Source organism: Pelodiscus sinensis, chromosome 1, assembly GCF_049634645.1.
Source record: "Pelodiscus sinensis isolate JC-2024 chromosome 1, ASM4963464v1, whole genome shotgun sequence".
In the NCBI taxonomy this organism is placed as follows: Eukaryota; Metazoa; Chordata; order Testudines; family Trionychidae; genus Pelodiscus; species Pelodiscus sinensis.
The window spans coordinates 188,293,035-188,572,480 of record NC_134711.1 but is presented as its reverse complement, the minus strand read 5'-3'; the positions used below and the strand labels follow the sequence as shown (position 1 = coordinate 188,572,480).

The 279,446-nt window shown below is 44.2% G+C and overlaps 3 protein-coding genes and 1 long non-coding RNA gene across 14 annotated transcripts; 1 reads left to right on the top strand and 3 right to left on the bottom strand.

Annotated features, from left to right (window-relative positions):
- Positions 1-37,302: 37,302 nt before the first annotated feature.
- PCP4 (Purkinje cell protein 4) lies at positions 37,303-134,074 on the bottom strand. 4 transcript variants are annotated; one of them, XM_075912101.1, is made up of 5 exons: positions 134,009-134,074; positions 133,717-133,800; positions 94,885-94,936; positions 45,420-45,485; positions 37,303-41,017 (listed from the first exon to the last, which is right to left on the bottom strand). In XM_075912101.1, exons 2-5 carry the CDS (start codon positions 133,735-133,737, stop codon positions 40,890-40,892), a joined length of 267 nt encoding a protein of 88 aa, XP_075768216.1. In that variant the 5' UTR covers positions 133,738-133,800; positions 134,009-134,074; the 3' UTR covers positions 37,303-40,889. The 4 variants fall into 4 exon arrangements, with proteins under 4 accessions (XP_075768216.1, XP_075768220.1, XP_075768224.1 ...); XM_075912105.1 differs by lacking the exon at positions 45,420-45,485; XM_075912109.1 differs by lacking the exons at positions 45,420-45,485; positions 133,717-133,800; positions 134,009-134,074 and adding an exon at positions 125,725-125,841.
- An 11,911-nt stretch (positions 134,075-145,985) lies between these two features.
- On the bottom strand, positions 145,986-194,803 carry IGSF5 (immunoglobulin superfamily member 5). Of its 4 annotated transcripts, XM_006122366.4 has the most exons (9): positions 194,567-194,803; positions 189,765-189,843; positions 180,290-180,610; positions 178,938-179,246; positions 171,232-171,357; positions 168,530-168,554; positions 161,261-161,373; positions 158,512-158,588; positions 145,986-146,726 (listed from the first exon to the last, which is right to left on the bottom strand). In XM_006122366.4, the coding sequence occupies exons 2-9, from the start codon at positions 189,820-189,822 to the stop codon at positions 146,631-146,633; spliced, it is 1,125 nt and encodes a 374-aa protein (XP_006122428.2). In that variant the 5' UTR covers positions 189,823-189,843; positions 194,567-194,803; the 3' UTR covers positions 145,986-146,630. The 4 variants fall into 4 exon arrangements, with proteins under 4 accessions (XP_006122428.2, XP_075768203.1, XP_075768199.1 ...); XM_075912088.1 differs by lacking the exon at positions 161,261-161,373; XM_075912084.1 differs by lacking the exon at positions 171,232-171,357.
- Positions 194,804-209,978: 15,175 nt separating this feature from the next.
- Positions 209,979-218,539, top strand: LOC142821229 (uncharacterized). Its single transcript, XR_012898128.1, has 3 exons — positions 209,979-210,050; positions 214,262-214,361; positions 215,675-218,539. It is a non-coding gene; the product is annotated as an uncharacterized LOC142821229 (long non-coding RNA).
- A 186-nt stretch (positions 218,540-218,725) lies between these two features.
- Positions 218,726-266,234, bottom strand: LOC102447257 (beta-1,3-galactosyltransferase 5-like). 5 transcript variants are annotated; one of them, XM_014573279.3, is made up of 6 exons: positions 263,938-264,082; positions 256,687-256,812; positions 232,230-232,352; positions 231,997-232,061; positions 223,873-223,971; positions 218,726-223,511 (listed from the first exon to the last, which is right to left on the bottom strand). In XM_014573279.3, the coding sequence occupies exon 6, from the start codon at positions 223,509-223,511 to the stop codon at positions 222,555-222,557; it is 957 nt and encodes a 318-aa protein (XP_014428765.1). In that variant the 5' UTR covers positions 223,873-223,971; positions 231,997-232,061; positions 232,230-232,352; positions 256,687-256,812; positions 263,938-264,082; the 3' UTR covers positions 218,726-222,554. The 5 variants fall into 5 exon arrangements, with proteins under 5 accessions (XP_014428765.1, XP_075768185.1, XP_014428766.1 ...); XM_075912070.1 differs by lacking the exons at positions 256,687-256,812; positions 263,938-264,082 and adding an exon at positions 266,158-266,234; XM_014573280.3 differs by lacking the exon at positions 256,687-256,812 and having other exon boundaries at positions 263,938-264,086.
- Positions 266,235-279,446: the final 13,212 nt, after the last annotated feature.

Below are 279,446 nucleotides of genomic sequence, written 5' to 3'. Positions count from 1 at the left end.
ACAATTGGCAGAGTGCAGAGAAGAGAAAAAAAAAAGGTTTACAAAATCTGACCTATTAGGAAAGGTTGGTCATATGGACATATTTAGTCTTAAGATAATAAGACTGAGTTTCGACCTGATAGCAGTCTTCAAATATGTTAAGGTTCTTATTCAGAGGATGGTGATCAATTGTGTTCTGTGTCCACAGAACAAGATGTAATGGGCTTAATAATAGGCAATCAAGATTTAGGTTAGATATTTGGGAAAGATTTCTGAGTGTAAGAAGAGTTGAGTACAGGAATAGGTAGAGCCCTGAGTGGATACAAAATTGGTATCTCCAGCTGCAAAAAAATGATTTGCAGATGTCCGCAAATGTACAGGATTCCAGATACAAAATTTGTATCTGTATCCACATCTGTATCTGCAAAAATAAGCTATGGATATCTGCATCTACATCTGAAGATATGGATACCCTCAGATAGAAAGCAGCTAGCCGCAGATTTGCGGAGCTCTGGGAATAGGCATCTAAAGAAAGTGGTAGAATCTCCATCACAGAAGCTTTTCCATGATAGATTAGACAAATATCTGTCAGGGATGTTGTAGGTATAAATCATTCCTCAGCACAGGGAGATGGACTAGATGCCCTCTTTAGAGTCCCAACGGCTCTATATTTCTATGAATGCTGACATAGCAGAGAATTGAGTTTCCCAACTCCTGAGTGGCACACTAGACTATTCTTTGTCACTTGAAACACTTGGATTTGAATCTGTTTGCCTTAACTTCTTTGTGACCTAGCAAAGAAGCTAGTGTTGTAGGCAGGATTATTTTTGTGTTCCATATGCTGCCTTATTTTTCTGGAAACCAAAAAGCACTCAGGATATGTCTAGACTACATGGCTCCATCGACGGAGCCATGTAGATTTGTTTTTTTGGCAAAGGCAAATGAAGCTGCGATTTAAATGATTGCGGCTTCATTTAAATTTACATGGCTGCCGCGCTGAGCCGACAAACAGCTGATCAGCTGTTTGTCCGCTCAGTGCGCTAGTCTGGACGCTCCCCTGCTGACATCAAAGCCCTTTGTTGGCAGCCCTGGTAAACTTCATCCCACAAGGAATAACGGGGCTGCCGACAAAGGGCTTTGATGTCGGCAGGGGAGCGTCCAGACTAGCGCGCTGAGCGGACAAACAGCTGATCAGCTGTTTGTCGGCTCAGCACGGCAGCCATGTAAATTTAAATGAAGCCGCGATCATTTAAATCGTGGCTTCATTTGCCTTTGCCTACAACCCTCATCTACATGGATCCATTGATGGAGCCATGTAGTCTAGACACAGCCTCAGTGAGTGCGCTTTCTCCACTGGGCACCACTTCCCTGTGGGAAGTGCAAGGGGGGGAGGCAGCTCTGCTGCCCTTCTTCAGACTCCCCTAGCAATCTCCAAAGCCATGTCCAAAAGGGATGGAGTGCCATGGGGGCAGAGGCCAGGGCGGTGGCAGAGATAGGAAAATACATGTCCCATGCCAGCCTATCAGGAGTCCTGCACCAGATTGTGCAACTGCTCCAGACAGGGATGGCCTGTAAGTTTGAGACCCCAGTCATAAAAAAGTGACTTGTGATCAATTAATTTGGGGATTTGAGTTAGAACGATGATTCTGTTGTATCAAATAGTTTAAATGAGATTATATTGTTAAGGACTTTGATTCATGCTCCTTTATTGCTGTTGAAATTCCCACTCTGTGGGATCTGTTAGTGTCTCTACACAGATTGATGACCTGTGTTTGTAGTACAGGGTACCTCCCTTCCATTAGGTTAACCAAGAAAAATTGGTTTCTAAAAGTTCACTGAGATTGTGTTTGCTGTAAGTAGTGCTATTCCAAGGGCCTAGTTTGAAGATACTTTTGTTCACAAATTTAAAAGAAAAAAGAAAAACTTTATAGAGCTATGAGGCTGCTTACCACATGGGTTTCTCCGCCTCTCCATTATTACCCTAGCTTCAGTAATAGTGTAATTATATGCTTTTGTGAGGGAAAGTACATTCACTGCAGCCTGGATCAACTTGAACTTGGAAATTGCCAAGCACACACCACATTGTTGCCAACAGAACAAATTATCTTAAAACTCCCACAAGTCAGGAACTAAAGGAAGGCTTGATTAAAGTTGGTGGCAGAATACAGCTTTACACCTGAACCAACACATACAGAGAACCAAAAGCTGCTAATTTTGTTTAAGGGTTTCAATCTCCATTAAAATAATCTAATAGCTAGTTTTAAAAAAAACAAAAAGTAACAGCCTCACTTGTCTTTAATCCTGAACATTGAGAAATGGGCGACTGATAGGTGGTTTGGTAAACTATTCCAAGCCAGACTAGAGGGAGCTTGTTCATTAGGCTTTGATTTGTTGACAAACAGCTGCCAGCAGCTCTAATTAAATCACTCTCCTTGAAGGTGAACCCTTTTCAGTATTTATAAGCAGAGCAATTCAAGGTAAAGTGGCTCTGAAATAAAGCAATGGATTGCATAGACTCAATTCTATACTGTTGAAATAAGTGAGAGTTTTGACATTGACTTCAGTGGGAAGATGAAGAGTCAAATCTCATAATGCTGCCAAAAACGGGGGGATGGTAATAATAGAGAGAGAGGTTGTGTAACAATGGGAGAAGAGTGTGGCTAGAGTAGCTATTTTAAAACAGGTTTGGTCCTTCTACACTGGGGGAAAGGAGAAATGGGGTATATTTCTGTATCATTGTGTTGGGATTTTATATATCCCATACACCAACATTTAAGGCGTAGGTGTCTAAAATTAGCAATCTAAACCCATAGAAAGGCACCAAAATCTGAGTTAGGTACTGAGCTTGGCATTTCTAAAAATCAGGCCATTTGTTTGAGTTTCAAACTTTAAACCCCCAAATCTGAATGTGTTGGCCTTAATTCTTTGCACACCTCATTGAAAGTGCACTCCCAAAAACTGTCTAGGACACAGAAGTGTAGCCACTCCAGAAAGATTCCATGGAACATCTGGCTTGCATACTTACCTGCTCACACAGCATGATACATGACACATTGGACTTGTTTTGAATGTGACTTGAGTTTCACGGGGAGGGCATTGCCATTGGTAAAGTCAGGAACACTGAAGAATGTGCGCATTTTGAAAGACAACAATGAAGGGGGAGCACCCCTCTCATCTATCTAGTGAACAGCGGAATTGGATTTCAAGGAGTTTTGAGTCAGTCTTGCATTGCAGATTCAGCTGTCACCAATACTATGGTTAGTTTGTTTATTTGTGTTTATAACAAAACAACACGCATAGACATTCTCCTGCGCAAAAGTGTGAAATCCATCACATTCTTGTCACTATCAGTATGCGTTTTTCATAATGGAACAGAGCAAGGAAAGTTACTTATCTTCATGAAACCACATCAATCAGTCACTTGCAATCACATCCCTGGGAAGAGTTCTGTGACTGTATATCCAGGTATTACTAATTTAAGGCCAGCTCCTTTATCAAATGTTTTCCTCTCTGGCAGACAGTGTCTCCTCTTTATTTTGATCATTTTCTTGTACTGAATTGATCACAGTATTGAGTTGAGCTTCTGAACACTTTGGCCACAAGGCTATGAATCTGAGTGTTAATTGGCAATTTCCTAAAAGAGTGTGTTATAAGAACTTACATGGAGTAGAATTCTCAATCAGATGCACAGCTAGAATAGCTGGCTGAGTACAAGAAAGATGGGAAGAGGTTAGAGGAATAGAATCTTCTCCCAAGCTATCAGAAGTCTGCTACATCAGTTCTGAAGCTTCATAAATCCTCATGGTCTTAGAAATATCCCCATAGCAGCTGAGCTTCGGACCCACCTCCAGCACACAGGTGGTGTCATGAAGCTGAATTCAATGCGGGTATGTCTACACTACAAAGTTAGTTCGAACTAACGGACGTTAGTTCGAACTAACTTTCCTAGGCGCTACACTAGCGCTCCGTTAGTTCGAACTTAATTCGAACTAACGGAGCGCTTAGTTCGAACTAGGTAAACCTCATTTTACGAGGACTAACGCCTAGTTCGAACTAGCTAGTTCGAACTAAGGGCTGTGTAGCCCTTTAGTTCGAACTAGTGGGAGGCTAAGGCTTCCCAGGTTTCCCTGGTGGCCACTCTGGCCAACACCAGGGAAACTCTATTGCCCCCCTCCCGGCCCCGGAGCCCTTAAAGGGCCACGGGCTGGCTACTCACTTTGTGCCAGTTGCAAGGCTGCAAGCACCCGTGCCTGCACAGCCTGCACCTGCCACACAATGAGCCAGCCATCCGAGGGTTCCCAGCCCTCCACTGCTCCCCACGACCAGCCTGGCGGCTCCCGGGAGCCTGCCCGGGGGCGCAAAAGGCGGGCGCCCGCCTGGTCAAGTGCGGAGATCGTGGACCTCATCGAGGTTTGGGGGGAAGCCTCCAATGTCCACGATCTCCGCACTAGCCACCGGAACGCGGCCGTCTATGGACGCATGGCTGCCAGTCTGGCCGCCAGGGGCCACCAGCGCAGCCGGGAGCAGGTGCGCTGCAAAATTAAGGACTTGCGGCAGTCCTACTCCCGGGCCTGCCTGCCAGGGGCTGACCCGGAGGCCTGCCCCCACTTCCATGCCCTGGACCGCATCCTGGGGCCTCATGCCGTCCCTGCCCCCCGGGACGTGATTGACCCCGGGGCAGAGGGACCGCTCCTGGAGACGGAGGAGGAGGAGGAGGGCTCTGAGAGCCAGGAGCCTGCCGCCAGCCTTCCCAGGACCCGGGACCCCCGAGGCACCCCACAGAGCCGCTCGCCTGCATCATCAGAGGCCGGGGAGGCGTCCACCTGTGAGTACCCTCGTGTTCCCCTTATGTGTACGGGGGGCTGAGGCGAGAGGGAGCCCCGGGACCGTGCGCCTGGGCCTTGCCCACCACGGAGCAGCAGCTGGGGATCCTGCAGGGGCCCTGGCCTTGCAGAGGGGAGCTGGGTTTCACACACCTGGGCCCCTGGGGTAATTGACCGCTGGTCTTCTTGCACCACAGCTGCAGCACCGGGGCCTGCAGGGCGCACCACACCGCCTGCAGCAGCCGCCCGCGCCCGGGCAAGCAGGACAGCCAGGAACCAGGAGGACTACCAGAGGCGGCATCTCCGGTTCCTGGACCGACAGCTCCGTCTCCAGGACCACTGGGTCCAGGAGGACCTCAGGCTGCGCCAGAGGAGTCTGGAGGCCCTGGAGGAGCAGGGCCGTGCCCTGCGAGGCCACCTCCAGAGCCTGCTGGACCGCTTTCCATTTCCTCCTCCCCCTGCTCCCCCTCTTGCTCCCCCTCTTGCTCCTCCTGCTCCCCCTCTTTCTCCCCCTCTTGCTCCCCCTGCTCCCCCTGCTCCTCCTGCTTCCGCTCCTGCTTCCTCCACACCCCCTGTCCTCTCTGCCCCCCCCTCCACAACCATTCCCCACCGACGCCCCCGGACCCGCAGTGTGGCGAGACGGGAGAGGCAGCCGGACTCCCACCCCTGAGCTTTCCTTTCCCTTCCTCCCTTCCCTCCCCTCCCCTTCCAGCTCCCTTGTCCCAGGTTTCCCCCTCCCTTCTCCCACCTTCATTCCTCCCTCCCCCACCCCAGTTCTCTGAAATAAACAGACATTTTTGTTTGAAAACCAGGTGTCTTTATTGTACAGTAGATAGGGAGGGGAAAGGGGAAGGGGGGGGTAGGGTGGAAGAAGGCCCCGGTGGGGCATGCAGGGAGAGGTCAGTCCTCCTCCTCCTCCACCTGGAAGCTCTCCCGCAGGGCTTCCCGGATCCGGATGGCCCCCCGCTGGGCTTCCCGGACGGCGGCGGTGCGGGGCTGACCGTAGTGTCCAGCCATGCGGTCAGCCTCAGCCATCCAGGCTGGCAAGAAAGCCTCCCCCTTCCGCTCACACAAATTGTGGAGCACACAACATGCCGCCACCACGGGAGGGATGTTGTGCTCGGCCAGGTCCAGACGGGTGAGGAGGCATCGAAAGCGGGCTTTCAGTCGCCCGAAGGCCCCCTCCACCACGATGCGGGCCCTGCTCAGCCTGTTATTGAAGGCCTGGCGGGAGGGATTGAGGTGCCCCGTGTAGGGCTTCATGAGCCACGGCTGCAGTGGGTAGGCGGCATCCCCCACCAGGCAGACGGGCATGTCCACGTCCCCGACCCTGATGTGGCGGTCGGGGAAGAAGGTCCCGTCCTGCAGCCGCTGGCACACGGAGGAGTTCCGGTACACCCGTGCGTCGTGTGCTTTGCCGGACCAGCCCACATTGATGTCCGTGAACTGTCCCCGGTGGTCACACACGGCCTGCAGGATGACGGAGAAGTACCCCTTTCTGTTGACGTACCGGGACGCCTGGTGTTCCGGGGCACGGATGGGGATGTGCGTCCCGTCGATGGCCCCCCCGCAGTTGGGGAAGCCGAGGGCGCCGAATCCCCGGATGACGGCGTCCGGGTCGGCGAGGCGGACCACCCTGCGGAGCAGCACCCGGTTGATGGCCTTGACCACCTGCGGAGAGAGACACAGCAAAGCGTCAATCAGTGGGGCGCCCGGGTGGCTGGGAGCGTGCGTGCCCTGGCAGTGCCCCGCGCCCCACTCCCGGAAGCAACCCCCCTGGCGGCGTGTAGTACGGCCGGGACAGCCCGACCTCTCCGGTGCGGGGCGCCTTCGCCTCCTCCCGCCCCCCCCTTTGTCCCTGGGGTGGCCCATCCCCTCCTCGCAGCCCCCCTCCCCCCCGGCTCGGTGGCCGACGAGCGCCGTACCTGCATGAGCACTGCTCCGACAGTGGATCTCCCCACGCCGAACTGGTTCCCGACGGATCGGTAGCTGTCCGGCGTGGAGAGCTTCCAGAGGGCGATGGCCACCCGCTTCTGGAGGGGGATGGCGGGCCTCATGCGAGTGTCCCTTCTTTGCAGGGCAGGGGCGAGCCACTCGCAGAGCTCCAGGAAGGTGTCCCTCCTCATCCTAAAGTTCTGGGTCCACTGTCGGTCGTCCCAGTGCTCCAGGACGATGCGGTCCCACCAGTCGCTGCTGGTGTCCAGACGCCAGATGCGGCGGGGCACGCCGGTGCCGGGGCGCCGCCGCGGCTCCTCCACGGCCCCCAGGACGGCCAGGTGGAGAGGCAGGGGGCTGACGTTCCCCAGGTGGTGCCAGGCAGCCTCGAGCCATTGGTGGCAGGCTTGCAGCAGCAAGTCCAGAACGTGCACCAGAAGGTGCAGGGCGAGCCGTGGCTCCATGTTGCCACCTGCGGCGGTCCCCCCCGAAGGGAAGCACCGACACAGACGGGCACAGAGACCGATGCTTTGCTGTCCCTCGGCGAGGTTGGCAAGCAAGCAGGGAAAGCTGAGAACCGGCTGTCCAGGGGGGTCCCTTTAAGCACGAGCCTCAGATAGCCTCAGACAGCAGCCACACAAAGCAACTGCTGACCTGATGCCCTGCCAGAACCGGTTTCAGCTGCCCTTAAATGCCCCCCTGCGTCCAATCAGTGTGGACGCGCTAGTTCGAACTAGCAAAACGCTAGTTCGAACTAGTTTTTAGTTCTAGATGCGCTAGTTCGAACTAGCTTAGTTCGAATTAACTAATTCGAACTAAGTTAGTTCGAACTAGCGCTGTAGTGTAGACGTACCCTGCCTGTTTTCACCCACTCGGGCAGCAAATCTACATCAGTTTCTCCATCAGGGTGCTTGAACAGATGTTGAAAAAGAACCAGGGTTTTTCCCCTTCAAGCATATACAGGAACTGTTATTACAGAACTAACACTGTTGCAAGAAATATGTTTAATGAATAACAAAGCAACTAACATCTATTACTACCTATCCCTCGTAAAGTGTGGTTTAAAATGGGACAGCCAGACTAGGATTGGTTCTAAAAAGTCTTGATAAAATAATTTGGTATAGCCTCTATAGAAACAGTGAACAAAGCACTGGACTAGAAGTTTCAAATAACACTCAATGAGCAGTATATTGGGTACTAATTGAGAGGACTTGAAAATGTGTCCTGAAATTACTGATGTTCTCAACCAATGAGTGATCAACTAGCACTTATGTATTTGAAACAGCCACTTATCTCGAAGTCCATGGAAAACTGAGCATAGCAGATTCCTATGTGCAATGTCTAAACACACCAGGAAAATGCAGAATAATAAATGGTATAGTGACATACCAAGGTGCAGATTAGACCGGTGAGAGACTATTCCACCTGCCCTGAGACTGGGGGTGCCCTTGCAATGCCTTGCCACTGCAGCCTCCAGCTTGGACTGCTCATAACGAGCCACCACCATTCAGGTCACTCCCAGGATGGGTAACTACAGCCTATCAGTGATAAGACTGGTAAAATGGCCCAAACAAATGCACAATCTCAACCTTTTCTCTAAAAAGCTATAACCTGCACTGTCCAGCTCTTTCCCAGTTGGTCCAGAAATATTAAGGTTTATTCCTTTAGGCTATGTCTACACTGCTGGGTTTTTGTGCAAGAAGTCTTTTGCGGAAGAGTTCTTGTGCAAAAGCGTGTCCACACCTCAAAGCGCATCACTTTTGCGGTGTCCACACTGTATGGATGCTCTTGCACAAGAAAGCTCTGATTGCCATTCACAGAATCTGTGCTTTATTGGATAGGCTCTATATGTGCAAAAAAACCCTGTGGAGCATCCATACATGCCTCTTTGCGGACCAGCTGTAGCGCAAAAAGGAATTATGCCATGTAGAAGGAGGTTTACTACACCACAAAAAGCCCTCTGTTCTGCCATTTTACTGTCAATTTACTTGCGCAAAAGCATGCTTGAGGTATGGACATTCCACAGGTTTTTGCGCAAAAATGGCCATTTTTGTGCAAAAACCTTGTAGTGTAGATGTAGCCTTAATGTATACTACTCAATTTATGCAAAAGCGGTGAGGAGTCCTGTGGCACCTTATAGACTAACTGAAGTGTTGGAGCATAAGTGTTCGTGGGCAAAGACCCACTTCGTCAGATGTAGGATACTCTATTTATCTATTTCTATACTCTGATACTCTATTTATCTATTTCTACCAAAATAAAGGCTAACTTTCCCATTCACAGATGCTGCACTAAAACGTGTGCCTATGCAGCCAATCTAAGATTCCAGGTGAATAGCTGCAAGTTAACCTAGAGTGGGTAATTAATTCTCAGAGAGGGGTAGCCCCTCTTAGGCTATGTCTAGACTGCAAGCCTCTTTCGAAAAAGCGCGTCTAGACTACAATACGCGGATTGGAAAATCGATCCGCTTTTTCGAAAAAGAGCGTCCTGACTGCTGGACGCTCTTTCGAAATTAAAAGCCACCTGGAACTGCTTCTGCCAGGGCATGGGGGCAGCATTTCCTTCCGGGTGCTGCTGCCAGCCCTTTGCAGAGACGTGTGATTAAAGGGATGCCCCTGAACACCCGTTGCTCTGCTTCTGCAGCTGCCTTTGCTGTCTCTCTAGGAGGTAAGCAAGGCATTGCAGTGCTGGTTTGGAGTGCTCAGCTTCCTGGGACACCCCAGTAGGTTTTTTGTTTGGAGGTTTTTCTGTTTTAGACCCGTTTTTTCGGCATGGAGCCAGAGCTGCCCCTGGGCAGGCGATGGCCCCACGCCATCATACTGCAAGTATTGCTGCATCTGCATGACACAGTCATGAGGCTACTTCCCCATCTGGACCCAGACCAGAGGTATGACGGGATCGTCTGTCATGCAGCCCCACTGCCCTTGCCTCCAAACTTCTTTGTGGACAGGCGTTTTTGGAGGCTTGACACCAGCTCTGACTGGTGGGACCGGCTCGTTATGGAGCTCTGGGATGACCAAGAGTGGCTACGCAACTTCCAGATGCAAAAAACCACTTTCCCGGAGCTGTGTACCTGGCTCGCCCCTGCTCTGCAATGGCAAGACACCTACCTGCGGCCCGCCATCCCCGTGGAAAAGAGGGTCGCCATTGCCCTCTGGAAGCTGGCAACCCCCGACAGCTACCGCTCCGTGGGACACCAATTTGGAGTGGGCAGGTCTACTGTTGGATACATCCTGATGGAGGTAAGTCATTGTCTGGGGACAGTCACAGTTTGGGGTGGGGGGAAGGGAGACTGTCAGGAAGGACAAAGTGGAGTGTGAGTGGGAGGGAGCTCCTCCACTCACCTTGAATTGTTGGGGGGGGAGTTCTGAGGAGGGGATTCCCGGGGTGTTTGAGCAGGAAGGTGGGTGGTGGGTTCTCCTAAGAGATAAGGCACCCCTTCTAACATTTTGTTGTCTGTCTCTTTCTGCAGGTGGTGAGGGCCATCAATTCGGAGCTGCTGAACAGGCTCGTCTGTCTAGCAGATCTGGACAGTGTCATGGCCGGCTTTGCTGCCCTTGGCTTCCCGAATTGTGGAGGAGCGCTCAATGGGACACACATTCCAATCCGTGCACCGCCCCATTGAGCAGCCCAATTCATTAACAGAAAGGGCTACTTTTCTATGTTCCTCCAGGCCCTGGTCGACCATCGTGGCCAGTTTTCTGACATTTGTGTTGGGTGGTCAGGGCGGGCACATGATGCCCGCATCTTCAGGAACTCGTACCTCTACCGGAGGCTTCAGGCAGGAACATTTTTCCCGCATCACAACTTTGTGGTTGGGGATGTGCACATGCCGGTGTGCATAGTGGCTGATGCGGCCTACCCCCTGATGCCGTGGCTGATGAAGCCCTACACCGGCCACCTGGATGCGAGCAAAGAGCAGTTTAATGCTCACCTTAACCGTGCTCGCAACCAGGTGGAATGTGTGTTCGGACTTTTAAAAGGCAGATTCCGGTGCTTGCTCACACGGCTAGACATGGGGCAGTGCAACATCCCTGAGGTGGTGGCCGCATGTTGCATTCTCCATAACCTGGTGGAGAGGAAAGGGGAGGCCTTCCTACCAGGATGGGGTACAGGTGCTGATGGTCAGGAGAGGCACTTTGCCCAGCCCCGGACAGCTGCTATCCGCCAGGCTCACCGGTCTGCTGTTTGCATACGGGAGGCCCTACGGGAGCAATTCTCAATTGGAGGCCACTGATTCTACTGAGGGGCTTCTGCCCGGGGACTGGGCCCTGGCCCAATAAAAGCTTCCCTCCACAACCCATCTCCTGACCCTGTTTGGAGAAATAATAAACACCAGGGTTTGTCTCAAAAGAATAAGTTCTGTTTTATTTTTTTAAATATCACTCACTGGAAATTAGTATAACTGTTGCAAACATAAAAAAGCTTTTGTTCATTTTTGATGTAGAAAATATACTTTCATGCCAAACTATGTACAATAAACATTTTGTTTAACACATTCCTTGTCATTTAACTGGGGTGATGGGGGTGCTTGAAACCTGGAGGAGGGAAGGGGATCAGGTTGCACGGTGCTTGCCTGATCTCAGTCTCCTGCTTGGCTCTCGTGTTCGGGGTCCACCGTGGCCACGGGATCGGGTGGTGCGCCTGTCGGTTGGCTGGATGACAGCGGGTAGGTGCTCTTGGGACTGGGAGGCCTGGGGGAGAGGAGGGCCAGGGGGAGAGAGGGGCTGGGAGACTGGGGGGGCTGGGGGAGAGGGAGGTCCAAGAGGGGAAAGGGATGCTGCTGTGGAAGGGGGGTTTGGTGGGGCGGGGTCATGGGGTGCTGGAGGAGCAGGACCAGGCACAGGAGCAGGCAAGCCGCAGACCTCCCTGAGAGAGGCAGGCAGGGACGTGCGCTGCTGGATCAGCTACTCCATCAGCCGGTCATGCCACCGATCCTCTGCCTCTGCCCTCTCTCGCAGGATGGTGTTGAGCTCCTGCACAGCCTCAACATTCTGCCTCAGGATGTCCGCATACACACGCCTGTGTTTGCGGCTCCCATGTCCCCGAGATGGAGGTGGGGCTGGGGTGCTGTGGCCCTCTTGCACGGCTGGTCCGGCTGTGGAGGAAAAGAGGAAGACACCATCAGTCATAAAAAACTGGACTATGTAGCACTTAAAATACTAACAGGATGGTTTATTAGGGGATGAGCTTTCATGGCCCAGACCCACTTCCTCAGATCAGAGTAACACGGCTACATTTCTATCACAATCAGTCATGTGTGCAACAGCTGCCCAAAAGAGCATGCCCTCTCCTTGAGACAGGGGAATCAGACATTCTGAAGGTAACACCGTGTGTGACCTGGGCATCAGCCTGAGCATTACAGGTTTCCCTTGTGCATCACCCACTGTGCACCCACCTACCCACCCCCCTCCCCCGGGTGTTACACAACCTCACTGCACTCACCTGCTGCTTCATCTCCAGCGTCAGATGACACCTGGGAGGGCTCTGGGGTCTGTGTGACTGGCTCCAGGGTGAGGGTCGCTGTCTCCTCACTGTCCTCCTCTGGCACCATGTCCCCGTCTCCTGACTGCTCTGGGTCCTGCTCTGGCGCATCCACCACAAAGTCCGCCAAGCCTGACTGCACGAGACGCCATGGTGTGCATGCTTCACCACCACCCAGGATCTGGTCCAGCTCAGTATAATAGGGGCAGGAGTGGGGGGCTGCCCCAGAACGGGAGCTATCCTCACTGGCCTTCACAAACCCTTGGCGCAGCTCCTTAAATTTGGAGCGCACCTGGTCCTGGGTGCGGGGGTAGTGTCCTTTCTGGGCCAGGGCCTCTGCCATGTGGCCATAAATGTCTGCATTTCGCCGCCTGCTTTTTAGGGCTTGTAAGGCCTCCTCCTCTCCCCAGAGCTCGAGAAGGGTCTTGAGCTCTGGCCCAGACCATGACAGTGCCTGGCATTTGGAGCCCCTGGTTGGATCCCCAGAAGGGTCTCTAGAAGGGCCAGGAGGGTCTTGGGGCTGGGACATGCTGCACCTAAGTAGCCGTGTGCTCTGGCTGCTTTGCTGCCACAAGTGGCTGTGAGGGTGCCTGTCCCTTTAAGAAATGGCTGCAGACAGGAACCAGAGACATGCAAGGCATGCCCCAGATTGTCCACCAGGGCTTCTTCCTGGAGGCCATTATTTTCGAAAAAATGGCCTCCCCGCGTCCACACTCACTTATTTTCGACGGATCTCCGTCAAAAAAGGCGTTCTTCCTCGTGCAATGAGGTTTACCGCCGTCGAAAGAAAAGCCGCGTTCTTTTGATTTAATTTCGAAAGTACGCAGCTGTAGTCTAGACGCAGGTGAAGTTTTTTCAAAAAAAGGCTACTTTTTTCAAAAAAAACCTTGAGTCTGGACACAGCCTTACTTGCCAGCCGTAAGAGAGACAGGAAGAGAATGAGAGGCACAAGAACATAAGTAACTTGCTCTTTGATGGACTAGAAACTTTTGTCACTGTGCTACGTGACCTATGACAGTGTTTAGCTCCCTCTGAGCACTCCACCAGCACTCAGTTTTCAGCATTCGTACTTTAGATGATTCCTTAAATCTGAAGGAACTTAGCCAACTTTTGATGCATGTTCACGGACTCCTACTTGAACAATTAAAGTGATCAAAATATGAGTAAAAAGACAATCCAAATTAACTGGTGCCTGGAGAACAGAAAAGTTAACACCTACAATAGAATTAAGCAGTGATCAAAATATGTGACAGCCAATTGTGTTCACAGTAAAATAATAATGATAATACTAGAGACCCAAATTATGTCCCACTTTATAACCTGTAGAACCACAGTGGGGTTTCATGCTGAGCAAAGGAAGTCTGGATTAGGCACACATGAAGCAGTGTAAATGGTCTCCTAGGTGCACAGATGCTGAAAAGTTGCAGCTCAAATGCTAAAACTGCAGAGTGACTGGGAATTTGCCACAGTTTTAAACCCAGCATGATATGCATCTTGACCTTGCTACGCATTTATATGTCTGTATTACAGGGCCAATCTGATGCTCAGTAGTGTCCTTTATATTGTTCTTTTTATAGCTTAATCAAAGTTTAAAACTAAACATTTAGGAAAGCAGCATTGTCAAACATTGCTTTTGATCTGTGAGCTGTGCTAAGTAGAAAGACCTCAATTGTTGCCATGATGGCACAACTGAAAACTCAAACGTCACAGGAGCAGGTGTAAGTGTGGTGTCTCAGTTGAAAGAGGAGACTTTCCGTTCTCAAAGGCACAAATCCACCATTCTGAGCACTACAGAGCCAGGGGATGACAGACCTTAGGAAAACTGTTATTTTGTTTCCTCAGGAGCTTTTCTATAATACCAAGGTCTGTGAGCTCTTTGCAAACACTAATGAATTTATCCTCCAACTACCCCCGCAAGGTAGAGAAATGAAATGCTTTATCTAAGGTCTCAACAATCACTTTATGGCAAAGCCAGATTTTTGATCATTAAGGGCCCAGTTCTTTAAAGTTATTCATTTGATTAAGTGGTTGGTCACATAACTAGCCCTGTTAGGTTCAATTAAACTCTTTGTAGGCATAAAGTTACTTGTGTATAAATGGTTGCAAGACTGATACCGAAGAACAGACTTTTTTCTCTAATCAACAAGCATCTTAGGGTATGTCTACACTAGATGGAAGATCAACATTGCCACAGTTGATCTTCTTGGGATTGATTTAACAGGTTTAGTATAGGCCACTAGATCAATCTCAAAAGGCATTCCCATCAGCACCAGTACTCCACTTTCTCACGAGGAATAAGGGAAGCTGATGGGAACACTTGTTCCTGTCAGTCTTCTGCTGTGAGGACAGTGTGGAAATGCAATGTAAGATACCTCAGCTCCAGCATATCTTACTTTGACCTTCCCATGTATTATATATCAGGCCTTAGAGACTAACCAACATATATAGAATCATGAGCTTTGGTGGGTAAAACCCACTTCATCAGATGACTCCAATTCATTTGATGAAGTGGGTTTTACCCACCAACGCTCATGAGTTATATAAAACCTATATATTTTGGTCAGTCTCCAAGGAGCCACAGGGCTACTCATTGTTTTAAAATTACAGACTGACGTGACGACCCCTCTAAGACCTTTTTTATAATGTGTTTCTTCTGGCAAATATAAAATGTTAATGCTCCTCAGAGAAGCAAGCTTGACTTTCTCAACAGAAAGTGTGATGTGATGTGGCAAGGTAAGATAATATGTCAAAAGACTGGGACTGCACTACCCTTAATGAAATCACTGAAAGAGGGATGTTGCCTGGATACTCTCCTTTCTTAGCATGCTTCTCTTTTAAACGTTGCAAATTACCATGCCTTTTACAGGTCTCTATTTTGTTACATCACAACATTTGTGTTTCTCTTGGGGGGGCTTTTTCACACCCCTGAGTGATGTAAGTTACATCAACTTCGGCTGTAGTGTCGACCTGCTCTGAGAGAGAGATCAAATACCTTCTTCAATTCTTCATTAGTGTATATTTTCTTTTCTTTACTCCTTGTATGACATGCATTTGAGTACATAGCTTTGAAGTGGCCTTTTCCAGCTTTTTATTAAAATATAATCATGACCTTACATCTGAGTTTTAAATATTTGACCACATGTGCCTCCTTACTCTTTAGATATGCTTTAATTATAGAAACTATCCTGGGCATATTTAAGGCTTGGGTAGGTAAAGAAAAAAAATCTGTGTTTTTTTTTATTTCCCTAATGAACATGGTAATTTCCTAAGTCTTGTCAAGAATCATTATAAATTAGTTTCCTATAACAACTGTATTTGCAGTTAATCAGTATGCCTCGTTACTACACAATTATTTCCAAAATGGAAAAGCGCACATTATCATGAATAGTCAAATGAGATTGAAGGCCATTAAAGCCTCATTTGCTCTACAAACAGAACTGGGATGAATTTTGAACTAGGACTTCCCACAGAATAGTTTTCTAAGGATATGTGAAGCAAGGCCTTTTTTTAAATGGCTACATCTTTTTACTGAAAGAACCATAACTGGCTAGGGCTGCTAGCTCAGTCTAATTTTGTTTGATTTTTCAGAATTGCTAGACTTTTCACATGTATCATAAAATCCTCAGAAGAAACTGAACAAAATTACTTGATCTTTGAGTTCAATGGAGCTGTTACATTTTATCCTGGCTAAGTCACAGGTCAACAAGTTTATTTTTATGATTAGAGGGTGTTTATATAGATCCTCAAATTTGTTTTTTTTTTAAATCTATATATCACTTGTAAAGATGCTGAAGTAATTCTTCTACTATTCTACAGTTTTTTCATCTGTTTTTTTTTTTCATTTTCAACTTTAAATTAAAGCCATAAAACTCCTATAAGAAACACAGCCGACAGTGAGAGCTGGGGGTGTGGTTCCCCTGCTCACATATATATACTTCAGTAGGTCACTGAGAGTGAGAGTAAAATAAGTATAAATAACGAGTAGTCCTGTGGCTCCTTCAAAACTAACAAAAATATATAGAATCATAAACTTTCATGGGTATAATCCACTTCATCAGATGAATTGGAGTTGAAATAACAGAAACCAAGGTAGATATCTCTCTCTCTATATAAAAAAAATTTCCTGCGGGATGACAGAATGACCTCATCACATCACTCTGCATCCCATCCCCCCCCTCAGCCACCATGCCTCCTCCCTCATGCCACGGGTTGGGAGCCACACACCCTCCCCCATCCCGGGGGGGGGGGGCTGGAGCCACATGCCCTTTCCCCTCCCTTCCTCCCCCAGGAGGCCAGAAGTTGTGTACCTTCTGCCCTCCTCTCTCTCATTCTCAGAAGGAGCTGGGAGCTGCAAATTCTGCCCCCTCCCAGGGGAGCTGGGAGCTTTTGGATGTGAAAATGAGGATGTAGCAGTGTAACCACAGTAGCAAGGGTAGTGGCAGCAGAAGCTCTGCTGAGCCATGCTGGCTACCTCCTGCCTGAAAGCTGTGGGTACATACTCAGCACGACTCAGGCTCACACCTGCTGCTGCTCACCAGGCTACTGTAGCTAAGCTGCTGCTTATGCCAGTTTGATGACAGCTAAGGTAAGGATGTGCACAGGAGCAAGGAAATTACATTCCTAGCATGTAGTGAAGACAAAGCCTTAATGTTAAGGCCATAGAAATGTTAATCCTGATATGGTAACCAAATTTCTACAACGTATTCTTATTATCATATTGAGAAACTGGCAAAAGAGCTGTACTCTGATAGAGTGGAAGGCTGATCATTCAGCCAACACAATTTCTGCGTCTACATCAACACTATAGATTTTTGGATGTAACAGATATTTTATATACAAAGATTTTTTTCTCTTTGATTTTTCAACATGCTTCTTCCTTACTGCTAGTGAAGAGTCGCTTTGGCCCACCTCCTCAAATGTATTTAGGTACCTACATTTCACTGACATGAAATTCGCTTGGGTGTAAAAAGTGATCCCTTTTGTAGGGAGAAGAGAAATTCTTTATCATTTAGGGGAGAAAAATGTAGTCTCTTCATTAGTAACGTACAGAAAGAACAAGAATAGGAAGGAGGCATGCAGTTCACTAGTTAATTACGCCGGTCTACACTAGGGGATACATTTGAATTAAGATACGCCACTTCAGCTACGCCAATTGTACAGCTTAAGTTGAAGTGTCTTAACTCAACTTTTGGCGCTATCTGCACTGCAGGATGTCAAAGGGAGCACACTCTTCCTTCGACTTCCCTTATTCCCCAGAGAAGCAGGACTTCCGGCATCGATGGGAACACCCTTTCCGTATGAATTAGCGTGTCTTCACTAGACCTGCGCTAGAGGATTGACAGTGGCTGCTTCAATCTCATCTGTTGCGTAGACATGGCCTTAGGGAATGAGGAGGGAATGTAGATGGTGCCGATGGCACACATGATCAATTTTCCCCTCAGTGCAATTTTCCCCTATCTCCTATTAATGCTGAAAGATGTCATGCAGCAGGAAGAATGCTGTTGCAAGTGAGATAGTGGCCTACCAGTGAACTAAATTCTGTCCTCACTTATCTCCAAGGGACCTTGTGGATGTCAGGGTCATGCTTGTATAACTCAAGGATAGTTTGGTCCACTATGCACACTTCAGTTCCCCACCCTGAAAAACCCCCTAAATTCTAAATCCTCCAAGTTGCTCAGCATGGCATTCATGCAGTGTTCCTTTGACTTTGCTGGGGTTTTACACTGAAGAAGGGGCCACCTGGAAAGAGCTCTTTAGAGTCTGGGACTGTAAACTCTTCAGATCATGGACACTCCTATTTCTCTATGTTTGTACAGGACCCAGCACAATAGGGGCCCAATCCGACTATAGCATGCTGGCACCTCTGCAATGCAGATCATAATAATAATTGTCCCCAGTATAGTTTATCATTGAGGCTACGTCTAGACTGGTATGATTTTCCACAAATGCTTTTAACGGAAAAGTTTTCCGTTAAAAGCATTTGCGGAAAAGAGCGTCTAGATTGGCATGGACGCTTTTCCGCAAAAGCACTTTTTGCAGAAAAGCGTCCGTGCCAATCTAGACGCACTTTTGCGCAAAAAAGCCCCAATCACCATTTTCGCGATCGGGGCTTTTTTGCGCAAAACAAATCTGAGCTGTCTACACTGGCCCTTTTGCACAAATGGGAGCAGCATAGTATTTCCGCAAGAAGTACTGATTTCTCACATGAGATCGTCAGTGTTCTTGCAGAAATTCAAGTGGCCAGTGTAGATAGCTGGGAAGTTTTTCCGCAAAAGCAGCTGCTTTTGCGGAAAAACTTGCCAGTCTAGAAACAGCCTGAAAGTACAGGAAAATGTCAATTTTTATAAGATACTCAACTGGTTTTTTTTCTTTTCAAGAAAAAGAAACACATAAACACAATCCATTTTCCCCTCCACTGCAAAGCTTGCAATGACATACCAGAGCTGGACTGCAGACTTTGATTTCTATTCCATTAATTATTTTGTTGAGGAAAAGAATTAATACACACAGGGTGCAAGAACCACGAAGGGACCCTGGCTTTTTCACATAAGCAGGCTGTAAACACAATCTGGATGCTTGTATAACTGTAATGGCTTTGGAAATGGATATGGAAATCTTAATATGCAATTGATGGATGGTGCACAGATGCAGCTCCTTGGGAGACATTTGCATTGACTATTACAATGTTTTCCTAATTAGATGCCTCTGAATTCAGATCTCTTATTTCCAGCTGGTTTTTTTTATGTTGAACTACCCAAGAAAATCAGTTCAATGGGCAGTTTTAGCTTACCCAAATGCCATCAAAAGAAGGTGGCTGAAATAATTTTACAGAAGCAGTAACATGCTTCCAGCACTAATATTAGCATTTCATGGTCTTTCACTAGCTTGGGCAATAAACACACTTGGGATGCATCTAGACTGGTATGATTTTGCACAAAATCTTGCCTCCTGTCAAACAGCCGTGAGTATTTGCGCAAGAACACTGACTTTGTAATGTACAAAATCAGTGGTTCTTGTGTAAATACTCCGACGCTCCCGCTCAGGGATAAGCCCTCTTGTGCAAGTATTCTTTCGCAAGAGGGCCAGTGTAGACAGCCATGTTAATTTCTTGCGCAAGAAAGCCTGATGTCTAAAATGGCCATCGGAGCTTTCTTGCGTAAGAGAGCGTCTACACTGGCATGGATGCTTTTGCATCCCCTACAAACTGAAAGCAAGTCTGTTCAAAAAAACCTTTAATTTTCTTGAAGCCCAGATTGTGGAGCTGCTTTTAAATTCTTTCAGGCTGGACATAAACTAGAGCTCTGCAAATCTGTGGCTATCCATATCCACATCTATGCCTGGTCCACAGCCGGCAGCTCAGGCAGCCCGGGGGTCACGGCTTGTTGCAGATGGCAGCCAGTAGCCCATGTCTGGGGCTGGGTTGCAGATCAGAGTCGGGGCTGTCCAGCATCCCCATGTCCAATTGCTCAGGCCACTTGGACTCTGCCCGCGTCCCCACCATGATGGCTTGTCTCAGCAGTGCTGGCCACACTCCCTGCCCATAAGCTCCTCTACAGCTGGGACCTCACCGAAATCTGCCAATATGAGCAGAATGATCTCATGAGATGTTTCCTATTTCCTATTCGTATGTATCTTAAAGCAGCAAACAGGGCGAGAGACACTTTTGATCTCCATATAGAATTAATTCTTCCTTTTGACATTCCAGTGAAAATTATTTTCCTTTCCTGCTCTCAATTCCTCTCCAGGGCTCTCAAACAAAATGGCTACTTCATGTGCAGATCTACCTTTTCCTGCCTCTGAACATTAGATTTAGAAATCATCTATAAAGCTTAAACAGGCTGCTTTAGGGCTATTCATCAAATAATTAAGCCTTTTAAGGGTTACATGAGCATCCATGAAGGATCTTAACACCTGTCCATGTGGAAATGTTAGAATTTTTACCTGCAACATATATTAGTGCAATGGATCTTGTGACTTCAAGTTGCCACATTTGTGTCAATGCAGATATCAGATTTTTTTTAAAGTATGCACATGGATCATTGTACCTGAACTGAATGTGGACCATCATGTGTAGCTATGAGTATGCTTGGCAGGTGGGTAGCGGTGAAAATTTACCTCAGAATATCCAACTTTTCTTCACAATGCACATCTGCCCAAATAAGAAAGTTTCAAAGTAATCTGCTCATTAATTATAAGTCCATTTTGTAAGTTTGATTGAATATTTTGGAAGACTGTCAGAATGAATTAGATATCAAAGAACTGGGGCTGGACCTAGGTTATTTTCACTCTAACTGCATGAAAAGCTAAAACCATGACAACAGATCGTGATTACAGCTCAATGCCCAGAAGAAATCCAAGGCATCTGGATTGTTCCAGTACTAAAGTACGAAGGCAACCATCGATTAATATGTCAACCAAATAAAAGAAAGAAATAGCAGCATCTCTCCTAATAGACACTTCACCAAAGGATTAATGCCCACAAAACAGATATCAGACAGGATCACAAAGAAAAAACAATTTCTTGCCATTTTAACCAGAAAGGACATTGTCTCAACGACTTAACTACCTGCATTCTGCTACAAAGACCTTTTACATCTGCACTTGAAAGGGAATCCTCTGAACTGTCATTCATGCTAAAATTCGACACTCTCCAGGGGGGGATTGAACAAAGACCCCAACTACCTTACCCATTACAAAGATAGCTTCTCCAATTATCACCTCTGATACCATTAGCTCACAGACATCTACTTTTCCCCACCTCTAATATCATTAACTCACAGACACTTACCTTCCTTCCCCCCCCCCCCCCGCCTGCATCCCCCTTCTGTTCTGAAATGTGATTTGTCCTTTTCATATGTGTTCATTTTTTTAATTGTATCCTTTGGTATATATGGTTGTGACTGTTTTCTTCCACTATTTGATCTGAGGAAGTGGGTCTGGCCCACGAAAGCTCATCATCTAATAAACCATCTTGTTAGTCTTTAAAGTGCTACATAGTCCTGCATTTTGCTTCTCCTAATATACAGTCTTCAAAAATGGACAGTGATTCTATGGAGTAGTGGAAACTGATTGTTTAAAATACTGAATAGTAATCTAAACTTTTAAAAACAGAAATGAAAAATATAAATTCTATTTTACCACAACAGAATATTACTGAGATAAATAACTTAGTAAGCTTTTCAACAATTTTAGCTGAATAAGAAATAACATCAGCTGTTTCGCTAGCTAAGAAAAAATAATATGGTCTGTGGACCATCATGCTACCGGGCATATTTTGCTCATTAGCAGTATTTAGAAAAAAATACCTATCACGGTACAATTCCTTTGGCTTTTTATTCATTGGGGCGATTACAATTTCTTCTAAAATATTCAGTACTGACTACTGTTAGAGGCAGGGTGCCAGGCTGTATAAATAATTGAGCTGTCCTGCGACACACACACACACAGAGCCCTGTTCTCCCCAGAGCAGTGGGTCATGGAGTTAACACCCCATTGAGATGTCTGGGGCAGGTCACACGTCTCAAAGTTATTGTTTCAAGCTGTCTGCTGTCTCAGGCAATTATTACTGCTTGGGTTACACTAGATTCTTGTTTTCAATTCTTTTCTTTGCAACGAGAAGGCTAGAAATGTAATTTTCTGCACATCCACCCCTATGGAAGCTGAGTTTCAGATATAATCATATGACACTAAAAGCAGAGACCCTAGACTTGGGGAACCTATGGGGCTCTTGACATAAGATACCTGTTTAACCTAACAAGTTTGTGATGGGATTTACAGCCCCTCATAGGTTAAAAGGTAATATTGCCCCTCTGGACCTGCCAAGCTTGCTTTAACTGGAGGGCCCAGTTAAAAGGAACTCAGAAACCCAGACAAAGGATGATGAACTGTCTATGGGAGAGAGGAATTCCTCTCCAGGAAGACTGAGCCTGAAGTGGGACCACCAAGAAAGTAAAGCCCCCAGACAGTGTCTTCTCCAAACACTACACACGTTGAAAACCGAAGGTCCTGTGGGGCTCTTCTCCTTTGAATTCTGTTAAATGATTGACAAGTTGACTGATGCAGGGGTCATACCCAGATTGAAGGAACATTAAGGTATGAAGAAGCACAAGGTTGCAGACTAAGACTTGCTGCAGAAAGATTGCTGCTCGTGTTGCTTCCCACAAGGTAATGCTGAGGGCAGGTCCAGCTCCATGTGCCCCTACCACACTCCAAAGGGCCAAGACCCAGATGCAAGTGGAGAGCTGAAAATTCCCTGCTTACGGTCAGGAACAGGCATCTCTACCGCCCTATCACAGCAGCAAGGGGCTGGAAGTCAGGTGCTCCAACCAGTAGGCTACCCAGCCCTCCAAGCACTCTATCACACAGTTGATGGCTTTAAAGCTAAGGGTCCGAGTCCTTAAAAATATTTAGGCACCTAACTCCTGATGGGAGGGGGTCTAAATACTTTTCAGGACCTGGGGTGTGGTTCTTGAACTGGACCTAGAATTGGCTCAAAAGCCAATGTAGAGCGTAAGTGTGAAGTACTGTCTTGGGACAATGCTCACTGAAGCCCATCATGCTCATTAATTTCATCACCTTGTTTAACTGGGAGCAGTTGTTAATGTCTGTTAATGTTAATTGTTTTTTTTCAAATGTCCCCTTTTACAGATAAAAAGTTTTACTCTATTTGCTAACCTATGTAACTCTCACAATAACACACATAAAATGGAATGCTGGTTTTATTTTTTCAGTGCTGATGCTAATTCTAAAACAATTGGTTATCACTAATACTGTGACAATGTAAATTGGTGGTTACTAATTGGAAGCTGGTGTTTAATATATGAGGTTTAGCATATTATTGATGAGAGCTCTTTAACAAAACTGTACTGCACTATGATGAAACGGGGCTGACAAACCTCACCAAATGGCAGAAACCTTGTTCATCCCTGAATTGTTGCAGTATGGTACAGTTCAGTCATAACTCTGTGAGAGATTTCGAAAGAGCCAATGGGTTTGTCTGCAGTACAATTAAAAAAATCACATCTGTCCTGCGCCACTGATTTGGACTCATGGGGCTTGGGCTGCCAGACTGTTTAATTACAGTGTAGACTTCTAGTCTTGGGCTGGAGCCCAGTCTCTAGACCATGCAAAGTGGTAGGACCCCAGAGCTCAGGCTGCCGCCTGAACTGGGATGTCTACACAGCAGTGAAACAATTCCACAGTCTAAACCCTTTGACCACAAGTCAGTGGCACGGACCAGCCCAGGGGGTTTAACGGCAGTGTAGAAATGCGCTATGAGGCCTCAGAGAACAAATCACACTGACGTTCCATGGAACTTGTGTTCCTATGTCCTGTAGGGGCTTTTGAGAGCCTCATTCTCTGGGTATGTCTACACAGCAAAGTTATTTCGAAATAACAACCGTTATTTCTAAATAACTTTCCTAGCATCTACATAAGCCAACTGCTATTTCGAAAATAATTTGAAACAGTGGAGAGCTTATTTTGAAATTGGTGAACCTCATTCCACAAGGAATAGCACTGATTTCAAAACTGCTATTTCGACATAAGCACTGTGTAGACGCTTATTTCGAAATAGGGGGCCTCCAGCCCTCCCTAGGGTGCCCTGCTGGCTGCCCTGGTCACAAGATAACTTCTGACCTGATGAACTGCTGGAACCAGTTCCAGCTGGCCTTAAACACGATTCAGCATCCAATCAATGTGGACGCACTATTTCGAAGTAGCAAAAAGCTATTTCGAAACGCATTTTGTGTGTAGACGCGTTATTTTGAAATAATATATTTTGAAATAACTATTTCAAAATTTGATATTTCGAAATAACTCTGTAGCATAGACATACCCTCTTTGATTTAGGTAAATATATTTTTTCACTTTGTTCAGGACAAAACCAAAATGAATTGTTGTCCAATATTATGTAAATATATCTAGGGTTGGTTTGTTTTTTTGTTTGTTTTGGGGTTTTTTGCATTAATTAGCTTAAGAAAGGAAAGAAAAACAAATCCCCATAATAACAGTGAATACTTTTTTCAGAGGTTAACAATAGGGAAGGAATGTAACAGTTACAATAATGCCTAAACTGGTGGGGTCAAGAATACAAGAATCCTTATCTGCCAACAAAGAGCGATCAGGAGGTAGAAATCATCTGGTCACGTTTTTCAGAAAAGAGGCACTCAAGAAAAACTAACTAACTTTGACTTCTCATCTCATCTAAAGAATATCGTTACTGACAGCACTACGTGATAATGGATTCTCAGGGAAAAATATGACATAAAGCATGCAAACAAAGGTAAACTTTTAAAGCTGATATTCCACAGAGCCTTCCTGTTACCTAAAAATAAATATGTTGACACCAGCAACAGCAGAATAAAAATCAAACTTTTTATCTGGAATCTATTTAGAATAACGGGCTGCTTCAATATATGCAGAACAGCTATTTTGGGATACTTTCAGTATCCCAAAATAGCTCTGCAGTGTAGACGTACCCTTAGTGTATCAGCAGTAGAGCCATTTGTCTGATAATATCTTAGCAGGAGGAAAGAGAAAAGAACAAAACTGAGGTGATTTTGGTTGCTTGGAAAAACTGTCAAGACCAGCTGATTCTGGCTGTGTCTGTTAGCGCTACTATTATTAAGTGTCTCCCTGAGATTCATATTATTATCTGAGTGCTTTAACATCTCCATTATCATGTCTTCCTTGACCCACATGTTGTTGCACTTCTGCAACTTTCAGGTTATTTTAAATTACATTTTACAGGTCATGAGTCCATAACACAAGTTGTTTTTCTTTAAATGAGAACCAAAATGAACTGAAGCATTCTTCATTCTGCTGCTGCTCTACAATGGTGCACATGCAAACAGAGTTGGCTGGATTCCTCAAACATTTCCCTTGGATATTTGTTTGAACATACACTTAATTGAATATACATTTCCTTTGACTGTTTTGTGAATGTTTTTGGTGTTGGTTGTTGTTTGCATTGTGGTAGTTCCTAGAAACCCCAGTCATGGACCAGGTCCTCCTTGTGCTAGGCACCATACAAACACAGAGATGTTCCTGCCCCCAAAGAACATCACTCTATGTGGTAGAGATAAGAACAGTTTGTTACAGACAGGGGAGGTTGTGGAAACAATAAAGCAAGTTAAGTCAGCCATGATAGGCAGCTGGTTTGATGAAACTGCCTAACCATTGTTTTGAACATTTTAATGGCCAATTTTACTGACAAGAATGCATGTGGGTAGAGTGAATTTTATGAGATTATTAGAGGATACACAGATCATGAATTTTCAACTTGTAAATGCAAGTATTTGCATTAGAAACCAGAGTCTGAGAGTTGTACGTGTAAGTGAATAATTGTACCATTTTTATTTGAATTACCAATTACCTATACCAGGAGTGGGCAATATGATATCACTACCCTGCACCCAATAGTATCCTCAAGTGTCCTGTTCTCTCTGTCCATTTGTATCAACTGCTCATTTATGGCACATATATAATGGAGTTAGAACTGTAACTGACTGGTCACTGGCATTGAAGGATCACAGTGAGAGTAAAATATAATGGTGTTTACCATTTATTGCTTATTTCATTAAAGGAATGTTCTGTCCCACTATTTTGCTCCTGTCCAATTTCTTTTCTTTTCTTTTCTTTTCTTTTCTTTTCTTTTCTTTATTAACATTGAAACCTTTGCAGACATGAACTGTGAACGCTATAGTCAATTACTCCTTTAAATCAGTTTTCTTTACTATAAGGCTTGCAGAATCATACCCTCAGTGCATGGTCATGCATATATGTATGTCTTGAGCCATTTTAGGTAGATTGCTAATGCTAACAAAAACATATGGTAATAGAGAAGTGCATTTTTATGACCATAAAAAGACTTTTTACTGCTTCTCCTCTGGGAAAGTGTATAGACTATGAATGTATAATGTGTGCCTTTCCTTTACACTCACTAGTACAACAGTATGGAAAATGAGCAAAAATGGACAGGATAAGCATCAAACTTTTGTTAGGCTGTGGAAGTGTTAAATAATAGTTTTTCATTGTAGGATGCTTCCACTCTCCAGTGTCTTCTCTGTCAACTCATCCAGTACTAATATCTATGGATATATGCATTGCTGCTGAGTGGAAAAATAGTATTGCTTTTTCTTCTGTCCAAATCTTATTCTATGTGTTTCCATTCACTGCTTAAAATGACTGATAATATTACATTATTCATTGCAATTATGAGACTTTAGTGAGTAAGGCAATATTGATGGCAGAAAATTTCTACTAAAATTCCCTTTCCTTGTAAATAATTATTTTCATTTCTCCATATATGATTTATCTAAATCCATTTTATCCTAGTTGTAAGTGATGATAGCTCATTTCCCAGAGTCTGGTGGGTACCCTGTGTCAGGAAAATTCAAGGGATAAACTGGGAGGGGGTGGAATGAGTAATCAAATATTGCAAACAGGTGAGTGTTAACAGGGAGTTTAGGGAGGGAGTTCCTTGCAAACCTAGTGAGGAGGGCTTTAAACTAGGTTCGTTGGGGGACGGTGAACAAAACCCTGAGGGGAATGGGAAAGTTGGATACCAGGAAGAAATGCAAAGAGGAACGAGCAAGAAAGGAGGACCCCTGATTCGAATGGAGAAAATTGGGAGATTAACTGGTTATCTGAGGTGTTTGTTCACTAATGCAAGAAGCCTGGGCAACAAACAGGAAGAAATGGAAGCCCTGGCCCAGTCCAAGAAATATGATTTAATTGGGATAACAAAGACTTGGTGGGATGACTCACATGACTGGAGCGCTGTCATGGAAGGGTATAGACTGTTCAGGAAGAACAGGCAGGGGAGAAAAGGAGGAGGAGTTACACTGTATGTAAGAGAGCAGTAAGGGTATGTCTACACTACCCCCCTACTTCGAACTAGGGGGGGTAATGTAGTCATATGGAGTTGCAAATGAAGCCCGTGATTTGAATTTCCCGGGCTTCATTTGCATAAAGCCGGCCGGTGCCATTTTTAAATGCCGGCTAGGTCGGACCCCGTGCCGCGCGGCTACACGCGGCACGGGGTCCGACCTAGCCGGCATTTAAAAATGGCGCCGGCCGGCTTTATGAAAATGAAGCCCGGGAAATTCAAATCACGGGCTTCATTTGCAACTCCATATGACTACATTACCCCCCCCCCCAGTTCGAACTAGGGGGCTAGTGTAGACATACCCTATGATTGCTCAGAACTCCAGTATATAGAGGGAGAAAAACCTGTTGAGAGTCTATGGGTTAAGTTTAGAGGTGCAAACAACAGCAGTGATGTTGTGGTGGGTGTCTACTACAGGCCACCAAATCAGGAGGATGAGGTAGATGAGGCTTTCTTCGGACAACTGAGAGAAGCTTCAAGATTGCAGGCCCTGGTTCTCATGGGGGACTTTAATCACCCTGACATCTGTTGGGAAACCAATATGGCAGTACACAGGCAATCCAGGAAGTTTTTGGAGAATGTTGGGGATAACTTCTTGGTACAAGTGCTGAAGATCCGACCAGGGGCCGTGAGCAGCTTGATCTTCTGCTCACAAACAGGGAGGAACTAATAGGGGAAGTAGAGGTGGGTGACAACCTGGGAAGCAGTGATCATGAGATGGTAGATTTCAGGATCCTGACCAAAGGAAGAAAAAAGAGTAGTAAAATACACATCTTGGACTTTAGAAAAGCAGATTTTGACTCCCTCAGAGAACTAATGGACAGAATCTCCTGGGATGCTAACATGAAGGAGAAAGGAGTCCAGGACAGCTGGCAGTCTTTTAAAGAAGCCTTATTGAAGGCACAGAAAGAAACCATCCCTATGCGTAGCAAGAGAAGCAAACATGGTAGGAGACCAGATTGTCTTACAGGGGAAATCCTTGGTGAACTTAAGCACAAAAAGGAAGCTTAAAAAAGTGGAAACTTGGACAAATGACCAGGGAGGGGTATAAATGGATAGCTCGAGAATGCTGGGGGGTTATCAGGAAGGCGAAAACGCAATTGGAATTGCGACTGGCAAAGAATATGAAGGATAACAAGAAAGGTTTCTACAGGCATGTTAACAAGAAGAAGGTGATCAGAGTGGGTGTGAGGCCCCTACTGGATGAAGGAGGTAACCTGGGGAAAGCTGAAGTATTCAATGCTTTCTTTGCCTCTGTATTCACGGATAAGGTCGGCTCCTGGACTTCTGTGCAAAGTGACGCAAGATGGGATGAAGATGGACAGCCCTTGGTGGGTAAAGAACAAGTTAGGAACTATTTAGAAAAGCTAAACATACATAAATCCATGGGTCCGGACTTAGTGAATCTGAAGGTACTGAGGGAGTTGGCAAATGTCATTGAGGAGTCTTTGGCCATTATCTTTGAAAAGTCGTGGAGATTGGGAGAGATACCAGATGATTGGAAAAAGACAAATGTAGTGCCCATCTTCAAAAAAAGGGAAGAATGACGATCCAGGGAACAATAGGCCAGTCAGTCTTACCTGGGTTCCTGGAAAAATCATGGAAGGGATCCTTAAGGAATCCATTTTGAGGCACATGAAAGAGAGGAAAATGATCAGGAATAGTCAGCATGCATTCACAAAGGGCAAGTCGTGCCTGACCAATCTGATTAGCTTCTATGATGAGGTAACTGGCTCTGTGGACATGGGAAAGTCAGTGGATGTGATATACCTTGACTTTATCAAGGCTTTTGATACGGTCTCCCACAATATTCTTGCCAGCAAGTTAAGGGAATGTGAATTGGATAAATGGACGGTAAGATAGATAGAAAGATGGCTAGAAGGCTGGGCCCAACGGGTAGTGATCAATGGCTTGGTGTCAGGATGGCAGTTGGTTTCTAATGGAGTGCCCCAAGGTTCAGTTCTAGGATTGGTTTTGTTCAATATCTTTATTAATGACCTGGACGAGTGGATGGATTGTACCCTCAGCAAGTCTGCAGATGACACTAAGCTAGGGGGAGAGGTAGATATGCTTGAGGGCAGAGATAGGGTCCAGAGTGACTTAGACAAATTGGAGGATTGGGCCACAAGAAATCTGATGAGGTTTAACAAGGACAAGTGCAGAGTCCTGCACTTGGGACAGAAGAATCCCAAGCATTGTTACAGGCTGGGGACCAACCAGCTAAGTAGTAGTTCTGCAGAAAAGGACCTGGGGGTTACAGTCGATTAGAAGCTGGATATGAGTCAACAGTATGCCCTTGTAGCCAAGAAGGCTAATGGCATATTAGGTTGCATTAAGAGGAGCGTTGCCAGCAGATCCAGACATGTCATTATTCCCCTTTATTCGGCTCAGGTGAAGCCACATCTGGAGTATTGTGTCTAGTTCTGGGCCCCCCACTACAAAAAGGATGTGGATGCTTTGGAGAGGGTCCAGCAGAGGGCAACCAAAGTGATTAGGGGACTGAAGCAAATGACCTACGAGTAGAGGCTGAGGGAGTTAGATCTGTTTAGTCTGCAGAAGCAAAGAGTGAGGGGAGATTTGATAGCAGCCTTCAACTTCCTGAAGGGAGGTTCCAAAGAGGATGGAGAAAGGTGTTCTCAGTAGTGACAGATGGCCTCAAGTTGTGGTGGGAGAGGTCCAGATTGGATATTAGGAAAAACTATTTCACTAGGAAAGTAGTGAAGCACTGGAATGGCTTACCTAGGGAAGTAGTGGAAACTCCATCCCTAGAGGTGTTTAAGCCCTGGCTGGGTTGATTTAGTTGGGATTGGTCCTGCCTAGAGCAGGGGGCTGGACTTTATGACCTTCTGAGGTCTCTTCCAGCTCTATGGTTCTATGATTCTATGATTGAGGTTTTTATTTTGTATTCCAAAACAAAGCATACATTATAAAACTGTGACCTTTAAAAATGTGCCCATTGCTTTACAGAACTTTAAATTTTTACAGTATCTCAGGACTCACTGTGTTGCCTATGTATTGTTTAGAAAGAACAGTGCCCAGTTTTGTTTTAGATAAGTAAGCACGCAATACGTAGATAATGGTCTAAGTAGTGTGATTTTACCAAAGGCAAAAACAGCATAGCTTTAATAGTGACCAAAGTTATTCCAAACCATACAGAGCTAGGAAGAAGAGATACTTTCTTGAACCCAAAGGTTCCCATATATAACCAGGATAACTAACGCCTTTTTTCCATGCTGTTGGAAATTGTAGTGAGTGTTTGGTTGTTCCATTCAACACTGGCAGCTGGGCAAACCTATCCTCTGCTGGGCTGCTTCTTTCCTGAGCTTTAGGCAACTAATCTTAACCTTAAGAAGTTCTGAGGAATGAAAGACCCTTGAGAATAGGCTGAACCACTTAGCCTGTGTGAAGATTCTCTATCATGTTCCAGTTCTTATGTGCCACTTTAGTGGCATGAGGTGCCAACAGAAATAGATCCCTGCACATAAGGGGGTTTGCTAAGCAATATACAGCTGCCGTAATGGATCAATACTGCTTTCCCCCACTTTCAGTCTCTCACTTAAGGGGCTTGTTGGGCTAAATTGGTTTAAATCAATTAACTTTAGCACAATTACACTGATTTATTCCAGCTGAGGATCTAGAACATCACAATGAGGCAAAAGCCCAAAATGCTGTGTTTTTTCCTCTAGCAGTATCGCTTACAACTTAGACTGTAACCTTGCAGGATCCCCTAAAAAGACAGCTTTGGAGGGTGGGTAAAAATTACCTGGGACTGCCCTCTGAAGTCTTTCAGAAAAGAATAAACAGAGCCAATAAAAAATAACCCCAGTTACACATGTCCAGATCCATGAGCATGTCTGAACCAGTAAGCACTGGGTTTACAGTTTTCATATCAATTGCTTGAGCTGTCTTGTTCCTTATTGGCACTTCATAATATAACTTAGGTATGTTAAAATTAACAATGAACAAAGCTGTACCCCTCATTCCCAATTCAGTTTTTCTTATCTTATCTTTGTGTGCTGGAGGCGTAGCTGCTTCAAATCTCTTTATTCTTGTCATCCATTCCATGATTATAGAGCTGTCTTATCTTATATAACTAAATGACATATTTAGTACTAATAGCTTTTCCTCCCTATCTTTAGCTGTTTTATGACCTACAGTAGATAATCGACAGTGCTTTTTGTACACTGGATTAGATGAACTCTGCTGGTTTCTGTCATTTTGCCTGTAAGCAGTTCTTACCAATAAACAGTCATTGAGTCAGCCAGACATCACCGAGGAGCTGTTTGTTCAGGATGTGTCACTTTGGAATCAGAAAACAAAGGACCTCCTCAGTTTAGGAGAACTATGACTTTCTATGTAGTGGTAAGGTTTTTGTCTGGATTTTGGCCAATGCTTTCCAAAGTAACTAGCAGTCTTGGGTTTCTTAATTTTCTGGGTGCTCTGCTTAAGATACTCGAAAGGGACTTGATTTTTCAGACAGTGGTGAATACGCACTCTCTGAAAATAAGGTCTCCTCATAATGCGTCAGGGTGGGCAACCAAAAACTGAGATCTCCAAAATGAAAAAAAAATGTCCATATGTATCCCAAAATATATGAGCTAGTAACTTTTTCCAACTTTCTTCCTCTACCAGCTGTTCAGCTTCAGTAGGTTTTCATGAGATCTAAACCCTGCCGGAGATACTACCTCTCTCTTTATGTCATGCTGCCACAGTTAGGATCAACAGAGATGCCCAAACTGAGTTCCAGTGGATTTAAAGCAACAGGCTAGTGGTAAGAGTTTATTTTGTGGGAATAAATCAATGAAGAACATACTGGCTCCTCACTACTTCAGAAATGTATTCAAACTCAACTCAGAAACTGAACTCTCTGAACTGTGGGGCATTTGAATCAAGCTCCCATTGTTCTTACTAACTCTAGTCACCATAATGGGCTGAACCAAAACCCCAACTCTAAAAACACACAACTACAACTTTGGGAAAATTCAGATAAAAAATATTTAAAATGTTGTATCTCTGGCCTAGCGCTAAGAAGGGTCATTTTAATAAGCACGTCACACAGAATTCCTTCTCTGTCCTTTCTCTTATACTCAGGGCGAAGGATAATAATTTGCTCTTGGACAATCATCTCAGCTATGGTGCCTGTTACACTTGTTATGTGGAAGATTCCGGACTCTGCCTATTTCCATGATGCACTCTTATCATTTCTTGCCCACTAGCATAGGACAGGGAAAATATTGGGTACATAGATTCTCCTCCTGCTGCTACTGCTGGAAGCAGAGATGCAGGGCTAATAATAACATTGGCATGATGTGTGTGTCTGTGTGTGTCTGTCTGATTCCCCCTTTTGCTTCTGTATCAGCGTCATGTGGCGGGATACAGAAATTGGCCCCCAAACAAAGTGAAAGTAAATTACAATGGTTTTTTATTCTGAAAAATATATTACACTGAAAATATATAATCCTGTTTTCAGTAAAAATGTATTTTGTTCATTTCAAGTGACCTGTTTTTTCCATTCATGGCTGAAGGCTTTTAGTGTTGGGACTCTATTTTTTTCTGTCTTTGGAAGTACTACCAAAATTTATGTTTTTGGCTTTGTTATTGTTCTATTATCAGTACTTTATTGTTGTTATAAATACTAGGCAATAAAACCTTTTAAGTGAACAAGTCTTGAATTCCTACTGAAATGTTAGTGATTAAAGAGAAATAGCAATATCATTTTGCCTTAACTCTAAACTAAATGTACCAATTTTTATGGTTTTGGGGAAACCGTATCATTATACCCCTCATCTTGTGAAATAGCATCTTACTTTAGAAATAGACCTATTGACATTAGTAAGGCTATTTATGGCATAAGCTACTATTCACTGTAAATAATAGTCTCACAGTCTGGCCCTTGTACAAATATTAAGTCATACCACACTGAAAGTGGGTAGCAGTCCTCCAGCTTATTTTATGGGTTATTTTTAGATAAGCATATTCAGGCTTTTCCCACCAAACAAATCATTGCAACTAGAGACCAGCCAACTCTTTTGAATGAAATAAGTGATCCAAATCTTTTCTCGAATTCAAAAAAGTTCACTGGTGTTTCTGCACCTGGCTGAAATAATTAAGTGCTGAGGGAGGAAAACACACTAAAGTATGGTCTTATTAAAATTTCTGCCCCGTATACAGGGTAAAGAGCTATAGGTAAAGGGTATTTTCCTGGATTCCTGAACAGTTTCAGCATTATGAAGCTGTAGATAAGTTAAAAAAAATAGGACAGGTACTTAACAGAAAGTACATTCTTTTAAAAATTAAGACAACTGTGCAGAGAATGGGAAAATATTGATTAGATCACCGAGAGGATAACAGTGAATATGGGCTAGCAATGTGACACTGTAATAAAATTGCCAGGGACCATCTAGATTTGTGGTAAGGGGAGTATCCCATACAAAATAATCAAAGTGATTGGCACTGGTTATGTTTCAGCTGGATGGCTGCATTTATTTCAGGCACTTAGGCAAACTGGCAGAATTCACAGAATAGCAAAAAAAACATATAAACATTTTAGAATAGGAGACCTGTGAGGAAGGTTAGTGGAACTGGGCATGTTTAGTCTACAGCAAATGGCAGAGGGAAGATTTAGGTACAATACAAATAAATCTCTGTGGTTTTAAGAAAAGTCTAGAAATTAAATAAGTGGCCAAGGAAGGTATTAGACTCATAATGACTAAAGCTACTTAAGGGCAGGAGTACATCTGTCAGTGATAGTTTAAGGATTACTAAAAGAGCACTGTCACATTATAGGAGTTAGACTAAGTAACTCACTCAGGCTACATCTAAACTACACCCCTCTGTCGGCAGAGGGATGTAAATGAAGCACTTCGAAAGAGCAAATGAAGCGAGGATTTAAATATCTCACACTTCATTTGCATAATCATATCATGGCGCTGTTTCAAACAAACACCATTTCGAAACTGAAACCGCAGTTTAAATGTGGTTTTTTCAACAACAGGGCCCTTTTTTGAAAGATCCTGTACTCCTCATTTTTTAAGTGCACCATTTACATCTCTCTGCCAACAGACGGGTGTAGTTTAGACGTAGCCTCAGTGCTGGACTGTAAGCACTAGACATATCATAGTTAATCTCAATTTTCTTTTTTAGATGAGTTCTTGGACCTTTTCATTGTGTAGATATAAATCAATGCTTTATTTTGCCTAGCTGTAAAATGGGGATAACAATTCTTACTTATTGTTATTACCTCTTAGGAGCATTGTGCTGATTAAAGAGCTAGGAAATGATCCAATGACCACTGGAGTCAATGGGAGTCTTTTCACTAAGCAAGTTTTGTACCAGACCCCTAGGGTATATCTAGACTACATGTAAACTAGTTTACCCGGCATAGGCAAAGAAGCAGGGATTTAAATAATCCCCACTTCATTAAAATAAACATGGCCGCCACGCTGTGCCGACGATCAGCTGATCTATCACAGCACAATAGTCTAGACGCGGATCGGGGAAGCCTTTGCCAACCGATCCTGTAAGTCCCAAGGTTCGGTTCTAGGACCGGTTTTGTTCATATCTTTATTAATGACCTGGATGAGGGGATGGATTGCACCCTCAGCAAGTTTGCAGATGACGCTAAGCTAAAGGGAGAGGTAGATACGCTGGAGGGCAGAGATAGGGTCCAGAGTGACTTAGACAAATTGGAGGATTGGGCCACAAGAAAATCTGATGAGGTTTAACAAGTACAAGTGCAGAGTCTTGCACTTGGGACGGTAGAATCCCAAGCATTGTTACAGTCTGGGGACCAACCAGCTAAGTAGTAGTTCTGCAGAAACGGACCTGGGGGTTACAATGGATGAGAAGCTGGATATGAGTCAACAGTGTGCCCTTGTAGCCAAGAAGGCTAATGGCATATTAGGTTGCATTAAGAGGAGCATTGCCAGCAGATCCAGACATGTCATTATTCCCCTTTATTCGGCTCTGGCAAGGCCACATCTGGAGTATTGTGTCCAGTTCTGGGCCCCCCACTACAAAAAGGGTGTGGACGCATTGGAGAGGGTCCAGCAGAGGGCAACCAAAATGATTAGGGGGTTGGAGCATATGACCTATGAGGAAAGGCTGAGGGAGTTGGGTCTGTTTAGTCTGCGGAAGCAAAGAGTGAGGGGGGATTTGATAGCAGCCTTCAACTTCCTGAAGGGAGGTTCCAAAGAGGATGGAGAAAGGCTGTTCTTAGTAGTGACAGATGGTAGAACAAGGAGCAATGGTCTCAAGTTGTGGTGGGAGAGGTCCAGGTTGGATATTTGGAAAAACTATTTCACTAGGACGGTAGTGAAGCACTGGAATGGGTTACCTAGGGAAGTAGTGGAGTCTCCATCCCTAGAGGTGTTTAAGTCTCAGCTTGACAAAGCCCTGGCTGGGTTGATTTAGTTGGGATTGGTCTCGCCTAGAACAGGTGGCTGGACTTGATGACCTTCTGAGGTCTCTTCCAGCTCTATGTTTCTATGATTCTATGAACAGGAGCCTGGAGGTCTGAATATTCCCGCTTCACACATACAAAGCACACACAATGTTTTATATGAAATGAATCAACTGAGTTTGGTTGTCTCCATAGGAATCATCTAGTTAATCTCCCCAAATCTTCAAACCAAACCTAAGCTCATTGGTGTGATCATAGCGGACGACAGATGGATATTTTTGGAGAGTGAAGAAGAAAAACTCGTTTTGCAGGTCTGCACAAAAATGGTAAGAGTGTTTTTTAACAAATTAGCATTCCCATTGCAACCCATTTTACCCTTATTTACTACATTTATTTTCTTTTTATTCAACCAACCTCCTCTGCTGTCTGCCATCCTCCTCACCAATTCATATTTCCATAAATAGCTTCCCTGACATATTTACACTGCTATATTCAGCCAAGATATTTTGGATCAATTTCAAATGTGCTGCAACCTGAGGTATTTCTGGCTGAACTAGATTATACAGTGGCTGCTGAAGTGCACTTCACTAAACAGATTTGATGAAAAGTCTGAGCTGCAAGCAATCTAAAAGGCAATATTTGTTAGTGCCTGTACACTGTGTATGTATAGTTGAAACTGTCTTTCCAGTTACTCAGTCTTTTAACATTGCACTTTTACATTCATTAAGATTGATTCCATGACTCATTCTAGATGGGTCACTTTGTACTCAAGAGACTGAATGTAAAAATTAGGGTGCAATTTGTACAGTCTAGCAAAGCTGGTGGTGATCTGCATTATATAAGTACAAAAGCAAAGGGAGACCAGCATATTTCTTACAGCTGCATCCAGAACAACAGATCATTATTAAAGGTATGTCTACACTGAAGAGTTTTTTCAGAAAAATGACCATTTTTCTGAAAAAAAACTTCACTTTTGTCCACACTGCAATCATGGTCTTTCAAAAAGAAAGAAAGAAAGAAAGAAAGAAAGAAAGAAAGAAAGAAAGAAAGAAAGAAAGAAAGAAAGAAAGAAAGAAAGAAAGAAAGAAAGAAAGAAAGAAAGAAAGAAAGAAAGAAAGAAAGAAAGGGCTTTTCCGACATTGGAAAACCTCTTTCTACAAGGAAGAAGCCTTTTCTGAAAGAGCTCTTTCGGAAAAAGGCATGTGTGGATGGGGAAGAGGGAATTCTTTTGCAAGAAGAGGAAAGACAAAAAACACAGGTGCTACTCCATCCATAGTAATCACAGCTTAAATGCAAGATATTGCCCATTCAGTGCTGATGCTATCTTTCGAAAAAGCAGATTGCTTTTTCAATGCCCAATCTCTTCCGGAAAAGTTTCTTCCAAAAGAAGCCTGCAGTTTCTACATAGCCGAAGTATTAATGTATGGAGTGGAATAAATACAAACAAGACAACTGTCAATATCACACTTGTATGCTAGAACTGGGGAAAGGATATTCAGAAACACCAACATAACCACACATGGGCCCAGACTACATTGTGGGATAATAGGTAGATAACTGAATCAGAAAAAACAATGGTCACAGTACACGTGAGGCACCCAGGGGTGGCAGCTCACCAGGGTTCCAAAGGCAGAAAAAGATGTACCGCTGGCCTAAGAATGGACACCATGTGTAAGTAATCCAGGAAGACAATTAATAATATGAAGAGAACTGTGCAAATCTAGGGGAGTTGCCAGACCCCTCACAACAAGGAAGACACAGATATAGGTGTAGTAAAGAGAAGGAAGTTCCTTTATTGAGGCTGCTGAGCACACTGAAGTTCTCTGGCTGTCTAGCTTACAAACACAGGAAGATAAATAGTATTACCTCACAAAATTGAGCTAAATCCTGACCTGAAGTAAAGAACCATGGAATGACTAGCAGACTGTTTTACAAGCTTTCACCCATTGAAGTATAGGTTAACAATTAAACATTTAAATCATCTTTCCTGTATCCTAACAACATTTAATAAACAGGTATGCACACAACTAGAGTGATAAAAAAATTAAGTCCCTGGGGTTTTTTTTACATGACTTAAGAATGTAAATTTGAACCCTGGCTCTATGGAATCACTGATCATTCATTGATGAGGTTGAGGGTTAACCATTTGTGGGGCCATCTCACAGTAGTCATTAGTATTGCAATCTCTGGAGCTGTTTATGGATAGATGGCATCTTCATCATTTTCCACCTCTTGGTTGTCTGCAGGCTTTATCCATTGAATTCACAGTTATTCTCTTACACATGACAAGAGTCAATATCTACTCAACCCACTGTCTACTAGTTACGTTATCTTTGACCAATTTATAACAGGTACTTTTTGGGGCTAATGTCCTTTTATTCGCTCAGATCATCTGCTGTGGGACAATCTTTCTGTTTACCTGTCAGGACCTGGGTATTTTCAGTAGCAATGTAAACATACTTGAGATATTACTATTCCAAAGGCAAGTGAGTTAGAGACCCCACTTGGTGTTTGAAAGTAAAAATAAGACACAAATGACAAATATAATTATAGCCCCAAGTATAGGGCAAGTTAGTAGCTGAATATAGGCCATGTTCTTCAGAAAAGTATGTCTCTGTCTGCAAACCTCTCTCACAACCCAACAGCAGCCATATTTGCCTACTAATGCTACAGGTTTGTGACAAAGAAGACCTTGTTTAAAACTGTTCTGCCTTGAACATGAGCAAAGAACCAATGAAAATCAAGCACCAGGCATGAGAATATTGCCCACCTTGATGGAAACCTGCAGTGAAAATGTGACATAAAAATACTCGGCTATAAAAGAATTGTCTGCATCAAGGTCTGTAATAATTAATCCAGTCATTCTCTCACTCCTTCTTGATCATTCCACTGCATGGTCAGACTTCATTGTGGGTTGCACTCTGCCCTTGAGATTGAAAAATAGTCCTATTGCTGAAAGGCCTCAGTAATCCATTTTCCAATAGCCCTAGTCACTGTGTTTCAACAATCCAATGGTTTTCGTTCTGCCCTAAGCATGCGATTGAACCATGTGAGTTACAACACTCCAAGGGATGTCAGATAAAGAATAAAAGCCTATTGTTTTACCCATAGCTTTTATCCAATTAAGTAACTATTACAACATTTATGCTATTTCAGATGACATAATGCACAAGGTAAATGCAATTCTTTATTATTTCTTTTATTTTATTAAGACTTGTTGAGCTAAACAAAATGGTTTTAAAACTATACTCCTGGTGCTCTTATTAGATAGTGTGCTGTATGTATTGAAAGATAAATGGGAAGTCTCTGTTCTCTATATGGTCCATATCCTGATATTACTAAGCTCATATTGGCAAGTTATTTGTGATTTTTTTAAAAAAAGAGGTAAGCAACAGAAAGAAAAAGTAGAAACAAACTATGGTTTTGTAGTTAAGGCACTGAGCAAGGACTCAGAAAATCTGAATTTATTCCTGGCTCTGCCACAGGCTCACTGGCTAATCATGGGCGACTCATTTACTTTGTCAACAGAGGTGTTATGAGCCCAAATATATTAATTAAAAACTAAGGTATTTCAGTGACCAAAGTGTGGTGGAGGGGTTGGTCACATAGGCTGTGTCTAGACTGGCAAGTTTTTCCACAAAAGCAGTTGCTTTTGCAGAAAAACTTGCCAGCTGTCTACACTGGCCGCTTGAATTTCCGCAAGAACACTGACTTCCTACGGTCTGAAATCAGTGCTTCTTGCACAAATGCTTTGACGTTCCTGTTCGGGCAAAAGCCCTTTTCCGGAAATGTTTTTGCTCAAGAGGGCCAGTGTAGACAGCTAAAAACTGTTTTGCACAAAAAAGCCCCGATCGCGAAAATGGTGATTGGGGCTTTCTTGCGCAAAACTGCATCTAGATAGGCACGGATGCTTTTCTGCAAAAAGTGCTTTTGCGGAAAAGCGTCCGTGCCAATCTAGACGCTCTTTTCCACAAATGCTTTTAACAGAAAAACTTTTCCTTTAAAAGCATTTGCGGAAAATCATGCCAGTCTAGACGTAGCCATAGAGTCATAGAACACTAGAACTGGAAGGTACCTTGAGAGGTCACTGAGTCCAGTCTGCTGCCCTCATGGCAGGACCAAACACCATCTAGATCAATCCAGATAGATGTCTATCCAACCTGCTCTTAAATATCTCCAGTGATGGAGATTCCACAACCTCCCTAGGCAATTTATTCCAGTGTTTATCTACCTTGACAGTTAGAAAATGTTTCCTAATGTCCAACCTCTTGCTGCAGTTTAAGCCCATTGCTTCTTATCCTATCCTCAGAGGCCAAGGAGAACAGTTTTTCTCCCTCCTCCTTATGACACCCTTTCAGATACCTGAAAACAGCTATCATGTCCCCTATCAGTCTTCTCCTTTCCACACTAAACAAGCCCATTTCTTTCAGGCTTCCTTCATAGGGCTTGTCCTCTAGACCGCTAATCATTCTTGTTGCTCTAACATAAAGTAACTAGAGAAAGAGAAAACTGTAGCTGGAGGCAAAGCATGTGTTGTGGTTTACTTAGCAAACCATGGGACAATATAGAGGGACAGGAAAAATACATGCATTGTTTGGATAGGTAATGAACACTTACAATCAGGAAAGAAAGAGGTTAGAGAGGAAAATATTCCTCTACAAACAAATCTCTGAATGTGTATGTTGTTGGTGGGGGGAGAGGAGAAGGGAAGAGTTATTTCTAGAACTGTAGACATCTGGCAGAAAGCATTGTAATTCTGACCAATAGGATCCAAATGGGGATATGTTGTGTTCTCCGGTATTGATTCCGGGACCCACTGTGGATGGTGATTTCCTCACCTAAACCATTTTATTGCCTGAAATATGAGACAAAAACAAATGCTTCCCCTATCTCCTCAATACCACACTGTCTCTGATTTTTCACTTTCACCTCATTACAGGAAAAATCATTTAATTCTCACATTTGGCTGGCAGCTGGAATTCTCTAAATGAGGTAAGCAGGGCTCAGACTTGTTCTCTCTTCCCTTAGCAAAAAATCTCATAACATACGGTGCTACATTATGTCTCCAAGCTTTAAGCAAAGAGGAAAATAGGCATCTAGGCTGGATTCACTTGAAACACTGTGCTTGCTGGATTAATAAAGAAAAGACAGATGAGAGAAGACACTTTAATTACTTCATCCTAACATTTTATTACATCAGGTAAAATGGTGAGAAATGGGACTGGAGAGAGTCACAAGGATGAGGCCACATCAAGGTCATTGTTGTACACCTGCCAATGAGTTTTTAAATATTCTGTACATGCATCTTAGTTTTATTTATTAATTTCCTGACAGATCACCTCAGGACTACCACTTTAAATAAACTATGAGGTAGTGACTAAGACTGGGATCCTCCCTTTTTCTTCTGGAATTTTCTGAACTGGGACTGTATCGCCACTGCAGCCCGTTCTGTCTCTGGGGCATCCATGTCTATGTCAAAATCCTCTTGAACTTTCTTCTGTCCATCTGTCCCGAGAAAATAAAAAAAACAAATTAATATTAATTTGGGACTCTGATAACCAACTGCAACATGAGATGGCGGCTTTATTCCCCATCCCCCACTCAATTTCTCTCCCATGGTCTGTCGATAAAGCACCAAAGGCTGTTTGAGAGCCAGAAAGTAACTGAGACAGAGTGGTAGACCCCAGTAGCTGAACTCAAATTCTGGTCACGGCAGCTCCAGTTAGTTTCCTAGGAGTAAGCCTGACAATGCTAGCCAGGCCTAACTGACCAATTGCGGAAGGGCTGGAGAGAGCGACAAGGCTTAGTAGCCCAGAAACTAGAAAGGGCACAGGAAGAAATTGCCACTGGAGAGGGAATTCTCAAAGTCGGTTGTAAGGAAGCTTTCCCCCAGCCCTCAGGTAGTGAATGGTGTGCTGTGGTACAATACCATAAAGGTGACAGGGGAGGGAACACCATGCATGACCCATATGTAGGGCTCACAAGAAGAGAGTCTCCAAGCACTCTGTATGTACAAAGAAAGGCCAGGGTGCAGTTCTTGCCCTGTTACTGCAACCATTTACAGTTTATGTGGCTGTCCAACGCCTCCTTCCAAAAGGAAGAGTTTAAGCTCTCTTGCCATGTATGGTCATTGGGCATTGAAGAATGACATCAGAATGGAGCTGAGCATCTCTCTCCCTGATATGACAATATAGTGGCAGGCTATATCTTGGATGACTTACAGAAAGTAGGAGGCCCACAAGCAACTTCCCTTGACTGAAAACTCGTGAAGTCAGTGCTCAAGCAGAAGTAACAAACCCATACACCGTGACCCTCTCCTAATGTAAAGCAAGGGAGACTTTTTTAAATCTATTATTAAAATGGAAAGGAGCCCCTCCTGCCCCGTTTTTCCCTCCCACTGGAGCAGAGTTATTGCAGCCTGAAGATTACTTCCAACCTTTTCACTTAACCCTCCACCACACATTTTTTCATCCTTTGAAATATGTACTTTCCAACGACCTAGCTCTGCTCCCCTTCTGTCTTTGTGTATGTTACTGTCCTGTTTTGCTCTCCCAACTCTATCGGTTTTGCCTTCTCTTCAGCTTTGATCCCTGGTTCTTTGCCCAGCCTTCCTTCTGACTGATTTCAACTTCCATGTTAATAACCTTGACTCTTGTTGCATTCACTTTCACATTTGTTCATTTCAACATTCATCTTGCAGCCCTGGGAAAACTCACACTCTTTGTAACTTTCTGTGGCAAGCACATAGACAAAGTGAGTCATGCTTTAGCTTAATCTCTTTCCTTTCACTGTAGTCTTGTTTGTTACAATTACTTATAATTAGAGTGGTGCTATTGTTATAGTAGAGCTCTAATTATGCTAAAGTCCTATTCATTTGGTTTCTGAACCAAGAAGGTAAAAGAAAAAAGTTTTGTTTTCAAGGTTATTCTACTCTTTTTAAAAGCATTTTTAATAAAACTGAAATAAAATCTGAAATGAAAAGTCATTTTCAGTTGAAAAGTGAAAATGTGTCCATTGGAAAATTCCGAAAGGGCACATTTTGGCTTCTTTGGAATATTTGTTTGAGGGGTTTCAAACTTTTACTCTGTTTTTAATGCTGTAAATCATTAAAAACAGATTAAAAGTTTCAAACCCCTCAAACAAATATTTCAAAGAAGCCAAAACGTGTCCTTTTGAAAGTAATAGCAAAATGCTTTTAAGTACATTAGAAGCAGGAAATCTGCTAAAAAACCAGTGGGGCACCTGGACGATAGAGATACAAAAGGCGCAATCAAGGACAATAAAGCCATTACAGAAAGACTAAATGATTTCTTTGCTTCAGTCTTCACAGCTGAGAATGTTAGGGAGATTCCCAAACCTGACCCGTCCTTTGTGGGTGATGAATCTGAAGAAGTGTCCTGGATTGAAGTATCATTAGAGGAGGTTTTGGAACAAATTGAAAAACTGAACAGTAACAAATCACCGGGACCGGATGTCATTCACCCAAGGGTCCTGAAAGAACTCAAATGTGAAATTGTGGAACTATTAACTGTGGTTGTTACCTATCCTTTACATCAGCTTCTGTACCCAAGGACTGGAAGACCCTGGCAATTACAGACCAGTAAGTTCAACATCAGTACTGGGCAAATTAGTTGAAACAATAGTAAAGAATAAAATTGTCAGACACGTAGAAGAATATAATTTGTTGGGTAAAAGTCAACATGGGTTCTGTAAAAGGAAATCATGTCTTACTAAACTACTAGAGTTCTTTGAAGTGGTTAACAAACGTGGACAAGGGGGATCCAGTAGATATAATGTTCTTAGATTTCCAGAAAGCCTTTGACAAGGTCCCTCACCAAAGGGTCTTGTGTTAATTAGGTTGTCCTGGGATAAGAGGGAAGATCCTTTCATGGATTGAAAACTGGTTAAAAGACAGGGAAAAAAGGGTAGGAATAAATGGTAAATTTTCAGAATGGAGAGGGGTAACTAGTGGTGTTCCCCAAGCGTCAGTCCTAGGACCAATCCTATTCAACTTATTCATAAATGATCTATAGAAAGGGGTAAGCAATGAGGTAGCAAAGTTTGCGGATGATACTAAACTGTTCAAGGTAGTCAAGACCAAAGCAGACTGTGAAAACTTCAAAAAGATCTCACCAAACTGAGTGATTGGGCAACAAAATGACAAATGAAATTTAATGTGGATAAGTGTAAAATAATGCACATTGGAAAAAATAACCCCAAATATACATACAATATGATGGGGGCTAATTTAGCTACAACTAATCAGGAAAGAGATCTTGGAGTTATTGTGGATAGTTTTCTGAAAATGTCCATGCAGTGTGCAGCGGCAGTCAAAAAAGCAAATAAGATGCTAGGAATTATTAAAAAAGGGATAGAAAATAAGACAAAGAATATCTTACTGCCCCTGTATAAAACTATAGTACGCCCACATCTTGAATACCGCATACAGATGTGGTCTCCTCACCTCAAAAAAGATATTTTGGCATTAGAAAAGATTCAGAAACGAGCAACTAAAATGATTAGGGGTTTGGAACGGGTCCCATATGAGGAGAGGCTAAAGAGACTGGGACTTTCAGTTTAGAAAAGAGGAGACTGAGGGGAAATATTATAGAGGTATATAAAATCATGAGTGGTGTGGAAAGGGTAAATAAAGAAAAGTTATTTATTAGTTCCCATAATAGAAGAACTAGAGGACACCAAATGAAACTAATGGGTAGCAGGTTTAAAACTAATAAAAGAAAGTTCTTCACACAGTGCACAGTCAACCTGTGGAACTCTTTGCCAGAGGAGGCTGTGAAGGCTAGAACTATAACAGAGTTTTAAAAAGAGCTAGATAAATTCATGGAGGTTAGGTCCATACAAGGCTATTAGCCAGGGGGTAAAGAATGGTTGCCCGGCCTCTTTTTGTCAAAGGCTGGAGAAAGATGGCAGGAGACAATTTTCTTGATCATTGTCTTTCGTCCACCTCATCTGGGGCACCTGGTACTGGCCACTGTCGGCAGACAGGATACTGGGCTAGATGGACCTTTAGTCTGACCCAGTATGGCCATTCTTATGTTCTTATGTTCTTACGGGTTTGGAAGTTAGGCCTGAAATTTGTAGTGATTTAACATGAATGTGCAAAGAGTTTCAACTTGCATTTTTGGGGGGTGGAATGATTAAAAAAATGTTTCGTCCAAAATCTTTCACCATGTTCTACTTATAAAATATTATAGCCAAATATTGCACCCACTCCCACAATGAACTGCATGCCAGGGGACCTCTCTACCTGCATGGAGCTCCTATAGCTTTCGTGGGACTCTGTGCAGTTCCAGGGTACCTCTCGTTTAGAACAACTTGCCTTTTCTTGTCTCCAATTGTAATCTACTGTATATTCAGGGCAGAGACCATTTCTGGTGTTTCTGTCGCTTAACGTTTTCTCATAAATCTTGCAATATTTGATGCGTTTCCTAAAGCCCTAGAAACTGGACTCATGGGACTACACCAGAAACTACACTTCGACATGCATCTAACGAAGTGGGTCTTTGCCCACAAAAGCTTATGTTCCAACACTTCAGTTAGTCTATAAGGTGCCACAGGACTCCTCGCCGCAGAAACTCAGCTGTAACTGAAAAAAAAAATAAGGACATACTACCCCTCACAGTAGCAGACATAAGCTTAAAATATGAATCCTAAAGGTTCAAAAGTCAAAAAGCAAATAAAAAGAATGCCAAATAGATTATTCTTGAAATCTTATGATTATATTAAAAAATCTCATTGTTTTAGAGGCACCTAATTCATGATTTTGGAATACTTGGGAGTGGAAATACTGCATGTCTTGTCAACTATTTACTCAAGTTCTTACCACAATTTAGACACTATGGGTGTTTCTAGACTACAGAGTTTTGTCGACAAAAGTCCACTATACCTGTGTCTACACTACCACTGAGTTCTGTCGACATAACGTCGACAGAACTCAGCAGTTTTGTCGACGCTGGTAAACCTCATTTTACGAGGCATAACGCCTTCTGTCGACAGAGTTCTGTCGACAGAAGGTGTTAGTGTATGTAGGGTTGTGTCTAGACTACAGGGTTTTGTCGACAAAGAACTGAATGTCTTTGTCGACAGAACTGAATGTAGTCTAGACGCTCTTTGTTGACAGAAGCTTTGTCGACAGTATCTGTCGACAAAACTTCTGTCGACAAAAGCCTGTAGTCTAGACGTACCCTATGGCTCCAACTCAGACATTTTTACACTGCGTGGAACCTTAGTCTCAAACAATTGCATTGCTCTCAGTGGAACTACTTAGTGTAAAGTAGTCTTCTTCATGAGCAAGGGTGATGCTAAGGTTGTCTATTAATAATTATTATTAATAATAAACAAATATGTTGACATTGCTATGTTTTTCTTTGTTAATAAGAAAATTATAACATTTATACAACTAATTCTCAAATAAATTATTTAATTTAAATTTCAGGAGCTTTGTATCTACTTTTTTCTTCTTACCCTATCTATTATGGGTTCTGTACCCCACACAGGTGAACAAGGAGTTAACAAGAGTCAGAACTCAGTTAGTCCAGTTAGCTGCATCTGGAGAGTGTGTAAGGCTTCATTTGTTATTAGACCAAGCTGAGGAGATCATGAGACTTCTTCATAAAAGAAGGCAGTGAAAGCTACAGAGAAAATCCAAGAGAGAGACATAGAAATCCAGGAAAGAGGAGGTAGGAAGTTCCCTGCCTCTGGGGAAAGTGTGGGAAAGGCAGATTAGAAAAGCCCACAGGGATGGAATTAATCTTTGACATGGCCAGGAAAAGGAGCAAGGCATAGATCAGCAAGGCATAGATCAGGGGGTTAGTGTTCTGTCAGGGAAGAAGGAGTTAAGCCTCAATTGGTGCACATCAGTCTAGTTCCATTGAAGTCAGTTGCATTACACTGATTTGCACTTGCTGAAAATCTTGCCACACCCTTTCTATTTTTTGGAATAATTTTTGTTCCTGTTGAAATCAGAAGTGTAATTCCTCTCGCTATAGTATTGAATATCAAAATACGTAAATGATCTGATGATATGGAAACAAGCCTCATTTAGACACTTAGATTTAGAACTTAACAATATTCCAAAAAGGATTAGACATGCAGGGGATTGGACTTGCTGGCCTCTCGTGGTTCCTTCTTGTTCTATTTTTCTATGATTCTATGTATGTGGGATCTGAGAATGTTCATAGTTATATTAGACAGAAGATATGTATCAATATTGTGATGGGGTATATAAAACCCCACACTGGCAGTGACAAAATAACAAGGAGTTCAGTTAATCAATTCTTTGCACATTGAAAGGAGATCTCTAATTATGGATTAAATTTTGCTGGAGGAGAAGCTGGTCACGTGATTCCAATAAAAGAAGGACTACAGAGGAGAGACTGAGAATCTTTTCTGTTTGGTGGTAAAGAAACATTAGAGGGGCCTGTAGCTAGGTGCTTGTACCCTGAGACTATTCCTGAAGGGAGAGGACAGTTGAGAAGAAGACTGCTGAAGCAGTCCTGAGAAAAGAGAGACTCTTGGGATGGATGCCTGGAAGGTCACTGGCTTTGTGGGAGCCAGGCCTTCATGGAGAAAGCCCAGGGAAGCAGCGCTCTTTAACAGAGTGACAGAGGGGCAGAGATGAAGAGTTTGTGGAGAATAGCTTCTAGAAAGAATGAAAGAGTCTTTGAAGTTCCTTTGAATTGGGGCTTTGTTACCTGGGATGTGTGGGAATCTTCATGTGGCCTGGCTAGAGGGCCAACTCACTGCACAAACTATTGATGTCCAGTGGAGGGTGAGGAGCCGAGAGGTTGCAATGCCAGGTTTCATCATGGGGAGAGGGGCCTCTGGCAAAATTAGTCTATGCTACCATATGTGTTTTGTGTTAAAAGGATTAAAACCCTTCATGATTCCTAGCTTTAACCAATCATTAGCTGAAGAAGGTTAAGACATTTCTCCAGTAGGCAGGTTATTCCATAATTATCCATTGTGGGGTTTCTAGAAGCTCCTTCTGAAATATCAGTTGATCACTGTCAGTCACTGGACTCATCTGATATGTCAGATGGACACATGTAGCCTTGTTTTCACCAGGGGAAAAATGTATATTCTTAATTTGAGTTAGCTAACTAAGTTGTACTAACTCAAGGTATAATCTTTAACATGATTGCCAACCTTTTGTGTAAACTACAAACTGCCCTGTTTTTAGTAGCATTTTACTGCAAATTGGCTAACTTGAGATATGATCACACCTTCTTTTCCTGGTGAAGACACTTCTGAAGGCTTTTCCATGGCTGTCAGCAACATTAGACTCTCCATAGAACATTATGTCCAAACTAAAATGCAACATAATATTTACAAACCACAAACTCCTAACATGTACAAATAATATTGATAGCCAAACAACAGGATTCCACTACTTTATGCAAAGATTATCCCTCATCTCCACTTTTTTATTTTATATGGGCAAGTTAAGCTGAGTCTTCCAGTTACAACACACTTCAAAATGACTTTACATAGTAAAATATCTGCCATATGCAATACTATGGTCATGTCTACATTATGTAGAAGATCAACACTGCTGCAGTCGATCTTCTGAGTTAGATTTAGCGGGTCTAGAAAAGACCCACTAAATTGAGCTCAGAGGGTGCCCCCATCAACACCAGTACTCCTACTCCTCACAAGGAGTAATGGAAACTGTTGGGAATTTTTGCTCCCATCAACTGCCAGCTGTGTGAATGCTGATTTAAGAAACATCAACTCCAGCTATGCAACTAACATAGCTGGAGTTGTGTATCTTAAGTTGACCTTCCACTCTGGGGGTATGTCTACACTACCCCGCTAGTTCGAACTAGTGGGGTAATGTAGGCATACTGCACTTGCAAATGAAGCCCGGGATTTGATTTTCCCGGGCTTCATTAGCATAAGCGGGGAGCCGCCATTTTTAAATCCCCGCTGGTTCGAACCCCGTGTAGCGCGGCTACACGGGGCTCGAACTAGGTAGTTCGGACTAGGTTCCTATTCGTGGAACGAGGTGTACCGGTAGTTCGGAATAGGAACCTAGTCCGAACTACCTAGTTCGAGCCCCGTGTAACCGCGCTACACGGGGTTCGAACCAGCGGGGATTTAAAAATGGCGGCTCCCCGCTTATGCAAATGAAGCCCGGGAAATTCAAATCCCGGGCTTCATTTGCAAGTGCGGTATGCCTACATTACCCTCCTAGTTCGAACTAGGAGGGTAGTGTAGACATACCCTAGAAGACTAAGCCTATATGATCTGTATGGGCCAGTTTAGACAGCAGCTTCATCAGTAGGTAATACTATAGCCTTATCTTAGCATTAAACTGTTGTCTTGTATTGAAATGTTGTTCTGCTCTGGGGTGGTTAGCAAATTCAGTCCTCCTGCCTGTGTGTGTTGAATTTGTACTGGTACTTGCAACATCCAATACATCCCTAATTCTATAAGGTATTACAGATCTATCTATTTCACTTCCAGAAAAAGGAATTTTGTCAGACTCTTCCTGTGAAGAGACAAACAATCTTTGTACACACTGAAGCTTCTCAGCTAACTCTTGAGAAATGTAGTGCAAGTGTAATTATGTGCAAATGCCTTTGGCTAACTTTGTGCTTTCCTTCTCAAGTCTGTACTAAAATTAATAATGATGATACAGAAAAATAGAAAATATCATTCGATTTTCCTCAAGAGTCATGTGTACAAAACAGCCCTATGAGGCATTAGAGCAGGCATAAGAGCAAGGAGGATATAGGGAAATATGCTTTCAAACAATGTTAGAAAATTAGAGTTAAAATAGTTAAAGTTCCCTCTTTGCTCTCAGAATAGCTTCAGATTGCCATAAATGAAGCAAAGATTGTTTTTCATTTCCTCGAACAACATTCGTATGAAACTGTGCTGGAGCATGGGCTGAAAAATATTAAGTAGTAATGACACTTCAGATCTTAAATACCATGCTCTCTCCTCATCCCAGTAAGGATCAAGAGACGTTACAGAAACATGTGTAGAATATACCTAAATGCATACATTTTTTTCAAATACTGAATTGCAGTACTTAACAACTGATGCATCTCTAGTGATGAATGTCATCCCCCCCCCACACACACACACACAGAACACGCACGCATGTGAGCACTTTACCTCAGGTAGGATCAGTACCTCCTTAAGCAGCCTAGTGCTCAGAGGACTACACAGGTTGCAACATCTGAAACCCCAATCTGATAAAACCAGCCAAGACAGGCCTTGGTTAAAACAGGCCAAAACTGAATTGGGGAGTTTCTTATTTCTGGTCCCATGGATGTTACATCCATGTGGTAAAGTGATGACACATCATCTTGTGTGATAGGGCAAGAGAATACCTGACCAAATTCCACAGCAGTTCCCATGAAGGCTCATCCTGTGCCAGAGAGTCTGGATATGCGCACGGAGTGTAGAGCAACAGACAAATCATGGTCCTCCCAAAAACCGCTGCCAGGAGAGCTGGGAGAACTGACAAAATCATTCTGATTTCCCTGGATTCAGAGTAGGAGGGAAGCCAGAGAGTTTCCATCTGTCTCTGGAATAGAGGCAGAGCTGGAGGTGTCAGACTGCTTCTTTCCTTTTCTGTCCCCCTGGATGGGAGTGGAATACAGCAGAAGGACAGATCTTGTAGCTGAAGAAAGGCAGCAGATGGGATCTCAGCTTAGATAGTTCTTCTCCCATCAGATGCTGGTGCTGAACCACCCACTGGCAGGAAGGGTTAGAGCTCTATAAACTCCCCAGCAAGGGACAGCACCACCTGTTCCTCTGGTACAGAACTGCAGATACACTGACCTGATATGGCCTCCTTTTATCAGGTAGTGAATAGGCAGGAAGGAAACTTCAGGGATCTAAGCTCTTCTACACCCAGGGAGAACATTGTTTTGGTGTTAGCAGAGGTGTCAAGCTCTACTCCAACATAGGCCTCCTTTCCTTAACCCTTGCTCAGCAAACTCACTTGCTAGTAAGATGTTAAAAGATTCCACTAAGCTCACTGACTCAGCAATTCTACCTTGCTGCTCTAGTTGATGTTAGACTCATCTGAATTTGACTACTGTCAAACCACATGCTTCTATGATCTCACTAGATCAGCATATCTAGTATGTTGGGGTAATTTCAAGGCTCTAGTTTCTGAGCAGGCTCTTCATCCATCGTATTTCTAGCTTGGTGGGTTGATGCCAAGGCTCATGCCTCTATCAAGTCACTGGCGTGGTGGTTTTAGTGAGTCAAGGAAAATATCTGTGATACTACTAATTACCACCAGTCTTGCTTGTTTGCCTGGTCAGAGACCAGGTTTTTGTATGGGCACTTCCTTAGCACCTCCATCTTATTGGGCTGGCTTTATCTTCAACCATTCTATGGGTGAGCTCTGTTAGCTTCCTGGGTTGATATATAGGCACCTAGATACCTACTCAACACTGCTGGCTGGTCTGACGTCAAGTCATAAAGTTCTGTGAACGCTATCGCTCAACTAGAGTTTGCTTGGTTTAAAGAGACAGCCCTCTGTGAGATTCCAGGCTGAACTACAATTTGTTAGACATATGTGAAAGATCAGAGTTTCATTCTGGATCAGCTCTTGCCTAGCTTGCTGGTATAATGCCAAGGCAAAGGTTTTTGTGAAGTTACTGTCTGTGTGGGAGGACCATGACCCTATCTACTCTTTATTAACATCAAGGACAAAGCAGGGGCTGTGCCTTCATGTCCCTGAGCATGGTGTCTGCTGTTGTGATAGGCCAGTACATAGATTTGGGGGGGTGGGATGGGGTGAGGAATGAAGCTCCCTCCCGTTACCCCTGTACAATGGCATATCCAAATCTAATTCTAAAAATGTGAATCATCACAAGAAATGTTAAATCAATTTATAGGAAGGACATTGCTACAAACTAGCTCAGGAGTTACTGAAGAGCTTTCCTATCTATGTATTTACAATTCCAGGGAGTCATCTATACACTGATATAATGTTGTTGTAAGCATTCTACATGGTGATATGGAGTTTTTTGTGCATTGCAATACATGGGTTCTGTTTTTCTTGCTTTGTGGTATTAATAACTTACATATTCAAGTGTCATTTCCAAATCTCAAAGGTAACCCATTCTGTTAGAGAGTGCGAAATTGGGTTTGGTTTGGTTTTTATTTCTTTTGCAGTGGTTGGTTATTTGGAAGGAAGCAGATACCTGGATAGAATAACTTCAACCCAATAATCACCACCTAAAGGTGAACAGCAAACCCGAGAAACTGCATCTGTAGAATAACTGCACACACAGTGTGAAGAGAAATAAAGGTTGTGATTAGTGATCAGGGTAAATCTACAGCTACTTATCTGACCAGCAGCAAGCAACTCCTTACTATCCCTAGACAAAAAGGGGGAAAGGAATTAATATTTTTCTACTAAAACTAAATTATCAGTTGGTAGAAAGATGACTTTATTACTCAGCCAGAATCCTTTTTTTTCCCCTTGGAATGACCTTTACTTTGGTAATGCAGTATTTTTATCTCAAATATGAAAAATTAGTTTTGATGTAGGGAAAAGATGGTGGTTCTTTCTGTGAGTTTAAATTTTTTTTAGCATGAGGCCTTTGAAGTGTCTGATTAATCTTTTTTCCAGTAGTAACATTGTTTGAGAGCAGCAATATTGTTTCTGACACAAGATAAATGCAATATCTGAAAACTACATATAATCAGATCAAATATAATGAGGCAGAAAAGAACAGTCATAAAGGTAAGTTTACAGAATTCTATTTTAACCTAATGTACAACCTGCTAAAGAGGATTTTCTTCAACACTTAACATAGGGACAAATATAGTTTGCACTGAAACAATATTTAAAATTATTTCTTACTTCAGAAACAATTATATTTATGCACCAATTATAGACTTTTTAAATCTTAAAAATATGAGATTATGCTAACTGGCATCTTGCAGTGATTGTGGGCGTAAAGTTATGTGCTTAATTAAAATACCAATAAGAGGGATTTTGCTTCAAGCAATGATGACAACATAGAACATGCATGGCTATCTCAAGCTTCTAATTTCATCAGATCTTATTAGCTAAGACTGTCAGGACTGATTGATCAGTCTGCAAGTGGCAAGCACATAGGAAAAACTCAGGGAGTCACAGGAAGTGATGTCAATGGTCACCTAACTGCACTCCCTCTTCCTTCTGAATCACAAGAACCAATTCCTGAACAATAGGTTGAAAGTTTATACTTATGATGCGTTGAAAAACCAAAGTCCTCTTATCCACTTTTAGTCAGCTCATGGTCCTGTAAGACTCTATGCAGGAATATGAGTGTTAGCTCAGTGTATTGGACAAGTTTGAATTAGGAATTCCCCTGCTGCCTTATTAAATTCCCTGTACTATTTCCAGTGGATAGGGTATTCTTCTCATTTCCTGCCTAAGCTGTTGTACAGTATTGCTGTGTAACAGTGTAACTAAAAATCTAAACTGGTCTACCACAAAACAGGCTGCATTTCTGTAACATGTGAAGTGAACCTCCCTCTCGCCCTACTTTGATCCATTGTAAACTGAATTAAAATTACAAACTGTATGCATGGTCTGTAGAGAATTATGCAGACTGGGCTTAGCAGCAGTCTGTCTGTAGAAAGCCAGTTTAGAGTGTTTCATTAGCACTGAGTGAGGATGATTGCAGATTAAGTTGGACAAGAGCACTGCTCTGTATAAGTCACTGACTGTCTTCCAGCCTACCACCTCATGTTCCAGTTTTCCTGGTGTCCCATCAAGAAGTGCCTCCAAGGAACATGGGCCCCCTGGCCTCAGTTCCATTGATCTTGATATAGCTTCCCTAATTTTACAGACATTAAAAACAACTAATAGTCTAGCAGCACCATAAAGATTAACAAAACATATAGATGGTACCATGTTTTGCTAGTCTTTAAGGTGCTGTTGGACTATTCATTGTTTTTCAAGTTTTTCCAGTTACAGACTAACTCGGCTACCCCTCTGAAGCATTAAAAACAAAGCATTAACACTCTTGGGATCCATAGCAGAGTCTATATTACTCAGACTGGGCAATGCTAGAATCTTTTCACACAATATGCCAATGTCTTATAATGGGCTCAAAGAGGAATCACTTCATTTGTAATTCAAATATTTATGATCGCTTCAGTCTGTAAATTGAAGTGACCATCAACATCCACTGGATCAGGCATGTCTCTGACTGCTTTGATCTTGTTAGGATCTGCTTTAAGTCCCTCCGCTGTGAGCAAATATCCGATGTATTCACTTTTGATGTTTGTGTCATCTTTTTTTTTCTGGATTGAGTTTTATACTCTTGTCCCCGTATCACTGTAGAAAAGTTAACAGTCTTCTGCCATGGTCTCGCTCAGTTTCTGTGTCATTGCTGCCTTTCCCTACAATGAGGATAACATCTGCTATTTGAACAAGTGGAACTTCATGAACACTTGTGCTCTGCTCTGTACATGTGCCTGTGTGGCTTCCAGCCTAACTCCCTGTGTTCCTTCCTGGCATCTTGTCAATAGCAGTCCCTCCAGGAAACATGGTAGAGCAGGGGTGGGCAAAGGGGCCTCCACAGGCCAAATCTGTCTTTCTGTTCCCCCACCCCGCACCCCTGGCAGGGTGGGACAGGGGGCAAGAGACTTCATGCATTCTCATCCCCAGGCCCTCATTGGCCTGGGGGCTGGGAGAGTGCTCGAGGTCTCCTCCTGCTTCAGCACCTACAGGGAACCACTGGCTGTTTTTAAACAGCTGTCAATTCTCTCTAGGCAAGAAGGGGAGGAAGACTTCACACACTCTCCCACCCCCAGTCAGGGTCTGTGGCGGGGGAATATGTGAAGTCTCATGGCCCAACCTCTTCCACTCGAAGCTCCACCCCTTCCGGGGAGGCCCAGAGCCACTTCAGAAATTTGTGAAGTGGCTCCCTTTTAAAAATTATTGCCTACCCCTGTGGTAGAGAAAGTATGACGGGTTGAGCAGTTCCTCAGTCTTAGGGAATAGCCTGTTGATTTCTCTCCGTTTTGGGATTCTCGTCCTCTATTGTTGTAAATTCTAAAAAATAAAGTAGGGTTATGCCACAACATTCTAGCAAGAGTGTGGTATGTTAGCTACCTTCACTGTGTGTCTGTTGTAAAACAGAATGTATTCTTCAACTGATAAATATATTATTTCTATTGTGGTAGTGCCTACAAGCACTAATTATGAACTGAGACCCCAATGTGTTAGGTGCAGTGCAAACACAGAGAAAGTCTATGCCACAAAGAGCCTACAATCTTTATAATGTGTACTAATATTTTCAGAATGTTAAGTGTAAAAGTAAGATCATAAGCCTTACTCAAAAGTAGAATACTGAGTACTTTGGAAGACTGTGCCATCCTGGACATATAACAAATTTAATTAAAATGACTTCACATGAATTATTAATTGTAATGGCCAATGATACTGAAGACTTTGATGAACAGCAATACAAAGGAAGTATTCATCCTCAACTCTGATACAGCCTCCTTTGTGTTATGACTTCCACATTTCTCCAACAATGTCTCTTTTGCGTATGACATTTACAAGATAGTGTACTGAATAAACTCCAAGAAACAGAAGTGAGTATGAAGCACCATACAAAAGCAGCAAAAAAGGTGACAAGTACTGCAAAAGTAAGAAGACACAAGGAAGAGGACACAGGTTTCAGCAGAAAACTTGCCAATCATGAAAATGAGAGGACTCAGAAAACTCCAACATGGAGTCAAAAGGGGCTTTTTTAAATACCCAAATTTCAGGTAAGAGACGAGCAAAATGTTGTTCTTCTTCATCTTTAAAGAGCCAGATGGGGGCTATCTGGGGAAACCCTTGTATAAAAGAATAATTCTATTAGTAGCTAATAAGTCACTTAAACTTTTCCTAATAATTTAAATAACTCTGATTTACTGGAGTTTGTATTGGTCACAGTGGTATATTTTTCTGTTACTAACGGCTCCCAAATAAGAAAATATGCATGGGGTATTTATTTTATTGGGGTAGATTAAGAACAAAAGTGTGCAGAGGGGCGATATCAGACCTCACAAGTTAACCTTGTTGATGTTTAACACTAAACAGTAAAAGTTTGGTGTCAAAGAACTCAGACACTTCAGTGTGTTGGTGATGCCACACAGATGTCATGAAACAGCATCCAGCTCCAAGGAACCAGAGCTTCAGGAACTATTTTTCTGGAGAGAAACTAACAGACAAATGGTGGCCATTTCCCCCTGAAGGCCACCATGTCCTGCCAACTGAACCCAGGAAACATAGACTCAACTGGATTGGCAGTGATGGTGATGACAATGACAACGAGTAGTGAAATTCAGTATTGTTGTTCCTTAAGCTCCCATTTTGCCCAAAGAATGCTGAATCAGTCCCAAGATGATTTAGTTCAGCCAGAACAAAAACTGTGGGATACAAATTATAGATTTATTTGAAATGAACAAGTGGCACTCCCTGAATGAGCATATACATTGATCCCTTTTAAAATGTTTATTTAAATCTTCTACGGTAGGAATGACATTCATGAAATGAAGGATAGAAGGTAGAAATGGGTATCCTCTAGAGTCTTCTTCCTTATAGCAACACAACTTCTGCGGGCATCTTGGGAAAGTTCTAGATAATTTCTAATGTTTTTCCTTTGTCTTGCCCATTATTTAAACAGATGAATCAGCTTTATCATGGCCCAATGTGATCATACTGCCATTGAATACTGAAGACTATTTTGCACATTTACATTATTATACCTAGCTTTCTAGGGAACAGACAAGCACCAAAGAGGACTGCATGACACCAATGAAAACTAAGAAAGTGGCACAAGGGGGCACTGTGTCAATATAGTACTAAACTAAAAGAAAGTGAGAAGGGTGCACACAGCCAGAGAGTACTGTAAGAGGATTCCATAGAAGTTAATTAAAAACAAAACTATGTGCAGAGGAAAGGTTTATTCTGTTTAATCTAAATATCCTTCAAGTTAAAATTATGTATTGCGTTAACAGCTCAAATCCCCTAACTAACCCAGAAAGGGACAGATTTAAAATAGACAGGGGTTGTCTGTGTTTTCTCACATTACCTTCAAACTCACTGGTTGGGATGAAAGGATTGCTTAGCTTGAAAGAAATGGTATTGATTAGGGTGATTTTTTCTGAAATTCTTTCACATTTCTCAGTCAGTTGGCATGCCTTTCTGCCTTTTTTTTTCCTGCGTTGAGCAGTCAAATACATCAGCTTCTTTTATTCTCCTTTCAATTTAGATCAAGGATACGAAATGTTAAAACCTGCTGATAGGATATTGGTTGAGTATTTTCAGGAACAAACATTAACTTCAACATTTTCAGCATAACTTGGCAATGTTTCTCGTGCTTCTGTAATAGGAGATTAAACTTAACAGCACAGTAAAATAAAATGCTTCATGTGAACAAGGACCCAAGTGACAGTTGCTGTGGAAACAATCATGGAAGGGACTGGCCTGTGGTGAGCACAAAATCTGCTTTACTAGTCTGCTAATATTGGGACAAATGATGCTTCTCTTGTGCTCATGCACTGAAAGGGGAAAAGGACTCTTCTAGACTACGTGGAACAGTCAAAAAAGGATATGCAAATGCTGCAGCAGCATAAACCTCATTTTTTGAGGAACTTTCTTCTGTTTAGCACACACTTGTAAAAGGTAGCCATGATCACCTTGCAGTTCTGAGGACAGCAAGAGAGAGGTGACAGACTAGGTGTGTCTAGTGGGACCATAGCACAGCTGATTTGTTCATAAGAACAGAGATGCTAGGCTGGGGGACTCTGACTAACACCTTTTTAAGGTACAACAAAGGTTATGTTTCACCATGGGCCTGATTGAATGTCTACTGGATCAAAAGTCTCCTGCAGTCTTTCGAGTGCCTCCAATCACTGCTGCCCAAGTAGGGAATCTCCTCCCCTTCCTCCTCACTGGAACTCATCCACCCTCCTCAGCTGTGCATGGGTCCCTAGTGAATTATACACTGAACATTGGCTGGTATTTGTTATACAGGAATTACATCATGAATACATTATACAAATATTTATTTTAGTTTTTAGAAGCTCAGAATAGGCATCATTGATTTAGTGTTAACTATTGGTAAACTTGCACAAATGTCATGTGGCACTTTTTTAACAATAGAAATTCACATGACAGAAAGACTTATTATGAGAGAAAGAATGTCGAAAGTGTCAGTCTTCCATATAAAATACTAACACTAGGAATTCTTAAGAAGATTAAATTGTATTTCTTCCCAGCCTGAGCTCTAATTTGTTCATTTCTGACTGGGATCTTGCGGGATATACTGTACTAAGAATCCACTGGGGCAAAAGGTAAAATTTCCTCCCATAGAATTAGCAGAGAACATCTATAGGCACACAGGACAATTTATTGTTAATGGAAAAACAATGACAATTGATTCTCTAGAAGATTAGAACATGAATCAAAAAAGGGCAGGGTGTCCTTCTCGGTGCTTGTTCGTTACGCATAGAGAGTTACTACATTGCTGGCAGGCTCCTGGAATTCTAACAAGTCAATAGTAGAGCTCTGTGGGATTTCTCTTTCCTGTCTTTTGTGTCTATATTGAGTCAGGGTTGATGGTATAATAATGCAATTTTCCAAGCCTTTTTTTAAGCAAGAGAGAATAATGAATAAGGTCAGGCATCAAAGGCAGTAGACAGCACTTTGTTCAACCATTTCTTTTTTCTATCTAATGAAAAATAGAATTTTAACTTTTATTGTACATAGGGGTCAATTGAACCTGCACCATCTTTTGAACTTAATGTTTTTGAGAATAAAAAATAGTGCCTTTCAGGGACTTGGGGAAGGACTGTGACTATTCAAAACACAATGCCTGCTTGTGTTACCCTTTGGGTGCAGAGATACCATACTTCCCTAGTGTAATGTCTACCTTCAGGACACAGTCTATCCATAGACTGTATAAGACAAATAAAGTTCAGTAACAGAACATTAAGGGCCATACTATGATCTCCTGCTTCATGGAGTATGTCTCTGATTATTCTACCTGTAGCCCTTATGCCTTTCCCCGGCACCAGAAAAGAGAATGTGCACTGATATCAGTCACAAAGGGGGAAGGACTATGTTAAGCTCTGCTGAAATTTTAGCAAATTCCCCCTGAGAATAACCAGAGATGGTTTGTATCATCCCATATGGCTTTTATTAGTGATTAATGGAAAAGCTTATCATCCCATTCTTCAAAATAGGAGGATGGATTTTGCTCAAAAAATCACCTTCAAGCAGAGAAATGCTAGGAAGTACATGAAGTACTAGAATGGTAATATTCGGAAAGGTCTTTCTTAGAAAAATATATGCTCACTATTTTATATTCTTGTGGATTCACAAAGTTTCCAAGATATTCAAAAAGGGGGTGGGATTTGTCTATTTTTCTATTAAATCTTTTGCAACATAGTAAAATGGGAAAGGTCCCAGTGTGAAGTGGATGGGAAAATAAAGACAATTGTGGTAGATGTAAATTTTGTCTATGTATTTTCACTGAGGGTATGTCTAGACTACATGGCTCCAGTGACGGAGTCATGTAGATGAGGCAGAACGACAAAGGGAAATGGAGCGGCAATTTAAATAATCGCCGCTTCATTTAAATCAAAATGGCCACCGCGCTGTGCCGATCAGCTGTTTGTCGGCACAGCCCGGCGACCATTTTTATTTAAATGAAGTGGCAATTATTTAAATCGCCGCTTCATTTCCCTTTGTCATTCTGCCTCATCTAGATGGCTCTGTCGACGGAGCCATGTAGTTTAGATGTACCCTGAGTTTTGACTTGGTGCCTTTTTTTCAAAACTGCAATTTAAAATCCATTTTATTAGGGAAAAGTGAGCATTGATTTCATGAAGAACTTGCCATCACAATTAGAAATGTATTAAACCCAGTATGGGTATGTCTACACTACCACCCTAGTTCAAACTAGGGTGGTAGTGTAGACATACCCTATGAGCTTAAGTGAATCCTGGAAATAAAGGCTTTCCCCTCCACTAAGTGGTGTTTATGTGCATGTTTATGGTATATAAATACAGCAAAACAAAAGTTAAGAATATTAGGGTGCAAAATTAAGTACTCAGAAGTTAAGAAATACCAGAGTTAAGGATGCCTGCTCTTCTTCCCAGAACCCTGGCTTTATTGAATGCACAGGATGGATGGTGCTCAAATGAACTACGGTTTAATGTTGTTTCATCTCCACCATTCAGTATGTAGCCCTAGGCCTTATTTACTGCACACAATTCAAACCCTGCTCTGAAGACAGAAGTATTAATTTCCTCCTGGACTTTTCTGTGGCACTCCTCACTAGAGTGTGTATAATTAATGAGTGTTTGTTTAATTTTTACTAAAGCTGAGTGAGATGAGGTGATGATATGATCCCTGTTTTACAAATAGGGAGCCAAGGCACAGTTAAAAGGGTCTGCTAATTTTGGATGCCTAACTTGAGACTCCGAGGGTATGTCTACACTACAAAGTTAATTCGAACTAACAGACGTTAGTTCGAATTAACTTTGATAGGCGCTACACACGCGAACCGCTAGTTCGAACTTAATTCGAACTAGCGGAGCGCTTAATTCGAACTAGGTAAACCTCATTCCATGAGGACTAATGCCTAGTTCAAATTAACTAGTTCGAATTAAGGGCTGTGTAGCCACTTAATTCGAACTAGTGGGAGGCTAGCCCTCCCCAGCTTTCCCTGGTGGCCACTCTGGGCACCACCAGGGAAACTCTTCTGCCCCCCTCCCGGCCCCGGAGCCCTTAAAGGGGCACGGGCTGGCTACGGTGCCTGTGTCAGGTGCAAGCCTGCCAGCACCCAGCCAGTAGACCCTGCACCTGGCACAGCTCGAGCCAGCCACCCGCTGCCACCCAGCCCTCTGCCTCTTCCCGGGACCAGGCTAGTGGCTCCGGGGAGCCTGCCCAGGTCCGCAAGAGGCGGGCGCCCGCCTGGTCTAGTGTAGACATCGTGGACCTCATCCATGAACTCTGCACTAGGCACAGGAAAGTGGCCGTCTAGGGCAGGATAGCACCAGCCTGGCCACCCAGGAGCAGGTTTGCATGAAAATCAAGGTGGTCCAGTGAGACCCCCGACCCTGAGCCCTGAGCTTACAATGGCCGTACTGGGTCAGACCAAAGGTCCATCTAGCCCAGTAGCCTGTCTGTCAACAGCGGCCAACACTAGGGACCCTGGAGGGGATGGAACAAAGACAATGATCAAGCCATTTGTCTCGTGCCATCCATCTCCAGCCTTCCACAAACAGAGGCCAGGGACACCATTTCTACCCCCTGGCTAATACCACTCCATGGACCCAACCTCCATCACTTTATCTCACTTCTCTTTAAACTCTGTTATAGTTCTAGTCCTCACAGCCTCCTGCAGCAAGGAGTTCCACAGGTTGACTATTTGCTTTGTGAAGAAGAACTTTCTGTTGTTAGTTTGAAGCCTGCTACCCATTCATTTCATTTGGTGTCCTTTAGTCCTTCTATTATGGGAACTAATGAAGACCTTTTCTTTATGCACCCTCTCCACACCACTCATGCTTTTATAGACCTCTATCATATCCCCCCTCAGTCTCCTCTTTTCTAAGCTGAAAAGTACCAGTCTCTTTAGCCTCTCTTCATATGGGACCTGTTCCAAACCCCTGATCATTTTAGTTGCCCTCCCCTCTCCCACCCTCTCTCTTCCCCTCCCCCATCTCCTTTTCCCAGTCTCCCTGAGTTTTGTTCAGTAAAGAGAGTTTCTATTTTTGAACACACGTGTCTTTTATTTTGTACATCAGGAAGGGGGGCTAGGGAGGGGTAAGTGGAAGGAGGTGAGGGAGGAATGGGGTACGAGCCCCCGATGGGGAGGACTGGGCTGGCTCTGCGGGCTCCTCGGGGTGGAAGCTCTCCTGAAGCCCCTTGATTGACCCCCCCCCACCGGATGGCAGCCTGCGGCAGGTGCAGCCGGGCTGATGGCTGAGTACTGTGATGTGCCGAGTGTGGGCACTCAGGGCCCTCCAAGCCAGGACTGCTTTGCAAGCGGGGAACCCCTGAGAACTGTCTGTCCGGGGTGGGGGTTGGGTCCCTTTAAGCACAGCCCTCGGCTAGCCTGAGACAGCAGCTCCATGCTCTACGTCCTACTCTGATGCCCTGCCGGCACTGCTTCCGGCCATCCTTAACCTCGGTTCAGGGTCCACTGAGTGTGGACATGCTAATTCGAATTAGCAAAACGCTAATTTGAACTAGTTTTTAAGTCTAGATGCGCTAATTCGAATTAGCTTAGTTCGAATTAACTAATTCGAACTAAGTTAGTTCAAATTAGTGCTGTAGTGTAGACATACCCCTAGGGACTATATTCTTTTTTAGAGTTCTCAGCATTACATATGCTTAGAGCACAGCCCCTATTCACTTCAGTTGCAGTTGTGACTACTCAGAACTTCTGCAGGCTGAACACAAGGATTTCAGGTCAAGCCCTCAGAAAATGAGGAACAAATGGTGACTACCTGTGAAAAATTTAGTTGAAGTGATTTGACTGGCATCACACAGGAGCTCTGTGGTGGCGGAAGAGAGTAAATTCCAAATCTCCAGACAGGGCTGGCCCACAACATTTTGGCATCTGAGGCGGGGAGCTCAAATGACGCCCCCATGCTCCCTTTTCTCCTGCCTGCCTTTTATGTCTCTTGTGCCCTCCTTCCTCCAGCACAGCACTCCACCATCTCTGTGCAGCTAGAGCAGAGAGAACACATATGCACCAGCAGCAGACACAATTTTCTACACTCTGGGTCCTAGTGGCGCCCTCCCCCCACAGTCTGGCACCTGAGGAGTCCACCTCAGTTCACCTGATGGTAATGCCAACCCTTTCTCCAGAGCAACAGTCAACTGTCTTACCAATGAGACCTTCCTTTCTCTCTCTGCAGTGCCCTACCTCTTTCAGCAAAAAACCTCCCAACTTCTGTAACAAATAAGGCCAGGGTCCTGCAAACAGCTCTTATCCTCATTGCATGACCCCAAGTTGAATGAGGCAAGGGACCTGTGGACAAATAGTATGTGACCATGCAATTAAAGACTGCATGACATGTATCCATAAAGGGGCTGAACTAGGTTTGCTTGGCTTTTCCTAACTTTTGGATTTTGCATGGCCACCTTAGTGTTCTTTTCACGAAATGCAGGGGTGCAACTAAGGGGCATGCAGGACATGTGAGGTATGCAGGCCTACAGCCACAGGGGGCCCAAATCCAGAGGTTAATGCCAGTATGGAGTTCTGGAGAAAACCTCATCTGCAGCTGCTGACAGCCGGGCTCCCGGGACTCTCCTGCAGACTGCCTTGCTAAGAAGCAGATAACTAGGCAGGTGAAAGGGTTGGCTGTGGTGTGTGTGTGTGCCAACACCCCCTCCCCCAGTCCAGGGCTGCACCTAAGCCCTAGACCTACCCCCCAGCACCTTTTGGGGAGAAGGGTTGCAGCTGCATGTAGCCAGAATCTGCTGCTCTTCCCTTCCCCTGACTGTCAGGGAGCAAAGGGAAAGTATGCAGCCTGGAGTGAGGGCTGGGAGGGAGGCTGCACAGTCCCCCTCACTCCCTGATTGTCAGGGGAAGAGGAAAAGCAGTAGTGACCAGGCATGTGCGGCTGCAGCTCCCCTCCATCCTGAAATGGGGGCCATTGCCCCCTGCATTCACTCCTACAGGCCCCAGCCTCCTTCCCTGACCCCCTAACAAGCAGCTTGATTTCTGCACCCCTCTACATCCTCCTGCCCTGGGCCCCCATCCTCAACCCCCTGACCCTTATCCCTGAACCTCCAAGCCCCTATGACCTGACTCCTCAACCCCATCCCCTGTCCTGATTCCTGCACTGCCCAAGCCCCCCTGGCCTGAGCCTACCACCCCTGCTCTGACTCCTGTATCCCCCTGCCCTGAGCTTCTCCTCACTCACCTGACTCTTGCATCCTCTTCCACACCCTCAGCCTTTTTCCTTGAGCCCCCCACATCCTCCAACCCTGACTCCTGCACCCCCCCACAGCCCCATCCCTGCCCTGAAGGACAGAGTCTTCTAGTTTTCCAATATTATTCAACCTGAGGCAGGCAGGCAACCAAAGTAGAAAATTTCATCCCCTAGTAGTTAAAGATTGACAAAGATATAAGCAATTGAAAATGGGTCTTATAATGGGAAGTGCCAACTAGCCTTAAGAGGTGTGTTACCAATCCTGCTTGAAAACTACATGGAAACAAAGAGAAGATAATCAGTGATTTCCCTTAACAATTCTATTTTCTAGAACTTCTCTCTTGCTTAGCTTTGCGCTTAATTTTAAATGCCGCCAAAAATATATTCCCGTGTGTGTGAATTTAAGCCTTGATAGATACTTTTTGAGTTCTGCTTGGATTTACAGACATATCAAATTGCCAATAAAGCTTATTAGCCATGCCACCTCTGTTGACACACTCAGTTGGCGATCTGTTTATTGCTCCAGACCTTATTTCTCTAATCCATACAGACTCATTTTTCACTTCCTTGTAACTAAGGATTACAAAGCCTCTGACTTTGTGAGGCTGGTGTCTAGATGAAGGTCTGGAAATTGTATGTCTTTTTTCCACCCAGAAAAACACAAGTTGGGCTAGTGTAATAAAGGATTTCAGTTAGGATCAAAACCTCCAACTGACGCAGTGCATGCTGGCACACCTGGAATTCGAAGTGTACACAGTGTACAGTACATCTCAGGACCAACTACAATTGTGCTATATAAAGACCAGCTAATTCCAAAAACTGCTCATGCTGTAGAACTGAACATAAATTGAACAACCTCAGTATTCTTACTTTTCTTCCCTTTCCCTTGAGAGCCTAACCCTTCTGTCCTTTCTTTCTCATCTTTAAATGGAAGAGAAGGAGGAGAAATAGAATGAACTGAAAGTCCACTTGTCCTCCAACCAGTATTTTAAACTCTTGATTCTAAAACAAATATTTCTTGCTCAATCAAAACTTCCCCTGATCTGGTTGGAGGGGAATTTTTCATTTATTCATACACATTTTGAGGTTGTACATTAATTATATTGACTCAGAAAAGGTCATCATTGTTGACAGCTCAATGAAAACCTCTGCTTAGTGTTTAATTGTGCTTAAAAAGGCCAACAATATGGTAGAAATGACTGGAGTGAAGAATAATATGGAAAATTTTCCATCGCCAGCATATAAATCAATACGCCTCCTCATCTGAATTAGTATGTGTTGTACAGAGCATCTTGACCTCATCCCAAACAGGATCTTGCAGAATTAAAGGAGCACATTGAAGAGCACCAAGAATGACTAGTGGCATGGAAAACCTCTCATGAAGGGGTATTGGAAAGACTGAGAGGCTGCGTCTAGACTGGCATGATTTTGCAGAAATACTTTTAACGGAAAAGTTTTCTGTTAAAAGTATTTCCGCAAAAGAGCGTCTAGACTGGCACAGATGCTTTTGTGCAAAAAGTGCTTTTGCACAAAAGCATCTCGTGCCAATCTAGACGCGCTTTTCCGCAAGAAAGCTCCGATGGCCATTTTAGCCATTGGGCTTTCTTGCGCAAAAAATTAAGGTGCCTGTCTACACTGGCCCTCTTGCGCAAGAGGGCTTATCCCTGAGCAGGAACGGGAAAATATTTGCGCAAGAAACGCTGATTTTGTACATTACAAAGTCAATGCTCTTGCGCAAATTCAAGTGGCCAGTGTAGACAGCTGGCAAGTTTTTGCGCAAAATCTTGTCAGTCTAGACGCACCCAGATTGTTTACTTCAAAGGGGAGGCTAATGAGTGGGGACATACTAAAGGCAGATAAAATAAGAACAGCACAGAAAAAGTGGATTGGGAGCGTCTGTGGCAGATTCAAAATTGCAATAATGTTTCAGACAATGTGTCACTAGACTGTAATTGCCACAGAACATCAAGGCCAAGAGTTTAGCAATATTCAAAGAAGGACTGGATGCTTAAATGGACACCCAGGGTAATCTGGGTCTGAATGAGCTGTCCCCTGACATGTAGTGATGAGCTGGGGAAGAGGACTTCAGAAGCTGACTTTATGTGCAGGGGATCCCAGGTGCTTTGCTCATATGATCATTTTTGACTGGCATTAAATCATAAGTTGCTTTCTTATTGGGTTCAGAGGGGTAGCCGAGTTTGTCTGTACAGGATAAACTTTAAAAACAACAAATAGTCTGGTCGCACTTTAAAGACTAACAAAACATGTAGATGGGATCATGAGCTTTTGTAGGCACAACCCACTTCTTCAGATGACCCTGTTATTATTGGGGCCACTAAAGGGTTCTTATCCTTGTTGTATGAATCAAGGGCAGCAGAACAGCAGCTGGATTACCTTGATTGACTCTTTTACCCTCAGCTGAAGAGCACTCACTAGGCAGGGGACATAGGTACCAAAGCCCAGTGAGTTGAGAAAGGGTGGGGACAGGTACTTGTACTTGATGGTATGGCCCCTGCCTAGGGTCCTAATCATGATTTGACCCTCCCCGTCTGCACTGTGACTCAATTGAGAGTCTTGTTACACACCAAAGACTTAAAATCACTGATAATCAGGTCTGTGCATTGACCTGCTTTGGGACAGTCAGCTTCCCCACTCCAGCAGCAGCAGCTGAGAGCTGTTAAGTGGTGAGGCCTCAAGCTATCCCAGAGGGTAGAGCAGGCAGCCTGCAGGTCGGCCAATGGAATGGACCTGATTCTGGGGCAAGCACATGGGCAGTGAAGCAAATCACGTGCCCACACCCCAGGGTGAGAAATGAATTCTCACAAATGCACCTCAGAACGCTAGGTATTTACTAACCAAGGACAAATGTGAGAAGGGTGTGGTAAAGGGAAAGGCATGTCAAAGGAACTTTTGGTTGCTGGACTTCAGAACCTGAGGCAAAATGATACTGCCCAGTGAACTCTGGAGTGGGAGTCTCAGGGTATGTCTACACTACCACCCTAGTTCGAACTAGGGTGGTTAATGAAGGCAACTGAAGTTGCAAATGAAGCCTGGGATTTAAATATCCCGGGCTTCATTTGCATCTTGCTGGGCGCCGCCATTTTTAAAGCCCCGGTAGTTCGGACTCCGTGCCTGCGGCTACACGCGGCACAGAGTAGGTAGTTCGAATTAGGCTTTCTAATTCGTTCCACGAGGAGTAACGGTAGTTTGAATTAGAAAGCCTAATTCGAACTACCTACTCCGTGCCGCGTGTAGCCGCGGGCACGGAGTCCGAACTACCGGGGCTTTAAAAATGGCGGCGCCCAGCAAGATGCAAATGAAGCCCGGGATATTTAAATCCTGGGCTTCATTTGAAACTTCGATTGCCTACATTAACCACCCTAGTTCGAACTAGGGTGGTAGTGTAGACATACCCACAGATACCAGGCATAGGTGCTAAAACTAAGAATGTGTGTGTGGGGGGGGTTGTTGTAGCACCCCCTGGCTTGATGTGGTCTCCATCATATACAGGGTGTACAGTTTGATTCAGTGGTTCTCAGCACTCGCACTATAAAAGCTTTTCCAGTGTCCCTGGTACCAGGGGTATGTCCAAGGAAAACTGGTGTGGTCAGGGCATCCCAATGCCCTGCCAATCCTTGGCGGCTACAATGGAACCTTGGGGACATAAGCATCCAGTGTAAGTTGAAGTTATTTTTCTGACTGTTCCAAAGTATATTGGGAGTCCATCCAATAGACATTAGCAAAGGTGGTTTAAAGCCATTTTGTATGTTAAATTGTCAGAAATTCCCCAGGTTCCCACCTGACTACCTTCACAAAGCATTATAAGACATACTTCTCCTCTGGGCTTATTGATAAGTGCCTGTTGTTTGGTCTAGTGGAAGTGTTTTCCAGTTCAAAATTGTGTTGCTGTACTGGGTCATACTGTATACAGAATAATAGTTTTTGCCTTAAACCAAGTCATACCCAGTGCATTGCTGATACTGTGGTGCCATGTAAATATTTATAATATATAAGTAAAGCAATTACATGTTTAAAGTACAGATCAGTATGAAAAAATCACAATTAAAACAAAAGTGTACTGTTAATGTTATAAAAATGAAATTCTTTTGTGCATAGCAATATAAAATTGTAATGAATTAATATGGTTTGAATACTAGATGAATTGCAGTTTCTATGTAGAAAATATTTCATAAGTGTAAGAGCAACGGCGAACTTTTACTCAGAGAAATCCCTTCAAGAACTATTGTAACAAAGCAAGTAAATTATTAAAGCTAGCCTGAGCTTCAAACTACAAAAGACAAAGCTCATGGTGCTTAGGAAGTTAATGCACCACTAATGCACAATATAACTGAAGAAGTGTAGGTGAAGGAGTCTCTGACCTAGATTTGTGTGATAGAAATAGGGACTTGTTCCAATACATTCTCAGACAGGAGGGATGGGAAGAGATTTGTGAAAGTAGAGACTATTTCAAAGAAATTGCCACGAGTGATTATAATGGCTAACACTATCATTAACTGGTAGCATGTTGAGATCTTTAAATTAGATTAGAACCTGGATTGCTTTTGGACTGTCAAGGAATAAATTGCAAACACGTGTATAAACACATTTATGGTTGGATATGAGCCCAGCTTTCAATATATTTGCGATTCAAACATGGCTATTAATTTATATTGCCCCTTACTTACTGTGGTATTAAAAAAGGGATTTCTCAATTGTCTACTGTAGAGTATCAGTTGTTTCACTAATAACTAATAAAGAATTAATAGCTTCCATACCTAAAGTTGATCAGTAATCTATGGGACCATTTGGATTATTAAAACAAATATAATGCTGATGGATTATTAAAACAAATATAATGCTGATGGAATTAAAAGTGCAGAAACAGAATTCATGTGACTACTTTATTATTAATTATTACTATTAAATAATATTAGTATCATTGCACACAATTGCTGGAAGTTCTGAGCTGCCAGTTCCACACTTAATATAAGAACATAAGAAAGGCTGTACTGGGTCAGACCAAAGGTCCATCTAGCCCAGTAGCCTGTCTGCCGACAGTGGCCAACACCAGATGCCCCAGAGAGGGTGGACCGAAGACAATGATCAGCGATTTGTCTCCTACCATCCTTCTCCAGCCTCTGACAAACAGAGGCGAGGGACACTACTTCTATCCCCAGGCTAATAGCCTTTTATGGACCTAACCTCCATGAAATTATTTAGCTTCTCTTTAAACTCTGTTGTAGTCCTAGCCTTCACAGCCTCCTCTGGCAAGGAGTTCCACAGGTTGACTACACGCTGTGTGAAGAAGAACTTTCTTTTATTAGTTCTGAACCTGCTACCCATTAATTTCATATGGTATCCTCTAGTTCTTTTATTATGGGAACTTATAAATAACTTTTCTTTATCTGCCCTCTCCACACCACTCATAATTTTATATACCTCTATCATGTCCCCTCCCAGTCTCCTCTTTTCTAAACTGAAAAGTCCCAGTCACTTTAACCTCTCTTCATATGGAACCTGTTCCAAACTCCTAATCATTGTAGTTACCCTTTTCTGAACCCTCTCCAAGGCAAAAATATATTTTTTGAGGTGAGGAGACCACATCTGTACACAGTATTCAAGATGTGGGTGTACCATAGTTTTATACAGGGGCAATAAGATATTCTGTGTCTTATTTTCTATCCCTTTCTTAATAATTCCTAGCATCCTATTTGCCTTTTTGACTGCCGCTGCACACTGTGTGGAAGTTTTCAGAGAACTATCTACGATAACTCCAAGATCTCTTTCCTGATTTGTCGTAGCCAAATTAACCCCCATCATACTGTACGTATAGTTGGGGTTATTATTCCCGATGTGCATTACTTTACACTTATCCACATTAAATTTTATTTGCCATTTTGTTGCCCAATCACTCAGGGTATGTCTACACTACCACCCTAGTTCGAACTAGGGTGGTAATGTAGGCATACCGCACTTGCAAATGAAGCCCGGGATTTGAATTTCCCGGGCTTCATTTGCATAAGCTAGCCGGGGCCATTTTTAAATGCCGGCTTGTTCGAACCCCGTGTCGCGCGGCTACACGCGGCACGGGCTAGATAGTTCGAACTAGCAAGCCATTCCGAACTATCTGTACGCCTCGTGGAATGTATGTAGCCAAGTTTCCTCTTCTTCCAAAAATTCTACTTAAAAACCAAGTTGTTTCTAGAATCCTTCTGACTCCCATAACATTGCTTTAAAATCTGACTCAAATAAAATAAATACAAACGCTAATAGCTTCACAATCTTCTCTTACTGCATTATTATGAGCACTGGCCCCAGTCCTGAAAAACATTTACACAAAAGTGGACTTATTGAAATCACTCACATGTGGGAAGTTATTCATGTACATTGTGCATGTGCAGGATTGGGGCAGAAATAATATGTTTATCTTCCTCATTTTGTTAAATCAACAATAGCACCAGAATGGGGGAAGGGATGTACTTTAGAGTTTATCAAAATGAGAAAATAGAAGTATTGGACAGAGACCAGAGGATTTTAGGAACATTTTTTTCCTGTACAAACTTCCTATCACATGGAGGGGCAGGATTATGGGTACACCAGTGTGTAAGGAGCCACATCCATTAAGGAAAGCCACTCTTCTTACTGCCACAGTTATGCCATATTCTAACCACCTTCTTTGTCCCACTTCTATCCTTCAGCTGCAGAAATACACAGGGCTCACCTCAGGCAAGCTTCCCTTAGGCTGGCTCTCTATGCCTATGAATCCGCCCACCAATCTCTTGGCATGATGTCTTCCAGCATATGCTTGCTCATTCTCCCTCAACCACACACGTGCACTTCTAGCACCTTCCGGTCTCCTTTTTCTGTCCTCATACATTGCAGTTTAATTCATGACCCTTCAGATAACCTTTTGTCTACTTTTATAGACAAGGTTTCACAGGCATTACAATGGCCTCAGTCATGGGTGTGCCATGAACACAGAGCAAAGGACAATTGACTGCTGCCCTGCCCCTGGATCAGATGAGAAAGCAGCAAGAGGAGAGTAGCTATGCTAGTCAGTGTGGTGAGCGGGGTGATGCAGCCAAAATGCTGCCCATTTGCACTGGAGAAGGGTTGTAGCAGCCTTAGGGTACGTTTAGACTACAGGCTTCTAGGCTTTTGTCGACAGAGGCTTTGTCAACAGATACTGTTGACAAAGCTTCTGTCGACAAAGAGCGTCTAGACCGCATCCAGTGCTGTCGACAAAGCAAGCCACTTTGTAGACATGACAGTGTAGACGCAAAGCACAGTGTAGACAAAAGGCGTTATTCCTGGTAGAATGAGGTTTACCACCGTTGACAAAACGGCCGAGTTCTGTCGACGTTATGTCGACAGAACTTGGCGGTAGTGTAGACGCAGGTGTAGTTTTGTCGACAAAAGTCCACTTTTGTCTCCAAAACCCTGTAGTCTAGATACACCCTTACTCTTTCTCATGCTCTGTCTGCAATTTGGGATTAATGTAAAGTGGTGTTCAACACAAGTCAATGGCCCTCTGAACCTATGTCAGCAGCTGGAAAAATGCAGTTTTCCACTTATCTGAGTGCAACGGTTGGCTTTGGGACTCATATGCAAACTTAACGTCTTTTTGTGCTGGTTACTCCAGTACCTCCCCTAAGGCCACATGGTAAACATTGCAATGGATTTTGAGGTACACCTGGAACTAAACGTGACTACTCAATGGCTGAGAGAGGGAGAGAAAAAAGGTGAAAAAGACACAGGGATGTAGCTGGAGGGTCACTGAGTCAAGAGGGAATGATAGAAGACAAGACTCAACATGGGCTGGATAGGAACACTAATCTCTTCTCTGCCCAGGACACCAGTTAATCTAAAAATAGCTTTGATTTAAGTCTTATTCTGTCACACTCCTGCCATTTGAAATATTGGCACCCCCTTAAGCAGGGACTTCCAATTATACCAAATTACAAAGTGACTGTAGAGCATCAAGCTAAATGTATGATGCTAGCAATATGCTATACATTAAAATCATAAAAACATTTGGAAGATGAATAATAGATAATCAAATTATTAACAGAAGAACTTTATAAATGGGGACTCATTTTTCATATCCAAAAACAAGTCTTCTGGGGGGAAAGAGTAGTATTATAAATTAGTTTATGTAGTCAAAATCAAAGTAATGTTGCTGCTTTAGAATGTACTGGTAACTAATGCTGTGTACTGATTTCTTTACTCCCTCATTTTTCACTTGCACTAAATTAAAAAGTAACTTGCTGGGCTGCTCCACTTTTATCAGGCTTTTTAGATATACGCTATTAGAGATTTTGAACACTAAGAATGACATAATCAGCTGATGTAAATCAGCCTAACTTCTTGACTTCATTAGAGCTATGTTGATTTATACCAGCTATAAATCTGGCTCTGACTCTGCATCTAAAGTTCCACAGAGTCCCTAAAGATAATGGACTAAATTCATGTCTAATGTAATGACATTGACTTCATTTGGTTCCTTACTAGGGAGGAACTTAGCTCATATCCTGTGTCAGCAGCAAGACAGAATCCCAATGGTGGTGGTAGCAAGATGGTTTTAAAATGTTACCTGTTATTTGAAAGGAGCAAATCAGTAGGTGTCAGGTATGTGCCAATCATAAGAAGCGGCCTCATTGCTTCTGGTGTGTGGTGAAGCAGCACACTAATAATTATAAGCTGACATCATAAAGAAATATGGTACTTGTCAAGGGCATAATTTTAGTTACACCCTTACTTGCTAACATTTGACAGGAACTTAAATACATTTCTGAGTGATTTAAGCAACAAAAACAGACGACAAGTTCAAAATTTTCTTTGTTTCTGTGGGACCCAACAGCCTCACCAGGCCCCTGGGCAAGGTAGGGCCGGGGGAGGCACCAGGCTCCGGGAAGGGGTGGGGCCTCGAGCAGAAGAGTTGGGGCTGTGGGCCACTCAGACCATGGCATCTCCTCCCCCCAGGTCCTCAGCACTGCATGGAATATGCCTGGGCAGTGCTCCAGCGGTGATTTAAAGAGCCCAGGTAGCAGCAGCTCTTTTGAATCACCAGGCCCCAGGGCAGTTGCTCCCTTTATCCCCTCTCCCTCATCAGCCTGTTTATTTTAATGTATAACTACTCTATGAAAGTGCCCATTCTGGGCTTTCAGGCCCAAATTTTTCACATTGCAATGCCTAACTGAATTAGCAGTGAAGTGAAATGTCATGTAAGTATTTACATGTCTAAGTCTCACTGAAGGTCAGTGGGACTTCAGCTGCCATGTCAGTGAGGCACTGAAATGTTGTGAATAAGTACCTTAAAAACCTGGGCCTAAGTGACTAACATAATTCAAAGTATAAATGAACTAAAACAGACTCTCAGCAAGAACAGATTCGGTCACCCCAAATTAGTCATGAAAGCTATGAGGCAAAGGGCACAATCCTAAACCAAAGTGTGGTAGAAGAAAAACTGAGAGAAGCACTTTCCACTCTCATTTCTGAAATGCTAGGGAGTGTGAGAAAAGACAGTACTAGAGAAGCAGTGAGGCCTAATAGATGGGGGATTAAACTGGAAATCGAGTAACCTGGAATCTATTCTTGCCTCTTTGTTGACCTGCTGTGTGACTTTGGGCAGCTCACCTCACCTCCATTTCTCTTCCTATCCTTTGCCTGTCTTCTTTATTTTGATTGTAAGATTTTCAGGGCAGAGACTCTTTTACTGCAAGTAGATACACCATCTAGCACAATGGAACTCAGGTGCACTAGACATTACGCTAACACAGTTATATGTAATAATAATTGATCCATATATCCTTAAACTTTCTGTTGGTTGCCTCCCACATGGGTACTGTAGGGCCGTTGCAGTTCTATTGATTTTCTCACTCCGTAACTGTGATGCAAGGGACTAAGGGAGGATTTCCCATAGAGAGCGCTCTTTATGATCCTCATTTTCAGGAAGGCACTTGAACAGCAAGCAGGCAATGGCCAGTGAACATTTGGAAAGTCACATGAACACAGGTGTGCATACATTCAAATCTCCAGTTTGCATGCATGCTTTTGATATTGAGCTCCCAAAAGTGTGTCCAAATTTTTTCAAAAATGTGGACTTATCTGCTCATTTGTGCTCCATTTTAGATTAAACCATCTGTTCCACAAGCTAAATTTGAGTCAACAGTGTGACACTCTAGCAAAAACAGCAAACATCATTTTGGGATGTATTAGCAAACATATTGTAAGCCAGGCACAAGAAGTAATTCTTCTGCTTTACTATGCACTGATTAGGTCTCAGCTGGAATACTGTGGCCAGTTCTGGATGCCACATTTCAGGAAAGATGTGGACAAATTGGAAAAAATTCCAGTGAAAAGCACAAAAATGATGAAAGGCCTAGAAAACATGACCTCTAAGGGAAGATTGAAACAATTCAGTTTGTTTAGTCTGGAAAAGAGAAGACTGAGATAGGGCAGGATAGCAGCTTTCAAGTACCTTAAAGAGTGTTAAAAGGAAGAGGGAGAAAAATTATTCTCCTAAACCAGTGATGAAAGGACAAGAAGAAATGAGCTTAAATTTCAGAAAGGATGGTTCAGGTTGGAAATCAGGAAAAACTTCCTAACTTCCAGGGTTGTTAAACACTGAATTAAATTGCCTTGGAGGTTATGGAATCTCAATTATTGGAGATTTTTAAAAGCAGATTATAAAAACGCCTGTCAGGGATGGTCTAAATGGCACTTAGTCCTGCCATGAGTGCAGGAGACAGGACTTGATGGTCTCTCCAAGTTCCTTCCATTTCTATGGACACGTTTACACAACAGATTTATTTTGGAATAACTGACATTATTTCAAAATAACAAAGAGCGTGTCTACAAAGCAAGCCTTTATTTCAAAATAATTTTGAGATGGCAGACTTCTTCCTCTGACTTCTGTAGCCCTCATTTCACCAGGAGTAAGGGAAGTTGAAGGAGGAGTACTCTTCCTTTGACTTCCTGCTATGTACACAGCGCCAAAAGCCAAAGTAAGCTATTTTGACTTCAGCTACACAATTGAAGTTGTATATCTTAATTCATCTTTTGCCCTGCAGTATAGATGTGCCCTATGATTTTATGATTCCAAATAAGCCCATACACACAAGCATAAGGAAGCAAACAAACAAAAATCTATGTAAACTAATCGAGCTATTTTTCCTGCAGGCTGGGAAAAAAGAGACAGACAGAGTCAGTTATTGTTATCTCTATTTTTAAACACTTGGAAGGCACTCAGATACCATGATGTTGAGGGCCATATAAGTACCTACACAGATGGATTTGCTGCAGAAGCCTCAGCAGTGAGAATTTTTTTCTGTCCCAATGTTCCAGCTAGCTGATTTTCTGCAGAAGGTATTTGAGAGGGCTTTGAGGGGGAAGAATGGTAGACATTTTTTAAGAGGTTTAAAATTTCAAATAGAGTTTGGGGAATTGATGTAGTTCTTGTATATTTTTATTCCCGTAGGGACTTCTGAAATCTGTGTGCTTGTCTGGGAACATTTCATCAATGAAAAAGGAATCTTTCTATTCCAGCATGCTGGGTTTGGGGGTTTTGGTTGTTGTTGTTTTTTAAACAGTGTCATTAAAAGTCAAATCAGGTAAACCCACACACACTTTATATGCAATGCTATATTATTTCTGGTTGGAGATATGTTTTCTTGGTGGAGTCACTGTAATCCGAGATAAATGATACAAGAACTGAAAACTTCCTGTGACGTACAGAGAGAGAACACTGACCAGATTATACAGTCCTGCTGTGATGATATTCTTCATGCAACTTTTCATAAGGTACTGGTTAAGAAAACATCCAGAACTGAAAGTTCTCTTTATTATTTAGTGAAATATTCAGCTGCAATATAGCAATAAAAAGCAAAATGACACTAGACATATCAAAGAAGAAAGAAACTAGAGCAGTATCTTCTCTCTCAAAAGCTGTATCATTTTTTTAATCATCAGTTTTTTCATATTTTTTGCTTAATATTCCCTCAAACAGTCCTTTCCAAAACAACAACATCATTCTTATTTTGGGTGTGTGTGTAAAATTTCAGAAAGTTTATACTGTATCCCATGCACACATCAGAAGTTGTGTTAATACTAAATAAACAATATAGAAGCAATTGTTTTTGCTTTGAAAGTTTCAGAGACTATTCTTCACTGCTGATTTCTCCCTCTAGGTAACTGAGCACACAATCCTCATCTGATCTAAAATTGTACATAGCCCTGGGTCTCAGAATTGAAAACTCACTTGGGAGAGGAAATGTAATTCATGTGTAAAATGAATGGAAAATGTGTAAGCAGCCTAATAGCTCCAGCTTAAAGGACAAGATTGCCTATATCTAACATATGCTGTAGGAGTGAAGAGACAGGAAGGAGGAAAGCAGTGGGAGATGGTTGACGTCCAAGCCGAGGGATCAAATCTAGTGAATAAAGGGATAAATAGTCATGAGGAGGACATAAATCTAGAAAGACCACTATAATTTGGCTCCTGATTACTTGTATGGCTGGCTCTCCTCCTAAATATTGTCTCAGCAGATAAGTCACCTAGCATGTTGTTTCCATCAGTCCCCAGAGATGAATGTCTGGTGACTCGGTATAAGACTCTTAACTTTAAAACTTGCTTCCCACACTGATATGAAAGAGACTGAGTTTGTTGGCCATGAGAGCATGGTGCAGGGTCCACCTGTACTCCCAGGGCAGGACTGTTAGGAATTATATGTAATGTATGGTTAAATAAATATGGTAGAGATTCGGATACCTTTTTATGCTTACTCAGGCTAAGTCCACACTGGCACTTCACAGTGCTATCATTTTCTGGTTAACCCCCGCCCCCCTCCCCAGCATAGCAAGTTACAGTGCTGTAAAGTGCCAGTGTGAACTAGGCTACAGTGCTGGGAGCCATGCTGTCAGCATTGTTAACTGCTCCCCTAGTGGAGGTGTAGACAAGGCTTTAGCTACAGTGTTGTAGTATTGTAATTGATTGCCCGTGGGCTTAGGAATGTTCTTTGGAGGGGTATTTTTGCAATTTTAAGAGGTAGGGTGTGGACATGAGGCCAGATTCTGGACTGCCTGACATGTTTGCATCACCATTGACATCAGCTGGACAGTATAGGGTGTAAAGTGGTGCAGAGTTTGCTGGAATCAGTGGATCAGAAGAGGAAAGGAGGAGGGGGGTTGGTGCTACTGATGTGGACATCACATTCTGAAAAGCACCACTTCTAAGGAGAGGACATTGGTAAATTACAATGATAAAAAGAATTGAGGGCATCTGTCCTACAAGGACACTTCCTCTGCCACTCTACGTAAAACCAAGAAAGCTCAATTAGATTCAGAGACTGCCACCTTACTTAACTTGTAACTGGTGCCATTGAGTAAAATAACAGATAGTGCCTCTGTCTGGAAGGGATTTTTCCATTGATTCAGCAAATGCCTGCCAGACATTTTGCCAGAGGCACTGCATTAGAGAGAAGGTCAAAATAAACAATGCTGTAATGTATACGGCAGTGTTATAGCTCAGTCACTAACCTCTCCTCTGACAAAAAGACATGACAGCTACAACTAAGGAGATACCGCAAAACATATTCCATAGATATCCCATTTGAATATATAAACAAATTAGCTTCAGAGGAGTTCCCTTTCCTTTTTGAGTTCATTTCCCGCAAATGACAAAGGCTGCTCCTAGACACAGTAAATAATGAGTGTGTATTAGAAAATGTTAGTGGGAAATGAATTCTGAGTTTCTAAATGCAAGTATTTACCTCATTAATGCCTATAGGCCCCACCAGGGACTCTGGTGCTCTTGTGCGCTGCATTGTTCACATGTGAAAACAAATATGATTGATTAGTCGTCTGAAAGTAGCAACTCTGTAGCTGTTTCTGGATCTCAAGCTTCCCTATGATCTGCAAGTGTAACCCACATACCTACTGGGTGTAGTGCATTGTCCCATGTAGTGGCATTTAGACCACTGAGGGTGTGTCTACACTCGGAAATGATTTCAAAATAATGAAATTCAAAATAATAACTCTTGAACTAACAAAATTGAAATAGTGTATGTGTGTCCCCTCCCCCTGTGGGGGAGCCTCAAATTTAGTCCGAGGCAGGCTCCGTTATTGTGGATGCTCTACCTCAACTTAGAGCCCCAGGAAGCCCTGGGGAGTAATTACTTCGAATGACTCTGGGGAGTAGTTATTTTGAAATAGCAGCAGCAGCATGGCCACACTATCGCTATTTCAAAATAACTATTTCAAAATAAGCATCATTCCCCGAGGAAAGCAGGAATACAGATTTCGAAATAATCAGCCCCTTATCATATATATAGTAGCCCAATGTCTGTGAGTCTGTAACGCTGAAATGCTGCCTGTTCCCTCCGGGGGGCGCTGTTGCCTGAAATATTGGTTGTCCGCTCTGGGCAGAGCAGCGCAGAAGTCAGCCGAGTGCCACGGCGGGATGTGAAGGGGGGTAGGGCAGTGATGTGCGGCGTGACAGCGGCTCCAGACCCTGCCCCCTGGCCATGAACGTCACTGCCCCACCCCTCTTTGCCTCCCGCTGTGGTGCTCGGCTGACTTCTGCGCAGACGCTGTGTGGGAGCAAGTGGCGCAAGCGACTGTTTGGGCTCCACACCCCTCATGCAGCACGGGGAGTGCGGCGCCCAAACAGCCATTTGGGCTCCACGGTCCCCTAAGTGAGAGGCAGGAGGGGGAGAAGATGAGAAAGGGTACGTCTACACTACAACGTTAATTCGAACTAACTTAGTTCGAATTAGTTAATTCGAACTAAGTTAATTCGAACTAACGGATCCAGACTAAAAAACTAGTTCGAATTAGCGTTTTGCTAATTCGAACTAGCATGTCCACATTAAGTGGAACCTGAACCAGGCTTAAGGATGGCTGGAAGCAGTGCCGGCAGGGCATCAGAGGAGGACTTAGAGCGTGGAGATGCTGTCTCAGGCTAGCCGAGGGCTGTGCTTAAAGGGTCCCGACCTCCACCCCGGACAGACAGTTCTCAGGGGTGCCCCGCTTGCAAAGCAGTCCTGCCTTGGAGTGCCCGGACTACCCACACTGGGCACATCACACTACTTGGCCATCAGCCCGGCTGCACTTGCCGCAGGCTGCCATCTGGGGAGAGGGGGCAATTGGGGGGCTGCAGGAGATCTTCCACCCCCAGAAGCCTGCAGAGCCAGCCCAGTCCTCCCCATTGGGGGCGCGTACCCCATTCCTCCCTCACCTCCTTCCACTTACCCTTCCCTAGCCCCCCTTCCTGATGTACAAAATAAAAGACATGTGTGTTCAAAAATAAAAACTCTCTTTATTGAAAAAAACTCAGGGAGACTGGGAAAAGGAGGTGGGAGAGGGGAAGAGAGAGGCAGGGAGAGGGGAGGGCAACTAAAATGATCAGGGGTTGGGAACAGGTCCCATATGAAGAGAGGCTAAAGAGACTGGGACTTTTCAGCTTAGAAAAGAGGAGATGGAGGGGGGACAGGATAGAGGTCTCTAAAAGCAGGAGTTGGGTGGAGAGGGTGCATACAGAAAAGTTCTTCATTAGTTCCCATAAAGAAAGACTAGAGGACACCAAAGGAAAGGAATGTGTAACAGGCTTCAAACTAGTAACAGAAAGTTGTTCTTCACAAAGCAAAGAGTCAACCTGTGGAACTCCTTGCTGCAGGAGGCTGTGAAGGCTAGAACTAGAACAGAGTTTAAAGGGAAGTGAGATCAAGTCATGGAGGTTGGGTCCATGGCGTGCTATTAGCCAGGGGGTAGGAGTGGTGTTCCTGCCCAAGGTTTGTGGAAGGCTGGAGAGGGATGGCACGAGACAAATGGCTTGGTCACTGTCTTCGGTCCATCCCCTCCAGGGTTCCTAGGGTTGGCCGCTGTTGGCAGACAGGCTACTGGGCTAGATGGACCTTTGGTCTGACCCAGTACGGCCATTGTAAGCTCAGGGCTCAGGGTCGGGGGTCTCAGTGGAGCACCTTGATTTTCATGCACACCTGCTCCTGGGTGGCCAGACTGGCAGCTCTCTCACTTTCCTGTGCCTAGTGCGGAGGTCATGGACGAGGTCCACGATGTCCGCACTAGCCCAGGTGGGTGCCCGTCTCTTGCGGTCCCAGGCAAGCTCCCGGGAGCCGCCAGCCTGGTCCCGGGAAGAGGGGGAGGGCTGGGAGGCATCGGGTGGGTGGCTCGATCCGTGCCAGGTGCAGGGTCTGCTGGCTGGGTGCTGGCAGGCTTGCACCTGGCACGGGCACCATAGCCAGCCCGTGCCCCTTTAAGGGGTCCGGGGCCGGGAGGGGGGCAGTAGAGTTTCCCTGGTGTTGGCCAGAGTGGCCAGCAGGGAAACCTGGGGAGGGCTAGCCTCCCACTAGTTCGAATTAAGGGGTTATACACCCCTTAATTCGAACTAGCTAGTTCGAACTAGGTTTAATCCTCGTAAAATGAGGTTTTCCTAGTTCGAACTAAGCGCTCCGCTAGTTCGAATTAAATTCGAACTAGCGGAGCACTGGTGTAGCGCCTATTAAAGTTAGTTCGAACTAACATCCGTTAGTTCGAACTAACTTTGTAGTGTAGACATACCCAAAGAGAGAGACAGAGAGAGAGGCAGGAGGCAGAGGAGAGCTGAGGGGGGGAGGCAGTAGGAGGAGAAGAGAGAGAGAGAGAGAGACCGGAGGCTCAGGAGAGAAGACCGACATGGAGGAGAGACCTGAAAATCCCGTCTTATGACGGGCTAATTGGCTAGTTTTGAAATAATAGGCTTGGTAGTGTGGATGTTCAGTTTATTTCGAAATAACTTTCCCAGCATCTACACAGCCAAACCGCTATTTTGAAATTAAATCAAAATAGCAGAGGGCTTATTTTGAAATTGGTAAACCTTATTCCACGAGGAATAGCGCCAATTTCGAAATGCTATTTCATAATAAGCACTGTGTAGATGCTTATTTTGAAATAGGGGGATTCCAGCCCTTCCCAGGGTGCTCTGGTGACCACTCTGGGCACAACCAAGAAAACTCCTCTCCTTCCCCCCCTCCCCGGAGCCATTAAAGGGGCAGACTCTAGCCACAGTGCCTGTGCCAGCTCCAAGCCTGCAAGCCCAGAGCCAGCAGTCACTGCACCTGACCCAGTGGCCCCAGCATGAGCCAGACAGCCAGTGTCAGCCAGCCCTCCACCGCTCCCCAGGACCAGTCTGCCAGCTCCCAGGAGCCTGCCATGGGCTGGAAAAGGCAGGCGCTTGCCTGCTGCAGTGCGGAGATCGGGGACCTAATTCAGGTTTGGGGGGATGCCTCCAACATCCTTGATCTCCGCACTAAATGGAGGAACGTGGCTGTCTATGGCAGGATAGCTGCCAGCCTGGCCATCAAAGGCCACATGCAAACTCAGGAGCAGGTTCGCATGAAAATAAAGGAGCTGAGGCAGGCGTAAGCCAGGGCCACAGGGGGCAGTTCCCAACAAGGGGCAGGCACAGAGCCCTGCCCCTATTTTGATGCCGTGGACCGCATCCTGGGGGGCAGGATGGTCTGTCCCCCCCCAGGTGGTCATTGACCCTGGGGCAGAGCTTGCTGCCTCCTGCTGCTCCAGACCCTGCTGCCTCCCCAGCTACTGCTCCTCCTCCCAGTCCTTCTCCCCCATCCTGCTTCTTCCTTCCCTCCCTCTCCACATCCCTAGAGATGCCGAGGCCCCCGCACTCACGGTGCTGGGAGACAGTTGGGCCAGCAAGACCCCCAACTCTGAACTTCCCCTCCCCCTTCCTCCCCTTGCCTCCCCCTGCCAGCTCTCTCCTCCCCTCTTTCCCCTCTCTTCCTCCCTCTCCCACCTTCTTTACCCACTCTCACCCCAGTTTCATTCCCCCACCACTGCAGTTTTGTTCAATAAAGAGGCTGTGTTGTAATGAACATGTATCTTTTATTGTACAGCAGGAAGGGGGATTAGGGAGGCGTAAGTGGAAGGATGTGAGGGAGGAATGAGGCACAAGCCCCCAGTTGGGCACATCAGGGAGACTGTTACTGCCTGCAGAACGTGCTGCCAGGCTCGCAGCAACAGATGCAGGAGAAGCACCAGAGTGCCTAGGGGTGGCTCCAGCTCCATGCTGCAGAGTGCTGTGGTGTCCTGAGTGAGGGCAACCAGAGCACACAGACACAAAATGCTTTGCTGTCCTTCATTGAGGTATGCAAATAAGCAGGGAAAGCTGAGAACCGGCTGTCCAGGGTAGGTCCCTTTAAGCACAGGCCTCAGATATTTTGAAATAATGCTGTAGTGTAGACATACCCTGAGTGAGCTCTACAGCTTTTGTTGAGTGCCAGCTGGATTTATAGATCAAGCTGTAGAGACTCATGCATTAAGCTCCAGATGTCCCAGGTTCAGTTCCACCTGTCAGCATTACACAAGGTCTCTGTAAGTCCTTGTCTGGACAAAACTGTAACTGACTGACTGCTGATTATAGGGTGGGCAAATAGCTGGTTGGAAAGGCATGATGGAAATCTTCATGCCTATTAACAATTCATTAACAGTGATGAGAAGCATGGCATAATGACTTCTTCCCATGTGTTGCATATATGGCATATAAGTAGCCATATTTCCATGAGCTCAGATTGTGTTATTTCCTGTGTGAAAAAAGAAATATAAAGAAAGACGGGCGCAGAAGTAAGGGACTGCAAAATAGAACTGTAGCATGTGTTCAGTAAACAAAACTGTATTTGTGGCCATGGCATGTCATAAATCTTGGGGACTATGAGATGTAGGACACAGTTCCACTAGCGTCTTTGTGGGTCCATCCTGAAGCAGAGATCCTTCAGTGAATGAGGAAGTACTTGAGAAAGGAACAGAAAGTGGGAAAGAAGGATGGCATTTGTTAAGTGATCACTCTAGACCCACAGTATGCGTCTACTCTACCGTGCAAAACTGTCCTATTTTTCTCTTGACTCAGCAGCCCCAGAAAGATGTCACAATCATCACAAGAAAATAAATACACTTTGTAATTGTAGTTATTCATAGTGTTTGATGGCAAAATTGACATATGGAGAAAGTAATTTACAGGCACACAAAAATAAGACTTTATGTACCCTATGTGCTTTCAGAAGATAAGTCGCGGCTCTATTAATAGCCAAAAAGGATGTCTCCAAACTTGACGACAGAGCCCACTGGTTCTGATTAAGGATGTTAAGAGGTGGGTAATTGGGAAATCATGTAGTCAATACAATTTGCATCGACTCCACGATTAGCCAATGAGGGAAGGCACTCAGAAGGCGTTACCCCCGTAGTGGCTCTGTAGTTTAACTGTAGTAAGAGCCAGATGTGCAGGCAGCCTGACTCCTACTACATTTAAACTGCAGAGCCATAGCAGGGGTAGCTCCTGGACCTGGTGGCCAGTCCCAGTCACTGTGAACAGAGGCTACTCCAACAGCAGCTGTAAATCAAATCTTAATCTGTGTGATGTCTCAAAGAGCAGTGCTGCAGTCCAGTTAAACATTGCTTTCTTGGATTATCTTGTCTCGTTTCCTTCTTTTTATGGAAAGACTGGGGAATCGGTTCAAACAGTGGTAGGCATGCTGAATAATAAGAGCCTCAAACTTACAGAATTCAGAGGTAGCTGTGTTTAAGCTAATGTACTGGTTCATGTCCTGCAATGGAGATGGCGATAAACTTAGGGCAAAAATTTCAAACTTCAGTGAATACATGTTACATCCTTAAATTCATACTTAGGCCTCTAAAGTCATGTGGCCTTGTTTGCAGAGATATTGAGCACTGCCACCTCCCTCTGAAATATGTTGGCATCTTGAAGTGCTCTGGAGTGAAATCCTGTCTCATTTTGCATAGGTAGCCTGGGAGAAGAGACTACGGGAAGCCTTCTTCTCCCCAATCTTCCCCATAGGATCTACAGAGCAGCATGATAGGGTATTAAAGAGGGCAGCAGAAGGAGAGACCAGCCAGTTATCATGATTCCATCGGGGTCTAGTCAGTTCCCCAACTTGTTAGCAATATGATCTGTGCACATGATCTCACTCTGCCACAAGCCATCCTACTTTGCACTGGAAAAATAGTTCTTGGGATTGGTTCACACTGCTCTGCTCCATCCCTCTCTGACTCTATAGAGCTCACATAGGCTATGTCTAGACTGCAGGCTTCTTTCGAAAGAGAGCGTCTAGACTGCATGGAGAAATTTCGAAAAAGCGGCTTGCTTCTTCGAAAGAAAGCATCCAGCGAGTCTGGATGCTCTCTTTCGAAGACGGCCTCTTTACATTGAAGAACGCCTTCTTTCGAAAGAGGAGCTTTCGAAAGAAGGCGTTCTTCCTCGTGAAATGAGGTTTACCGCCATCGAAAGAAAAGCCGCGTTCTTTCGAAATAATTTCGAAAGAACGCGGCTTGAGTCTGGATGCAGGGGAAGTTTTTTCGGGAAAAGGCTACTTTTCCCGAAAAAACCCCTGAGTGTGGACACGGCCATAGGTTTTAGGTTCTGGGAGCCTTTTCTGAAGCCCAATTTCTGCTGCTGTTCTTCTTCAAGAACCAATAAGTATCAAGGTCATCACAAAGCGGTCCCAGATGAGTATATACGGGGCTGTGACTATATTGCTCAAATGATAAAAGAATCTTCCCTCTGGGAGATTGGAATATGAGAAGTCCCAGCAGTGGATGTCAACATTAGATGATGCTAACAAGCTATGGATGCCACCTAGTGGAGATCAAACTAAACCATACTATCATGAGTGTTTACCAAGATGTCCACTACTATAAAAGGAGTCTTGAATATTCCTTGGACTTCTGAGATTTCATTTCGCCATATGAGTTATGCTAAGAGCAATGCCATACATGTCTTCCAGTGGGGAGGAAAGGTCAGAAAGAGAGAAGGAGGGGGACAGATTACAATGGTTCTTATGATTAGGGAGTTTTACAGTTTCCATTCATTGAAAAATGAGCTGCTTGTGACTGAACATAGAAGCCAAGTCTTTTGTTCCTGTGTGGGAGAGATGAGTTACATGAGGGTGATATAGGTGTATAAAACAGGACTGCAATTTCCCCTGTAGTTTTGCCTATAAACAGTTGACAGTTAGTGATCCCCAAGCTTACAGTGAGAGACCAGAGGGTCTTAAAATACCCCTAGACTTAGTGTTGTGTTTTGACAGGTAGAGAAGAAAATGGACGGGCAGAGGGAGCTGATGGAAACATAGCTGTCTGCTGCGGTGGTAGCTTTCTGGCTGCAACACTGAAAACAACAGGAAAGCAATGCTTTACACTGGGGAAGGAGTCTCAGAGGGGTAACCATGTAAGTCTCTAACTTTAGAAACAGGTAGTCATGTAGCACCTTAGAGACTAACAAAAATAAATGGACTCATGAGCTTTTGTGGGCAAAATCCACTGTCTCAGAGGAGAGACTGGGGAAGGAGACAGAGGAAGAAGGTGGTGCTTAAGCATTTAAACAAGGGTGGGCAGTAATTTTTAACCAGGTACCACTCAGGCATGGGGGGGGGGGGGGAGGAAGGCAGGACACTTCCGTGCTTCCCCACACACAGACCCTGATTGGAGTGGAGGTGGAGGAACTGCAAAGTCTTTGCCCTCCCCCGCCCCCCCAGAGAACCATCGGCTGTTTTGAACAGCTGGCGGTTCCCTCTAGGCACCTGTGCCCCTGTCAATGGGAGGAGACTTCACTTGTCCCACTCCCCTCCCCCGTTTTGCCCATGTCAATCAGGGCCTAGGGAGGGGGAGTATGTGAAGTCTCTCATTCCCTGTCTCACCCTGCAAGGGAGCACCGTGCTGAGGCAACCACTAGCTGAGCAGTAGCTGGTGATTGATTTTAAGTGCTGAGCCCCTCACAGAGCAGGAGGAGACTTCACGTGCTACCCCTCTCCCCCAGCTTTGGGGGCAGGGAGAACACTCAAAGTCTCCTCGAGCCCTGCCAGGAGCGTGCAGTGCTTCTTGCAGGGTGGGGGCAGGGCGGTAGGCAATTTCACATGCTTCCCTAATTGGAGGCCCTGATTGGCCTGGGGGGCAGAGGGATTGGCAGGGCCTCTGTGGGCCAGATCAACTTGCTTGGAGGGCCGAATCCAGCTAGTTGAGGCCCTTTTGCCCGCCCCTGATTTAAAGGGACAGGACATCACACTTATTACCAGTGGACTCAATAAAAAGAAATTCAAACTTGCATAGAACTCAAAAAAAGGTGTTTGCTAATCAAATTAAGCTTCAAAAAGAGCAGCTGGAAGCAAATTAAACCTTATCCCATCACCATGCCACTGCAATCAGTATGTAAAGTATGAAGAATAAGAAAATGAAAGAAAAGCAGGGCAAATAAATGGGCTTATTCATCCCATGAAATGCCCTTTATTTCCTGGAAACTGTGATGGGGAGTGAAGGGATTAATGTGGGCCTGAGAGAGGCAATTATGTTAGCTGGCTGCACCTGGAGAGAGAGGCTAGCTTCATTGATCATGAAGCCCAGCAAGGCAGAGTAGTCTGATTAGTATAAAGCCAGGAAGTTGAGAGCAGAAGAGAGCTGCAGGAAGTGAGTCTGTTGTCACTCTCTGGGCACAGAGAGATGGTGAAGACGACATATAGGAGAAAAATATACTGGGGTCCTAGCCCTGAAAGAAGGGTCAATCCAAAGAAGGATGGAGAGAAGTGGAGGAAGCTCAGAGAAATGGCAGCAAGGAATAGAGCTGCCAGTTATAGGCTGTCTGGACTTGGACTTAGTATACCGCGAGGGCCAGGATTCCCCTACTAGTCATTGGCAAAGTGGCACAGGATCTGGAGGTGGAACTGAAGACTTCCTGAGATGGTATAGGGACAGCTTGTCGGGTGGGACCTTTGTTACCCCAGAAGAAGGGGTGTAACCTGGCCGGAGGGCCAAGTAACAAAGAGGAAGCATTCCACTTCCTGGAAAAAAGAAAGTCACATTTTGAGTAACCAACTGAAGGGGGCACTAGATGAGGTATGAGCTAACTCTCAAACCTAGTCACAACGAGTCCCATCTCTTTCACATAAACCTTTCTAAGCATATGACACATCAGCAAATAAAAGAGCAACAATATGAATATAATTGTGTACTGCTATGGGCCCAAAATTCTTTTCCCATAGACAATGCATCAACTTCACCCACCCCAGTCTCTGCAAACAGGGATCTGAAAATGTAGAATCAAAATTCCACTCCTAATTCATGAGAATGCTTGAAAACAACTATATCTATGGTTCACTGATTGCTAGTCTCTAGTAGCTCTTCCTGGTCCTTTTAACAGTTAGATCACTTGCTGGTGGAAAAAGATCAATGACTAGCTACTATTAAAAGCTGCTATTTGAGTTGTTTTCTTAGGATGACTCCTCAGCTGGGCAGATAATGTATTTCTTCTTTTAAAATGGAAAGTATCAACTCTCGAGTATCACTGGAGAAATCATCAGCAGAGATAATGAGTGGTAGCAACAGCAATGGAAATATGCTTAGGATATTGACATTTTCCAGAGCTCCTGCCAAAATATGTTAAGAAGGGTGTATAGTATGTGTAGGTATGTATACAATATACTCACAGTTTCCAAAGGAATAATTCACATTTGCTTAATTAAGTAGGGGTACTTAAAATACACAATTTATGGAACAAGATATAAAGTTATGGGTCTAACTGTTCTTTTCATATATTTGCTGCCTCATTTGGTTTAAAGTTGAATTCCAAATGGGTGATCAGATTGTGCATGACCCTCATGTAAGTGTGTGAGTTTGAGAGAACACAAAGGACCTACACCCCTCAACCTGGGAGTTCCTGAACTTTGTTTTATAGATATGTCACTTGTTATCATTACGTTACATGAAAACTGACACTGACTTTGCTTACATTGTGCATAATATATAGTTAATACCATGCATTAAAATGTCTCGTTTAACTAGAGATCTTATTTATTTTGGAACAAACCCTGCAGTCCTTACTTAGACAAAATTCACAATGAGATCAAAGGGCAGCAGGATTTGGCTCTCTAAGTCTGTATTAACTTAGGGATCGAACAGTTTTATTCATAAGGGAAATGAACTCAGTCCACCATGTGCTAAAATAGTAAAGAAAAAGACCTCTCCAACAAGTTTGCCAATAATTAAAATACTTTCTCTAATTTCCTTTTAGTTAAGTTGAGGACATGAATGACTTTGTTGTATTTGTAAACCTGCGCAACAAAATAAAATCTGCACCTAATAAGTTAAGATGTTAACTGCACAGTTTTTAGCATATTTGGAACCTAGTGTACTGATTTCATTATACCATTATATAAACAACACTGATTGGAAAGTCTTCTACCTTAATAGGAAAGTAAAACAGAAATAACATCACAGAATGAGTTAATCTCCAGGACTGCATCTAGACTGGCATGATTTCGCGCAAATACTTTTAACAGAAAAGACATCTTTTGCGCAAAAGCATCCATGCCAGTGTAGACGCTCTCTTGCGCAAGAAAGCTCCGATGGCCATTTTAGCCATCGGGCTTTCTTGCGCAAGAAATTAACTTGCCTGTCTACACTGGCCCTCTTGCGCAAGAATACTTGCACAAGAGGGCTTATCCCTGAGCGGGAGCATCAAAGTATTTGCGCGAGAACCACTGATTTTGTACAATACAAAGTAAGTGTTCTTGCGCAAATACTCGCGGCCCGTGTAGACAGACGGCAAGATCTTGCCAGTCTAGACACACCCAAGAGGTACCGAAGTTCATTTCAGAAGAACAAAATTGACAGGCATATGCAGACCTTATCTGAACAATCCAAATCTTTCAACTCTGGAAAACATGGACTTGAAATCCTGTGAAAGCAAGCTTGATCTTGATGTTTTTCAATTTTTCCTGCCTTCAGTGAGTCCACAAAGTGGGTGAGATAATATTTTTATTAGACCAATTTCTGATGATGAAAGAAACAAGCTTTTGAGCTTACCCAGAACTGCAAAAACAGTTTCTCTTTTGATTAGATGTGGGCAGAGAAATTGAAATGGATATTTGATCTTTTTTTTGTTCATGGATTGCTCTCACTTCTCAGCTGTGTTAAAGCTGAGACAGTGCTCTCACTTCTCAGTTGTGTTAAAGCAACGGTTGGTTAAAAATTCTTCTACACTGGACCTAGCAGCTTGGCTTAAGGTATGCAACTCCAGCTACGTATTCCATGTAGCTGAAATCCACTTACCTTAAATCAAGCTTGGCATGGTCCCCACAGCGGGAGGCCATTAAGAGTGTTATTTCCTTACTCCTCACAACTGTGAGAAGTGTAGGTATTGGCCAGAGCTTCCCTCATTGTTTGATTTATGAGTCTTAACAAGACCTGCTAAATCAAATGCCAGGAGGTCGATCTCCAGCGTGGTGAGTAAAGACGTGCTTTCAGTCAAACTTTCAGGGGATTATTTTGCTTTGTTTTATTAAATTCTTTTCAACAGGAGAAAAAAACAACAAAGCATTTCCCAATCACCTTTGATTATAGCAGCTTTGTGCTTGTGATGGGGAATAAACCCCTTCTTAGGCTAGGTCTACACTATAGGTTTTTTTTGGAAAAAGCGACACAAATTGTGCTCCACACTTTGCATAGCTTTTTCCGATTGCTTTTCCGGACGAGGCTTTTCTGACATTTGGCTCATTCTAGATGGGGCCAAATGGCAGAAAAGCCTCCTCTTTGGGTGGAGCCCTTATCCCTCATAGAATGAAGTATACAGGGCTCCCTGAAAGAGCATGTTTACTGTTGTGCAAAAAAAAAAAAAAAAAAAAAAAGCAGAAGAGCAAATGTGTTCCTTGGATGTGGCAGTTTTTCAGGGATACTGGAGGTATTCTGGAAAAAAACATACAGTGTAGATGTACCCTTAGCACTGAAAGGGATAGAAGAGCTGAACAGCTCAGCAAGTGAACTTGGAGGGCGGGCCAGGTCTGGTTAAATAGGAGTTTTAGCTGTGGGAGGAGCTGGATGGTTACTATAAAGAAAGGAAGCCCAGAGTAGAAGAGGACTGCAAGGGAAGAGAAAGAGAGAAAGAGAATATTAATTCTGCAGTCCTGTTGATAGCACAAGAGAATGGGAGAGACTGAGGGCATGTCTACACTAAGAAATGATTTTGAAATAATTTATTTCAATATAATAATTCCTGAAATAACTATTTCTAAATAGGGCATCCACACTATAGAGAAGCCTTGATATTAGTCTGAGGCAGGCTCCCTTAATGTGGACCCAATACTTCAACTTAGAGCCCCAGCAAGCACTGGAGAGTAATTACTTGAATGACTCTGGGGAGTGGTTATTTCAAATAGCAGCAGTGGAGCATCCATGCTACTGCTATTTCAAAATAAGCATTATTCCTCGTGGAAAGCAGGCATACAGCTTTTGAAATAACCAGCCCCTTCTTTCGAAATAATGGGCTTGGTAGTGTGGACACTCCACTTGTTATTTTGAAATAAGGGGAGTTATTTTGAAATAATTCCCTAGTGCAGACCAGAGCAGAAAGGAAAGGCCCACAGGAAAATAGGCCTTAGGATTCCCTCCTAAGAAGAAGCTCAGATGAAGAATCAAGAGAGACATGGAGCAGCCATCAGGATGGAAAGAAGTTGTATTGGTGAGCCCTCATATTGGGAAGGATCTGGACTTCAAGGGAAAGAATGGCGGGAGGCATTTAGTTGATGGATGAAACATGAGAGACTTAAGAGGGAGGAAAGGTCAAGGAAGAAGTTGACTTAAAGTTATACTTTTTGTTGGGTGATTCCAGGGGAGAGACCTGTGAGTCCAGCTGTAAAAGAAGAGTGAACCTAAAGAGGCCATGGAACCTGAGTAGATAAAGAATTATTGGAGCCAGAGATGAATGCTGGTACTCAGTGGGCCCAGAGGGACTATAGGAAAGTGTTGGCTGCAGGCTGAGGTAGGAAAGAAGTCTGTGGCAGACTGAAGAGAACGGCTGTGGCAGAAGCCAGAGCCACTGCTAGAGTCAGAGCTTCTAGGACAGAGGGGGGCAAACTGGCCCACAGACCACATGCAGCCCATCTGACCCTTCAGTCTGGCCCTTGACCTCTTGCAGAGGAATGGGGTCAGGACAGCTTTGGCAGGAGGAGCCAGCCCAACTCCCGGGCAGTGCGACAAGCAGGGGTGGCTGGACCCTGACCTCTTCCTTTCTATCCCCCCTCCCATGTAGCCTCAGTTCCCCAGCAGCGGGGTGGCACCACTGTAACTCAGGCCAGGCAGTGTGGCTGCAGCACTGCTGCCAGCATCAATGCTCCAGATAGCATGGTCAGGGGGTGGGGACAAGGGGGGGTTGGATGGGAATGGAATGGTCAGAGGGTGCCAAGCAAGGTGGGTTGGATGGGGTTGGTTAGGGAGTAGGGAACAGGGATGTTGGATAGGGGACAGGTGTTTCAGGGGGTAGCAGGTGGGGGCGAAGGGCTGGATAGGAGACAGGGGTCCTGGGAGATCAGTCAGTGGGAACCAGGGGGGTCAGATAGGGGGTACGGACTGAGCCATGCCTAACTGTTTGGGAAGGCGCAGTCTCCCCCAGCCTTTCCTATTTAGCTCTCCACACAATTTCCCTACTTAATATGGCCATCGGGCCAAAATGTTTACCCACCCTTGCTCTAGGAAGGGCAGCTCACCAATCCTTGCTGCCCACATTTGATTTTGATGCTTCTGCCAAAGTGGGTTCCAGTCCACGAAAGCTTATGCCCAAATAAATGTGGTAATTTTAAGATGCCATGGAACTAGTTGGTGTTTTTGCTGAAACAGACTAACACTTCCACCCCTCTGAAACTTCACATCTGATAAAAGTAATTTGTAAGTTTCTGTTTTACCATCTGAGCAGCTGTGTATGCTTACATGGCTTGGCCCTTGATAGCCCATTAACCGTGAAATGCCAAAGGAACAGCTTAATAGTTTTTTCCCTACAATCCACAATTTTCCTTTTCATTTTATAGGATGAAAAATGCACAGCATTAGGATTTGCATATCAAGTGTCCAGCATGCTCATATCTTTCAGCTTATGCCTGTTGTCATTGTGTTGGTTGTTCAGGGATACTGAAACTTGAACATCAACATGGAGAACAGGTTTTAACTATAAGAAGAACACACTGAAGTCAGTGTCTGTTCATGGAGGAATAGATAACATACTCAATTACATGTGATAGCTCCATATCTCATGAAGGGCCATAGCAACAATGCATGTTTTAATAAGGGAGGATATGGAAACATTAAGAAATGGTTATAAGTACCAAAACTCTTGACTGAGACAATCCAAATCTTCCATGGCCACTATGAAGCACTGGAGAGCAATAATTGTTGTATTTTCTTGAGCATCAATTAAGCTACTTGCCAGACTTAATACAACTTTTTCCCCAACATACCAGTGACATCAAGAGAATCAAGTACTTGAGAAAGACAATTATGGATGAAGGTAAGACTTTTAGCATCGGAAACCAGGAGGTGCATACTTAATAGCTGCAAATCAACTTACATTTTTCACTATCATTATAGATGCAACCATGGATGTTAGCTATGTTGATCAAATGTCCATTTGGCTTCACTTTTGTTAATATTGATTGTATTAAAGGAAAAAAGTAGACATAAAAGAGCATTTTGTAGGCTTTCAGACAGGTAAGTAAGGACTGTGGAAGCTAGAGACTCCAAAACCCTAACAGGTGCTCCAGTAACTTCAGATATCCCAGGGAACCACTGGGACCTGCCCAGGAAGAGGAACCCAGGAACCTGAAATCTACCCAGACCACAGATGCAGGAGTCGCCATGGGACGTAGCCCAGGAGAGGAATTAGTAATTTTTCCAAGTAGTGTTTGTGTGGTGTGGCTAGATCTCTGTTAACTCAGTGACAAATGCATTCACCAATGTCAGGGTACTGGGACCTAGTGGAGCAAGAAGGCTCACGACTAGCCTCCAGGTGCTGGCCCACCATTCTATTGACTCTGGCTATGAAGCCTCACTGCCCTGTGGACTTTACTCCTTAGGTATCACATCCTGGAGATAAACTACAGGTTGGGGGATGAGTGAAGTCACACCACACTGGCCTCATCCCATCACAAGGAGTTAAAGAAGGAAGTTCTTAAATTCATGGGGAAACTTGTATTCCTTAAACTCAGTGCACAAGATTATGCTTTATTTTACAAAAGATAGACTAGTTTCATTTGTTAGCGTCCAAAGCTACTTGAATTTCAAATTCTCTTGATGATGTTTTACCAGAAATGGAAAAGTTGTGTTGACTCTCTTATCGCACCAATTGGAATAGCTAGTGTTGAATGCACAATGAACACAAACGAGACATGTCAAAAACTGCATACCCTCAACACTATCACAGGCATGGCTTAATGGTGTTGCTCTCTTCATATTTGAGAAAAATGAGACAACAAGGTTGGCACTGCACAGCACCATAGAACAAGGTGCCAAAGAAAAGTATAGTCATAGTGCATTGGAAATACACAAACCAACACAAGTTGAGTGAGATTCCACTTTTGTACAGGCTTGTTACTTGTTTTATGCTGTATTTTTTTAATTTTTATGTTTAAACAATCCTAAAGTGATGTGAAAATGTGGGCAAGGCAATATCTTTTATTGGACCAACTTCTGTTGGTAAGAGAGAGAAGCTTTCAAAACCGCACAGAGCTCTTCTTCAGGTCGTGTGATATGATGTCATATGACTACTGGGCCCCATTCTGCATATTTGCTGACCACAATCTAACCTTTAAATCTGTGTTTGGAAGAAGCCCAGACAGGTACCTGAAGTGCTTCTTCCTAGACAGTCGCTGCCCTTTCTGTGTGTGTTAAACTGATTGTTCCTTCCTAAGTGGAGTATTTTGCATTTGTCCTTATTAAACTTCATCCTATTTACCTCAGACCATTTCTCCAGTTTGTCCAGATTATTTTGAATTATGACCCTATCCTCCAAAGCACTTCCAACCCCTCCCAGCTTGGTATCATCTGCAAACTTAATAAGCGTACTCTCTATGCCAATATCCAAATCATTTATGAATATATTGAACAGAACCGGTCCCAAAACTGATCCCGTGGAACCTCACTTGTTATGCCCTTCCAAGATGACTGTGAATCGTTAATAACTACTCTCTGAGAATGGTTATCCAGCCAGCTTTGCACCCACCTTGTAGTAGCCCCATCTAGGTCGTATTTTCCTAATTTATTGCTAAGAAGGTCATGTGAGACTTTATCAATGCTTTACTACAGTCTAGGTATACCATGTCCACCGCTTCTCCCTTATTCACAGGACTTGTTATCCTATCAAAGAAAGCTATCAGATTGGTTTGACATGATTTGTTCTTTACAAATCTGTGCTGACTGTTACCTATTGCTTTATTATCTTCCAGATGTTTGCAGATGAATTCCTTAATTATTTGCTCCATTATCTTTCCTGGCACAGAAGTTAAGATGAGTGGTCTGTAGTTTACTGGGTTGTTCCTATTTCCCTTTTTATAGATTAGCACTATATTTGCCCTTTTCCAGTCTTCTGGAATCTCTCCCGACTTCCATGACTTTTCAAACATGATAGCCAATGACTCTGATATCTCCTCTATGAGCTCCTTGTGTATTCTTGGAGTTGGGTGCATTTCATCAGGCCCTGGTGACTTGAAGACCTCTAACTTTTCTAAGTAATTTTTAATGTATTGTTTTTTAATTTGAATTCTAAATGTACTCCATTTCCACTAACATTAACTATGTTAGGAATCCAGTCACCATCAATCTTCTTGGTGAAAATTGAAACAAGTTCTTAAGCACCTCTGCCATTTCCAGTTATTGTTTTTCCCTCTTCACTGAGCAATGGGCCTACCCTGTCCTTGGTCTTCCTCTTGCTTCTAATATATTTGTACAATGTTTTCTTGTTACCCTTTATGTCTCTAGCTAGATTGAACTCGTTTCTTGCCTTCACCTTTCTAATCTTGGCCCTACATATTTGCATTATTTGCTTATATTCATCCTTTGTAATTTGACCTAGTTTCCACTTTTTATGTGACTCCTTTTTCATTTTTAGATTATACAAGATCTTCTGGTTAAGTCAAGTGGTCATTAGCCATATTTTCTCTTTCCTACGCACAGGAATAGAAAAGTTTTGCACTCATAACCCCTGGCTTACAAGGCCAACACACTAAACCCTTGAGCTATGAAGCCACACCACATGTAATAGACATTCATGATCCTGTCCATAATACCGAATCACCTCTAATCTCTGTTTCCATGAGGCCAGTTATTTTGGTATCTGATTCCATTTTCACTTGTGCCAGTTTATACCTGTGTAACCCATTGATTTCAGTAGAGTTATTTCTGTTAGACTCTAGTGTAAATTCAAAATCCAGGCTCTGGTGTTCACATTGAAATGAGAAAAACATAAATATGAATATCGTGATCACAAGTTTTCAAACTGATGTGAAGGGAAAGGCTGATACTGTAAATGAAATATTTTTATATAAGAAAACAACTTGGCTTGATATTCCCCAAAGTAAAATAAAATCTAGTCTTACCATTCTCACCAGATGTCTTGTCTTTTCCAGTTTTTGCTCCAGTACCTTGTCTCTGAAAGAAAAAGAAAAAGGTGGTTATTATATGAATTCCCCAGATTTGCATTCTTCCATTTGAATCACTATTAGATCCTGATTCTTTTCACTGCCGTACATTTGTGAAGTCATTCACCCCAATGCAAAGTGGGTGTGAAATGCTACAAATCAGAATGGGTGTGTTTTACATTGATTGTGCAGAGAGGTAAATCTTCCCATAAGATCCAAGGGAGTGGAGAATTCGGACATAGGCTATGTCTACACAGCAGCATTATTTCAGAATAACTGATGTTATTCCAAAATAACATAGTCCATGTCTACACAACAAGCAGTTATTTTGACATAATGTTGAAATAATGTTGAGCTGGAGGACTTTTTACTCTGACTCTTGTAACCCTCATTTTACGAGGAGTAAGGGAAGTCAGAGGAAGAGTGCTCTAACTCTTCGACATCTAGACACTGCCAAAATCCAAAATAAACTTTTTCGACTTAAGGTATGCAACTGACATAGCTCAAGTTGCATAGCTTATTTTGGCATCAGCCCTGCAGTGTAGACGTGCCCACATGTGGAGGGAAGGCTCCCCTGTCTCTTCTAGTTCAACACCTTATGGAGACTGACTATTTCCCAAATGCTTTAAATTCAATCAAAAATAGCTGAGACTATCAGAGTGGAGTCCAGCGACCATTTATGAAAATCATATAAAAATGCATTTGATAGATTTGCCTTCCATGCCATATGCGTACTTTGATCTGAAGGAAGTATATAGTCTTCCAATTAATGGTAATAGAGTTGGGAAAAAACAATTTTACCATAAGAGGGGCATTGAAACTCTTGTAAGCAAGCAGTAGGCTGTTAACACCTCCCCCATCCCCCACAAAGTGTTCAGCCTTAATTTAATTCAATCAATGGTCCTATTTAAACAAATTATTAACTCTTGGAGTCTTTGTGTTCTTCACACTCTTTGATGATCCCATCATGGTATTCAAAACAAGGGTTAGCTTTTTAATAACTTGAGCAAAGTAGGGAAGAACACACAGCTGGAAGTAGCTATTGTAGATATTGTCACAAATTAGTACAACATAGCCCTAGGAGAGTAATAGCATAAATTCTCCCTGTACACAGCAGAATCAATAAAATCAACGAAATAAACAAATCATAAATTATGCTGAAGAACACATCAATGTCTTTTCATATTTAGACAAGCCCTGCGCTGCACAACTAATTTTTCAAAACAAAAGCAAAGTCTTCTATTCAACATGTCACTTTTGACCACTTTTACTATTGATGCCTTCTGGAATTCCCCTTGGATTTTCTAAGACAAACACTTGTTATCGGAGGATAGAGGCATTATATATGAGATATTCAAGTGAAAATGAACACAAGTGCAAAAACATAATGATCTTACAGTAAAAGAGGATAAAGAGTTTTGTTGCTACCATGCGTAGGAGGAAACATAGTTTATGAATGCTTGGGGCCATATTAAATTTTAACTCAGTGGTTCTGCAGAATATCAAAAGCACATCATTAAATGTGTCTCCAAAATCAAAATCATTACTTATTTGTCAAAAGAGGAGGGAAAAGGGCCACAGAATATGCCAAATATTATACAGGTTTCATTTTCTATCACTATTATTTTTCTACAGAATTCTCAATGCAATACACAAAGTATCTAGTTAATGTGGCATTTAAACAGTGCTAAATTAGTCCCCTACATGTAGAAGATAGGGTAAAAAAAGAATTTTCAAGCTGGGGTGGGTTTTTGGACATTAAATTACAATTACTGTACAGCATGAACCTTCCCATTTATTCTTCAGCCCCAAAAAGCTTCAAGGCTTTGCTTTTGCCTCTGATCTTAAATTCTTTCCCAATCTTGCATTTTATTGACCTTTGCTATTACAATGTACCAATCAGCATTGCCATTCTTAGGGATTGTGGCCAGCTGAAAAGGGCTTTTTTTATCACTGAGACATTTTTTAATATTTTGAGATAAATATGTATTTAACAAATAAAATGTATTAGTTACTGATCCCTTCTGCATTTATAAAAGTGAAGAAATGAGGGGGAATGCATTTACTGGTTCAGAGAGTAGGGAAAAAGCAGTTTGTGTGATGTATCTTTATTTCATTAAGACTTTTGGCACTGTCCTACATCATATTCTCACAATCAAGCTAGGGAAACGTGTTCTACATGGAGTTATTGTGGGGGGAGTGCACAAGCTGTTGAAAGGCTGTATTCAAAGAGTAGTTTTCAATGGTTCACTGCCAAAATGGGAGATTGCGTCTAGCGGGAATTCACAATGGTAAATCCTGAGTCCTGTAATATTCAATATTTTCACTAATAACTTGGATAATGGAATGCAAAGTATACTTATAAAATCTTCTGACGATATCAAACTGGGAGGGGTTGAAAGCATTTTGGAGGACAGCCCTGACAAATTGAAGAACTGGTCTGAAATCCACAAAATGAAATTAAATAAAGACAAGTGCAAAGTATTTCACTGAAGAAGGAAAATTCAATTGCACAAATACTAAATAACTGGCTAGGCAGTAATACTGCTGAAAAGGATCTGGGGGAATTAGTGGATCACAGATTAATGAGAGTCAACATTGTGATGCAGTTGTAAAACAGGCTGATATCATTCTGTCATGTGTGGACAGGAATATCATATGTAAGACACAATTGGTAACTGTCCTGCAACTCCTGCTATATTTTGCATTGGTGAGGCCTCAGCTGAAATAGTGTGTCCAGTTTGGGGTGCCACACTTTAAGAAAGATGTGGACATACTGGAAAAAGTCCAGAGGAGAGCAATAAGATGATAATAGGTTTAGAAACCTTGCCTATCAGGAAAGGTTAAATAAAACTCGCTATGTTTAGTCTTGAGAAAAGAAGGGACTGGCTAACAATTTTCAAATAAGTTAAGGACTGTTATAAAGAAGCCTGTGATCAATTGTACTCCAAGGCTGCTGGATACAGAACAAGAAGTAATGGGCTTAGTCTGCAGCAAAGGAGATTGAGGTTAGCTATAAGGAGAATTTTCTAATTATAAGGGTAGTTAAGCTGTGGAAAAGGCTTCAAAGGGAGGTTGTGCAATCTTTCAGTGTTGGAGGTTTTTAAGGTCAGGATGGACAAAAATATGTCTAGGGTGATGTACATTTACTGGTCTTGCATCCACACGAGGGCTGGATTAGATGACCTCTTAAGGTCCATTCCACTCCTACATTTGTATGAAGTTACAGTCAGTTACAAAAGAAGTCCAGTTTCACTTCTGGTATCTTGATTCGGGTGTGCCAGTTGCTACCTAGGCACTTAAAAATATGGATTTGGGTACTTACCTGCAGAACTGGGGACACTGGCTGAGGCACACTGGTTTGACAATGTGGGACCCCATATGTGAGCTTGTTGGAATTTTTGGTTTGTTTAACTGATTACTGGATTCACAGACAGCTACGCTGTTATGCAATTACTCAAAAGAAGAGAGCACGCAGTTGCACAGAACTGCCAGTGGAAAACAAAGGGATGGGAAGAAAGGCAGAAGTGAAGACTGAAAAGGTATTCTGTGGATAAAGAAGAGAACAAGCGGAAGTGTGATACAAGGATTTAGAGTATATAACTGGCCATTCATTAATTATCCATGTCAATATATTCCAAATTTTGAGATTTTAATGGATATTTTTTACCCAAACGTCTATTTTTGGTGGGAAAATGCTGCAAAGATATGTTTGGTTGAAAATGGTGATTTTTTTTGACCAACTATCGAATTGGTAAGAATTTGTTAACATTAAAAATGAAATGGTTGGAATTTTACCATTGTTTTATCATCTTTACCCATTTCTATATTCATCATGTGTGATGGGGTATACAAACTCTGCTCTGGACAATAAGGGCACGTCTATACCACAGGGCTAAACTCAAAATAAGCTGTTCAACTTCAGCTATGCTAATTGCATAGATTAAGTCAAAATAGCTTATTTTGACTTTTTGTGCTGTCTACACAGCAGTTATTTTGAAATAGAGCATTCTGCCCCCAACTTCCCTTACTCATGAAATGAGGTTTACAGAAGTCAGGGTAAGAAGCCCATTATTTTGTATTCTGAAATAACATTGCTGTGTAGACATAGCCCAAGAGGTTAAGGTCATTTTGGTTATGTCTATACTGCAACGCTATTTTGGGATACCTGAGTATACCAAAACAGTTATCCTGTGTCTTCACAGCAAGCCCATTATTTCAGGCTTGCTATTCTGATGTCCTTGTAAACTTCATTTTATGAAAAGTAAGGGACGTTTCAGAATAGTGCTTTGTTTCTAATTTTGGCACTGTGTAGACAACCCCAAATGATAAAATAAGGTATTTCAAAATACCATTGAAATAATGTACACAATTTGTTTAGTTCAAATTGCATATCTTATTTTGAGTTATGGTGCAGTGTAAACGCACCCTCTCTGAGCTCAGACAACTCTCCTCCATTATTCTTGGAAGGCATGCACGAACTGGAGGAAGATAAGTTCACTTGTTGAGAGATAAGTAAAAGAACAGACTGTTAGTCCCAAGGTTTGAGGAAAGGGCTGGCTGAAGGCATGAGCTTCAAATGACTACTGTTCATCGGGGAAGATAGAGCCAGATTCTGAAACACTCTGAGAAAGTGTCCTTCCCCTCTCCCTCTTCTTAATTCAAATTCTTTCCATTAATTTCCCATGCTTATCTATTCATGGACTACACAGAAATGGAAAGTCTTTAAAGTGACCTGACCAGAGGGCCAAATCATAGGAAAAGGAAGGTCACAGTAGAAGTGGAGCTGCCATTGGCAAGAGACAATTAGTGGGAAGGGAGCTCCCACCTCTCGACAGACCACAAGAAGACACCAGCAGTGAGTCAACCCCCTCAGAACAGGTCAAGAAATATAGACAACAGGCCTGAGTCCACTTATAAGTCATATGTCTACACTGCATCCCTAGTTCGAACTAGGGATGCAGTGTAGACATACCCTCAGTGTTTGTGCCTCCCACAGTGTAGCCTGTGACATGAATATGCAGATGAATATGAATTATTAACAGTAGGGGCACCCCGGAGATGTGGAAAGACAGCTGTACAAAGAGAGGAACAGTGAGAGAAGAGAAACCCAGTAGATTCCCAAGAGAAATCTATAAGAACGGCTATACTGGGTCAGACCAAAGATCCATGTAGCCCAATATCCTGTCTTCTGATGGTGGCCAGTGTCAAGTGCCCCAGAGGGAATGAATGAACAGAACATGTATCATCAAGTGACCCCTCCCTTGTCACCCATTCCCAGCTTCTGGCAAACAGAGAGGAGGGACACCATTCCTGCCCATCCTGGCTAATAGCCATTGATGGACCTAACTTCCATGAACTAATCTAGTTCTTTTTTGAATTGTGTGATAGTTTTAGCCTTTGCAAAATCCTCTGGCAAGGTGTTCCACAGCATGTGCATTGTGTGGAAAAAAATGCTTTCTTGTCTTCATTTTAAGCTGCTTCCTATTAATTTCATTTGGTGACACCTAGTTCTTGTGTTATGGGAAGGAGTAAATAACAAAACTTCCTTATCTACTTTCTCCATGCCAGTTATGGTTTTATAGACCTCAATCATATCCCCTTCCCCCTCCCCCCATCGTCTCTTTTACAAGCTGAAAATTCCAAGTCTTATTATGAGTTTCTCCTCATATGGCACCCGTTCCATACCCCTAAACATTTTTGTTGCCCTTTTCTGAATCTTTCCCAATTCTAATATATCTTTTTTGATATGAGGTGACCACATCTGCAGGCATTATTCAAGATGTGGACATACCATGGAATTACACAGAGGCTATATGATATTTTCTGTCTTATTAGCTATCCCTTTCTTTATAACTCCCAACATTCTGTTCACTTTTTGGACTGCAGTGGCACCCTGAGCAGATGTTTTCAAAGCAATGTTAGTCTGTTATTGATAAAGCCTTATACCAGAGTGAATGATCATAAAGTAAGGCTGCCTGAGAGCGCTCAGAGCACAGTGCCCTACTAATGTAGAGCTAGCCTTCTGTCTATATATTTGATGTGAGACTATAGGAGTGAGTGTATCAGAGCATACATCAGGAATGCAATACATTCAGAATTGCAGTAGAACTCTCCCCATCAAAGGACCAGGACATTTAAAAAGGGTAAGAAGAATAAGAAAACTGTTCTTATTGTTTTTAAAATTAAAATCAGAAGCAATGGCAGTAGATTTGATTGCACTGAGAAAAATAAGTCATATTTCATAGGCATATAGCAAAGAGGAAATGTGTTGTTAGTGATCTTCCTGGATCTTCAACATGTGACCTCATTCTCCCTTGTATATATAATCCATACACACATATATCTACACACACACACCTGCACTCCCTGACTCTGAGAAGTTTTCAAATTTTCTTAATGTTGTTGAACCCAGGTGAAAATTTCCTATTGTCTAACATTGCATTTGGTTTTAAATTGCATTTAAAACTAGGTAGCTGCCACTAGAGAATATATTGCATATTATCGGCAGATCAAAATCTTTTCAAATACCCCTCCAAAAATCTTTTAAGAAAGGGAACACTGATGCTGGTGCCCCAGCTGCAAACAGAAGAACCTTCTGCCTTATGAAGCTAGTAAGGAACACCTGACTTTTAAAAGATAAAACTAGAATTTATTTTAATATACCTGCTTCTTAATCATGTACTAGATAGGACAAGGCAGAACTGGGAGACAGAGAGGAAGTACTGGCTGGTACCTGATGACACACATGTACTTTCTTTCTCTCCTGCTCTGAAAACCCCTTGCTAAAAAAACATGGCTGTTGCCTCCCCAAAATCTGGCTGCCTTGTGATCAGCTGGAAACTACAAAATCAAATCCCTCCATGCCAAATCAGCTCATTTGGATGTGTGGCATTGCTCATCTATCTGCAGAACATCTATTATGTACTATTTTAGGATTAGCTGGAGGTGGGGGATCCTTTAGAGAATCTATGACGAAGTTAAGAAACTTTTCTTTTTCTCATTGCTCTACTTTTACCTCCCCTTCTTGTTTCTCTGCTTGTTTCCGTGCTAAAGAAGTGGCACTGAATGTTAATGAGACAAAATTGTCATTTCAGTCTTTTGGGGGTAATTTCATCAAATTTAGAACACCCAGCCAACACTAGATAGAAATACAAAGTGAGTCAAACTAGTCAATTATTTCTGTCTTACATGTGGATGTACTAAAAGACATAGGCAATGTTGCCTGAGCACCTTACAGAAAATACAAGCTACAGCAAATAAATACTTAAATATACAGCTACTCACTTGGATAAACAGATGTGTTTGAGTGGTATTTGGCACAACTGGGAGTAGGTGGACATACACCACTGTATGCCACCTTTGTACAGGTTGGACCTCCCTGGTCCGGCACCCTCGGGACCTGACCCGTCCCAGAGAATGAATTTTGCCAGACTAGGGGAGGTCATTTCTACACCCCCTGATGCTGCCCCCCACCAGGCCTGCTGGCCTCCTGGCCAGCTCCTCACCGCCTGCTGTCCCCACTGCCCTGACAACATCACTAGGCAGCCATCGCTGCCCCGTCTCTGGGACCCACAGGGCAGCTGCATATGGCACGCTGGGGTTTTGGTACTCACCAGGCAGCCATGCACCATGGATCCCTGCCCCACCAAGCTATGCAGCTCCCAGACCCACCAGGCAGCTATGTGTATGTCTCTCAATACCACTGGGCAGACCTGTTGCCATGTGCTGACAGCTCACTATGGGAAGCCCACTGCTCTACCAGTCCCCCAGGAATACTTGCCACTGGCCCTCCATTGGGACTGTCTGGTCCAGCAACTTCCATGCCGAATCATGGATGCTGCTGGACCAGAGAATCCCAGTTAAGAGAGTTTCAACCTGTAGTACCTAGATTCTGGGACTAACCAGGAATGAGGCCAATTTCTGGCATAAGATGGGGAGGCTCAAAAGCTGCTCTAATATATACCTGGCTGATTGCTGCTCCAAGATCCCCTTTCTCCTGGCGATGGACCTGTGTCATCTATGTATGCCAGCTTTTCACCACCCATTGATTTTCCTGACAAATTGAGAATTTACAAGTAGCTGGCGGAACCGATTTTCTGGCTGTTTTCTGCTTTTAAAGCAGTGTAAAGTGGCATCTGGCCCTCAGTAACAGCATCTATCCCTCCAAATTAAAATGATCTTTGGGCATTTTGGCAGTTCCTCTGAGTATTTACGAGGGCTGTGTAGCATGCTATTTAACCATCTCTTGGTTGTACTAATTTGATTGGGAGTCTCCTATGAGCTTTATGTGTGTGAGTACTGAAGGCAGGCTACAGTGAACTGACCTAATTCAACCTGTAATGGCTGAAAAATTGTGCTGCCAGTGGTAATGATTTTATGTACATTTATAACCACAAGCCATATACGAACATGATGAGATTTCAGTGACAGATGTAATATTTTTCAATAACAGAACTGAAGGGGATACACAGAGCAGACCTGCCTTTTAGACACAATGGCCATGATTCTGCTCTTGATTCTGCACCTTATGAGCTCACTTACACCTGTGTCAAATGAATGCAAAATGGGTCTAAAACACTACCAAATTAGAGGGCAGCTTCTTACACCTTTTTTGCACTAGTATACATATCTATACAGGCAGAGCCGCCAACAGGGAAAAGGGAGGGGGGGCAAAGAGGGAAATTGCACCAGAGCCTAGTAATTCAAAGGGGCCTGAGACTCTAGTAGCAGCAGCAGCAGCAGCACCGAGAGCCCTTAGACATTTAAATCGCCACCGGAGCACCTCTGTGGCACCCCAGGAGTCTCTTAGGTTTGCCTGGGGAAGCATGGGCAGGCACAGAACACTCCAGGCAGTGCTGGGAGGGGATGCTGCAGTTTAGGCGGTGCTAAGAGCAGGCTGGCCTCAGCCCCGCCTCTTCCACCTGAGGCCCCACCCCTTCTGGGAGTGTGGAGCTGCCCCCCCCCCCCTTACCCCATTGTTGAATCCCTTGTATACAGGGTTAAAGGGAGTGGGGAATCAGGCCACTTAAACCTCACTGGAAAAATAGCCCAGCCAACATCCATAGGCTGAATATGTTAGTCTGCAAACAAGGAAAACTCCTATGAAGTCAGTACAGATCCCAGATTCAAGTATTGTTCCTAAGTAACCAGTAAAGACAACTTTTTTAAATTGCCAGTTTAGATCATATTGTCACTGAAAAGTTGGCCTTCTTAATTTATTTTTACCATGACATAATTAGAAATAGCTATTTTTGACATCTCAGGTGGAATAAACAGTCAAACTGAGAAACTCCTTGCCAGAGGATGCTGTGAAGGCCAAGGCTATAACAGGGTTCAAAAAAGAACTAGATAAATTCATGGAGGACAGGTCTGTCAATGACTATAAGCCAGGACGGGTCAGAATGATATCCCTCGCCTGTGTTTGTCAGAAGCTGGGAATGGGTGACATGGGATAGATCACTTAAGGATTCCCTGTTCTGTTCATTCCCTCAGAGGTATCTGGAATTGGCCACTGTTGGAAGTCAGGATACTGAGCCATAGGGACCTTTGGTCTGACCCGCTCTGGCCATTCTTATGCTCATATGTCTCTTAACAGATTTGCAAAAATTTGCAATTGAATTTCACAAACTGTATAAATTATAGAACAGGGTAAGGGAAATAGAATAGTCATGTTTTAAGTTTTGTAAAAGCACAAAGGGGAAAAGCTTTCTTTCTCATCCTGTTCTGCCATTGCGATCCTGGAATTGATAAACCAACACAGCAAGAAACCATTGATTTTGTATTCAAATTCAGTGTAATTTTCTCAGCTGAGAATATTTACACTAACAGCAAATGTACTTGCCATAATTAGCACAAACTGTAGCCTATCTAAAATTTGGTTTATTAGCATATTTTGAATTAAAACATTATTAAGAAGATATTTCTCCAAAGACATTATAATCACATATTTTTTCTGAGTAGGCGGGAATTAATGGAATCTTTGCAGTTAATTTTGAAAGCAACTGAAACAATGTGCTGTCTTTCTCTAAACCCTGCTAATTACTGTGCACAACTTAAGAAGGTATCCTTCATTATTCTGTGGGAGGCTGAGGGTTTGATCCTTCAAGATTTATTAATGTGAGTACCCTTTACTCACGCAAGCAGGTTTATTCACTTTAATAGCCTTCCTCACAAGAGTAAGTGAACTAGGACCAAGCCCTTGATGTGCTAATGTGAAATTCCTTTGAGCAACATGTTAGACTTTGTTTAGCGAATGGCAAACATTTTTCAGTTGGCCAAAGAACTAGCCTCACCACACTGCTTGCTATAAAAAAAATTAGCTCCATGTTGCTCTACAATAATACAGCCTGTACCTAACTTGTACCTAAGTTTGGAAAAAAAAATGTAAAGGTGGCCCAAGAGAAATACTCTACATTTTTAATTGATAAAGCTGGGTGACACAAATGAAAAATGGCAATCCTGTCAAGCCAAAGGGTCACTTCCTCTTACTGCTACTTCTTATCTTAGATTTAAGGCCATCAATATATATCTCCTGGTCAGTCCTGCCAAATGTATACATAGTTTGGGTCCGATCCTCAAGTCTTAGGTCCAGAGGTTTCTGTCTTGCCTGCAGAGAGAAAACTCCACAACAAGTTTCCCCTAAACAATTCTTAAGAAGTCAAGATTTTGCACCCAAGTGCCCCTAGAGACCTCTTTGAAGGACAGGGATGCTCCTGGACTGTATTCATTTTTCTGAATAATCTCCCTAGAGCTGGTAGAGAGATGAGATGTGCTCTGCATTATCATATCTGAACACATCACCATTTGTTCCTTTACTCTTTCTCCTCCTCTGGAAAGCCCTTTGTATGGGTGCCAGGGAGCAGAGGGACTGTGTCATATCAACTGCTGAAGCCCAATCAAACACAACGAAGGGATGATATCTTCCCGATGAGGGCCTTTGCATTGCTGGATCTCATGGTTGTAGAAGCTATTTTATGTTTAGCTAGAAGCCATCTTGTATATCAGAAACCATTTCAGCTTTTCTCTGAAGCACGTAGACCAGAGTGAACTTTCTGTCACCCCGTGAGAAGAGGCCTACAAGATGGGCTATTGGTATGTGTGACGGGCCGTCCCCTTCCCAGGGGCGGGGCGAGCGGAGCCCCCGCCGGCCGTCACTTTCCCAGGGGCGGGGCGAGCGGAGTCCTCACCGGCGGTGATCCGCCGGCCAGCCCCAGCCCCAGACCCCCCAGCAACCCCGCAACTCCAGCCGCTGGGGGCGGCAGGTGGGGGCGTTCCCCCCGCGCCTGCGCCGGCAGCTGACGGGCGGCTCGCCTCCCGCCGGCTCGCTCAGGGAAGGCGGGGCCAGGGCGCATGGCCACTTGCCAGGTCCGACGGCCGGGATGTGCCCGGAAGGGGCGGGGCCCCGGGCAGCGGCCGGCGCGGCGGGCCAGTTTAAAAGTGCCTGCCACCGGAGAAGCAGGGTGCAGGCTCCTCGCGGTGGCAGAGGAGCAGCCCCCGCCGCAGGACGTGACCGTGAGCGCCACACAGCCCGGCTACTGGCCCGGCACTGGTCCCGGGGCCTCCGGGACAGCCACTGCCCCTGGCGAGTGCTCAGCCCCTCGCCGGACAGCGGGCGGACCCCGCCGCGCCGAGCCAGGAGGGACCGGGATGGCCAGGAGCGCGCCGGGGCCGGAGAACTCACCCCCGAGACTCCGCCGGGATGTCGGACGCCGCGGACCGCTGGGTCAAGGTAGGCGCCAGGGCGACAGGGACCGGCCGGCGGACCCAACGGGAGGGAGGAAGGAGCCCGGGGCAGGGCGCTTCTGGCGACCGTGGGTGGACGAGCCAAAGGGGGGAGAATCCTCACCCCCCCCGTCCACCGTGCCAGGGCGCTAGTGGCCCGGGCGCTCAGGGCCCCGGGCTGGGACCCGGAGAGAGGGCGGGACCGGGTCCCCCTCCCTCCACACGGGGAGCGTCCAGCACCCGACAGCCACACTCGACGGAAGGGACCAAATTAGAACCCCGGACTGGGGAGGACCCACCCCGCTCGGCGGGTACTCACTGCCAGGGTTCGCTGACCCCCCCTTCCAGCCGGGAGGGGGTGATCGCACCCAAGGGGCCCGGGCCCCATATCGGGGATCCGGGAACAACACAGGACAAAAGGAGGACAAAAGGGGTCCGCAGACCCCCCCCTCTCAGACTGGGAGGGGGTGATCGCACCCCAAAACCCTCACAGTATGTGTTAATTGGGCTGGTTGGGACAGGAGATGTACTCCCTCCTACCTGTCCGCCATCTTGTTGATAAGGCTTTGTTTTTCCAAATTTAATTGAGGATTTCTGTAATTGGATGCCCTGACGTCAGACTGTTTGGCTAAGGGTATAAAGATACTAGGATTGATTGTATTAGCAGCTTTACTGGGCCAGACTTTGCTGGGACCACGTTTGGCTCACTTTGCTTTACTGATCAATAAAGCAATCAGTTGTTAGCCGCCTAAACAGAGAGGAGCGTGTTTTTGCTTCGACATGGTCATAATCTAGCCTTCCATTTTTAATCAATCATTACTCACGCATGCATCCACTGACTACAGTGAAAGTTTTCTTTGAGGGGGGGCTAAGTAATTTGGCCAAAGGAGCTGAAGAAAAAGCTGAGCACGCTAAGTCCTGCTACTTCTGACTGCCAAGGAATGCCAAATGTATGATATGAAACCAACCAAATGTTCTTCTTTTTTGTAATTTTCTAAAGATCAAAACTCTTGCAGCACCACTTGCACTACTATATGCTCGCTGCGGCTGCTCCGCAGTGATTGTCATAAGACCAGATACCTGCTTCTAAGTAAAGGAAGCAGAGTTGAGGGGACAATCTGAATTTCAGTCCTGTAAGAAATGCTGATATTTTGATGCTTGTTTTTTTCCTGAAACAGAACAAGTCAAAACATTGAAATTGTAGGCAGAACAGGGTCTGAAAAATGTTAATTCCAAAATGGAAAAGCATTCCATTTTAGCACATTTGATTGAAACTAAACATTGTGATACTCATAAATCAAAATGGTTTGTTTCGGATTGTTGAATAGAACCAAAACATTTCATTTTGAATCAATTCAACATTACATTACATCTCCCTCTCGGTGGTTCTACATTGACTCAGGGCATTTTGACTGGATATTTGATGGCTCATTCTTCCCTATGGGTTGGACTTTCTGGCCAGACTACCTTATCCATACCAGGTCAACAAACCAAAATATTTTGATTCATCTTTGGTTTTCACAAGGAAAAAATATTAAACAATTCTGTGGAAAGGTTTGATTTTGCAGAAACTATGGTTCCAATAGAAAGATCGTTCCCGGAGAATGTCCTTCAATAGGAAAATACCACAGTTAAGATGGATGCCTAGAGACAAGACTTCTCAGCTTTTGACAGTATTGACTGCAATGGCCAGAGTGGTAGTAGAGCAGGGACCTGGGACTGATGGATACTGGCATGCAGAGGCTGATATTTGAAGTCAAATGATACACCAGGTTTGATATTACCCAACTATTAGGACTCCCAAATGTAAATAGCATCCTAATCTAAGAATAGGCTTAAGACTTTGTGCTCACGACTAGACAAATGAATACTGGTGGGATTTTGTAACAAATTTTGCTTCATATTTCATTTTCCAAACCTCCATGAAATCCAGAATAATTTAATTTGCTAGGAAACAAACCTGGCTGTAAGTTAGTTTAAGACTGTCTTCAAGGGACAGCACAGTTATTAATGGCAGAAATTTGCACCAACATATTGTGCCGTGTCTGAACATATTGATCCCAACATTATTAAGATAGACTTAGCTCCTTCATATGCCTGAAGAGTAAAAGGTTTGGGTTTTTTTTTCAACTGTACACTGAAAACAAATTTGTCTTCTCTTCCTCCCTGGACTTCCTATATATTCCAATAGAGACAGACATAAAACAAAAAAATGCATTACTGTATATTTCAATAACTTTTGCTAGCAGCTAGCAAATGACCAACGTCTGAAGAAAGTTTCAGTTTGTCCTACAAGGCAGCTTCCTGTTTTCACAGAAGGTCAAAAGTCACAGGACAAGTTATTCAATATCCAATATAGCTCCAAGGAGAAACAGCAAAAATGGCTATATTTCACTTTTGCCAGGTGATGGCCAACCCAACATTCCAGGTACAAGGAGCAATTTAGACTGGCCATGGGGCTTATCTAGATTAGGTCAGCTGCAATGATTCTATGGGGGCTATTGCACAAGCTGGAGATTGAAGTTGAGTGCACTGCATCCAGACCCCTTGTCTTTGGCCATGCTCCTTAAGTTGGCAGCTGTTGTTGCTGCCTGCATGCCACTGGATGATTCCCCTATGTAAGGAGAGCCATCAACTGGCCACTTAAGATGACTTTAATTTTGCTTTGAGACACTGGGGTGGCTCAAATCCAATATAAGTGGACTGAGAATCTGCCCCTTATTGTTCAAACATGCATAGAAATGAAGCTGGGCCCACTCAAGCATGGCTGACATGGGCCATGTTGTCCGGGTTGGCTCTGGGAGCCTAACTTAGAGCCAAGCTATTGGAAGTGACTCTACTGCATTGGAAAGAAAATAAACAGGGTGATATGTAAGGTCACAGTGACTGCCAGGAAGCAGTGTCAAGGATTTTCACTTACTCTGCTCTTTCTCATTCATAGACATAAAGCTGAAGAAAATCCAAGAAACTTGTACCAGTCATTCAACCTAACATTTTCCAGGTGCCTCTGGGTTCCAAACCTCACTGGATCACATTCTCTGCTGCCTCGTGTCTAGTGTGGTCATTTATACCTGTGCAAAGTGGATTTAAAATGCTATCAAATTATCATGGTATCATTTTACACCTATGCTGCACAGGTGCAAATGACTGCTGATCATGAAAGGCAGTTCAAACCAGTCCTATTATGTTTCTCCTTGGAATTAAATGTATGTATTTAATATGTTAATTGTTGCTTTGAATGTGCAAAAAAAAAAAGTTCCTTTCAGAATTTTGCATGGAAAGCAGAGTAGCCAGTTATGTCAAAAGTTCACAATTTCTTGTAACTTAGATTAACTTCTATGTTCCATTTATTTCTGAAATTTTGTAGAAAACTATAGGAAGGGCTATATGGAAAAACCCCCAAAGGGTACTGCCAGAATGCATATTATTATCAACTTATATTCTTTTTGTAATTTTGAATCTTTAGCTGCAGACCCCCAGCGGATGCAAGCTGACATTTTTGCCATTGTCTTCCATGCATCTACAGCAGTTTACACCAAGAGAGGATCTGGCTGAAAAGCTCACATCCAAGATTCAAACAGGTTGGAAATTTTACATGAACCAACAAATAAATTCAATACACAAGCTCAGGGAAATGATGATCAAGTGGCTCACCCAATAATTCAGTTGCTTAGATATTAGCACTGTCACACAGATTGCAAAGCTGATTGCATGAACTGCAAGCAGAATAGTAATAAACAGTCGAGTATTGCATTGCAAGGACATAAACTGACCACAGCATTTGGCTGTCCTATCTTAGGTGCATCATGTGTACGTACTGCTGCATGTGCATTTTAAATTGTGCTGTGTAACCAATGCATTGCTCTTCCTTTTCTCTCCATTGACTTTGTATCTCAGAGTCTCTTTCCACTCTCTTCCCTTCAAGTTTGTGTCTATCAAGTATAACTTTTCCAACTTTCCTTCTCTCTCCCTCCACCTTCCTCCTCCTTGTTATGCTCTTGGAATTCAGTAAGCCAGCCATGGCTTTTTAGTTGCAAAAGATTTTGTTTGACTAACAAACAATGAGAAAATAAAGTCCCTTTTACACACACACACATACACTGGCATGAAGCTCCTTTGTTAAAGGCTGCATCGAGAACATTCCACTCTGTACACGCCAAGCAGGATTTAGCCATTGGGGGTCTAGAGGGCTATTAAATTGTACAACACTTTTTCCATGAGGTATAGTAAAAGACCCATTACTTGAGACATATATAACTAGACGGGAAAAAGCACAGGAACTGAATGGTAGAGAGCAATTCTACACCAACAGGGGTATGAACTAGCTGACTTTTTATTTTTCTGTCTCTAAGATCTGTGATTAACAGAATTAACTTTTGAGAAAAAATATTAAAAGAAATAAATATCGCAGATCCTCACCTGGTGTCAATTGGGCAAAAGCTTATGCAAATGAAGTATGGATTAGCATATTGCTGCACTTCATTTGCATAATTAATATTGGGCCGTTTGTGCACAAGAGGCTTTGTGCAAAAAGGAGCCTTCTAGACTGTTCCTTTTTGTGCAAAAACCCCCTCTTGCGCAAAAGCCGTTCTTCCTCATTTTTTCTTGGTAGCCTTGGTGTGCCATGTTACACCAGCTGGGGACCTGGGCCATATGCAGAGTTTGACCAAACCATAACGATGCAGAGATGTAGTGTGACCATATTTCCCTCTGCTGAATATAGGGCACTTGGTAAAATTATTCATACTCAAGCAAGTTCAGGTTAGGACTGACCTGCCTTGCTTGGTACCTTGGTGACTTCTTGAGGCAATATGTAGGGGAGGAGTATTCACATCAAAATGTGGCTTTTGCCTCCTGTTCCCTGGCAAAAGACCGGGCGGAAAGGGATTAAGCCCTAAGCATGCACTGTGCCCCAGGGCCCAGGGAACTTGACTGCAGGGGCTTCTGTGAACCCTGCTAGAGCAGTTGCCCAGCAGAGGAGGGTGCCTAGGGGACAGAGCAGTGCTACACTCCCTGGGAGAAGCATCAAGAATGGCATGGGGGGGGGCTAAGGGTGAACAGGTGGCTAAGTCCTTGCCTGGGAGACCGTTGTTCATGGTGTGAAAAGTGTGTAAATCACTCTCCTCTTTTCCCCAAACCCCTCCCCCCCACCCGACATTCCAAAGCTTGGCTAAGGAGCAGAGACACTTCCCCGTGCCAGCACTGTGTGGGGCTTTGGCACATGCAGGCCAGAGGGACTTGGGCTTTCCAGGGACACTGGCCCAGCCAGAGGCAGTGGGGAAAGGAAGGAGCCTGCTGGCCAGGCTGCTACTGAGCTGAGTGCACCAACCAGGGGCTGGCTCTCCACATAGCATTGGGAGTGGGATGCGCTCTGCCAGAGGTGATGGGGATATGGAGGAGCAGTCAGTGGAGGAGCAGTCAGAGGACAGCAAGAGGGGGACCAAGGACCAATAATGTGCAGCAAAGGTGACATGCAACTGGCCACTGCCTGGCATCTGCCCGCATTCACCAGCCTCTGCAGCTTACAGCATGCAGCTAGGCTCCAGCCAGAAATGGGATGGCAGGGCCTTGTTGGCTAAGAGCTGGCATGCAATGGGGGCTGTACTGGTGGACCAGCAGGGGAAATGGCTGGCCCCACACACAGAATCTTCACCCGGCACCACCCTGGCACACACATCTCCATAGGTGGCCATCCCACTCCCCTCACCACTGGTGGGTAGGTGACGGGCAAGCAGGGATCCAGCCAGCAGCAGGATCTGCCAGCACTGACAGGAGTGAGAAAGAAAACATGGAACTATATGCCTGTTTTCAGAAAAAATTGAGACATCTGCAGGAGTCCTTAAATATAGTATAGTCCCTTTAAAACATAGGACATCTCGTTACCCTAGGACAGTGGTTTCCAACCACTTGTCCACAGACCAGTTCCTGACCATGATCCACTGGCTGCCAGGCTGTGGCACACCACCAGGCCCTGCCCATGCCTCAATAATTGGTTTGGAGGGAATCTAAGTTCCCTGTAAGCTGCACAGGAGAGAGGCTGCTAATTGAGCCCTGCCCAGAGATTTAGGGCTGCTGCGCAGAGAGCTTCCTGGCTGGGGAGGGGCATTCCCTCAGCAGCAGAAGCTCCCTGCTACAGACAACAAGCATTCTGGTAGAGAAGGGGACATAAGGAGGACAGAGAGAGGGAAGTAGTAAGTATGTGGCTGGGACAGAACAGGGCCAGAAGATAGGGGAGTATGGAGCATGCAGTAAGTACAGGAGATGAGAGTTTTGATTACAAAGATCTGATTACAGCAGCTTCTTGGTTTGGGGGAGAGAGAGCAGATTATATGGGGATAGGTGGGGGCAGTGGTGACATCTATGCAGTGAGGTGAGGACAGAGGGGAGTTTGTTTGGGGTGTCATAACTTGTTTCCCTTTGGGCTTCTGGCAGCAAGGCTGCGTCTAGACTATATCCCTTTTCTCAAAAAAGGGATGTAAATTAGACACTTCAAAAATTACAAATGAAGCCGGGATATAAATTTCCCACACTTCATTTGCATAATGACGGCTGCGTTTTTTTCCAAAATGGGGCTTTTTGATAGAAAAACAACAGTTTAGACGGGGATCTTTCGAAAATAAAACCCTTTTTCAAAAGATCCTGTAAACCTCATTTTTTGAGGAGTACAGGATCTTTCAAAAAAGGGTTTTATTTTCAAAAGATTCCCATCTAAACTGCCATTTTTTTATCAGAAAGCCCCGTTTCAAAAAAACCCCACAGTCGCCATTATGCAAATGAAGTGTGGGAAATTTAAGTCCCGGCTTCATTTGCAATTTCGAAGTGTCTAATTTACATCCCTTTTACAAGAAAAGAGATGTAGTCTAGACACAAGAATCAAACCCTGTTTGTCTCAGCACAGCAGCCCTGGTTGAGCTGCAGACATAGGATTCTCTTCTGGGCTGGGGCAGGCTGCATTGGGTGGTGCCAAAATTCCAGGAGGGTTAAAAGCTTTTCAGCTGCTTTTGAATACTGGAACAAAAGGCCTAGCTCAGGACATTTGCATGATTACATTTCAAATAAAGTTTACAGAGGTGTTAATGGCTTAAGATAAGAAAGGAAAGTATTCTTTTAACATAATTTTTTTAGAGTTGTAGATATCTGCAAACTCTGATCCGTTATGACATGTATTGTGTGCATACAGATGCAATGTAAAATAACACACGACCTCTTAAAAATAATTACCATAATGAATATGCAAATATGCAAATAAAATGTTACTGGTCCTCCAAAAATTTGTGAATGGGTTTGCCAATCTTCAGTAAAAAGAAGATTGGGAACCACTGCCCTAGGAGATAGGACAACCATTTATGAGTGTTGTTTTTGAGGTATACAGACATCAAATGTGGAGAAGGGTTGTGATACTAGAGCCTGTCATTAGACAAAACATTTGTGATGTAACTACTCTGGGTCTGCGTGGCTTTGAGCCTTTTCTACAGAGGCTGACATCTATCCTGCCTCAGCAGGGAGAAGGCATGCATGAGCTGATGGATCTTTTCCATCTGTATAATAAAAAGAAATCAGAACAGAAAGTCAGTCTGCATTGGAAGTGGGTGAAGGCTGTCCCAGATCTTCATTTTAAATAAGGTTCAACCTCTATTTTAAAAAAAATGTATGGACACATGATGTTTTAGTCTTAGCTTAACTAGCTCTTTTAAATTTTATTTTATTTTATTTTATTTTATTTTATTTTATTTTATTACCGAACAACTTTAAGGGAAATGGAGAGGAAGGTCAGTAGAATAGGGAAGGAGACCAAGATGCAGGTTATCTATCTTCATTGGAACCTCCTGAACATTGTAGCCAGCGTAAGGAAATAGGGTTCTGGGGCTCAGAGTGATGTGAGTGCTGTCAAGAGCCTCTCTGGGTCCCTGGGCAAGGTGGAGGGGGGAATCCACCTGGACCACAGTGCATTGCCCAACCCCAGAGCCCTCAGAGCTGCCTGGAGCACATTGCATAGCAATTAAAAGGGCTCAGGGCTCTGGGGACTGATGCTGCTTCAGTAGCAGTGGTGCTGAAGTAGCCGTGGTAATGGCTGGGAGCCCCAGGTCCTTTTGAATCACTGGGCCCCAGGGCAGCTGCCCCCTTTGCCCATCCCCCTTTCAGCGGGCCCGGATGTGAAGGCTTGGGAGCAATAAAGATAGTACAAAGAAAAAGACAATCTCACACATACATGCACAGCTGGGCGCGTCTTTCTCCCCGTTTTCTTGTCTGAAAGGAAAATGGCCCCCCTTCCTGTGTGGTGGACTGGAACAATTCTCCCTTTTGCCACCCACTGTGGTACTAGTGGTGTTACAGGTCTTTGGTTAGAGCAGGGAGGGGTCTCAACCTTTTTTTTTTTTCCTTCTGAGTCTCCCTCAACATGCCCTAAAAGCTCCCTGAACCATCTGCGCCACAGCGACTGGTTTGCAGCCCTGCAGTAGCAGGGCTTAGGCTTCATCTCCCATGTCAGCCATGCTTGAGTGGGCCCAGGCTTCAGTCCCATGGCAGCTTGGGGCTCTGGCATCAGGTGTAGGTCTCCAGCTTTGGCTTTTTTCCCTGGTGCCCAGCAAGTCTAATACCAGCCCTGCTTGGCAGACCCTCATGGACCCCCAGGGAGCACAGATGCCAGGCTGAGAACTGCTGCTTCAGAGCACACAGTTACAGACCATAGGTAGAGTCCACTTGCTCTTCTGAAGGAGACCAATATTTTCCTGGCCATCATAAAGATGCAGAAACCAAATACATTTTATTCAAATCAGTAAGCAAATGACTGGTGTCTTTTCCCTTTGATAAAAAGACTGATTCTGTTCCCATTAAAGTCAGTGGGATTTTTGCTGTAGATTTCAGTGAGATCTGGATCAGGCCCAAAATATAGGAACTGTGTTCTCTCTGAAAATACTAGCTACTCAAAACAAACTTTTTGCTGAACCAGGTTAGTTTCAATAAATTTGGCATCTCGCTGCTGTCTCCAAGCCAGGACTAAATTTTTGGTTTTGGCCGAGACACTGATAATTGGGAGAAGGGGACTCACTTGGGTGGTGGAAAGCCCAAATTAATGCTCCTGCTCTGCCTGATTAAAAGCAAGGGTTTGTACCTAGGTTTCCTATATGAATGGTGAGAAACCTAATCACTGGGCTATTGTGTGCTTAGCTGCTCTCTCCAATTTCAAAAAGTCTCTATTGTTCTCCAATGCAGACCAAAAACAAAATTTCAAAACCTTGTAATTCTTTTACTGGATGAAATTCTTGTTTTCCAGAGATGTGACTACAGAATAGAGTGTCCCCATGATAATCAGTTCCCAATGTTATAATCTACTAACTCACATCAGACTCAGAATCTGTGTTGCTCTCCCCCCACTTTAGACTTGCACCAGATTATAGTTACTTTCTCACAAGCAAATGGAAAGACATGAATCCCAGTAATAAGCCTCTGGTTAGTGAAATGTAGTCAATAGTAATACGGGGTTGAAATGTGTGGTACTTACACACCTGGAGGAAGCTTCCTGCTTTTCTTTTTAAACAACCCAGTCACTAATCTCTTTAACTTAAGCAGAACTTGAGTTTCCAATTTTCTAACTTTTAAGGGATATTTTAAGAGACGCCTGATCATGTTCTGATGCCATGCTGAAGAAGAAAGTAGGCAAACTGACAGGTTTAACACATACTCTTCTCTCTTTTACCTCCCCTTTGGAGCTGCAGTTTGCCACCCAACTAATAAATGGGTGTAAGTTAAAATTACAAAGTGATCTTCCTTTGCTTTCCTTCCCACCATCTTCATCCTCTGCCAGCTGCAGGATTCCTCCCTGACTACATTATCTCCTCTGTTTGAATAAATATTTATTTTCTCCTGATTTTGGCTACAGGCGGAGGTGGATTTGGGGGAGTGTGTGAAGAATAGGATGCAGAAAGCAGCCACCAGAGAATATTACCTCCTGGGTATTCAAACACAATGGCAGACAGTTCAATCAAAAGGGAAGAGTGCAGTACGTACTACCTCTCCTGGAGCACACTCAGCTTTGTTAGTCATTGGGGTGAAGTTAGAATATCATGGCCCTGCCCTTTGAGTTCTCTCAGGAAGGTTAGTTTCCCTTACAGTGTTTGTATTCCAAGCCTGGATTTTGCTGCAAATTGTGAAAATAATTGATATTTTAGTTTGTCAAAATTCCATAAAAATGGGGGGCGTCATTTTGGATCCAATTGAAAATGAAATCCACTGAAATTTTCAGAGACAAAAAGTCCAAAAAGTAATTTTGGGTCAAACTAAATGTTTTCCATCAGTAAATATTTAGCATTTTGTTTTGATTTTAGCTGCCTATAAGGTTTGGAAGGGTTACATGAAATGAAAAGACTTTTTGAAACAGAATGTTGTTTTCAACAAAAAATCAACACATTTCATTTAGAAAACGTCAATATAAGATGCTTATTTTTTTCTGGATTCTGTGTGTGTGTTGTAGTGAAGGGGAGAGAAGGGATTTTGACTGAAACAATCTGGCAAAACAGACACAAATTAACAACATATTTTGGTGTCTCCAAATCTGCAATTTTTCTTCAAAATTGTTTTGGCTGAAATTTTTCACACAGCTCTAACTATGCTGGTGCAAGGGCAGGGGCACCATTTCAGATTTTGTTCAGACCTGTTCATACTGTGATGGGGGAAGACAGTGAAAGCATGAGGGGAGCAGACTGAAGACAGAGGCTTCAGCAGTGTTACTGAGCATGCTCAGTACAAGCCAAGCACCAAAGTGGGGGGACTAATCTCATCTGTCCTTCCCCACACACATCATCATCTCTATCCAGGGGCTACTAAGGCATTGGGAAACTCTACTTTTTTTTTGGCTGACAATTTAGCAGTTAGCTGACAGGAGGATTGAATCTGATTCCTATATAAAAAAAAGAAAATTAAATAAATATTAGACCCACTCAGCTCTAACACTAACATTTTCTGACATCTTGTGGCAAATCACTTAAGGGACGTTGGTTAGCCATAAAATTTAAATATATATTCTTACTTTATTACTGACTTTGTGGAGAGAGACCCCATCAGGATTTCTGGGCTCTATCTCAGCTTTGGAACAGAAGTGGGGTCTAGTGGGTTACAACACAGGGCGGCGATATTTCAGCTCTATATAAGAACATCAGAATGGCCATCGTGAGTCAGGCCAATGGTCCTTCTAGCCCAGTATCCTGTCTGCTGACATTGGCCAATGCAAGGTGCATCAGAAGGAATAAACAGAAGAGGCAATTATCATGATCCAGCCCCTCTCGTCTATTTTGTTTGTTTAAAATCTTCTGCCTATAAATTGAATTGGGTTAGCTTTTTGTGTTATGTTAGTGAAGGAATGAATAACATTCCCTTATTCTATTTGTCCACACCATACATGATTTTCTAGACCTCTAACATATCCCCCCATCCTTTAGTCATTTCTTTTCCAAGCTGAAAAGTCCCAGTCTTGTTAATCTCTCCTCTCTCCTCATATGGGAGCTTTTCCTCACCCCTAATTATTTCTGTTGCCCTTTCTGTAGCTTTTCCAAATATTATATATCTTTTTTTTAGATTAGGTGACCAGATCTGCATGCAGTATTCAAGAGGTGGGCATACAGTGACTTTATAAAGAGGCAATATAATATTTTCTGTCTTATTATCTATCCCTTTCCTAATGATTCTCAGTATTCTGTTAGCTTTTTAGTTTTTAGACTGCCAGTGCACATTGAACAGATGTTTTCAGGGAACTATCCACAATGATTCCAAAATCTCTTTCTTGAGTGGTAACAGCTATTTTAGACCCCATCATTTTTGTATGTATAGTTGGGATTATATTTTTCCATGTGCATTACTTTGCATTTATCAACACTGAATTCCATGTGCCCTTTTGTTGCCCAGTCACTCAGTTTTGTGAGATTCCTTTGTAACTCTTTGCAGTCTGTTTTGGATTAGTCACTTCACCCCTTTTTCAAGAACGTTTATGAGACATTTAACAGTAGTGGTCCAAAACCAGAGATCCCTGCAGCACAACACTCATTCCTACTCTTTTTTCCCCCTATCTTTTAAGTGGAGTACTGGGTAATGGTTTCCTGATGATCTCATGATCCTTCAATTACTGAAATGCTCAGCCTTTTGTTATTATTAATCACCCTACCTCCATCTTTTATAACAAACTCTCCGCCCCAAAGGCAAAGCTGGGAGCAGCTCAAACTCTATTGCATTTAAGAACTGCCTCTGGAGCCAAGACATGGGCTTTAAGCATGTATCATATTCAGGAGTTCAAACTTGGGGGGCTATTGTCACCTAGCTTCCCATGAATGTCACCATTGTGCAAGGGTATAAGAGAAGAAAGGCTCTTTGTATACTAGCTATCCCATCTTCTGTACCTGGCCTGGCCCTTGATATGTCTTCTTAAAAAATCATTAAGATAAATACTTGCTAATGCTATTTCCAAACTGCCACTCCTTTTGCACCTATTTCAGCTAACGCTTCACCACAGAAATGGCAGCAGGGTTGAATGACAGTGCTCATGTTTTGGGGGACTGCAACATCTTGCATGACCTTTAATGAGAGACTTCTGTTCATGCCTAGGTCTTGATCTCTCATTCCTAACAAGAGCCTCACATTTAAGACTGGAGACAAAAGTGCCCATGACTTATAAAAACCATCCTTACACCATAAGAAAATGTCAGCATGACCAGACATTGCCCAAGAAGTGTCACATAGTTAAATGTCTGTGATGAGACACTGTGATTCCATTGATGTGATGTGTGTCATGCTTATGCCAGATTTGAGTATAAAGGCTCAATGGTGGAATAATGTATTGATGTATTTTGGCATTTTTGTGTGAATAACTTATTCAGAATTTTTTTTCATTAATTGACCTACTCTACTGAATGGGAAGGAGCTACAAGACTCTAAAGAACCCTATCTGAAATGCCCAAAGTGCATCTAGACTACATTCCTCTTTCGAAAGAGGAATGTAAATGAAGGAAATTGAAAATGCAAATGAAGTGCAAATTTACAAATCTTTCACTTCATTTGCATAATCGTGTCCGATTGCTTTTTCAAAAAAGGTTTTTTCGGGAAAAAAAGCAGTCTAGATGCGGTTCTTTCTGGGGAGAAAAAGCCCTTTTTCGAAAGAACCCTTATTCCTGAAAAAAATTAGGTTTACAGGGTTCTTTTGAAAAAGGGGGGGAGGTTTCAAAAGAACCACATCTAGATTGCTTTTTTTTTAAACTTTTTCAAAAAAGCGATTAGACATGATTATGCAAATGAAGCACAAGATTTGTAAAAATGGGCTTCATTTGCATTTCCGATTTCCTTCATTTACATTCCTCTTTCAAAAGAGAAATATAGTCTAGATGCACCTCAAAAGCCTACTAGGGACAACTGACAAGCCTCTGTTGATCCAAAGATCAGGCCCTTATCGAACAATTGTTTTGGGACAGATTTACACAGGTATTTAGGTGGCTAAAATAGGTGCCCAGTGAGATTCTCAAAGGTGTCAAAGCAGATTAGCTGTAAAACTCCTATGGAAATCAAAAGGTCTTAGAAACTATCCCACTTAGGTGCTTTTGGAAAATCCTACCTCCAGAGCTGGATTTCCCATTAAACACAGAGGGCACTGGCATTTCAGGGATGCCTAAAAATTTAAATTTTGCTGTTCCTGTGTCCTCATAGAGGTCACGGCCAGCTGAGGAACAGACAGCACAAAAACCCCTGTTGGAGTGCTTCTTCTACTACCTAGTGGACAGTATGGGGCCAGTTAGTGCTGCTGGGGGCAGGGACATGGATCTCTATGGAGACTTGGGGTAAAGGCATTGGGCAGTGGGGGTGCCTGCATGGATGAGCTAGGCAGTGAATGGTTTGAGGGCAGAGGGGCTCTGGGCAGTGGGGAGCCTAAACATTTAAAGTGGTGAAGTACTCCCACCACCTAGAGTGCTTATGAACTCTGGGCCACTGCAGGAGGGAGGGGACATGGAGAGGGTGGAGGAGAGGCTCCAAACATCTTAATCCAGTGACACCCAAAATGTAAATCCAGCCCTCTTCACCTCAACACCACTCTGTATCTTTAGGCATCTAAACACCTGGCCCTTTGTGACCAGTGACAGGGCATTTTTTCCCTACACACACTTGGGAAGAGAACACAAATGAGGACTTGCCTCAGCAATGCAATGCTGCCCAGTGGAATCCTACATCCCAAATTAGATGCTCAGGTTCCTGATACAATGAATGGGGAGAGTCAGGCACTTCCAGATGAAATACACAAACACCAGCACACTGAGCATGGAGTTGCCTAAGTTAGCCAAAAAAAAGTGCTGCGGAATGGTGTGTGGCCTAAGCCCCACTGCTTAATGGGACTTAGGGGCCTATCGCTGCTCAGGATTCACAGCCAGGAATCTGCTCCTGGAGTTAGGTGCCTAAGCCAGGTCAGACCTTTCACCCAAAAAGCCTGAATGGACAGAGCTGGAACCCCATTATGGGCCAGTGGTTTAGGCCCTCAATGAGGATGTCAAAGAAGATTTTATGGAGCAGGGCCTTACCCCCCACGTCTCCTAGGGTGTGTCTAGACTACAGGGTTTTGTTGACAAAAGTGGACGTTTGTTGACAAAACTATACCTGTGTCCACGCTGCCTTTGAGTTATGTCGACATAACGCCAACAAAACTCAGCAGTTTTGTCGACGTATATAAACCTCATTCTATGAAGAATAACGCCTTTTATCGACAGAGTTCTGTCAATAGAAGGCATTATTGCATCTACACTGTCTTTTGTGTCCACACTGCTATGTCGACAAAGTGGCTTGCTTTGTCGACAGAACTGTATGTAGTCTAGACGCTCTTGGCTGTGTCTACACTGGGCCACTTATTCCGGAATATCAGCCGCTTTTCCGGAATAAGCTGCGAGCTGTCTACACTGGCCTTTGAATTTCCAGAAAAGCAACGACGCTCTACTGTACAAAATCAGCCGCTATTCCGGAAAAACTATTCTGCTCCCGCTCGGGCATAAGTCCTTATTCCGGAATATTGTTCCGGAAAAGGGCCAGTGTAGACAGCCCAGTAGTCTTTTCCGGAAAAAAGCCCCGATCGCGAAAATGGCGATCGGGGCTCTTTTCCGGAAAAGCGCGTCTACATTGGCCACAGACGCTTTTCCGGAAAAAGGGCTTTTCCGGAAAAGCAGCCTGCCAATGAAGACGCTCCTTTTCCGGAAAAACTGAAAACGGAATAGTATTCCGTTTTAAGCATTTCTGGAAATTCATGCCAGTGTAGACACAGCCTCTATGTCAACATAAGTTTTGTTGACAGATTCTGTCAACAAAACTTATGTCGACATAAGCCTGTAGTCTAGACATACCCCTACAGTGGAGACCTTAAACATCAGGTCTCCTAAATGGTGTCTTATAGCAAGCTCAATCCCCCCTGAGGAAGCAGATCGACTTTGAAGGACATACTTAACTATTGATTGGACCGGAGCAAGCAAGCACACGTGCTGCATATCCCAGTGATTTGGGCTCTCTCCTGGAATACAGACGAGTCCAGTTTGTGTCCCGGCTCTGCTATACCGTTAAGTGTTCCCATACAAAGTAGACCAGCTTCAAGATGAGAGACTCCCAAATCACAGTGTTTAGGGCTCTCCCTGCAGAAAGTGGGAGGTCTCCTTTCATGTCCTTGCTCCACATAAGGCTCCTGGATGAGGAAGGGGGGAATCAGCTCCAGCCTTCCGTGGCCAGCAGGAGCACGGGGAAGGGATGCTGGAGCAGAGTGCTGCTCAGAAAAGTGGCTGTGAGGCTGTTTCTCTTTAAAAACCGTGAGCCCAGAGGGGATGGGGGAAAGCTTCAGGCATAACTTCCGCCCCCAGCACAATCCCATTGTCTGGCTTCTGGCCAGAAACTGGCCAATGGGAACTGCCTGTTTGAATAACAGACAACACATGAAGCACCGTGCTCCCTCGTAGGCATGGGGCAGGCAGGGGGGCAGGCTGGCTGAGAAACTTTTTAAGTTCTGAAAGCATTTAGCTCTGCAGGCAGGCAGGCTGGTTGTGTTGCTGGCTGGTAAGTCTCCTGGCCACAGCAGACCCTCTCTTACACAACCCCACTGCCCCCCTTCTGCACTCATACCCCCTCCCAGATATGGGTACCCCAATCCACTGCCCCAGATCACAATCCCCTCTTCCCCTAGGTCACAAACCAAACTTCCACACCCCAGTCCCCTGCCCTAGCTCACAACCCCCCTCCTTCCCTAGGTCACATCCCAAACCCCTGCAGTCCTCTGTCCTAGATAACAATTGCCTCTTTCACCCAAACTCCCTCCCAGACTCCACTCCCCCTCTTTCACCCCAGTCCCTTACTCCAAGCTCTCTTCTGCACCCAACCTCCATCACAGAACCCTCACTTCCTCCATTAATATCATGGAAGAGTGTGGCCCTCAATCACTTTTCAAAATCTTGGAGTGGATCCCTATTAAAAATTATTGCCCACCCATGATCTAGATCTTAGCATCGGAAACAAATGCGCAGATGTCAGTATTCCACAGTGAAGTCTTATTTTTGTCTTTAAAACTTCAGTCTCTTCCCCGCCCCCACAAAAAAACCCAAGTTAAATGTAAAGACATTTAAAATGGCATGATCACATTGACAATAATTTTATGTTTTTCAGCTTTCTATGGGAGTGGGCTTGCGGCCAGAAAGAGAAAACAAAACTTCTGACTTTTGTGCAACATGAATACAAAAAATGAAGCAAGCTGCAGTAAATGGGGTTTGAAGTGAAGGGTCTCATTTTTTGTCAGGTCTGGGGTTTCTAAGCTCCACTAACAATGTTATAATGATTTGCATAAAAAATACAATCCCTGGATCATCCTCACCATCCTCCCTTGTTTCCTTCTCCCACTTCTGGATATTTGATAGCCATATTTGAGCCATGCTTTTCAGTCACATTATGCTCAGATTTCATGGCAGATAACAAAATGATCTGCTGCAAATATGTACTGTATCTTAAACATCTCCAGATTCTATGGTCCAGACAAAATCTATCAGAAGCCACATCAGGAGTCTAAACATTGAAGACTCCTGCAACTAAAATGAGTGTCTTCTGACAACCTTTCTTTTTTGCTCCATTTTTGTTTCTGTCCTGAGAGTGAAATAATCAACTAATGAACAGTTAAAGGCATTCTTCTCTAGTGCAGTTGGTGAAATAAGTACTCCAGGTGTAATCATCCTCAGTATGACAATGACAGCAATTCTGTCCCTCGAAGCATCAATCATGGAGTTAAAAATTCTTAAATAGATACTTGGCAGGGTCTTGAGAAATGTACTGAAATGGAAAGCGGTATCCTCAATGATGGGGATTTGCTAGAAAGACTATTTTGTGCGGGACAGGGAAGTATATTAATAAACGTATGGGATCCCAGCTGATGTGATGACTTTGATGTTCAAGGGAGTTCTTAGCTTACTGATTAGAGAAAAGTGAGGTTATCTCAAAGAGGGGACCCTACTACAAACTATTGTTCTGGGAACTACTGTATGAACAGCAGCTGAAATGGGTATGTAATAAAAAACTGCATTGACATGGTACAGATATAGACAATAATAATCAACCTCGTGTCATTTTATGTTAGGAAAAGTTAACACTTTACCCCCAAAATGATGCCATAGCAGAGCAAGTATCTCTGTTAATGTATGTGACAATGAGATACTTTGTATATAAAAGCTACAATATGAACTCTATCCAATTTATACAAATGTAGGTATCCAATCCACATATGAAAGGCTGTAGGATTACTGATGCCTTATCTAAGTATTATGTGTACACGACACATAGCAGGAACACATAATAAGGATTCCCCATGTCTTAGCCTGTTCTGATATGCGCAATGTAAACAGAAATATGCCTGTTGTATGACCCTTTTGCAAAGACCACTATACTACACCTCTCCTTATGTCTCCTCATTATGTTTATAACACAAGTCAGTCGTTTAAGATATGGTAGAAAACATAGCAATAGCCGTAGGCAGAGGCATACTTTGTGTGATTGTTAATTTTACCCTAACTGCCAAGAAAGAAACACCCATCTGTCAAAAAGGCAGTGATAGAAAAGAAGTCTCCAAAAATAAGTGCTACGTAAGACATAATTACAATTAACTCAATTGATTTGGGATAAGAGAAAAAGCTGAACTATAGAATTCAGGGTTCTGCTGGCTGAACCTGCCAGACATTTGGATACACCTTTTAAAATAAAAATATTGGCTTGTCACTGCCAAACTCTTTCCCTGCAAATAGAGTAAGTGCAGTGACTGAATTTTCAACTTTCTTTTTTTAATACAGAAAGGTCCTTTCATGCTGGATAGTATTTGCATTTTTCCTTGACTGGTTATAAGGACATATGTAGATGTAATCTTGCCCAGGACAATAGCTATCTAGTTCATACCACTAGCAAACTACAAACAAGGCATTTTTCAATGAGGTTTATAATTGAATATCTAACTTTTACACCACTGACCTGTCAGCTCAATTTTTCTACATTGAATAAAAGCATAACGTGAAACTTTAAAAGATGATAAAGATTCTCTTATTTGATATCTTCAGAGTACCATGCACACCTATAGAGTTATATTTAGTAACAGATAACAAGAGTTAGTAATAATCTTTGTTAGAAACTGATGTTTCATAATTCGCAGCCAGAGATCAGATGTTTCATATGGCTGCAGGCAGTGCTAAGAGGTACAATGTAATCTTATTCTGTTTTTAAGTAAGTAAAAAATAAGAACTACCTGCTCATTTCCAAACATGCTTATTTAGAAGAGTAAGTAGAATATTTAGCTGTGTATGCTTTAAACATTCAAATAAAGCATTCTCTAATCCTGTTAACTATATGTATTAATTAATTTACTGTTATGAATGTCTTAATTTCTCAAACTTTAATTCCATAGTTAAGTTAAATTGACTTTAAAAATACATCTGATTTTTCTTAAGCAGCATTCCCCTGTTACTGGTGTTATTCCTGCTTCAGATATCGACATCTCTCTCTCTCTCCCTCTCTCTCGCTCTCTCTCTCCAGATAATAGGTTTATCCACTCACCTCACTCATGTTTGTTTTGAAATGACAGCTCACAGATTTTCAGTTCCTCACAACAGGGAGACTGTACAAAAGCTCTTTCCACTGTTCCTGGATTTTCTCTTAAAAAGGGTTGCCCAGTGGCATCATGCCGCTAGTAAACCAATAAGATGCATTCACCTGCTGAACTCCTCAGCATGCATCCAAGAGCACAAAGGGCCACCTAGTGGTACAAACTGAAAAGCAGATTCAAACTCCAGGTTGGGTTGTTCCAGCTAAAGGGCACATTCACAGTTCAGGATCATTGATAAGGTAAGAGGGAAAGCCTAGCGAGTATGAAATGTTTATTTTAATTGTAAGATGAAACTGTTTCACCTAGTGATAAAAAAATATTCAAAAACAACTGTATTGAAAGGAGCCAGGAAACAGCAAACCACTTTACAAATCAGTATTCCTGAAAATAAGAGTGTCTGTGCTGTCCCATATTTATACATGCTCGTATTCATTACAATCTCATACTTCCTCCAGATACTCAGCTTCTCTGTGTGTGTTTCCTGAAAGAATGAATTAGGCACCTGCCTCACTCCACAGAAAGCAGTTAGTGGTGGTACCCATCTTATAACTTTTATAGCTTAATGGTTAGAACACTCATATGGGATGGGGAGACCCACTGTCAATTCCCTCCTCTGACTGAGGAGAAGAAAGTATTTGAAGAGAAGTCTCCTATAGCTCTCAGGAAAGTGTTCTAACCATTGAGTTATGGGATATTCTGAGGTGGGGCTCCCACAAGCTGCCCTGTTGAAACTTCTCGACTGTGGATAAGCAATTAAAAAGTCATTAGAACCGAGGGCTGTGCACTGAGTCTCCCACATAAGTGCCCTAATCACCAGGCTACAAAGTCATTCTCACCCTCTTTCTGGCCCAGTGACTTCCTAAGTATTTATCCAAAGTGCTCTAGCTCCTGGGCTAAATGCTGTAAGACACTACCACCACAGCATGTCAGATTCTGAATGGGACCATTCCAGTAGGCATGCTTAGAGGCATCCTGCCAGAAGGGCCCTACCTGCCAAGCCAAACAACTCTCTCCCCCGGGTCTGTGGATCATACTTGGAGGCAGGAAACCCCTACCTGAAGTGTGACAGAATGCTTAGAAGTGGAAACTGAGCATGCTAAGAGGCAGAAATTTAGGCACTGAGGGAATGTGGGCACCTACTGGGTTCCAGGGGAACTTTATAAATTACAGCGGAGCCTAAAACTGGGACTTAGTTGCCTAAGTATTTTTGTGGCTTTGAGCCCTACTGCTTTTTCTTCCCATTATTCAGTAGGTCCAACACAGTTAAAAAAGAGTGAGCTGGATTTTGTTCCGGTTTGTCCATTATCAACAGTAGGGGTACGTCTAGACTATAGGCTTTTGTCGACAAAGGCTTTGTCGACAGATACTGTTGGCAAAGCTTCTGTCGACAAAGAGCGTCTAGACTACATCCAGTTCTGTCGACAAAGCAAGACGCTTTGAAGACATGAGAGTGTAGACACAAAGGACAGTGTAGATGCAATAACGCCTTCCGTCGACAGAACTCTGTCGACAAAAGGCATTATTCCTTGTAGAATGAGGTTTACCGCCGTCAGCAAAACTGCCGAGTTCTGTCGACGTTATGTCGACAGAACTCAACAGTAGTGTAGAATAGTAGACGCAGATATAGTTTTATCGACAAAAGTCCACTTTTGTTGAGAAAACCTTGTAGTCTAGACATACCCTAGGATTCACTAACTTCTGATGAATTACACTTGTGCAACCATGTGAATACAATTACATTATGCACATGTGATTAGGACCTAGGTGGAAGACAATCAATTGTATATGTGTAACTGGAGGGCTAACTTATCTGCAGCACTTTTATAACTATTGATGATATGAAAAAAGCTTGGAATCTTGTTTGATTCTCAGAAGCCAAGTTGATTTTGCAGGGCTATCAACTGAGTGCATTTGAGCGGGAAGTCACAGAGGGTATGTCTACATTACAGCGTTATTTTGAAATATCTTATTTCCAAATAGTTACTTCGAAATAAGATATTTTGAAATAACGTGTCTACACACAAAATGCATTTTGAAATAGTTTTTTTATTTTGAAACAGTGCATCCACACTGAGTGTGGAAGCTGAATAGCATTTAAGGCTGGCCAGAACCAGCAGGGCATCAGGTCAGGAGTTACTTTGTGTGGCTGCTGCCTAGGCTATCTGAGGCCTGTGCTTAAAGGGACTCCCTCCCACCTCCCCCCAACAGCCAGTTCTCAGGTTTCCCTGCTTGCTCAGGACACCACAGCATAAAAGAATAAAGAATAAAGCCCTTTTCCGGAGGATCTCTTATTCCTACCTGAAGGTAGGAGGATTGCGCCAGTCTAGACGCTTTTTTTCCGGCTTTTCCCCAAGCCGGAAAAAAAGCGGCGGATATGTTTATTTAAATCCGCGGGGGATATTTAAATCCCCCGTGGATTTCCCTATGCTGACTTACCTGATTTGAATCCCTTTTCCGGAATTTGTGGCCAGTCTAGACGTAGCCTAATAGTGTTAGATTTAACACACATATTCCTTATCACTGTATGATATGAGACTGGTCATCCTCCACACATATCGGGTAGCAAACCCAATTAAAACATGAAACATAAAAATAAACCAAATTTCAAAAGGCCTGAATGATTTAAAATATAAAATAAGCTTAATCCCTTGGGACCTTAGTTGCCATCTAACCTCTAGGCCCATGCAATGGAAATGAGTCGATAGTTACGGCAGAGTTCCACAGCTGTCAATGTCACAAAAGAATCAGATGTAATTTGGAAAAATTGACAGCCTTACATCAGGAGACATGTAAGACAGAGCTTATTGTATAACATGAGTCATCTCTTATTCCTACAAAAAAAAACCAAAATATAAAACTGTTTCTGGGTCAGCCTATAAAATAGTGACGCAGGTAGCAAGTAGAAGTCTGTTCTCTGATTACCTGGTGTCCCTCAGCTTTGAAATCAAGAAACCAATGCCTATATTCAGTCGTTATTAGTACGCTAAACCTTTAGAAGCATAAATACTGCTTCCTTGTCTCCACTCTGACTGGTTGCTTATTGCATAAGGGAGTATTTGAAAATACCCAGCCTTCAAATATTATCTGGCATTTACCTTTGGCAGTTAACTTTTTAATTAAAAGGTAAAAGGCATATTAATTATCAGTTAAGAATATTCAATCTCTGTTCAGGAAGGGAATTATTGTTTAAAAATTTGTCTGGCAGTTATTCTTTTATGTTTGGGAAGAGGTGAAATTAAAAATTTACCTCTTTCCTATTTCATGTTACTAGCACTGGGAAAGTTAAGGTTAAGGACAAAGTCTTCATGCTCAGTATTTGGTTCTTTCCACTTTGGGTTTAAAACACAAAAACAAAAGCAACAAGTTTTTCACCAAGTTGTAGAAATGAAGGGTTTCTCTTCAGCCTCATCTGAGAACCTGCATAGTTTCACTGCTCATGAAAGTGTGTTTTCGAATAAGTTGGCATTAGTAACAAGATCATTGTGATTGTCAGTTGGTTGCTGGGGTGCACAAAATGTGTCTCTTTCCCTACCACATGCACCCTGTGCAAAGCATGATCACAAGGAGCGTCTCTGCAGTCAGTCTGCCAGTGTTCATTTCTCCATACAAGGAGGGATCAGAAGCCTTTTCCTCCCCATTCCTGACAAGCTGATCTGGCCAGAAACATGGGGAAGGGTTTCTGCAGTATTATGCTAGCACAGTAATTGCATTCCCCCTGGCCTGCCTAGTGTCCTTAATGTGGTGGCTCTAGCTTTTATCATTTTTCCTGCCGGTCTCAATAAAGGAGAAGAAAGGAGTATTAGTCTGGTTACTGGTCTGCAACGTCTTATTTCTCAAACGGGCAGTAGCTTCAGAAAAACTGCTGCTGCCCATGCTGAGCAACTTTGTTTGGTTTATGGCTGTTCATGGGACAAAAATAGAAAGGCAAGGCATAAGAACAAGAATTTGGGGCTCTCTCTCTGATGGCTACTGACTAAGAATCCTCATAAAATATAGGTTTTAATTATAGGAACTTTCATTTCCAGAAAATAAGAATGGTCATACTGAGTCAGACCAAAGGCCCATCTATATCAGTATCCTGTCTTTCAACAATGGCCAATACCCTGTGTCCCAGAAGAAATGAGCAGAACAGATAATTTTCAAATGATCCATCCCCAGTCTCCCACTCCCAGCTTCTGGGAAAACTGTGGCTAGGGACACCATCCCTACATATCTTGGCTAATAGCCGTTGATGAATTTACCCTCCTTGAACTTATTTAAGGCTGTTTTTCTAAAACCTGTTATAGTCTTGGCTTTCACAACATTCTCTGGCAAAGATTGCCAGAGGCTAACTGTGCATTGTGTGTGAAGAAATACTTCCTTTTGTTGGTTTTAAACCTGCTGCCTATGAATTTCAATTGGTGACTCCCTAGTCTTTGTGTTTTGAGAAGGAGAAATAACACTTCCTAATTCACTTTCTCCACACCAGTCATGACTGTACCCTCTCCTGACTCTCTAATCTGCCTTTCCCCACCATTCCTCACCGTGAAGAGAGATATTACATTAAAATATGGGAGTGGCCATACTAATGAAATGATGTAACACTAGCCTTCCTATGCCCACAGAGGGCCTCAGAGTATGCCCACCATCAAATAGCTAATTTTGGAATCATGAGCAGACCCAGACCAATTCATCTCAAATCGATTGGTACAGATTATAACAGAGCTTGCCCCTTAACTGGATGGGCTGCTACATTCCACGCCCCAATGACATAAAAAACTAAGCACTGGTTCTTAGAGCTCACTCCATTAACCTCATTTAAATCCATTCATCTGAAGAAAAGGATTGTGCTCACGAAAGCTCATGATACCATCTACATTTTTTGTTAGTCTCTAAGGGTACGTCTACACTAGCCCCCTAGATCTATCTAGGGAGGCTAATGAGGGTGACCAAAATTGCAAATCAAGCCCGGGATTTAAATATCCCGCGCTTGATTTTCATGTTCCCAGCCGGTCGCCGTTTTAGAAATTGACTAGTCTGAAGTAACTGCCCCTGTCTACACACAGTCGTGAAATGGGATTCCGGAATAAAGCCCAAATCGAATTAGGTGGTATTCCTTGTGAAATGAGGTTCTTCTATGAGGCATAGTTTCTTTTTGCACAAGAGTTCTTGAGCAAAAAGGCATGTGTGGATGTTCCGCAGGGGTTTCTTGTGCAAAAAGAGCCTATCACAGAAAGCTCAGGTGCTCTGATGGCCATTCTGTGAATGGCATTCAGAACTTTCTTGTGCAAGAGTGCCCGTGCAGTATGGATGCTCTCTTGCACAAAAGCACATCGCATTTGCAATGCACTTTTGAGGTGTGGATGTGCTTTTGCTCAAGAAGTTTTTGTGGAAGATCTCTTCCACAAAAAGCTTCTTGCGCAAAAACCCTGCAGTGTAGACAAAGCCTAAGGTGCTACAGGACTATTTACTGTTTTTTAAGTATCCTCCCTTGATAAGCTATACAGGCTCTAGAGAGGCTAAAATAAAAAAGCATGTCAGTTTCCAGGGTTTCCAATCCCAAGCATTTATATCCTAAGTCATGCCTCAGAAAGTTTAAAATAATAATAATAATAATTAATAATTAATAATACGTCATGTTCTTTTTATTTTCTTTCTAGTGTCCATGCTTTTATGGTACACAAAGGTCATGTCTTCAAGCATTTCTCCACAACCAGGTGGGTTAGAAAATTCTTGGACTGTCCTTTCTTTTCCTGTAATGAGCAGATTCAACACCAGGTACAGGGGGTTGCATAGGAAAATACATACAACCATTTACTTAAAGACTGTTACAATACATACAACACATAAGGGGAGAGGAGGAAGTAAGGTTACCGAAGCATAATTTGGGGATTTCCTAACTTCTGAGAGCTTGACGTTGCAACCTTAACATTCTCTTAATGTAGCTTTTTTTAATGTAATTATTACTTATACAGAACCAAATACACTAGGCACTTCCCAGAACAAATAGGAAGTATTTCTTCACACAACGCACAGTCAATCTCTGGTACTCTTTGCCAAATGATGTTGTGAAGGCCAAGACTATAACAGGTTTTTTAAAAAAACCTACAAAAGTTCAAGGAGGGTAAGTTCATCAATGGCTTTTAGCTAAGATGGGTAGGGATGGCGTCCCTAGCCACAGTATTCTCAGAAGCTGAGAGTGGGAGACTGGGGATGGATCATTTGAAAATTATCTGTTCTGCTCGTATCTTCTGGGACACGGTTTTGGCCACTGTTGAAAGACAGGATACTGGCGTAGATGGACCTTTGGTCTGACTCAGTATGGCCATTCTTATTTTCTTAGTCTCCCACTGATGGTAGTGGGAGCAGAGAAATGCCAGATGCAGTGGCCTCTGAAGGTCCCATTCCATACATCCAAATTCATTGGCTATGTAATTTGACCATAAAGTTCTATGTGATATGAGCCACAGTGATCTGCTTGAACCAAAAACACAACATACATAGAAATAATCATAAAAAGTCAGATAAATTAAGTTAGGAGCAGAGTGGAAATTCTCTTTTAAAGCAAACATTGCTGGTTAATGGAATATGGATCACGGTTGGCTAACAAATAGTTTGTCTCATTAACCATGGTTTTTATGAGTTTTTCTTTTTAAGTAGTAAGTGAGCTCATCTATTATAAATAACTAGGAAGAGTTCCTGAAGGTCAGAGGAATTTAATCCTACCATCTCTTAAATATTTAGTTTACCATCTCTTTGTATTTAAAGTTTCAGAAGCTAAAACTTTAATGGTGTTATGAAATTGTACACAGATGATTTCACCTGATATTCAAAAGGAGAGTTGGATAACATACATTTGATTCATGTAAGGCCAGTAACTTGCTAACTGCTCTTTTAGAACACATCACTATGAATAAAATAGGAATTGCTAATGAACATTAATTTATCCCTTTTGTGCTGTGTTTTGCAAGTGTATTGTTATGTAGCCCCAAGAAATGGCTGCAGAGTGGAGCCTTGACTTCTGATTAGACCACAAAAGGTATCTCAATGCAGTCTTTCATGTTAGATGACAGGGAGCACCACACAAAAGGTTCTTGTCTAGAGATGAGGTATATTGTATTTCTATCAGTATTTCCAGATCTGTGAGTTTATGATAGTGTTGCCATATAACATGCAATTAGGGGTGTGACCACAGCTTTAGATAGACTTGAGGTGTGTGTCTCCCTTTCCTCTATCCTTCATCTGTTTGTGTTGCTAAATTGCAAGCCCTTCCGGACAGAGATTTTCTCCTTGTTGTGTTAGATTTAATTATACTCTCAGTTTAGACATTTGCCTTCAGTTTGACCTTGATTTGATAACAAATTGAAATTCACTATAAAACATCAAAGTACTTTTACTAATATATATGCCTTTGATATGACCATGATCAAATAAGGAAAGCTAATTCTGAGCAGAGAAACCAAGTGCAGAACATGGGAAAAAGTAATTTCTACCCTACAATATATATTGATTTGTTGATGAGATTGTTAAAATAATGGCCAGAATAACATCTCTGCTAGTCTGGAGCACATCTGGAGTAACTCTGTTGGGCAAAGTGGCCTTAGTGGAGTAACTATGGATTTAGAGCAGCAAAACAAAGATGAGAATTTGCCCCAAAACTGAAGATGTCATTTTATTCTCTGAAGTCATGTGCATTTACCTCCCTTTAAAACTGTGGCACTATTTTTGTGCATTTCCAAAAGCTTTGTCGGGATGTTTTTCTTATTTTTGATTAATATTACAGAAATTGAGGTGCAATATATAAATAATTGGAATACCATGTCCCCTTGATAAATCTATTCTATTATATATGCTACTAATTTTTTAAAAATACATGACTGATTGGAGTACAAAGTAATCATTGTGTCCTGTTGAGTGTTTTTATTATAAATTACCTTGTCAGTAATGCACACTCAGAAGCTTACCTGACTGTTGGAAAAAGTCATTCTCCTAGCACTGAAATGCCAATTCTAACCCTGGGGAAGAAGTCATCAGCTGAAGTAATGGAACTGAAAGAATGATAATAGATTTATTACTTAAATTGTTGATTATGCCAATTGACCTTTCAGTCAGATCTTTAAAGCATCATAAAGTTCACTTGCTTCTTGACAGGAAAAAAATCATATCCCAGTGCTACTAATTATATTTATTTGAAAACTGTGTTTGCGAAGCAGAAAACAGAGCTAGAGGAACAAGCTGAGTTCAATGAACTATTACCTCTGAGCTCTGCAACTTCAGATGACTCTCTGCTCGCGACTGCAGCTAATGCTATCATGCATGCCTAGAAGGAGAAAATATTATAACCGCACTTTAGAGCCTTTCATAGAAATTGCTGTCATTATAGCCACGTTAGCCATTGCTTTGAATTATCACAGGCAGTGACCCACCAACGTATGAGAAGAGTGCTGCAGAGCAAGAGAACTATAAAGAGGATGGAAGTTTAAATGTATTACCTTTCAGAGAGAGCTATTCTAGCTACATTATAATAACTGTTCCTTGTGTAAAACAAGAGTGGAGAAATATGTCTGATGTCTGTTAAGCAATTCTTATCCAGTTGTAAAATTAACAAATACAAGCAGGTGCACATCTCAGTAATGCAACATTGGTAATTGTAGCTCCTGGGATCTTCTTACGGTTTCTGTTCTAGAGCACCCTAATGACCTCAGAATGCATCTGTCGTTCATTCTATCTTCTTCCACCCCACAGAAAGGGATTTTAACTGATGAATTTAAGGAGTCTAAGAGTTATTAATAATGAAGTTGCTGATTGGAGCGGTATAAGGGGGTAGGGGAAAAACTCAGTTTGGTGGACAACCTATCAATATCCATTAGAAGTTCTTCATTAATTATTCCTGATGGAGTTCATTGTGATAAATGAACAGCCTCTGCAATGCAGGGCAAAACTTGTCAGCAGGCTGGTCAATGAGGGCCAAGTGATATAGATTTCGTTACTTATGCTTATTATTTTGGTAGCCCCACATTGCTGTGTGCAGCACTTTTCAGCCCAGTAGGAAGAAGTGATGTCTGCTGTGAGGTGCCTACACTCTGACAGATAACATAATGAGAAGTGACAACAGACCAAGGGTAGAGGGAAGGATGAGAAGTATTTGAGAACTAGGGATAAAGGACCACTGCTCTAGAAAGGGGCATTATTTACAAGGGCCCACCTGTTTATGGGTGCATAGTTTAGAGAAAGGCTCCAGGAGCCTGCTCAGTAGATGTGCATAACTGCAGTCTTTATTCTTCCTAGAGCACAGAGACGGTTTCCTGCAAGCATCTCTAGAATGCACATTATAGTAAGATGGAAACTAGTGGGGTCAAAGTCCTACCTCTTCTGCATTGACCCAAAGAGCTGGTGCGGCACAGCAGAGATGGCTTGCTGCAATCCAGAAGGACATAGCAGGAGGCTCATGCTACCACTGTGCTCTGGAAAGCTCCAGAAGGAGGCAGAATTGCACTCAGGTCATGCCACTCCACACCACATCAGTTTGAGCTGTGCTTAAATAGAAGGAAAAGAACTAAATTGAATTGATTTCCATATCCTGATAGGAGCTCTTTGTAGATATATGCAGCCATGAGGGAAATTTAAATAGATGTATGTGGATAATTAATTTATGGCAGGAGTGGGGATTTGGCCCCGGCTTGCCTGGATGTGATCCCCAATGCCCTGCGGTGGGACTGGAACACACAAAATCTACTAGTATGGACCCCACTATGTCCTGGTGTGTGAGGGGAATGTGTTTTATTCCTGCCCAGTGAGAGTTTGTCTTTTTTTTATTTGCTTGGGTGTGGCCCCTGACTGACTTTTCTATGGGTCAGTGGCCCCTGAATCAAAAAAGGTTTCCCAGCCCCCATTTACGGGATTTCCAAAAAGCAAGTTTTATACCTGTTATAAAAAATGACCATTCAACTATCTTCTCTGGGGGCTTGAAAAATCTATGTACCCATTCACAAGTCATTGTTTTATGAAGCAAATACCAGTTGCATGAGTCTAATAGGGTATGTCTACACTACCACCCATTTCGAACTAGGGTGGTTAATGTAGTCAATCGAAGTTGCAAATGAAGCCCAGGATTTAAATATCCCGGGCTTCATTTGCATCTTGCCGGGCAACACCATTTTTAAATCCCCGGTAGTTCGGACTCCGTGCCCGCGGCTACGCGCGGCACGGAGTAGGTAGTTCGAATTAGGCTTTCTAATTCAAACTACCGTTACACCTCGTGACAGCGGTAGTGTAGACATACCCATAGTTACTCAGAAAGAGGTGGAGCCAAAGTTCATTGGAGTAAATTGAAAGAATTCCAAAGATGTCCATGAGCTTTGACCCAAGCCCCCCCAATTTGGGTTCCTGTTCATGACACAAAAATCATTCCATGAAATCTCCCCAACCCCTGCTGAATCTACCATGTCTGAATTAAACACAATGACATTTTGTATTTCAGTTACCTCTTTCCTCCTGCACCCCATCCCTTTCACAACCTCCACTTCCCACTGTATTGTTGTCATGATGTGTAATAAACATAAATAATCTTTATACTTTTGAAAGAAATGAAAAATGACAATCTTGGATGCAGTCTATTTTGGCCCAGTCTTGCAATAGCTCTAAATTTTACCAGTTTGTAGCTATTTAAATTATTTTTCAGTATAAATAGTTCTACCGAGAGTGGTAGATTTTCAAAGGTACAAATGGCTATTATGTATGTGCCTTTGAAAATCTCCCTGATGTGACTGAGACCAAGTGTACACTGCCAGTTATTGTGCAGTAAATCAGCCCCCAGCACTGTCACATTCGAGGTGTCCACACTAATAAGGCACATAGTGTGCATTAGCTCTGCAGTTACTGTGCTATAGGGAAAGCACCTGACGAGCAGTGTAGAACTTGCTGCACTCTAGACAGAGCCGTGAGGTGCCATTGTGGACACTCTGGTGTAGTACTGTATGTTGACTGGCCTCAGGCAACCTTCCCATAATGCCTGTTCTTGCCCCTCTGCTCATCTGTTTGAACTCTACTGCCCTGCTCTCAGGTGCCCAACCCTCAGACCCTCCCTTTGCGTTCTTTTTAAAATTTGAAAGTCCCCTTCCTGTTTGCTCAGTGACATGTATGTTTTCTCTCCAGATGGCCATGCCTTCTCCACGCACTATGACATCTGCCACTTGGAGTCATGCCAAGGTGAGACCTTATCTGAGTTTGGGATGAGGAGGTTGTCCAGTCTCAACTGCGCTCCTGCTGCAAGAATTATCATATCTATGGGGAGATCTCAAGATGTATGATCAAAAGGGGCCATGACTGGTACGCATTGCAGTGTAGGGTCAAAGTGAAGGAGCTGTGAAACACCTAATGCAAGCCACAAGAAGCAAACCACTACTCTGGTGCTGCACTTATGACCTGCAGGGTGATATACTTGTGGGTGATCCCACCTCCATTCCAAAGACCCCCTGTAGATACTTTGGGGGCTCAGGGACCACCAACAGTGGACCAAGCCAGGAGGAAGAAATTGTGGAGGAATGCGCTGAGGGAAAGGGGAACCCAGAACTAGAGAACAACTCAGCATCCACAAATACTTGTAGTCAGGAGCTGTTTTGTACCCCCAACGAGGCGAGCCAGTCGCAGTAGTTGGAAGCTGCAGAGGATGAACCTGGTAAGCGGGTGTGATTCCTGGAAGCAATCAAGCAAGTTGCCAGGAACGGGAAGGTTACAGAAAGGAGGCTCAGTTCTGTGTATTGCTGCTACCATCACAGCGCTGCTCAGATGCTGAACAGGGCATTGATGCAATCTCATAATTCACAATAATCTGCCTCACAGATCTCATCAAAAATGTCATGCAGCTGCTGAGCCAGGCATCTGTGTAAATTTGATTGCAATGCTACTGTGCTGCCTGACCCGAGGGCTGCCTTTCCCTCATCTCCGTGCTGTTTGGGGCGGAGAAACCATCACTGCGCAAAGACAAGCCGCATATGGGTCCAGATGTAACCCATGGTCAAGTAAAAGACCTTCCTTTACTTCCCTGCACACCCTAAGCCGTGAGGTGTCTTCCAGGATGAATGCACCCTGTGGAAATAAATGGCCATTACTCCCTCCCCTCCTCCTCCACAGAACTCTCCCCAAGGCACACCTAGCCAGAGTACAGTGCAGCCATGTGCAAATGAAAATCCCTGTGCCCCCACACCAAGGAATTCTCCTGCCCCCAGTGATGAACTTACCATTGTGGGGTTCCTGTATCTTGCTCCCAGACAGTCAGCCAGTGCTAGGTTTGTGAACAATGCTTATGTTTAGAAGGGGTCAGCGTAGTGCTGTGTCTAGTTAACAACGTACCCTCTCTACTGTGTTGCATTTTTGCCTTGACGGAGCTGACCTTGGCATGCTTGTCTGAAATGATATCACCTGTGGAGAGGCTCATAAAGTCAAGAAAATGCTAGCAAATGAAAAGGGAGGGGGGAGGAAATGGAGGAAGCTGAGAGCTGGCTGCTAGAAGGAGTTGGAGCTATGAATAGGAAACGTGTGCACAGAGAGTAGGTGGCTTTGGCCCAGATCTCATCCACAGAAGCCTTCCCCAGACTGGATTAGGGGTGCTAGTGGCCTCGGGTCACTGCCCCCAAAGAAGGAATTGCAGGGACTGAGTGGACAATGCACCTTTGTGTGAAGCTTAGCAAGAGAGGAATATGGACCCCACCAGAAGAGGTTAATATGATAAGTAAGGGAGGGAAGGCTCTAATAGAGGTCCTGGGCATCATTAGGTATAGTACCAGGCATGTGGGAGGATTTGACTCTATTTCCACTGCCATGGAAGCAGAAATGGGCTTTTCCTTTCCAGATGTATCTAATACTCACTAAGGGAATCTAGCACCTGCCTTCCAGATTTGAACGGACGTGCTCATGTTTAATTTGGACTACTGTTACATCATTTCTCCAAAATCACACACTGTAATCTGTTGTAGAAACAGCAGGATAAAATTGAGCAACAAATGCTGGCATCTTCCCAGTGCAAAGCAGGGCCTGGAGTTGCTATTTACAACCACCATTGCCAGGGGGTTGTTTTGTTTTCTTCTTTTAAAAAGCAGAGAGCAACATTGCATTGTTGAGCTCCCCACAGAAACAAAGAGTGGAACAAAAGAACACAAGGCACCTCAACTGTTCCTCATTATGTGGGAGTGAGCTCAGTACGCCGTCCCATGAACGTGGCTTTCCTTATCCAAAAGTTCTGCAGCCATTGCTCGTCATCCCAGGCTTGCATGACAGTGGGATCCCACCACTCAGTGTTTGTATCCCATGCCCAATGGTCAGCATCCCCTTGAATGCCACAAGAAATCTCGTGCCATGCATACCCCGCATGGACTTCTCATCGTCACTTGGCAGCTTCAGGAATAATTCAACTGCCATTTGTGACATGTTAGTGAGACCTAATAGCATTTTCGTCAGCAACTGGGGATCCATTCCCACACACTGAGGAGGCAGAAGATGCAACACAGAAGCTGCTGAAAGATGGTACCAACTGCAAACAGAAGCGTGGGAATTGCTGGGATGTGAAGTGATGCACCACAGGGCATCGGGATGGGACCCACATTGCCCTGCACCTCCCACAAACCTCTGTGGCAGGAGAGGAAGAGAAGCTGTGGGATAGCTGCCCACAATGCACCACTCTCAAAGGCACTGCAAATGCCAGAAGTGTAGCCACACTAATGTGCTGGTGGCTAACCATGTGGACACCCAATAGCATTCTTGCTGCTCTGCTCTGTAAGCAGCACCGTAACGGCCAGCGCTTTATATCTCCCAGTGTAGACGTGGCCTAGAGCTATACCAGCCTTTTGAGCTATATCCTGCTTCTCTTCCTCATTCTAAATTTCTCCTGAAATCAGCAAAGGTTTGTGTGAACAAAAGAAGCAAGATCTGGTCCTCTGCCATGTCCTGAAATGAGTATGAGATTATAAATTCTTCTCACATTGAGCTTACATAATGAAACATGGAGTGTCATACGCTTCTAAAGCTTCTAAGGAGAAATGTATTCAGTGAACTCTGTGTTATGTTTAAATTGCTGAGGTTGCTCAGTACATTGTGTTCAGGTGTTATTTTTCCTATAGCTTTTGCTCAAACATTTGCTGCCTTGGCAACTAAGTGCTGTGGCAAAGCACTATCTCACCCTTTCAACTTCCCTACAACAATTCAACAGTAGCCTTAATACCCTGAAGCTCTTCAATGAAGGATCAGATGCAATTCTTACAAAGGCAATAGAGATTAAAAAATCCTCTCACTAGCTCAATTCTGTTTAATCTGTGTATTTGATCACCAAATGCCATACACCCATTTCATAAATTTTTCAGACTATGTATAACGGAAGGCTCTAGTCCACCTTATTTGGGGGGAAATAAATATTCAGTCATTAAGGTGATTACCTGTTGTGGGCAATGGTGAGAGTTTGCCTCTGTTGCTTTGCCCACTCAAATGTGAGATGCTTTCTTTTGTAAAGAGAAACCACTGCATGAAGTTAAGGCTATTTTTAAATAGCTGTGACTAGGTGGGTTCAGGTAGCTTATTCCTAATACTCTGTGAAATACAAAACTGAAGGAGATAACTTTAAGAAACCTTACTCTGGAATGAAATACTGTATGTCCACGAAGTTCTTGTTTCCAGGGCTACTTGTAAAGAATTCAAATCAGAACACTTAATAATGGAACATGGAGTGGTTTTACAATATCAGGCAATAGTAGTGTTTGTGAACAACATAGAACATAGATATAGCCAGAATAAGAAAACATCACTGAAATTTTAATAATAAAATCAACCTCTACAGGTATCAGAGATCTGTGCCTCCATAAAGTGCTTCAAATGCTGCTTACAATTTACAGTTTAGGGGGGATAAAAATCCTCACTTAATAGTACACAACTTTCAAGAGAGCCTAAAAGACTAGAAGTTAAGGATGATACATAGTTTGTGTGAAATGTCTGAGAACAATACATTTGGTAAGAAAATGTGCCACTGTTGGGGTGCCCAGGTGCCCAGTATTTGATTGGAGTGTCCAGCCAAAAAAGAGACCTGACAACATCTAGTCAGGATACCCAATTCCGGTTATTACAGATGGAGGAGGTGGGAGGTGCTGAGTCATCACCCACACCAACCTCCTACTTAGCCAGGCCATTTCCTATCTGTTCCCTGCCCCGGCAAAGTAGGCGAGTCCCACCTGACCCAAGTGGGGTTGTTAGAGAGGGAAAGCAGCAAGCAACAGGGAATAAAAGGGAAGAGGAATGGACAGGGATAGGGCTTTAGGGGGAATAGACATGGCAGGGGCAGGACCTCAAGGGAAGAGGCAGGGCAGGGGAGGTTGCAGCACTTACTGTTGAAATGTCCAGTTTTTAAATATTACCAAGTTGGCAGCCCTAGCCAATGTTCTTGAACATTTTCATTTTACCAGTTTATAATTTTAAAGGATACTGTTGGCATTAATGAACCTGACATGAATGCTATGTAAGAACACACCATAGCTGAATGATTGAATTGTAGTTTTGGACAGCACAGAAAACCGACCCAGCCTGTCAGCGCATATGTTTGGTTTGTTGCTCTACACAGCTCTGGAAAAAAAATCAATTTTTTTTAATATAACCCCCTTTTTCCTCCTCGGGTTACAGGTGTGCCTGGGTTCCTGATGGCTTTAACATAAAAAGGAGATCCTGAGTACCCCAGTGGTGATATTGTTTAGCTGGGGATTCCCTATCCACTCTGGGTACATCTAGACCACGTACCTCTGTCGGCAGAGGGATGCAAATGAGGCACTTTGAAAGTGCAAATGAAGCGGGTCTTTAAATATCCCGCGCTTCATTTGCATAATGGCGTCATGGTGCTCTTTCGAACAAGCGCCATTTCAAAAGTAAAACTGCAGTCTAGATGCAGTTCTTTCAAAAACGGCAGGCTTTTTCAAAAGATCCTGTACTCCAATCTTTCAAAAAAGCCTGCCATTTTTTAAAGAACCACTTCTAGGCCGCGGTTTTACTTTCGAAATGGCGCTTCTTCGAAAGATCGTCATGACATGATTATGCAAATGAAGTGCAGGATATTTAAATCCCCGCTTCATTTGTACTTTCGAAGTGCTTCATTTAGATCCCTTTGCCAACAGAGGGATGTAGTCTAGAAGTACCCTCCTTTGCTGCAATCCCTGGCTCATAAAGAATATGCAGTGGTGGTGCCTCCACCTGACTGGCCCTGTACACACTTGATGGTGTGCCTTGGGAGCTTCCAGGAATAAAATTATTCCAGCAATAATTTGGGTCTAACTCTAGGACCATTATAAATTATAAATAATATACATCTAATTGATTACGTTAGAATGAATACACCTTTACTTAACAACTTAAAGAAACTGGGTTTAACAGATTAACAGTGAATAACATTAAGAAAATACACAGAAATAATAGGAACTTATCTATCTGGCATTTGCACTGCCACCATTTATCCCACCCCAGAGCGTGAACTCCTAGAATCCCAGATGCTTGCGTGGGTGCGCTTGAAGATCTGCAGCTGGAGTGGAGGTTCTCTGTAGGTTGTGTGTGTGTGTTAGTCCAAGCTGTGCAGCCAGCTGCAAACTCCCTCTGACACTGGAATAGGCTCCACCAAATGCCAGCAGCTCTGGTTCACTGGGCTGGACACTCTGCCTCTCTTTGGACTCAGAGTTAGTCTGTATCTCTGAGGTCTGTCCCATGCCGCACTTTCCCAAAGAGCCCATTTACTTACAGCCTCCCCCAAGTGCTGTTTTTTAGGTAGTCCTCCTCAGCCACAGGTGCAGCCAGAGTCTCTCCCCTCTAGGGCAATCAGCAGCCTGCTAGATCCAAGCACCACAGGCTTTCAGTCCCAGACTGTAGCCACAACACAACAGTTCCTGACCTGGAAATAAGGCTCTTCCACAGCAGTCTGGCTCCCCTCTCCCAAAATGGAGAGCCCCAGACTGCTGAGACCCTCTCTCAACATGCCTGGACAAGTCCTCTCTTTCTGGTTTCCTCAAGGACTCATGGGAGTTGTAGTCTCTAGGGCTAGATTGCAGCACACAGGATCCTCCCAGAAAAAGTCAGAGGCACCTTTAGTAAGGGGACTACATTAAATCTGTGACATTTACAGTACCATGAAAACATCATGTTATGTCAGCATAATTCACATTGCTGTGTCCTTATGCCTACTATAGAATGAAAACTGCAGGATCTAATTCTGGGGATTGGTGTGTTTTTAGGGCTGGAGCTCAGTGAAATCAGTGGAAGGATTCATTGGTACTATTCATTTGATACATATGGAGAGACTCTTGTGACTCTGCTGCTGGTGGAGCCTTTGGCAGACATGAGCTGATGCTTGTTCCCCTTCCCTGCAGACCTTAGTGCAGGGTAGGCATGCTAAGGTGGCAGGGGGAGTTACTGGAGCACGCTGCTCTCTAACACTACATCTGCACTGATTCCTCTTCTGCAAGAGGAAATGCAAATGGAGTGCTCATTTGCACATGTTGCGCTCTCATTTGCATTTCCTTTTCCTTTCCCTTTTGCGCAAGAGGTTTTTCCACACAAAAACTCTGTGTAGATGGCTCCTTTTTGTGCAAAAAAACCCTTTTGCACAAGAGCCGTTCTTCCTCATCCCAGGGTAGATGGGCCAAATGTCAGAAAAGCCTCTTCCGAAAAAAGAATTGGAAAAAGATACTCAACTTGGGTAGCTCCCTTTATTGAGTGAAGGCATTTCATCTGTAGTGTTGAAGCTGCAGTCTCTTTGTTGCCCATGCTTCTGTTGTATAAAGCATTGTGAGGCATACCATTGTGCTATATAGTTGCACTTTCCAGTGTCAGTAGAGCATGCTTCTCATACACAGCACCTGAGATACTATTCCACTCCTCCAACACTCCCAAGTCTGGACTGTTTCTCATGCTCAAGGTCTCCATCTTCTCTAACCCAGCCACCAAGGTACTTGAAATGATCAATCAGATTTAAGCATACTCCATTAATCTCCATTAATCATACTCCATAAGGTGCCACAGGACTCCTCGCCGCTTTTCCATTAATCTCTATATCCAGTTTCCCCAATATATTAATGTAATTTAAAAGTTTAAAAAGTAAAGTTGAAATAAGGGTTTTCCATCTCCTCAAAACAAAATGTCTGATAATGTTTCATCAAATCAGCATTTTCTGTTCTGCTGGAGATTTTTCAACCAATTCTAAATGTTAAATAGCATTTCTTCTCAGTACAATTTTCATATTTGAACCACAATACAATGGAGCAGGAGAGCTGATTAATCATTCACTTGTACTGAAAGCCTTACCAGAGCTGTATTTTTTTCTATTATGTGATAGAATTCAATTTTAATATTGGCATAACTTTAAGCCTGATCATGGCAATAAATGGAAATTCCCCTAGAAGAACTCTTGTAGATCTCAGCCCTACATTTTGTTGCAAATTCATTTTCTCTTCAAGTTTGTTACTTATTTACGTTAATCTACACCAGTATTAAGGGATACCAGATATAATCAGGGCTTGACAAACCCCGGCGAGAGCTACTCACCAGCCCCGCACTGCGCATGTGCCAGACCAGCACTGCGCATGTGCGAAGAGCCGGTGAATGGGGCTCACGGAGCGACCGGATGAAATCTACTCGCCACAGGCGAGTAGATTCAGAGGTTTGTCGAGCCCTGGATATGATAATGCTAATACTCAGGGCTTGACAAAGCATGGTGAAATCTATTCACCAGCCCCGCACTGCGCATGCGCCAGACCCGCATTGCGTATGTGCGTGCCACCGGTGAACGGGGCGACCAACTGAAATCTACTCACCATGGGCGAGTAGATTCACTGATTTGTTGAGCCCTGCTAATACTTATACGATATTGATATTTCTCAATTCATTGTTATTACAAAGGAAGGACACATAGACTCTTACATACAAATTATTTATGTTATATCTGTATAATGTCATTATTATTTATATACAATGTTTTTGGTTCATTGTAGTCAATAAAGTTACGTCCGCACTACAGGGTTTTTGCTCAAAAACCCATGGAGCATCCATACCTCAAGTGCATTTTTGCGCAAGAAAATGTACAGTAAAACAGCCGAACAGAGGGCTTTTTGCGGTATAGGTATACTTCTTTCTACGAGGAATAACTCCTTTTTGCACAACAGTTCTTGCACAAAAAGGTGTGTGTGGATGCTCAGCAGGGGGTTCCTGCTCAAAAAGAGCCTATCAGAAAAAGCACAGGTACTCTGATGGCCATTCTGTTAATGGCAATTAGAGCTTTCTTGCGCAAGAGTGTTCATGCAGTGTGGACTTTTCTGCAAAAAGGTCTCTTCTGCAAAAAGCTTCTTGCACAAAAACCTGCAGTATAGACATAGCCTAAGAGTATATTTGAAAATCTCATCCTAAATAGACAAGACACACAAAAGGTGGAGTATTACAGAATTTGAAACATATTTGTAAATAATTGAACATGTCTGAATATGAATTGGCTTCAGCATTTGCCCTAACAAACAGTAAAATGCTACTACCAATGCAAAATCTGAATTCAGTAGTCACAATTTAATTAATTGCGCAAAACAAAATTTTCTCACAATTCAGGATCTGGATTTATTTGCTTTGTTGCATAGTCTATCACTGTAGAGATAATTCTGGGAGCGTCACTTCTTTCCAACATTTGGAAGAACAAGTCCTTATGAAATATCAATATATAAATTACAGAATAACTTAGAAAGTCATGAGTCTATAACAGCTAAAGCTGCCTAGAAAAAAAATGTTCCATGGAAAAATTTATAATTTTAATGAAAAATCATAAACTGAAAATTTTCAGTTGTAAATTTTTAAAAAGTCAGCCCACAATTTTTGGCTGAAAATTAAAACTTTCTGTTTGGAAATGCCACTTCCATGCCTCAAGTGAATTGTAGTTCAGGTGTGTCATGCCCTCATTCTGCTCTATAGGTCAAGCTCCCTGCTCAGACTGTATCTCCCATGTTTTACCACTGTGTCCCATCTTAACAAAACACTGTGATGCATCATGAGAAAATCTGGCTGGAGTAAGTCAAGAGATATGACAGGCTGGAGGACTCAGTATATAGAGAAGAAGAGGGAAATGACACATCCAAAATCCAATTCTTATGATGAATTGCCATGTGAGTTCTGAATCAACATTTTTAGTTTTTCAACTGTCATTTTTCTGGTTTTCAATCAAAAACTATTTTGTGTGTGTGTGTGTGTGTGTGTGTTACATTTTTGACAAACAGTTGAATTTTTCTTTAGAAACAGACACTTTTTGCGAGAAGTTTTTAGTCAATAACCTATTTTTTTAGTATGAAAACATCAGTTTTGATTGAAAATCATGAACTGGCCTTTTGGAAATCTTAGTTCACATTAGAAAATGGAAAAAAATTGTTGATAGAGCTTGGGATGATCAAAAAATATAAATTAAGTCATATAAAAGACTAACCAGCAATAGATTGTGCTGTTCCAGACTGATAAATGTCCAGCCTACATAACCTCTGAACTTTCAGTTGGCGGTGGGTGAGCAAATCTTTGTCCCCACAAGGAGCCACACTGACTTCCATGGGACTCCACAACATGGCCCCTTGCCTTTGGAAAGTCCCATGGAAGTCAATGGAATTCTGCAGCGTGCATCTGCCTGGATCCTATTACAGGATCAGGACCATCATTTGCTTGCAGAATTTTGTTGAAAAGGTGCATGTTAAAGTCAAGGTTGTTAGTTCTTCATGATAAAAATAATTCATTACATGAAATAAATACAGCTATGGTCCTTTTTTCAAATATAAATGAAATTATGATCATCTTTCTGTACTGCGGGAAGTCATACAAGTGTAAATTTCAGTGATCCAGCAACCTCCTATACAAGAGTCACATTTCTGATTTTTCTTGGATTGACTGAATAATCAATAGGTCTTCGTGGTGGTGGTCTTTTCCGCTGCACCTCATAAGGCACCTATGGATAATTAATAGATGATTACTTATTATATTATAACAGAATGAAATCCATCAAGTGTCCCACTCAAAACCCAAGCATCAAGTAAAACAGGATTAGGAAGAAAGAAAACACGTAAGTTTCACAAATGACAGCTGATTGTAAGTCAGACAATTATGGCATTTGTTAATGAGTCATTTGCAGTATGAAAGCTGCAAGTACACCCTCGCAGTCTGTACACCTTTCAGGAAAAGACTGTTAGAATGCCTCTTCTCTGATCTTTTTACTGACACTATTCAACCAGCTGAACGAAGGCTTCTGGTGTTGTTCTTTTAATACTACAACTAAAAATATTAAACATGTTGACTAAAGGAAAGTAATATTTTAGATGTAGGTGGCCTGACTTTGCAGTGTTGATTTAGGGTGAGATTTTCAAAAGGGTTTAGCCGCACTTTGCTCCCATGGTACGCAATGGGAATGTTACAATTAATCACAATGAGACCAGAGTTAGGTCTACATTGAGCACTTCTGAAAATCCTCCCCTAGAAGATTTGTGGTTAGTATAACAAACTTCTGTCCTTAATTATGAATGAATATCACATGAAAGAGAAAGAACTCAGGAGAATAAGACTCAGAATCCTTAACTACTACAACCCAAATATATATATATTTCAAATTATTAAACCTCAAAAAAAATCCAGAGGTTTAAGAAAATAGTTACTTTTTAAGGAGCTCTAAAGACAAGAAATTACCTGCAAAATTATAATTGTGCAACTTCACAAATGTAGTTTCACAACTGCGAACCACCTGGGAATTACAGCCAATGGTCCAGGCTCTCAGCCATGGCTGAGGAGCATACAGTGCAAATCAGGACAGGTGAGACAAAACAGTTGGCTTTGGGCTCCCCAAACTCTAGATTATCTCTGTGCCAGTATCATTTCCCAGTGGGACTAGCACCAATTAACTCATAAGAGGCCTGAGTGTAGGTCCACTGAAGTCAAAGGGAGTCTTTCCATTCACTTCAGTGTGGCTTTGGATCAGCTTTCCGAGATGAGAAAGATGGATTTCCGCTACTGAACAGTCTTCCTGTGATTTGCTTGAATCTAAAGTGCATAAAAACTGTATTCTCTTGATATTTTGTCTGTGTTTAACATCTTAAATAATGCATCAGGTACATATAAAATATTTAATAGGTGATAGATGGAAATGTTAGATAACAAATGTGGACAATATTGCTCTAATATACAGCTTTAGATTTAATGGCTCCAAGCACCTCCAAGAAAACCACAGGATAAATATAACTATTCTAGGAACATAACATAAGACAACTGCCTTCTGTTTCAAATATGAGTCTGTTTCTTCTTTCTTCTGCACCACTGAAACATATGTTATTTGCCAAATTTACGCAAGCTTATTAACTATTTATTTCAATAGAGAGGGAATAGTGCTTTTAGAAGTGCTGAGGTGGCTTAAGAGACCCTTTCAGGCTTAAAAGACCCTTAGTTGCTTACAATTTAGCAATAAACAGCCTGAGGACTTTGCCTATTTCCCTCAGCAGAGTCACTTGTAATTTCCAGAACACCGAGGATCTTTCCTTTGATCTGTGGTGCCTATGAGAAGAATTAGCTGATAGCAATTTTTCCGTTTATGGCCAAACAATAGTGGGCATTTCTTGATGCTTCAGGGCTGTGTCTAGACTGGCAAGTTTTTCCGCAAAATCATCTGATTTTGCAGAAAAACTTGCCAGCTGTCTACACTGGCTGCTTGAATTTCCGCAAGAACACTGACGATCTCATGTAAGATTATCAGTGTTCTTGTGGAAATACTGTGCTGCTCCCGTTCGGGCAAAAGCCCTCTTGCGCAAATCATTTGTGCAGGAGGGCCAGTGTAAACAGTACAGTACTGTTTTGTGCAAAAGAGCCCTGATGTCTACAATGGCAATCAGGGCTTTTTTGTGCAAAACCACATCTAGATTGGCCACCGACACTTTTCCGCAAAAGTGCTTTTGCGGAAAAGCGTCCTGCCAATCTAGACGCAATTTTCCAAAAATGCTTTTAACGGAAAAGTTTTCCGTTAAAAGCATTTCCGGAAAATCATGCCAGTGTAGATGTAGCCCAGTTGTAGTTGGTTGTTATGTCAGACCATCTGAGACAAGTCACATATAAATACAGGATCATTGCCCGCAGAAAAATTTACAGATTTACAAAAGAAATTATGCTGATATCAGCTGAAAAAAAATCAGAAAATAAATGTGATGCTTGCAGAAAACAGTCACTTGCTTGTCAGATACTCTGGTCTGCACATCTATATCAATTAGATTTAAAAGATGAAGCTAATGGTGGGGACATTGAGTTTGTTACATAATAACACCTAATAGAGAGACAACAGAAATGCCTATATCAGAAGTGGCTCTGAACTTTTTTTATTAAATCTCATGTTCAACAAAGTGCAGACCCATGACATTTCCATAGATTTGTTGCACCAAAATATTTCACCATCTTTGACTCTATTAAAAAAGGATTTAACAGATGTTGCACCAAACACTACTGCATATGGGGTTTGGGACCATTGAGATACAATGCCATAATAAGGTCAATTTTTGATTGTTGCTGTTATTTTCATAACAGTGAACTGAAAGGGGCAGTCTTGTGTAAAGTTATAGACAGATTAGCATGGCACTATTGCTTGTAGATGAGTATTCTACTGCCTTGGGAATCCCATCCAAAGGCATGGACAACTGCAGCAATTGCAAACCCTCTCTCCATGCAGGAAGGGGTGGGGCACTCCCAATGAAGGCACTATAGCAAGGGTGGGGAAAGACACACCCCACATTTCCCTCATACGCACACCAGAACCTAGGGGGACCCAGGCTAGTAGAAATTGTGTGCTCTAGTCCCATGAGGAATGTTGGGAGCTGGAGAACCAATGCAGGCTCCCCAGTGGTGCAGGGAGCCCTGAGCCTCAGGGGCCAGATTCAAGCAAGCTGGGGGCCAGATGTGGCCCCTGTGCCTTAGGTTCCCCACCCCTGCTCTATAGAAAGGGATTATGCCCCCTAATGCATAATGGACCTGCTTCACTATTGCCATGTATCTTTTGTATTCATTTACACCAGGTCCAAGTAAATGAAAAATGCATCACCTGCCTCTGGTAAAGTTTGACACTCACACTGCACTGGTGTAAATGCCTTCACAGGTGCAGTGAATTAGGCCCAGTGGCTGCAAAATCCCCCTGCAGACATGCAGCTCTGCTCAGACTCTAGCTAATTGGTAGTATGTAGCCCTGGGCAATTTAGCCTTTGCTCATGAAGATTTAAAAGATCAGGTGCATAATATGATTTCATACATGAAACTCAAATACTTAGGAGCAAGAAAGTCACTTCTTGGTTTAAAGCATAATTTGCCCTGAGCTTGGTTTTAATTCAAAGTTTTTCCTTTGTTGAAACAATTCAGCACCTACGTGTTTCTAGTCATTACAGGATCATTTTCATACATCATGGAGAGTGATGGTTTCACTGTCACTTATGTCTGACATGCTGGAGGGAGAAGAAGCAACCGTGAAGCGTGATTTGTTTATTGAAGTATTTGCTGCTGTACTGTTGATTTTTTTAAATGGTCACAAGGATCCCCTCTGCCAATTATGAAGCAAAATGGAAATATTCCTTCCTCATAGCTTTACGTCTCTCTACCATCATAGCATGAAATTCTTCATCCATTGACAGTGGTCAGTCAAAGCTCAAAACTCCGCATGTTGTTTATCGACTGCCCTCACGGTTACTGAAAACATAAAGCTTTTCCTATCACGGTGGCTTGGTTGGAAGGGACTGGATACCCAATCAATCTTTCTATCTATTATAGATCTTCAGCTACACAAAGGGTTTGTCTACACTACACCCAGAGCTTGAAATAGGCTATGCAATTTGAGCTACGCAAATTACATAGCTTATTTAAAGTCAATTTCAAAATAGCTTATTTTGTAATTTGGTGCTGTGTACATGGTGCCAAATTTCGAAAATAGCCTGTTATACCAAAAGATCCCTTAATCCTCATGGAATGAGGTTTACAGGGACGTCAAAATAGTGAGCCTGTTATATTTTGAAAAAAAACGGGCTTGCTGTTAAGATGCAGAATAACTTAAGATGCAGACTTAGCCAACAGGAAGTAGTAGTTCATGGACGAAGTGAAGGATAAAACTGGTGTATGCTGCATCTCATTTCAGGGGTGAATTCTTTAACTGTATTTCTTTAATCCCTGAAAGAAAGATTTCAGCTAGTAAAAGCACAGTGCAGTCACTTTTAATTCCAATATGGAATCAATTAGATGAATGAGGTGAGCACATCTGCTAGTATGAAACAGAGGTCTGAACTTCAAATTGATTTGACTGATGGCAGCTCCTCAGACCCTGATGCTGTGGAAATGTAAGATGAGATGAAGGCCCTGCCTATTGTTATCCAGCCAAAACTCCACCTCCCAAATGCGTCTGTTTGCTCTACGCGGTTTGCTTACAGGGCTAGCAACTGGAGCTGCTAGGGAGCACATGACTTAAAGGTTCAGTCCTTACTCAAGCAGAGCTCTGCCTGCAATCAGTGGGCGTTTCCCCTGCAGGTTCAGGCCATTGTTACAGTGCAGCTTGCAGCAAAAGGAGTCTGTGTGTTTGTAAGGGTGGTATGTCATTACAAGGCCTAACCATGGCATTGCCTTCCCAAAATTGCCTACACTGCCCAGCCACCCAGGAGAGGATGGGGCCTCACCATGCAGCAGCCCAGTTTCCCAGTAGCTGGGGAAGTCTAGGGCTGTGTCATGCGGCTACCCAGTGGCCAGGGAAGGCTGGTGCCATGCCACATAGCAGCCCATCTCCCTGGCAGCCAGGGAAGGCTGCCCCAACCCCCAACTGGGGTTGGGCGGGGCTTGTCTGGGGGATGGGGAAAGGTTGTGAAGGGGCATCGTCTCAGGGAATGGGTGTGACTTTGGGCAGAGGGGGTGGGGCTTCTCCTGCCTTTCCCAGCTGGGCCTTCATCGGCTGCCCTTGGACCTGACTCTCTTACTGAGGGTCCTCTTCAGAAGCTTTTCCAGTCATGTGGATTCCACAGGTGGGACTAGGCGCCAGCCAGCTGATAGGTCAGAAGGCATCTCCTATTTGTTTCTCCTGACCCACGTTTGCTTTTTTTCATTCTATTTTATTTTAATTATTTGTTTCAATAGATTAATTGTCCAAAAAGCACCCTTCCAAAGGCCTGCATACCCTGACAATAATTCAAATGCACCAAATCACTGCTTTTACTGTGATAAAATCATGTCACATGACAAACTGCCTCCAAACTGCCCTATCCCTGGGCATCTAAAAAAAATCATAAATGTGTCTCTTAACTGGAACTGCCGTTTCTACAAATATGTCATGTCCATTTCTTGTCCTCTTAATCAAAATTCATCAACCAATGAGCAACGTAACAGGACATACTCAATGGTATTCTTTACCCTGGTCTGTGAAGTTACTTGCTGTCACAGACTTGTATTTCTTTTTTTGGACTTTTAATTCCATTTTGATAGTGCAGTTTTTTTTCTCAAACAATCCACACAGTCCCCATGAGGTTATATATGATGCAATAAAAGTGGCTACTGCCCTGGCCTCCTTCCCTCTTAAAACCATAACTGCAACTAAGTAATATTTCTTAGTTATAATATAAGCTGTCATTTATATCCTTTAAAAGAAGAAGCAGATCCCTCCCCATTACTGGAGCCACAACTCACTTTAGATTGAAAATGAAGGACTGAGAATATGTGCCAAATCCAAGCCTGATGAAGCTCAACTGAAGGCTATTGACTTATGCTGAAAATGGATTTTATCCACTGTAATATTACATATGATTTCACAAAGTGATCATCATGCCTCTCAGAGACATCTGTGGTATACTGAATGGCCTGCTGATAAGCTTGCTTACTATAGCGCCCAGTCCTGCAAGATTCTGAGTGCTTTCAATGTTTGTTGAAAACAAAGGAAATTGAAGGAGCTCAGTACCTCACCAAAGGAGCTCAGCCCCTTTACAGTTGGCCTTCATTTTACTGGGGTAAAAATACCTGTGGTCTTGGTCCAAAGTCCACTGATATCAATGTAAAGATTTCAGTTCCGTGTATGTTATATTATGCCATGTATAACTGAAATCAGTGCTTCAAAGAAAGTGAAACAACCCTAAGAGCCAAAGCTAAATGCATTGAGAATATCTTATTCCCAGGGGTACAGTGTGGCCTACAGCTTACCCAGTGATTGTGAGCAAGAAGCACACTTCATTAGCATCACTGACATTAACAAAATATGCAATTAAACAGAATTCTGTAATTGTCATCTTCCTGTGGCTTTTTCTTAGCTAATATATTCACAGTAGAGACCTTCTAGCACCTCTGGACAGATGCCCTGGCCTCCTCTTCTGCTTGATGGCAATTTTCTCCTTAGTTCAATAATTTATATCATATCATTTTCAAAGTGATAAATGCTACAGAATTAGTTTTCCCTATGATGATTTGACAAGTCTTTTGCCTATAATGTGAACTGATCAGTGCAGTTGCTGTGAAAAAGAACCAGTATTCATATTCTGCGAACATTTTACATAAATTTCTACTCTGATTAGATCAATTTATGACAGCTGTGATCTATGTTGTTCTGTGTTGTCAATTTATATAAAGAGATACTGCATCTACCTGCGTGCTTTACTCCCAAAGACAGAGACAAGGATTTCCATGTAAACATAATCTTTGGTACCAAGTCTTATCTAACGATTTAAAATTTGCACTTTGTTAATCACTGAAAAGTAAGTGCCAAATTTGATGTCAACATGTTTAAAGATCCTAATTAGAAGCCTGATACAAAGTGCATTGAATTCAGTAGAAATTTTTCTACTGGCTACAATATGTGCCGGATTGAGTCCTTAATGCCTAGCATTTTGCATCTGATTTTCACATAGGCTGGGGAATGTGCTGTACAGAAGAAATGTTTAAATCGATCAGTACAAGATGTTACAATATGCAAAGCACAAGAAATGTATTTTTAAAAATGGAAATAAGACACAAACATGGAACTCAATAAGAGGAAATAAAAAAAGAAAAAGCCCAACAAAAACCTTTCTGATATGAATGGAGGAAAAATGGAAGGCCAATAATTTTCTGAAAGAGTACAACGGCAGCAAAATAAAGGGTAGAAGGTTTGTAAAAATTAAAGTTGTGGTGCTGCAGTTGATGATATGGAAGTTAAAGCAATTCTGTTTCTGGTCCAGTAGTGCCTACATGTGCGAGACCACCTCTTCCTCCTCCTAGGCTTTCAGTTCTATGGGTATGATATTTTTGATGTGCGCTACATAGCGTGTAGTTGCATAATCATGTAACCGCACAAAATATTATCAGTTATGTGACTATTCGACAGTCTACAAAGGTGGAGCCAGCAGCCAGTGTATTCCTGGCCCCACTTCTAGGGAGCCCCCCGCCATCTCCCACCCCTCCACTGCTGCCTCTATCAGAAGCAGCAGTGCGGGGGAAAGGGGGAGGTCGGCAGCACCACAGAGGGGGGAGCCAGCTTATGTCAGCACTTGCAACAAAAAGAGCAGCAACTGTGAGTCTCAGAGCCCAGGTCAAATGACTTGGAGTCATAGTCATATGGCTCAGGCTCTGGAGCAGGCTGGAGAACAGGCTCTGAAAACAGTTGAGGGGGGGGGTTCTCAGAGCCCAGGTTTCTCCTGAGTCCAAAGATCTACAGGACTATGTTTTGGTCCCAAAACACATGCCCAGCAAGCCGAGTCAGATGACCGTGTCTCTGAGACTCATTATTGCAGGGCTTTTCCTGACACATCCTCAGACTAGGCCTCTTGCAATCTGGCCGCCTTTAAGAATGGTGGGATCACAACACTAGGGCCGTGTCCAGACTCAGGGGTTTTTTCGGGAAAAGTAGCCTTTTCCCGAAAAAACTTCCCCTGCGTCCAGACTCAAGCCGCGTTCTTTCGAAATTATTTCGAAAGAACGCGGCTTTTCTTTCGATGGCGGTAAACCTCATTTCACGAGGAAGAACGCCTTCTTTCGAAAGTTCCTCTTTCGAAAGAAGGCGTTCTTCAATGTAAAGAGGCCGTCTTCGAAAGAGAGCATCCAGACTCGCTGGGTGCTCTCTTTCGAAAAAGCGGATTTTTCTTTCGAAAGATCCACCTGCAGTCTAGACGCGATCTTTTGAAAGAGGCTCTTTCGAAAGATGCTTTCGAAAGAGCCTCTTTCGAAAGAAGCCTGCAGTCTAGACATAGCCTAGGATGCCTCCATATTTTGCTGGTATTTCAAGGCCTTTTCTGAGAGCTGTGCCCAATCATGCCCTTCTCAGACACTTCAATACTGCTTATGGTATTATGCTGATTATCAACATATTCTTCCTGAGAATGCCCAGAGGTATTTTTTCAATGCAGATTACACCAGCATTAATTTACAAGTATTAATGTGTGAGTGTTTGGGGAAGGGAGGCTTGGAAGTCTAGCTAGGAGAAGGAAAAATCTGATTTCAAACCAAGAATGTCATGTGTGCTAGCCAGTTTATGAAAGCTGCTCTATAGATCTGCACCTCCCAACCCAAGTTACCATACCAACCAAAGACCATGCAAACAAGGAAGCAATGTAGGAGCCGGTAGCCGCTGCAAATGGAATAGCTTCAAATAAAAGTAACAGTAAATAGTAATTCCTATGAATCCATATGGAAACCATGATTTGGACAGATTTCTTTTCAGTTGTTTTGTAACACCTCACAAAAAAAAACCACCCACTTACATATGTGCAGCTTTTTAGAGCATGGATAGTGGAATTACTATTATGTACCAGTCTAAGGAAGTAAAGAAAATGGTTCAGGGTCTAAAGTTGCAATCTCATCCTAAGAACATAGACAGTAATGTAAGGTCTTAGCACCTCATTCTGAGCATCTAAGCTCATTCGTGGTTGTTCTAAACAAATGCAAGGCACCTCGTTCTGGGCACTTAACCACATAAATACACCTATATTTCTCATCATGCCATAGAAGTACATCACTTCACACAATAGCAAAATGTTGTTTAAAAGTCCACAAAAAACTCTCAGGCTACGTCTAGACTGGCATGATTTTCCGCAAATGCTTTTAATGGAAAAGTTTTCCGTTAAAAGCATTTGCAGAAAAGAGCATCTAGATTGGCACGGACGCTTTTCCGCAAAAGCACTTTTTGCAGAAAAGCGTTGGTAGCCAATCTAGACGCGCTTTTCCGCAAAAAAAGCCCCGATCGCCATTTTCGCGATTGGGGCTTTTTTGCACAAAACAAATCTGTTTTTTTGCAGAAAAACTTGCCAGTCTAGATGCAGCCACAATGTCCTAGTCTCTCCTTGTAAACAGGTATGGGCATCTGTGTACTGCTGTACTAGTAACTTCCAGCCCCAACTGGAGTTCCAGAAGCCAAATCTGACAAGCCTGAAAATCTAGCATAGCAAAGACTGATTAAATGAACAAAACTCCCTTTCATTTAATTAAGTCCAGGATTTCACCCTTGTAGAGAAGGAAAATACAGGCATACAAGGATTTTCCTGAGGGTATGTCTACACTTGCAGCCTAGTTCGAACTAGGGATGCAAATGCAGGCATTCGAAATAGTCAATGAAGCAGGGATTTATATATTCTGTGCTTCATTAGCATGATCTTGCCGGTGCTCTAGTTCAAATCACAGCTGATTCGAACCAGGAAGTGCACGCCGGGACACGTTAGTTCGAACCAAACCCCTTGGTTCAAACTAACGTTACTCCTTTGAGAACGTTACTCCTGAAACGGGCCCAGCCCACGCTGCTTCTTGCGGCTCCCCTTGGCTGCAAAGGATGAAATGGAGCCAATGGGAGCCATGAGGCTCCGTGGCTGCAGTGCCAGTAAATAAACGAACTGGGGTGGCCAGTTAATGTGTTTCTCAAAGTGCTTTTGTGGAGCCCTGTCAGAAACACTGGGCTAGATCGTTATGGAACTGAGCTACATGACTCTTCATGGCACTTTGTTGCTCTTACATTCACTTGAGTCTATCACTCAATGTCATTCCAGTGCTTTCTTGTAATAGCTATTGTTCTCAGCTCCAAACCAAATACACCGAGATTTTCATGCCCAGAGGAAGAAAAATCCTAGAGGAAATGAACTTCCATATTATCCTGATAGTGAGTTACTGATTTCAGAGAAGACAGCTCAGCTAACCGTGTATGAGAAGACAGTCTTGTGAATTATAAACTGCCACCTTTTATGCCATCAAGTACTCTCACATTCCTTTTCTGATCAATGACATTTTGATAATGGTCCAGTCCATTCTCCCTATCCCCACTCAAATGAGTTTCCATGGAGAAGTTCCTGTAAAATAGCCATTGCATTAAAGCAAGTTCCAATAGCATGTCACATACTGTACTTTATACTTACATCACCCTTTCATGTCAAAACATTGTACAATGGATGGGCCTGATCCACACCCTAACCAAAATTAATGGAAAAGCACCTTCAGAGTTCAGTGTGGTTTGGATAGGCCTTGTGTACATGCAGTGCAGTTGAGGACACTAGCCAACTATTTGCAATAGGCCACACACAGAACCACAATGGGCTGCATGCATCCCATGGATCACAGGTTGCCCACCACAGGTTTAGAATTTGTTCAGGGGCAGTTCAATGGGTTTGAGGGGGATTAGGTGGTTGGGAATAAAAAAAGGACATACAGTAAAACCTGTGTTATCCAGCACACCCAGGGACTAGGTTGTGTTGGTTTTCTAAAAATTCCAGGTATCTGAGGGGCAAAGGGGGCGGGAGCTGTGCAAGGCCTATGGGGGTGGCAGGAGTGGTACGGGGTCTGGGATGTGGCCTGCTAGCGGGACTACGAGTGATGGGAGGGCACGATGCGGCCTGGTGACAGGGAGTGGCAATGGTGGGAGGGTGGCAATGGTGGCCTGTCGGGGAAGGCGGAGAGGAAGCATGGGCGGGGGAGACTTTCAAGGCGGCCACAAGCTTCAGGGCAGGCAGGCTGCCGGGAGCTGTGGGGGGGGGAGGGGAAGACGGGATGCAGCCTGGCATCAGGCGGCCGGAGAGGCCGTTCGCCCCTCTCCCAGGTATGTGCTGCATGCACGTCTGGCAGAGGCGAGGTTAGGGTTAGAACAGCCCGGCTTAAAGCACTAGTTTCCTTTTTTTTTTTTCCAGCTCGGAGATTTGCCAGCTTCTAAAGTTTTCCGGCTAGTTAAGTGCCAGATAGCACAGGTTTTACTGTATAATGAGGAGCCTAGAACTCGTGTAGCTGTAGCTAAGTCTGGTAGCAAAGTATAATGCCATTGTTATGAAAACAAATATATTTTAAAGCAAACTTTAGCTTTTTAATTTTAGATGCAAGTCTAAGAAATTAATAGTATAGTACAGGTTGAACCTCTCTGGTCCAGGACTGTCTGGTCCAGCAACACCTCTCAGGTTCAACAGGACCACAGATGTTGTTGGACCAGAAAGGCAGAGTCCTGGTGGCCCAGGGCAGCCCCATGGCTGCGGAGTCCCAGCAGTCCTGGGACAACTGAGCTCTGGCAGCCTGGCACAGCTGAGCCCCAGCAGTCCCAGGGCTGGCAGTGGAGCCAGGAGCCTAATGGCCCAGGGAAGGACAGCCTGATGATCTGCTGACAAACCTAAGCAGAATCCAGAGTCTGTCAACAGAGGGACCAACCTCTCCTGGACCAGCAAATGGACTGGTCAGGTCCCGAGGGTGTCAAACCAGAGAGGTCCAACCTGTATCTATTAACTATATGAAAATGTCAAGATCTCAGCAAGTTATTTTCCCATTACCTCTGATGTGGAACTGACTTCTAATTCTTGTTCTGGATGATAAAAATTGGAGGCCCTTGGGGAAGGAGGAGTGACTCCTGTAATAAAAAATATATAAGATCATTGTTATTCTCTGTCTAATATGGCATGAACCATAAATCATTTGGGTATAAAAATAAAATATGATTTGTTACTGTAGGTGTTTTGCAGAGTTGCTTTCTACCTAATGACTTATCAAGGAACTCATCTAGGAGACTGTAGAACCTTGTTGCTGAAGTTTACTTAAGCTTGTGTAAGCGTGTATTTTATGAAATAGCAAAATATTGCCTCTGTGTTGAGGATTTGGTTGAGATTTACATTTACTTATCTGTTTATATATGTTCAAGAACAGGCTTCCAGGATAGGAGCTGGAAGCTGCATTCCATTAGTCATTTGTCACTAAAATCTGAAATCTCTAATACATTTTCCTACATATATTCAGCAACATGCAGAAATAATTGCAAAGGACAATTGTTTTAATTTGTATTTCTGCAGGAAAACATACGCTCTTCAAGGAATTGGACTTTCTCCAAATTTTCTACCTCCACCTATATCTTCCAGACATAATACATCAATCATTGATATACCCATAGGGGTATGTCTACACTTGCAGCCTAATTCGAAGTAGGGCTGCAAATGCAGGCATTTGGAATTGCAAATCAAGTCCAGGATTTAAATATCCTGCGCTTGATTTGCATCTTCCTGGCCGGGCGCCATTTTTTAAATGTACAAGCCCGGACTAGCTGCCCGCATCTAAACACGGCAGGGAAATGGGCGTTTGAAATAAAGTCCTATTTCCAACTACCTGTTAAACCTCATTGCAGGAGGAATAACAGGTAGTTCGAAATAGGGTTTTATTTCGAACATCCGTTTCCCTGCCGTGTGTAGACATGGGCAGTTAGTCCAGGCTTGTAAATTTCAAAAATGGTGCCCAGCTGGGGAGATGCAAATCAAGCGCAGGATATTTAAATCCCAGGCTTGATTTGCAATTCCGAATGCCTACATTTGCAGCCCTACTTCGCATTAGGCTGCAAGTGTAGACATACCCTAGATACCGCTGTGTGCTCACCATAGCTGAATTACAAAAACCAGCACTTTAAAATATACCAGTTGCGTTTTTAACTATTCCATTCTCCAGCCCCAAGATTATACATGCTTAAGAATATCACTGAGGCTATGTCTAGACAGCAGGCTTCTTTCGGAAGAAACTTTTCCAGAAGAGAACTTCCAAAAAAACTTCTTCTGAAAGAGAGCGTCCACACTGCCAAAGCGCATCGAAAAAGCGATCTGCTTTTTCAACAGATAGCATCCACACTGAATAGATGCTCTCTTGCATGTAAGCTGTGATTACTATGGGCTGAATGGCCACCAGGGCACCTGTGCTTTTTCCTCCTTCCTCTTCTTGCAAAAGAGATTCCTCTTCCCCATTCACACACGGCTTTTTGCGAAGGAACTCATTTGGAAAAAGCCTTCTTCCTCATAGAAAGAGGTTTACCAATGTCGTAAAAACCCCTCTGTTCTTTCCATTTACTTTCCAAAGAATGCGCTTGCAATGTGGACGTTACTCAGGTTTTGTTGGAAAGCAGCCGTTTTTCTGAGAAAACTCTGTAGTGTAGACATACCATAAGATAATAGTTAATTGTTTTGGTTCAGTGGCCAAGGTGAAAAAGCTGAAATTGCATTATGGTATTTTTCACTGCAAAAAATGCTGTGTGGGTTGAATTAAACAGTTCAAACATCAGTTAGAAATGCATTTTTTGGCCATGCTAGTCACCAAAAATAACCTGAATTCTTGAAACATTTTCGTGTTCCCAAAAATGTATTTGTGGGTGGAATTTACTATTATGCCACCCCCCCCCCAGCACAAAATTGCCCAACTCTAATTAAAAATTCTATTATATAGTAAGCTGAATATATAAGTGAGGTTCGCCATTCCATAAGTATATTGTCCATAATATCATCCTCTTAAGAATATCTCCGTGTTACTGTATAAGATAATAAAACAAAGAAATATCTACGTATGCCTGAAAAAACTATGAGGATATTGAAATATTACTATGAGATATCATTCCCAGATTAGTACTTTTATAGGTCATACATCATGTATGAACCACACAAATTTTTTGCATGAATTAACTAAAAAACACAGTAGTACCAACTATAATTATTATTAAGTAACATGAGTAGCAAAACAATAATAATGAATAAGCATTAAAACATTGATGAAGTTATATTCAAAGAAACATCTAAAGTTCCAAGAGTTAGCTATACTATCATAATTTCTGCAAAACTGTGTTGGAAATCTCAACTAAGAGTCTCTCTTGTGATGTTTCTTGCACTTTCTGCTTTCAGTCGAACTGTAAATCACTGGAAGAATGGCCTTTCTTGTGGGATTTTGGTACCTCTGTCTCTAGCCCACAGGAAGTAAAAAGGCACATGAAAGAATTTTAAAAATAATAATAAAGTTTTTGCAACTTCACAAATGCTCAGTTCATGTTCATTTAGATTCTGGGGCAAAGTTCCATCCTTACAATTTACTTGGGAAGACTCCCTTATCTTCTGAGAGATCTGATCTCTTCTGAATAGAGCCAGGCAAATACCATGTTTTCCATATTTTATCAGGTAGTCTAAGACATTGTTTAAGTAATATAGAGTAAAAAAGGTACATTTATTGGAATTCTGTGAATTGACTCTTTTGCTTGTTTCATTGTCACTGACATGTTTGACTCACTTGGTATTTGTTCTGAGTATACTGAGTCCTCTGGAATGTATCCAGAATTTTCACTACCACTGCTTCTCCCAGTCTTCACATCGCCATCATTGGTTTTCTTAGTTGAAACTTTTCTGGAAATGAAAGTTTCTATAATTAAAACCTATATTTTATGAGGATCCTTATATGAGGATCCTTAGGCAGTATCCAACAGCGAGGCCCAAATTCTCAAAGGTATTTCGGCACCTAACTCTCATTGATTTTCATGGAAGGTAGATACCTAAATACCTTTGAGGATCTAGGCAAAAGGACTTGCAGATGTGTCCAACTTTCAAAAAAGTAGAGAAAAATAATTTATAATCCTTGAAAGAATGTATCAACTGCATGCACAGTCTTGTATAAAGTTCTGAGCAGCTGCTTAATCAACATTTCGGAAATTAAGATGCTTAACATCTTAAGACTTCAAGTCTGTGACCCATTTCAAAGTTTTCTATGATTTAGCAGGCCACTTTCATTGAGAGGCAAGACTATAGCTTTGCCCCTCCCTTCTTCTTTCCTAGCTCCCCTTTGTAGTGATATGCACACCTAGAGTTAAATGGAGGGTGTACAGCTGGGACAGGTCTTTTTGCTAGTTGTGTATAGCAACAGAAGTCTTCATGTGCGTTCCCTCCTAAACACAGCATGTAAGGCTCTGTCACAATCTGACCTATGGCTCTGATCCTGCAAAATATTTACTCACATGCTTAACTTCAGGTAAGTGCATTTTCACTCTGAAGTCAATAGGGCTGCTCATCCATTTAAAATTAAGCACATATTTAAGTATTTGCAGGATGGGAACTTACATTTGTATCCAGCAGGATACAAATAATATATCTGTATTCATTACTCTGTTATGCTACAAGATACAAGGGATATTAATCACCATTTGTTCCAAATAGTCCGTGTCTGGGGTCCTCCAGGCACGGCCGATCTCTTTGCTTAGGTGTTTGGGGAGTGACAAGACAGCTGAGGACAGGAGTGTGCAGAAGAAGGGCTGGGAATTTTATAGTTGGAGTGGAATTTTTTTCTTTGCTCCCATTATTTGGAGAAATTGCTGCATTTATTTCTGTACATTTCATACAACGTACAACACGCTTAGCATTTCAGACAGGGACATTTTCAATGCTTCTATAGATCTAAATAAATAGATAGGTCCGGATTTAATGCATCCGAGAGTACTGAGAGAGTTGGCAAATGTCATTGCAGAGCCTTTGGTCACTGTCTTTGAAAACTTGTGGAGATTGGGAGAGATCCCAGATGATTGGAAAAAGGCAAATGTAGCACCCATCTTTAAAAAAGGGAAGAAGGACAATCTAGAGAACTACAGACCAGTCAGCGTTACCTCAATCCCCAGAAAAATCATGGAGGGGATCCTCAAGGAATCTATTTTGAGGCACTTGGAAGAGGGGAAAGTGATCAGGAATAGTCAACATGGATTCATGAAGGGCAAGTCGTGCCTGACCAATCTGATTAGCTTCTATGATGAGGTAACTGGCTCTACAGGTATGGGAAAGTCAGTGGATGTGATATATCTTGACTTTAGCAAAGCTTTTGATACGGTTTTAACTCTTGCCAGCAAGTTAAGGGAGTATGGATTGGATAAATGGACTGTAAGATGGATAGAAAGCTGTTTAGACTGTCGGGCCCAATGGGTAGTGATCAAAGGCTCAATGTCAGGTTGGCAGTCACTTTCTAGTTGCGTGACCCAAGGATCTGTTCTTGGACCAGTTTTGTTCACCATTTTTATTAATGACCTGGATGAGGGGATGGATTGCCCTCTCAGCAAGTTTGCAGATGATACTAAACTAGGGCGAGATGTAGATACACTGGAGGGCAGGGAAATGGTTCAGAGTGACCTACACAGATTAGAGGATTGGGCCAAAAGAAATCTGATGAGATTCAACAAGGTTAAGTGTGGAGTCCTGCACTTGGGGCGGAAGAATCCCAAGCATTGTTACAGGCTGGGGACTGACTGGTAAGCAGCAGTTCTGCAGAAAAGGACCTGGGGGTTACAGTGGATGAGAAGCTGGATATGAGTCAACAGTATGCCCTTGTAGCCAAGAAGGCTAATGGCATATTAGGGTGTATTAGGAGGAGCATTGCCAGCAGATCCAGAGATGTCATTATTCCCCTTTATTCGGCTCTGGTGAGGCCACACCTGGGCTACGTCTACACTGGCCCCTCTTCCGGAAGGGGCATGTAAATTTCACTTCAAAGTAAGAATAAGAGCCTCCGGAAAAGGGCACTTTTTCCGGAGGATCGGGGCCAGTCTAGACGCTCTTTTCCGGCTTTTTTAAAAGCCGGAAAAAAGCGGCGGACATTTTTATTTAAATGCCGCGGGGGATATTTAAATCCCCCGCGGATTTCCCTACGACGACTAGTGAAATTTACATGCCCCTTCCGGAAGAGGGGCCAGTGTAGACGTAGCCCTGGAGTATTGTGTCCAGTTCTGGACCCCCCACTATAGACAGAATGTAGACGCATTGGAGAGGGTCCAGCGGAGGGCGACCAAAATGATTAGGGGGCTGGAGCACACGACCTATGAGGAGAGGCTGAGGGATTTTGGTTTGTTTAGTCTGGAGAAGAGAGAAGAGCAAGGGGGGATTTGATAGCAGCCTTCAATTTCCTGAAGGGAGGTTCCAAAGAGGATGGAGAGAGGCTGTTCACAGTAGTGAGGGATGGCAGAACAAGGAGCAATGGTCTCAAGTTACAGTGGGAGAGGTCTAAGTTGGACATAAGAAAAAACTATTTCACTAGGAGGGTGGTGAAATACTGGAATGAGCTACCTAGAGAGGTGGTGGAATCTTGACCCCTTGAGGTTTTTAACTCTCGGCGTGACAAAGCCCTGGCTGGGTTGATTTACCTGGGATTGGTCCTGCCTTGGGCAGGTGGCTGGACTTGATAGCCTCCTGGGTTCTCTTCTAGCTCTATGATTTTATGTTAGGATTGGATGAGTAAACTGCAATTAATTTTTTTTTAAAACCCCATATGAAACCAGTATAATTCCAGTGAAGTATTTGGGGACAGAGAGCAGTCATGTACGGTACGGCTAGACTGTGGGAGGGGTTTAGGATATCAGAGGTATCCCAAAAAAACTCCACCGTATCTAGGGAACGCATTTACTCTTCAGGGTTTTTTTTGCAGAAGAGCAAACATGCTCTTTCAGAAGCCTCTGTATGTCTGACTCCACAAGGAAGAAGGGGGCTTTCGAAAGAGAGTTTCTTCTGAAATTTGGCCCAGTTTAGATGGGCCACATTTCAGAAAAGCCTGTTCCAACAAAAGTATCGGAAAAAGATACGCAAAATGCAGAGAACATTTAATATATATTTTTCTGATAGATCCTCTCAGTTCAGCCATACCCTTAGAGATATAATTAGAAAAACTACAGCACTAATCCTTCAAGCACTTACACTCATGTGTAACTTTAAACACATGGGTAGTCTCTTTGTCTTCATTTAGACCACTCACATAAGTAAAATTGCATATATGCTTAAAATCTTTGCAAGATCAGATGAAACAGAGTTCCTAAATTCAATCTAAAACCTAAAGCCCTGTGTCAGCAAAGTACTTAAGCATGTGATTAACTCTGATCATGTGAGTAGTCCCACTAAAGTCAACAGAACTTCCTGTATTAGGCTAGGAAAAGCATGCAGCATTTCATGAATCTCCAATTTAATTTACCACAGGACAAATTCAAGCTCCTTTTTATTTCAATAAAATGTGTGCACAGGAAAGAGGCAACCAGACAGAGTTTAACTTTTATGCTCCACCTTGCACACCTTCAAAACCTGTGGAAAAAAACTCTCTTTGGGCCCTCTGTGGATAGAGACTGGTAAGTATTTACCTCAATCAAAACCAGAGATTCAGACATTGAGTTTTAGCATGTATATTCCCTGAACTATTGACTTCATCTGTTGTGCAGAATCCCTCTTCCAAGAATCATAGGGTATGTCTACACTGCACCTAAAAACTCATGACTGGCCTGTGCTGACTTAGCATCATAGGGCTCTGGCTAAGGGGCTTTTGAATTGTGGTGTAGACATTCAAGATTTGAGCTGATGCCTGGGCTCTTGGACCCTGTGAGGTGGGAGGATCCCAGAATTCAGGCTGCATCCAGAGCCCAATGATTAAACAGTCCCTTAACCTGAATCCTGTGAGCCTGAGTAAGCTTGCAATAGCCAACTGCTGGAGTCCAACTGCAGTGGAGACATACCAGTGGGTTCAGCCCTGGTCAGATTAATCTGTACAGTGAACTCTGGTCAGGACTCAGGGTATGTCTACACTACCCCGCTAGTTCGAACTAGCGGGGTAATGTATGCATACCGCACTTGCTAATGAAGCCCGGGATTTGAATTTCCCGGGCTTCATTAGCATAAGCGGGGAGCCGCCATTTTTAAATCCCCGCTGCTTCGAACCCCGTGTAGCGCGGCTACACGGGGCTCGAACTAGGTAGTTCGGACTAGGGTGCCTATTCCGAACTACCGGTACACCTCGTTTCACGAGGAGTACCGGTAGTTCGGAATAGGACCCTAGTCCGAACTACCTAGTTCGAGCCCCGTGTAGCCGCGCTACACGGGGTTCGAAGCAGCGGGGATTTAAAAATGGCGGCTCCCCGCTTATGCTAATGAAGCCCGGGAAATTCAAATCCCGGGCTTCATTAGCAAGTGCGGTATGCATACATTACCCCGCTAGTTCGAACTAGCGGGGTAGTGTAGACATACCCAGAGAGTTACAGTGACACCTCCTTTTGCAGCAGTTTTATCTGAATCAAAAATAAGAATTGACTTGAACCTATATTTGGCCTCAAATACTTTGTTGATTTAGTCCAACAAGTTTATACATCTGTTCCTGATAAATTGGTTGACAATAGTGACAAATAGAATCACGAAACACCTGAAAGACATGAGAGGGACTACTCAGCGTGGTTTCTTCACTGGAAAATAATGTTTCACTAATCTCTCAGAAGTCTTTGAATGAGTCAATAAAAAGTGAATAAAGGAGAACCGGATGATAACATGTATTCATGTGGTATTGTGTAGCTGTGTTGGTAGATTTTCAAGAGGTTGTTGACCAGGTTCTGCACAAAATGTTAGAAAAGAAGTTAAGTGTCATGGGGTGAGAAGCAAAGTATCGTCAAGGATCAAAAACAGCTAGGAGACAGAAAGCAAAGTAGGATAATATATCACAGTCATTGGATTCAAAATGTATGTCTAAACATTAAAAAGAATAACGCAAAATAATCCCATTGAAAAAGTTTTCCTAGTCACATTAGTACTGACAATTAGGATCTTAATATTGATGAACCGTTTCCTCAACAATTTTAAGGTGTTTCAACCTAATGCAGTAATACAAAAACAATTCGTTTGCTTTGTATTCAGCTATGTCTGATACTCATTTGGTTAAGTAGGAAGTATTGACAGATATCGCTGGGCAGCTTTTTTATAGTATAACTGATGATCCTTTAAAAAGCAGAGGACGTCATCTAATTTGTCTGCCAAACTGTCTCATTCAATTTGCATCAGTCTGTCTCAATTTCAATCTTCCTTCTGTACAACAGAAATTCTAGTAGGCTTGTGCTCTGTGCAAGCAGTAAATCTACTGTAATCTTTACAAAAACTTGGAAGAGAGAGCTCTTATGGTGCACAGTGACCTCCTGTGGAATTTGTTGCAAATGCTGAGTGTTGAAGCTGGAGGAAACCTAGTGCAAAATATGAATATCTAGACATACAGGAGCACATCTAAACGCATATTGAGGAAAATATTGAGCATACACCTAAGTTTTAGGTACCTGCATAGTCTCAGTGGTTTTATTAGAATTGCTCACATGCTTATAAGTTAAGCACATGCTTAGGTATATTGCTGAACCTGGGATTGAGTAACTATGTCATTTTAATAGTTTTCAAAAGTTTTATGGGAACATCAGTCACAGTCTTCAATAATATGACGGTGCTGATTCTCTTCAATTAGTGTAACGAGCAGCTTTCTGACAGGGGGTATAATTTTTTAAAGGTAGCGATTTACAGTATCTAATATAACTTCCAATTATGTAGAAAAGGCTGGGTAATCATTGTGGGGAGAAAAAGAAAAGTGGAATGAGATTTTGGGCTCTGCCTCTGAGGCTACATCTGCACTGCAAGCAAAGGGTGTCATTCCCATATAAACCACACTAACCTGAGGAAAACTGGCATGAATATAAATAATGGCATAGCCACAGCAGCACTGGAGCCTGGCTTAGCTGTGCCAGGTACATCCTCACAGGAACTGGGCAGCTTTGTACTCAACACAGGTATATACTATATATACTCACTAGCGTGAGTATGTGTACCCAAGCAAGGAATCACGCCTTTACTTTTCAGTGAAGCCTAAGAGGCTCAGCATAAACCTCAGGGTGTGTCTAGACTAAAGGGTTTTGTTGACAAAAGTGGACTTTTGTCGACAAAACGATACCTGCCTCTACACTACTGCCGTGTTCTGTTGACAGAACGTGGCAGTTTTGTCAACGGCGGTAAACCTCATTCTATGAGGAATAACGCCTTTTGTCGACAGAATTCTGTCAACAAAAGGAGCTATTGCATCCACGCTGTGTTTTTTCAAAAGAGAGCGTCTACACTCTCTGTCGAAAAAGTGGCTTGCTTTGTCGACAGAACTGGTTGTAGTCTAGACGCTCTTTTTCGACAGAGGTTTTGTCGACAGTGTCTGTCAACAAAGACTCTGTCAACAAAAGCCTGTAGTCTAGACGTACTCACAGACTAGAGAGAGTAGTGTTGGGGAGACTTTGCTGGTGGCTTTGAGACATCTTTGCTTCCCTAGAATTCTGAGATGCTGAGGGAGCCAGTGATGCCCCAGAGCAATTGAAGGGCTGCCTATGAGTGATAGTGCTGCCCAGAATTCCCTCAGTGATATAGATTGTGGCCCTCCCTCAATTCTCTTGGCATGACCCTTACTCCTACTCTTACCGTGGGGACAGTATAAGGGCACTAGGAAATTATTTCAAAATAACTAAATTCAAAATAATAACTCCCGAAATAACTATTTTGACATAAGCATTATTCCTCATGGAAAGCAGGAGTTATTATTTCAAAATAACCGGCCTGTTATTTTGTTAGAGTGGACATTTCACTTGTTATTTCAAAATAAGGGGGGGGTACAGTTCTCTCCTGCTTAGATCTGGGATGCTAATCACTCATTTACGGCACCACAGAAACATAAAAGGGGCATAGAAGAGCGAGAAATCTATGATTTTCAACTTACCTCAACTCCTTTTGATAGGTGGACTCTGAAAGAAAGGAAGAAATTGATTTAAAATGCAGAAAAATAAAATAAGGCTTGTTGCTGAGATTCTCCTACTTTCTCACACCGTTCAGACTACATTTTAATACAGAAATTGCCTCATAGCTCCCTTTCGCTCCCCTTCCCTTTGCAGTCATATTACAACCTGGTGCACTTGCTTACATGGAAAGAATAATAGGAAAGGAATGTACTGAATGCATTTATAGCTGGTATACATTGTATAGTTGTACAAGTCGAGGGCTATGTCTACACTCCAGAGATTTTCCGGATACCAGAGGCATCTGGAAAAGCTCTGCCCCATCCAAGGAACGAATCCATGGAACAATTTTGGAACAATTTCTGAAAAAGCAGATGTGTTCTTTCAGTATCCCTGTATTCCTCATTGTATGAGGAATAAGGGATCATAGAATCATAGAATCATAGAATAATAGGACTGGAAGGGACCTCGAGAGGTCATCGAGTCCAGCCCCCCACCCTCAAGGCAGGACCAAGCTCCGTCTACACCATCCCTGACAGATGTCTATCTAACCTGTTCTTAAATATCTCCAGAGAGGGAGATTCCACCACCTCCCTTGGCAATTTATTCCAATATTTGACCACCCTGACAGTTAGGAATTTTTTCCTAATGTCCAATCTAAACCTCCCCTGCTGCACTTTAAGCCCATTACTCCTTGTCCTGTCCTCAGAAACCAAGAGGAACAAATTTTCTCCTTCCTCCTTGTGACACCCTTTTAGATATTTGAAAACTGCTATCATGTCCCCCCTTAATCTTCTTTTTTCCAAACTAAACAAGCCCAGTTCATGAAGCCTGGCTTCATAGGTCATGTTCTCTAAACCTTTAATCATTCTTGTCGCTCTTCTCTGTACCCTTTCCAATTTCTCCACATCTTTCTTGAAATGTGGCGCCCAGAACTGGACACAGTACTCCAGCTGAGGCCTAACTAGTGCAGAGTAGAGCGGCAGAATGACTTCACGAGTTTTGCTTACAACACACCTGTTGATACAACCTAGAATCATATTTGCTTTTTTTGCAACAGCATCACACTGTTGACTCATATTCAACTTGTGGTCCACTATGACCCCTAGATCCCTTTCCGCCATGCTCCTTCCTAGACAGTCGCTTCCCATCTTGTATGTATGGAACTGATTGTTCCTTCCTAAGTGGAGCATTTTGCATTTCTCTTTATTAAACCTCATCCTATTTACCTCTGACCATTTCTCTAACTTGCTAAGGTCATTTTGAATTATGTCCCTATCCTCCAAAGAAGTTGCAACCCCACCCAGTTTGGTATCATCTGCAAACTTAGTAAGCGTACTCTCTATCCCAATATCTACATCATTGATGAAGATATTGAACAGTACGGGTCCCAAAACAGACCCTTGCGGAACTCCACTTGTTATCCCTTTCCAGCAGGATTTAGCACCGTTAACAACAACTCTCTGACTACGGTTATCCAGCCAATTATGCACCCACCTTATCGTGGCCCTATCTAAGTTATATTTGCCTAGTTTATCAATAAGAATATCATGCGAGACCGTATCAAATGCCTTACTAAAGTCTAGGTATATGACATCCACTGCTTCTCCCTTATCCACAAGGCTCGTTATCCTATCAAAGAAAGCTATCAGATTAGTTTGGCATGACTTGTTCTTCACAAACCCATGCTGGCTATTCCCTATCACTTTATTACCTTCCAAGTGTTTGCATATGATTTCCTTAATTACCTGCTCCATTATCTTCCCTGGGACAGACGTTAAACTGACCGGTCTGTAGTTTCCTGGGTTGTTCTTATTCCCCTTTTTATAGATGGGCACAATATTTGCCCTTTTCCAGTCTTCTGGAATCTCCCCTGTCTGCCATGATTTTTCAAAGATCATAGCTAAAGGCTCAGATACCTCCTCTATCAGCTCCTTGAGTATCCTGGGATGCATTTCATCAGGACCTGGTGACTTGCTGACATCTAACTTTCCTAAGTGATTTTTAACTTGTTCTTTGTGTATCCTATCTTCTAAACTTACCCTCTCTCTGCTTGTATTCACTACGTTAGGCACACCTCCAGACTTCTCGGTGAAGACCGAAACAAAGAAGTCATTGAGCATCTCTGCCATTTCCAAGTTTCCTGTTACTGCTTCTCCCTCCTCACTAAGCAGTGGGCCTATCCTGTCCTTGGTCTTCCTCTTGCTTTTAATGTATTTATAAAAGGGATGTCCCGGAAGAAGAGGTTTTTCCAAAGTTTGGCCCTGTGTAGATGGGCCATATTTCAGAAAAGCCTCTTGAAAAAAAAACCCAGAAAAAGAGACGCAAATTTCATTTTGAGTATCTTTTTCTGACTTTTCTTTGTAATGTAGAGATAGCCTCAGTGTAGATGTACATAGACTTTCAATGAAATTTGTGTTCTAGTCATTTAATCACTTCTGAAAATCTTACCCTTCCCGCTTACTATAGATGGAAATACTAACAAGCCACAAATTCCATCGGAAACAAGTACATCAGAAGAAGTCAGCTTGCAATTGCTTCCATAATACAAGCCACTGGTTATCAGAATCACCTCTCTGCCCTGAATATTCCTCACTAAACTGTTCACTATGCTTTAACTGAAATAGTGGATTAAGTCTTATTGACAATTTAAAAAATGCATAGCTACTAGCAAAAATCCACTTACCTTTGTTTTTTAGGCAGCAGTATATTATTATAAAAATAATAATGATCAGAAGAAGAAAACCAATTGACAATGTGACTGCAAGTATAATAGTCCGTGTGCGTGTACTGTCTTCTTGCTTGCCATTTTCTATTAAATGAAATGAAGAAGCATTACACTAGCAGAGCTGCAGGCTGTCTTTCTCTGAAGACTATAACCATCTTTCTGAAAGCATTACTGAATTATTTGTTGATTATTTAAAATATTATATGGATTGTGTTTCTTATTTGTTTTCAGAAAGAATTTACCCTATATGGATGATACTGAATAACACATAATGCCTTGATCCTAACAATCTTTGTTACAATTATTCTCTTTATTTTCTAGTTCTATTTCTGACAAACCTAGGCTGCTAATTTTTTTCATTTTTTTCCATTTACCCTTATTTTATAGACATTCGGAGCCCAATCTAAAACCCACTGAAAGCAAACGGGAGTCTTTCCATTGGCTTCAACACCTATTAATTAGCTCAGACTCATTGTGAACACTTCATAAAACCTCAGCTGTCCACTGTAAAGGATTTGTATGTTAACAGTACATCTATTGAGTTTGAGTTTGCTAAATTTAATGTGTTCCTGCAAACTGGACTAAAACATATAATTGTGTATACTGATGTACAATAATACATCTATGGTGTTTTCATATAACTAGGATTTGATTTTTCCCCCTATAATTGGGTGATTTCAAATATCCCTTTTTCAAATATCCCTTCAATGTATCCCTTTTTCTGGCTGTCACAAAGAAAAGGTGCTCACTGTATCACCCCGAAAATAATCAACATTGACGTTGATACCTTTTCCCCTTTCACTAGTTGTCTACATATGTCATGACCATGAGGGTTAGCCAGCAACCTGGGGACTAAGGGGTTAACTATGTCCCTTACCTAACCAGGTAGCCGTCAGCCAATAGAAATGTAGATAGGAATTTCAAACTGGGACAAGGGAATTTTGGGTTTTCCCTCCCTTGTCCCTGGGCAGTTTTCTCTCCAGCTACTGAGGGGGACAGGCATGTCTCTCACACCTTCACTATCTGTAAGTAGGGTAAAGTTTAGATAAATCCATTAGGTTTTATTGTTTTATGGTTTGGGAATGGGAATCTGATGTCTGTGCATTTAAAAATGGGTTTTCCTCTCCTTTGTAACTAAGCCCTGGTTGCCCCATGAGTATATTAATTGGTGACTTTTACATCTAGTCATTATGCTTGTAATAGAAATATTGTGGTGATAATAAAAGTTCTTTCTCTTTCTTTTTTATTAACCTGGTATTGGTTAATTTTCTTCTGTCCTGGTTTTACTGTAGGGCTGAGATTTCCCAAGTGATCTCTCCCTGGGCTTTCTTATCATTACTTGGGTGGTGGCAACGGATTTTTATCCCCAAAATCTAGGTTTTTAAGATTTTGTGGGGAAGCTTTATACCAAAGTCTGGAAAGATAAGGTTTTGGGGTACTTTTGTGGGCCCCCACTTCTGCATACAGCGTGCCAGAGTGGGGAAAAAGCCTTGACAACATACAACAGACACTTGTTCTGACGCTAACATGGCCGCGTCCATCAGGCTCATCCAAAAGTTTTGGTATTCTTTAACGTAACCGGACCAATCTTTGATCTCTCCAATTGCAGCCAACACAGGCTGCCCCAGGCATGGAGCTGGCTCCCCTGTTAGGAAGGCAGGATAAGGGACCTGCTGAAGGCCAGCTCTAAAGGCAGTCCAAAATAGAACCCTGGTACATGTATTAAAAACATACTTCAAATCCAAAAGTATGCATTATGTACAGCCTTGGCCAGAGGTGAACATAGACTGGTACAGGCTGGTATAGTCCATCAATAAGAAAGTAGCTGCCAGTACAGGCTGGTACACAACTGACACTGATGTGTTGCCATGGCAGCACTTTAAAGACCATTCCTGCAGGACTGCCAATGGTGAAGGCAGGGAGGGCAGAAGCAAAAGGGTCAGCTGGCCCAGGGCCAAGCGATTTCAAAGGACCCAGGGATTCTGGCCACCAATGAAACTGCAACGCCAGTGACCGGAACACTGCGCCCCTTAAAATCACCACTGGATCCCTGGGCTTCAGAGGCCAGGCAGCACTGAAGGGCCACTGAGGGAGGCTGGCCTTCTGGGGACCCGGATCCAGGACCCATGCCAGTAAGACATTTAAGTTACTTTCACCCTGGCTTTGACAGTACTGCCTCTGTTGCACGGGTTTGTGTGCACCATGTTCCTTTAATTGTTCCTAATTAAATATGGGTCTGAATGGCAAAATTTCAGACTCCCCAAAGTTTGCGCATGCTCTTCTGGAGTTCTGAATTGGCCCATTAGAGGAAAAAGGCCAGCTACAAAATTTGAATTTGGATTCTGAGCACTCCAAGGCTTGGATAGTTGAGAAATTATTCAGTTTAGTCTCTTCTCTAATCCTCATGGACATTCAGCATGTAAATTCATCATGCAAATTAGCCCATTCAGCATGGAGGGGCTGTTCCTGGAACTAATTATAATCTACTACCCTATATGTTCCTGCTTTCCAACTTTTATACATATCTTTTCCCCTTTGGAGCACTTCAAGGATGTATTGTATCCCTCCTAAGAAGATATTTTGCCCTTGTGCACATAAAGATTACTTCCATTGAGAGCAATGGAAATAATGTGTATGAATGCAAAGGCAAATGTCAGCCTCAATTTTAAATGTCCTTTATTGGTTCTTGATCCTCCATCCTACCTGTCCTGCCATACACAACACACCTAATTTCCCCTCAATGCGTTTCTGTTTCCAGCAGTCCCTGCAAACCTCGAACACTAGATTTTTTTGGAGCGACCCATCTTTCTTCCATTCTATGCTCAACCACGGGAATGCCTTTCTTCTCTGTTCACCTACCTGAATCCTGTCTGTTTTTAAGAGTCTTGGGCAGGAGTGGGCAAGTACCGGCCTGTGGGCTGGATCCAAGGTGCCAGGATTAGCCCCTGATGGGTCACTGATGCTATATTTACCTACACCTCTGCAGGTACGGTGGGAACACAACTCCTGTTGGCTACGGATCACTGTTCCCAGCCAATGAGAGTTGTGATCACTGGTACCTGCAGGGGTATAGGTAAATATCACAGCAGCAGCCTACCAAGGGCTAACCTTGGTGAACCCCATCATTTTATTGCCCGCCCTTGGACTAGGCGTCTTAATGCACTCTTTGAGAAAACTGAGCATCCAGATGCTGCTATGAAATAAGTGGCAAATTCCCATTTGACACTAAGGGAAGCAGAATCAAGCCCTTAATTTTCCATGTCTCTATCCTAGGTCATGCTTCCTAAGATTGGCTTTTATATAAGATTTTGTTCAGCCTCACCATAACTAAGGGATTTCATAATCTGCAGCCTGGTAGATAATATGTATGCATCAATTGTGACGTACTTTGTGATTTTTTTTTTCATGGAAGAAATTAATCTACAGCATAAATCTGCCTTTTATTTTATTTTGTGCCGTACAAAATGCTATGGGAATTTTAAGGTCATTAAAATATGAAATAAATGTTTATCTTGCTGGCATGTTTAATTATATTTTAATAAGCTATTGCTACCAAATATCAGTTATTCTGAATACACTTATTTCAGGCTCTTGTTTTTATATTTAGCTTCTTGTAAGACCTTTTGCAGTTAACTTCAATACAGATTTATGGTAAAATACATGCAGAAAATAATCTGTAGTGTTAAGTCATTTCAAAGTTATATACAAGCAGTTCAGAGATGAATAGAGAGGTGTGTTAGTCAATGTTTTAATGAGTCCTAAAAACAAATCTCCATATGTGATAGCCTAGAGATTTCTGTTTGTCAGCTGTAATGTTTTCCTTTGGCAAACACTATACTCTCATTAGTTTCATATTTCTTGATAAATACAGGAACTGGGATGCCAAGATTTTAGAATGTTTTTTAAAGCAACTTCATTTGTTCTTCTGATTTTTATTGAACCAACCTTTCAGCTTTCATGGGCTATTCATTTACTATAATAAGATGGCTGCTCATAAGAATATAAGACCATACTTAGTCAGACCAAAGGTCTATCTAGCTCAGTATATTGTCTTCCCACAGTGGCCAAAGCCAGATGCCCCAGAGGAAGTGAACAGAACAGGTAATCACCATGTGATTCCTCTCCTATCGTCCATTTCCAACCTCTGACAAACAGGCTAGGGATACCATTCCTACCCAATCTGGCCAATAGCCATTAATGGACCTAACCTCCATGAATTTATCTAGTTCTCTTTTTGAACCCTATTAAATGCCTGGTCTTCACAACATCCTCTGGCAAGGAGTTGCACAAGTTGACTGTGCGCTGCGTGAAGAAAAACTTCCTTTTCTTTGAAACCTGCTACCTATTAATGTCATTTGGTAACCCCTAGTTCTTATAATATGGGAGCAAATAAATATTTTTTCCTTATTCAGAAGGATTACACAAGTATGCTAAGCAACGTGCCAGGGTAATTTCAGCTATTTCGATGGACCTAACAAAGTACATCACTTAAGGAGTCATCTTCCTTTATTTCTTCTTCATCTCCAACCTCTTTCAAGATGAGGTTTGTGTAGAATTTACACTGCAGTGGATCAAAGCCATGTTTCAGGATTGAAAGGGAATTAGTAATGTCAAGGTACTTCCTACTGTGTATAATTCGAATCTATGTGAGGGATCTTCTGTGTAATCTAGTGGGGGCAGATGAGAATGTTGTGTGCAAAGCAAAACTGATTTTATTTTGATAAAATAGATGAGCACAGACTGACTAGCATTCTTGAGGAAGCAGGGAGTCTTTGGGTTCAGTGAAAAGCAGTTAGATCAACAGATGAGTTAGCATGCAGTGTCTGGCTGGGAGAAGTCTGCCTCTATGGGTATGTCTACCAATCATTTGGGAGGTATAAATCCCAATGTGGGATAGACAATGATGCACTAGCTCTGCTAAGCTAGTGCACTAAAAACAGTAGTGTAGCCCTGGTGGCACAGCTTGGACTAACTACTCCAGTACAATCCTGCCTGTCCCCATTGATACATAGTTAGCCCAAATCAATGCCCATGCTGCCTAGCCCACATTGCTACGTTTAGATGCTAGCTAGCACAAAACTAGCATGTGTTCATCTACCTGCACTGCAAATTAGACCTCACAGCTTCTGCGAGACATACTCTATGTCTGGCTAGCCTAGCCCACTTCCAATTAGTTACCTGGGGAGTCTACAGGATAGCACTATCATAAAGTGACAGTTCTTTATTGAAGTCTGCTTATATCAGAAAAGAGTTTGGTCCAAAGTCCCCTAGACTCATAGACTCATAGACTTTAAGGTCAGAAGGGACCATTATGATCATCTAGTCTGACCCCCTGCACAGTGCAGGCCACAGAATCTCACCCACCCCTCTTAGAATAATCCTCTCACCTATGTCTCAGATATTGAAGCCTTCAAATCCTCCAGCTGTAATCTGTGCCCCATGCTACAGAGGAAGGCGAAAAACCTCCAGGGTCTCTGCCAATCTACCCTGGAGGAAAATTCCTTCCCGACCCCTATTTCCTATTCAAATTTTATGACCTACAGAATAACTAGATGGCTAGCAATAAGACCACTACCTGCTTATGAAATGGCACAGAAGCTCAGAAATTTCAAGTGTGGTATGTATTAGAATATTTTTCTTATTGTGTCATGTCTTTATTTCGTGTTAATCACATATAGGATTTATATTTTCCTATTCAGGAAAATCTTGACTGTTTGCTGCTGCACAATCATTTTCCCAAAGAGGAAAGCATGATGATCCTATATGATCACTAATTATGTGCTAATTGTGCTCTGTGACATCAGTTTTTCTCCTCTTCTGATTTACAACACGTAACTATGGAAACTGTGGGTGGATGCTTCAGTAGTGCTAGAAATGAGTAGGCAGGAGAGTTTAATCATTTTATTAAGACCTCAGGACAGATCTCTTTTGCTTAGTCAGTAATTAGAAGAAATTTAAATTAGAGGAAATCTTATTAAAACCAGTAAAATGACCTTTTTTAATTGCATTTCAAAATAGATACTCGTGAGAAACTTGGTAATAATGGCTCACACTTAAAGTAAAAGGCCCAGTCAGCTATCTCTTTATCTAGGTTTTTATACCACACCCATCACTGTAATTTAGTATCTGAATGCCTTTGATTCATCATGTCAGGGCCACCCATTTCAGATCATGGAATGGGCCATATATCACATAGCACTCAGAGGGTGTGTCTAGACTACAGGGTTTTGTCAACAAAAGTGGGCACCTTTGTACTCAACACAAGTACGCTGCTGCTGCTATTTATACTCACTGGCGTGAGTATGTGTACCCAAGTAAGGAATCATGCCTTTACCTTTCAGTGTAGCCTAAGAGGCTCAGCATAAACCTCAGGGTGTGTCTAGAGACTACAGGGTTTTGTTGACAAACGTAGACTTTTGTCAACAAAACTATACCTGCGTCTACACTACTGCCATGTTCTGTTGACAGTAAGTCCCTGTGTGGCAGTAATCTCATCTTTTCTTACAGTCGCTACAGACTATGACCATAGTGTACATTTCAATAGCCCTGAAATTCCTCTGCTTGTTTTACAACACTGGGGACATGTGGACAGACAATTCCCAAGACTGAAGGGACAAAAAGGACATTTGCATGCCTCCTCCCTTGGTTGCATCAAGCACTGCTTAGCCCCAGTTGAGGAACTTTTTCTCTTACTCTGCTAGCACTTGAAAAAGAAAACTATCCATCACTATGCCAAAAGAGGTTTGTCAATATACACTTATGGGCCAGATACTGGCCCCTAGTGCTGCTTGTTTTGAGCCAGTCAGGTGGCAACAATAGGTGGAAGCTTAGCTTACTTAGCTGGCTAGTGATTCCCCTGGCATCCGAGTCACATTTAAGTGTGCAGTTAATTGCCACAGGTTGTTGGTCAGCCCAACAACTGAGGGTGCTGGCTACTATCTGGGGCATGACACATGACAAAGTGGGCCTTCATTTCAGGGAAGAACACGATATGGATCCCATATCACATAACACTCTGAGGTTGGAGAACTATGTCAAAGAGCTGTTTGATGAAGCATGACAACTCCTGAGTTGGGGTAAGGCTTCAGAAAGTGCATGTGATCCCACAGTGCTATAACAGCAATGACAGAACAGCTCCATGCCTGTGGTATAACTTTATGAGGAGCACAGTCTATGGTGCACACTTGTTTTCTTTAGGTTGTGTGTAGTGGGTGAAATCCTAACTCTGGTGAAGTGAGTGGCCAAATTTTCACTACATTCAATAGAGCCAGGATTTCACTTTAGAATTTAGCCCTGAGCAAACAAGACATAGCATTAACATAAGATGTTAATGTGACTGACAGACCGAAATCTATTGTTATTTTACAGCCTGAGTACATTTTGTCAATGCCTAAATTCATAGAGTGAGATCTTATAAAAGGCAGAAAATCCAATTTTGTATGCAATGAACCCCTGAACAAGCATGTGGGACAGTTTTGTTTCTCTCATGCTGCTCCAAATAAAGAGAATTTTCTGAATTTAACCCTACAAGAATATCCCATTGTAGTTTCTTCTGTTTACTCCATTTTGATTCTGTTACATTTGCAGGTGTCATATTCGTTAAGCTGGAATAAAAGATTTTCAAAATAAAACAAAAAGTCAGAGTATAAAGAATGTTCACTTACCTGCAAGGAAGTCTTGCACAATAAGAGTCACAGTTGAATTCTGGGGCTCAGGAAGTGCCTCTATGTCAGCTAAACAAGTCAGCGTCTCATTGGCCATTGGAGTCAAAGTTAAAGTGCTCACTTCATTGTGAAGATCATTAGATCCTTGACTGTGGTTAGTAACATACCTGGACTTATCTACAGAAGAATTATTTATCATCCAGGTCATGTTTGGAGCTGGAGCCCATCCTAAGGCTTCACAAACAATGTCAACTGTTTCATTCTTTCTTACTGTCAAGTTGTGATTTTTAATGAACAAAGATCCATTAACTGTGGGGAAAAAAGTTGATTTCTTCCTTCAGAATATTAAACCCTTCAGAATATTAAACTGCAATGGTGTGTTATTTGGGGATTTTAAATCATCTCTTTCTACCAAAAATCAATCATTTTTTGAAACTTGCCAGTAAAAAAAAATAATTAAAATAAAATAAAATAGAAAACCTAAAACATAGGAGTGTTGTTTACATGAGATAAATGTGGAGTCATTGCAACTTCCTGGCCATGCTGTAGTCCAGTTTGGGTTTACAACGAGACTTAGTTTTCCACTATCTGTTCAGTGAAAGCTTTGGAGTGACACTGTTTGATCACACTGAAATATCTCCTGCACCAGCTGAACTACCATGTATCATCAGAATTTATCAAGGGATGTTTATAGAAAGGTGATGGCTCTTAGTATCAGGCATCTTTTTTGGACCAATAAATAGTAGATGGAGGGAAATTCCACTTTATGGGATGCATGTACTTTCTCACAATAATGATACTAGAAGAAGTCAACAGAGAGAATGTCTGATGTAGCTGTAGTGTATGGCAGCAGTCATTCCAAGGTATCGCCTCCGTACTCAGAGACTAAATGTTTGCACTACGTTAAACCCAACACAAAGAAGCTGGGTGGAGGCTGACAATTCCTAGGTCAGACAGTAGGAAGGCTTTTTACATAAAATACAGAAGAAGTTTTATGTGCAACGCCAAAGGAAAAAAATCCATGAAGAATGTGACCAAAGGAGATTATTTTCAACTGATGTCTGACAGTACTGATACTGGCTTCCAGCACACAGACCAAAAAGAATAAGAGTTGTTACAAGAAAAGTGAATATAACTGAAGTCTTTTGTAGCAGCAGCTTCATTATACCTTGGAATGCCAATCTGCATGTGAAATTACTAATCCAGCTTTCAAGATGAGAAATATAGCAGGTGTGGGGTATTACACGAAGTTGGTACAAATGCAAAGTGATCATTTTGGCCATGTGCCAAAGGATTTCTTTTCAGTACAATTTAATAAAAATCATGTGACAACAATGAGAATGCATACACACCTTGCACAGAAAGAAAAGCATAGCTGTTGGGATCAGTCGTTTGGATGCTGCATTCTATTTTTCCAGAATCATTCTGTTGGACATTGTGGATGATCAGCTCTGAAGTAAATTCATCACCACTGGTATAATTTTGTTGAGTGAAGCGATCTATTGTTATAATAGCTCCGCCAACATTACTTGCTGATAAAACAGGATTTGTGTTTAAAGTCCAAATTATTATTCGCCATCCTTTGAACACAGTACAGTTAAACCGAGCCTCTGAACCAACTAGGACTGTTGCATTAGCAGGGCCATTTACAATAGAACAATCAAAGCCAAAATCTGGAAAGAAATATACAAGAATTGTAAATATAAAAGTCCCAAAGTCAATGAGGTGCCTTTGGCTTACCTTGAATGAACAAAAGCTTCAGGGGGTCGCTGAGTTAGTCTGTAACTGGGAAAACTTAAAAACCAACAAATAGTCTGGCGGCACTTTAGAGACTAACAAAACATGTAGATGGTATCATGAGCTTTCATGGGTACAACCCACTTCTTCAACTCAGCAAGACTACAAAATAAAAATAATTGGCCCTGATAGGACTTTTCACATAAATACTTTGTATATTTGACATCTGAAGAACATATCAGAAAAGACCACTAAATCATCTAACGTGGCAAGATATCTCTAACAATGAGTGATACCAGATTCTTCTTTTGGAGAAAGCTTAAAACCTCCCGTTATCATTAATAATTCCTAAGTTTAAAAATCTGTGTTAAAATGGAGTTAAGGATGAGGAAGGTTGACTTCATATCAGTAGTATTAAGGTCAAATACATTGCAAGGATATTGTATTATCCCCAAACCAATAAATCCAGTCACTATACAAATACAGTTAAATTTAAAAGGAACTTAAATAAGTTATCATATGGAAACACACAACTGGGGCACCCAAACAGGTTGACTTCTGCTCTGAAGTGACAATGAGCAAAAGCCATGTAATTGAATCATTTTAAGTTTTTGTGATCCCAGATTAGATTAAACTTATTTTTAAAGACACGGGTTTTTTTTCTTTTCATAAGTCACTACAGAGCACAGTTAAGGCTTCTGTTGAAGGAAAACTTTCAGTTATGAAAACTAATGGGGGGAATAAAAATATATATTAAAACATACCCATGAGCAATATTTCAGTTAATTTTAACATATTTATCGAATGGAAAGTTATATTAATGATTACACCTCAAATTCTTAAACTGTTATTTCCTTTGGGGAAAAATAGACTTTTTTTTTCAGTCCTCCAGGAAGAAATAGTAGTCATGGAAATAAAAGATATTCATGGAAGACTGTTATGGAGATTTGCAGCTTTCACAGGTTTCAATTTAAAACATTGTACTTTTCCAGTGCATTGCAATCTCCTAAATATCTCTGCATATGAGTGACAGAAGGGATTCTAGACTACAATTGGTGATGACATCATTTAAAACAGCATGGCTACAGTAACTAGGAATCAGACTGAGACCACTAACCAGTTCTATACACTTTCCTTACTGCAACAACCATTAGATTATCGTGATTTCTGCTCATTACTGAAGTGAACTACTGAGTTAGTTGAAAAATCTTCTGTATCTTTTACAATTCTCGGTACCGTCAATCATTCTGAGTCAGAGTTTTTCCTGTGACCTTACGACAGCACTAATCCACTTGGGCATGTCTACACTAGGAAATTATTTCAAAATAACTAATTTTGAAATAATAACTCTCGAAATAACTACTTTGAAATAAGCTTATTCCCTAAGGGTATGTCTACAATATGGGATAAAGTTGAATTAAGATACACAACTTCAGCTACGTTAATTGTGTAGCTGAAATCGAAGTACCTTAACTCGACTTTTGGCACTGTCCAGACTGCAGGAAGTTGAAGGGAGAATACTCTCCCTTCAACTCTCCTTACTCCTTGTGGAAGCAAGACTACCAGTATCGACCAGAGCGCCTCTCTCAGTTCGAATTCGCGTGTCTTCACCTAGACCCGCTAATTTGAACTCTGGAAGACAGACAGTGACAACTTTGATCTTCTCTGTAGTGTACACAGACCCCAAGTAAAGCAGGAATTATTATTTCAAAATAACCAGTCCCTTATTTTGAAATAATGGGCTGGATAGTGTGGACGCTCATCTTGTTATTTTTAAATAATTCCCTAGTATAGACAAGGGCATTATTAGTTACGCTTTGAAGTATGAAAAGTCTTTACCCCTTTTTTTCCCTCTCCGTCCCCTGGATCTCTACAATTTTGATATATTGAGTTTGGAGGTTTAAATTTTCAAGGCTTTGTTTGTACTTTAGATGATTGATTGATTGAAACTGACTTTAATAGCTATCATGAGGTTCAAACTATACACAACCATTTTTAGAATTCACTCCAGAAACATGTGGTTTTTCCAAAGTCCTAAGTTACATAACAGACCTAAAAACCTAATGGATTTTCAACACAGTGTGCAGGGATTTAGTAATACAATTAATTTATTCCTTAGCTAGTGATCTTACTCCCTTGATATGGTAGCAGTAGAAGAGGGGATCATTAAAAGTTAGAAAGGGCACCTGGAAAATCATCTTGGTAGATAACTTATAGACATATTTTCCAGAATAATATCTCATGGACCCAAACTCAACACTGCTTTACTCTGCACATTTCTAGGTTACAGCATCTGTAGTTTAAGTACAATTGCAGGTTCATGAAGATTTAACAGAAACTTCTTCTCAACCCTTATTTAGAGCTGGGGCTTATACAACAAAAAGTACATTATAGAACTCACTGTACGGCATTCAGAATGACAAAAGTGGAGGTGCATCTCAATTATATGCACTGGGGCAATGGCATGTTGAATAGTAATCTAATGTATATGATTTTTGAATGTTCATTGTGCACTCATTTGGATATGAAATATTTCACAGAACTGATATAACTTTGTATTCTTTTGGATCCTAAAATAATCAGTAATCCCTTCAGTCTTAATTTACCTCCCACTGGTATCTAAATAATAAATCTATCATAATATTTTGCAGTTATAGCTGTTTTTGTCTTTGTGCTACTTCCATCTTGGAAATAATTTACGAATGGTAGCTAAACACTTTTCATAAGCCTAGTGAAGCAGAATTTAAATATATCATACTCAGATTAATATCTGGAAAAGTAATGCAGAGATTATAGCAGCAATGGGCAACCCAGGGTAGTGAGTGAGCCTCATGAGTGGCCCTCCTTCATCTCAGTGGGCCGCAAAATTGTCATAACCAAGACAGTCTCCTGGTTTGCTAACTACACTTGCATACCTAGAATTAGCAAGATGTACCAACGGAACCATAGCAGCGCTTTGACTGGATTCAGAGAGAGCACATGGCTCTCACAGTGTTGTGTGAAATTGGCATGCACCTCACTTCACGTGCCCTTTATTTATGTGTGTGTCACTTTAGTAATACTGCTAGGAAGAAAATGAAGTGGATGGAAACTAACGGAATCTGGAAGCCCTGCATGTAGACAGTGGTAAATAATATGTCACATAGAACCCTGATGGGCCACACAGGTTGCCCAGCACTGGATTACAGGAAAGACCTACAAAAGGATTTACACAGTGGATACCTCAACCCTAAATTAGGCACTAAGGCTCCCTATGTCTGGCCACAATTGAGAGACTAAAAGTGGGATCCACAAAACCAGCAAACTGAACAGGGAGCCACCTATGGCAGCTTTAAATTACTGTGGGGATATATTAAATCAACACTTCTCTCAATGTACGCACCCACATCTCCCTGAGTAGCACTGGACACTTTGGGGGCAAAGCGACGGCATATGGGTCTGTTCCTTCAGGAAGGGAGGTTGCGGCCACGTGCCACTTCCACTTTTGCAGCATCCTTCCTCCTGAGTCTAAGGACTAGTTAGACAGAACAAAACCTTCTCCAGTATCTTCTGCCAAAAGTCAGTCATTTACCTCTTGTTTCAAAGAGAAGCTTCTTCTCTTTATTTTTTAAACTTTTATTATTTGTCTTACAAGATCATGTAAGCCTGAATAAATATGAGCTCCCATGGTGCCAGGAAAGGTAGAAACATAATAATAGTCAGCCCTGCCAAGAAGAGCCCCAAACCTAAGTAGAAAAGTATGCATTAACCCTGTTTTTCAACAGATGGGTTAACTGACATGCCAAAGGTAAAGGATGTCTATGGAAGAACTAGAAATTGAGTTCATATCTTCTGAGACTCAGGCGAGTGTTTTGCCCACAAGACTAGCATTCCCTAATTCAACCCCAATATTGTCATCATGGCTGGTTGGTTGGTGGTCTGCAGAAAGGTCTGCATTGGACAGGGTGGGCTGTGGGACCACTGTGAGAACTGCTGCTCTACACCATGCACAGTGATCCATGAAATCATAGTGTCCATTTGCTTTTGTGTGATAAGGTGTGGGCTAGTAAAGCATTACGTTGCCTTCGGCATATCAGTAAGGGTATGTCTACACTAGCTCGTTAGTTTGAGACAGGTAGGGTAATTAGGGCAACCAGAGTTGCAAACGAAGCCCGGGATTTAAATATCATTTGCATGTTCCCGGGCGCCGCCATTTTTAAATCCCCCTTAGTCCGAACTCCGTGCCCGCGGCTACACGCGGCACCGAGTAGGTAGTTTGAATTAGAGATCCTAATTCGAACTACCGTTACTCCTCATTCCACGAGAAGTAACAGTAGTTCAAATTAGGATCTCTAATTTGAACTACCTATTCCGTGCCGCGTGTAGTCGCGGGCACAGAGTTCGGACTAAGAGGGATTTAAAAATGGTGGCGCCCAGGAATATGCAAATGAAGCCTGGGATATTTAAATCCCGGGCTTCATTTGCAACTCCAGTTGCCCTAATTACCCTACCTAGCTCAAACTAACGAACTAGTGTAGACATACCCTAAATGTTTAGAAAAGGATCAATACTGGGGAAAGTTCATAAGAAGAATATTTCATTTAAGCCTAAGGGCACATTTCTGTAGCTGGTGATTCAGCCATCCAACCTTTTCCAAAGGCATTCCTAATTGTTTTATGAATGGTTGCTCCCCACTGTGTCACACTAACTCACTGTATTAGATATTATGTTTCCTTCAGATATAAAGGTTTTTTTATTTACAGTTATTCAGTGCCAATGACAAATGGTGAACAAGTTCATGAGCCAACATTTATCCAAAATCCATCCCTTCTTACTATCATTTTCCTGTCCTCACCTGTTCTTCATCTCAGAGTGGGCAGGGAGAAATCTGATTTTCAAATGGGTGTTTGGGTACCTGGGAAGAAATTGCCTCTTTCTCCTTCAGCTTCCTACACCCCAGATTATACTGCTTCTACTTGATAATTGACAAATTAAGACACATTACAGCAAGAGGTAGGAAGGAAAATGTTTACTCCCATGTCCTTGTTAATCATTTTTCTAGCTTTGTTATGGTATTTTTAAAGCCCACACAGCCACCTCCTTTTTCTTTTTATCTCCCACTGCAAATTCTCCCACATGCTGAGTCTTCCTTTATCTCCCTATAGGAGATGGAAAAGAAGGAGAATGCTCCCTCTTTATAGCAGATGAGTGAGAGCTCACTCTTTCTCTCTCCCGGCCCCTGCACACACTCCACCCCACGCCCCTACACACACACAATCTGCCTTAATTTATTCCCTGCTCAGCAACTCTCGTTTTCTGGACTGATGTCAAAGCAGAGACCTCCGGGGCCTCACTGATTCAGCACCACTAGATGCTGATTGACTGGCATGAGACAAGTCTCTGTGATGTCACTAATTCAACACTTACAACCTGCTGAGAGGATGCCAAGACACGGACCTTTGTGAGCTCACTAACTAGGATTTCAAGGCTTGGGGGCCTTTGGCTCAGCACTTCTAGTTTTTCTATGCTAGTGTCAAAAGTTATGCTACTTTGAACTTACATACACATCTCTAGCTTTCTGGAATGAGAGCAAACAGATATTAGGAATAATTTTAAAAGGGATAGAGAATAAGACACTTATTGCCTCTATATAAATCCATGTTATGCCTACATCTTGAATATTGCGTACACATGTGGTCACCTCATCTCAAAAAAGATATATTGGCATTGCAAAAGGTTCAGAAAAGGGCAACATAAATGATTAGAGATTTGGAACAGGTGCCATCTGAAGAGAGATTAAAAAGACTGGGACTTTTCAGCTTAGAAAAGAGGAGACTATAGGGGGATATGATAGAAGTCTATAAAATCATGACAGGTATTGAGAATGTGAATAAGGAAAAGTTATTTACTAATTCCCATTACATAAGAACTAAGGTCACCAAATGAAATTAATAGATAGCAGTTTTAAAACAAATAAATTGAATTTTTTATTCATGCAGCACACAGTCAACCTGTGGAACTCCTTGCCAAAGGGAATGTTATGAAAACCAGGACTTTAACAGGGCTCAAAAAATAACTAGATGAATTCATGGAGGATAGATCCATAAATATTTATTCTCCAGGATGGATAGGAATAGTATCCCTAGCTTCTGTTTGTCAAAGGCTGAAAATGGATGACAATAGAGGGATCACTTGATGATTACCTGTTTTTGTTCAGTCTCTCTGGCCACTGTCAGAAGACAGGATACTGGGCTAGATGGGCCTTTGGTCTGACCCAGTCTGGCCATTCTAATGTTCTTATGATTTCAAGGCCAGATGCTATGCAGTTATTGATTAAGCACCTCTTAAGCACCTTTTGTTGTGCTGATGTGAAATAACATATTTTTCTGAAATCACTGGAACAGCACCACTAGTTTGGTAAGATGATGCCCAGTTTTACAGGCCCTTATGAATTACTGGCTCAGCAAGAGTCGCCAGATGTCCTGATTCACTAAGATTTTCCCAGTTTGAAGGGAGAAGTCTCACAATACTGTTAGCACTGGGGATTTGTTCCACCTTCACCAAAATACCTACTCAATCTCAGTGAGAACAGGTGGTGGAGAGAGGAAGCATTCCTAGAACTGTTTCTTGTGTAATGGTGAGATCGGAGATATCCCGGAGGTATCCCGGAAAAATAATGCCGCATCCAAGGAACGCGCCTGCTTTTTCAAAAAAAAATCAAAAAAGCGGATGCGCTCTTTTGCCATCCCTGTAAACCTCATTCTACAAGGCATAAGGGATGTGTCGAAAGAGAGCTTTTTTCTGAAATTTGCTGCCTTGTAGACATGCCAAATTTCAGAAAAGCCTCTTTTGAAAGTAAATCAGAAAAAGATGCACAATTTGCGGTACTCAATCTAACCCTGCAGTCTAGACATAGCCAAACTAAGAAACAAGAAAATGTGGCTCTTTCCAGATGAGAGGAAAAAGAGCAGGCTCTGAACCACTGCTCCTTTTATAATAGAGAAGGGAGAAATAGAAGTAAAAGGACTAGATGCAGAAGGAGGATTGGTTGGGGGCTGAGTGTTTCTACAAACCCAGGAGAGGAGCAGAGATGGGCCACATGGTGCCAAAGGAAGCACTGGAGCCTGCAGACAGGTAGTGGGGAGAAATTAATTGGTTTAAGGAAGGAGAGCAGCATTAAGTGGTTTGCAGAATTGACTTGTGGGGGATTAATTACTTTACTGTGGCAGAATGTATTTATTGGATGGGGAGGAAAGGAGAGGCAAACAAGAGCTTGGGCCAGCTGATTGGGCGTGGCTGCTTAAAGCAGGGTTAAAAGAAGAGAAAGGGCGTGAACAAGAGAAAAAAGAACACACAGCTCTGCTGGGCAGGCTGGAAGCTGTGTGATGACAACTAGGGAGGAGAAGTTTCAGATCTACCTGATTTGGACCTGGACCTGCCCCAGTGAGTGAGCGAGCAGAGACCGTAGGAAGGAGTAGGAATGCCTGGAGCCCAGGAGGTAGGAGGGATGAGGTGTGTAGGGGGTCAAAGTAGAGGAGTCAGGACAACAGATGGCAGGAAGTTCATGGCAGAGGAAAGGCTTCAGTTTAGATGAGATGGAGCTGATTTTTGTATTTTATCAACTGGTCACTGTTGCTGCTGTGTAACTGTCCTTGGTTTACACTTTGTAAACCTGGTCACCCTGGGCCTACACCCCTAACTGGCTAGCCTGCTGTGGAAGTGCAAGTCCCTGTGAGGAAGGTAAGCAGTGGTTAAAACAGATTGAAGAGGGAAGGAGGTGCTTCATAATTCTGGTGGCTTTATGTCATCATAAAGAGTGAGATAAGGTGAAATGTGTCAATAGTGTCTTCTGTGAGAGACAGGGCATAGGAATGATAAGGGAATAAATGTGTGTGAAAGATGTCTATGACCCCAAGTAGGTGCCAAACATAGTGGGAGTGAGCATGTAAATGTATTACTAGGGAAACAACCCTTGTGTGCTTTATCTCATCCCCATTGATGGCCATTTTCGTTCTTCTTGAGTCTGTCAAGGAGAGGATTTCCTCTGAACGGGAGGGAGGGTTGGAAGTAGCAAGGTCTGTCGCTTCCCCTCTCAGTCCTTTAGGGAAAAGCGGCCAGGAGACATATGGGTACATCTACACAACAGGGCCAAAGTTGAATTAAGCTATGCAACTTCAGTTACGTTCATTGTGTAGCTTAAGTCGAAATAGCTTAACTCGGCTTTAGGTTCTGTCTACACAGCAGGAAGCCGAAGGAAGAACACTCTTCTTTGGACTTCCCTTATTCCTCCTGAAATGAGGGTTACCATGAGTCGGAGTAAGAAGTCCTCCAGCTCAACATTATTTCAAAATAACAGCTTGTAATGTAAATGTGCGCTATGTTATTTTGGAATAACATCAGTTATTCCAAAATAACGTTGCTGTGTAGGTGTACATCAGTTATTCCAAAATAACGTTGCTGTGTAGGTGTACATCAGTTATTCCAAAATAACGTTGCTGTGTAGATGTACAATAGTGTGCTGTAGAAAAAATGCAGCAGAGGTAGTTAGGAGATTCTCAGCTTGGGGGATTTTTTTTGTTCCATCAGGTACTGGTGTTGCTTCTCGTGTAGGTGGAAAGGCCTGGTGCCTCAAACAGTCCCCAGGTAGATATAGCTCTCCCTGCTGCTCCCAAATGAAAATCTGCTGCCTGATGAGCCATTTCCTGAGGCAGCGAAGAGGCAGGAGGAGGTGGAACTCTGCATGGAGCTGAGCTCCCTCACCTCTGGAGAGGGCATGAAGAGGGAACACTTTGCTTTTAAAGTAACTGCTGTCTTCCCTTTGCCATGATCTTCCTGGCATCTGCTTCATTGACTCCTCTATGCCTCTCCCCTGCCCCCCCGCCTCCCCCCCCCCCACTCCTTACTGTAACCCTTTCTAACACCTTCATATTGGAGTCAGGCTTGACACATAAAGCAATCCCTTTTAAGATGAGCTGGTGAAGTCATGCACTATTAACAGTTACTGTGACACATACAGTTGATACTGACTGTAATAGATATTTACAGTGCTTTAAAAATTAGTTTATAAATGGTGTCCATTATGAGTTATTTCACAGATAAGCAGTGTCCTACCTGTTAGTGAGGCGAATAGGATAAAAGTGAACAGAATAAATTTCTGGAGGCTATCCATTGGAACATTTTCTCCTGCAACCTAGGACAAAAAGGCATCCAGTTGTCATTGGATAGTTATAAGGAAGCTACCCAACATGAATTGTTAAGGAAATCAGTAAGGTGTTGCTGCTGGTTTTATATCACTCTAACATTTAAACATCTGTCTCTATGTAACCTGTACTACACATATGTGGAGAAGATTAAAGGTGCCTTAACGATAATGAAAATGGATTGTGAGTACCTGGGAGGAATAATTCTGAGTTGTTTGCAACCAAATGAGCACGTCCGCCATGCTGCTGGTAGTGTTCTGTCAGATTAAAGTACTTTATAGTCACTCATAGAAATGTCTTCTAAAATAATTGGATGGGGTTTGATTCATGCCTGAGGCTATCCCTGGGATGTGTTTAATCAGCATAGCTCCAGGCGCTTTCACTACATTTCCACTCCAGCCAGCACCACACACTTTGAACGCTATTCGGGCTGCCTCTGGGACCCCAGCATAGTGGGTTTTGTAGGAATAGTGGTTGTCTGCAACTCCTTCTTTGTGGGCTTCTCACCCTAAGTGTCCTCTGCTAGAACCCACACTAGGTTCAAGCCCATTTTATTCCCTCATGATGAGGCTCGGCAGAATTTGAGTTTGGGGGTTGTTTTGTAATTTTGATAGCTAATAATTTTTATGCATCTTTCATTTCTATCATTTATTTTTCTCTATTTACATTTCAGAATTGTAAGAAATTGTGGGTGATAACACAACAGGAAGGGGAAACAATAATTATTTAATGACACTAGCCATTGATATTCAACATTTATAAAGCTTTATAATCATAAGAGCACAGATTGTCAGTACAGGTATCAGCTGCCAAAATATGCAAAGTAAATAGCCTTACATTAAATTTTCATAAGTTCTCAAGCAGCATTGTTATTATTTTGCTTGTTGGTAAATGTTGATTAATTCCAATGAAATATTATTCTTTGATTTGTGTGTGTACAGTGAAATAAATGTTTATTGACATTTATCAAATAAATCTGGTGTTTCCTAGCCTACTCATAATGAATTAATATTGGTTATGTTTCCAGAGAATTTCTGACCAAACAAATTACAATGTATCATTGTTAAAACATGATTGTCAAAGGCACTGATATTACTCTTACTACTGCACAATCCATCTGCACACAAATTCCGATCACCTGTCAGTTAGGGTACATCTACACAGTGGCGCTATTTCGGGATAACTTCTGTTATCCCAAAATAGCATTCTGCATGTCTTAACAGCACACCTGTTATTATGAAATACTTTCAAAATACTGGGCTTCTTATTCTGGCTTCCTGTAAAGCTTGTTGCACGAGGATTAAGGAAGACTCCAGAATAGTGATTTATTGCAAAATTAGTGCTGTAGACAGCACCAAATTTCAAAATGAGCTATTTTGAAATCAGCTACGCAATTTGTGTAGCACAAATTGTGTAGTTTCTTTTGAGGTACGCTCTACTGTGTAGACGTACCCTAATATACTAACACTTTTGTTTCCCTGAAATTACAATATCATCTATATTTCTTCTTCTCCCTGTCCTGATAGGGGTACAATATTGGTATTATATGCATCTGTGCAGATAAGGTGACACTTGCCACACAAGATAGCTACACAACCCTATCTCTGCCCCTGTAGACAACCAAGAGAATGTGGGGATATTTCACAGTACTTTACTTCCCCAGCATAACACTACTCAGATCTTTTATTCACACAATCCAACTAGGCTTTTAGGCCTGATCTACACTACAGCGGAAGGTCAAATTAAGATATGCAACTCCAGCTATGTTAATTACGTAGCTGGAGTTGATGTATCTTAAAGCGCATTTCCGTACTGTCCACACAGTGGGAGGCCGACGGGAGCAAATGCTCCCATCGGCTTCCCTTACTCCTCACAATAGGAATACCAGATGCCAGCAGGAGCTACTCTCAGCTTTCAGTTTACGGGTCTATATTAGACCCTCTAAATTGAATTCCAGAAGATTGACCTCTGGAGCATCAATCTTCCATGTGGTGTAGGCCTGACCTTAGTGTGCTCTGTGGAGTGTCATTGATCCTGAGACTACTTGCTGTTGACCGACAGGGACAAAAGGACACATTGAGCTTCCTCTGCATTTGTGCAATCACAGTTAAAGAGGCTGTCTGTACATTAAGCTGTGTCCTAATATTACTTTTCTGTGTTTTACTCAGGTCAGGAAAGACAAATATCTCCATTCCCAAAAGCAAACCTCTGCTGGAATCACAAAGGGTATGTCTACACTACCCTCCTAGTTCGAACTAGGAGGGTAATGTATGCATACCGCACTTGCTAATGAAGCCCGGGATTTGAATTTCCCGGGCTTCATTAGCATAAGCGGGGAGCCGCCATTTTTAAATCCCCGCTGCTTCGAACCCCGTGCAGCGCGGCTACACGGGGCTCGAACTAGGTAGTTCGGACTAGGGTGCCTATTCCGAACTACCGGTACACCTCGTTTCACGAGGAATAACGGTAGTTCGGAATAGGAACCTAGTCCGAACTACGTAGTTCGAGCCCCGTGTAGCCGCGCTGCACGGGGTTCGAAGCAGCGGGGATTTAAAAATGGCGGCTCCCCACTTATGCTAATGAAGCCCGGGAAATTCAAATCCCGGGCTTCATTAGCAAGTGCGGTATGCATACATTACCCCGCTAGTTCGAACTAGCGGGGTAGTGTAGACATACCCAAAGAGGGCAGACTTAAGGTGGTAAGGATTGTCCTGTATGAGAGTACCATGTCAGCACTACATTTCCCAGGCACATCTACATGTAAAGATGAGGCTGTCAGACTCAGCTCTCAAAGATATACTTATGCTAGCTCTCATCAATTTAATCTACTAAAATAATAGCCTCCTGAGCATAAATTCATCCACACCTTATGCTTATGGGGTAGCTAATCCATGCCACTATTTGCTGTTGCTCATGCTAGCATGGCTACAGTATTATGTTTAGTACAGTAGTTCAATGAGAGCTAGTACAAATATGTCTACTTGAGCTGAGAATCATACCCCAGCTCCAAGTAGAGATGCCGTGCAATCCCAGTTTTGTACTATTTGTATGTGGTTTGTTTTCTTTTATCCCTAATATTTATTTAAGGAGTGTGTGGGAGAGGCCTTGCTTGTGTGTCATTACACACTTTTGACTTTAGGGAATTAAACTCATGTATTCAGGAAGAGGCTGAGGACCAAAGGACACAGTTTTGTGCCCATAACCTTTACTCCCTGTAACAAAGTACTGTGGCCTTTAAATAGACCTTGCTTTGTGACAGGCAGACCCTTACTGTGGATGCTGTACAAATTAGCAGCACAGCAGTAGCACTATGTATTCCCTATAACAATGGAGTTTTATTTTTCCTTTCTTTGAAAAGCAATACTACCCAAGGAAAAAAAGGCTGTCGAGACCATTTTATTTCTCTTGAACAAATCCAGTACCTTGCTATGTTACAGTAAGAGCCTGTATTTAAAGGGTCTATATTGATTACCAGTAGGGACTTTGTGATTATAGCTAGGTGGAAAAGGCAAATTTCTACCACAGATGAATTTGAGCACTTCCTAGAATTAAGGCCCTTAAAGGAATGTACAGAATGTCTGTGGCTCCCTCCCACCCTGGAAGTATTTGTGCTGTAGCTACCTCTTGCAAGATAGCTAGAACTGTGAGATCAGGTCCTGACAACTGAAATAACCAAACAAGCAAAAAAGACTTTTCAATTTATTTAATTTCAATTTAAAAGTTAGAGTATGTTTTTGTTAGCGATTCAAGGTCTTAGATATATAGGTATAAATATATGCCTAAGATCTTGAATTACTAACAAAAACTCAGAATGTCCCAGAGGGGTGTTTTATTTTATGCCATGTTAGTCTGTAACTTTAAAATCGAGTAGTCCTTACAGACTAACAAATATATATAAAGTATGAGCGCAAATAACAGAATCCAAGATATATATAACAGCAAAAGCAGTTACCTGTCAACTGTAGGACCCATGTTAATTAAACTAATTAAGTGAGCTGAGATGAATGACACTAGGTGCTGCAGAACAATGGAGAATCAGGACTGATACACATAAACGAGCGTGAATTGAAAATAAACATGGAATTTAAGGCTTAGCTCAAATGCCATACTAGCAAATGAATGAAGACTGAGACATGTAAAGAGAGGTTACACAATGAATGCTGAGGTTCTGATCCTGCACTGAAGCCTATATTGGAGGACCCCTTTGGTCACAAGAACTTTAGTGAAGTCAGTGGGGCTCTGTATCTTCTGGTCAGTTCTGTTCTATTCTATAAAGGTTGTCGTGCGGCTCTCATCCCCATAGTACTTGAGTGCCTTCCGGTAATATATTAATTCCTAACGTCTGCAAACACACCTTGTTGATCTTTAGGAGCGGTAGTTGCAGGCTCAGGGCCTACATTAACGCGAAAAAGTGAATACAAGAACAATGTATGACCACGCTCATTGTTCCCACATGTACCTGAACTTAGTGGAGGGGTTTTAAGATGTATTTCAGATCCAGTTCCTTATGGCAGAATATTTAACAGCTAACTGGGAACACAGCTGGAAAACAATGTGTTTCTCAAATACCATTTCTAACCCCAGGAAAGATTTTTAAAACTATCTAGCTCCAGTTTTGATTGATTCTGGTTACATTATTTCATTTATGTATAAAATCCATTATAAAATCTGTATTCCATTTGAAACTAATAAACACAGAAGATGTTTTCTTACCTTTGCTGTGAAGTTTATCTTTTAAAAGTCTTGGATAAATTCTCAGATAGTCTCAAATGAACAAAAATCTACCATCTGTGGCATCTGGATACAAATAACGCCTCCTGCACGCGCACACACACGCACACACTGAATGACTCTCCAAAGTGTTAATTTCTCTTTACAGTTCTGCTGGATGATCTTAAAAAAATGGTTCCTGTGTAGTTTCTGTTCAGTTTGTCATAGCTGTACTTTGCAGGGACAACATATTTGTGATAAGATAAGGTTAGCTTCCACAACCAATGAGTATGTTCCTTTATTAATTATTAACAAGTACTGTGAAAAGAATTTGGTAAACATCTATGATGTGGATCCAGAAACAAATTGCATATAAATGTGACCTGAGATGTTAAGTTGATGATGATATAACTAAGGATTGCTCATTGACATTGCCTCGCATTGAACTCTCAGATTATTCCTGTGTGAGCGTTTATTGCAATGATCAGTAAATCCAGAGTTACCTCCCCGTGGATTTGTTGAGATTTATTGTGTTTACACCGAAGTAAAGGGGTATGTCTACACTGCAGCATTATTTTGAAATATCTTATTTTGAAATAGTTAATTTGAAATAAGTTATTTCAAAATAACGTGTCTACACACAAAATGCATTACAAAATAGCGTTTTACTATTTTGAAATAGCGCATCCATGCTGAGTGGATGCTGAATCACATTTAAGGCCAGCAGGAAACCGGTCCAGCAGGGCACCAGGTCAGGACTTTCTGTGTGGGGCTGCTGCCTGAGGCTATCTGAGGCCTGTGCTTAAAGGGACACCCCCTGGACAGCCGGTTCTCAGGTTTCCCTGATTGCTTGCCTACCTCGATGAGGAACAGCAAAGCATTTTCTCTCTGCATACTCTGGTTGCCCTCACTCAGGACACCACAGCACTCTGCAACATGGAGCTGGATTTGCCCCTGGGCACTCTTGTGCTTCTCTTGGACGCGTTGCTGTGAGCCTGGCTGCACTTTCTGCAGGCTGCCATCCGGGAGGTCCATCAGGGGGCAGTCAGTATCCAGGAGGCCCTGTGAGAGAGCTGCCACCCTGAGGAGCACTAAGAGCCTCCCTGGTCTGCCCCACTGGGGGCTTGTGCCTCATTCCTCCCTCACATTCTTCCACTTACCCCTCCCTAACCCCCATTCCTGATATCAAATAAAATACATGTATTGTCATGAACACAAACTCTCTTTATTTAACAAAACTGGCGGGGGAGGGAATGAAACTCTGGTGAGAGTGGGGAAAGGAGGCTAGAGAGGGGAAGAGAGAGTAGGAGAGGGGAAGGGGAAACCCGGAAGGAGGGAGCTGGAAGGGGGAAAACAAGGAGAAGAAAGGGGAGGGGAAGCTCAGGGCTCAGGGTCGGGGGTCTCACTGGACCAACTGGATTTTCATGCAAACCTGCTCCTGGGTTCGCATGTGGCCTTTGGTGGCCAGGCTGGCAGCTTGTGATGGACCGGGCCAGGTGTGGGCACAGCTGAGGGTGTCTGCTCAGGGTGAATTCCTCAAATTTGGGGCTCCTTACAGCCCCCAGACTGGAGACCTTCCCAAACAGGCCACAAACCAGTTCCACAGAGTGCTTCAGCTGACTGCCTGAAGCCTCATGAGCAAAACCCCTACTACACGCCATCCATATCCATGCCCTAGATAGCCCTGGGCCTCATACTTAGGTGAGGGGTTTTAGAGCCCAAACTCACCTTCCCCAAACCAAGAAACCAGCCACAGATCCCAGGTCAATTTACCCTCTGGATCTTACCCACAGATCACGCTGAGCCAATCCTTTAGAATCTAACATCTAAAGGTTTATTACTAAGAGAAAGAAAAGCATGAGAGTAAGGTTGTCAAAGTATCATACATTACATGCATCGTATCTCCCAGTTCTCGATGCAGGCTCGCAGCAGAGATGTTATAACTGCTGGCTTAAAAGTTCTTGGTGAACATCCTATGTCAGGATGGGTCCACAGTTCTTCCCGGCTCATGATTCCCTGCGAGGCCGCATCTGGGGTCAGGAGCAGATCTGGAGACCAAGATGGAGTCGGCTACATTGCACCTTATTCCTACTTTCAAGGTTATGGTGCAAGTATGGTGCAAGTATTTCAAGTAGGAATAACAGATCCTCCGGAATAGGGCTTTATTCCGGAGGATCGCGCCAGTCTGGACGCTCTTTTCCAGCTTTTCCCCAAGCCGGAAAAAAAGCGGCGGCCATGTTTATTTAAATCCCGCGGGGGATATTTAAATCCCCCGCGCATTTCCCTAGTCCAAAGTTCTAAATTAGCCTGGCTATTACGAAGAAGGGGCCAGTGTAGACTCAGCCTGAGAGATTAATTTACCTGTTAAAATAATACTCAGAAAACTTTAAAAAAAACGTATGCACAACATGAGAATCAGCCTCTCTTTTTTGAAGGCACTTGAAGCAATAAATAGCGTACAGCTGAGGATACACTGCAAGCGTGGCTTTCTGTCTGCCATGAGGACTTTTTCCTTCAGGCTGCCTTGAGATTCTATCCTTAAGTAAAGGAGAGAGGTCTCTCTGAGCTGCTCTTCCAAATTTCACACAAGCCATTTGAAGCCATCGATACCAAGATTCAAGGCCAACTTTGCCTTGAGCAGACTGCCTCGCCAGGTATTCACAATCACAACATCCAAACACGTATAAGACTTTTAGTTGAGAAAGCCATGTTAATCCCAAGTCACTGCTATAACTGGGAGATGAGGGTGCCCTACAGAAAACACCAGCATTTTCTTTGGAAAATCCGCAACAAAACGTGGGGGGTATCTGTCACCTCAGTAATGCCAACTCCTTTAGAACTGGGGTTCTGATTATCCAGCACCCGCTGAGGTGGAGCTGGCACTGTGTGCACATGTCTGATGTATTTTTACCAAAATTCCTGCCTGCCCAACTCTCCAAAGGAGAAAGGAAACAGGGAGGCCAAAAGGAATGGTACAGAGCAGTGTTTCTCAACCTTTTTTTATAAGCTTCAGCGGGGTAGCCGAGTTAGTCTATAACAGGAAAAACTTAAAAAACCACATACTGTCTAGTAGCACTTTAGCGACTAACAAATGTAGATTGTATCATGAGCTTTGGTGGACAGAAGTGGGTTTTGCCCATGAAAGCGCATGATACCATCTACATGTTTTGTCAGTCTTTAAAGTTCTACAAGGCTATTGTTTTTTAAGTTTTTCCCCAGTACCTTTAAAAAAAAATTATAAGTATTCCCAATGCAACCACTCCTCCCCCAGAGCCAGGCTCCCAGATCCCCCATCCCAATACACCCACCCCTCCCTCAGAGCCAGGCACTCTCAGCCCCACCCCCCATTCCAATGCTCCCATCCCTCCCCCAGAGCCAAGCACCTCCAGCACCCCCACCAACCAAATCCCCCTCCTGCAGAGCCAGGCACCTGAGGGACAGTACAGGTAAGGAAATCCTGCCTTTCAAGTGCCCACTTCTGCCACCCGGCCCAGCTGCCTCAGCTCGCAGTATGTATAGGGAGGCAGCACTTGGCCCAGCTCCCAGCTCACTGCTCTATGTGTCACATAGGCCTGTGTGGCATGTGCTCCAGTCCCACCCCAGCCCGGTCTCCCTCTATCATGGCACCCGGGGGCAAATGCCCCCCCTTCTCCTCCTCACTACACCTCTGAGCTAGACCAGGGGTCTCAACGTCCCAAACCACAGGCCAGTCCCAGCCAAAGTGATTTCACTGTCCACACCAGGACAGTGAACCATGGGGGAAGCAGAGCACAGCAGAACGAAGGCGCCCGCCCCATGCGCTCCGATTTCCCTACAGCTCCTAGCACCATGGGCTGTGCGGGGGTTTGGATGCTGCAGCTGCATAGCACCACCCACACCAGTGGTGCCCAAAACCTGTGCTCGTGGCACAGAGTGCCATGTGGAGAGAGGGTGGGTGATGGTGGGAAGAGGCAGAGCTTGGGGGCTGGTAAGCGACAGGCCTTACCCACCAGGAGTCTTTGGCCAGATTGCACAATCACACCAACCAGGACTGGCCTGCAAATCAGGAGTCTGAGTCCTCTGGACTCGACTCTGAGCATGCCGGCAAGAGCCAGCAGCCAGACATCCCGGAAAGAATTTCCTGTACTAATTCAAATCCATCCCCATCTAGTGTCCCATCACCAGCCTTTGGGGATGGTTGCTTCTAGCAGCTGTAGATCAGCTAGATGCTATTGTAGGCAACCTCATCATACCATCCACTCCATACATTTATCAAGCTCAGTCTTGAAGCCAGTTAGGATTTTTGCTTTTACTGCTCCCCTTTCAGTTCATTAAATAAACATATTTCTGGTCAGTCTGACATTAATTTCTTTTCTGAGATACCATGCTGCCTTGTGGGAATTGTAGTTTGGGTGCATCATGCTGCCATTCTCTGCTATGGGTTCGGCTCCCTGGCTTTCCCTACATTTCCTAGGATTAGCATGATCTCTTTGGTTGAATCAATGCCGTGCATCATGGGAGTCACACTATCACAATGCACCACAGGAGATATAATCCAGGTGGAGACATGCCTGCCCATCAGAATGGATATATGGGGCACTTGAACTATAACTCCCATATGTCACTGCAGTAGCTCAGATAAACACAGTTAGCACAAACTAACCAGAAATGAATTGAAACATTTTGATTAAGGGAATGTTAAAACATCTAATTTCCACACTGAATATTTTTGGAACTTCTATAAAAATAATATTTCAACACCATAAATATAATCATTTCCTATGATACACAAATTAAGATTTTTTACTAGCTCTCATTTTTTACTTTTCACTTTTCCAAGCATCTTTGCTGTTATGCCTCTGACATTACAGTAGAAAAGTTGAGTTTTTTTAAAAAAATAAGTCTTATCCTCTCAGCCAATAAGTCTAATTAACTCCATAAAAGTTATCAAATGTGAATATATATGAGCAAATATGTTTCTATCTGAAGCCAAAGGAGGAGGACAGGCATCCTAGAGATCAGTTACCATCATGGATTGCCTCAGCACAGAAGACTATCTGAACAAGAGCTTTAAAATATGTACTTGAATCTCAGATCAGTTCTCAGGGAGGCTTTCTGAAGGAACATCTCTTTGTCAAATGGCCTGAGAGGCTAAAACCTTTTTTAAATTAATTTTAAATTTGATAGAACTCTTTGTTGCTTCAGCCACATCACCCCTCTCTTTGCCTTTCTCCATTGTCTTCTTAACTGCATCAAACACAACTTCTTGACTTCAGTCTTAAACCCCTTTGTGACCTGTAATCGCTTTATCTCTATGACACAGAACTTCTGGTCATTGACTCTGTTCTGCCAATGATGGCTTTATAACCCCGGGGCGCAATTTTCCCCTCAGACACCTTTATAGCTTCTCCTGTACCATCCCCTTAGCACGGAAGCAGTTGCCGATAAAAATCCAATAAGCCACTCTCTCCACAAAGCCACTCAAAGCCAAAGGTTGCACCTTCCAAAACTAGCACTTTATGGTCTGGCAATATCTTTGGTCCAGCAGGACCACAGGAGTTTCTCAATGAGAGAGCCCAGAGAACTTAGTAGCAGGAGGGTCAGCAGCACGGGCTGGGGCCAGAGCCCCTGGCAACCTGCGACATTGCAGGGCTGGGGCTGGGGCTGAGGCTGGAGCCCATGGTGGCCTGTTTTTGCACCTGGGGCTGGCAGCAGCATAGCAGCAGCCCAGCCAGGGCCAGTGGTAGAGGGGGCCAGAGTAAGTGGGGGATGGCTGGGCTGGTAGCAGAACTGGGAGCACTGAGGGGTGGCAGTCTGGGGAGCTGGTGGCAGAGGACCTCTCCTGATTTGATAAATTCCCACAGTCAGGACCAGTCAGGTCCCAAGGATGCTGGACCAGGGAGGTCCAACCTGTGCTTTAAATCCTTCCTTAAAATTCTCTCTGCCATGATACCTACAGAGGACTCAGACAAATGCTTAGACAGTGACTCTGCTGCTTATGACATTTAGGATACAGCTACACTGCCATTTTTTTGTGGAAGAGGATATGCAAATTGCACTCGCATTTGCATATCCTCTTCTGATTCTTTTTGTAGAAGAGTTTTTGCCGATAAAAAGCTCCATGTAGATGGGGTCATTGGTTGGGAAAAAAACACTCGTTCACAAGATCCCTTATTCCTCAGAAATCGAGGTTTACAGGATCTTGCGAAAGAGAGTTTTGTTAGTCTATAAAAGTGCTACCAGACCATATCTTGTTTTTTAAATGTATCCTGTACAGACTAACTCGGCTATCCCCAGAAGCTTGATCAGAGTTAGTGCAGGTATGTCCTACAGCTCCAGTGTTAATATAACTTTAGATGCTTTAGAAAATTGTACCCAGTTTCCCCATCAACAAGGCAGGGCTGGCGTTATATTTGCCCAAGACAAAGGGCCAAAGACAAAGGGCCAAGGGCCAACGGCCAAAGACAAAGTCTGAGCACCATCCTCCAGGGCCAAAGCCAATGTGGCTCATGTTAGAGGCCTCCCAGATTGGGCTAAAATCCTTGGATTTTGGCTTTGGCCTCCGTGCACAGGGTGGTGGGGCTTTGACTTTCCCTGCCCCCCACCCAGGGTAGCAGGGATCAGGCAGGCTCTGGCTTTAGTCCCTTTTCCTGGGGTCATGTAGGAATTGTTATTGTCATAAGGGAGGTGGAGGTGCAGTAAAGTTTGTGATCCCCTGCTGTAGACCCTTAACAGCCTAAGAGGGCTTTCTAACGCTCCTGGATAGGCAGCTAGACACAATCTAGAAAAAAGAAACATTTCTTTAAGTTTTATCCCTAAAATACCAACACATTTACACATATCAATATTACAATAATTAAGATTCTAACACTGCAAACACTTAATGCCAAATATATGAAGTGTTTGATACCATAATTAGTCCCACTTTTTTTTTTCAATATGTTTGGTGTTAAGGATTTACTCAATCAGGCCCTGAATATCAAGTTTTAATACCTCTTCTAGGCCTGTACTGTTTTAAAATCTTTTCATTGAATTCTGCTATTGATTTGTACATGTATTAATGCTAACAGGATTTACTAATGTTGATAACAGCATAGTCTCATAATTGATTCTCCTATATGGCTGCTGTTTGAAGAGTAGTTCTACGCTTCTTGACCACTAGGGAGCACTGCAGGGAGATAAGCTGCCCTAAGAGCTGCTTTTTATAATACCTTTGCAAAAGCTTATTCAGACATCAGTCATATCATCTAACATATGCTTTCTGAAAAACAACGGTTCTCAGCATGTTGGTCTCATCCTAAGAGGCTCTGGCAGGTTACATAAATCATTTACCAAGTGAGTTATGCCCACGAAACTCATGATCATATATATATTTTTGTTAGTCTCTAGGGGTACGTCTACACTGCATCCCTAGTTCGGACTAGGGATGCAAATGGAGACGACCAAAGTAGTTAATGAAGCGGGGATTTAAATATTCTGCGCTTCATTAACATGATCTCGCCGGCGCTCTAGTTCGAATCACAGCTGATTCAAACCAGGAAGTGCGCGCCGGGACGCGTTAGTTTGGACTAATGCCCTTAGTCCGAACTAACGTTACTCCTCGAGGTCTACACTTATGGGAGAAAGTAGAATTAAGATACACAATTCCAGCTACATGAATGGCATAGCTGGAGTTGACCAGTCATACCGTAGCTTGACTTACCGTGGCATCTTCACTGAGGGAGGTTGATGGGAGAAACTCTCCCACTGACTTCCCTTACTCTTTCCAACCCTGTGGACTACCAGAATTGAGGAGGATGCGATTAGCAGTCAATTTAGCAGGTCCTTATTAGACCTGCTAAATCGAACCCTGGGAGATTGATTTCCATAGCGTCAATCTCCCAGTAAATGGAGACAAGCCCTGACGCTATGTCAGCACAGATGTGTCTCTGCAGCTGTGGTGCTGTTAGGTCTCCCCTGTAACTGAGCTATGCCAATGGGAGAGAGGTCTCCTGTTGGCATAATCAAACCACCCACAATGAGCAACCATAGCTATGCTGAAACAAAAGACGGGATTATGCAGCACTTTAAAGACTAACAAGATGTTTTATTAGGTGATGAGCTTTCGTGGGCCAGACCCACTTCCTTTGCAAAACTGTGCTGTCCATGTCAACATCTGTGTTAGTGAAACTTAAATTGGTTAGTGGGGTGTGTTTTTACACCTCTCACCACAAAAGCTTTACCGACAAAAGTTCTAATGTAAACATGTCTGCAAGACTGATAAAGATTGAAAATAATTTTGTAAGTAATTGGCTTGTCCTTCCTCTAAATTATCTTCTCAAACCCTCCATTTTTCTTGTGTTTGTAGGAGCATTTCCTTCCTTTTTCTAGTATTCTTTTGCATCCTTTAGAAAACTCATTTACAAACCATATATTTTTTTCTGTATGTACCTACACTTGCAAGTTGAGGGGGGAACCTCCATACACTTCTCCACAGGACTAAGTATAATGGATGCATAACATTTTAAAATGCACATTCTAATGCACATTCTCTTTCTATGAAGAGTTGAATAAAAGGTTTTCTGCCCCAAATGTCTTGTTTTCTAATTCCTGCGGGGGAGGGGTTCCCCAGGAGAAATGGGCAAATTATCTTGATAGAAACTGAAAAGCATGTAGGCTCTCTAAGGGTATGTCTACACTACCCCGCTAGTTCGAACTAGCGGGGTAATGTATGCATACCGCACTTGCTAATGAAGCCCGGGATTTGAATTTCCCGGGCTTCATTAGCATAAGCGGGGAGCCGCCATTTTTAAATCCCCGCTGCTTCGAACCCCGTGTAGCGCGGCTACACGGGGCTCGAACTAGGTAGTTCGGACTAGGGTCCTATTCCGAACTACCGGTACTCCTCGTGAAACGAGGTGTACCGGTAGTTCGGAATAGGCACCCTAGTCCGAACTACCTAGTTCGAGCCCCGTGTAGCCGCGCTACACGGGGTTCGAAGCAGCGGGGATTTAAAAATGGCGGCTCCCCGCTTATGCTAATGAAGCCCGGGAAATTCAAATCCCGGGCTTCATTAGCAAGTGCGGTATGCATACATTACCCCGCTAGTTCGAACTAGCGGGGTAGTGTAGACATACCCTAACTTCTAATGAGGGAGGGAGCACAGCAGGGGAAGCAGGCACTTAGCACTCTTTAATACTGTATGTTAATTTAATTAGCTCAGTGAGAGAAGAACTAGTTTGAGAAGGCATGAACTGAAATGTCAGGGACACTACACTTCTTCATCAAATTAAGGAAACATCATTAGCAAACTGCTAGCTGAAATTGAATTGAGATTTGCAGTAATGCCGGATTAAAATCCCTTAGCTTCAGAGGGGTAGCCAAGTTAAAAAACTTAAAAAACAACGAATAGTCTAGTAGCACCTTAAAGTCTAACAAAACATGTAGATAGTATCATGAGCTTTCCTGAGCATAACAGTATGTGACGCCCACAGAAGCTCATGATACCATCTACATGTTGTATTAGTCTTTCAAGTGCTACTAGACTATTCATTGTTTATTAAGTTAAAATCCCTTTAGTTTCTTACCTGGAATTTGGTTTGGAAATGTAAACTGCACACATAAGTGATGGGAGCATTAGAAATTTCTCCAATAGACAGCTCCACATTTGTAAATGTACTTGTCTCTAATAGGAAATAGAGGAAAGTAAAAAGCACATGAAAGAGGGTGAACTAAAAGATATACAAACCTACTGGTTTTATAGAAACTGTGCCATTATGTCTCCCAAACCCTGCCTGCTGATGGCTGATCAGGAGCAGGCAGGTGCTGAGTCTTATTCTCCTTCTTTCCTTCTATTACTCTCTCACTTCTCACCTCTATCCCTAACTAAGGCCGTGTCCAGACTCAGGGGTTTTTTCGGGAAAAGTAACCTTTTCCCGAAAAAACTTCCCCTGCGTCCAGACTCAAGCCGCATTCTTTCGAAATTATTTCGAAAGAACGCGGCTTTTCTTTCGATGGCGGTAAACCTCGTTTCACGAGGAAGAACGCCTTCTTTCGAAAGTTACTCTTTCGAAAGAAGGCGTTCTTCAATGTAAAGAGGCCGTCTTCGAAAGAGAGCATCCAGACTCGCTGGGTGCTCTCTTTCGAAAAAGCGGATTTCTCTTTCGAAAGATCCGCCTGCAGTCTAGACGCGATCTTTTGAAAGAGGCTCTTTCGAAAGATGCTTTCGAAAGAGCCTCTTTCGAAAGAAGCCTGCAGTCTAGACATAGCCTAACACATGTAACAGAGCTATCCCCCTTCCTTGCCATATCCATTTGCTTGTATTTGTGTACCTTTATCCTCTACCCTTTGTTTGCATCTTTTAGCTTTGTGAGACCTCTACAGCAGAAACTCTTTTCTGTTTGTACACCACCCAGCTCAATGAAGCATCAGTTCCAATGGGGACCTTTGGTTGCTACATTATTATAACTATTTACTGGGAAATTTTAAAATGCCCTACTCTTTCTTGCACAAGATAGGGAAAAATATTTGTTTACATATACTACTTGGACGCCAGATTTTAAAATATTTGGCTCCTAAGTGAGGCAAGCAGTATTTGCTCTCCAAAAAATCATACTTTTTACGTGATGCAACAAGCCAGCAGCAGAAAGGTGTGATGAGCCGGGCAGTGCAGAGTGGTGACATGAATGGCCAGCAGGGCGGCAGCAAAGAGCAGTGGGCAGATGGATGGCAAGTAACTAGTGGAGTGAGTATAAGGCTTCTTTACCTCCCCTTATTCAGAATGGGAAGCAAACTCTACAGATGCATCTCTGAACTCTGGTCTGCCCTGACCAATGGCAGTGACTGTGAGTGGGTTGCAGAGAAGGGTTGGGCATGTGAAAGGGACATTTTCATTGCTAGACTTAGGAACCTACTTGGGGTTTGGTTATGAACTCTGTGGTGAACTATGAACTCCAAATGAATGCCATGTTACTTCCCACCCCTGCAATAATGTTTCTGTTCTACACTCTGTGCTTGCGAGCGAGGAAGCATTGCCTGCCAGTGGTGCCCAGGTGTTTTCTGTGAATTTCTCAGATTATTGGGTGGGGGCTTGAACCAGTTCTGTGTTGGATGGATGGAGAGGAACCCCTAGATATTGAACCTGGCCTTGGCTACTGCTGGTTCTAGCTGGCAGGAGGGTTACACTCACATGAATACCAGGGCTAAAGGATAGGGTAGGGCAAGAGTCTCAAACTCAATTCACTTTAGGGCTAGTACCAGTCCTCAAATACTTGTAGTGGACCAACAGGCACCATCCTCTGGCAGGATTTTGCTAGGGTCTCCATGCATTTCCCCTACCCCCATGTCTTCCGGCTCTGCCCCCTGGCCCACACTCTCTTCCCCCCTTCACCCAGTGTCTCCCTGTCTCACCTGCTGCCCCCAGGCAATGAAAAACCCACCAGCAACTCCCGCCACCACCACTGGCAGTGCAGTGGGGCCAGAGTGGCTTCCAGCTGCTAGCTCCATGCTGCTGCCAGCCTGTCCCTGTGGCTCAGGGAAGGTGTATGCAGAGCCTTGCTATCCCTAGGTATAAGCTGTGAAACTATTCACTCATTTTGTGAAACTGACTTGATATCAGTGATGCCAGTTCTCCTGATTTGATCACAAGCTGTCTGATAATTGGGGGGTGGGGATTTCCTTCTGGAAAGCCCCAGCCACATTATCAGAATTACGCCAGATCTGGGAACATCACTACCTGATGCATCATGCACTGCAATCGACTGTGATCACTCTGATTTAGTAGATTACAGTTGTTTGTTGGTGTGTGGTATTAGAAGAGAATCCCAGCCTCTCTCTTTTTTTTAAGGAAGACTTTAGTTCTCATGGAGAAAAGTTAGAAAATGTGCCCTGAGTTCAATCAATGACCTCAAACACCAGATGCCGAATAAAAAGATCCCCAACTGTATTTTTATCTGTGATTTCATGAAGCCATTTTCTTTTGGGGGGGACAGAGGGACTAATTCATGAGTTTTGAACTCTTGGAGTTGGCTATAAAGTACATGCAGGTTGATAGTGTCTCCCCCGTGTCCAGGAGACAAGAAAGAGTGTATCTGCACTGTATTGTAACTCAAACTAAGTTCTGCAATTTCAGTTGCACAAATTGTGTATCTTATTTCAATACTATTTCAAAATACCTTATTTCGGCATTTGGCACAATCTACACATCACCAAATTTTCAAATAAAGTGCTATTCTGAAATGTTCCTTACTCCTCATAGAATGAGGTTTACAGGGACATCGGAATAGTGAGCCCGAAATAACTGACTTGCTATGAAGACACGGGATAGCTATTTCAGGATACTCTGATATGCTGAAATAGCATTGCAGTGTAGACATAGCTACAGAGATCAGGATCCTACAAAAGGCATGAAGTCCTTATTCCGACATCCCCACGTCCTCACCCTTGGATCCCCCCTCCCCTCTGGACTAACATCCATGCCCTCTTGCTGGAATCCCTGTCCCCACTCAGGGTAACCAAAAATGAAGTCTGCCAGTCCCACCCTGCTAGCTACAGAAATGCCTCAGCTCAGGCAACTCCCTGGCCAAAGTGGTTCACATTGCAGCAGAGGCAGCCAGCACAGCTTCCTGGACTGAGTAGCGCCTTCTGTGGCTGGGATTATGTGGGTGCTGGGCACCAGGGTGCTGCTGGGAATTGTGTGTTTTGGTGAATCCCCATGTGCCGCCTGCCCTCCCCCTCTTGGGCCAGCAGCCATGCAGGCCTGATTAAATAACTTCAAAATATTTCATGGACCATATTGAAGGAAGTGCTTGGGCCATAGGAGTCCCCTGGGTGAGGGACTCCCAGTTGTGTCTATTGAAGCTGTTCCACTTCATATGAAATACTTAAGTAGTCACTGGAGAAGGGATTTGAACCAGGCTTCCCAGAAGAGAGGGCTAATCATTAGGGGTATGTCTACACTAGCCCCCTAGTTCGAACTAGGGAGGCTAATGTAGGCATTCGAAGTTACAAATCAAGTCCGGGATTTAAATATCCCACACTTGATTTGCATCTTCCCGGCCGGTCGCCATTTTTTAAACTTACAAATCCGGACTAACTGCCCACGTCTACATGCGGCAGGGACCTGCTTTTTTGAATTAAAGCCCTAATTCGAACTACCTGTTAGTCCTCCTGCAATGAGGTTTAACAGGTAATTTGATTTAGGGCTTTAATTCAAACGCCCATTTCCCTGCCACGTGTAGACGCGGGCAGTTAGTTCGGGCTTGTAAGTTTCAAAAATGGCAACCGGCCGGGAAGATGCAAATCAAGCGCAGGATATTTAAATCCCGGGCTTGATTTGCAACTTTGAATGCCTACATTAGCCTCCCTAGTTCGAACTAGGGGGCTAGTGTAGACATACCCTAGGTTACAGAGCTTCTCATGCTCTCTCATCACTCTCTCTGGCCCAATGGCTATTTTAAATATTTTACACAAAGTGGCCTGGCTTGAGCACCTAATTCCCTTTGAGTGGTGCAGGGTTAGGCCATACCCTTGGCCAGCACAACATTTCCTTCTGGTTAGTTTACGCAGCTACATACTCAGCTTGCTAGCTTCTGTGAATCACTTGCTTGGTTACCTAACTGCCTGTGGACTGTATAGGGAACTGAGGTGCCTAACTGCAGGTTGTAAATTCCACTACATGGCAGCCCATCTGAAAGTTAGGTATTGCATAGTGTGTGTCATCATTGTGAATCTAGCCCTTATTGCCAGATTTTCATAGGAGCCAATGCTCTTATTGAAGTCAACTAGAGCTGTGAATTCTCAGCACATCTGCAAGTCAGGGTCCAGTGATCTAGACCCACAAAGATTTAGGTTCTATGGAAGTTAGGTCTTAAATACCTTTAAGGATCTGGGACTACTTGTCTCAAATTTAGCATCACGATCATGAAAAATGGCCAGCAGCCTGGGGACTAAGGGGTTAACTATAGCTAAGCCAGGTGGAGTTGGCCAATAGGAATGTAGGTAGAAATTTCAAACTGGGACAAAGGAATTTTGGTTTTTCCCTCCTTTGTCCCTGGGCAGTTTTCACTCCAGCTACTGAGGGGGACAGACATGTCTCCCTCTCCAAGGGTATGTCTACACTACCCTCCTAGTTCGAACTAGGAGGGTAATGTATGCATACCGCACTTGCTAATGAAGCCCGGGATTTGAATTTCCCGGGCTTCATTAGCATAAGCGGGGAGCCGCCATTTTTAAATCCCCGCTGCTTCGAACCCCGTGCAGCGCGGCTACACGGGGCTCGAACTAGGTAGTTTGGACTAGGGTGCCTATTCCGAACTACCGGTACACCTCATTTCACGAGGAGTAACGGTAGTTCGGAATAGGAACCTAGTCCGAACTACCTAGTTCGAGCCCCGTGTAGCTGCGCTGCACGGGGTTCAAAGCAGCGGGGATTTAAAAATGGCGGCTCCCCACTTATGCTAATGAAGCCCGGGAAATTCAAATCCCGGGCTTCATTAGCAAGTGCGGTATGCATACATTACCCCGCTAGTTCGAACTAGCGGGGTAGTGTAGACATACCCCTAGAAAAGACTCTTCACTATCTGTAAGTAGGGTAAAGTTTCGATAAATCCATTAGGTTTTATTGTTTTATGGTTTAGGAATGGGAATCTGATGTCTGTGTATTTAGAAATGGGGTTTTCTCTCTTTTGCAGTTAAGCTCTTGGCCCATAGTGGGGTTCCTCCCATGAGTATATTAATTGGCGACTTTTCCATCTAGTCATTATGCTTGCAACAGGAATATTGTGTTGATAATAAAAGTTCTTTCTCTTTTCTTTTTATTAACCTGGTATTGGTTAATCTTGGTATCCTGGTTTTAGTTTTGGGGGCTGAGATTTCCCAAGTAGTCTCTCCCTGGTTTCTTTATTACTACTTGGGTGGTGGCAGCAGATTTTTTATCCCCAAAATCTAGGTTTTTAAGATTTTGGGGAGAAGCTTTATACCAAAGCCTGGAAAGATAAGATTTTGGAGTACTTTTGCAGCCCCCCCTTCTGCATTTATCATGCCAGAGTGGGGAAGAAGCCTTGACAGGCTCTATGGAAGTTAGGTCTTAAATACCTTTAAGGATCTGCAATTACTTGTCTCAAATTTGGCATCCAGAAATTTCAGAACACAAAATAGTCTCATTTCTTAGTCTAAGGTGTTTTGGTTTTCTCAATTTTCACTTATTTCCCTGAGCAATGAACTCTTTAGCTTTACCTTTAAAAAGTTTTATCTAAATTAGATTAAAAAATGATCTCAGCATTGTCAGATTTCCTAGTTTCTAGTGTGGATATCAGCCAGTCTCTTCTAGGCAGATTTTGTAGCTATCAGTGTATTGCAGTTTGCTATGACAGTTTCATGAACCAGAACTTGTTTTTCAAGGGTGGGGTCCTTGCAACTCCTTTCTGGATTCCCATTTACCTCCTAATTTTTCAAAGGGCTTAAGTGGAGAGCAGATGTTAAAGCTATAGAAAAAGTCGATGTGACAAGACATGAAGTCATGCTGCAAACAGTAAGTTCTTCTATAAAGTTGCCAGTTATGAAAGATGCAAGTATATGTACCTTTTGAAAATTGAAGACTCTTACTGAAATTCATTGTGAATGACCCACTCTCATGATCCAAGGTCATGTTGCACTTACGGGAGAGCATGTGATCACATGATCTGTCTGAAAATGTGTGTTTTGATCCATCCTTGTGCAGTTTCCATGAATTGCAGCCTCCTGACTAATGGAGTCCAGTCAATGGTAGGATCATAAGTTAAAAATAAACAGCATCTTTGCTTTAAAATGTATCTATTAAAGGCACATTGTTCATGGCAAGGATTTTATGACTGAATCAAATCCACCTGCAAGAGGATGACATAGTTCTCTGGTAGTGGATGTTGCTGGTACTCAGCTGTGGTTAAGGTCAAGCAAAAGAATCTAATACTGAGTTTTGTACTCCACCGATGAGGGAATAGGGAAAGATTGTTCATTTCAATATTCAGTTCTTTGCTTTTTGTACAAAATAAGAATCCCTAGAAGCTATGATAATTACTTTTAAAAACTGAAAATTCATAGGCATCACTCCTGATCTAGTGAGCATTTTGAAAACACTGGTGACAAAAGTGGGAGAATGAAGTCTATGGCAGAGCACAGTTACACCTGTTCTTGGGAAGAATTCATCTCTCACTGAAGGGCTGTGTCTAGACTGGCATGATTTTCCGTAAAATGCTTTTAACGGAAAAGTTTTCCATTAAAAGCATTTTCAGAAAAGAGTGTCTAGATTGGCACGAACGCTTCTCCGCAAAAGCACTTTTTGCGGGAAAGGTCCGTGCCAATCTAGACAAGCTTTTCCGCAAAAAAGCCCCAATCGCCATTTTCGCGATCGGGGCTTTTTTGAGGAAAACAAATCTGAGCTGTCTACACTGGCCCTTTTGTGCAAAAGTTTTGCGCAAAAGGACTTTTGCCTGAATGGGAGCAGCATAGTATTTCCGCAAAAAGCACTGATTTCTTACAGTAGGAAGTCAGTGCTTTTGCAGAAATTCAAGCGGCCAGTGTAGACAGCTGGCAAGTTTTTCCAGAAAAGTGGCTGATTTTCCGGAAAAACTGGCCAATCTAGACACAGCCAAGATGTGTAGGCATATTGTGGGTGCAAGACGGGTTTGGCCAAGGCTTTCCTCATCCTTGCTGTCCTAAGATCTTACAAAGACCAATAGGGATCACTGCAGCAAGGGTACACCAATTCAGGGCAGCAATAAACTGTGCCAGGAGCTTCACTGGCCCCTGCAGACTCTAAATGGAAAAGACACAAACTCCTACTCCTCTCCCTGTACCAGCCTAGGAATTCATTGACTCCAAATCCAAATACACATAAGGGGACATGATGAGTAAGAAAATGCCATTTCACATCATAGCTTTGCAGAGCAGAACTACAAAGAAAGTGCCAATGTACCATTTTGCTGCTTCTCTTTTTCCTGCTGTTGAAGAAAGCTCATGAGCCAGACAAATGCTTCCTGCTAGTGCCTGAAGGTTCAATTCACTCTTTTTTTTTATCCCCTTGCTGAAACTTCACTAGCTAAACCATATATAAAATCTGCAGGTCTCTTACTGGTGATAGAGTGAAACATTTACTTATATGGCTGTTCCAGTGATGGCAATGAAATTAAACCTGACGAGAACAGTGCTGCTTCAAAAGGTGTAAATCATACCACATAACTAATTTATGACAGTCCATGCCTTATAGTTCCTTGTTGGTGTTTTGTAAGATTAGGAGGGATTTGGTTTCTATGTGTTTTTTGGGACAACATTGTAGGAAGTTGTCTGTAGTCTTGGGTTGTGATCCCTGACCAAAGTCACAAATTAAATAGGGTTGGATGAGGTCAGGACTCAGCTGCAACAAAGGAGGTAGATGATTCACTTGATGACTCTTGGACTCACTATAAAAAGGAGCCTGCTGCAATATTCCTCTGAAGGGGTTTTTTGTTGTTACTTGCCAAAATTTGCCTGTTTTTGAGTTTGTGAAACTACACAACAGCGGGATTCTAAGGAAATCTGAACTTGTCCCACAGAGGGATTCCCGTTTCACAGGCTCATCTAATAATTTCACGTGCTTAATTCAATTACAAGACCTTTCTCATCTTAATCACCTCAATTTATAAACAAAGTACTGACTCCTTACCCCAGGGGAACAAGCTGAGAGCAGCATCTCTCCTCTGCAGAATTTACATTCCACACTCAGACTATGTTGGAGGTAAGAGCTCCACCTAGACCTGGGAGGTGCACTGTAAGCAGACATCCTGTACAAAACTCAGAGAGGGCAGAAGTCCATCTACTGATCCCCCAAATGGTGACCCTCAAGCAGAGACCTTAAAATGTGTCTTATATCCCAGGTGAGTGCCTTAATCACTAGGCAAGAGGGTATTCAGCTGTGAAGGTTTGTGTATGTGTTTCTCATATGGATGTAATGAGCCAGGGGAGACTCAGCCTCCCTAGGATGGCAGTGGCCACTGGACTACCAGTTGTGGGGTTTGGTGGTGGAAGCTTTGGCTTTATTATGCCCCATGAAGGTTCCAGGGCAGCTGAAGCAGTGGTATGTGCTATTCAGCTTTCTGGATTCCTTGGTAAGCTCTCTGGGCTCCAGAGAAATTGCCCAGGAAACTGGGCAGCAATAGCATAGGTGCCCCTCCATGGATGCTACAGGGATGGAGCAGTTATGGGGGGAAACGAGCAGATGCTCAGCACTCACCAGCAGCCAAACTTCCCCTTCCTTCCTTCCCACAGTGCCTCTCGCTCACCAGTGGCACGGTTGATCTACTCCCCCTACCGCCCAGCATCTCCTGCTCACCACAAATAGCTGTTTCACAGCCTTCAGAGGCTCTGAGAGGGAGGGGGAGGAGTGAGAATGCCACATACTCCAGGGAAGGGACAGAAAGAAGCAGGACAGAGGCTTGAGGGAAGGGGTGGAAGCAGCAGGGTGGGACAGAGCGAGAGTGGGAAGAGCTGGGGCAAGGCAGGGGTTTGGAGGAAGGGATAAAGAGCAGGCAAGACCTGGGGCAAAGTGAAGGGAGCAGAAGTCAACATCTGTAGCAAATACCATCTCCTCAGCCACCTTGGAACTTCAATGGGGCATATCAAAAGAACCTTTGGCATGAGACGCTTTCCCATGGTGGTCTGGGGTCTGAGGAGGGGAGGCTTCAGCTTGCCCAGGACTCTTTTGGGTGCGAGGGTGGGGGTCACTCAAGCCTCCAGCTAGTCCAGGGTTTTTCAGTTGAAAGGGCAGTGGAGGAGGTGTGGCTCTGGCTATGTGGAGTCGAAGGCATCTCAAGGCGCCAGCTGCAAGGAGGCTTGGGGTTCCAGTCATGGGTAGAGCAGGCAGAAGAGGTGGAGATGATGGACATCACGGCTACGTCTAGACTGGCATGATTTTCCGGAAATGCTTTTAACGGAAAACTTTTCCATTAAAAGCATTTTTGGAAAAGCGCATCTAGATTGGCCACGGATGCTTTTCCGCAAAAAAGCCCCGATCGCCATTTTCGCAATCGGGGCTTTTTTGCAGAAAACTGTACTGTGCTGTCTACACTGGCCCTCTTGCACAAATGAGACACTGACAATCTTACATGAGATCGTCAGTGTTCTTGCGGAAATTCAAGCGGCCAGTGTAGACAGCTGGCAAGTTTTTCTGCAAAAGCAGATGATTTTGCGGAAAAACGTGCCAGTTTAGACACAGCCCCCCCCCAGTCTGAGCAATTGCTTTCTGGGGAGCAGGAAGCAGGGGATGAGACGCAGGGTTAAGTGGCTGTGGCTTGTGAAGCGTAGGGCTGAGACCATGGAAAAGTGGGAGGTGGGCTGTGTTCCTGTAAGCTGCACATAGCCCTGTTTAGCTACTTGATGTGGCCAAGTGGGATGTTGATGCTCACCATGATCTCAATGGAGTACTGTGGGGAGAGACTATCGAAACTTTTGGAGCAGTATTTGTAAATCTTTGTTGCAGATTCTACTAGCAATGCAGCTTTGTCCCCTCCCCCATTGTAGGATACTGGCCCACACCATTCACCAATGCCTTGTACAGGAACCAAAGCAATACACCAGTGGGCTGCACATGGAGCAGGGAGAAAGCCACAAGCCTGGAGAAGTTATATCCTGATTTCATTTCTTACACTGAGCAAGGAGATGTCTGCCAGGCTGTCATCTGTCTGTGGAGAAGTGTGGCATAATTAGAACTATTTTCCTGCAATTTTCTAGCCCCAGCTGGAATTTTTGTTTGTCCATATGCACAACCAGCATCCGCTCTGACCCCTCACTCATGACTACAGTGCTTGCCGAGATGTGTTCCTTGCCTAAGGTAAGTGGCAAAGTGAGTGGAACTCTTGGAAAATGAGCTTGTAAGTGAAATGTTACAATGTAGGATTTGATCTTAGACTCCTTTTTTGTGCATTATGAACAGCAGAGACCTTGATGGCTCTGCCATGGACTGTGTCCGAGAGCTTGCAACAGATAAGGAAGCACACTAAAAGAAACAAGGATTTTATAAAGTGCTAAATCAATCAGCAAGTGAGTGCGGCCATCAGGAATGCGGCTGGCCAGGGGAGATCGGGAGGAGGAGAACCGGCTGGCAGGAAGCAGAGGTGGTCAGGAGGGGGTTGGAGGCAGCGGAGCTGGTCGGGAAGGGTCAGGGGAAGCAGGGCAGGGGGAGGCAGGACTGACCCGGGCACATGCAAGTCCTGGGGCGCTGTCCAACCCACGCACAGTCCGGAGAAGCGCGAGCGAGTCCAGCTGCAGCTCCACCATGCGCTCAGGAGCAGGGACAGGGCTTCTCCTCCTCCCCAAGATGTGAGATGTAGCCAGGGCTCCCAGAGCCGATTGTGCCCCGCCTCCCAGCCACTCCCCAACCCCCCCACCCAAAAATACAGGAAATACAGGACATTGCACATGTCCAGTATTTTCTGGATTTTTTTTTTACGGGACAGAGGGCCCAAAAACTTGACTATCCGGTCACCTGGCAACCCTACCTGCAGGCCCTGCAGTCGTGCTGCAGGAATGCAGACGTATATAATCACATGGCACCCTGGACCAAGTCAGGGCCAAGGTCAAAGAGCTGTGGCAGGGATATGCCAAGGCCCAGGATCAGAGCTCCTGCTCTGGAGCAGCCCTAAAGAGCTGCGCTTACTACCAGGAGTTGGAGCACATCTTGGGCAGTGGGGAAGCCCAGACTCTACTTTGTGTGGTGGATTCTGGGATACCCCACCACATTGTAGACCAACCCCTGAGGGAGGATGACCAGGCAGGAGAGGTGCGAGAGCTGCACCTGGAGGAGGCAGAGCAAGAGGAGGCAGCAGGGACCCTCTCCCAGGAGCTGGTCCTTCAGACTCCAGAGGCCTCCCAGGCATCCGTGAACATCGGGGAGGGAACATCAGGTGAATGCTTTGAGGGATCACCACACACGGGCGGGTTGGCAGTGTGGGGGGCCAGCTAGCCCCATTGCCACTGTGGGGCCCCTATGATGCTGTCAGGGTGCTGCCCAACTTACACGTGGCGTCATATGAAACACCCCTGAGTCTCCTGTCCAAAGGAGAGCCCCTGACAGCCATGGCATACCCTCGGGGACAGCAGGAGTGCACACAGACATTGATTATCTCCTCCTCTTTTCCTCCACAGCCGGACCCTATACCCAACAGGGGAGCACCACACCCGCCCCACCACCATCCCGGACCCGTGACACCTGTAGTAACTGGCGTGTCTACACAGACCTGCTGAAGGAGCACGTAGTGGCCCTGCAGGACCTCAACAGGACCCTTCAGCAGAGGATGGAGGCAGAGGCCTAGTGGCACAACATGCTGCTGGATGAGCTGGTCCAGCAGTGCCCTACCATCTGTGCCACTATGCAGGAGGTCCTAGCCTTGCCTGCCCCTGTCACGGGCACCGCTCCTCCTGCATGCCAGGCCCCAGTCCCCCTTCCCCCCCAGCCTCCCTTCTCCTCCACCCCTCCTGCTCCCTCAGCCCCTCCAGCCCCCCCAACCCTCCTGCTCCCGAGCCCTCACAGGCCCAACAGCTGCCCCCCTCCTGCCCAGGCCAGAACTGGCTCTCGCTCCAATCGAACCCAAAGCTGTGGCAGTGCCAGGATGCAGGAAGGTGACAGGACCCTGTGATCAGGGAAGCAGCAGCCTACTTGAGCCCCCTACCCTCTCCTGGTGTTCAGTCCCCTACCAGCCCAGGGAAAGGACATTTGTTATTGAACAAATTCTTTATTTTTGAGTGACAGAATTACTTTGTTTACAAACAGTTGAACAGTAACAAGAGAAAGGTGGTTTATACACAGTTAGCACATTTTCTATATTGCTACTGTTTCTAATAAAAAACAATTTCTGTTTCCAAAGAAAACCGTGTGTGTGTGTGTATTTATGGGAAGAGAATGAGGGCTGTGGAGGGAAAGGTAGGGATGGGTCAAGCCAAATCCCCCATGGGGGAGGCCCTGGGGAGAGTCCGTGGGCTCTATCTGAGAATCTCTCCCTCAGGGCCTCTCAGATTTGGACACCAGACTAGTGAGTCTGGTGGATGGCAGCCGTCCAGGGCTGCTCAAATGGCCTCTTCTCGCCATCAGCACCTGTCCCCCACCCTGGTAGGAAGACCTCCCTTTTCCCCTCCACCAGGTTATGGAGGGCGCAACATGCAGCCACCACCTCCAGGATGTTGCGTTCACTCACCTCCAGGTGTGTGAGGAGGCAACGGAACCTCCCTTTCAGACGTTCGAAGGCGCATTCCACCTGGATGTGAGCCTGGCCAAGATGCCTGATGAAAAGCTTCTCGCTCGCATCTAGGTGGTCGGAGTAGGGCATCATGAGCCACAGCATCAGGGGGGTGTAGCCTGACAGGAACCCCCTCTGTAACATCCATCTTGCTTACCTGGAGCACACAGGGCACACAAAGCAGTAAAATCAGCATAGTCTTTGAAGCCTTGACAGGAGGCCCGGATATGCTGGCTGCTGTGATCCTGGATGGCTGTAAACAGAGATACGCCAATTGTTGACCTCGAGGCTGTGAGAACTGCCTTGGATGGCACCTATATTGATACGATCACACACTCGTCCGGGGGCAGGAATCTCTCTCCCAGTAAAGAATGTCCAGTACTCACAATTTAGTTATCTCTCTTGCAAGTGTAAATTAAGTAGAAACTCCCTTGTAAGAACTGGCATCACAAAGACAGACCAACACAATTTGGCATCTTAGATAAGAAAAAGCATAAGGGCCCCTTTGGGTATAAAGATGGGTCCAGCAGCACACTTACTCTGAGTGTCAATCTACCATCTATCTGCTGGTTGGGTTAGGTGATTGGCCTCCCGAGGTTCCACGGGGACGCCCACCTCGTATTCGTCTTTCCTAGGAATTGAGAGACCGGCCCTGGACTGATACGCTGGAGTCGAGAGGCACAGCAGGGTGTAAAAATTGTACCTGGATGTGTCCTTTGTCTTAAGTGTACACATAGCTTAGTCTTTAAAGAGCTTTAAGTCTGTCACTTGGTACCATTATTTCTATTTTCTATCTTTATTTTCTTTGTAACCATTTTTTAAGATCTATATTTGCTAGCAGTTAAGAAATAGAGCAATAGCCATTGTAATCATATGATTTATAAGCTTCTTTAATAAAACTGTAACTGTTTAAGCTTTAACCTGACTCCTTCAGTTGCTGTAACAGAACCAAGCACAATTTAAAAGAACTCCAGCCGGTCATAGGGAGCAGACGCAGGCAGAGCTGGGCATTTGGGTCGTGTTGCTTCCAGGGGACAGATCCATAGGGGCATCCGTCAGCCTTCCCTAGGCTGCCCACTGCGATGGGACCTCGGTCCTAGCAGCTAAAGACACGGGTGTAATAAGCTCTCCCTGAAAAATCTGGGGTGTCTGTCAGCCTGTTGGCTGCCCACCACTAACGGACCCCAGTCCTAGCGGTCAAAGACACGGACATTAAACTTTCCAGGGTGCCCGCCAGCTTCCCTAAGCTGCCCGCTGTGATGGGACCTTGTGTCCCAGCAGTTGAAGACCTGGGTGTAACACATATACACACACATACTGCCCTGACCATCAGCTGACAAGGGGTAGGCCACGTCAACCACTATGCACGCTGGCATCTGCACGTCCCCGAGTGTGAGGTGCCGCTGGGGGGAAAATGTTCCTGCCTGCAACCTGCGGTACAGGTAGGACTTGCAGAATATGCGGGCATCATGTTCCTGTGTCCATAAAATGTCCCCAGTGGTTGACCAGGGCCTGCAGCACCACAGAATAGTAGCCCTTCCTGTTTATAAGTTGGGCTGCTCGATGGGGCAGTGCCCGGATTGGGATGTGTGTCCCATCAAGGGCTCCTCCGCAGTTCGGGAAGCCAAGGGCAGCAAACCCGGCAAGGATGTTGTCCAGGTCCCCGAGATGGATGAGCCTCTTCAGCAGCTCTGCATTAATGGCCCTCAACACCTGCAGCAAGAGACAAATAGACAGACAGAATCCAGGGAGTTAGACAGGTTACCTAAGCGCTTGGGAGAAGAACTCTCCCCCCCCCCCCCCCCCCCGTCCATTTCATCCCTCCCCCGCATCAGTGCAGGGGTGGCTATGGAGTGACCTCCAAGTGCCACTCCATCCCACGTACCCTCTTGCCCTTTCCTGGCAGTCCCACTTTCTCAACCCCCTCTCCCCCCACTGAGCAGGGCCTGTCCCCCAAAAGTGACATACCTCCATCAAAATGGCCCCGACGATAGACCTCCCCACGCCAAACTGGTATCCCACAGAGTGGTAGCTGTTGGGGGTGTCCAGCTTCCACAGGGTGATTACGACCCGCTTCTGCAGGTGGATGGCAGGCCGCAGGTGGGTGTCCTGGTGTTCCAGAGCAGGGGTGAGCCAAGCACACAGCTCTAGGAATGTGGCCTTCCGCATACGGAATTTGTGGAGCCACTGGTCGTCGTCCCAGAGATGCACAACGAGCCAGTCTCACCAGTCCGAACTCGTCTTGTGCCTCCAAATCTGCCTGTCTCCAAAAAAAGTTTGGGGGCAAGGACAGAGCTCCTGCATCCCACAGGAGGGTCTCCTTGGTGCAGTCCTGGTCCATATGGGGCAGGAGATTCATGAAAGAGTCATGAAGATGCAGCAGAAGCTGCAGTATGGCAGCGTGGGACCATAACCTGCCATGCGGCAGCTCAGGCTCCATGGCCAAAAACAGTAAAAAGCAGAAAAAAACCCTGCAAATAAACTACTGTGGTGTCCGAGGAAGCAAGACAACCAGAGCAAGCACTGCAGCAGCTTTGCTTTCCCTCTAGGAGTAGGCAAGCCAGAAGCAGGAGCAGAGCAACGGCTGTCCAGGGGGATCCCTTTAAGCACGCATCTCTGCAAAGGGCAGGCAGCAGCACCTGGAAATAAAGGCTGCCTCCATGCCCTGCAAGAAGCACTTCTGGGTGCCTTTTTTTTTTTTTTTTTTTTTTTTGAAAGAGCATCCGCCAGTCTGGATGCTCTTTTTCAAAAAAGCAGATTGATTTTTCAATCCACATAATACAATCTAGACACTCTTTTTCGGCAAAGGCATTTTTGAAAAATACTTTCAAAGAAGCCTTTGTCGAAAAAATCTTACTGTCTAGATGTAGCCTAGGATAGAGATTAAATGTCTTAAAGTTCCAAGGCATGTGACTCTAAGGGTACGTCTAGACTACATGCCTCTGGTGACAGAGGCATGTAGATTAGGGTACCGGATATAGTAAAATGAAGCGGCAATTTAAATAATCGCCGCTTCATTTAAATTTACATGGCTGCCGCGCTGAGCCGACAAACAGCTGATCAGCTGTTTGTCGGCTCGGCGCGATAGCCTGGACGCTCCCCTGCCGACATCAAAGGTATTTGTCAACCACCCAGGTATGCCTCATCTCAGGCTATCTCCAGTCCTAGCAGCCTGCTCCTAGTCTAACTTCACATTTCCATGACACTTTTTGGAACTGGTACCCAACCATCGTGTACCACAAAGAAGCATATTGCTCAGGCAATAAATTGAGATGGCAGCTACAGTACTCTAGGAATAAAGTTATCCTGTTCTTGGTAACAGGAATTATTTGCTTGCATTGGAAGAGGAACCTACCTGCGTTTAAAGTAGCGGTTCTCAATCAGGGGTCCAGGATAAGGATTTTAAATATCGGTTAACTGAATAGTCGAGTAACCTCATGAATTCTTATCGGTTAGTCGACTATTTTATAGCCCCTGAGGGTGGGGCTGGCAGCCACTGTATCAGATGCAGCAGTGCAGGGTGCCAGACGAGAGCTGGTCCACAGCAGCGCGGGGTGGCAGCAGCCCCTCTCTAGGGGGGCTCTGAGCTCCCAGACCCAGCACGAGCTGGAACTGAGCTGGGCTGCCTGCCTGCCTGGCTCCTAATACACTTTAAATGCAGAGCCGCAGCAGGGATCGGTCCTGGGCCCAGCGTGAGCCACAACTGAGCTGGGCTGCTGGCCAGACTGCCAAAAAAATTACTGGCAGGGAAGTGGGGGCGGGGAATGCAGGTAGTCTATAGCATTAATCTATAAGCTTTTGCTTCTAGATCAATCAGTTAATCGGCTACACTATTACATCCATAGTCCGGGACCCTGAGGCCATGAGCATGTTTCCGGGGTCCATCAAGCAGAGCCCATATTAGGTTTACTGAGGGCCAGCACAAAAAACTCTAAACCCCACTGCATAAGTCTGAAGCCCAAGACTCTGAGCTCTGCTATCCAAGGCTGAAGTTGCAACCTAAGCAACTTACATTCCTGGGCCCTGCAGCAAGGGGCCCCATGTAATGGTGCTGTACGCTACCTCCTAATGCCAGCAGGGTCTTTTATATGTAGAAAACCAGTTGTTGAGGTTCAGATGGGCCATGGCATTTTTATAGCATGCTGGGGGAGACTCAAAGAAAAAACCAGACAACTCCAGCATTAGAAAGCCTCTACCCTGGCATTTTAGAGTAGGAAAGATATGACTCTTGGTTTAAAAAGAAGACCCTCCTTTTTGAAAAATGAATTTCAAAGCATGAGTTGTGCTCTCAAGTAAAAGCTAACTAGACACACACAAAAGCTATAATAACAATCATTTATTAAAATATGACCATGCATGAAGTTTTGTTAATTTGTTAACGTTCTATGAAAATAAGCTAGAGTGTCATATGTTTATATCAGCATTAAAAAACGTTGCATGTGGAAATTCCAGGGGAGAATTAACTCTTATATTTAAAACAGTTACATTTGGCTACATCAAATACACTATATACAAATAGCCCTTTTATTCATTCAGCTTTAACATATCAGGCCTGAGTATGTATGATTATAACAATTGAGACTGGAGTTCTCAAGAGGGACAAGTGGAGTCAGGGCCCAAATCCCAGTATCTAGAATGGAGATGCTTCATTCTCTTGGGTCCCTTTTGAATATCTCAGCATAAAGAGAAATGTCTGAGTTTAGAATTTTACAGTGTTTAATAATTCCTCTGAATTAAAAAATAATCTTGTATTGAGGGGGGAATATCACATATCCAAATGCATTATTTATTTACCAATTCAAATACTCTGTTAGCACTGTTGATTTGTTCTGTCCATTAGGCTCTTGATTAAACCCTGTATGCACAATTTTAAATGGGAAATGTATCATAGAAAACTAATGCAGCAATCTTAAGGACTCAGACATTAATATATGTACTTAACAACTCTACTCCTGCAATGTGTTCTGAATAGGTGGAGCTATGTGCTTGTGTAAAAGCCCCACGGTCTTCAGCATGGTTTCATGTAGATGCATATCTCTGCTCACACAGAGCTGACTGCAAGAGTTGTCCTGCCCTTATTATAGTGTGTCAGGGAATGGCCTTTGAACTGTAAACTTTTAATATTAGGGAAACAGGGAAAAGGAAAGCGAGAATCAAATGACACAGAAGCATTCCCAGCCCATCTGCTGACATTACCAAAAGTGCTGGTACCAAGTCAGAGCAGCTTTGTTGGCTTGTGTTCTACAAGCAAGGCCAAGGTTTGAAAATAAACAAGTGCAAATTGGAAAAGGGGGCAAGATATTTTCATATTTTAAGTAAAAATGCAGATTAAAGTCTTGCTAAAACAAATATTCATCTGTTCTGCACAGGTCCCCGGCTTTACTTCTGTTGGAGTTTTCCTTTGTCTGAAGGCTAGGTTTACCACCTCTGATATGCAAAGAAACCAACGCCCACACACAAAGCAACTCTGATATCCCTCCTTCCCCAACAGCCATTTATATTATCTGAAGAGATAACTCACATAGATAAAATTACTAATATCGTTTCCTTAATGTGTGGAAGTGGAAACATTGGAACGTTTTTAGCTTGACACAGAAACTTCACATTATATATCCCAATTTATTGTGATGATAATGCAAATCTTTAGCTGTATGTAAAAAAAGGCAAATTACATTATTAACTAGTAAATCCGTTTTTAAAAATAGCCCCGCCAGTCAAATACTCGCCACGTGGTAACCCTACTAATGGCTGGTCTTGACACTTTTTTGTGTCCATTTCTTAGTTTGGTTAACTCACACATCTGGGCATTCTTCATCTTTTGATTTCTCCAATAAAACCCAGTAAATCAACAGCTGGTGAGGTTTCACATGATGGGATGTCACAATTTTCTTGAAGCGACAAATAGAGAATCTAACCTCATCTGAGAAGAACGTCTGTTCTGAATGAAGTTCCTCTGGGTTGATTTTTAGTTTAGCGAGACACAGTCCTATGAAAACATCCTCCAGTTTAATAAAAGAGACACTTTCTGAAATATTATAAATCTGACTAACAACATCAGTGGAGAGAACATAACCAGTTCCTGAGCAAAATGGAGGATATGTGCTTGCTGGATATTCAGCTTTGCTCACATACCATTTGCTGCCTCTGTCTCGTATTGGGCGCTCATTCCTCTTTAAAAAGCCTGTGAAGAATCTTGTCCTTCTGTTTTTTCTTAAAAGAAGTTCACTTAAGTAAAAGATATTGACAAACATATCTGTGTCCGTTTTCATCACAAACCGGGATTGAGAACAAAATTTGTGAACCCATTCAATTCCCATCATTGTCTTTAAAGTCAAATTGTAGTATGAATCCATAAAATCCTTCTGTATAATGTCTCTGTATTTCTGACTTTCAAAAATAATTTCAATTAGATCACTTTCTTTTGTGGTTATTCCCAGAAGGAAATATGTCACAATGCGTTTTCCAGCCACTAGTCTGTGTTTCCCCCACGTTTGACGAATAGCCATCCTAGCTTCAAGCTGGCCAGGTGCTGAGGTCACAAGGAGTACCAGAAAAGGCGGAGTCCTACGGCAGTCTATATCTGGCAAATGCAAAAAGTTTCTGGTATATGTTGCAGAAGTCAGGACCGTGACTTCTTCCCTCTTTTGACAAAATATAGAGATTTCAATCAAATTTAGCTTGAAAAAAAACAAACCGACACAGGCCAATACCATAATTAAAAAAAAAATTCTGAATCCTTTGAAAGCCATCTGGAAGAAACAAAAGCAAATGGTACATTGGGAAATAATCTTTGTATTCTTTGTATACCAAACTCTGAGCTACTGCTTGGGGATTTAGCAGAGTTTAGCCTCCCTCACCCCAACAAGACCCACACCAGAAGACCTACTGATGTCAAGGGCATCCATGTAGATACCCCAGGTCCCATGATAGGCTCTTTGCCTCCAACATGACACAGGAATATAACTATGAGACTTACAATGCCAGCAACTCCGCCACCAGCTGTGCTCTTGGAATACATCCCTAAAAACATCTCTACAACATTGATTGTGGGAATCAGGGAGATGTTTCCCATAGACCTGATGGGAAAGGATAGTAATAATAGTTTTATACCTTATTTCTCCATGCATTTTTTGCCAGGTGACCATGCCCTGAGTATGTTGTATATTGATTCAGGAGCTGCTCCTATGCTTTCCTCCCTTTCTGGGGTCTCTAGGAAACAGATTTGAGTCACAATAGCCATTTTGAAAAGGAACAACAGATAAACTGAATTGTGGTTTTTTTTCATTTGTACAGTTCTGTGTTGGTTACTATAATTAAAACACACCATGGTAACCTGCTTTTTGGAGGAGAGATACGAAAATTAAACAGAATAAATCATGCTTGGAATAGAAGAATATTCTTTGGTGGATTCTGTAGTGTGAGGGGAGGATCACCCTGCTCCAGATGAAACCAGGGTTACACTCGGCCCTTGGAAATGGCTGGCACTGTGCAGCATGCAGCTGAGGCAGGCAGCAGCCAATTAGGACCCAGCTGTGCATAATAAGTAGGGGCTGCTAACCCCAGGGCAGGCAGAACTGGGGAGCTCTGACCAGGCAAACTCTGAGGCTGAGGTCTTGCTCCCATGGGCTGAGGGGCACTAAGGTAACAGGGAAGCGGGCAGAACAGAATAAGGCATCATTTCCACTCCCTGCCCCGCCCCCCCTTGCCAATGATGAGTGGTCATTTCAGACTACTTTATGCCTCTGAGCCAGGGGCTAGATGTCAACTGGCAGTGGGTCAATGAGGCAGGAGAGATATAGGGAATTGGGATTCCTGGAGATGACCCCAGAGTGTAGGGGCACTATTGTGGGACAGAACCATGAGGGAAAGAGCACCAGGGGCTGAGAGGGACACTGGGCCTCAACCAGAGTGGAAGAATATGGGTAACTGAGGGTGACACACTGGCCAGCAGAAGGCACTCTGAGGCTGAAGAGTTAATTCCCAAATAGACCAGCAGGAGGTGCCATGATGGTGAGTCACAACCTGTTACATGTGGTGGAGAATGTGGGCACTTGTGGTCTAAGGGACTGGTACAGATTGGGAAAACTGTGCTAACAGAGACTGAATTGGGGATGGTGGGGACAATGGATCCCAGGTATGCAGAGGTCTTCTTTGTTGAGGGCTCATGTGCAATCCCTGGCTGGACTCCCTTGTCAGAGCACCAGCTAAAGGGGACTCGCCAGCAACTGGAAAGGATGGAGAGCCTGCTGAAGGAATATGGGGAGAACCAGTGGGCCATTCAGGAATAATTGGGTAGCTGGTCACAGAGCAGTGGGCCTTGGTAAGACTCCTACAGAAGGAGTATTGGAATAGCCGGTGAGGGCAGAGGGAGGAGCCAGGAGATAAAGTTTGCTACACTTTCAGTGGCCATGGACATTTATGGAGGACTTGCCACTATTGGGATGAGGGCGGAAAGCCACATCCAAACTGGGGAAAGGCACAAAGCTCTATGAGAACCCCATGAGAGCAGAAAGTCAAGGCGGTGCAGACATCTTAGGCCTGTGGGCAGCAGGGGCATCTATAGAGGGGTTGTTCTCACCCATGAGGTGCAACGCAGGGTGGTCTAAAGAAGGTTGAACCCAAGAAGGAGCAAAGGAGGCCCAAGGCAAGAAAGAAGCAAGTGGTCTGCTTCTTGTGCCATGTGTGGGGACATATTAAGAGGCATTGTCCCCAGAAGGGATGAGGGGCAGGAGTGTCTAAGAACCCAAGATCATCACCAACCAGCAGGGTCGATGCCATGGTGATGGTGATAGGCCTGCCCAAGAGTGGGACTATAACAGAGGTCCCAGCACGAAATAGGGACAAACATCGCAGTGGTGGAGCAGGGTACTGTGTGGACCCAGACCCTGAAGGTGGAGGAACCAGAGCAGTCTGGGTTGCATGCAGAAACAGCTGGGTTACAGCTGGAGGCAGCAGAAAAGGGCCACTGCAAGGTGGAGGTGGATGGGACAGACATGGTCAGTGTGACGGGGCGGCCCCGCCCCGCACTCAAGCCCAGGGAAACCACCTGGGGCCGGGGGCGGAGAGGGCCCCACCCACACAGCCCTACTGGGCATGCTCCAAAGGGAGCCAAGGTATAAAAGGCTGCTGGCCTGCTCAGAAAGGGCAGACTGCGACCCGAGCAGGAGCTAGCGACCACTGGCCAGAGAGGGAGTCGCCGGGGGAGCTGAGCGTGCTGCTGCCGGGCCTCTGCCGGGCTCGGCCCCAACGCCGGAGCCGCCGACCGACCACCCGCGACCCGAGTGCTGGAACGGACCCCGCCAACTCTGCAGCTGCCAGGGGGAGGACCACTACAGCCCATCGACCGGCGCCGACAGGTGGGACCGCGGCCGGCTGCGAGCAGGGGGTAGGAAGCGGCCCAGGGCAGGGAGCTGGAGAAGCCCCTGAGGGCTCGGGGCGTTGCGGGGAGGAGCCCCCGCCGAGCCGGTGGTGGGAACCACCCGAAACTACTAGGGCCCTGGGTCGGGGTCCGGTAGAGAGGGAGGGCCCGGACCCCCCTACCCCTGCTGCCTGAGACCCTGACACGTGGGAGCAGGGTAACAAACTGCAAACTGTGAACTAGGCCTCCGGGCCTGCAAACTGGGAACTAGGCCTCCAGGCCTGCAAACTGGGAACTAGGCCTCCGGGCCTGCAAACTGAGGACTAGGCCGGGAGGCCGTATTTCCCCTAGCACAGGGGCATTGTACTTTGGGACTAGGCCGGTGGGCCGTATTTCCCCTACGAGAGGGGCAGTGTACTTTGAGGGCTAGGCCCAGACAGGCCGAGTTAGGCCCCGGATGGGGGTGGCAACCCCAAGACAGGGGCGAGCCCCCCGACACATGGTGGAGAATGTGGGCACGCGACCCCGCCCCTGGACAGAGGGGCTGGCAAAGGGGATTGGTAGATGCGGGCCGCGAGAACCCCGGGGACAGAAACCGGGGTTGCTGACCTGGCGACAGCGGTATGAAGGGGACCTGACCGAACTGCGGAGGCAGTTGGCAGGCCTACAAGAGCGACAGGACCGATGGGAGCGGGAGGTCGCGAGCCAGTTGGGGGCCCAGGGAAGGGCGGTGCCCCCCGGGGTCTGCCCCTTTGGGCAAGCGCCGATTGCCGAGCCTGGTAGGGGGCCAACGGACCCTGCTAAAATGGTGGTGAGACTTAGAGTAGAAGGGAACCCCACGGTGGCACTGGTGGACTCAGGGTGCAGCCAGACCCTAGTTAGGGCCGACCTAATATCTGAGCCAGAGCCAGCCGGGGGCCCCATCCGGTTGCTGTGCGTACACGGGGACGTACGGGCGTACCCGACAGCATGGGTGCGGCTAGATGATGGCCAGGAGGTGGGGGTCTATAGCGTGGGGTTGGTCCCGACGCTCGCCTACCCCGTGATATTAGGCCGCGATTGGAGAGGCCTAGGCCGGGTGTTGCGGGAGTGGGGCCAGCAGTCAGTGCCAGGGCGGGGCACCTCCCCACACGACCTGGAGGAAGCCGCCCAAGGCAAGAGTCTAAGGGGGGAGGAGAGGCCGAACCCAGGAACAGCGGCGGGCTTGCCACCGAACCAGGGAGACCACCCCGCCTGGGAGGAGGAAGTCGAAACCCTAGAAGTAGAGGGCGACTTTATGAGAGAGCAAAGGGAAGACCAGACCCTGAGTCGAGCTTGGGAGCAGGTACAGGACCCAGGGGAGGGGACCAGCCAAGATCCCCGTAAGCCCCAAGGCCCTCGGTTCTGTGTGAAGGCAGATCGGCTATATAGGGTGGTCCGGGAACCCCAGATGGGGGAAGACATCTGGCAGCTCCTGGTCCCCCACAGGTTTAGGAACGCCGTACTCCGGCTGGCGCACCGGCTGCCTTGGGCTGGCCACCTCGGGCGAGAAAAGACCCTGCAACGGATAGGGATGAGGTTTTTTTGGCAGGGCATACACCACGCCGTGAGGGCCTTCTGTGAAACCTGCCCCGAGTGCCAACTCACCAGTAGAAAGGGGGTGCCGAAAGCCCCCCTGGTGGCCCTGCCCGTGATAGGGGTCCCCTTTGAAAGGATCGGGTTGGACCTGGTGGGACCCCTAGAAAAGGCCAGCTCAGGCTGTCAATACATCATGGTGGTGGTGGACTATGCCACCCGTTACCCAGAAGCGGTTCCCCTACGTAATACCACCGCCCGCACTCTTGCCGAAGAACTTTTTAAACTGTTTGCTCGAGTAGGGATACCGAAGGAGATCCTGACCGACCAGGGGACCAATGTGTCGTCCCGGCTGATGGCAGAACTATCGCGGCTACTGAACATCCACCCTCTGAGGACGACGGTTTACCATCCCCAGACAGACGGCCTGGTGGAGCGTTTTAACCAAACGCTAAAGACTATGCTGCGTAAGTTCGTGGCTGAGGACCCTCGACACTGGGACAAGCTCCTACCAGCCTTGTTATTTGCCATTCGGGAGGTCCCCCAGGCGTCAACGGGTTTCTCCCCATTCGAGCTCCTATATGGGCGACAGCCGAGGGGAATACTCGACCTTTTACGAGAAAGTTGGGAAGAACAAGAATCGCGTGTCCAAGGGACAGTACCCTATATCTTACAGCTGCGGGAACGCCTGCGGAAGGTAGGGGAATTTGCCAGGGCTAACCTCCTACAGGCGCAGGAGGTCCAAGCCCGCTATTACAACCGAGGGGCCAAACTCCGCTCCTTTGAACCGGGGGACCACGTCCTCGTCCTGCTGCCCTCTCGAGAGTCCAAGCTATTGGCCCGATGGCAAGGCCCGTTCGAGGTGGTCCGGCGAATAGGGACGGTGGACTACGAAGTGAGGCTGCCGGGGAGGAGGAGAGAGGTACGATTATACCACATCAACCTCTTGAAGGAGTGGAAGACCGCCGAAGGACTACTGGTCACCCCATATCCCCCGGATCCAGAGCTCGGGCCAGCCGTAGAGGACCTCCAGGGGGAGGCTCAGGTAATGATGGGCCCCGAGTTGAGTCCAGTACAGCGGGGAGAATTACAGCGAGTGGCCCAGAGGTTCGAGCCGTTTTTCTCCACTCGACCCGGCCGCGTCCGCACCACGCATCACCACATCGCTACCCGGCCAGGCCATAAGGTGCGAGACCAACACAGGCCCCTCCCTAGGAAGATGTGGGGAACAGTCCAGCGGGAACTCCAGACCATGCTAGAGATGGGAGTGGTGGAGGAATCTCATAGTGAGTGGAAGAGTCCCATAGTTCTAGTCCCGAAGCCAGACGGCACGACGCGATTTTGCATCGATTTTCGAAAAGTGAATGCCATCTCGCGGTTCGATGCCTACCCGATGCCCCGAACCGAGGAGCTCTTGGAACGGCTCGGCCAAGCGGAATACTTCTCCATCCTGGACATGACGAAAGGGTATTGGCAGATCCCACTGACACCAGCCTCTAAGGAGAAGACGGCCTTCCCTACACCATGGGGCCTGTTTCAATTCGTGACCATGCCATTCGGACTGCATGGGGCAGCGGCCACGTTCCAACGATTAATGGACCGATTGTTACAGCCCCATCACGCCTACGCAGCCGCATATATAGATGACGTGGTGATCTATAGCCCAACGTGGACGGCCCATCTGCAGCATTTAGAAGCCGTATTGAAGTCCCTGAAGGAGGCCGGCCTCACAGCCAACCCGCGAAAATGCCAGCTGGGACGCCGGGAAGTAACCTACTTGGGGTACACGGTCGGGCAAGGGACAGTACGACCGCTGGTGGACAAAGTGAAAGCCGTGCAGGAGTGCAAGACACCCGCAACCAAAAAGCAGGTACGCCAGTTCTTGGGGCTTGCGGGGTACTACCGCCGGTTTATCCCCGGTTTTGCGGACATTGCAGCCCCTCTATCTGACCTCACGAAAAGTACCCAGCCGAACAAGGTACAATGGTCAGCGGACTGTGAGGTGGCTTTCAGGACACTGAAGGACCAGCTTACTAAAGCCCCGGTCCTGTTCCACCCAGATTTTTCAAAGCCCTTCCTACTGCAAACGGATGCATCAGAAAGAGGCTTGGGGGCAGTGCTGTCCCAACAGGCAGAGGGAGGGGAGCACCCGATGGTATATTTGAGCCGCAAGCTCTTCCCACGAGAACAGAACTACGCTACCATAGAAAAGGAGGCACTGGCAATAAAGTGGGCTGTAGACGCCCTAAGATATTATTTATTGGGCAACACGTTTCAGGTGGTGACAGACCATGCCCCCCTGAAATGGTTAAATAGCATGAAAGAGACGAACCCCCGTTTAATGCGGTGGTATCTATCTTTACAGCCGTACAATTTCAGTATAACCCATCGCCCAGGGAAGGCGCACACGAATGCTGATTTCCTTTCCAGAGGGGGGGAAGAAGAGACGGGAACGGGCGAGAGGATAGGTACCCACTTAAGGGGGGGGGGTGTGACGGGGCGGCCCCGCCCCGCACTCAAGCCCAGGGAAACCACCTGGGGCCGGGGGCGGAGAGGGCCCCACCCACACAGCCCTACTGGGCATGCTCCAAAGGGAGCCAAGGTATAAAAGGCTGCTGGCCTGCTCAGAAAGGGCAGACTGCGACCCGAGCAGGAGCTAGCGACCACTGGCCAGAGAGGGAGTCGCCGGGGGAGCTGAGCGTGCTGCTGCCGGGCCTCTGCCGGGCTCGGCCCCAACGCCGGAGCCGCCGACCGACCACCCGCGACCCGAGTGCTGGAACGGACCCCGCCAACTCTGCAGCTGCCAGGGGGAGGACCACTACAGCCCATCGACCGGCGCCGACAGGTGGGACCGCGGCCGGCTGCGAGCAGGGGGTAGGAAGCGGCCCAGGGCAGGGAGCTGGAGAAGCCCCTGAGGGCTCGGGGCGTTGCGGGGAGGAGCCCCCGCCGAGCCGGTGGTGGGAACCACCCGAAACTACTAGGGCCCTGGGTCGGGGTCCGGTGGAGAGGGAGGGCCCGGACCCCCCTACCCCTGCTGCCTGAGACCCTGACACGTGGGAGCAGGGTAACAAACTGCAAACTGTGAACTAGGCCTCCGGGCCTGCAAACTGAGGACTAGGCCGGGAGGCCGTATTTCCCCTAGCACAGGGGCATTGTACTTTGGGACTAGGCCGGTGGGCCGTATTTCCCCTACGAGAGGGGCAGTGTACTTTGAGGGCTAGGCCCAGACGGGCCGAGTTAGGCCCCGGATGGGGGTGGCAACCCCAAGACAGGGGCGAGCCCCCCGACAGTCAGGTAATACAAGGCTATGGTGGAGGAAAATATACATCTGTGTGGTCAGATGAAAGAAGAGGAGACACATCCCTGGAGGGACAACTGGTGCAGGCTCAGACTCCTCTACTCCCAGGAGTGGTGATTTTGGAGGGAAGGGAAGTGTAATGAGGTGGTCATCAACTCCAGGTGAAACCATGGTTAAACCCAGCCCTGGGAGAGGGCTGGAACTGTGGAGCAAGCAGCTGAGGTAGATAGCAACCAATGAGGGCCTAGGTGGGGCAGTAAATAGGGGCTGCTAAAGCTCAGACGCACACTTTTGCTCCAGCTCTATCTTCTTGGGTAATCTAGAGAGGGTCCTGAGACAGAGCAGGGCCAGGAAAGGGCAGGCAGAGCTGGGGAGCTCTGTCCAGGCAAACTCCCAGGCTAAAGTCTTGCTCTCAAGGCCAGAAGGTAATGAGGCAGAAGTTTCACATGCCCTTGCCAATGGTAAGACTGCAGTTTTCCCTGAGGCAGGGGCTAGAAAACAACTTGCAGTGGGTCACTGAGTCAGGGTAAATATAATGTATTGGGGTTCCCAGGGAGGACCCCAGAGTGCAGGGGCACTGCTTTGAGAAAGTAGCATGAGGGAAAGGGCACCATGGGCTAGGAGGGACACTGGGCCTGAATCAGAGCAGAAGAATATGGGTAACTGAGGGTGAGACACAGGCCAGCAGAAGGTGTTCTGAGGCTGAAGACAAATTCCCAATGAGTCCAGCAGGAGGCACCACTTCAGTGAGTCACAACCAACTACAGTCTCTTAACTACACTTATCCGCTCAGTACAAACCTTAATATATAGAACAAGCCAGAAGAGCTACAAAGTTTTAGTGATGGTAAAATAAAACATTTCCATGTTTGTAATTTAACTCCAAGACCATTATAATTGAATTATTTACATATGTACATGTGTGGTCCCAAAATTCTTTGAAAATTGCAGTAAAAAAAATAAAACTTTAGAATAAAGGAAAGGAGGCCAGAGAAGATAGTTTAAAGTAATTTTTTTCTGATTACCTTAGCTAGTGCCATTCTAGAGCAGCTACCCTCATCTCTGGGTCTCTGCAGAGCCGCCCTATTCCCTAGAGTAAGGGGAAGAGAAAAAAAATGGTACAAAAGAGGCCGCTTTCTCCCCACTTCCTCTTGATAGGGAAATTACCTTGGCCTTCTAAAACTAAAAGTGTTGGGCTTCTCCCCACACAAGGAATTAAAAAGACATATGATATGCATAGAAAGGCAAGTTCACATACTTCAGAGCCACAGGTTTCTCTGGAGCTTAATCCTCTGACTAGGATTGTTCTGTCTAGGATGTCCAAAACCACTTCAGTGTCCTTCTTTTATTTCAAATCAGATACATATCCAGAAGTCTGTGTCTGCGAAAGCCATGAAAATGTCTGGTCACTAGCATAAATTTACTTAAAGTTCTAAATAGCTGTTCTTGGAGCCAAATCAGCACGCTTTACTCACATGATTGGTCCTATTACTTGCAAGGATATTCCCTTCATACATAAGACAAATGAGATTTGGCTATTGATTTATTATAGTTCATCTCCAACTTGAGGTCTGCAGTGAACTGCATTGCTGAACTCAACTCCATTGTTACTTGATACAAATCCACTGTACAAATAAATAAAAATGTCACATATCTTCTTCCATTCATTTCCCTGTTAACTGTCCTTCAATTTTTAAGCTTCGGAGAGGTAGCCAAGTTAGTCTGTACGGGTATGTCTACACTACAAAGTTAGTTCGAACTAACGGACGTTAGTTCGAACTAACTTTCATAGGCGCTACACTAGCGCTCCGTTAATTCGAATTTAGTTCGAACTAACGGAGCGCTTAGTTCGAACTAGGTAATCCTCATTCCACGAGGATTAAGCCTAGTTCGAACTTGCTAGTTCAAATTAAGGGCTGTGTAGACCCTTAATTCGAACTAGTGGGAGGCTAGCCCTTCCCAGCTTGCCCTGGTGGCCACTCTGGCCAACACCAGGCAAACTCTACTGCCCCCCTCCCGGCCCCGGAGCCCTTAAAGGGCCACGGGCTGGCTACACAGTTTGTGCCAGTTGCTAGGCTGCCAGCACCCGTGCCAGCACACCCTGCACCTGACACCCATGAGCCAGCCATCCGATGACAACCAGCCCTCCCCCTCTTCCCGGGACCAGCCTGGCGGCTCCCAGGACCCTGCCCGGGGCCGCAAGAGGCGGGCGCCCGCGTGGTCTAGTGCGGAGATCGTGGACCTCATCGAGGTTTGGGGGGAAGCCTCCAATGTCCACGATCTCCGCACTAGCCACAGGAACGCGGCCGTCTACGGCCGCATGGCTGCCAGCCTGGCCGCCAGGGGCCACCAGCGCAGCCGGGAGAAGGTGCACTGGAAAGTAAAGGACCTGCGACAGTCCTACTCCCGGGCCTGCCTGCCAGGGGCTGACCCGGAGGCGTGCCCCCAGTTTTTGGCTCTGGACCGCCTCCTGGGGGCTCATGCCGTCTCTGCCCCCCGGGACGTGATAGACCCTGGGGCAGAGGGACTGCTCCCAGAGACGGAGGAGGAGGAGGTGGAGGAGGGCTCCAAGAGCCAGGAGCCTGCCGGCAGCCTGCCCAGGACCAGGGACCCCCGAGGTACCCCACAGAGCCGCTCACCTGTGTCGTCCGAGGCCGGGGAGGCGTCCACATGTTAGTACCATCATGCTCCCCTTATGTGTACGGGGGGCTGGGGCGAGAGGGAGCCCAGGGACCATGTGCCAGGGCCTTGCCCACCACGGAGCAGCAGCTGGGGATCCTGCAGAGGCCCTGGCCTTGCAGAGGGGAGCTGGGTTTCACACACCTGGGCCCCTGGGGTAATTGACCGCTGGTCTTGTTTCACCACAGCAGCAGCACCTGGGCCTGCAGGGCCCACCACCCCGCCTGCAGCAGCCGCCTGCGCCCGGGCCAGCAGGAGAGCCAGGAACCAGGAGGAGTACCAGCGGCGGCACCTCCGGTTCATGGAGCAACAGCTCCGCATCCAGGAGCACTGGGTCCAGGAGGACCTTCGGCTGCGCCGGAGGAGCTTGGAGGCACTGGAGGAGCAGGGCCGTGCCCTCAGAGGCCACTTCCAGAGCCTACTCGACCGCTTCCCAATTCCTCCTGCTCCCCCTGCTCTTGCTCCTGCTCCCCCTGCTCCCGCTCCTCCTGCTCCCCCTGCTCTTGCTCCTACTCCCCCTGCTCCCGCTCCTCCTGCTCCCCCTGCTCTTGCTCCTGCTTCGTCCACACCCCCCATTCTTCCTGCCCCACCCTCCACAACCATTCCCCACCTACGCCCCCGGACCCGCAGCGTTGCGAGACAGGAGAGGCAGACGGACCCCCACCCCTGAGCTTTCCTTTCCCTTCCTCCCTTCCCTCCCCTTCCAGCTCCCTCGTCCCAGGTTTCCCCTCCCCTCTCCCACCCTCATTCCTCCCTCCCCCCACCCCAGTTATGTGAAATAAACAGACATTTTTGTTTGAAAAACAGGTGTCTTTATTTGACAGTAGATAGGGAAGGGAAAGGGGAGGGGGTAGGGTGGAAGAAGGCCCCAGTGGGGCATGCAAGGGAGAGGTCAGTCCTCCTCCTCCTCCACCAGGAAGCTCTCCCGCAGGGCTTCCTGGATCCGGACGGCCCCCCGCTGGGCTTCCCGGACGGCGGCAGTGTGGGGCTGACTGTAGTAGCCAGCCATGCGGTCAGCCTCAGCCGTCCAGGCTGGCAGGAAAGCCTCCCCCTTTCTCTCACACAAATTGTGGAGCACACAACATGCTGCCACCACGGGAAGGATGTTGTGCTCGGCCAGGTCCAGATGGGTGAGGAGGCATCGAAAGCGGGCTTTCAGTCGCCCGAAGGCCCCCTCCACCACGATGCGGGCCCTGGTCAGCCTGGCATTGAAGGCCTGGCGGGAGGGAGTGAGGTGCCCCGTGTAGGGCTTCATCAGCCACGGCTGCAGTGGGTAGGCGGCATCCCCCACCAGGCACATGGGCATGTCCACATCCCCGACCCTGATATGGCGGTCGGGGAAGAAGGTCCCGGCCTGCAGCCGCTGGCACACGGAGGAGTTGCAGTACACCCGGGCGTTGTGTGCTTTGCCGGACCAGCCCACATTAATGTCCGTGAACTGTCCCCGGTGGTCACACACGGCCTGCAGGAGGATGGAGAAGTACCCCTTGCGGTTCACGTAACGGGACACCTGGTGTTCCGGGGCACGGATGGGGATGTGCGTCCCGTCGATGGCCCCCCCGCAGTTGGGGAAGCCGAGGGCGCCGAATCTCCGGATGACAGCGTCCGGGTCGGTGAGGCGGACCACCCTGCGGAGCAGCACCCAGTTGATGGCCTTGACCACCTGCGGAGAGACACAGCACAGCGCCAATCAGTGGGGCGCCCGGATGGCTGGGAGCGTTCGTGCCCTGGCAGTGCCCCGCGCCCCACTCCCAGAAGCAACCCCACTGGCGGCGTGTAATACGGCCGGGAAAGACCGACCCCTCCGGTGTGGGGCACTTTCGCCTCCTCCCGCCCCCCCTTTGTCCCTGGGGCGGCCCATCCCCTCCTTGCAGCCCCCCCTCCTCCCCGGCGCAGTGGCCGACGAGTGCTGTACCTGCATGAGCACCACCCCGACGGTGGATCTCCCCACGCCGAACTGGTTCCTGACAGATCAGTAGCTGTCCGGTGTGGAGAGCTTCCAGAGGGCGATAGCCACCCGCTTCTGGAGGGGGATGGCAGGCCTCATGCAAGTGTCCCTTCTGCGCAGAGCAGGGGCGAGCCACTCGCAGAGCTCCAGGAAGGTGTCCCTCCTCATCCTGAAGTTCTGGGTCCACTGTCGGTCTTCCCAGCACTCCAGGATGATGCGGTCCCACCAGTCGCTGCTGGTGTCCAGACGCCAGACGCGGCGGGGCACGCCGGTGCCGGGGCACCGCCGTGGCTGCTCCACGGCCCCCAGGGCAGCCAGGTGGAGAGGCAGGGGGCTGACGTGTACCAGGTGGTGCCAGGCAGCCTCGAGCCATTGGTGGCAGGCTTGCAGCAGCAAGTCCAGAAAGTGCACCAGAAGGTACAGGGCGAGCTCTGGCTCCATGTTGCCACCTGCGGCTGCGTCCCCGAAGGGAAGCACCGACACAGACAGGCACAGAGACCAACGCTTTGCTGTCCCTCGGCGAGGTTGGCAAGCAAGCAGGAAAATCTGAGAACCGGCTGTCCAGGGGGGGTCCCTTTAAGCACGAGCCTCAGATAGCCTCTGACAGCAGCCACACAAAGCAACTACTGACCTGATGCCCTGCCAGAACCGGTTTCAGCTGCCCTTAAATGCGCCCCTGCGTCCAATCAGTGTGGACGCGCTAGTTCGAATTAGCAAAATGCTAATTCGAACTAGTTTTTAGTTCTAGATATGTTAGTTCGAATTAGCTTAGTTCGAATTAACTAATTCGAACTAAGTTAGTTCGAATTAATGTTGTAGTGTAGACGTACCCTCAAGGATAAACTTAAAAAACAACAAAAATCGTCTGATTGCACTTTAAAAACTAACAAAACATGTAGATGGTATCATGAGCTTTCGTTGGCACAACCCACTTCTTCAGATGACTGGAGGACATCACAGCCCATTTCTTCAGATGACCGGAATGTTCTATGTCCTCCGGTCATCTGAAGAAATGGACTGTGCCCACAAGGGCGCATGATACCATCTACGTGTTTTGTTAGTCTTTAAAGTGCTACCAGACTATTTGTTGTTTTTTAAGTGCTTCTGTTCAGAAATATGTTTTTAATGTGTTTGTAAAGCTCCTAGCACACTTTTGAGTGTTACACACAGGGCTCGACAAATAATACAATCTACTCGCCTGTGGCAAGTAGATTGTAACCCCGAAGAACCAGGTTCGGGCGATCTGCATATGCACAGAACGATCTGCGCATGCGCAGATCGCCGGACAGCGTGACTGGCAAGTGGGGCTCGCCGCCGTTCGGCGAGCCCTAGTTATACAAATATCTGAAAGTGTTAATAGTAGTAATAAAACACAATACCTCCTCTCTCACTCCCTTAAAAGGCCTGGGAGTAAAAACAGTGAGCAACAAAGGGTAGGAATAAATTTTCAGAATGGAGAGGGGTAACTAGTGGCGTCCTCCAAGGGTCAGTCCTGGGACCAATCCTTTTCAACTTATTCAGAAATGATCTGGAGATAGGGGTAAGCAGTGAGGTGGTAAAGTTTGCAGATGATACCAAACTATTTTGGTAACAGGAAACTTGGAAATGGCGGAGATGCTCAATGACTTCTTTGTTTCGGTCTTCACCGAGAAGTCTGGAGGTGTGCCTAACGTAGTGAATACAAGCAAAGAGAGGGTAAGTTTAGAAGATAGGATACACAAAGAACAAGTTAAAAATCACTTAGGAAAGTTAGATGTCAGCAAGTCACCAGGTTAGATAGACATCTGTCAGGATGGTGTAGACAGAGCTTGGTCCTGCCTTGAGGGCGGGGGGCTGGACTCGATGACCTCTCGAGGTCCCTTCCAGTCCTATGATTCTATGATCTATGAACTTATTACTTGCTGAATTTGTCAATGGTACTACAAAACATACTGTGCAAAAATATTTGTTCCTGTGCTAGTAAGAAACTGTGCAGAAGACTCAACATTCTAGCTGTTCAAGTATTGAAACCATTGCAAACACAAACTCTTGATATATTCAAATTACTGAAGAGACAAAGACCCAAAGTAGGCTACATATACGTTGCAATGCTATTTCGGGATTGCTATTCCAACGTCCCTGTAAACCTTATTAAACGAGGAGTAAGGAGAGTTTCAGAATAGCGGGTTATTTCAAAATTTGGCACTGTATAGACAACATTAAAATAAGCTATTTCAAAACAAGATCAAAATAAGATACGCAATTTGTGTAGCTCAAATTGCGTATCTTATTTCAAACTACAGTGCAGTGTAGACATAGCCATAGTTTCCTATTGAGATAATTAAAAACCTTTTCAGAAATTCATAAGAACATAAGAACGGCCATACTGGGTCAGACCAAAGGTCCATATAGCCCAGTATCCTGTCTGCCGACAGTGGCCAGCACCAGGTGCCCCAGAGAGGGTGGACCGAAGACAATGATCAGCGATTTGTCTCCTGCCATCCCTCTCTAGCCTCTGACAAACAGAGGCCAAGGACACCTTTTTGTCTCCTGGCTAATTGCCTTTTATGGACCTAACCTCCATGAAATTATCTAGCTTCACTTTAAACTCTGTTATAGTCCTCGCCTTCACAGCCTCCTCTGGCAAGGAGTTCCACAGGTTGACTACATGCTGTGTGAAGAAGAACTTTCTTTTATTAGTTTTAAACCTGCTACCCATTAATTTCATTTGGTGTCCTCTAGTTCTTCTATTTAGGGAACTAATAACTAACTTTTCTTTATCGGCCCTCTCCACACCACTCATGATTTTATAGACCTCTATCATATCCCCCCTCAGTCTCCTCTTTTCTAAACTGAAAAGTCCCAGTCGTTTTAACCTCTCCTCATATGGGACCCATTCCAAACCCCTAATCATTTTAGTTGCCCTTTTCTGAACCCTTTCCAAGGCCAAAATATCTTTTTTGAGGTGAGGAGACCACATCTGTATACAGTATTCAAGATGTGGGTGTACCATAGTTTTATACAGGGGCAGTAAGATATTCTGGGTCTTATTTTCTATCCCTTTCTTAATAATTCCTAGCATCCTATTTGCCTTTTTGACCACCACTGCACACTGTGTTGAAGTTATCAGAGAACTGTCCACGATAACGCTAAGATCTCTTTCCTGATTTGTCGTAGCCAAATTAGCCCCCATCATACTGTACGTATAGTTGGGGTTATTTTTCCCGATGCACATTACTTTACACTTATCCACATTAAATTTCATTTGCCATTTTGTTGCCCAATCACTCAGTTTGGTGAGATCTTGGGGTGTGTCTAAACTACATGCCTCCATCGACGGAGGCATGTAGATTAGACAGATCGGCAGAGGGAAATGAAGCCACGATTAAAATAATCGCGGCTTCATTTAAATTTAAATGGCTGCCCCGCTCTGCCGATCAGCTGTTTGTCGGCAGATCGGGGCAGTCTGGACGCACCGTGCCGACAAAGAAGCCTTTCTTAATCGGCACAGATAAACCTGGTTTCACGAGGCATACCTGTGCCGATCAGGAAAGGCTTCTTTGTCGGCGCAGCGCGTGCAGACTGCCCCGATCTGCCGACAAACAGCTGATCGGCAGAGCGGGGAAGCCATTTAAATTTAAATGAAGCTGCGATTATTTTAATCGCGGCTTCATTTCCCTCTGCCGATCTGTCTAATCTACATGCCTCCATCGACGGAGACATGTAGTTTAGACACACCCTTGGAGTCCCTCACAGTCTGCTTCTGTCTTGACTATCCTAAATAGAATCATAGAATCATAGGACTGGAAGGGACCTCGAGAGGTCATCGAGTCCAGCCCCCTGCCCTCAAGGCAGGACCAAGCTCCGTCTACACCATCCCTGACAGATGTCTATCTAACCTGTTCTTAAATATCTCCAGAGAGGGAGATTCCACCACCTCCCTTGGCAATTTTTTCCAATATTTGACTACCCTGACAGTTAGGAATTTTTTCCTAATGTCCAATCTAAACCTCCCTTGCTGTACTTTAAGCCCATTACTCCTTGTCCTGTCCTCAGAAACCAAGAGGAACAAATTTTCTCCTTCCTCCTTGTGACACCCTTTTAGATATTTGAAAACCGCTATCATGTCCCCCCTTAATCTTCTTTTTTCCAAACTAAACAAGCCCAGTTCATGAAGCCTGGCTTCATAGGTCATGTTCTCTAGACCTTTAATCATTCTTGTCGCTCTTCTCTGTACCCTTTCCAATTTCTCCACATCTTTCTTGAAATGTGGCGCCCAGAACTGGACACAGTACTCCAGCTGAGGCCTAACTAGTGCAGAGTAGAGCGGCAGAATGACTTCACGAGTTTTGCTTAGAACACACCTGTTGATACAACCTAGAATCATATTTGCTTTTTTTGCAACAGCATCACACTGTTGACTCATATTCAACTTCTGGTCCACTATGACCCCTAGATCCCTTTCCGCCATGCTCCTTCCTAGACAGTCGCTTACCATCTTGTATGTATGGAACTGATTGTTCCTTCCTAAGTGGAGCACTTTGCATTTCTCTTTATTAAACTTCATCCTCTTTACCTCTGACCATTTCTCTAACTTGCTAAGGTCATTTTGAATTATGTCCCTATCCTCCAAAGAAGTTGCAACCCCACCCAGTTTGGTATCATCTGCAAACTTAATAAGTGTACTCACTATCCCAATATCTACATCATTGATGAAGATATTGAACAGTACGGGTCCCAAAACAGACCCTTGCGGAACTCCACCTGTTATCCCTTTCCAGCAGGATTTAGCACCGTTAACAACAACTCTCTGACTACGGTTATCCAGCCAATTATGAACCCACCTTATCGTGGCCCTATCTAAGTTATATTTGCCTAGTTTATCAATAAGAATATCATGCGAGACCGTATCAAATGCCTTACTAAAGTCTAGGTATATGACATCCACCGCTTCGCCCTTATCCACAAGGCTCGTTATCTTATCAAAGAAAGCTATCAGATTCGTTTGGCATGACTTGTTCTTCACAAATCCATGCTGGCTATTCCCTATCACTTTATTACCTTCCAAGTGTTTGCATATGATTTCCTTAATTACCTGCTCCCTGGGACAGACGTTAAACTGACCGGTCTGTAGTTTCCTGGGTTGTTCTTATTCCCCTTTTTATAGATGGGCACAATATTTGCCCTTTTCCAGTCTTCTGGAATCTCCCCTGTCTGCCATGATTTTTCAAAGATCATAGCTAAAGGCTCAGATACCTCCTCTATCAGCTCCTTGAGTATCCTGGGATGCATTTCATCAGGACCTGGTGACTTGCTGACATCTAACTTCCTAAGTGATTTTTAACGTGTTCTTTGTGTATCCTATCTTCTAAACTTACCCTCTCGTTGCTTGTATTCACTACGTTAGGCACACCTCCAGACTTCTCGGTGAAGACCGAAACAAAGAAGTCATTGAGCATCTCCGCCATTTCCAAGTTTCCTGTTACCAAAATAGTTTGGTATCATCTGCAAACTTTACCACCTCACTGCTTACCCCTATCTCCAGATCATTTCTGAATAAGTTGAAAAGGATTGGTCCCAGGACTGACCCTTGGAGGACGCCACTAGTTACCCCTCTCCATTCTGAAAATTTACCATTTATTCCTACCCTTTGTTTCCTGTCTTTTAACCAGTTCTCAATCCAAGAAAGGACCTTCCCTCTTATCCCCTGGCCATGTAATTTACAGAAGAGCCTTTGGTGAGGGACCTTGTCAAAGGCTTTCTGAAAATCTAAGTATACTATATCTACTGGATCGCCCTTGTCCGCATGTTTGTTAACCCCTTCAAAGAACTCTAATAGATTAGTAAGACAGGATTTCCCTTTACAGAAACCATGGTGACTTTTGTCCAACAAATTATGTTCTTCTACATGCTTCACAATTTTATTCTTTACTATTGTTTCGACTACTTTGCCCGGTACTGAAGTTAGACTTACAGGTCTGTAATTGCCCGGATTGCCTCTAGAGCCCTTTTTAAATGTTGGTGTCACGTTGGCTACCTTCCAGTCATTAGGTACAGAAGCCAATTTAAGGGATACCGTATATTCCGGCGTACAAGACGACCTCTGATGTTAAAAAACATCCCCCCAAAATCGGGGGTCGTCTTGTACGCCGGATGCCCCGCCGCCGGAGCCCCTCCGCGGCTTTGAAAGCCTTGGGGGAAGCCGGCGGCGGGGCATCCCAGGCGCGCATGGGCTGCCCCCCCGCCGGAGCCCCTCCGCGGCTTTGAAAGCCTCGGGGGAAGCCGGCGGCGGGGCATCCCAGGCGCGCATGGGCTGCCCCCCCGCCGGAGCCCCTCCGCGGCGGCGCGGAGGGGCTCCGGCGGGGGGGCAGCCCATGCGCGCCTGGGATGCCCCGCCGCCGGCTTCCCCCGAGGCTTTCAAAGCCGCGGAGGGGCTCCGGCGGGGGGGCAGCCCATGCGCGCCTGGGATGCCCCGCCACCGGCTTCCCCCGAGGCTTTCAAAGCCGCCGAGGGGCTCCGGCGGGGGGGCAGCCCATGCGCGCCTGGGATGCCCCGCCGCCGGCTTCCCCCGAGGCTTTCAAAGCCGCGGAGGGGCTCCGGCGGGGGCGCAGCCCATGCGCGCCTGGGATGCCCCGCCGCCGGCTTCCCCCGAGGCTTTCAAAGCCGCGGAGGGGCTCCGGCGGGGGGGCAGCCCATGCGCGCCTGGGATGCCCCCCCCCCCGCCGGCTTCCCCCGAGGCTTTCAAAGCCGCGGAGGGGCTCCGGCGGGGGGGGGGGCAGCCCAGGCGCTCCTGGCGGCTTTGCTCCCGGTGCCTCTGGTCTGCTGGGGACCATCTCCAGCAGACCAGGGACACCGGGAGCAAAGGAGGCGGAGGGGCGCTGGAGTATAAGATGAAACCCTATCTTTTAATTAAAAAGATAGGGGGTCGTCTTATACACCCAGTCGCCCTATACGCCGGAAAATACGGTAGGTTGCAAACCACAGATAATAGCTCAGCAATTTCCCATTTGAGTTCTTTTAGAACCCTTGGATGAATGCCATCCGGTCCCAGAGATTTGTTAACATTACGTTTTTCTATTTGTTCCAAAACCTCCTCTAATGACACTTCAATCGGGGACAGTTCCTCAGATTCATCACCCACAAAGGACGGTGCAGATTTGGGAATATCCCTAACGTCCTCAGCCATGAAGACTGACGCAAAGAAATCATTTAGTTTCTCCACAATGGCTATATCGTCCTTGATTGTTCCTTTTATTGCTCGATCATCTAGGGGACCCACAGGATTTTTAGCAGGCTTCCTGCTTCTAATGTACTTAAAAACATTTTGTTATTTCTTTTTGAGTTTCTAGCTAGCTGTTCCTCAAAATCTTTTTTTGCTTTTCTTATGACATTTTTACACTTGATTTGACAGTGTTTATGTTCCTTTCTATTTATCTCACTAGGATTGGACTTCCACTTCTTAAAAGATACCCTTTTGTCCTTCACTGCTTCTTTTACATGGTGGTTAAGCCATGGTGACTCTTTTTTAGGTCTCTTGCTATGTTTTTTAATTTGGAGTATACATTTAAGTTGGGCCTCTATTATGGTGTCTTTAAAAAGTTTCCATGCAGCCTTCAGGAATTTGGCTCTAGTCACTGTGCCTTTTAATTTCTGTTTAACTAACCTCCTCATTTTTGTGTAATTTCCCTTTTTGAAATTAAATGCCAGGGTGCTGGACTGCTGAGGTGTTCTTCCCACCACAGGAATGTTGAATGTTATTATATTATGGTCACTATTCCCAAGCGGTCCTGTAACGGTTATTTCCTGGACCTGATCCTGCGCTCCACTCAGGACTAAATTGAGAATTGCCTCTCCCCTTGTGGGTTCCTGCACCAGCTGCTCCAAGAAGCAGTCATTTAAGCTACTGAGAAATTTTATCTCCACTTCTCTTTCTGAGGTGACATGTATCCAGTCAATATGGGGGTAATTAAAATTCCCCATTATTATAGAGTTCTTTATTTTGGTAGCCTCTCTAATCTTCCTCAGCATTTCAATGTCAGTATTGCTGTCCTGATCAGGTGGTCGGTAATCTATCCCTACTGCTAATTTTTTATTATTGGAGCATGGAATTACTATCCATAGCAATTCTATCGAACATGTTGATTCACTTAATATTTTTATTTCATTTTATTCTACATTATCTTTCACATACAGTGCCTCTCCACCACCCACCCGGCCTGCTCTAGCCTTTCGATATACAGGCAGTCCCTGGGTTACGTACAAGATAGGGACTGTAGGTTTGTTCTTAAGTTGAATTTGTATGTAAGTCGAAACTGGTACATATTGTAGGGGAAACTCTAGCCAAACATTTCTCCAGAGCTCAGTTTTATTCTCCCACACCTCACTTCCCTCAGTCCTTTATTCTCAAGCTGAGGTGTCTGCTGAGAAAAGCCGCTCCGCGTCTCCCTAGTCTGCTGGGGAGGGGTGCTAGCTTCGCGTCTCCCTGGTCTGCTGGGGGGGAAGCAGCTAGTGCAGGGTTGCCTCACCCCATTTGTAAGTAGGGATCCGATGTAAGTCATATCCATGTAACCCAGGGACTGCCTGTATTTTATATCCCGGTATGATTGTGTCCCACAGATTTTCCTCATTCCACCAGGTTTCAGTGATGCCTATTATATTAATCTCCTCATTTAATACGAGGTACTCTAGTTCACCCATCTTATTAGTCAGACTCCTAGCATTTGTGTACAAGCACTTTAAAAATTTGCCACTGCTTATTTGTCTGCCTTTCCCTGATGCATTAGATTCCTTTGTATGCGGTTGTATGTCTGCTCTGGCCCATGGTTTGTCCTCTCCCCTCCTCTCTTTCTGACTGCAGCTTAGAGAATCTCTATCAATGGATTCTCCTCTATGAGAAGTCTCCCTCCGATTTACATGCATCTCCGCACCAATCAGCTTTCCCCCATCTCTTAGTTTAAAAACTGCTCTACAGCCTTTTTAATGTTTAGTGCCAGCAGTCTGGTGCCACCCTGGTTTAGGTAGAGCCCATCCTTCCTGTATAGGCTCCCCCTCTCCCAAAAGTCTCCCCAGTTCCTAATAAATCCAAACCCCTCTTCCCTACACCATCGTCTCATCCATGCATTGAGATTCTGAAGCTCAGCCTGCCTGCCTGACCCTGCGCGTGGAACTGGAAGCATTTCCGAGAATGCCACCATAGAGGTCCTGGATTTCAGTCTCTTTCCTAGCAGCCTAAATTTGGCCTCCAGGACATCTCTCCTACCCTTCCCTACGTCATCGGTACCTACATGTACCACGACCACTGTCTTCTCCCCAGCACTACACATAAATCTATCTAGATGCCTCGAGAGATCCGCAACCTTCGCACCAGGCAGGCAAGTGACCATACGGTTCTCCCGGTCATCACAAACCCAACTATGTATGTTTCTAACGATCAAATCACCCACTACTAACACCTGCCTCTTCCTAACAACTGGCATTCCCTCCCCCTCAGAGGTATCCTTAGTGCAAGAGCATACCGCAACTTCCACTGGGAGGAGAGTCCCAAGTACGGGAAGGTTTCCCTCTGCTCCCATTGAATGCTCTGTTCACTTGAGACTTGCATCCTCCTTAAGAGCACTGGGGCTCTCAGACTAGAGGTGGGACAGTACTACAGTGTCCTAGAAAGTCTCATCAACATATCTCTCTACCTCCCTTAGCTCCTCCAGTTCAGCCACCCTGGCCTCCAAAGCCCAAACTTGGTCTCTGGTCCTTGTAACGGGTGCACTGCTTCCTCTGGAGGGTGGAAAATGCCATGGGGAGCCCAGGGTCAGTTGAGAGTCCCCAGCTGACCCCAGGCAGCTGCCCCTTTGAAATGCTGAGGTGGTGTTTTAATTGGGCAACTGCCACACAGCTGATCCACGCAAGAAGTGCTGCATGAAATCGGGGTCAGCTGAGGAGTCCCCAGCTGACCCCGGGCTCCTAGTGGTTTACAGCATAACATGGAGCCCAGGGTCAGCAGGGGACTGTGAGTCCCCCATTGTCCCCGGACTCCATGGCTTTGAAATGCACAAGAGCCCCCGCTGGGGACTCTTGTGCATTTCAAAGAAGGTACACCGCATGCAGCCCGGAGTCAGCGTGACTTCCCGCTGGCCCCAAGCTGTACGTGGAGTTCTGCATTCCTCCTTTGAAATGTACAAGAGCCCCTACTGGGCCCCGTAGGCGGAATGTGGAAGCGCTAATCGACTAGTCAATTAACCGCATTTTAACATCCTTACACCAGACAGCTACCACTCTGCTGACAACCAGTCTGGCATGGAGAAATCCACTCCTGCAAGTAGTCTCTGCCAGGCCTCTCCGCAAGGGGACCCTGCATAGCCCCATGTGCCCTTCCTCCCTCCCCCCTCCTCCCTTCTCAGGTGTGATTGTCAGGTGTGATTCTTAAGACACACACACATGCAAAATTAGAAATACATGAATTCTTTTCTTACTATAGGAATTTGCTTTTGCAATGTTCTTTCATTTATATGGCTACAATTTCCCATCACCTCCAAAATTCTTACTCAGATGAATTCAGTAAGCTTACTCAGTTTTGGCAGAAGTATTTGCTGCTCACTGATCCCAGAGTCCTTTGATCTTTCCGTGTTTTTATTTTTTATTCCACCAGCAGTCCCAGAAGAAAGGCAAGTATGACTATTGTGATAATTATTTAGCCTCTCATCATGGTAGTAGATGAGCAATTGCAAACATTAATAGATTTAGTCTCACAACAATCCTTTAAGTCAGGAGTGGGGAATCTCTTTTTGGAGCTGGGGGGGCCACTGAACCACAGAAAGATTAGGGGGCACACACACAAGTGAGAAGCAAAAAAAAAACCCTCATTAAAGTGGCCCCAACTGAAGAGCAGAAAAAAGACTCGCCTCAATCAGCATGTTAGGCTTCCCCGCACATTCAGTCCCGTGGGGGAATCCGGGGTTCAGTGTGTGAGAAGTCACTGCTGGGGATTTCGGTGGGGATGCCAGATCTGGGTGGGAGGTAGGTGCAGGAGGAAGCTAAAAGTGCAAGATGTGGGCAGAAGAGGGAATGCAGGAATGAACTTGGGTACAGGGAGATTTGGCAGGGAGTGGAAGTACAGAAGAAGGGTGGGAGTGTAGGGTGTAGGCACGATAGGGATGCAGGAGGGGGCAGGGGATGGGGATGCCCACCTGGAGCAGCTCCTGGGGAAGGGAGCAGATGACTCGATGTTGCCTTGTGCTGACAGACATCGCCCCCGCCCCCACCGCTCTCATTGGCTAGAACTCTGAACTTCTGTGCTCCCTCATGTGGCTAGAGCACCAGCATTAGCTTTCCCCACTGCAGAAGGGTTAGTGAGCTTTGTGGGCCAAATCAAGGTAAGGAGCAGGCTGCATCAAGCCCCCGGGCCATAGGTTTCCCCATTTCTGCTTTAAGTATTTGTAGCCCATTTATATTGAAAGTAAACTGAGGCTCAGCTGATCCCTGCTAGTGGATCCAGGCATCTTTACAGAATCAGTACAATTTAGTGAGACTCCCTTATAGATGCAGGGGTCTGCCTACACAGATGCAATTGCAGATCTGGAGCATAGATATCTAAAGTTGTGGGCACCCAATATTTGCAGGCAAGTTAGAAAATTGTGGTTTGCCCACATTCACTTAGGAAAACTGTGTGAGAGCCACTAAGAGACACCCCTCCCTTTGCTAAGTTTGAGTCCAATGTCTTAATGACAAGACTATCCTCCTGTTTACAAGTGAACTGGGAAACTTTAGAAATTAAAAAAAAAACTTTAATGTTAACATAAGCAGATTCCAAAACCACCTTATTTTGGCTTATTTTTAGTTCAGTATGCTAGTGTTCTGTTTGCCTTCTTCACTGAGAGCTGAGCTGCAGACCTTTCAGTGTCACAAATCAGGTATTGAAATTCCTAAAATTTCCAACTCCTCTCAATGTATATATATTCAGTTTTCCTTAATGCATGCATCAGTGGCATAGATATAGTCCAGTTTGCTGCATGGGAATCAGAAGAGTTGCACTGAAGTGAAAAATTGGGTATATGATAGCATCCCTGCTCCATGTAGTCATAACTTTCTCCATATGGTTAGTGGGCTATGACTAGCAAGAACAGCAGTAATTCTTTTCATCATGGATTCACATACCACACACATTTGCCTCTTCAAAGTGGGGGGGAGCCAGCCATTGCAGACTTCCAAGTAAAGATGGCTGAAAACAGCACTTTTTTTGTAGGAAGTTTAGGAAAAATTCTTTGTCTTCCATAAATTTCCTGGGTGGGGAGGGAGTGGGACAGTTTCATAGTTAAAACTATGAAACCAAAAACCAAAACATTCAGTTTTAAAAAAAAGGTTGTCAGCATTTTTCAGTTTTCAGTAAAAAATGCCTTTTTTTCTCAAAAAATTAAAATGCTTTACCAAAAAATATTTTCAGATTTGATCAAAATGGATTTCATTTTGGTTATAAAGTTGTGTCCAATTTCTTTCAGGGATGTCAACTTGTAAACCCTATTGTCATTGCTTGGGGTAAGGGGGTAGGGTGGGGAGTCATCCATGGAGGGGAAGTCACTCTGGAGGTGTGCATGGCATTTTCTCATGGATTTTTTGGGTTCTGATTAATTGCTTGACCATACCCCTGCTGTGCTGAGCTATTTGCAGACCACACCTATGGGAGCCTGTGGTGTGTAGGTTTGACCCCTTCAAAACCATGGATTTATATAGGTAAAACCTCAGAGTCCACAGCATTTTGCCCAGACAATGGAGGACACGGGCATTGCCCCTTTCTGCCATGCACTACCTTATGAATCCCCTAATAGGCTTGTGTACCTGCACAATTGTGAATATTTCTGAAACATTAGCTGAAGCCAGGGCCATTCCTAGGACAGCTGAGGCCAGGGCCATTCCTAGGGCCTGGAGCAACCCCCACCTCTTCATATCCCAGGTGTGGGGCCCATAGAAACTACCCCACCATAAGCCCCAACCCCACCCAACCCTCACTCCACGCCTTCCCCCAACCCCATCCCTGGTTTGCCTCCACTCCGCCCCTCCCCAAACAACACAACCCAGAGGATTACAGGGGCCTTAGCCCCCCTTCTCCCACACTAATCATGGCCATGGGAGCCAGAGTGGCCCAGCAGCCTGCTCTGCTCTGCCCCAGTTCCCTCTCCCATCCCGCTGCGCCCCTCTTCTCCATGCTGGCGGGAAGCAGAGCGCCCTAGGGCCTGTGTGTTCTGCTTCCCGTTGCCATGGCGAAGCCAAGCACAGCAGACCAGGAGAGGGTGGGGTGGAGTGAACAGGCCGCTGGGCCGCTCCAGATCCCACCACCACGGTGAGTGGGGGGGGGCTGATCCCTGCTGCCACCCTGCACCAAGCCTTCCCCCCCCCCCCCAAGTAATCCCCTGGAACCCACCCACTTAGTCATAACTCGATGTGTTTGTAAGTCGGACCCCATTCATTTCAATGGGACTGTGCTGTTCGTAAGCGCGGATCACTGTTTGTACATTACGGCTGCGCTTTATGGGAGGTTGGTCATAAGTGCGGCTGGTCGTACGTTGGTCTGTTTGTCAGTCTGGGACTACCAGTATCTTTCAGCCTTGCATGCACCACAGTTAGTGTGATCTCCTTCCAAGTCAGACAGGAAGTGTTCAATATTCACCACAGTGAAGTTGCGTCAGGAGGAAGGAGCACCTTGTAGTGAAGGTGCTGAACTGGACTTAGGAGAGACGGCTTCACTTCTCAGCTCTCCAAAAGACTTCCTGTGAAATCTTACACATATCACTTTCTCTTCTCATTCCCCATCTGTAAACTGCAGTAATAACACCACTTCCCCCCCACTCACCTCCCATTTTTTCTATATTGTATCAAAGGGGTAGCAGTGTTAGTCTGTAACTATAAAACAAATTTTAAAAAATGAGTAGTTCTGTGGCACCGTAGGGCATGTCTCCACTAGCCCCCTAGTTCGAACTAGAGAGGCTAATGTAGGCATTCAAAGTTGCAATTAAAGTCCGGGATATTTAAATCCCGGGCTTCATTTACAACTTCGAATGCCTATATTAGCCTCCCTAGTTCTAACTAGGGGGCTAGTGTAGACATACCCTTAGGCTACGTCTACACTGGCCCCTTTTCCAAAAGGGGCATGCTAATTTTCAAATTCAGAATAGGGAAATCCGCGGGTGATTTAAATATCCCCCGCGGGATTTAAATAAAGATGTCCGCCGCTTTTTTCCGGCTTGGGGAAAAGTCGGAAAAAAGCGTCTAGACTGGCCCGATCCTCCGGAATAAAGCCCTATTCCGGAGGATCTCTTATTCCTACTTTGAATAAGAGATCCTCCGGAATAGGGCTTTATTCCGGAGGATCGGGCCAGTCTAGATGCTTTTTTCCGGCTTTTCCCCAAGCCGGACATCTTTATTTAAATCCCGCGGGGGATATTTAAATCCCCCGCGGATTTCCCTATTCTGAAGTTGAAAATTAGCATGCCCCTTTCGGAAAAGGGGCCAGTGTAGACGTAGCCTTACAGACTAACTAATATATAGTATCATGAGCTTTTGTGGGAAAAACCTACTTCTTCAGATGAGTTGATCTGGATTTTTTTAAGTTGTTTAACTGTTTATATTACCAATAATTTGCGGCATGGGTAGTCTTTTACCACATGTAAGTATAGTGCCTAATACAGTGGAGCCATGATCTGGATTGGGGCTTGTCAGCTGCTACTGTAGTACAAATCATCAGTAAATAACTTCAGTGGGATACAGGCTTAAAATTAAGCAAATATTTAAGCCCTCTGCTAGACGGGATCTAAAACCCAGCTCTTCAGAGGTAGTCTGCTCCTAACTCCTAATGGTTTCAGTGGAAGTTAGAACCATAAATATCTTACTGGGGCTAGCTCTCAGTCTCTGCGATTTCCAGCCTGTTATGTGTGTGTGTTTATGGAAAAGACCTATAGAATGCAATAGGGATCACATATTAAGATGCTACAGAAAGGACTCTAAAAACCTAGAGATTTATAGCAAATGTTCTCTTTTCTTTAGTTTATTTAGAACTTCATCTGGTATTTCATGTCAGAAAAATATATCTTTCCTGTTTTTACTGGAAATTCACCATTTTCAACTGCATTCCATTAACAGGAGGTTAGACTAGATGACCCCTGTAGTCTGCAGTACTCTGGAGTTGGCTTATAAACAGGTTAGTGACTTTTTACCATTTTTTCTCTATAAATTTGGGGGGTTGGCTTATAAATGAACAGACTTATGTCCGAGTATATATGGTACTTATTTAGGGCCAGATTCTGCTACTTCTAATACTGAATAGCACAACCTGCTATCAACAGCATCATTGCAATCTTAGGACTGCTTGCAGTATGAAGTTCCACAGATTGAATCTCTCTAATCTCGCACTCTCTGGGTCAGCAACATCCATGGTCTGGCATGATTTTAGTTAGCTGGATATCTACTGATCATAGGTGTGGTCATAGAATCATAGAATCCTAGGGCTGGAAGAGACCTCAGGAGGTCATTGAGTCCAGTCCCCTGCCCAAAGCAGGACCAGCCAGAGCTTTGTCAATCTGGGACTTAAAGTTTGGTCAAGTTTCCCATGGTCCCATAATATTTGTTTGCAGCTACCAGTCCTGGCTCTGTGTTCTGTGCTGCCATTTAGCTCTAATTTACCCCTAAATGTCTTCTAAGATCACAGTAAGCAGTGGAAGTGTTGATAACACTTCTTGACAATATTAATCTCCCATAGTCTAGTCCTGGTCAGGCCCTGAGTGCCCTGGACTAGGGTGGTTCTACCTGTACTACCATCATAAACATGGATCACAGGATTTGGCCTTCAGTTAAATTCTATAGTATCTTGCAATTAGTAACTTTATTACAGAAACTTAGAATGTCAGGAGTTAACCAGCAGCTAGGCTAGGCTGGCTGGATTTATTTAATTGGGGTTGGTCCTGCTTTGCACAGAGGGCTGGACTCGATGACTTCCTGAGGTCACTTCCAGCCCTAGGATTCTATGAGTCTATGGAGCAGGCTCCCATCCGACATGAGTGGAAGTCTGTGCTAGCCTGGCCAGGCCCGCTGCACCGCAGGCAGCAGGTGCTCCAGCCATGTTGCAGGCAGGGGGAAGCTCCAGCCTGGCCAGAGCACCCTGCCTGTGGCTACAGTTAAACCGAAAGCTAAACAACACAAATTTCATCTCACTTTTATATCCCAAAGGTTTCTAGACTTTCCCCTGGCAGAGCAGCAAGTAGATAAAACCTCGGGTGTCACAACTAGTGTAAGACTGTTATGGGGGAAAGAAACAGAGGATTTTATTTCAGAAAGAGAGCAAACCAAAAGCCTTGTTTCTTCTTCTGGTAATTTACTCTTTTTAGTTTCAAACGTGTTGGCTATCAAAGTCCTTTTTTCAACTGTGATTTTTTTTTCAAAAGGATAAAACTGTGTTGTAAGGGTTTATCTTGCTGTAAATATATTAAAACACTATTTAAAATAATGCTAAATTTTCATAACATTGGCTGTGGTTTCCCTCTACAAGACTTATCTATGAACTTTGGATCTTACAGTAATACAAATCATCACATGACAACAGCATTTTCCTCAATTCAGTTTCCTGGTTAAAGGACGATTACCACTATTAGTACATTTCCTTTTATTCTTTTTGCTTTCATCGTGTTTATATTTTGGAAGATATGCCATGAATAGTTAATTACTGCTATATCACTGAAAAAGCAGAAGCTTATATATCTAGATATAGATATAGATATTTCAGAAATATTTCATCTTGAAAGTTACACACAGTCAAACTGTATATTTAATTTTTAAAATGGACATAGCATTGTCCTTTCAAAATCTAAACTTGTTCAGGAAGGATGAAATCAGAGGGTATGTCTACACTACCCCGCTAGTTCGAACTAGCGGGGTAATGTATGCATACCGCACTTGCTAATGAAGCCCGGGATTTGAATTTCCCGGGCTTCATTAGCATAAGCGGGGAGCCGCCATTTTTAAATCCCCGCTGCTTCGAACCCCGTGTAGCGCGGCTACACGGGGCTCGAACTAGGTAGTTCGGACTAGGGTCCTATTCCGAACTACCGGTACTCCTCGTGAAACGAGGTGTACCGGTAGTTCGGAATAGGCACCCTAGTCCGAACTACCTAGTTCGAGCCCCGTGTAGCCGCGCTACACGGGGTTCGAAGCAGCGGGGATTTAAAAATGGCGGCTCCCCGCTTATGCTAATGAAGCCCGGGAAATTCAAATCCCGGGCTTCATTAGCAAGTGCGGTATGCATACATTACCCTCCTAGTTCGAACTAGGAGGGTAGTGTAGACATACCCAGAGTTAGCATGACTATCTAAACCAATATACCCACCTTAAAATCTACCTGCTTACAAAATCAAATTTTAATATACAAAAGTGTCAGAGCATACTGTTACTGAAAAAATGTTTACTTTCACATTTTACCATATAATTATGAAACAAATTGCAACCCCCAGCTTAATGCTGCTTTAGTATATAGACCAGTATAAACAAGTCATTGTCTTTATTAAATTTCACTTTGTAATAACTTCAGTTGTGCACTTCATGCAGCTTGTTGTAAAACTAGGCAAATATCCAGGCAAAGTGATATAACCCCTGGAAAACCTCTGTGTACCCCTATGGGTATGCATATCCCTGATTGAAAACCACCGATTTAAATTAATCAAATCAATATCAATCCTATAATTACCATTTTTCTTGGTATGTTGGTTATTTTACAAAAATCACAGCATCTTCATACCAACATATATGTTTGTTCTCAGCAATAACACAACGTTTAGCAGGACATGGTATTTCCTTCTTAGTGCCCAAAGAAAAGAACTCTCTCTCAGGAATCAAAATTCCTCTCCAGCACTTTTTATCATCTCTAGCAATTCCAGACATTTCATTTTTACTTTACAGTACCTTATCCTGTTCCCCACTAACGGCAAAACTCTGGGTGAAATTCTGATCATACTGAAGTCAATCCAAAAACTCCCAGAGCTAGAATACAAGGACTTAGTTCTGATCTACAAATTGGTGTAAAATACGTCACTGAGGGGTGTGGAAAATTCAAGTGGCACAACTATATCAACCTAACTGCATGTATAGAATGAGCTATGTCAACAGCCAGCCTTTATTTTGCGTACGTTCCACTCCCTCACTAATCTCACAGATATGCCCAATATTTAATCTAAAGAGTCTTCTAATTTTATAGCCCTTTTTTGCATGCTGTGTAATTTCCCTCCCTTTCTGGTATTTCTAACCATTGAATAGCTGTTTTCTCTCTCCCACACACACGTCAGTTGTCACTGTAATAGTGTATGCCTTTTTAATTCTTTTCACCTTTCTTCATCAATCAGTACATTTGGCCCTTTCATCCTTTTCCTGACAAGTTTGATACGAAAAATAGCTTTATGCGAGGTGATGAATCTTCTAAACTATAGCCTTATCATAACTATTAGAATCCAGGAAGATCTCATTTATGTTAAATATTAGTAAAATCCATGCCACATGTTTTACATCCTCATTTACAAATGCTTACTGAAAGTTTTGCTAACATCTAGTATTGGATTTTTATAATAGTCGTTTGAAGTAAAAGTTGAAAAATGTGAATATGTTATTAAAAGAAGATGAGGAACTTTCTCCTGTTCTTTGGGAGTGATCGAAATGGATATTAAAAAAAGATGAAAAGAAAGGATACACACAGCTGATAGAGTTACTAATATATGTTTGAACAACATAAAACATATTAGCAATATACATTACAGATGTTGCTATCAAATTTCTGAGACGATCGGTAAGATTTAAGAACAACCCAATAATATTTCAATCATGTGCACTGTTTTTAAATTAGAAGCTCTTTTGGAAGCTTTTGTTTCGCTTTCTAATCCCTTTCAATGCTCATGTAAGATAACTCAGCCCAGTACCCCTACTATTATTGGCCCTTTTACTCCATAACAATTCTTGGCTTGTTTGTTTTTTAGTATTTTGAGGGGTTTTGGTTTCCAGTGTATGTTTAACTATCTCTTTTAACTATTGAATATATGCATAAATGGGTTTGTGCATTTTAAGGGCAACGATGCTGAAAATTGTCCAGTCTATCCAAAGAACTAGAACAGCACAGGCATTGGCAATGTCGGCTTCCTTCACTGCCCTGTGAGCAGTACTAAACCTCAGCCTGGAGGGAACACTTCCACTTGTTCATTATGGCTAAGCTGTGTAAGGCAAATATTAAAAAATGCACTCACAGGCGTGAACCTGTTGTAAGGTCAGCCTCCTGGTGGGTATTAATATAAGTAGCCCCATCAGCTTCATTGGGACTGCTTATGTGCATAAGTGTTAGCAGGATTAGCCCCTGTGATTGTTTGCTTAATTGTCTGCAGAGAAGTGGAGAGAAGGGGGAATGACAAGCAAATTCAAGAAGCAGTGAGGGAAGCCTGCTTTGCCTGTCCTCTTCTGTGAGAAAGCAGGACATTTTCCAAGACCTCTATGGCACTTTTCAAGAGAAATATACATCCACTCTTATCAATTGGACTATTTATCAACTTTTTAGGAATCTCCATCAATACACTCACATTGAATGGTAAACAATGTGTTTATCTTCATGCTTAATTTTATACCGAATTATAAATATTTTTTAAATGGCTAATGTAACAATTTTTTTAAATACTAGAACATCTGCAGATATTCTGCATTGTGTCAGGGCCACATGCTGTTGCCTGCTCCATGCCCAATGCATTCATTAATATTGGGCCTGCCTCCCCCTCCCCTGGACCAATGGTGGAATGAATTCCGACAAAGGGTTAACTGAAACAGTGCTGAAGGATGTTTATTGATGTAAATTATTAAAGGTCACACATGACAGTCTGGAGGCAGGCTTCAGGTGCTGCGTAGATTTCTTCCCTTTTCACAGGCAGCTGGAGCCAGCCAGACAACAGTTTCTCAGAGATCGACCACAAGGCCACAGCGATCCCTGGAGATCCCCTCGGATGTGCGGGAGGACTTCTTTCACTGGGACGGTCCCAGGTTTTTGCAGTGATATTACATTTTGTCCTAAGACAGAGCAAGAGAGCTTCATGGCCACTGGTCACGTTAACTTACACATCTGCAGAGTCCTTTTTTGCCTTAAAAAGTCACAGAGAGCTGGTCTGCCTTGTGACTGAATGTTTCTCACTCACACTTCGAAAAACAATAATAGAGATGTAGCCGTGTTAGTCTGGTCTTGCTGAAACAAAAGAAAGGACTATGCAGCACTTTAAAGACTAAAAAGATGGTTTATTAGGTTATGAGCTCTCGTGGGCCAGACCCACTTCCTCAGATCAAACTGTGGAAGAAAATTGGCATGACCATATATACCAAAGGGATAGAATCAAAAAAAAGTGAACACATATAAAATAGACAAATCAGATTTTAGAACAGAGGGAGGATGGTGGGGGGAGGTTAATATCTATGAATGATATTAGAGGTGATAATTGGGGAAGCTATCTTTGTAATGGATGAGATAATTAGCATCTTTGTTAAGGCCCATTAGTAGAGTGTCAGGCTTCCAAGAACAAGTGCTCACTTCAACAGGAAACTTGCATACTACATTGGCTGACAAAGCTAGAGATGCAGGTGAGGCTTGTGTCAAGCCAGTCATAGCCTCAATGGGGGAGGGGAAGTATGTGTCTAGTTGGCTACATTTCTACCCCTTGACTAAGGATGTTAAAATGCAACATGCTTTATTCATGCAAATCCAGTGATTTGTGGGGCATGACTTATAGGAGCAAGTCATTGCTTAATTTGTAATAAAAGGGATGCTGAGGCTCAAGCAATTTTTTACTTTCATTATCGACATGCAAAGCCTAGATGTGACAGGGCTATGAACTACACAAATTAAGCACTGGGAGAAAGGCAAGCTGAATTTCAATCCTGATCCTGCACTCATTGAAGCAAGTTTGCATTCACTTCAACCAGGAGCAAGATTTCATTCACTGTAAGAAAGGTTCTCTATGCAAAAGTGCATTAACCCCCCTTCCAAAAGCTGTCCACCACTGAAGTTTGTTTGGGAACTAAATAACTTGCATGGATATTCAATAAAAAAGGATCCAGCTTTCCTTACCTCGCATTTCTGCAGAGCACCACACCGCTTTTACAGCCATATGGTATGAAAGCTGCAGCGAGTGGGCTAAAATCTCAGTCACGAGAAGCAGATTGGGGTCTTTTCCTTCTTCTCTGGTGAGTAATCCTGATGCAAATGAGCCCAAACAAGATGAGAAATGATAATCTCCTTTTGCTCACACACTTAAAAGTGAGAGCAGGAAAAAATATCAATGAAGCAATGGAACCTTGCTCTTTGTATGGAAGTGTCTTTCTCTCTCCTGCTCCCTCATTCTCTCTTTCTGGTAGATAACAGACTAATAGTATCACTGCAGTGTGATTGGCAGGAAAAGGAAAGTTAGGAACTGTCTACAAATGCTCTTATTTTATACTTGGAGGAGGGAAAAAATACCCATGTACCTTAAATCATGACCCTGAAGATAAATCCTAACAGATCAGAGGGTGCATCTACACAACAGGGCTTAAATTGAAAAATTATATGCAAATTGAGCTATGTCAATTGTGTAATTTATTTTAAATAGTTTATTTCAAAATGGAGGGTATGTCTAGACTACAGGATTTTGTTGACAAAAGTGGACTTTGGTTGACAAAACTATACCTGCGTCTGCACTTCCGCTGAGTTCTGTCGACATAAAGTCAACAGAACTCGGCAGTTCTGTTGACGGGAGTAAACCTCATTCTACCAGGAATAACACCTTTTGTTGACAGTTCTGTTGACAGAAGGAGTTATTGCTTCTACACTGTCCTTTGCGTCTACACCTCATGTGGACAAAGCGGCATTATCATTACCCTTTAAACATGCTTTTCCCTTTTGCTTTTTGTAGGGCTGTCAATTAATGCTTGTTAACACCTTTGATTAACGCAGGGCAGAATTAATGCATTAAAAAATTGAACAGAGTTAATCGCAGGCACTTTGCATGGAGCCCAGGATCAGCTGGGCAGTGCTGCCTATTTGAAATGCCACTGCAGCATTGCAAAGGGGCAGTTCATATGGAGCTCGGGATCAGATGTGCGGTTCTGCCCCTTTGAAGCACCTTAGCGATGTTTCAAAAAGGCAGCACCCCAGCAGACCCCAGATTTCATGCACCACTGCCCCTTTGAAATGCTGCAATGGCATTTTAAAGGGGCAGCGCAACATGGAGCCCAGGATCAGCTGAAATCCCAGCTGACCCTGGGCTCCGTGCAGTGTTGCCCCTTTGAAATGCCACTGTGATGTTTCTAAGTGGCAGTGCCAGGCTGGGATCAGCACTATACACTTTGTATTCTGTGTTGTAATTGAAATCAATATATTTGAAGATGTAGCAAAAAAATAAAATATTTAAATAGATAGGTATTCTTGTTATTGTTTAACTGAGTGATTAATCATGATTAATTATTTTAATCGAGTGATCAATCACAATTTTTGTTAATTGCTTGACAGCCCAAGGTTTTTGTAGTTTGGGAAGAGTCCAGTCAAAACCAGTACTATCTTTTCTAGAATCATAGAATAATAGGACTGGAAGGGACCGCAAGAGGTCATCGAGTCCAGCCCCCCACCCTCAAGGCAGGACCAAGCTCCATCTACACCATCCCTGACAGATGTCTATCTAAACTGTTCTTAAATATCTCCAGAGAGGGAGATTCTACCACCTCCCTTGGCAATTTATTCCAATATTTGACCACCCTGACAGTTAGGATTTTTTTCCTAATGTCCAATCTAAACCTCCCCTGCTGCACTTTAAGCCCATTACTCCTTGTCCTGTCCTTAGAAACCAAGAGGAACACATTTTCTCCTTCCTCCTTGTGACACCCTTTTAGATACTTGAAAACCGCTATCATGTCCCCCCTTAATCTTCTTTTTTCCAAACTAAACAAGCCCAGTTCATGAAGCCTGGCTTCATAGGTCATGTTCTCTAGACCTTTAATCATTCTTGTCGCTCTTCTCTGTACCCTTTCCAATTTCTCCACATCTTTCTTGAAATGTGGCGCCCAGAACTGGACACAGTACTCCAGCTGAGGTCTAACTAGTGCAGAGTAGAGCGGCAGAATGACTTCACGAGTTTTGCTTATAACACACCTGTTGATACAACCTAGAATCATATTTGCTTTTTTTGCAACAGCATCACACTGTTGACTCATATTCAACTTGTGGTCCACTATGACCCCTAGATCCCTTTCCGCCATGCTCCTTCCTAGACAGTCGCTTCCCATCTTGTATGTATGGAACTGATTGTTCCTTCCTAAGTGGAGCACTTTGCATTTCTCTTTATTAAACCTCATCCTCTTTACCTCTGACCATTTCTCTAACTTGCTAAGGTCATTTTGAATTATGTCCCTATCCTCCAAAGAAGTTGCAACCCCACCCAGTTTGGTATCATCTGCAAACTTAATAAGTGTACTCTATCCCAATATCTACATCATTGATGAAGATATTGAACAGTACGGGTCCCAAAACAGACCCTTGAGGAACTCCACTTGTTATCCCTTTCCAGCAGGATGTAGAACCGTTAACAACAACTCTCTGACTACGGTTATCCAGCCAATTATGCACCCACCTTATCATGGTCCTATCTAAGTTATATTTGCCTAATTTATCAATAAGAATATCATGCGAGACCGTATCAAATGTCTTACTAAAGTCTAGGTATATGACATCCACCGCTTCTCCCTTATCCACAAGGCTCGTTATCTTATCAATGAAAGCTATCAGATTAGTTTGGCATGACTTGTTCTTCACAAACCCATGCTGGCTATTCCCTATCACTTTATTACCTTCCAAGTGTTTGCATATGATTTCCTTAATTACCTGCTCCATTATCTTCCCTGGGACAGATGTTAAACTGACCGGTCTGTAGTTTCCTGGGTTGTTCTTATTCCCCTTTTTATAGATGGGCACAATATTTGCCCTTTTCCAGTCTTCTGGAATCTCCCCTGTCTGCCATGATTTTTCAAAGATCATAGCTAAAGGCTCAGATACCTCCTCTATCAGCTCCTTGAGTATCCTGGGATGCATTTCATCAGGACCTGGTGACTTGCTGACATCTAACTTTCCTAAGTGATTTTTAACTTGTTCTTTGTGTATCCTATCTTCTAAACTTACCCTCTCTCTGCTTGTATTCACTACGTTAGGCACACCTCCAGACTTCTCGGTGAAGACCGAAACAAAGAAGTCATTGAGCATCTCCGCCGTTTCCAAGTTTCCTGTTACTGCTTCTCCCTCCTTACTAAGCAGTGGGCCTACCCTGTCCTTGGTCTTCCTCTTGCTTTTAATGTATTTATAAAAGGTCTTCTTGTTTCCCTTTATGCCTGTAGCTAGTTTGATCTCATTTTGTGCCTTCTAATGTATAAACATATTCTTTATCTTCGTTCTTGTAGCCTAAGAAACCAAATAAATATGGAGTTGATTTATTTTGTTATGTCTCTTGCTTATCCTCATTGGCTCTATATAACACATCTTCAGGGTCAAATTCCTTGTAATCTCTGTAACCTGTGAGTAAGAAAGTCTGTAGTATAGAAAAGTGTTGATTTAATTAGAAATCGATAATTAGGGGTGGGTATAATTCAATTCATTATTTGTTCATTAATATTTGTTTTATGGGAGTTAACATTACTAAATAAGGTTTTAGGAAAATATTGATAGACATGTGAATTAACAGACTAAAATAGATAAAAGGGTACGACTAATGCCAGTTTGTTGCCACTCAGACCTTGTGTTGAATGTCCAAAGTAAATGTGCGTAGGCAATAAAGCAGTTCTGTTTACCCCATCTGCTCTTGGGTCGCCTGTTTCTTCTCTAACAGCCCCCATACAATTATCGCTGAACTGACTTGAAAGCTTGAAATCTGCTGAATGTGGATATTCTATGTGTTTGCATGTATCATTCCTGTATTTTAAGTTATAAATATGAAGTATAAACCTGTTTACTAATCTAGGGTGAGTCTACACTGCACCCTTAGCTCTAAATAAGCTAAGAAATTTGAACTATGCAAATTGTGTAGTCTATTTCGCGTGTATTTCAAAATAGCTTATTTCGTAATTTGGCACTTTCTACACAGTGCAAAATTTCAGAATAAACTGCTATTCCAAAATGTCTATTAGTTCTTGTGGAACAAGGTTTACAGAGACGTCTTAATAGTGTGCTCATCGTTTTGAAACGGGCACTCTGACAAGACACAGAATAGCTATTTTAGGATACTGGAAGTGTCCTGAAATAGTGCTGCAGTGTAGACGTACCCCTAGACATGCTAAGTGAGGGCCATTACTAATACTTAGGGAACTTTATGGCCCTGTACTCAGTAGGGATGTTAAATAGTGGTTAGTAAGCTAATTGAGTAGTCGATTAGTTGATAAATGGATTCACTGTGTCTCTGCTTTTTAAATGTAGTAAGAGCTGCCCTTACATTTAAAAAGTAGAGGTGCAATATCTGGGACCCTGGTTGGCTTCCCCACTGCACCTCTGCCTCTCCTACTCCTCACACTGAGATGGTGCTGGAGGGAACCAGCTTTTAAGCCAGCTCCCCCCAGCATGGACTCCTTTCCCCTTGCCCTCCGCTGCCTCTCATACAGAGGCAGCAAGGGGAGGTGGGAAGTGACTAGTCAAGTATTGACTCAACTAGTCGCTTACATGCCTAGTACTCAGGATAAAGATCTGTGAGTAGTTTTTTTCTTCCTGTAAGTCTGGACTATGGTTGATCCTGCCAAGACATGCGTTCAGATCACCTGATGCTACAACCCATTTTGGATTATATGCTTTTGCAGCCGTGGGCAAAAGCTATTTATAAGCAGGAAACCAGATAATAGGGGCTGCTGCCAGACACCAGGATGCCTCTGTGAACTATCCAAAACTATAGTGTCCAATCAGTTCTGAAGCAGCAGCCACTATAGCAAACTAGCCCCACTCAGCTAGCCAAATAGCCACATGTGGCTAGTGACTAGAGTGTTGGATACCAGGGATCTAAAATGGCTGCAGTAACCACCTGGTACTGATTATTAAGAAGGATCAGACCCAAATTGGAAGACTATGCAGCTTGTGAGAAAAGATTATTAGAACTACTGCTAGAATAGGAAGCTGCCTGTAACAAGTTTCTTTAAGTATTAGGTTTAGCTGATGTGCTTTGTTTTATTTTGCTTAATAACTTACAGTGATCTGTCTGCTATTACTTGCAACTACTTAAAGCCTACCTTTTATACTTACTAAAATTGCTTTTGTTTATTAATAAACCTAGTGTAAATAATTGTTACCTTGGCAGGGACAACTGTGTATAGCTCTCTTCATTAATAAATGGGGCAAACAACTTATGAGTTTGCTCTGTATAGAACTTTATGCAGAGCAAGATGGATTTATCTAGGTTCTGATCCTATTGTAGCTGTCAAGTCCCTGTGATTGAGTTTTCCCAGAGCTGAGCTGATCTCAGTGTTTATGTTTCTCTGCAGTGGGCTATGCCCCCATCTCTGTTCTATTGCTGGAGGAGACTGGAGGTCTGGCTCAGCAGGACAGGATAGTGGAACGTAGGCCAATTCGGGCTTGTGAGGCATGGCTATAGGGCTGTTCATAGCCGTGTAGACTTCCAGGCTCAGATTGAAGTCTGGACTCTAGGTCCCAGAGCTCACATGCTCCAACCCAAGACTGGAAGTTGGCAAAGCAATGAAACAGCCCAAGCCCTGTAAGCCTGCATCAACTGGCACAGGCCAGCCATGGGGAGAGAGGGAGTCTGTATAGACCTATGCTAGGAAGCTCCAGGAGGCTTAATTAAGACTCAATTGATAATAGATATCTAACAGATTTCAATATTTGGTTATGTATCACATCCCAATCAATGCTCCATCTCCATCTATGTGCAGATTTTTTTCAATTCATGTATGTGCTGAATAAATTTGTTATGTTCACTGAGACATGTATGAATATATACCACCATGAGAAACACAAAGCTTGCTGTGAGTGCTCTGATAATCAGCTCCGGTGGTGATTTAAAGGGCTCAGAGCTCCAGCCACTGCCCCAAGCTTTTTTGAATCACTGGGCCCCAGGGCAATTGCCCCTTTTTCCCTCCCCTCTCCTGTTGGTGGGCCTGTCTACCATATATGCATAATGCCCATTTTTTTGATATAGATAGATCGATCGATAGATGTCACTGCTATGGAATACCACTGAAACAATATCTTAAAGACATTTTATTTTATCATACCACTAATTGAGTCCCCTTTTCAAGATCAAAACCATTTCTCTGCAGATCATTCATATATTCAAATCCTTTTCCCACCATGTCATAAATGGACATTTCTTTTTTAAGAAAGCTGTCTGCAAAGATTGAGATAGAAATTATATATTTTTGTTTTCTAATTGACCAGAAGGCATCATTGCTATTAAATTAGTTTCCATAAAAATATTTCCAGGAGGTTAAGTAATACTATGTGCAAGGTACTAGTACCATGGAGGAGAGGGTCAACTGATCATTATTATTATTGAATTGCATTTCTAGTTGTTCATTTACAGAACATTCAATTTTTTGACAAAAAATGACATTTAATGAAAAAAATCTTGTATAAAAACATTTTCTGTCCAAACAAATATTTTGACTGACAATTTTCGACTAGCTCTATTTATAAGATATAGATTGACAACTTTTTACCAGCCTTAAGCTAACTTTAATTTATATTGTTTATCAAAAGAAAGAGTCCCTGGTCAGCTCTGGAGAGAGAAGTTGTTAAGGGCAGCCATTGGGATTCTGGAGATGCAGAAAGAGGAAGCAACTCTTTTGCTCCCTGAAGCTGCAGTTGTGACAGGCCACTACAAGTCAAGCAAGAGGGAGAAAGCTTCCTTTGCATCCCCACCCTCCCTTCCACACCACAGTGGAGCTCTGAGTTAGGTAAACATTTTGCAGTTAGCATAGTTGAACAAAGCATTAAAGAGTCTCTCCTTCTTGTAATTCTCTTGCTTTTTACACTTTTAGTTTTCAAATGTAGTTCAGAAAATGGAGTTCCAGCTTTAAAAATTAAGGCAAATTATTTTTTTGTTTTGGATACATAGTTCTCAGTTAAATAATTTTAAGAAAAATACTGCATAGCACATGCATAACAAATTATTTATACATCAGGCTCCTCAGAGCCTCAGAGCCAATTCATAAAATTATATAGACAAACATTTTGATTCATAGCTACAACAAGTTCTAACAGGAACCTTGACAAATATTAAAATAAACTCTTTTGTTATATGAACTACTTTTTGCTAATGTAAATCCTGAGAGTTTGAGAGTAATAAAGTACGATAAGACTCACATTTTCCCCTCAGGTCTTCAGGCTCAAAATATGCCCATGATAATATTGCAATCAGCCTTCTTTCTGTGTACACTTGAATACAGAAAAGACTCTGGTGCACTGATTAAAATCCTAGGACTGAGGCCTTTTGGACTGTGAGAACCACTTCAAGTATGTCAATGCAGTAACCATGGTAACCAAGCTACTCATGCATACTTCGTGTATATGAAGTCACGGCATAACAGTACAGGAAAATTTAAAATAAAGTGGTTACAATCAAAATTATATTGCAGTTTAACACCGCAAAATTATGACAGTCTTTAAGTGAACTTTTACTATTCAATAATTAAACATTTAAAGAACTTGTTACTGTAATCACTCTAATTCAACGTATCAGTAGGTATCTATTCAAAGCATTATTTTGAACCCTTATAACAGGGGTGGCCAAAAACACTGACTCTCTAATACAATAATCTTAAAACGTTCAAGAGCTGGGCATGCCTGCTAGGGCTTAGGGCTTCTGCTCATGCGGAAAGTGTCAGATGGGGCTGCAGCCTTCTGTCTGCCCAGCTCCTACTGAAGCCCCAAGCTCCAACAGGCACTCCCTATGGGACTGAAGCCCTTACATTCCCATCCCCCTAGGTACTGGAACTACAGGAGCTGAGGGTGCTACCATACCCGAATTCTATTCTCAGACCAGGTCTACACTAAAAGCAAACACTGTATCAAGATAAGTAATTCCAGCTATGTTACTTTTGTAGCTGGAGTCAACATACCTTGTTTTGAGTTTCCCCAGTGTCCCACAGCGGGCGGCCAACAGTTTCCCCTACTCCTCAGCGGAGCAGGAGTATTGCCTGCTGACACTACTCTGAGTTTGAGTCTTATACTATGGCTACACTATAAGCCTCTTTCAGAAGAGCAAATGTAAATGGAGTGCTCATTTGCATATTCCGTGCTCTCATTTCCATTTCCTCTTCTTTTCCCTTTTACACAAGAGCCGTTGTTCCTCGTTTTTTAGGAAGAATGGCTCTTGCACAAAAGGGGGGTTTTGCACAAAAAGGCACCGTCTACACAGCACTTTTTTGCGCAAGAGCCTCTTGCACAAAAGGAAAAGGAAGAAAAATGCAAATGAGAGTGCAACATATGCAAATGAACTCTCCATTTGCATTTGCTCTTCCACAAGAGGCTCGTAGTGTATCCAGAGCCTTAACTAGATTAGGCACCGTCAAAATTTAATTTAGTGAAGAGATGGCCTCAGTCATGCTGGTGTAAATCTAGAATAACTCCACTGAAGCAAATGAGGCCAAATTCCCCCCTCAGATACATGCACACAGCTCATTCTGGATTCTCTGGACCTTGTGTGTATGCCTTTGGAGAGACAATTTAGCTCAGGATTTCGACAGTTTGACTGAGAACAGAATTTGACTCTGTATTTCTGCTTGCTGGTTACTACATGTGGGATTTAAAGTTAAATAACCCCCAGATAAAGACTGCCACGGTACTTCTTCTGAGGCTTTTAATTCTTATGGGACTTTTGTAAAACTTATATTAGGTCTAGACCTTCATCTCCCTCTACTTGGTAGTTATTAAATATTTAAAACCTGGGAATTAAAAATTAAGGAGAAAGGCCCAGCCATTCGCAGATCCCTAAATTCTCATTGATAGCAATGGGAGTTCAGTACGTAGCTCCCATAATTTAGTGAATATAACCCATGGGTTATATTCGTTTTTACAAACCCCGTCCCCCGCCCCCACCGTGGGCTATAGTCATGTGCGGGTTATGTCATGGCCCCTTCCCCACTCTGGCATGATAAATGCAGAAGTGGGGGCCAGCAAGTGTGCCCCAAAGCCTTATCTACCAGGACTTCCCCCAAAATCTTAAAAACCTAGATTTTGGGAATAAAACTTCCGCTGCCACCACCCAAATATTAATAACGAGATTAGGGAAAAGATCATTTGGGAAATCTCAGCCCTAAGATAAAAATCAGGACACACAAGAAACCAATGCCAGGTTAATACAAAGAAAAGAGAATTTTTTTATTACAACAATATTCTTGTTGCAAGCATAAGGATCAGATGGAAAGGTAACAAAATATACTCATGGAGGAATTACACCATGGGCTAGAACTTAATTAAAAAGAAAAGCCATTCATCTCTTAAGCAGTGCAAGATCTCAGATCCCATACCCAACCCTTAAAACAATAAAGCCTAACGAAACTACCTAAACCTTACCCTACTTACAGAACATGAAGAATTGTTTCTTGGAGAGAGAGACATGCTCGTCCCTCCCTGTAGCTGCAGATGACTCACCCCCAAGAGACAAAAAAAAAAAAAAAGAAATCCTTTGTCCCAGTTTGAAAGTCCCACCTACATTCTTATTGGCCACTCCACCTGGCTAGGTGTAGTTAACCCCTTAATCCCCAGGCTGCTGCTAACCCTCATAATCATGACAGGTTATATAGGTTTTTTTTTACAGAAATGACAGAAGATCTCCCCCCTTCACTACCTTTGCTGGGCTGGGTACCGAACAACGCAGGGAAACTTACAGGGGGCGCAGCAGCCGAGAACCGGGGCAGAGACATCCCCAGCAGAGGCACAAAGCGGGAGGCTCCCAGCCCAGGCTAACAAAGGGAAGGAGCCCGGAGCAAGTTGCAAGTTGTGGGCGCGGGGCAACACATTTAAAAACATTACTTTATTGTGCAACTAGTAAAAGAATAGCTTTTATTCGCTTCGCATTCTTATTCACTCCAATCTAAAAAGCTTTAAAAAGTTTGAAAAGCTTTAAAAGGGTAAAGGTTTAAAGTTTTAAAAGCTTAAAATGATAAAATACAAGTTAAAATCAGTGACTGAATAAGCGCTGTTGTTCAAAGGGGTTATATATCCCTTAACTGCTTTGTGTTATCAGCTGCGGCTCATTAACAGCCGATTACAGGAGCTTCCCATTACCATCATCAACTGCGGCTCATTGACAGGTGATTAAAGGGGCTTTGTGGTACCATTATTCACTGAGTCTCTCCTGCGGGTTATAGTTGTGTTCAGGGTATACAGGGATTCCTAAACTCAAAAGGGAAAAACTGCAGGGTATACTCGGGTGCGGGATATATTTGGATGCCGTCTAGACTACACGGCTGTGTCTACACTGGCAAGTTTTTCCGGAAAAACTTGCCAGCTGTCTACACTGGCCACTTGAATTTCCAGAAAAGCACTGACGATCTAATGTAAAATCATCAGTGCTTTTCTGGAAAAACTATGCTGCTCCCGTTAGGGCAAAAGTCTTTTTCCGAAAGACTTTTGCCCGAAAGGGCCAGTGTAGACAGCACAGTTCTGTTTTCCGCAAAAAAGCCCCTGATCGCAAAAATGGTGATCGGGGCTTTTTTGCGGAAAAGCGCATCTAGATTGGCCACGGATGCTTTTCTGCAAAAAGTGCTTTTCCGGAAAAGCGTCCTGCCAATCTAGATGCGCTTTTCCGAAAATGCTTTTAACGGAAAACTTTTCCGTTAAAAGCATTTCCAGAAAATCATGCCAGTGTAGACATAGCCCATGCCTCTGGTGACAGAGGCATGTAGTTTAGACTACCCAGCATAAGAAAATGAAGTAGCAATTTAAATAATCACCGCTTCATTTAAATTTAAATGACTGCTGCCCTGAGCTGATCAGCTGTTTGTCGGCTCAGCGCAGGAGTCTGGATGCTCCATGGTCAACATCAAAGGCATTTGTCGACCTCCCAGGTAAACGTCATCGAAGGAGACATACCTGGGAGGTCAACAAATGCCTTTGCTGTCAACCACGGAGCGTCCAGACTAGCACGCTGAGCCAACAAACAGCTGATAGGCTCAGCGCGGCAGCCATTTAAATTTAAATGAAGCGGCAATTATTTAAATCGCCGCTTCATTTTCCTATGCCCGGTAGCCTAATCTACAAGCCTTTGTTGCCAGAGGCATGTAGTCTAGACATACCCTGTGAGAGACACTGATAGCCACACATCATACATTTTTCTGCTGTATTTTCAGTGTTCACCTTGTAATGTTTCATATTGCTCATAGTAATTTGAAGAAATTGTAGAAGAGCCATGTATCTATCTAGGCTATCTTTGGTCCTCATTTTATAACCCAGCTATACCATGTGATGAACAAATCAACACCTATTCAACATTCCTGTTATGAAAAAGAGACCACAATATTTTCACATCTTGCCTACTATGTACAATACCGGTGTAGTAAACCATGTAACCAAGGCAAATTAATAAGAAATATGTCTAACTCACACCCATTCACCCACTTCATGGAAAGTACAAAGGTAACTAATTATCTCAAACACACTGTTGATGTGAGGCTGAGACCGAAACATCTTAAACTAATCCATCCTTCTGCACCTATCATTGATCAAATAAGGCAGTGCTCACCAACCAGTAGAGCAGGTTCTCCACACAGAGAGAAGAGGATGGAGGGAGCTTGGCAATGCAAATCTCTCATCTCACACACTGTGTGCGTGTCTATCATTCTCACAAACATGCACTATCTTTCACTCTCATCTCCCGACCCAAGACATACGTGTCGTTACGTCTTGTACTGCTTGCAAAGCGAGTTATGTTTGTTTTTTGACTGCTTTGTACATTTCATAATTTTCATTTCTCTCTCACGCTTACATTTAATTCTTTGAATAGTGAGTTCTAAAATGCCTAACCTGTCATGGCTGGAGTAATTATCCCTGTGGTAATTGCTACTCCTGTGCGTGGCTGGCATGTCCCTGCAGCCCCTGAGAAAGGCAGAGTAGGTGGTCTCCACATACTGTCCTTGTCTTCAGCCACCACTCCTGTAGCTCCTATTGATCAGTCATGGGGAACCGTAGTCAGTAGAAGCTGTGGGCTCAGTTCTTCTAGATGAGGAGCAGCACATGGTGCCATGGAGCCATTGCTGTACATGCCAGCTGATTTAAGGAGTGGGGCAGGACCACGGCAGGGGCAAGATTGCCTTAACCTCACTGTTTCACCACCCACAAGCTGTCTTTGTTTAACGGTGACCATCCAGAGCCTGCTTACTGAACCTCTGTCCCAGTCCTGAACCCCCTTCTGTACCCAACCTCCTGTCCCAGGCATGAGTCCCCCTGCATCCATATTTTTTCCCAGAGCTTGCACCCTGAAACCCTCCTGGACCCCACACCCCCACTCTAGGCTAAGCCTGGAGCCTCTCCCACACTCCCAACCCCTTGGCCCAAGACTAGAGCCTGCACCCCAATCCTCTACCCCAGCCTGGTGAAAGTCAGTGAAGATGGGGAAGGAAGGGGATGGAATGAGCAGGGTGAGGCCTTGAAGAAGGAGTGGAGCAGGGGCAGGCCTCAAAGAAGGGGCAGGAAGGAAGTGGGACAAGAGTATTTGGGTTTGAGGTAGATCTTACGTTGCACTTAAATTGAAGAAGTGATATTGTGGTTAAAAAGGTTGGAAACCACGGAAATAAGGCCTGGAAATCATAAAAAATATATTCTTCAAAATTAATGTATTGCATGTACAGGATCTAGGACAGTTACATCTGATCAAAAATCCAATTTTATGTATGTGAAAATTTTTGAACAGAAAAATTAAAATTAAATTATTACACTGAAAAAATATATTTTTAATTGAAAAAACAAGATGAAAAGATTTTGTTTGGTTCTGATTTGAATTGATACTTTTATTTTTTTGGTTGTTGGGTATTTTTTCTTTGTTTTTTGTTTGTTTTTTGTTTTGAAAACCAAAAAGTAATTAATGTCACTTCCAAATAAAATTATTAGCATTTTACTGTTTATTAAAAAGTAAATTCTGAAAAATATTTTAATTTTTACAAAACTGCATTTGTCACCAAATAATATTGTGGCCTGAATATTTCAATCAGCTTTAATAAAAGATATAGAAAAGCAATTTTGAGAATTTTCAGAGATATTTTTTTGTCATGTGAATGGTGCACTGTATCCCAACATGCACAAAGTGTTTATCCATTTGTGGGATATTAACTTTGAATTTCTACATCTGTGTGCGGTGTGGTTCTATTTATTTTAGATTCAAGGGAAACCAGGACACTCCAGGGAAACTTAACCACTTTCTTATTTATTGCAAGCTTTAAGCAGTTAACATAATTGTTTAAGTTTTACAAGTCTTAAAATAATTACTATCCAATTTACATCTGAAATACTATATATTCTAAAGCAATTAATATAGTGCAAAGCAATGCAAAAGCAATTAATAGAAGATCTATTATAATACAATTAGCCAGTAGCCCATCATAAAACGTGATTTTCAGGTCTCTTCTCCATGTCCTTCTCTCTCTCTCTCTCCTCCTACTCCTGCATCCCCCCTCTCTCTCTCTCTCAACTCTCCTCCACCGTTTGCCTCTCTCTCTGTCTTTCTTTCTCTTCTCCCCCTCCTGCCTCTCACTCTCACTTTCTCTTCTCCTCCCCCTTCTGCTTCTCACTCAGGGGACCGCGGAGCCCAAATGTTGTTTGGGCTCCGCGCTCCCCGTGCAGGGGCAAGCAGCATGGGGACCGCAGAGCCCAAACGGCCTCTTGCGCCACTTGCTCCCCCACGGCAGCCCAACTGAGCAGCGCAGAACTCAGCCAAGTGCCACGGCGGGACAGGAAGGGGGACAGGGTGGTGACGTACATGGCCAGGGTGCAGGGCACGGATGAGCGGCACAGAAGTCAGCCGAGCGCCACGGCAGGACGCAACAGTACCGCCCAGAGGCAAGATATAACACTACAGTGTTACCGTCACAGACATTGGGCTACTATATATATGATAATAAAACCCAGTTCACTTATACTTTCCCTGCATGCTACCTACAGTAGCAGCCTGGGGGTTGTAGTTCCTTTGATTCCCGTGTATCGGAACTCCATGCACTGCTGCAGCCGGTGTGAAGGGACTATTTACTTCTAGTTACATCGAGCAGGGCCTGTTGGTCAATCTTGTCCATTCCCTCCCATCGATTGTTCTTAGTAAGCCCATATAGCAAAGCAAGACTTGGCCATTCTAATAATATTTACCAATTGATTATATATCATGTAAGATACCTACAATGCCCAATCTGAGATTCATACTGCTACCCAGGATGTTGCCTAAAACTATACGCGTAGTTAACACTTGTATGACTGCATCTGTAATTTTTGCTTATCAGAAACAGAAGTACCAGAATCACAGAATCATAGAACCATAGAGCTGGAAGAGACCTCAGAAGGTCATCAAGTCCAGCCCCCTGCTCTAGGCAGGACCAATCCCAACTAAATCAACCCAGCCAGGGCTTTGTCAAGCCGAGACTTAAACACCTCTAGGGATGGAGACTCCACTACTTCCCTAGATAACGCATTCTAGTGCTTCACTACCCTCCTAGTGAAATAGTTTTTCCTAATATACAACCTGGATCTCTCCCACCACAGCTTGAGACCATTGCTCCTTGTTCTGCCATCTGTCACTACTGAGAACAGCCTCTCTCCAGCCTCTTTGGAATCTCCCTTCAGGAAGTTGAAGGCTGCTATCAAATCCCCCCTCACTCTTCACTTCTGCAGACTAAACAGACCCAACTGCCTCAGCCTCTCCTCATAGGTCATATGCTCCAGCCTCCTAATCATTTTGGTTGCCCTCCGCTGAACCCTCTCCAATGCGTCCACATCCTTTTTGTAGAGGGGGGCCCAGAACTGGACACAATACTTCAGATATGGCCTCACCAAAGCCGAATAAAGGGGAATAATGACATCTCTGGATCTGCTGGCAATGCTCCTCTTAATGCAACCTAATATGCCATTAGCCTTCTTGGCTACAAGGGCATACTGTTGACTCATATCCAGCTTCTCATCCACTGTAACCCCCAGGTCCTTTTCTGCAGAACTACTACATAGCTGGTTGGTCCCCAGCTTGTAACAATGCTTGGGATTCTTCCGTCCCAAGTACAGGATTCTGCACTTGTCCTTGTTGAACCTTATCAGATTTCTTGTGGCCCAATCCTCCAATTTGTCTAAGTCACTCTGGACCCTATCTCTGCCCTCAAGCGTATCTACCTCTCCCTCTAGCTTAGTGTCATCCGCAAACTTGCTGAGGGTGCAATTCATCCCCTCATCCTGGGGTGTGTCTAGACTACATGCCTCCTTCGACGGAGGCATGTAGATTAGCCAGATCGGAAGAGGGAAATGAAGCCGCGATTAAAATAATCGCGGCTTCATTTAAATTTAAATGGCTGCCCCGATCTGCCGATCAGCTGTTTGTCGGCAGATCGGGGGAGTCTGGACGCGATGCCCCGACAAAGAAGCCTTTCTTCATCGACACAGGTAAGCCTCGTGAAACCAGGTTTACCTGTGTCGATGAAGAAAGGCTTCTTTGTCGGGGCATCGCGTCCAGACTCCCCCGATCTGCCGACAAACAGCTGATCGGCAGATCGGGGCAGCCATTTAAATTTAAATGAAGCCGCGATTATTTTAATCGCGGCTTCATTTCCCTCTTCCGATCTGGCTAATCTACATGCCTCCGTCGAAGGAGGCATGTAGTCTAGACACACCCCTGGTCATTAATAAAGATATTGAACTGAACCTTGGGCCATTCCACTAGAAACCGACCACCATCCTGACATCGAGCCGTTGATCACTACCCACTAGGCCCAGCCTTCTAGCCATCTTACCATCCATTTATCCAATCCACATTCCCTTAACTTGCTGGCAAGAAAATTGTGGGAGTCCGTATCAAAAGCCTTGCTAAAGTCAAAGTATATCACATCCACTGACTTTCTCATATCCATAGAGCCAGTTACCTCATCATAGAAGCTAATCAGATTGGTCAGTCATGACTTGCCCTTTGTGAATCCATGCTGACTATTCCTAATCACTTTCCTCTCTTCCAAGTGCCTCAAAATGGATTTCTTAAGGATCCCTTCCATGATTTTTCTAGGAACCAAGGTAAGACTGACCAGCCTATAGTTCCCTGGATCGTCCTTCTTCCCTTTTTTGAAGATGGGCACTACATTTGCCTTGTTCCAATCATCTGGGATCTCTCCCGATCTCCAAGACTTTTCAAAGATAATGGCCAAAGGCTCCTCAATGACATTTGCCAACTCCTTCAGTACCCTCGGATGTGTTGGGGAAATCTCACTCCCCTGGGGTACAGAGCCCCCAGAAGGGTCCGAGGCTGGAGGTCAAAGCAGTGAGGCAGGAGAGAAATCTAGAAGGAAAACTTTATTATGCATGCATGCAGTCTGACAGCTACCAGAGAACAATAGCAGTCAGCCCTGAGACAGGTTCAGGGATCCTTTATACAGTATGCTCAGACAGTTTAGTTGTTGATTGTTTTCCTTAACATATCAAAGTCTCAGCAGAAGTACTCTGAGATGTTTCTGTTCACACCAGAAGTGCTAGAAGTAAGTTTTACAGTATAAAGGCACATGAGAACTTGAGTGAGGAGTCTACAAGGCAAACTGTGACAAAGATAAGGGTTTACATGACAAATTGTGACAGACTGGGGCTACGTCTACACTGGCATGAATTTCCGGAAATGCTTAAAACGGAACAGTTTTCCGTAATAAGTATTTCCAGAAAAGGAGCGTCTACGTTGGCCCCGGAGTTACCGTTATAACAATGCGCTTTTCTGGAAAAGCGCGTCTACATTGGCGGCGTGCTTTTCCGGAAAAGCAGAAGCCCGGAACCATTTTGAAGAGGGCAAAGGCCACCAGACCTTTCCGGGGGCGGGGCCGGAGCTCCGTTCAGACACGTGCTTAAAGGGGTCTCGCCAGACAGCCGTTGGTCTCGTGCTCCCCTGCGTTGGGACCTCTGCCAGGGACTGGCACCCTTAGCAGGTTCGGTGGTTGCCTTCTGAGTTTTGGGGACACCACTCTTTGGCCTCCAACTGCTTTTCCCTGAGTTTTGTTTTTTCTGCCCTGCTCTGTCTGCCATGGAGTCGTGGGTGGCCATGTGCCTGCTCGGGCCCCTGTTGCAGCTATACAAGTGCCAGCTGCTCATGCTGCAGGCTGGTGCCATAGTGTACATGTACCAGGAGACAGAGATCGCCTTGGACTCCCTCACCAGGGAGGCCCTGGCAACCCTGTCGCATCAGCACCCGACCGTAGAGAGGCCCGTCTGGACTTTGGAGAGCAGCACCGACTGGTGGGACCGGGTGGTCCTCGGAATATGGGACGACCAGCAATGGATCAGGAATTTCCGGATGAGAAAGCGGATCTTCCTGCAGCTGTGCACCTGGCTCACCCCTGCACTGCAGAGAGTCGCCACCCGGCTGCGGGCACCCATCCCCGTGAAGAAGAGGGTCACCATCGCGCTCTGGAACCTGGCCACACCAGACAGCTACCGTTTGGTGGCACAGCAGTTCGGGGTGGGAAGATCAACCGTCAGAGTGATCGTCGTGGAGGTAAGTCCCAGGGGGAGTGGGATGGGGTGAGGGTGCTGCACTCCAGGCCCAGGGGCAGCCAAGACTCCAGGCTGGGTCACCCAGGGGTTTGGGCCATCCCTCCCTTGCACAGGCCCGGTGGTGGGGGAGGGGCAGTGGGGTAAAGGGGGGCCTGGGGTGTGTGTGTGCGTGTGTGTGTGTGAGTGAGTGAGGACAGAGGGAATCAAGGGGGGGGCCCAAGGGAGCGCACACTCACCCCTGCCGTATGTGATGTGTTCCCTTGTGTTTCTCTGCACCCTTCTGCAGGTCGTCCACACCATCGACGACGTCCTGCTCCCGCGAGTCATCCGCCTGCACGATGTGGATGATACCATGGCCAGCTTCGCTGCCCTTGGGTTCCCCAACTGCGGGGGAGCCCTGGACGCCACCCACATCCCCATCCGGGCCCCGGAGCATCGAGTGGCCCATTTCATGAACCGAAAGGGGTACTGCTCCATCGTTCTGCAGGCCCTCGTGGACCACCGGGGCCGCTTCCTGGACATTTACGGGGGCTGGTCCAGCCGGGCACACGACGCCCGCATCCTCCGGAACTCTGGACTGTTTCGCAGGTTTGAGGAGGGCACCTACTTCCCCCGGTGGGACTTGACTGTCGGGGATGTGCCTATGCCCATCTGCGTCGTCGGACGCGGCCTACCCCCTGATGCCCTGGCTAATGCAGCCATACATGGGGCAGCTGGACCAGAACCAGGCCCGGTTCAACGACCGCTTCAACCGGGCCCGAAACCCAGCGGAGCTCACCTTTGGATGTTTAAAGGCCCGCTTCTGTTGTTTGCTCACCCATCTCGAGATGGGTGGGCAGAATGCAACGGAGGTACTGGCCGCATGCTGTGTGCTCCACAACATTGTGGAGCGCAGTGGGGAGGCCTTCCTCCCTGTATGGATGGCAGCTGAGGCACAGACTTTGGAACAGCCCAACACAGCTGCCGTCCGCCAGGCGCGCCAGGATGTGGTGCGCATCAGAGAGGCCCTGGTGGACATGTTTGCCCAAGCCCCGTAGTAGGGTTGCCTTGGTCTCCCCAGACTACTCCCTCCCATCCCCTATCCTTCCCCATCCTCTCCTTTTATCTCCCCCCCAATTGTAAAGCGTCGGGTCAAAGCACATCGGCCGTCATCGTGACTGTTCGTCGGGTGCGTCGGGCTTAGTTAGGGTTTTTCATTTTAGTTTAGGCTAGGGTTTAGGCCACCATCACCTGTCCCGAAGAACAGCCAAGAGGATTCGGGGTTCGTGCGGAAGGCTCAAGTCAGCGTACCTGATTCCAGTCATCTTCGAGGGATCTCCTGGCTGTTCCTCTCCCGAGGCCTGGAAGGACCAAAGGATTGAGGTGGCCAGCTTCGCCGTCATCTTCCGTCGAGGGATCTCCTGGCTGTTCCTCTTCCGAGGCCCGGAAGGACCAAAGGATTGAGGTGGCCAGCAACACTACCCAATTGTCCTCCCTGCACCTAGACTATGTTTAATAATCTATAGTGTGCATCTTTTAACCGTTCTTGCTTGTTTGTTAGCTATGTAAATATAGTTTGTGGTTTACATTTTACTGAAAAGTCTCGGTATTTCTTTATGCGCCACAAACCAATGACCACTTACAAAGGGCCCCCCCGGTGATAGAGTAAAGAATTTGTTGTCCACAGTTTGTAACCCTGTTAAATTTAAATGGCTAGTTGGCATCTAAAATCATTTCTTACAGTTACTAGAGTAACACAATAACAGACACAAGAATGAACTGAAACATAGAAAACTTTTTATTTACAAGGGGGTTGGGGAGGGGACCTTCAACTGGGACAGGGAGGGGGGGCAGCTACTGGGACGGGTGGCCCCTGCGAGCGCTCCTTCAGGGGCGGACCTGCACACACTGGACAGGCCGCGTCGGGGCAGGCTGCATGGGGAGGTAGGCAGGAGCAGGAAGAAGGGGCAGGAACAGGGGCAGGGGCAGGAACAGGGGCAGGAACAGGAGCAGGGGCAGGAGCAGGAACAGGAGCAGGGGCAGGAACAGGAGCAGGGGCAGGAGCAGAAACAGAGGCAGGAACAGGAGCAGGAGCAGGAACAGGGGTAGGAACAGGAGCAGGGGCAGGAACAGGAGCTGGGATAGGGGCAGGAGCTGGGATAGGAGCAGGGATAGGAGGGGGCATGGGCTGTGCTACGGGAGGGATGGCGGGGGCATGGGGTCTGGCCATGCCATAATGTATGGCGTGCACTAAATGTGCCGTGAGCATGTCCATAGAGGTGCGCATCCCTTGGCACTCAGTTACGAAGGCAGCCCAGCCCTCCTGCCGCCACTGCAGGTCTCCCTGCACCCGCTCTGCAATGGAGGCCTGGATGGCCTCCACGGCGTTCACATGGCAGCGCAGAAGCTGATCCCTCTGACACAGCCTGCGCCTCCGGGGTTGGCCAGCGGGGGGTGCCGCTGCTGCCGAAGTGGAGGTTCTTGTGCTCGGTCCCGCTGCAGGGAAGAGAAGAAAGGATGGGTCAGGCAGGCAGGCCGGCCACTGTCCCCACACCTCATGCCCTCCACCCCTGAGCCCAGGTGACCCCACAGTTGTGTGGCTTGGGCTCACTTGGTTCCCCTCCTGCCCCCGTGTTGTATGTTTGCAAGGAGGACCGCCCCTGGAGTAGGGTCCTCCCTCCAGTATTGTAAGCACGGGTCTGTATCCTGGCCCCGTGGAGGGTGGGAGGGTGCTTGTGCTGCGTTCACCTGTGGAACTCCCTGCCAGTGGAGACTGTGAAAAGCTTTGGGCTAATCACTGGTGTTTGACAGGGAGCGAGATGCATCCCCACACAGTGCCTGGGACACATCTGGCACAGGCGGTCTGGGCTCTCAGATCCCCTCGCGTGGGATATCTTCTGGACGAAGTGGCCTGAGTGACATGCTCTCCCCCTCCTCCCTGCGGGCACCTGGCTCCCCCTCCCCCCCGCCCTCCGCCCCCTGCCCTTTGGGAGTGCAAACTGCAAAGACTCACCAATGGGTTCCTCCCCGGCCTCGGCCTCGGAGGAGCTGCTGGAGGGGGCCTGCTGGGTGGTGGCAACGCTGACCTCCTCTGCTCTGGACGCGCTGCCGCTCTCCTCTCCCTCCCCCGCCTCAGTGGGTCAGATGACGGGGGGGCGCTGGCACGTGTCCACCAGCACTGGCGGACCTTGCGGGGCTGGCTGGCCCAGAAAGGCGTTCAGGCGCTCGAAGTACGAGCAGGCGTCTGGTCCTGCCCTCTTGCCCTCGCTGGCCCGGATGTACCCCAGCCGCAGCTCCTTCACCTTGAAGCGGACCTGCTCACAATTGCAGGCGGGGTGTCCCTGCTGCGCCAGGTTGTTGGCCAGCCAGGTGTAGATATCTACATTCCGGTGCCTGGAATGCAGGTCGTGGAGACCCTCCTCCTCCTGCCACAGGTCCAGGAGGGTCTCCAGCTCCCTGGGGGTCCACAATGGGGCCTGCCATTTGTGGCCCCTGGGGGCCTCCTGAGCTGGGGGTGCAGGTGGCTCACCACCCGGAGCTGCCATGGCTGCCTTTTGATGCTGGCTGGGCAGGACAGGGGCGCCGTGGCAAACCTCAGGCCGCAGGTCTGAGGCACGCTCCTGCCACGTGCGCCCAGCAGCCTTCGAGCTCTTTAAGAGCTCGGGTTACCAGGAAGTCCAGGGCTCCTACGGGGTCTTGCGGCGTCCAAACCGCTTTTTTCCGTTTCTTCTGCTTTTCCGGAAAAGCTGTCTACACTGGCCCTTTTCCGGAAAAGCTTTTCCGTAAAAAGGACTTTTGCCCGAGCGGGAGCAGCGTAGCTTTTCTGGAAAAGCGGCTGATTTTGTACAGTAGAGCGTCATTGCTTTTCCGGAAATTCAAGGGGCCAGTGTAGACAGCTCGCAGCTTATTCCAGAAAAGCGGCTGATTTTCCGGAATAAGTGGCCCAGTGTAGACACAGCCTAGGAGTCTTCATGAACTTGAGATAGGAGGCATTGTAAGGGTCTTGATTAGAGTTAAGATGATTTCTCTCTGTTACAGGGAGAGAGGCCTGGAAAACTTTTAACCCTTACAGCAGTTTTCTTTCAGAGAGTTTTGATTTCTGCACAGTCCCCCCTTTGACACAATTGGAGTTATTTGATTTTTCTCCCACAGATGCATTAAGTCCGGACCCATAGATTTGTGTACATTTAGCTTTTCTAAATAGTTCCTAGCCTGTTCTTTACCCACCAAGGGCTGTCCATCTTCATCCCATCTTGCATCTTTTAGGACATTAGTCCAGGAGCCCACCTTGTCCGTGAATACAGAGGCAAAGAAAGCATTGAGTACTTCAGCTTTCCCCACATCATCTGTCACTAGGGCTGTGTCCAGACTCAAGGGGTTTTTCGAAAAAAGTAGCCTTTTTTCGAAAAAACTTCACCTGCGTCTAGACTGCAGCCGCGTTCTTTCGAAATTAAATCGAAAGAATGCGGCTTTTCTTTCGACGGTGGTAAACCTAATTCCACGAGGAAGAACGCCTTCTTTCAAAAGTGCTCTTTCGAAAGAAGGCGTTCTTGAAAGCAAACAGGTTTTTAGAAAGAGAGCATCCAGACTCACTGGGTGCTTTCTTTCGAAAAAGTGGCTTGCTTTTTCGAAATTCCGCGTGCAGTATAGACGCTCTCTTTCGAAAGAGGCTCTTTCGAAAGTATCTTTCGAAAGAGCCTCTTTCGAAAGAGGCTTGCAGTCTAGACATAGCCTAGGTTACCTCCTTCATCCAGTAGGGGCCCCAGACCCTCTCTGATCACCTTCTTCTTGTTAACATGCCTGTAGAAACCTTCCTTGTTGTCCTTCACATCCTTAGCCAGTCTCAATTCCATTTGTGCTTTCTCCTTCCTGATAACCCCCCGGCATTCTCGAGCTATACATTTAAACTCCTCCTTAGTCATTTGTTCAAGTTTCCAATTTTGTAAGCTTCCTTTTTGATACCATTGATACATAGCTAGCCCAAATCACTTCCTGTGCTGCCTAGGTCACATTGCTATGTTTTGAAGCTAGCTGGCACAAAACTAGCATGTGTTCATCTACCTGCACTGCAAATTAGACCTCCCAGCTTCTGTGAGACATACTCTATGTCTGGCTAGCCTAGCCCACTTCCTACCAGTTAACTGGGGAGACTGCAAGATAGCACTATCATAAAGTGACAGTTCTTT

Bases quoted from the DNA above. Each gene is read 5' to 3' on its own strand.
- PCP4 (XM_025184824.2), bottom strand. From the start codon at position 56,743: ATGTATTTGACTGCTCAACGCAGGAAAAAAAAAGGCAGAAAGGCATGC. The intron at 41,018-56,592 runs GTAATGTGAGAA...TTCTCGGGACAG, and splicing joins CCCAACCAGTGAGTTTGAAG to ATGGACAGAAGAAAGTTCAA.
- IGSF5 (XM_006122366.4), bottom strand. From the start codon at position 189,822: ATGGATAGCCTCCAGAAATTTATTCTGTTCACTTTTATCCTATTCGCC. The intron at 180,611-189,764 runs GTAGGACACTGC...ATTTCTTTCCAG, and splicing joins CCTATTCGCCTCACTAACAG to ATTTTGGCTTTGATTGTTCT. The intron at 179,247-180,289 runs GTGTGTATGCAT...TTTTCCCCACAG, and splicing joins TGCTTTTCTTTCTGTGCAAG to TTAATGGATCTTTGTTCATT.
- LOC102447257 (XM_075912070.1), bottom strand. From the start codon at position 223,511: ATGGCTTTCAAAGGATTCAGAATTTTTTTTTTAATTATGGTATTGGCC.